Below are 258605 nucleotides of genomic sequence, written 5' to 3' on the forward strand. Positions count from 1 at the left end.
CTGCAGATACTTGGGAAAATACAGGTCAGGAAGGCTAGGAGAAAACTTATGGCAGATGAGATGGAGTGTTCTTACTCAACCTGATGGAAGTTCCTAAGAAAGAGAGGTTGACCATCTTTAAGCAATACTGTACATTTCTAATTCTCCAAATCTTCTAATTTTCTACTGTAGGTATAACAAACCAAGTATTATGCCCTTTTGCTCCAACAGGAAAACTACCATCAACCTAAATCAAGCACTCTTCAGAAACAAAGAACACTGAAAATTATTTGCTATATGAGAATGAAAATATGAAAAAATAACTGCCTCAGTTTAGCCAAAGTAAGTTTTCACCCCAAAGGTGAGAAATTAGAGACTTGGGCTCCCTACTTTATGACTAATTTCATTGCTACTGTTGATTTAATGTAGGGGGTGCTAGAATATAATAGTTTTGGGTGACAAAGTGGGACAAATGATGAAGGAAATGCTGTCAATCTATATGTAAAAAAAATTAGTAGCAAATTACTGGTTATATTCAATTTGCATGAAGTACACTTGATAAAAATCTTTCCCAAATTATAGACATCTCAAATAAAACCAAAAAGAAAGAAAGATTTTAGAAATGAGAAACCCATAATCACATTGATGGATTTAAATTTTAGAAGAAATTTTTTTTTTTTTGCCATATTCTCATCAGAAGAAAAATTCAAACTGCTATTCTGAAAGCATACATGGTAATTGAGAGCTTAACAAAGTCAATCTTGCAAGCAATAGCAGACATGTTAAAGACACTCTAAGAAGTGCAATATTTTTGAAAGGTTTGGATGCATAGCAAGCAATTATTGACTTCATTGAATGTACACTAAACAGAATACATTAGCAGTGAAAACTGGATGAATATATGCTAAGGCAAACACTGTAACTTCTAAAACCAAATGTTCAATACTCAAAAGGTCATTGTAATCTACAGTGCAGGTACATATTATACTAGAATTGAGGGAAACAGTCCTAACACCTGTCATTGAAATCAATACATTTTCACTGATCCCTGTAAGAGCTGCAGCTCAGAGGCTGGTGGAAAATGTGGGATTCTGTGCAGAGCAGTAACTAGTGCTGTGTGAATTAGCTAAGCTGTTAATTCCAGCCAACGACTAGTGGCTGGGATTTGTGTGCTGGACTGCTGAAGCCTGGGAACAAATCCTGTTCTAGAATAGGCGCCCTTTAGGTGTGAAAGTTTAAGTCCTGAATTCTCCCAGACTGCATTCCTATGGCTTTCCAGAGGCACACAGCAAGACAAGAATAAATTAAATGCTCCTACAGCCTTTTTTCTAAAAAGAAAATCTCTAAATTTTTACTGAAAAACAAAAGCAGTTGTTCATTTGAAATATCTGTCATTTTATCTCTACTGTTAGGAGGAGAATAGAGGTGTGAAAGAAAAGGATGGACAAAACCAGCAGACTAGTTGATCAGAAGATGCTGGAAGCTTCATTAAAAAGAGAATACATGAAGAATCAAATTCTCTATCTGGAGAAGCCAATGAGGTCTAGGCTGGCATAGAGGGAGACATCAGCTGTAACTAATGTTGTTAGGGCCAGCTTATGTGCTGTTATATTGTTATATTATAGCATATTATGATTTCTTAGTTGGAATGCTGAAAAAGTACTTGGTCTTTTATAGAACAATGAGCACATAATTAGAGAAACAAGGAACATTAGTAATTAGAAAAGCTTGTTTTAAAAAGATCTCAGCAGCACTTCTGTCAAACAGCTGACAACCTCTGGAAATCATTAAATAGTGCTTCTTTAATGCTGCTCTCTAAAATCCTGCTTTGTTTCCTTCAGCCTTTTGCCTGACTGACAGTGCGGACTCAATTGACCCTGATTAGACCATAGGATAACATTAGTTTTTATCTTGGAAGGGGCTTTGAGCAACCTGGTGGTCTAGTGTCCCTGCCCATGGCAGAGGGGTTGGAAGTAGATGAGCATTAATGTTCCTTCCAAACCAAACCAGTCTATGATTCTATGTAAAAAAACCCAACATTGTTACAGCTTTTTTTGTTTCCTAAAGTACCTCTTGAAATAACAATATATTTTCCAAGTACATTGTATGAATTTGTTTCAAAGGCCACCCGAACTGCTTAAAAAGGTACCAGTAGAAAGCAGTCATACCACAAAGCAAAAGGAGGACCAGTTTTCTTAAGCTAAAGCAAATTTTCTAGAGTAGAGCTTGGACCAAGCATTCCTCTTCTACTGTGAGCCCACACGCAACTTATGTTTGTTTAGTCATATTCTCTATCTGATCAGAGACAAAGGGCCAGTTTTTAGGAAGCACATTTGCATATGCTGTATGTTCAAGCAACTTTAAGCAGCCAGAGGATGTTAAACAGGAGTGGAATTAAAAAAAAATTGAACTGAACAGAAACATGTTCTGAATTCTCTCTTGACTTTCTCTGACTGCTATTGCACAGCCAAAAACTGAAATAATATATTTATTTTTACCCCCATTGAATTCCAAAAAAGCCCTTATCAGCATTCTTTTTTGGGTAATGAAAAGCAGCACAGGTTTGTCTCTTAGGAATTTACTCTCTTTGTTGCTCCATTTAACTTTTTAGAGAAGGAATATCCAGATTGTCAGTTTGTCTTTAATTCTGTCTACTTCATCTATCAGTTTACTGTATAATTGTCTTCAGCACAGACATAGTAAATTTGACATAAAATCAGCCTCTCTGAGACCAGTTACACACTGGAAAATCCAGTGTGGTGCTATTAAGTACTTCAGCAGATGTCTTTTGCATACATAGTTTGAAAAAATGAATCTCAACAAGAGGAAGTTAGAATGACGTCTCAGAAGTTGAAGAAGAAGTTGAAGTGACATAGTTGTAGCCATGTTATAAATTATTTCTGTCCCTGTTTTGCCACAGATTTCAGTTTTACTTATCAAACACAATGTACAAAACCAGCTTTAACGCTAGAATGATTCTCAGTATGTTCTAGAAAGAATTTTCACAATTCCACAGAACTGATGAGCCTTCTGGTTTATTCTTTTGTGTTTTACAGCAATCTAAATGCCATGCCCATCGCTCTGCGTATGCTGAAAATGTAACTAAGAGACAGTTTTAGCCCAAAATGTTTATAGAGTTTCAGATAAAGGATATTGAATACAACAGAAAGGGAACACAAGGTAGCAGGAAGGGAGCACTTGAGGTAACAGAGATACTTGTGTATGGTATCAAAGTCAAAGCTGTTGTGGCTCAAGGCACAACAGATGCCTAATCGTTATCTGTACCCTGTGACCTGAAGCAGAGGTTAAAGGATAGTGAATGAGGAGAAAGGCTACTGAGATGCAATTATCTTTACACTAGTTTTAATTTGCATACTTTAATCTGCATAGGCTTTCTATCTAAGCAGTCCTGCACCACTACTTTGCAAGGCACATCAACTGCAGGCAGGCTCAGACTTACCGATTAGGTAACAACTGAATTAGAGAAAAGGACAGAGAGATTGTGCAGGAGCACAGCCAGTACCTTACCTCCACTAATTGTCTTCGAGGTATGATTTTTTGTTTTCCCTCTACTCTGGAAGTACCATGACAGGGAGCCTTTGGAGCCCCTGGGCATCTGCAAATATGCACTTGTCTGCAAGGGCAGAGGAACATTAATAGAGGTCAGACACCAGTGAGTATTAGCCAGGGGGGTCATTGATGAGGTCAAAACCATTTCAAACAGGTCAGATGGCATGGCCACAACCAGGCACAGCCTTGTGGCAGTCTGGGTGTGAGCTAGGTCCTGCATGTGGGTTGCTCTGTAAGGCCAAGACACTTTGTCTGAGCTTGCTGGATGCACAATGAAAATGTGACATGGAAAAAGATTTCTACCTGTTGAAAACCAATGTGCAGATACAGTTAACACATGCCATAGTTGCCACAGGACTCATCACTTCCTCTGTGTTCCCTCTTTGAAAGATTCTGTTTTCTGACTCCATTCTTAATAGAAATAAGAGCTATGCAGCTGTACTAAACATATAAACTTAACTCCTGAGTGTCCCTTAAAAAATATGGAATCTATTAGACAGTTTCAACCAAATCTGACACTGGATTTTTTTCTGAATTTTGTAAACCTCAGTGGTTGGGTAGGGAGAAAAGGCCTTATTAATCATTTTTCTTGGGGGAGAAAGGCAGCAGCATAAGATCAATTATATTATTACACAATGGAGAATCCATATTAAAAGAAGTGGCTTTATGAATATCCAATTGCAAGAAGCTTTTTGATGAGAACTGGTACTTTAAGTCCTAGGAAATACAGCCACTTCACAGCAGTTCATCTGGAAGCAGGCTTCATTAAGCTGGCTACTCACAGAACTACTTCCTTTCTTCACTGACCTACTGGTGCTCATAAAATGAGAAGCGCTATGGTTTCAAATGTCCTAGGGCAGCAAAGAATGACTTCTGAGCTCTGGAAAGTCATGAGCTGGACATATTAGGCATTCTGCAAAATTAACATGAGCAGGACAGCTGTGGCATGCTGGATTGTGAACCTGTGACTTGATCAGAAAAATAGAAAGGGTCCTAAACTTTGTCAAGTCTCTTGTAATAATGCCATAAGGAAGGATAAAGGACATCTTGAAGGATAACTTTAAAAAAGCATAACACTTTTTTCAGACACAGAAGTGCAGGTTCAGCAAGGCCAGGTGCAGGGTCCCACACCTGGGTAAACCCCAGTACGAGTACAGGCTGGGGGATGGAAGGTATTGAGACTAGTTCTGTGGACAAGGATTTTGGGGGTATTGGTAGATGAAAAGCTGGACATGAACTGGCAGAGTGCGCTCGTGGTGTGGAAGGCCAACTGTATGTTGGGCTGCATCAAAAGAATCATGTCCAGCAGGTCGAGGGAGGTGATTCTGCCCCTCAGCTCTGCTCTCATGAGACCCCAACTGGAGCATTTTGTCTGGCTTGGGAGCCCTTAACACAGGCATGGCCCTGTTGGAATGAGTCCAGAGGAAGGTCACAGAATTAACTAGAGGAATGGAACACCTCTCCTATGGAGGAAGACTAAGAGAGCTGGGGTTGTTCAGCCTGGAGAAGAGAAGGCTCCAGGAGACTTTATAGCCTTCCAGTACCTAAATGGGGCTTGTAAGCAAACTGGGGAGAGACTTTGTGCCTAGGTCTGCAGTGACAGGATAAGGGGTAATAGCTTTAAATCGAAAGGTGGTAGATTTAGACTAGATATGAGGAAAAAGATTTTTACAATGAGAGTGGTGAAACACTGGAACATTGCTTGGAGAGGTGGAAACATTGAAGTTCAGGGTGGACAGGGCTCTCAGGAACCTGATCTATTTGAAGATGTCTCTGCTCATTGCAAAGGGGTTGGACTAGATGACCTTTAAAAGTCCCTTCCAGCCCAAATTATTCTATGATTCTATGACATCTGCCAGAAGATGTGAAGACCTAATAGACAGCAAAGGCATAAAAGGAATGAATGCTTAAGTAAGATAAGGACAGAGCAGAGAAGTGAAATTATCTTTCTGCATCTGTTTATCATGGAGAAGCTCAAGGCATTTCCCACGCTGTGTGTCTTTATAGTGGATGTACTAGAGGCTCTGTCTCAAATAAGTGCATTGGACAACATCAGAAATGAAATGGATGAAAAAGAGTAGACACAAATCTCTTGGACCAGGTAGAGTTTCTATGGAACTCACGATGAAACTGTGATATGAAACTGCTTGCATGAGACCATCTCCATATCGCAGAACTACAGGGTGGTTAGCATGACCTGGTGTGAGAGAGCATAGTGATCAGAAAGCCTGACATCTCCACCAGGCAGCTTGTTCAAGCTAGACTAAGGCAAATCAGTCAAAGCTCAGCAGCACTTTGGCAAAGAGAAGCCAGGCCTTACAAATCTTTTGGATGGAGGCCTCAGAAGGAGATGGGGAGCATGTGCTGCTGAGGCTGGCACAGATTTACATCAGGAATAAGATTCCTTGCCATCAGCTCTTCAAAAAGCCAAGCAGCGGATGGGAGGAGAAGTTTGCATGCCTGGAGATCTCCTGAAAAGTATAGGAAACAAAAGGTAGGATAAGTGGCTGGTTTTACTCTCTCAGAAGGTCATCAACGGAGCTCTTCCTAAATAAGATGGGGAAGAAACTAACAGGCAGATGGAAAAAAATCAATGCCAATGTTAGTAGCTAGCTTCATCCTAATGATACACATGTTCGTACCTCCTAGAAATCTGCTATGTCATATTCTCCCATAATTGCCAAGTTATAGTGGGCATCCTTAAATATCCCCAGAAACAGAAGTCAAAGCAAAGGCTTTTGAGTGCTTTGTCTTTTTTTACCAAGGCACAGCACAGTCTCACTCAGAGGAGGATTATACAACAGGAGCTTTGGAAACATAATAAGTAGAGACCTAATGCTCCAGGGTCTAGGGAAGAAGAAATACTGATTTTTAGTATGTGAAAATCCTCAAGGTTATAACATACTGTAAAGATGACTTTTAAATTACAGAATTCTAGGAAGCACAGGCTTGAAGAAACCTCCAGAAGCTACCTAATTCAGCTTCCTGCTCAACCCTGGATCAGGTCAGGTCGCTTTCTTTAACTGTATCTTGAAAGACGAATATTCTACAGCATCTCTGTTTCAGTACTGTGCCACTTCTGCCAGGGAGGAGGCATATATAAGTGTATAAAAGAAAAGAAAAATACCTGTATCAAGTTATTTCTACTCACTTTTTGGATTGTGGTCCTTGAAAGATCTTATATTAAAGCATTTTTTGCAATGTTGAAGGCTAGAATCAGAATTCTTCTTCAGAAAGAAAACCTTTCAGCTGTTCCTACAGAGAGGTGACTTCAAATGCTGAGCCTCTGAGAAAAACACTCATGACCATGAAACTCATGAAAAGTCGCAAGACTTTGCAACCCCACTCCTATCAAACATTATTTTATTCATAGTTAACTGAAGCTACACAAGCCTGGTAGAAGCCTCTGCTGTTCTGAGACAGCTTGAGCTAGAATTTCACCTCTTCAGCTTTACCAGCCAGCCAGATAACAAATGACTGACAGATATTTCATGTCACAAGTATCACAGTGTGGGCACTGTATTAAAATAGTCTTATGAATTTTAAAGAGCCTTTTCCAAGGATAAAACGAGTGGTTTATAGCTTAAAATGTATCAATACAAATTAAATATTTGCATGACAAAGGTGACTTTAATTGAAAACCTTTGGTATAATTTAAATCACATCCATGAAAATAGTGATTGAAGAATGAAATGTCTTACAGCAATTGACTCTTCTAGTTCAACATCACTGGAAGAGAATGTCTGGGGCATCACTCACTGTGGTGATTTTATACTACCTCTGTAGAAAAGCCCAATTGCAAGATTATTTTAGTAAACAGTAAAATAGCTGAGCCAAAACTGAAATATAATTCTGAAAAATGATAAACTTATATTGTCTTAAAATTATAATTATTTTGATATGGTACAGATGGATTTTCTGCATGTCACTTAAAAAGGCCTAAAAGTACAATAGAAGTTGCCATGTTCCCATGAGAGTTCAGGAACTCAGCTGGATGAAACTTTTGAATATGCACAAGTTCCATTCTCTTCAGTCACACTCCCCAAGGAAAAGGAATTTAAACATCCCACATTTCCTGTCTCTTCCAGTGTTCTATTTTCTCTGCATTTATAGTTGATACGGTAACGCCTAGGTGTGCGCACAGACTTTTTCTTCTTAGAACTAAGCAAGGTCTGTTGGACCTATTCAAGAATGTGGGCAGGGGCAATGATTCTCTATCACATTCAGAGGCTGACCTGCAATTGTTCGCCATAATTCTGCCTTATGACTACCAAACATCCTCCTGGGAGATAATATATATTCTCCTTTAAATCTGGGGCCAAAGGTCTGCATTTTTAAAGCTGTTTTTCATCAATATAATCCCACACTGCCATCTGCAAAACCTCTGCAGTGAGTGTGCATGGAATTTAGTAACAGCCATGGAGCTAGTGTTGTTAAAATCGTTATACGCACAATTGTAGAATGTATTAGAGGTCTGAAAAGTCCCTGCTCAAGCTCAGTGTTTTGAGAATAAATCTGATGACTATATATTCTTCAGCCAGTCATGAGGAGAATGTTACTTACCCTTTCCTCCTCTCTGACAAGGTACTGAATCCTCAGGGAGAAGTAGGCTGTGGAGACCTGGACCACGTACCACCACTACAAAGCAGTGTTTTTTCTTGATCTTCCTTTCTCCCCTTTTGCCACAGCATTATCTCCTCATCTCTGGCCTCCAAAAGCTTTAGATTTGATCTGTGCATAATAGTTCAGAAGAACATGCACCCTATCACTGGTGATGACAACATAGGAAATACCGCAATACATGGAGTTAGAAAAGAAAGCAAAGCACGTTGCTGTATCCCAGGGAATAACCCAGACTGGTCAGGATGCAGATGAGGGAAGAAAAGGATGATATGTTACTGTCAGAACTCTTTCTGCAGAATATAGGACTGCAAGAGACTATAACTATTTAACATTTTGATTTCAACTTTCCTCAAGCAGTAAAGCCCTTGCTGTCTAACCAGCTGCTGTAGCTCCACAGCAGATTCACTACAACAAATTTAAATTCAGCAAAAGCTGAGAAGTCACATGGTTATCATAAATTTCATTTATCTGTTTGCAAGTCTCTGCATGAATTCAGAAATATGAGTGTATGGTTTATGTGCAGACAGTTAAAATACAAGCACATACATATCCCCATCTTCCAGTTCAGGCAGAGCACAGAGAATCTACATGTGATATTAAAAAGTGAGGAGCAGTCCTCCTTGAAATGTTGATTTCAAACACAGTCATTCAAGCCCTGGAGCACAGGTCTGTCTTGCATGGGGAACAGCAATCACTCTTTAGGACAGCTGCTTTGGACATGGGGGAAAGATTCAGAGCCCCTGACCTGCTGTTGACTCCTGGGTGATGTTAGACAGCATCCTGATGTTAGGATATAGCTGCAAAAAGGTTCAAGTCTCTAACTTCAAGACTTGAAGAGCAAGGGCAAGAAGAGAGCCTTGGTTTTGATTTTAGAAGTAGGGATGTTAATACCACGAGGGTAAAAGCACTGACAAATATGAGGTGATCAAGTGCTGGTATCACAAGGATAGGATACTTGAAATTGTCTACATGCTGATATTTAAAATAGTATTCAGTTATTAAGCCTAGTCTGCAAACCTCCTTGAGCAGCTGAAGGACACTGTGTCTGATACTAGATACAAATGAACACAAGCAGTCTTTTCATTTAATGAATAAAGGAAATAGCATCAGCTACCTGAAGCAATGATGCAAACAAGACAGCTTAGAAATGTTGAGAAAATCAATGACTCAGTCCTACCAGAACAACTCACAACTATACAATCCCAATTAAACACTCATTTAGGAAGTTGTCTTAGAAAGCCTTACAGCAAAAGCTGGTTGATATGACCTGTAATCTCTGCATTGGTCTACAGTACAACCCCTGGCTTTGGCTGAGCTCTCTTCAGATGCAGTAGCTGACGGGAGGGACTCACAGGATCACTAAAATCCTGTTTTCCAGAGCTGCAGGTCAAATAGCCTGTCTGCCTCCTTCAGACAGGGAAAAGTTATGTTTCCCATTTCTAAGAGAGACATCTAATCACTCAGCTGGGGCAATCCTGGAGTAGATCTCTGTCTTTCTTGGCTTAGATTTTACATTTTTTATAAATAACTGCAATTTTAATTAGGTCTAGAAGTGGGCCTTAGGTCTTCTGTCACAAATAGTTCTAGAGCCATGGTTGCATCTCTGAGAGTACATGACCTGCCAAACAACACTTGTTGTAAGACAGTTTTTCTCAGTTGTTTTACCAGGCAAAATAATGTGACCGTGACTCTCTCTTGCCAGGGCTACTGTAACAGGCCTCGGCAGCTGAGGAGGACCCTGGCTGAACAGCATGTGCCATTACAGCTAACTCCCTTTAGCTTCTGCTAGGCAATGCAGTGGCCCTGCACTGGCAAAGAAGGTCTTCCTTCTGTTGTATCAGCAACTGCATCTAATAGTGTGTATCTGAGTCCTAAAAGGGAACCTCTGAGATCTTATAGGAGATGCCCCTAACCCTTGGACAGTCCAGTGCCAACCGACATACTGCCATTCTCTTTGATCTCCTTCTTAGTTGTGCTGCATCTTCCATACAATCCAAGGAAAATGGAAAAAAAAAACCAAACCAGTGCCCAAAATGTGGTAGGTAATAGAAAGCTTCTTCCTAACTTGATCTTTTTTATTTCTTATTTCCCCTCCATACCTATATTTCTTATTTTCTTTCCCCTACAATTTAGCTGGGTAGGCTAGAAACAGTTAAAAAGCAGAAAAATAGGTGTACCTTTTGCACCCACATTTAATAGCAGTATTAAAATGTCTGATGGACCAGTCTCCTGTTACTAAGCTAATCACCTGTCTCAGTACATGCATTCCTGTTGAATTATGAGCACAGTGTATTTCCAAACAATATTTCCAGTTAGCCAATTGCTGCAGCTGCCTTTGTGCACTACCCAAGGAACAGCATTAGGCGAAGGCTGCGTGCAACAGCTTCAAGTCAACACTATTTACCACAGTGAGACAGGCTAAGGCTATAAACACAGGCAATTGCTGCATATCAGCTGATGGCTAGCAAGCAGGAAACTGCCATAACACCCGTGGGAGGTATTGCTGTACCTTTGCAATACACAGTGGATTTGGGACTGAAACCCTCCTTATAACACAATACTGGAAGTACAGGATTCTTGATGCTGCTTCAGTTCAGTTCACTAACTTGTGGGTCACCAGTGGCCCTTCTCACTGGTGCCTATGGAAACCAAGTGTTGTGAACTGTATGGTAACTGCAACTGTGTAGCAGGAGAAATATTTAATCAACCGCTGCCATGCTTTTGGCCCGTGTACCCCTTCTATGTGCTCACACCAGAGAGCGATGTGCTTCTGAGCTGGATTTATACTGAAGGATGAGCTGTGATGCTGTTTGATGCGGTTACCTTTACGCAGGCAGAAGGAAGATTTTATTTTTTCTTCAAGAACTGAATTTGTTTTTCATGGTTGATAAATGGTATGTATGTGTGATTGGGTTTTTTATTTAAATTTCTACAAGTTTCTCACATCTATTTTTAATAAAAAGGGAGTAAAACATAAGAAAAGGTATCGTCACTTCTGCATAGCTGTCAGCTCCCTTCCAGACCCCCCTGTTACCCACCAACCTTCCCTTCCTGCTCTCTTGATGCTTCGACTGCCCTGATTCCTTCTGAGGAGGAATGGGTCAAAGCTGGTACACTTCACTTCAGGATGCGGCAAGGAGGAAACATAAAAGGAGCATGTACTAAAAGTATGCGCCAAAAGCACTGGCTTTGAAGATGCCAGGAAAACAAATGCTGCCAGATTTTCTTAAAAGTGAACAATGGGAATACATTTTTCAGTGAGCATTTCCTAACCCTTTTCATTAGAAGAATTTTCCTGTGATTGAAAGCAAAGGCTTATAGAATGGTTTTTACTGCTTTTTACCTTTACAGCACCAGCAGATGGGCAACCTGAGAACCATCTGGGGGCACTGGGTGTTATTGTAACAGAGTTGGTCATATCATCACCAAGGATTCTGTTGTCATGCACATAATGAAAGCATGACCAATTGAATGGTTTAAGTCCCAAAGGAAATTTTATATCCTGTAAACAGCACAAAAAGCTGAAAATCTGACTGGTACCACTTTACCATTTCTTTCCCTAAAATCAATAGTTTGTGGGTTTATAAGGTTATTGCTTTATTTCCCGTAAGTCTCCTTCCATCTCTAAATGGACACCCATAGGCACTCCTTTTCCTGGCTGCCCTTGTTGGCCTGAAGGAAGCTTCAGATGTGGCTACATTTCACGATTTGGTGATTTATTACTCATGTACCCCACACAAACCTCACAGGCTTGCTGAAGACCTGTTACTTTCAAAAGAAGGACATGTTTTTCATTTATGCTAGATATTGAGGATTGGACTTGACAAATATATCTTTTCAGAGGGAGTGGTTAGTCATTAGGAAAAATCGCATTTCCTCTCAATGCTTAAAGAAAGACCAATATAAATTCATATGCAGATTATGCAGCAGTTCTGGCCAATGTTAGCTTCTGGATTTCCTGACCTTGCTGCCCACTTATTTTAAGTGACATCTAACAATTTTGCAAATTTTCCCACTTTCTTGATATCTACTTAGATTTTTTGTGTTACATGTGATACAACAAAAAGCACAATGCAGGAAATAAAAATGGTTTTGTTGCTTGATTAATTCTACTTTCTTCTGGCATACGTATAGAAGTGCTACAGTTCTGCAATCTTGTTTATGTGAAAAGGTAAATGCTTGCTTATTAATGGGAAAATCTTGCTAACTTTAGACTGAAAACTCTTGGTATCTCCAGGATAATCAATACCAAACTAGTCCTGCTTGTTAGAAAGAAACCATGAATATCACCATGAAGAACTGGGTGCTGTCTCGATCCAAAGACATGATGTGTGATGAGTCTACGGTGTTGGCATTCCCTGTCATTCAAATCCAAACAAATACACGCACACAAGCTGACAAATTGCTTTGCCTCCCAGGCTGAGCTTGGTGACAAACCACCTGAAACTAGTGAACTGAAAGACCTGTAAGACCCAAGGGTTTCGCTGCCTGCTGGTGAGCTCGCCATTTCACCGGATTCGTGCAGCTCAACACTGACATCCGATGGCTGGTCTTAACAACCCCAGCTGCTGCTGCTCCACGGAGGCATAGGGATCTGCAGCTCCAAAATTACTAAACACCACACAGACAGCAAACATACGCATTAGTGACTTTTTCTGTATGGGTTACTATGGGGTGACTTTTCTCTTCTGGCTGCTATTTGAATAGGCCAGACTCGCTGCTGGGTCTGTAATTTCCCAAGGGTCTAAAGTTATGACATTAGAAATTCAGCCTGTTTAAACAAAGAGAACTTTTACCACTGAAGGACTGAGACCAAGAAGACATCCTCCTTTCCACATTTCCAGTGTAGTTCTGCCCAGAGGTCAACTGAGCTTGCAGCCATGCAGAAGCATGATAGCAAGTTTTGCTCAGCATGGCCTAGATCTCTTGGATGACAGGTCTCAAACAGAGGTTTGGGGGTCCACTTGCAGAACTGATACATTTGTGAATATTTTGACAGACATGCAGATTGTTCCATGAAGATATTTTCTTTAAGTGCCACCTGTAGGAATCTAAACAACAGATAGAAAATTTTAAAGACGAAGGATAGAAAATTTTAAAGACAAAGTAAGCTAAGTAAAGAGTGATCAACATAAATCAGCTTTCAGAAAAAGCAATATCCTATCATGTTTTTCACCTCTATCATAGCATATCAAAGGCTGAACTTACTTTAAATGGAGTTGGGCACTGCCCAGATTTTTGCTTCTTCTTTATGCAATCAGTTTCTCCCCTTGCTTGGCTAAGGAATGCTGTGCAGATATAGAAGAGTAAAATGATAATGAGGTGATTTTAGAAAGATCACAGCACAGATGCAGCTGTGGAGAAAAAAAAAAAAGAAAAGAATCATGGTCTAATTCAGAGTTTGGGGGAAAAAAAAAGGCTACTTTTTTTTTTATTAGTATGCCACATTTGCAAAAGAATTAGGACAGCAAAAGGATCTGACAACAGACTGTACATCCGTATCAGCTATCAAGCCAGATTAACTCAGTTTTTCCAGTGGCTAACTGAATATCTACAATGTCAAGTGCTAGGACACAAATTTGACTCAAGAAATAAGGATGCAAGCTAAAGTAAACTCAATAAAATGGAGGTACAAGTTGGAAAAAAATCCATTCGCATCCTAAAGAAGTTGGAGACATTCAGATGTGGTATCTTGGGCTGATTTCATGAAACAACTTTTCAGCATTTAACCTGATTTACTAAGGTCATATTTTAAATAGATTTATACTAGACATGTTGAGGGCTGCTGAGCACTGAAATGTATGAGTCTTCAATTTTTATGCGTATTGATAACAAGTTAAGGCAACCGTGGAGCTTCAAGCAACAAGGCAGTGCACACATTTTGGGGATTCTGGTGAGATGTAATGTAGGATATTACTTGATATACACTAACGGAATAACTACAGTGGACCTAGATCTCTCTCAGAATTACACTCTGGTAATTGTACTATCCAAGCCAGACTGTAGCTGTCATTTTCTGTTTAAAAGTCTGAGATGCAGTTGCAAATATAATGCCTGACAAATCAGTGCAAATTTGTTATTTCAGAAAAGCAGTCATATGATTATGACTGAGCAAGCAGCCTTTTTCACCACAATGGAGATTACTTATACACCATACCCTGAAAGCAAAAAGTATAGCTGGTCCCATTACTGGCAATCTTAGTGAACCTAGTGGGACAAACACAGAAATTTTACATTTCCTTCTTTTCTGTATCTTTTCAGATAAGGAAAGCCAGCTATTCTGGGGCACAGAGATCCCAGAGCTGTGCTTAATTCTTTGGATTTTTTAATCTCTCAAAGTCACCTTCTGTCAAAAGACTGGGAATGCAAACCTGAAGTACCTTGTTCAGAGGCCATGTTTGATGACATGGGTCCCAAGGGGCAACATATTTTGATTACAGTACCTTCCATACTGCATTTCTTTTATGGATTAATGGAAGACTTTTGTCTTCAGGAACTTCTAGCTGACCAGTTTCAACAAGATATGGGTGTCCACTTCTCCCTTCCTTCATGAATTTCCACATTTTTGTTTTTTTTTATGTACGTAACAGTATCTGCTATGTAACACTGGTATAGCAGATAGGATCGGGGAAAAATAAAGCATGCATCATGCAAAACAGAGCCCCAGAACTCTGATTTTTATTTTTTTTTCTTATAACAGCTGAAATAAAGTCTCTAAAAGCAACCAGAAAGGCAGTAGGTTTTTTTTGTTTGTTTTTTTGTTTTTTTTTTTTATTTTACCTAAATAAAAAATGTGGAAAAATCTGGAGGAGATTTGCTATGCTCAGCATAAGCGATGCTTGAAAAACCCTGAGCTGCCTAAATGACATTCAGGTCTGCCAAAAAGGAATCAATTGTTTTAACCATTTTGAACAAGTAAATTGATTCCTCTGCAGTTTTGCCTTGGACTGGTCAGGAACACAAAGGTTGCCTCCTGCAGCAAGCTCTTCCTATGGGACATGCTCAAGTAGAGGGAAGAGCAACAAATTTACCCATCTGAGCTATTTCCAGGGCTCATCCCTTGCTAACCTTGGCATTTGGACAGAGCCTCTGTGTGTACCAGACATCTCCTGGGTATAAACATTGGGAAACATGGTAAGCAGCAATGGCTCCCTTCTGGGAATGCTCAGGACTTTACAGGATCAGGCTGCTCTTGCCCTTGATACGTTGATAGCTTACATGAGACCCTTGAATCTTATTACTAAGTACAAGACCAGTGAAATTAATCTTCTGGAGTGCCTTTTGTTGTTTTTTATATTTTTTATTTTTTTTAGGTAATACAATCTTTTTAGGTCTATTTAGCACTGCATGCTTTATGTCAGGGAGAATTTTCTGTTCTACTTGAGTAAAAAGGAATTTAGATAGTTTAAAAGGAATGCTTAAATCAAAGTAAACACTGAATCATTAAAATGCTACAATGGTTTAAGAAATTATTTGCTTAAATATATTGAATTTTGTGGTTTACTAAATCAAAAGTTGTTGTAGTCTCCGTGGAAAAACAATTTCAATTTGTTGACCTTTATGTGCAAAAGTATTAGAAAAGGACCAGAACATTCTCTGCCTGTAATTCAGACTTCTCTCATTTTAAACTTTTACAAATGAAATACATTATTTTGACACCTTTTGTATTTATTGTCATAATGAGTCCTGCAAATTCCTTATGTGCTCATAAATTCAGGATACAATAGATAAAGGCAAATATATTTCAGACAACTAGTGCTTAGGCTCCTCAGACCTGAAACAAGCAAATATCTGTTCAAGACAGACATGGTCAAAGATACTGTCATCATCAATTTACTTTGGGAGCTTCTGTTGAAGGAAGGCACTTTTTTGGTGGATCTTCTTAACAGACCTACCTAATGAAAGCACTGGCATCCCACAGGAACTGTAAGCATACTTTCCCTCAGGAACCTGAGAGGTTTGCCAAGCTGCTCACACGTGTGGAGGGACAACCCTGCTTTGCACTGCATAATCTGTCATATCAAAGCTGGTCTGGAGGAATTCCTAATGCAGGGTCTGGGACTATTCCTTAAAAGTTTGAGTCTGAATTCTGAAATAATGTTGCTTGCATGTACATATCAGTCTGCTTACAGGTGTAGACTGTGTATTTAAGGGCTTTATCCATCATAGCCCTAAAACAAGCAGTCTTCTAGACAGAAAGGCACTTAGTTCTGCTTTTCTGCTAATGTACTACATAGGGAAATATCATTTAAAAACAAAGTAAAAATGTGATCCAGATACTACTGTTTCAGGTTGTGATGTTTCTTTCTTGTTCCACAGCACTTGTTTGTTGACGGGTTTTTTTTCTTCTTCTGTTTGCTAAGGAGGCATATAGGATTCAACAGCAAGCATCAGTGGAAGAGTAACTTAAAATTGTATAATGTGCTTGCTGAGAAATTGAATGGTTGCAAAGCCAAGCATTTCTTCAATGCCAAAGCACATTTTCTTCTTATTGCTTTGCTTATGGAGGCATTTTTCTTCCTCAAAGAGGGAGATTTCTCTAACCAGTATTAGTGATTTGTTTCATTTTAGGCTTCGTAGTCAAAATAGGAAAGAGGGACAGGTGCTTATTTCCTGCTTTAAAAGTATTGAAAGATCCTTTTGTGCAGGTGATGATGGCACTGTGAGGTGCAGATAAGGCTAGCCACAGGTCAGCAGTGGAAATACAGAACTGAGAATGATTACAGTGATTTCATCTCTAACATAACACCTGCCTTTGCCTGCACATAGGTATTTGGTAACTAGCACAGAAGAGCTCTCTTTTTATAAATTATAGTGTGTATTGTATTTCTCAAATAATGTGAATTAGAAGAGAGAAAATTCTGGGTTCAAAGTTCATTAGTTTGCTTAATATTGTCAACCTAAAATGTTTCATGCTTAAATTCTGATTTAATGCAGGAGCTTTGGGGAGGGATATAGATATTCTAATTTTAAAATCAGATGCTATAACTTCTGAAGCAGTAAAAGAAAGATGACAGTAGGAATGCTGCCTTAATTAAGTAAAGATTGTGTAGACTGCAGGTGAGCGGTGACCTAGAGATTTGAAAGGCTTATAAAGTCACCTCAGCCCTTGCGATTTTCTTGGTTGTAATTCTTTTGGGCTGTTTTCAGCATCTTGTATGTTTAATGTCTCCTCCTGAAACAACCAACCAAAAAATCCCCCAAAATCCCTAATGCAAACCTCCAGACCTCCAAATACAGAATCTCTGAGAAAGCATATTGGAAGAGTTAGTCTATGGCTTTCAGAAGGCCGAAAGAAATAAAATCAGCCAGTCAGTTTAGAACTAGCTATGAGTGAAAAAAGCCATGGCAAAGCCAGAAGACTTCTTTCATGTTAATAAATAACAGTCGTTCAGCAATAATCCAAGTTAATTCAAAGTGTTGAATGCTCTATTTTCACATTTGCCCACAACTTGCACTATAAAAATGACTAACAGCCATCATTAGGTTGTTTAGTTTGAGACTAAAATAGCACGTACTTGGGCTTGACAGAAGTTACAGGGTGGCACTCTGGGGAAAACATGTCGTTTGGCACTCTGTGACAGAAACATTAGCATTGTTTGTAGCATAATTGCAAACAAGGGCTGTACCTGGTAGAAATGGTCAGCTTACTAATAAGGAAGTGGAAAACTGTTTCAGTCTTTGCTCCCTGATAGCCTTAAGGAATTTGGACATCATGCAAGAGAATACTTGAGTCAACGCATTGTTATTAATTGCAGCTTTTATATGGGCACTTAGAGAATGCATTAAAATAATTAATTTCAGAGAAGCAGCATTTAACATACTTCTCACTTTTGTTTTTGTGCTGGAAGAAGTCATGCAGCTCACGGACAGCAGGTAATCAGAGCTCTTCATAGCAGCATTTCCCTTAAAGCATGCAAAATAGTGGATGAAATTATTTTAAAAAGGGTAGTTAAAGGAGGAAACTGGGCCCATCTTCTGTGATTTGAGGCCCACTTCAGCAAACATTTAACCACATGCTTAACTTTAAGTACATGCTCGCATGCATTACTGAGCAGGCACAGATTGCTTTTTGAGTGTGAAATGAGCAGTTGGGCTCTCAGGTGGTGTAAATCAGTGCATCGCCACTGTCTGCAGTCAAGCTGAGAGCCCACAGCAAGGTAGCTGACAGTGCAAAACTCCACCAGTAAAACTCTGCCTGTAGCCATTTAAGAATATTATTCTCACCAGCTTCAGCAGGACAAGAGTGTTGTCTGATGGGTCTAATGCTTGAAAGTACCTTTTAGTCTCAGGGAGACCTCCTACTCAAAACAATAGTGTTTCCTAAATCAAGACTCATGGTAGTGAGATTTTCATGCTAATGAATGTATCATTAAACTATACACATGAGACCCAGACCTAGCTGCACACATGCAAAAGGAATAATCACATTTGTCATGAGGCATTCAAAGAAGTCACCAAATGACAACTGAATGGAAAAAAGAAAACAAACCAAAAAATATGTGCTCACACAAGGCTGCCAAGAAATTTGTCATCAGCTTCACCAACTGGGAATTTCAAATCTTGATTTAAAACTCCAGACTATGAAGAAACAAGCTTTAGGGTTCATATTTAATGAAACCCTAAATAGATGGTAGTTTAGTTCATTAAAAAAAAGTCAGCAGGAACAAAGCTCTGTCTGTTGCCATATGGGATCTCACAAGTGGTTTGTTTTTTCTTCCCAGGGTTATTGTTTTCAGGTTGCCTTTTTTCCTTTCTTGCACTAGGAATTAATATTGGAGTTAATTTAAGCTTCATTACCAGTGAGCCATGCAGAGCCCTAGTGCCTTTGCTGCTTTATTGACAAGAAACAAATTGTGCTGGCAGCTGCACTGCAGACTTTTGGCTTGCAAATGGACACCCTGCCCATCAGAGACCACCATCTGGGCAAGGTGGGTGGAGTTAGAACACATGGCCTCTCCACAATGCCTCCCCAAAACAAGGTGCTGTCATATTTGCAGTCCTTCACTGCTCCTACTACGGTGGATTTATTAACTAACATGCTTTTCAGCAACAAATGATTTAAGTCAATGGCTTTCCCTTAGGCAAAGTGAGCTCTAAGGATGTGCTTGGAGGTGCAACTGCTCACTGAAGATGTGGCATGGGCACAAGTGTAGCAGAAGAGTACTTCTCCAAAGTATTGTGGTGTGTTGACTCTGGCTGGATGCCAGATGCCCACCAATGCCACTCTATCACTGCCCCTCATCAACAGGACAGCGGAAAGAAAATACAACAAATGTCTCATGGGTCAAAATAAGGACAGGGAGAGATCACTCACCAGTTACCATCATGGGGAAAACAGACTTGACATGGGGAAATAAGTTTAATTTATTACCAGTCAAATCAGAATAGGATAACGAGAAATAAATCCAAATCTTAAGATGTTCCCCCACCCATCTCTTCTTCCTAGGCTTCACTCCACTCCCAATTTCTCTACTTCCTCCCCTCCAGGGGTGCAGGAGATGGGGAATAAGGGCTGCAGTGAGTTCATCACACATTGCATCCCCCACTCCTTCCTTCTCAGCTTGAGGACTCCTCACACTCTTTGCCTGCTCCAGCGTGGGTCCCCTGTGGGGTCATCAGTCCTGCCAGCAAACCTGCTCCAGTGTGGGCTTCTCTCTCCATGGGGCATCAGGTCCTGCCAAGAGCCTGCTCCAGCATGGACTTCCCATGGGGTCACAGCTTCTTTTGGGCATCCCACTGCTCTAGCATGGGGTTCCTTCATAGGCTACAGGTGGGTTTCTGCTCCACCATGGACCTCCATGGACTGCAGGGCCACAGCTGCCTCACCATGGTCTGCACTACAGGCTGCAGAGGAATCTGCTCCAGTGCCTGGATCACCTCCTCTTCTCCTTCTGCACTGACCTTGGTGTCTGCAGAGCTGTTTCTCTCACATATCCTCACGCCTCTCTCTGGCTGCAATCACTCCTGTGCAGTAACTTCTTCTCTTCTTAACTATGTTATCTCAGAGGTGCTATGGCCATCACTGACAGGATTGGCCTTGGCCAGCAGTGGGTCTGTATGGAGCTGGCTGGTGCTGGCTCCAATGAACACAGGGGAAGCTTCTGGCAGCTTCTCACAGAAGCGACCCCTGTAACCCCCCTGCTACCAAAACCTTGCCACGCACACCCAATACAAATTTGCTTGTGACTAGGCCTATCTAATAGTAATAGATCCCAATAAGCACAATCTAGCATTTTATGACTAATTTAACAGGCCCTTCTAGTCTTATCCTGATGGTTCCTAATATCTCAGGTGAGGTTTCTGTCTCTCCAGCTGTGCACAGGCATTGTCTCTTCTGCTTGTGTAGCTCCTTCATTTTTAACTATTACTCATTTTGTATCCCAGTTTGACTTCAGTAGTACCTTCCCGGGCAAACTAACAGCCCTAGTTGGCAACTAGGGTAATGGAAAAGCAGCGCAATGAATTTTTACAGCCCAATTTTCTCATTTCCATACTGTGATACAGGTAACAGCTGAAAAACCAAAGCTGTATATATTTTTTTAAACACTGTAAGATTAAAGCTGATTTTCTTTCCTTTTCCATGCACAGAATGTTTAGATGGAATGTTTTATAAACTATAAAGAGCCTAGCAGAGTTGATGAATGACAGCCAGAAAAGCAGCATTAGTGCCAGCAATCTCACTGCAGCTGTGAATCTAAACAAGTTGCAAGAGCTTCTCAGCTCACAGGTGGCTAAAAATGTTTTACTAACCAGATTTAGTAGAAGGACTAAGGAGACTACAACTTTGTTTAGCACCTCAGGGTCTTGCATTAGAGAAGTGTTTGTGTGTCTGGATAAACTCACCTGAGTTTGTTAGTGAGGCACTTTTGAGTATCCATAGAAAACTGATGTTAGCAACATGGCTTAAGTCCCAGTTGTGTTGAATTCAAAGGGAATATTGACTCCTAAAAGGGGAAGGTCTGCTCAGTGTGTTCTTACTAGCTTGAGTACAGCTGTGATTTCTGAAAGAATTTGATTTCGGAAAAGAGCAAAATAAAGACATCTTTAACATTTCCCCTTTTCAAGGGTATCATGTTCACACCTCTTCAACTCACATTTCTCTAAAGATGGCTGTAAAGGTAGTCTTTGTTTAAGCTCTATTTTTTTTTTTTCTTAATTTGTATGAAGTATTTCCTTTGGGTGTGTCATGTTCATTGTATTTCATAGACATTTTAAAGTATATTTTTAACTAGGTGCAGATACATAAAAAAATATGTTTTGAATAGATGGCAAGATAGCTCTTCATCCCTGAAATATTCAGGGGTGCTTGTTTTCTAAATGCTCACAAATGACAGAATTCTAGAATTACCAATGTGCTCTGGGGCATGCACAAGAGGTGCTAAGGTGTGCTGTTCATACAAAGAAATAAGTAGCATCTAATATTAGCTGATGACATTTGCATTGCTGGGGAGACCTAGTAGCCTGCTCCAGCTCCAAATAGCTCCTCCACACTGATAACAACCAGAAGTCGCTCTCACATTGTGCTCAACGCAAAGATAAGCACTGAGAAACCTACACCTGGGGAAAACTAGTATACTTCCTTGAGGCTGATGGGGTTGTGCTGATTTACCAGCAAAGTATAGGTATTTTTTCTGATAGAAGCATTTATTTCTTCAACCAATGTCCAAAGACTTTGCCACCAGATATGACCACATAAAATGAAAACCTAGCAGCCACAGCTAATATGAGTAACTGTTAACAGAAGCACCCTCTGGTCAAAGCCTCCAAAATGAAGAGTTACTGTCATTGTCCTTTTGGACTCCCTACGCAGAGCAGAAAGGGAGATTGAAAGTGAAATGGTACCAACAAGTGAATGGGTACAGAGCCCAAAACACTCTTTTACTCCCAGGTGTAATTGTGAGGACAGTCACTAAAAGAAGATGTAGTGACATGCCTAAAGAGTCCTTCATATGCCCACCACCTCCTGCTCTATGCCTATTCCTAACTGTATTTTAACTGTTTACATCACATCTTTGCTTTCATTTCTTCACTAATAGTAACTTAATTTTGTAATAATAGAATCAAAGGACGGTGAGGGTTGGAAGGGACCTTAAAGATCTGAAAGCCTCTGCCTTTCTGTTCACAGCCTATGGTTTTGGTTTTAATTCCATTCTTCATGAAGCCACATGATGTTTCCATGCTGCCCCTCAATCTATGAACCCAAATCATTCTAGTGCATTTAAACCTTATTCTACTTCATCTTTGAGGATACCATGGATTACAGGATCACAGACTGGTTGAGGTTGGAAGGGGACTCTGGATGTCATCTTGTACAAACACACTGCTGATGCTGGGAACCTAAGGCTGGCTGCCCAGACCATGTCCAGTCAGCTTTTGAACATCTCCAATGATGAAAAATTCATAGCCTCTCTGCACAACCTGTGCCAGTGCTCAGTCAGGCCCACAGTAAAAAAGTGCTTCCTGATGTTTGGATAAAGCTTTCTGTGTTTCAGTTTGTGTCCATTGCCTCTTGTCCTGGGCACTAGTGAAAAGGGCTGTCCTCTTTGCACCGTCCTTTCAGGTATTTATGTACACTGAGAAGATCCTCCTGAGCCTTCTCCAGATGGAACAGTCCCAGCTCTCTCAGCCCTTCATCACAAAAGAGATGCTCCAGTCCCTTCATCATCTTTGTGGCTTTTCACTGGACTTTTGCCAGCATGTCCAGGTCTCTCTTGTGCTGGAGAGCCCAAGACTGGACACAACAATCCAGGTGTGGTGGCCTCACCAGAACTGAGCAGAGGGGAAGGATCACATCCCTCCGCCTGCTGGCAACGTGTTGTTTAATGAAACCCAGGATACTGGTAGCCTTCTTAGTCACAAAGGCATACAGCTGGCTCATGTTTGATTTTGTGGCCATCAGGGCCGCCTAGGTCCTTTTCTGAAAGGCTGAAATGCTCCTGAGCTATTGAACTTCAGAATCTCCTTTCTGTATTGTCAAACTACAATGCATCCTAATTCTTCCCTGTTAAACCTAGGAATCCCTTGCTCTACTTTCGAAATATATAAGATTCTGTAATATATTTTCAGTGTGCAAGATAACTGGTCCTTTGCATGTGGCTTCTCAGAATTCTCTCCACATTCACATGTACAATAGAAATATAGGCTGTTTGCGTGACTGCAACAAGAAATTAATCATGAATATATAAACTCAATTTCAGGTCAATGCTGAACCATTCCAGGAATACACTTTTGCTCTATTATTACAAAAAACTCCACAAAATACTGTACAGTCATTCATGCATCTTGTTATGACTTTTTTGTTATTTACAGTTAGAAGTGGGTAGAACACATCATGTTCCTCTTTGTCTCAATTGCAGGTCTGATGATAAATACATTTGGTAGTTGATTGCAAGTATGGTATAATCTTAAATCACTCAGTTCAATCATATAAAATTATGTCTGTGGCAGTGGCATTGACAAGGAAAATATTTACACAGGATACTTCTACATAGAGTATTAGGTCATTTCGAGATGGAAAATACTTTTTTTTCATAAAAGCTATAATCCATACAAAGAGTTAGAAGCTTGTTTACTACTTGTGTTTTCATAGAATAACACTGTAGTGTATAGAAAGCAGTAAAACAGTATAACCCTAGGGAGTGCATTTGGACAGCAGTGTAATGGAGAGATGCCAGGAGCTGAATCCTCATTTTCAACATTCACTATTCTTAATAGCTTTACAATATTTCTGACTAGAAATCTTACTGTAAGATCTTGCTTTAAAATATTTCTGACTAGAAATCCTACTGTAGGACCTTATAGAACTAACTGGTTCGCATCAGATCAAGAATCTCCCTGCTCCTCCTACTTCTTCTGATGTGACCAGAAGTACACACTTAAGGAAAGAATATCATAGCAAGTGTAAATAATACATCCTGCAGTTTGACCTTCCAATTTTCCATAATTTTCATTTCAGGGATATTTTTTTAGCCAGAGGTTGTAACTGAAGCCTCATGTTTGCTCCTCAGGGAGGATCTGCTGCCTCCTCTGTGCATTTGCCTAGTCACAACCTGTGAATGAGCTCCACAGTTCAGTGTTTTGTGGAAAGTGTTTCTTTTTGCTTGTCTTAATATGCCACTTAATGATTTCCTTTCCAAGTGCTAGTTTTTGTATTTACAGAAGTAGGAAATGATTATCCCTTATTTACCTTCTCCCTGCTGTTGGTGGTTTCTGATCTCTTTTGTATTGTCTCTTTTCCAAACTGTCTCCCTCCATTCAGCCTCTCCTTCCTCAGAAGTCCTTCCCAGCTCCACCTCATTTCTCTTCATCTGAAATTGTCTAGCCTTGTTACATACTCCTGAGGAGATGGGGTTGACAGGACTGGCACACGATATTGGAGGCATCAGGTGAGCTCCTTGTTTTCTCAATGACATAATGATGTCATGTATTTTCTTTCCTCCACTTCTCTCACTTTTTACAATAGTTCCTAAAGAACCTGAGCAGTAGATTGACTTTTTCAGTACATTTAATGCAGGGATTCCAAGAGGATTTCCTAGTGCCTTCAGAAGTGATAACTCTGCGTACTTTTTTTGTGCAGCCACATAGGCATAGGAAAACAGATGTAAAAGAAAGATGCCTGTTAAAGTTGCTTTTACCTTGCATTTTCCTTGTTACTCTCATATACCTTTTCAGCATTTGGTCAATAACATGAAGGGTTGCAATTATCTGATATATAAATATCTAGTCTTGTGATTGCCATAATGGCATTTAGGTGAAAAGAAGACTTGCTCTGGCCTATCAAGTGTAAAAGTGGCAGACCTCATGAAGCACATAAATAATCTCTACAAAAATGAGGAGGATGAACGTCAACAACGTTGTGATGCATGTTGTGGAGATGAATTCTGTGCGTAGGCAGAAGAGAGGCTCAGGCTTACCAGACCTCCACATGGCAGCAGATGGAGAGGCAGGAACTCTATTTCACTGCAAATACAGTTCAGGGAAGGGCAGTTGAGATTTATTACTGTCTGAGGAAGACAGGGTCTGTATTATACAAATTTGAACCTGGCAGCTGACGAATAAAATTAAAAAGTTATTGGAGACTTTTTAAGCTAAGACTGGAAGAAAGTCAAAACATGTGAATGAGCGCTTACTACTGGATAGTACATTCCATAGGGATAAAGAACAAACCCACTATATCCTCAAATAAAAGATAGGGTGTAAGCATAAAATATAACAAAGCAACAGCAAAGCACAACTAAACAAGTAAATCCTTATTTCAGCACATACATAAAAAGTTGCAGGCAGAGTAAGACCTATTTGTACTAGTGCTAGAAATCTGAACCATGCTAAGGACAGAGAAAATGGAATGTCTGGCTTAAAATTGAGATAAGGAGTAAGTTAATATCTCAGAAATGTGGTAGAAGGAACATAATAGATCAGTTAAATTTTCAGGAAATAAAATAATAATTTAAGGAGCAGCTGGAATCGAATAAAGTAAATATTCTGTGTGTACTGGTCTTGGTTGGGATACAGTTAATTTTCATCATAGTATCTGGTATGGGGCCATGCTTTGGATTTGTGCTGGAAACAGTGTTGATGACACAAGGATGTTTTAGTTACTGAGCAGTGCTTACATGGCGCCAAGGACTTTTCTGCCTTTTACAGCACCCACCAGTGAGAAGGCTGGGGCTGCGCTAGGAGTTGGGAGGGGACACAGACCAGACAGCTGACCCCAACTGACCCAAGGGATATTCCATACCATATGGCACCATGCTCAGCATGAAAGCTGGAGAAGAAGAAAGGAGTGGGGAGACATATTTGGGGTGTCGGTGTTTGTCTTACCAAGTATCTGTTACATGTGGTGGAGCCCTGCTTTTCTGGAGGTGACTGAGCACCTGCCTGCCACAGATAACAAAGGTAACCACAATAGTAATAGGAGACTTCATGTCTTGCAGATAGACTCAATACCTGCCATGACCAGGCATGTTGCAGACAGTACTATTTTAAACATTGTAAAGGGTTGTTTTTTCAATTAATTGGTCAGAAAATCCACAAAGTAAAAGCCATTCTTGATTTAGTGTCAAGCAGAGCACGTGACCTGTTTCAAGATGCAGCCATTGAAGTACTTCTTGGTAAAAGAGGCCATAAAGTATTCAAATTTTACCCTTTTGTAGGATGAAAAGCCAAAACAAAAATCCACAGTAAGAACATTAAATTTAAGAACTAGAACTATAATAAAGTCAAGAATTTAATTTAATTTAATTTAATTTAATTTAATTTTGTTAATAGAAACCACTACAAGGTGAAATATTTTCAGGTAACTGAAAGACTACTTCAGGATATTAACATATTCCAGGCTGAGAATAAAATTTTAAAATGGTTTTCAGAGGGAAAGAAAAAAAAAACAAAAGCCCAACAAACAAACCAACCGAATATCCCAAGCAAGAATAATTAACAGTTCAGTGAAAGACTAAAAAAAATGTTTTCAGAAGTGGCAGTTGTATCAAGATTTGGGAAATAGACCAATTCATTCTTGGCATCCAGCTTTACATATTCTAAAGAGGCTTTCAGAGTTTTGTAACTTTCCCATGAGGGCCACTGTGTGAGCATTCTGAGGCACTAAAAGGCTTCAGGTATGAGAAAAAAATGCTAAAGGGATTCAAATATGCGGCTGCTAATCTGCTAGCTGTGCTGGTAACCTGTTCCTTAAAGTAACCTTGAGGATAGTGGAAGAGGCAGTGACGCATGTAAAGAAAATTGTTTAAAAAAAATCATGGACAGGAGAAATTCAGGAATTACAAAATGGTAACTCCAATTTCTGCATGGGTAAATTAGTCACAACAACTGTAAAATCCAAGTTAGCACACGCATAACTAGATAATGGGTATGTATCCCCATGACTTTTGTGGAGAGAAGAAACAGCTTGTGAATCTGTTAGATTCTTTTCAAATGAGAAATGACACTAATACCCAATCATAAAAGATGATTTTTTGTCTTTTTTTTTTTTAATTAGCTTTCAGAGAAGCTGAATATCTGTCTATCTCTGATTTAATTTGGAACTCTCTCTAAAACAGCTCAGCATTTTAGAACTGCCCCAGAGTACATCAAGTTGGCAACAAAAACCTGACACATCACAAGCGAACATATGTCTTCTCTGAAAAACTGCATCTGAATGTCTAGATACAGCCTACATCTCCTAAAGTGCAGCACTGAAGTGATGTTAATGTCTATTGGGAAACACAAAGAACAAAAAATACACTTCAGTACTTTCAATTTTTGAAGATATTTTAGTAATAAACTTAGAATTCATCACCAATTTTAACTTCTTTGTTTCTTGGATTTTTTTTCATCAGCTACACTTGCACTGTTTTCTATTGTAGACTTTGATTTTATTTTCTTTTTATGCCTGAAGCTATCTTCTGGCCTTTGTTTAGACCAAGACTTGGAAAAATCCCCATCGTTGAACTTTCCTGATTCTTTTTTATTTCCCCAAGAAGACTACAGATTGTTACTCATTGTTTTAATTTGCAGTTCCTGTAGTTTCAAATCAAACCTAACTAGGCTATTTCATCAAGGAAAAACAAGAACATTACTCAAAAAGTAAAAAGAATAATGGCAAAACCATCAAATTGTTTCATAAGGGGCTTTAAATGTTTATTCCAATGTATGCTGATTGTGCCTAAGGGCAGCGAAATGTAAATTAAATTAGTACTCAATCTTATCATTAGGAAGCAAGCTTTTTTTAAAACAAAATAAGAAAGTCTCACAAATTAAGCCCAATGTGGGTTAGGCCCACCCGTTACATAAACCACTAATCCACACTGAAACCCTTTTAGTAACATATGGGCTATAATAATTTCCGGTGCTCTTTACTTCTTAAGTATAACAAGCTGATAACTGAGAGGGATTTACATTTGCATTGGTAGTTACTAAAGAGATCAAAACTGGAATTTTCCCATGAGGATCATTAGAGCCCATTAAAAAGTCTGAGATTCATGGTTAATGATATTATTTAGGAAAGACTAGTATTAGGCACCAGAAAAGCAATCAAAATCATCCTCCCTGATGGAAATGCAATGGCAGAGGTACAGTTTCTGCACAGGATGTTCTGGGAGCTCTTGAAAAGTACATACAGGTTGTCTGCATTAACATCTTCCTAAGAAGTGCAGTGGTGTACTTTCTTCTTTTTGTTTTTAAATGGAGACCACATTACTTAAGAGTATTTTTGTAGCATCTAGGAGCAAGTTTAGATTTATTTTCTTTAGAATACAACCTTAGAATACAATTACAAACAATGCCTGATGATAGAGTATCCAATTAATTGCTAGCTTTGTATGCATACAGCATATAATGAAGTTACATGAGTGTAGAAAAACAAAGTGATATTCATCCTCTGTAATCCCACTAATTATGGATGCATGCTTCAGTTTTCACCTGTTCCATTATTCAGAGCACCCATTTCCCTTCCATTCATTCTTTTGCATCTCTCAAACCTTCTTCCATGGCTATGCTAACCCCATACAAAAAGCCTGTCATTAAAACATAACTAACCTTGCAAGCCAGATGAATGAAGTAACCACTATTCTTCATGAATGCTTAGAATGTACTTTAAGTTGTGAGATATCTGCAAGTACAGTTTGAACAAGTCACTTTTTTTCTCAAGCTGTTCAGGAAACTACAGGGACGTCACTGAAACATATATCTCTGCAAGAAAGATGTACGTGTACAGTACGTCTTTGCTCTGCATTGTACAATACTGGTCTGGAAATACAGAATTGGAGCTTTAAACTTAAATGGTAAGCCCTGCAGAGAAGAAGATGGTCTTTTTATTTGGCTACAAAGGGCCATGCCTACCTATAAGGCTGCAGAAACCAGAATGATAGTCATGATTTAAAATCATCATAGAAGGCATTAACTAAACTCTAGTAGCTGCTGCATTGACTGCAATCCAGACAAAAGAGATGAAAACTTATTACCCTAGTGATAAAGGGGAGAGGACTTTCAAGTACAAAGCTGATTTTTTTTTGCCTTTTATTGGTATTTAGCTCATTTAAGGGTAAGCTGAAAATTCAAAAGTCATTTTTTAAAACTGAAAATTATTCCCCCCCCCCATGTTCTACTCTTGTTCACTATACTGAAGAACATGGTGACAAATCAGGAGGATCTATGTGGCAAATACTTTCCTGATTGGAAAGGAAATGTCAAACAGGATTGCTCTGTGCAAGTACGCCACAGAGAGGTGGTGGATCAGCCTCTCTGCCCTCCTCCATCAGAAGGAGCAAAAAACTCCCAGGTGATAGCCTTGGCCACATTTTCCCTGGGCCTGCTGGGTTCCTTTAGCATCACCTTGATCAGGGAGCTTGTCTTTTTCCTTTTCAGAGTATAAACAAGCCCCAGCTTCAGCTGATTTATAATTCTGGCTACAGGGTCTTCTTTATTTATCAGATAGAAATTGCACACAGAAAAAGGTCCTTTTTTGCTTTATATTTCACCTCTAATTTGGAGCACCCAGTATCTGTCCTAGCCTCCTTCGTCACCTCAGCACTCCCCTGTGAGAACCACAGCAGTGTCTAAATAAAAAACAACACAGTACAGTGTGGAAGTTCAGAAAGAAAAAGAGGTTATGTGCAGTCAGAAAGCACACCCATTTTAAAACTCTGAAACTTTAGTTCAGCCAGGAGTTGTCAGTAACATTTATTTCCTAGGAATTCCTTCATGGCTCCTGTCCTTTCTTCCAAGGCAGCACTCATTCTTAAGGAAAACAAATCAAGCATTAAAGACTCTTCTTGGTGTCATTTCTCAGAACAGGCAGCATCCTTCTCCAGTCAGAAAGTGTGAAGATTAATGCCTGGACTGAACTAGTTCCTGTGGTGCTGATGAGTAGGATCTCCACAGTCCTTTAACTGATTCTGTCACTGGCATGAGCCAATGCATATTTTATGCAAAAGATGAAGTGTGTGATGGATGGAGAAAAAAAAAGCTTGGTCTGCAGAAACTAAATCAATAGTGGTGAAACTCAATGTTTTAGTGTACAGGACATTGCCCAGTAACTAAACTACAGTTTCACAGAATGAGCTCTCTACATTAGGAATATGATCTTTCCTTTCCAGGAGTAAAATCACTTAAATGCAACAATACACTAAAACTGAGCAGAACGAACACTTTGCTGACAGAAAATGAGCCGGTGTCTGCTGATGAAAGGGCAGGGAATTGGTACAAGGTTACTGAAGCTGTTATTTTGAAAATTAGGAAGGGCATTCTCCAGTTTTTACACAAAACTAAGAGAAGCTTGCCTTATAGAGACAGATCTAACAGAGGTGCTGCCAATCTTACTGTGATTTTCTAGGCCTCAGGGGCCACTGAGCAGTTGCATACTCTGTCAAATGCCTATTTTGCTTTTCCCTCCACCTCTGCTGGTCTCTGAAAGAAACTGAGAAAACTAAACAGAAGGGAAAGTTTTGCTTCCACATGGCCAAGTGATGAGCAGATGCTACAGAAATACGATATCTGAATACAAGGATAAATAGTCATATACAGTCTTAGGCATGAAAAGTCTTTGATGGGGATAAAAGAAGTGTTATCTTTGCTCTCAAGTGTTTTGTGAGAGCTGCCTTTAGACCAGTAAGCTATGAAACAAATGCCTAGGAAATACTTAATTCTGAAGAAAACTAATAAAATTCAAGCTCTCTGACAAATGTATTCTCCCAGGAGAAGGCCATCCCAAGCAGCCAGTTGTTCTCCATTTTTGAAGCTACTTACTGAGCACATGCTAAGTCTTCCCCTCATGTATGTTCTCTTGACATATGAAGAAAAGAAGCCAGATAAAGCAAAGCAAATATTCTCTGTTCCCTGAATACACACGGTCAGGGAATCAAGATTCCTAGCCTTGTGTACTTTACTGGTCAGCTCAGGACTGTAGAAGTGCATAAGGCTTTTGGGCCTGAAAGATTCACAGGAAGATATGAATGAGTCAAGAACTGTGTTCTTATTTCAATTATAGAATATTTTACAGTCTTGGTCCAAACAGATGCTTTATCACCATTTGGGGAATACTGCTGCTTTCTGCCATGTGTCTTAACAAATTAACACTTGCCAAGTTCTTTGAAAAGAGCTCTCCCCCAAGGACTGCCTTGCTTCTTGCTGCTGACACACACCTTATGTCCAATCTCAGGAAAAAAAATGGGGAGAAGCATTGTCACATTGCCCTTGTGACTTTTGTTCTTAGCTCCGCGGCACCATTTTTGCCATCCAGGAGCGCTGCAGGACAAAAGGTTGGATGGCACAGGTCCAGCTCTTTCAGGAGCTCTCTGCCAGTGGCAGTGGTACTGTGATGGTCAGATGGTTAACCTTCTCTCTCTGCAATGTACATTTCCAAACCACTTGGCCTCAGCTACCAACATATTATCTTGGCCTATATACCCTCTTTTCAAATGCCTTTGGAGTGAATGAATGAAACAATAGTCTGTAAGTGCCCATGGTCTACTGGGAGCCAGACATACAGATAAGGGCTTTTTCTCTTTTATGTGCTTAAACTGCTGCATACATTGGCTTATGATCCTGCACTAAAAATATCTATAACTATTAAACCAAACTGACTTCATTTGCTATAGACTTCTACATAATTCAAAGAATGACTGGCCTATTAAGAAAAAGGTTCTAATTTCTTCCAGCTAGCTAAAGATTATCTATTGATGCTATCTAGGTATATTGATGATATCTTCTTCGTTTGGAAGGGTGACTGCATCAGCAAACAGTTAACACAACTTAATCACTCATCCTAAAATTATTCAGTCAGAGGGTACACAGTCATGTATCCCAGCAGATACATATAACGGAGCACCATCCAGCCCTACAAGAAGTCAACAAGACCGGTTTCATTACAAGCTCGTTTGGGTTTCAAAGTCAGAAGCCTAATATTGCACAGGGCACAGCTGCCATTTTAATAGATCAGAAGAACATAATTGAAATGAAAGCAAGTAATTATTACACACAGATAAAATGTATTTTAATGAATGCAAATCTACTGAAGTTCAATTTCAATGTATGTCATTGACTGAAACAAATTCCTAATACCTATCTCTAACACTATTCCCTTCTGCCCTTTCTCCTGTCTACCACTCCCTCCTTCCCTTGTACACTTCAAACAGAGATAACTGTAATGAGTAAAATGCACCAAATCAGTATGGTACCATGGGTCAGCAGGAATAGGATATTTCATTGATTTTTCTGCTTGTACTGTAAGAACCACTGTGTTCAAGAATTCAGAGGAGCAGAAAACCTAAGGACATATAAAGGAAAATTCCATGTGCTTCAGATACTTAGTTAATTTTCATCTTCATAATAAATTTAAAAGTCCCCTTTTACCCCACTTTCATTTCTCAGAACAGCATTTAACATTTTTCGTCATTTTAAAAATGTCTGGTTTCTTTCTTAACAGTAAAGATGTCAAAGTTGCAATAGTGATGCTGTTCATCACCTTATAGCTGGAAAGCTTTAAATGTTTTTGAAATTTGTTTTAAGGATGGACTTTGAAAAGACAATGTAAATCATATTTTGAGAATAGAGACATATGGTATGACAATAAAGAGTGCTGAGGCCAAGGATATTTGCCTCCCCACATTAAAAAAGACTATGCAGTGTTTAAAAAGTGTCATTGACCTGATGCCAGCTAGTCAGGTATAAGAGAAAGAGCTAAATCATCAATATGAACTCACAAAATTTTTGGTTTGGATTTTGGCTTTGCTGTTGGTCTTTCAATTTGATGCTGGGCATATATACTTAATCCGTGTATGCTTTATATCCTGCTATATAAAACTAAAATAATATCACTTTCTGCCATGATAGGTCTTTCTTATCCTGCTTTGTAAGTTTTTTTGGACAGGTAAAGTCTCTTACTATATATCTGTATGGTGCCTAAATGTGGGGGTCTGAATGGGACTGATACATCTTAATAATAATAAAATAACGCTTTCTATCAATGCTTCCATGTAGAGGGTGCTCCTGGAAATGAGATCTGAGGATTTAGTCCAGTCATCCTAATTTATGTAATTCTCTGAGGTATTAGCATAACAATATGCAGTGGATGGCTTTAAACAAACGTGTTCAGAGGTATTACAATGCATGTACACCTTCTCCAACACTGACTCCCGCAAGGACAGAAGAACGTCATGTACGCACGCTGAAGAGGAATAGGTAAGTTTAATTTGCAACTCTGACTTATTAATGTAAAACACAGCTTAAGGCTGACGAAGATCTGCTGGATCAAGAGTGTGTGGCTGTGCCTTGAGCAGCTGTTGTTTCCTCTGAACGTCATTTTGATGATGAACTGAAGTAAAATTAAAAGCTTAGCTTAAATTGGTGGGCATGCTTGTGACTGCTTGTGACTAACTTAAGGTGCCTAAATACTAAGCTCATTTCTAGGCTCCTTCTATAGTCAATGCAGAAATAATTTATTGTGAAAGCCTGCCTCAAAAGCATAGTGTTGCTTTTTGTTGTTGTTGTTCTGTTCTGTATCAGTCCAGAAATTCATTCTCAGACAAAAATCTTCATAATGGTAAATCAAATTCTCATTAATTTCAGTATGAAATACGGTGATATTTATTAAAAGATTTAAATACCAGGAAGCTTAATTAGGGTAACTTTTATTTTTTAATTAAATTAAATTTATGAAAATAAAATTTTATTTTAAAATTAAATTAAAGATGTCACACAATTAAGGTGTGTCATCAGCCTTTCTGGTGTGCTACAGCTATTCTGTGCCAAACACATGATGTTAAATTGCAGGTATTCCCTGCACAGCCAGCTGGTTGTATCAGGAAAGTGGCACAGAGCACAGCTGGCATCCTGAAGCGCATGTTGGTGACCTACAGCCATCCCTGTCCTCACTTTTGCCATGGCCCTTCAGCCGCAGTCAGTGTTGACAGGTATCACTTATGAAACTTGAGTTCTTAAGTTTTCATAAATATGTAGTTTCTGGTGTGACTGCTGCTCTCTCATTACTTTTGCTTTCTTGGTAGGACTGTTTTGATACCATCATTCCGTAGAGTACTACCTACAGCCAGGGTGGTTATTCTGGCTTTCAGCAAGGCTGTTTTTGTGAGTAACCTGTTCTATGGCACAGGCAAGACTGTTGACATGTGCACCTCTTTGTCTAATAGTCTTATTATATTTTATATTTTTCAAGATTATTATTAATTTCACTAAATGTCGATATAGATCCAGTTCCATTTTGGAAGCACTGTTAGAAGGGCCTAATGCTAGTTGAACATAATTCATTATTACAAATGGCCAAGGTCTTCCAATTAGAAAAGTGCAGAATAAATTGCAGAATACAACATTTTACTGAGGTTATATAGTCAATGGCAAAGTTTCTTCATTATCTTCATTTCTTGCAATGCCAGCTGTCACTGACCTCTACATAGCCTAAAATAAATACTTTAACATAGTACTTTGAACTTTTTCTCCCTACAATGGGAATTTCACTTGGCTGACAATGCATGAATTAATCCTTGTCTCTAGTACTTCTATGATGTATAGATAGTGAGCACTTTTGAGAAAGAAAAAAATTCTTTTGACATTTGTTTTAAGCCCAGCTGGTAACTCAGCACCACACAGCTGCTCACTTATCCCTTCCTTCCCCTCACCCTCCCCCTCCAGGCAGGATGGGGAGGAGAATCAAAAGGATGTAAACCCCATACGTTCAGATAAGAACAGTTCAATAACTAAAGTACAATATACTGCTAGTACTACTACTGATAAGGGAAATAACAATGGGAGAGAATATAAAACTAAAAAGGGAAAGGGAAAAAATAATAAACACAAGCAATGCACAATACAATTGCTTGGCACTCACTGACCAGTAATACCCAGCTTAACCAGAGCAGTGATTGATCCCTTTAGGGTGACTCCCCCCCCCATTTATATACTGGGCATGATGTGCTGTGGTGTGGAATACTCCTTTGGCTAGTTTGGGTCAGGTGTCCTGTCTCTGCTCTCTCCCGGTTTTTCGTGACACTCCTCACTGGCAGAGCATGGGACACTGATGGGTCCTTTGTCAGGGTAAGCACCACTTAGCAATAACTAAAACATCAGCGTGTTATCAGTGTTGACCTCAGACTCAAGCCAAAACACAGCACTGCATCAGCTACTAGGAAGGAGAAAAAATATAACTGTTACAGCAGAAACCAGGACAACATTTTAGATTAAAGTAATGCATTCTGTTTTGTTCTACAGGTATTTCGCATAAGCGCAAAATACCTTTATATTCACAAAGACAGAGTTCAATGGGTGTTCAAAAGTACCTTTTATATCTGAGAAGACAACTACTTTATTGCAATAGCATCCAGATTCAAAGAGAACAGTCTTACTGCCATAAGCAAGACTTAGTTTATTTTTCAGTCAGCAGAAAGCTTTACTTTCTTACATGGCTTGGGATTAAAATAGGCTTATTTATTTAGAAAGTCACAAGCTATTTTTGTTGTCAGGTTATTCAGGTAAAACCACCAAGTACCCTGTAGTATTTTCATTGGAAAAGGGAAAGGGCTAGTTTTTGAGACAAGACAACAGAGTTACCACTCTAAATTTCCCTTAAGATGGACCAAGAAAGTGATGAATGGGGTTTACAAATGTTTGAAGGAGGACCTTCTAACTCTGGTGCCAATAAAAGTAGCTCTCAGGGTGCTATGCATGAATATAATCGGCTTGACACAAGCTAAACTAAAACTCCAGGCATGCTTAGATTCCTTTCATTAAAAAGTCAGGCTGCAAATAATGTTTGACTAGTCATAATGCCATGTCAAAACCAGTATCTGCCTTGGGGACAAATATGGAGACATTGTGTTGGTGATGCTTCAGAAAATTGATGGCAAAAAAATATGAATTCTACTGTTCAGTTCTACAGAACTGTCACCAAACTGTGAAACTGAGCAGATTAGGATATCAGAACAGTCACAATTTAAGAAAGGAGATTAAACAGTAATGCTTTCTGTTAAGAAAACAACACACCCTTAGTAGGCAGATGTAAATATTCCTAGCAACCAGCTCTAGAAAAGACAGAATAATCACATATCCTGCAACAGCATAGCTAAAAATAGGAATCGGGGTGGTCCCACAGTATGACGGACAGGGAATGGCAGAGCCTATTAATACATTTACTTGAACTTTGCATTCAGCCAGGCTGCCATGTAAGTAGGCACTGATGCATAGCTAGATAACTCTACAACAGTAAATGTCTAAAAAGGTACTATTGAATAGCTGCTGTCTGTGAGCAACAAATCATAAACCAGGGGAAATTGTTAAACTTAGAAAACTGGCTTATTAGCTAAGTAAACAGAAGGTACTTAATGAACTGGTTTCCCACATACTTCTGTGTCAAACACCATGTGCAGAGCACGTGAGGCAGAAAAAGAGAGAACTTCATACTTTCTTCAAGGACTGTGGATGACAAGACTGACCTGGAAAACTAGGGATAGGATTTAAAATAGAGTAGCAGTAAATTAAATTATCTTTTGGATGTGGCGTTCTTTGTCATATAGCTGCATATGGCATAGAAAAAAGGTCCTGGACAACTGTGATAGGAACCCTGACCCTTAGATAGCTACAAGAGTCAGAGAAAACTACAACATCTTCAGCCAGTGGAGGGAGGTCTGATATGTGATGACTAAAATATAAAAGACTACAGCAATGACATCTCACTTAAAATTTTATCTTTTCTCTTATCAGAGGAAAAGCACAAATATTTAAATCAGCGGTCCATATATGTAAGACAAGCACATCACTTCTCATATGAAAAAGAGATTCCAACTGCCTAGCAGTTTTGGAGGTCCATTTCTCTTCTGCTGCTCACCTTAGAGTGGCCCAATGTATTTTTTAATTTTATTTGATTTCTCAAATTTTTTTTTTCCCCACCAAAAAATTCTTCCAGTTACCTGCAACTTGTTGGTGAAACAGTGACCATTCGTATTCTTAAAGTTTGACCACAGGTATTTCATCATGAGGTCATGGACAGGACATGTAAAATTAGTGCCTTCCCTCCTTCTCCAGAAAGGTAGTATACATAGACAGATGAGACTAAGTTTTATTCTCAGTGCTACAGGATTTGTGCTCTGAAACATGAATGAGCTCTTCAAAGAAATATTTGTGAGTTTTGTTTGTTGTTTTAAAACCTTGAGAAAATCCACATTTTTTTTTTCTCCTGGAAATGGCAAGACTGTTTCTTGCTAACTTTTTAAGAAAGGTGAAGAAAAAAAAGCAACTTTAGTCAGCAACTTTAGTCAAGTCTTAAGAATTTAATGTTAGAGTTTTGCCAGTATCACTGCTACACCATCATTAGTGACAAAATAAATCTTCAGTGTTCCTGTTAAATTTATGGAAATCTATTTGAAATTATGCATAAGTACTACATAATAAATTATATATTTGAAAAAGGATATGTAAAGACAGGAATCTAAGCAATAAATTTTTATCTTTTCCTTAATTTGATATAAAGAATCATCACATTACAATGACTTTTATGCCTCTTTTTATCTATAATTATTATAATTAGAAAAGATTGGAGGATACAAATATTTTTCCCTTATTTTGTGCATTCTGTGCTATTGTACACAGTGAAGTTCTTTGTTACGTGTGTTAACTGATTGGTTTTTTACCTCATTCTTTGTCAGCCAGTCTGCTTCTCCTTTTCATGTGTTTATAAGGAGGGGAAGCAAGCCTTATGCACCATGAAAAGTACTCTCCACTCTCTTGTTCCACTGAGATCAGCTACACCACCTACAGCAAATTAGGAGATTCTGAGACTTGTTATAAATACACTGCAGTTGTTTTTTATCACTGCTGTTTTTTTCTGGAACTGGAGTATTAAAATTACTTTCTAAAGCTGTGTACAACATTCTGACAGTCTACTCCCCCAAGGCAGAAAGATGTTTTTCACACCTATGATTTTTTCTAGAAAATGTCATAACCCTTCAAAGCCTCCTTGACCTGTTTCTGTAGCTGCAGAACATTCTGTGGAACGTGCAACATATCTGTGTGCAGCACATATATATTACTTACGTCAGAGAGCGAGCTTCACATTGGATTAAATCATCCCAACCCCACTGAACTTGGCACTGATGCTTTCAGAAGTCCCTGGGCCACACATAGGAAGAGCTGAGATGAGGGGTAGGAGAATGGACCAGACAACATCCTCCTCTTTTGCAGCTCATCTCACACTTGTCCCCTACAGTCCTGCTGTTGGTCTTGCTGGAGACAGGATACAGTGTTCATGAACCTTTAGTCCAACCTCCGGTAGATGTTCCCATAATTGTTTCCCTAGTGTGACTTCAAAAGTATGTCAAACTCTCTTGTGTGCACATGTAAAGTCTCTGTCTCAGAATACAACTGGGACAGAGAATTACTGTTCCTTGTAGTTCTTTGTAGTAACAGCTAGAGGAATAAAGATTCCTAAAAGTCAAATTTTACACAGGACACTTGTTCGGTAAAGATGGGAATAGACATCATTCCAGGGTTGGTCTTTTAATAGAAATGCTTTCCACAATGTTGTATGGTTTGTTTGTTTTTTTTCTCCATCCAACCAAGAGCAATAACAATTCAATATCAATTAATGTTGATAATAATGTTAAGAGAATCATAGAGAATTAACCATTTATGAGTCGCAAGCAAAGGTTTTGAGTTCAACAAAGAAGAATGTGTATGTAGGTCATCTCCTGTATGGCTCACACTTTTCCTGCTGAATGAAGTAAGAAGCAACATTTTTTTTACTTTATTTTGCTGTTACACAGAGAAAAACTGAAAAATGAATTTTTATATAAAATTTTTATTTTTATATATATTTTTAATTTATTTTATATAAAATATAAAATAATTTACATTTTATAAATATAAAATAGATTTTGTAGCAGAAATTATTTTCCCCATTATTAATCCAGCTTCAAAGGACTTGGGATGTGACTTCTAAACATAAGAAAATACTTTTTTACTGTAACAGTCATTAAATACTGGCATGGTTTGCCCAGAAGAGTGTCTATCAAAACCAGACTGGACATGACCCTGAGCAACCGAGTTTGGGTGGCCCTGCTTGAGCAGGAGCATTGAACCAGATGACTTCAAGAGATGCCTTCCAGCCTCAGCCATTCTGTGATTCAAGCAGAGATACTGGTTTTTAATATGGAGCTTACATCCTAGAATTTATTGCAAACTTTTATTAATTATACAGTTAGAAATAAATGCTTCTGAAAGTCAGATGGAAACACAAACATGGAAACACAGAAGTAAGATGATATGTTCTTTAAGTATTTTATTTTCAATTGATTATATTCACTATATTTGTGAATATAATCATTTCTCTGAAGAAAAGTGAAAACATTTTTCTGAAGAAAATTTTTTTATTAAAAGCTCTAAAAATTCCACATGTGGAAAAGAAAAGATTGATGATGGTATGTGGTAAAGGGTACCCAGGACGCAAACAGTCTTAATGATGACGATAATAGAGTCATAGAATAGTTAGAGTTGGAAAGGACTTTCAGATCATCTAGTTCCAACCCCCCTGCCATGAGCAGGGGCATCTCACACTAGACCACATTGCCCAAGGCTCTGTCCAACCTGGCCTTGAACACTGCCAGGGATGGAGCATTTATATTCTGGGGACACTGGAGAATTTGCAAGTGCTTTCTTGGGGAGGAAATGTCTTGGGGACTGAAGGGTCTCCAACAATTTCATGTCCTGCACTTTGGTTCCTAAGATGGCGATAAGCAGAGGGGTTAGCCTTGATCTATCGCCCTGACCCAGATTTCCCAAAACAGCTGCTTCTTCTCCAAGAAACTCCAGGTGATTTTCAGAAGTGGATGCTTGGAGGACATGACAGAATATCTTAAAAATGACATTCCTTTAATTTGTTTTTCTTGATGTTTTCAATCAGTAATTTTCCATAAAGTATTTACACATGAAGATGGTCAAGCAAGGTTACCAGAAAATTAGTAAAGCTAATAAAAGGCCTTGTGCTGGTGCTAATGCAACCATAAGCAATATCAGGGGGTTTGTGCACATTAATCAGCAACTCTCAGAATAAAACCAGCTTCACTGAAGTTGAAATCTGCTTTAGTGAACAGCAACTGGGGACCCTGATAATAAAAATATTAGAAGAATAAGTGAAGATTTTTTTTCCTTCTCATGCTTTCCGTAGTATACCTAATCTGAGATGAAAATGAGATTTTTGGAGTCCAGTGTCAGCAATTTAATCCCAAAGCCACAAGACAAATACCTCATTGATCTTGGTGTAGGATGTTTTTACTCAGGCTATTTTATTGTTCCATGGATATCCCAGCTAACCCTTAGTATTGCATTAAGGAGCTTGAAAATACCTTTCACTGCAACAAGGTGTAACACTAGCTCAGTATTTCTAATGACACTCTTCCAGTAAAAGAGGTTGGATTTTTGGGTCCCTGGACTATACTGCATTTCAGGATAAGAATCTGACTGATTTCACACCATTATGTCTGGATTTCAAGGTGTTTTTGTGAGTAGCACTGCAGTCTTAAATCACATAGGAAAACTCCATCAATTTGGAAGATTTAATATTGCCTTGCTGTTATTAAAACAGCTCTAGGTACACTCAATTTTAAAATGTAGTAGGGTTGTAGCCCAAAAGGATCTGTGCCTTAAGTAGTACAAAATGGCATAGATCCATGAAAGACAAATGGAGCTATGCCGAATTACCTTGCTTTAAGATCTATGTGCAATTTTAATACTGTCAGTATGAATAATCAGGAAGATTTGCATGTGTATCCACTTATGGGCATAGAATAATTAAGCTTTCTCTGGTGTGCTTTTGTTTTTTTTTTATATTTTGTTTATAGTGGTGAAATACCTTTCTATTCTTTCCTCCTGGGTTAAACACTTCAAGGCAGAAGTAAGTGAAAAAAAATGTATTTATCATGGTGAGAAAATCAGCATTGTATAGATTACATAAGTAGGAAAGAATCAGCAATTAGTGTTGTGCAGAAAGGCTAAAGTAATCCAAGGGAGTAAAAATATATATTCTGATTAACTTCTCAGCTTTTGAAAGCATTTTTATTCTTTCCTAAAAGACACTGCCCTAAGTATCATCGTCACAGCTATAGAAGCTGCCCTACATAAGCTGGATTGTTTCAATTAACCTGCACTTCAAGATAATTAAGAACTACAACAAGTCAAAAGGTATCTAGGAAGGCCGGCGGGGAGTTTCTCCATTACAACATCATTCTTTCAGATACAATCATCTCCTCCTGATCCTGTCTTTGATTTAAATAGCGAGTTATTTTGTCATGCTAGAGAGAAAAATAGACATGCTTAGGGCCAGTTTGAGTCTTGTCATATATAATGCTTTCTCCAAAGGGGCATTTTAGCAAATGGTGATGCCAACCCTAATTTTTTGACACAACACAGAAAAATGAGGGATTTTGACTGAGACATATTATACTCTTCTGTTGACTACAGTAAAGGCAGAAAAATGCTTCTATTGGGTCAAATAATGGGATAGTCATCAGCTAGTTGCAGAAAGCATTCATGCAGGAACACAATAGAGTGGACAGAATGTGAATTAGTCAGGACAAAGCAAAAACCCAGGCAGAAATGGAGAATATGGGGAATATGCTTTCAACTCACAATGTAATGCTAATATCAAGGTCTTCAGCATCATTACCTATATGAGAGGCAGGAGGAAAACATGCAATATGTTGGTTTACAGATGCAGTAGAGCAGCTGAAGTTTGAACACTGCAGAGGAGAGTCACTTCAAATATATATATACAAGTTGCTTACAGAAATGCATTTTTTGTAGGCTTTGGGTTATTAAAAAGACTGTAAAAGAACATCATATTAAGGCATACGCTTTAGGACAACACAGTTTGTTTGTACAAAGGAACTCTAGCCTGACTCTGAAAGAACATTTCTCCTTGACTGCATTTAATATATATATATTATATATATTCTCATATCATTCCTTTTGTAATTATAGGAAATATATTTGATGACAACTTGCTTCAGGCATCAGAATATTGAAGAACTTGATCCAAGCCCCGAAGTCAATGGAATGGGCAGCCCCCTCAAGGAGCTGAACACAGCTGGAAATGAAATGTTCAATCTCAATCCCAGCAAGACCAACATGATGTTAACTGCAAGGGGAGGACCATCTAAGAGCAAGCTTCAGACGCTGCCTATTCAACCTGTTGTTGAAGTTAGGGTAACTATCTGCACTGCACAATCTACCAACATCTGGATACATGGCATGAGCCAGAGCTCATGCACCTCATTATCAGGCATGTGAACAGAAGGTACTGGACATACTTTGCTGTACAAGCTGTTATGTACTACTAAGAAATACAGTAAATTATCCTGAGCAGAGAACTGTGTTAGTGATGCTAGACAGTAGAATGGCACAGAGGTGTCTTTACATGGGATGGCCCTGGCAACAAAGGAGCCACACCAGCATGTTACCTGCTTTATCCATTCATCTTGCCTGCAGATGTGTCCTCCTTATTTGGCTCTGCACCACCAGCACCCTCTCGGGCAGATCGTATAGTGTTGAGGGTTGCGAGGCAAGAGCTGCGTTCACCAGCCCTACCAAGGGCCAGCTTGTATGAATCCAAGGCAGTCCAAGGTAGCTGGATGATGGTGATCTTTGTACTTCTTTGTATATATAAAATTACATGTACACAAGTACATACTGATGACCCTTGTCTGAAAATGAAGGAGCTCAAAGAAAGAAAGCTTCTTCAAGTCCACCCAGTGATATTGCAGCCAGTGTTGAGATCTGGCCTTTTTGAAAACCCAGCAATGAGCACGGGTTATTTATCAGTACCAATAAAGCTGTCAAGAGCTGTAGCACAGGGGGGAGGTTCAGGTGGGTCCTTACATTTCACAAGTAGCATGGTGGAGGGTACAAATGGGACGAAAGATCCCTCTTCAACTCCCAAGGAATAAACTCTTTTTCCTTCCTCTCTGACACATGCCAGCCTCTCAGCACCTAATCAGGCACTATTTGATTCTTTTCATATTTTAGTATTTGTGGATATATAAAATAGATCATGCAAGTTCCAAGTAAAAGACAAGACATTGACAAAGCAAACACGGTTTCTGTGATCCTTCAAATGCAGAGTTTTAAAACCAAAAACTACAGTTCTCTGTGAATTTAATTTAGCCAGGTACTGCATAAATGGTAATGTGATCTATCAAGATGTAAATCATTAATGCTTAAAAAGAAGCATTCATTGTTATGATAAATTTATAGCCTTTACTAAGCAATGTAGAATTTTTTCCAAAATCCTGTTTTGCATCTGTGGATGAGTGGAGAAAGGTCCACAGATGCCAAAACCATTCTTGGCACTCCTTACTACAATTCTAGCTGCCTTGCGAGGAGGGTCATTTTAGTCTGGGGTGGACTGAGCTGCACAACACAGGATGAGCTGTAACAAGAAGCAGGGCAGTTCTGAGGGACCTCCAAAGTTTGCACTTACTCCTAGGATCTGCTGCAGCAGGGAGGTACCACCACAGAGCTGCTCCAGCTGGTACTAAGAGGTGAGGGCAAGCAGAAGGTCTCCCCACTCTTTGTGCACTGCTGACTGCATCAGAGTTGGAAAAGATGCATTTCTGGAGAATCAAGGGAATTAATTCCTTTGATCTCGTCAATCCAAGAAGAGCAGGGCAGAAAATAGCAGGTTCATAACATCCTTTCTCCCTCAGGTCCCACTCAATTTCATCAGTACTGGAGTACTACAATAATAAAGTGAAATACTCTCTTTTTGACATTTAAGTCACTTTTTTGAAATAAGTGTGGAAGGAGAAAAATGAGTTAGGACACATTTAAATAATACTGGTTAGAGATTTGGAACAGTCATTAATTCACCCCACCAGCTTACTCATAATTAGTAGTAACTCAATGGCAGAAAAGAGAAATATACACTGGGGAAACAGTGCAGTTTAATAAAAAGCTGGTATTAATGCTTCTCCCCTCTGCATTATCTGCTAAAAGGTTTTGGTTGATTTTTTTTCTTCCTTTTTTTTTTTTTTTTTTGTCTGTAAAAAGGAAATATGATGAGCTTCTCAGGGCAGAAGCATTGCTCTTGGTCAAATGTTTGGAAGCTCACACTGACTTCACTCATGTTAGTGGAAATTTCTAGACTTCTATTACTGTGACTAAGCAGAAATAGATACAAGTCATCTCTTTAATATAAGATGTGCAGGGTATTCTATGTATATACAGTAAGTTTTCTTTTTCAGAAAGTCTCTAGTGTATCATACTGGAGAAAAAATATAATGGCTCTTTGCCTGGGAGAGGTTTTCAGTGGGCTGCATTTGAGTTGCAGTTTATTTATGTCTTTTAGCCAAATAGTGTGGTGGATAAAAGTATCTACTGCTCAGGGAAAAGCAGTTTTGCAGATTAATGTTAGACCAGTTCAATGGAGTGGATCGATGTTAGATTGTTAAGAGATTCATTGTAGCATTTTTAGTGAAAAGAGTTTGGAAAGGGGAGAACTGCATTTATGGCTTTGGGAACATAAATAAAGAGAGCACTTGAACCAAAAAGAGCTTTTTCAAATGTGATGTTTAAACTTGCTGTAATCATGATGCTATTTTCATTGGCAAAAAAAAAATTATATTTACTTTCCTGTGTATTGCAATGCTTTAGTAAAAACACTTGTGTCTTAACATTTTAAACTTTAAAAAACAATTTAATCTCCTCCCATGAAATTCGGTGGTGGTTTGGAAACACGTTGCTAAAGAAAGAAGGAAAAAATTATAATTTTTGACTTCAACTGAAGCAAAATTGAAGGCATGTAAGGGAAATCTGGAATAATTCCACTGAAAGAGCTATCTCCTCTCCCCTGCCAATGCCAGCACGGTGCTCCATCACTCACATCCACCAGCTCTGCTCTACAAACCAGATTCCTTGTCTCATCATGTCGCCTTCCATAGACCTCGGTATCTGCTCTCCCAGGGTAGCTGTTCTTCATGGGCAACAGCACCCTCAGAGGCATAAAGGTTATTTGTATTCCTGTTGACTGCAGGGATGCTTGGGGCTTGCTCCTTGTGTGTTCCCAGTCAGTGAAGTGGATCAGAAGAGAGCCCGTCTCCAGCACTGGCAGAATTTTTCAGGCACATAGTACAGATTCCCGGTGATGACAGTGCTGGGCGAGACAAGGTCTGTTGGAGGGGCAGCACTATGGTCAGGCCCAGGAGAAGGGTTGAGGAGAAGACACAGTGGAAGGCCAAATGATGATAGAGCAGCCAAACCCAAGCCTGAAACCAAAGGAACCACTGCAGGTGCCAGGGCACAGGAGATGAAGAACTCGACCAATCATTTGGGCTTTCAGTTCCTATCTCCTTTGGAGTGATATTGATTTTGCAAATGATCTTGAAAGAAACTGTTTGAGCAAGTGGAAAGAGAAGAGGACAAAAAAGGGATGTTTTTGTCTCTTCTACTACTCTTCAGCTTTTTACAAAGGTACATTCGGAGTGAAAGATTTTTTTGAAGATTTGTTTCAAGAGCAGAATGCTGATTTGATGAGGTTATTTTTAGACAATGTGGAAAACACAGCCTTCCCAAACTAATGCTAACTGCAGCCTGTGGTCACAACTCAGTAAGAAAGTAGCTTAGACTGTGTACATATTTTAGCTGTGTTGTGTTGCCCTCAGGACTTTGAGATGTTACACAGCTAAAATTTCTCAGAACTTGATCAAGAAATTGAGAAAATGTTCAGATTTTTCTGGAAACTTTCAGATTTTCCTACACATTTGCATATACTTGTCTTTCTCATATTTTGACCACATCCAAACTCAAAACCAGAATCCTGAAATGGATGCAAAATAGGAAGGAGGTGGTTTACATCCCCAGACTCCATCATGAGGCCCTGATAGCAGACAAGGTTTTAGCTATTAGCTTAATGGTATTACTTAAACTGCAAATTGCATGGTAGCTATCCATTATATCTAACTGGAATCTGATTTTGTGAAACAAGAATAAAGACTTTAAACTCCTGTGTAAAGGACCCCGTGTTACAATTTGTAACATTAATATGCTGTGTGGCAAGAACAGACTTTGATTACACACACTACCTTTCATTCTCAAGGTATTCCAACACATCTTACTAATAAATTCATCCAAATATTGGCAATGCAATGAATGAGTAAGCAAACATGACAGCTAGTATGAGCTGAACAGCTCACATGTTAAGGCTCTGGGCATTCAAACCCACTTAACTGAGAGAAAAAAGATTGGGAAGAGACCTTGGCTTTTTTCCTGTTCTTTCTGAATGAAGTCCAAGAGGAGATTAAGATTTGACTGTATTGATAACTGGAGACTGGTAAGATGAGCTGTACTGAGACTTCTCATGTTAAAATATCAGCCAGAAATAAAACAAGACTTCCTGTAAAGCATGCCATGATTTTGTGGGATACAGCTTACTCAGTGATTTACTATGTTGCAGGCAACAAAAGACCTGTATGGATTAGAGCTTACTGTAAAATTAGAAACCTGAAGGATACTTCCAGGGAAATTTCAGTCAATTTAAATTTTCTTGTGTTCCTTTAAGTTTCAAAATTTGTAATTTTAAAATTTTTTTTTCAGAATTACTTTTAGAAGAGGATTTTTTTTAAATTTCAAGGTAGGTGGTTCCCCCCATCTGTCAGTTTTCCTGTGAAAAAAACATAAAAACACAACCTTCCACTTATGTGTCTGCTCTGACCAGTACAGGACAGAGGGGTCGTATGCACAAATAAAACCAGAACTGAGAAAAAGAGATCTTCCACAATAGTCAAAGGACTATTTGTCACTTTATAGTTTGGCTAGTCTTTGCAGCATTACAGACAGTTTGGGGTTTTCCATAACCGCTGGTAGTTTTTCAAAAGCCATTGCTCCTTATGAAGCCATGGAATGCAACTTAGGTAATTCTTAGCCGCACCCTGAAGCAGAGGCTAGAACCTCTTTCAAGCTTCCTAAGAGTCACTCCTGCCACAAGGGGTTAGCAGACTTCGAGCTGTTCAGGTTTCCACTATTGGTAGCAAATGGTCGCAAACCTCTATCACCCTCTCACAGTTATTACTAAGCTCTCATTTTTTCCCATTCTTTTCAGTCCCTGTTCTTTAGGGCTTCAAAGCAGCAGAAGGCTAAAACCAATGGTATTTTCAAAAGTATAAAGCTCTGGTCAACTTCTTATCTCACTGAAACGAATGTTGTGGTGTCTTTGACTTCTGCAGGAACCCATTTATGTTGAGGACAAGTGGTTCTGAAAACATCAGTAGGTGTATTTTCCTGATGAAATATTTTCCTTTTTTTCTTTCAAAATAGTACCATTTCTCAGTCAAGTGGAACAAATACGACTTCCCTTTGGAAAACAGTATTTGCTGTTGTATCACTGTTATTTGTCGTGCCAGCATGACTGTGAAAATGAAGCGTACCAGTCCAGTCAGAGCTACTGCTACTGCATGGTTTGTACAGTAGATAAATGTGTACCTGAATGGTGGCTGTTATTAGCCATTGCTCAGTGGCTGAGATTTTCTGGAATTAAGAGATGCACGCCTTCTCTCATTCGATTTGTGATTTGAAAGGTAATGACAGATTATAAAACTGTGCAAAAGTTACTGAGTCATTCAGTCCAGTCTAGGGGGGCCTGACAGATTCCTTTTCTGCTTCCTAAGTGAAAGTGTATATGTAGTTATTAACCACACCAGTGATTTAATATAATTGTAACTTTTTGCTGGCATGACATGCATGAGACAAGTGAAGGTGCACAGTAAGCCTGTCTCTTACCCTCTCTTAGGGCATGTCCTGCAGAGCAAGGGATGGGGGCTGTTCGTCACACAGAGATGTGAAAAGGGGGTGTGGGGCTGGAGCAGGGATGCCAACATAGCAGCTGACACATGAAGCTGTGGAGCGCTGGTGACCCCAGAGGAGGCACAGGCCAAGCTATGTGCTGACACCGTGGTAGGGAGCAGGAGACAAGGCATGAAAGCTAACGGGAAAAGTATTTGTGTTACCCTAGGGGCTGGCAGGGAGCTTGTGCCTGCCAGTGAATTGAGCTCTGATCCTTAGGGAAGGGTGCCTCTTAGGTATACAAACAAAAAAGTAAACATCATGGGCAAGAATCCTCCAAGGTGCAAGTCAAACGTGCTGTTAAGACATGTAAAGCAGGGCACTAACTACCACCCTGGCTGGGAATCTCAGTAATGAGAACTCCTGAATAGCCTAAATTGCTCTGTAAACAGCATAGGCAGGCTTTTTAGGAAACATTTGAGACTGACTGGGAGATATAATGTAGGTGCTTACATTTCCATTGCACTTCAGCATGTGCTGCGACTGCTCCGAGGAGTTAATTTCTGGAACAATAGTTAGACTGGAAGAGAATACAAAATAAACAGGTTTGGATTATTTCAAATTTGGATCTCAGATATGTAATTTTAGTTCTGTTGCTAGGTGGGAGTCATTTTCCTATTATGTTTTCTTCTTTTTCCACCTCAGCTCAGGATCCATATGTTTACTTTATAGCAAAAGCATTTTGAGTTTCACTGAACCTTTTAAACTGAGATTTTTAAAATAACTTGAGAATGTTAAGTCACCGAGGAAAAACGATAGCGGTCCGCTGGTCAAGCCAAGGACAGGGAGCAGTCTGATCCCTGTGCTCAGTAGTTCCAAATCGGTCTTGAGATCTCACCACGCAAACTTTGTGAACTACTGACCCCAGGTGAGCATCCCTGCTGTCCCCTTGCTGAGCCTCCTGACATATATGGGGAGATGCACTGTAGGGACATACCTCCTGTCCCCCCCGGCTGTAGCGGTCCGGACACACTGCAGAAACACTGCCTCTCCCCCAGCTTATCTACATGGGTGTCCCTCAGCCGCCAGGTATTGTTCACCACAGCCTGATCTCGTGCCTCGTCCCCAGAAGGGAGCTGCACACATACAGGGGCTCCCTGCATCAGCTTCGCCTCTTGTCTGTATTTCAAAGCCCTATACAACCAGGGGGTAAACAAACAGGAGCTGTGGGGCTGATGGCATAGGGGAGGAAAAGCTTCCCCCAGGCCAAGGGGCTCCAACCTTGCGGGCAGAGTCCAAAGCAGGGCGCTCGGCTGGCGGGACCGGGGGCATCGCTGCAGCTCTGCCACTGTCCCCGTCCCTGCCACTGTCCCCGTCCCTGTCTCTGCCCTGCACAGGGCGGATCTGGCCGTGCTGCGGAGCGGTAGGGCGGTATCGTGCGTGAGCGAGTCCGTGTGCGTGTCCCTCCGCGTGCGCGATGCCCCGCCACACCGCCCTTCTCGGTCAGCACCCGGAGCCGCCTCGCCCCGCCCGGGGCCGCCCCGCGGGAGGAGCCGCCCCCTCCCGTCCCTCCCTCCGCTCCTGGCGGCGGCGGGGTTCGAGGGCAGCGACGCAGCGCAGCGCGGTAGCGGCGGGCGCGGAGCCCCCGCGCCATGGGCGGACGGCGCGGAGCGGCGGCGCGCAGACGGCCCCTCCGGGGGTAGCCGCCCGCGCCCCGCACTCGCGGAGCCCGGCATGAACTGAGGCGGGCGCGGAGGATGGCGAGTGCCCACAGCCCGCGGTGGCCCCTGCGCCCGGCCCTGGGCGGCAGCGGCGGGGGGCTCTTCTTCGTGCTGCTCTGCGCCTCGGCCGGCCTGCCCCGGAGCGGCCAGCAAGTGCTGCGGATCGGTGAGTGCCGCCCGCGGGCCCTGCGCACTCCGCTCCGCTCCGCGGACACCACCGGCTCGCGCTGCCGGGACCAGGAACGCCGCAGGGGACTTGCCGCCTCTGGGCTCTTCCTCTCTCTCCTGCCCCGGGCGCTGCGCCGGTGCTGTCTAGTGGCAGCGGGACCCGCGTACCTCCCGCGGGACGCGCGGCTAAGCGCAGCCCGCGGGGACCCGCAGCGCCGGGTCTCGGGCTGCGGGCGACGCCGGCCAGGCTGTCCCCAGCCCGTGGCTTTCCTCGGCGGGGCGTTTGTTCGGGGAGACGGGCGCAGCCCCCCCCGCTTCGCTCCGCTGCCGGGCTCCTCGGGTGCGGCTCCCGAAAGTTTGCCTCGGTGCGCGGTGGCGGGACGCGGGAAGTTGGATGCGGGGATCCCAGCGGAGCGGGTTCGCGGAAGGGTCCAGGGCGAGCATCCCGGGAGCAGCTCCGAAGCTGGTGGGCGAGGAGGGTGTCACCGCACAGGCGCTCCGCGGCCGTGGGTGTAAAGTGCGGCCAAACCCGGTCAGACGTGGCTCCCCGCGTCGCGGGGCCGCAGGAATGGGTCAGTGACCTTAAAATGCGTGCCGAAAAGTGCTGAGGTTCCCGGCGCCGCAGGGGAGAGCGAACGGCTGCAGCCTGAGCAGGGCAGCCTTTTGGGATGGGAGACGTGTTGATCTTCTTTGCCCTCGGCCCCCAGTCCTGAGTGGGGGCAGCTTCGCCAGTGCTGTACGTACGTGTAGCCCCAGAAAACAGGAATTTATTTTTAAGTAGAAAACTCCGCACCATGGAAACGGGGCTCAGTGCACAGGAAGCCTCTCTCCCTACAGTGGGTTTCTTGTGTCAGTCAAGTGAGACGGTGAATACAAAGTATCGAAAGAGTTAGGGGTTAGGAAAAACTGGAAAAGATGTAGGCTGAATCTGTCACAGTTGTTTTCTCTGCCTATCCCTCTCTCGCTTGACGAGCACTGAACATGAAGCAGAAACAGAAGTTCCTGAGCAAAGTAAAAGATTGATCCCTTTTGATCTGGCAAGTGTTAACCCTGCTCAGCTTTCCTCACGAGTCTTCCTTTAAACATCATGTGGAAAGCTCCTCCCAGGGTTAGAGAGCAAGGGACCCGATGGATGAAACATTTAAATAAATGGGGTGCAGTCCCTCAAAGTGCTGAGCAAAGGCAAAGGGAGGGAGGGAGGGAGGGAGTGAGTGGGGAAGAAAAACTGAAGGCGCTGAGCACCTTATGGCCAAAAATCTGTAAGTTCATAACTGTTCAGAATCAGTGTATACTCTTTTCTCATGGGTGAAGTTTGCTGTTTCTTTGCTCACCCCTACAGTGTAACTGTGCCACATTTGAAGCTGAGAGGAATATCTGTGCACGAGCATGGAGCACATAGAACACAGAGCTCTTACAGATGGGTAAATTCAGGGCCAACAAAACTTGTGGAAGAAAGTAAACTGTTCAGATAACTTAGCCACATGGTACAGCAGGATGCTTTCGAAATACACGAGCATCTTCATGGCTGCTAGGCAGCCTTAACTTGCTTAGCTTCAATGGGAATAGTCTCTGAAGGAAAAATGAGCATACCAGGGTGTAAAGGGAAACAAATTTGCTTGAACATAGTCTAAATGCTTAGGTCTGTGCAGGATGAAACCTTGGCTTCACCGCTGGCATCAGCAATGCAGGGACTCAGGCAGAGCTTTAGGGTGTGCACTCCTGATTCTGTCACTTTCCCTGTTTAAGCAAAACGTAACTTGCTTTGCAGCTTCTGTTTGGTCTAGCAAGACTCCCAGGCAGTTGCCCACGTTGCTTTTCCCTAAAATTGTTCTGCGTGGTTTGTAGACTCTCTGCTTCAAGATCTGTGTGTATCTCTATTTTGGATTCACTCCATCAGTGCATGCAGCAATGGTACCTTAGTACTGATTCAGCTCTGTTACTTCCACCACAATATAAAAAATGGTAAGTATGACAAACTGCCCAGCTTTCAGTCACAGCAACCAATACACATCCAGAGCAATGCTGCAGGAGAATAAATGCTCCTTGTCTGTTACATGGCTGTGAATGCATAAAATATTAAGTGTATTCTTATTACCATAGTTATCCTGCCTAAAAGGTAATGATGTTATAAAATATTAATCCTTCACATCTGCTAAAGAGCAGCAAGTTTCTCTGTGGAATCTGTCACTCACAGAGGTGACAAACAGAAGTGATGACAGTAACTCTTCCAACACTTATTGATAACATAAAAAATCATGCCAAAGCATTTCTGACAGTGAGGAAAGTGCTATTAAGCCATCAGATTTTCTTCTTCACATTTTGGTTAATTAAAGAAAGAAAAGCACTGCTGTACAATGGTGCAGCAGTTTGCACCTGAGTAGCTTAATTGCATTTTCCACTGTTAGTGATCTGGATTTCTTTTTTTTTTTTTCTTAATTATTATTTTTCTGGCTTATAATGCAAATAAATGGATTATCTTGTTGATATTTAATTAGTTGAGAAAGGACACACAAGCAATAGGAATTCTAGCTATTTCTCAGCATCTAGCTAATGCTACTAGCCGTCTAAACAAGAAAATGAGGGATTTAAAGATGACGAGTAATTTAACTCATTAAAATAAAACCCATGGATTTTGAAATAAGATATAGTTTTCCATTTCAGGTAGTACAATACTTAAATATTATTGTCTTACTGAGTATTTGTTTCATGCTCATGTTAAAAAGCTGTTCCTTGATATATGAACTAATACCATCTTTATCTATGCATAAACCAGGTAGGCTATATTATATAAGGGCATATTTAAAGTTCATGAACCTAGTATTTTTGATTTAATACCAATGAATTCCTAGTTTTTACACCGTGTCAACCTAAACTTCTTGTCTATCCTGCTTGTACCACTTGTATAAAATAAATTAACTCAAAGAATAGAAGGAAAAATAGAAATAAAGACAAACAGGTGCTGAGTTGCAGAAACAGCTTCCAAAGCACTGAAATCTTAGCAGCAACAAAATCTATTTGTTAATACTGCAGAGCTTTCTCATATCTTACTGTATGTCCTTAAGGCCATTTAAACTTCTTAGTGGGTTATAAGATTATACTTCGTCAATATTACATGGAAATTTATAAATGTTAGTCATTCAAGCTACACTCTGGATTAGAACTAACCAATAGTTGAGAAACTACGCAAGTTATTAACATATCACTGGAGTTAATGAAAAAGAGAACGTGCCAGTTTTCAACAAATACCTGTAGGAAGTTATACTTGGATGAATCTTGGAATTAATCTCTAAAATTAACAGCTCCTGCAAATGAACAAATGAATAATTTTTAGGTTTCATAGAAATTGCTTTAGGTGATGAAATAGATACCCTTGAGTTCATACCAGAAGTAATTTTCAGTAATTTGTGTATTTCTGTAGTTAAATGGAATATTTAAGCACGGGCTCATGCTCTGCACTAATTTATTCCTTACTTAAGCAAAAGTCTCGATGGTGTAGTGAATTGCATTTTCAAAGATGCAGGATTAGCCCCATAGTATTTCTCTCCAACTGAGAAATACAGGGTTCAAACAGACACACGTAAGTCAACCTAACTTACAAATTATTATTTTGTAATGAGTTGAAATCTTCAATATATATTTCAAAATATATGTCTGTATTTCCCAAGCAGGGCTAGAGCTGTGAGGTTTCTTCCTGTGTGACATTGCCATTCCCATACTGTGAGAATGACAAAAAAGACAAAAACCTAATTAATTTCCCAGCAAATTTGCTACTTTTTGTCAACTCTGAGATTTTGTTTGTGAAGCGAATGATATTAATACATATTTGGGCTTCATCAGTGTGACATGGCAAAAACTGTGTTTGGAAAGTGTTTATGAAGGCATATGGCCCTGTCTTCACTTAACATCTTTCATTCAGGCCACAAGTACAACCTCAATACTGCTTTTTCATTACAGTCTTTTTGTATATCCTGGTCAGTAATAAAGATTAAATCCTGCTTCCTCCTAGTATTTTAAACAACTGTCTCTAATCTTCTTTTCTCAGAAGGGCTTGATTTGACCAACAAGACTATAGATTGTACTGCAGTAAAAAAAAATCCTATCCAAGAACTGATTAGTTTTACTCCACAGCTTTGGATCTGCAACCTGCAAGCCCAGTATGTCCTAGTTTTTGGTTGACTTCAGATTTTAGTTTGCAGTAATGACTTTATGATTTGGGGAAAGCTTTACAGTGGGAATGTTATTACCCTTCCCTCTCTTTTTCTTTCTTTTTCTGCTGAAGGTACTATAGTATTACCTAGAAAACAATTAGCTTTCAAATGGTGAATTTGCTTTCACTGAGCAAAATCAAAATTCAAAATTAAAACTGCTTCATTACTCCAAATAATCATCTTTTTCATTTCAGGTAGAGGAATGAGTATTTGATAGGGCTGCTGAAGTTTCTTTCTTTTTTTTTCATATTCCTCTAATAATGCAGAAGGTTCCTTATGTTATCTTTACAGCTTCACCTGTATCAAGACACAAACTAGCAGAAGGATGGCACAGACACTGGGGAATGTGAATCAGTTATATGATCCAGTTAGAAGTGGTCTCTAAGAATCAGTTTTGAGCTTATTTTCTTGAGTCCATCAGGCTCTTTACAGTTACATGTTCTAGTGTTTTTTCCCTTTGGGCTTTCAGACTGCGCCATCAGAAGTTTAAAAGAGGACAACTATAAATTCTGTTAGCATTGAAATTGTTCCCATGTTCTGCCATTGGATCTGCACGTGCAAACTTGGTCTATTTCAAGGAAAATTATGTTTACAGCACATTGATTCTGGCTGGGGTTCAAGACCAGCCATCCTTCCATATTGCTAAGTGGCATGGAGGTCCTGGTGCAATGCTGAGTAGGTGGAAGTGACAGTCAGAGTGCAGAAGTACCTACAAAAATACAGAGCAGGACTTGTTTTGCGTGAGCAAGTATGTGAAACTCCTTGTTCTACCCACATATAAAGGAGTGGCAAAACTTCTCACAGCCATTATGTCCAAGCAACACTTCTGCTAAAAGCATTATCACAGATCCTGAGGCATTGCTTTGGCTCTCAGGTGGAGAAGGGACAGAGTTTGCCCTGAATCCTGTGGTACCTCACTGAGACCTTAAAATCATTGGGATAAAAAAATCAAACAAACCAAAACCTACAAAAACACAATGCTTTTTTTTTTTTTCTTTTGTCTCCCTTTTAAAGATCAAGTATGCTAAAATATAGTAAGAGCCGTTCACTACACTGTAGGTAATACAGGATTTTCAGTTCTATATGTTTTGGACACAATAAGCAGGAAAAGACACTTGTGTATGCAGTGGATCGAAGGTTTGGGGAAAAAGAAATTGCTATTTTAAAGGAACAACTTTAGGTAGCTGTAAGAAAAGAAGAAAAAAGTTTGGAAATAAGAATTTATTGTCGCCCTTGGATGAGCAATGGAGAAGAGTCTTGCCGGAATGTTTATATGGTGCTTGCTGCCACTCACTTCTAGTAAAGATCACCTCCACTTCCCCTCCCAGGGAGATGTGTCATTAATGTCCTTAGCATGCAAGCCAGATCCCCAGGTGAGTAATTAGGCTTGCCTAATCTGCCACTGCTGTTTCTGCAGTTAATGGCAGTCTGTATGTCAGCCCAACGTATCTTAAGTATTACTTAGTTGCTTACTTCTTTAATGTTAAGTGTCTTCTCCTACCCTAGAGCTTTGGCCTTCTTGGTTCATGACAGTGCACATGAAAGCTGGTAGGTTTCTAACTCTGCTTTCCTTCAATGAATAGCAAGTGGCCCGTGCATCTGGGCTTACAGCTATGTCTCTAAACAGGTAAATCAAATGATGCTCCTTCTATTTGCAAGTCTTGCCTTGTTATAGCTTTACCTAGCTATAGTAACACTACTTCTGTATTTTGTAATGCAGCAGAACGATTTAGCAATTAACAGCTACTATGAATTGTGCTGTCTTTAGGGGAAGCTGGATTCTATAGATTGGTTTTATCATGATTCTGCAAGACAGACTGAGAAGAAAAGCTGTTATGTATTCATACATACAGCTGATATTCATACACATAGTTTATATTCTTGGATCATGTAATTAGAAGGCAAATCCATGGAAATTGGTGCTTTGGGGGTCTGCCATGTGATGGAAGGTTATACTGAACTAGTTTCCTTACTGCTTTGTTTCATGTAGTATGAACTTTCATATTTCAACAAGAATTGTAATTAATACTAACAACACTGATATTCTGAAGCAGTAGAGCTCAGAGTACTTCACAAAGCACATCCAGTTAGTTTTATTTTATGACTGGGGAAGCCAAGGCCAGATAACTGAAGTGTTTTGCTGGCAAACTTGTGGCAAAGCTGGGAGTGACTCCAGGTCTCTTGAGTGCCATCACCCCCGACCTCTGCCCACTGCATCACAACTTTGAAATTTCCTTATAGTTTGCAAATTAGGTGAAGATTTGTATTGATCTTTTGGAAATTAGTAGTTTGAAATGCTAAGTGTTGCTGCTACAGAGGCATAGGTGTGTGTAACTAAGCAACTTTTATGTAGGTGTTTTATGTCCTGAATGGCTTGCACATGCTTGGAGCTCAGCCCTGGATGTGCAGTGCAAAGCAGGTAACGCTGGAGATGTTCCCTTATATTAGAGGATTCTTTGAAGACGCAGAGCACGTACCTTCCTCTCCTGATCTGGGTAGTGGCCAGATTTTAGGTGCGATATCTGACCTTAGCCAGAAGCCCTTCAGAGCCAACCAATGTGCATGGCCCTTGAAAGTGCCTTTTCACTGCTCAGATTTCTCTGAGCATCTTTTCAGCATGGTTTGCCATGTCCTCTCCAATCTTTGCATCTGCTCAGCAGGGTGCTGTTCTGCTAAAGATCAAGCATGGTAGGCCTTAGCAAGGGTAATAGAGAAGAATTTCAATTTCCCCCCCCCCTTTTGGCACTCCTACAGACTACTCCGCTATGACACTTATGCCCCTGTAATTATACGTATTTTGAATACAGAAACATTTTGTTATTTGTACCAGTTCTAGAAGGATGTGCACTGTCAAGGTGGTTATATGTTTTCACTAGGCTGTAGCTTCTGGGCAAATGCAGCAACCCCTGTGAATTGGCCTGACTTGTTCTCTTGCATCATGTCTGTTCCAGCATGATGTTTCCCTCTTCCCCAAGGAAGAGTCTAAGCAGTTCAAAAGAGGCTTTCAGATGATATTAGCTATGAGCAGGGATGTAGACTGTACCATCAAAACAGTTGAAGTCTTTATCAAATATTCAGGTGTCCTTACAAAATTCTACAGCCATGCTAGCTAGGAATTAACTCTGGCTTCACAAACTACACGTCTCAGGGCTCAGAGTCCCTTGCTTTCACTGTGTCAGTCTCAAGCCTGATGAAGGTATGGAGAAATGAAAATTAGATGCACCGAGATGTAAATATCCAGAGGGGAAAAGAAACCCCAACACAATAAATACAACTTTTGCTTTCACAAAAATCACCTTTTCTCTGCTTTCAAGAAAAGATACAAGAGAATCCAAAATCATTTTGATGTTCCTTCCTGCTGTGCAAACGGCTTTCTCCTAAATGTCTTGAGGGCCCTGTGCCAACCCAGTCATTTTTATAAAGGCTGTGAATAGGAAGTTCAGGCCTGATGGAATGTGGAAAGTATTTTATGTGAAATAGTTACTTCATTTTTGAGGAATTGCAAATTAATCATGATTTCTCTGGAATGGTCCCAAGAGATTAATCTCAAGACATCAAGTCCATATCAAGCTTAAAGGCTCCCTATCAGTAATCAGAGAGGAGGCCAGGTAGCTGCAGCAACAGAATGACATATGTAAAACACTGTTTGATTATGTCAGTATCACAGAGAAAGCTGTTTAAAAGTTACGTCAGGTTTTTTAGCTGTATTACACTTTTTCAGAGACTGTTAGTCACTGTCAGATTGGCCAGTGAGTCAAAATGCATGATGAATAACTTCAGCAATCTTATGTGGTATAGTAAGAAGCTGTTGAGAACTATTGAAAGAACTAATAGTGAGCCACTTAAGAATTCTTCCCTACAGTTTGGAACAAAATAAAATTTAAATTTCTGATTAAAATATATTCATGCTTTGGTTTTGAATTATTTTATTCATCTTTGGATTCAGAAAGAGTATAGGAAGTTATTTAAAAATCAAACATCATCTTTGTTAGCCTGTTTGAATGAGAGATGAATGAGTAAATATCTTGCACAGGGTGCAGGAAGGACATGGAGTCACTGCTGTACTGTTTTCCCTTATGGCTGCTCAGATGCATTTTGTACGATAGACTGTGCTCATGCTAAACAAAATGGCTTTGTTAATACAATGCTGTATCCCAGATTTATTTGCCTATACTTTAAAATATTAAAAGCAAAAGACTATATCAAAAGAGTGCAGTAGATGAGGCAGAAATCCTGAAGAATAATGTATGCACTTGGGTAAGAAAAGATGGGATTTTTAAGTTGCTCAGTCAGCACCAGTTTCATATTTCCCATCTTCTGGGGTTTCACTTTTTAAATCTTATGTTTATATAAAAAGCTTTTGGTATAATTCTATATCATTGTGTAAAAACCAATCAGAAATGCAGGAATGTTCCTCTCCTGCCATACAGGCATGGCAAGGATCACTAGTGCAATGCAAGATGGAGACCTGTGCCACCCATCAGCAGTAGATGTGGCTGTTCTTCCGGTGCACCTGGCCCTAGAGAAGAATGAGACACTTCTGTTGGTCTTTTTCCAGAGGTATTTGGTGGTGGAAAGCTGTCTGGCAGCACAGCAAAGGGGCAGTGCATGCTCCTGGCTTGTACAGATGCAGGAACAAATCCAGGCAAGGGGCAAGCTTGTTTCTGCAGCTCTGGGCAGCACATGCATCGTGCAAAGGGGTATGGCAGGTACTTCTCTGGCTATTCATATGAAGCTGTCAGTGACTGCATTCATAGCACCAGACCATCAAATTTTAATACTCTTTGCCTACCCTAATGACACAAAGTAGAAATACACAGGTTCCTGCTTCTCCATTTGGAAATCGTTTGGCAAAGGTCCCCCTGAGGACACACAGCCCTCTTGTCTGTAACACAGGTTCCCTAAGCCCAGTGTCAGGGATCTGGGCAGAGAGGGAGCTCGCTGCAGAGAATGGCTTAGTATCCCTTGCATGGGTTTACTTTGAAAAGAGACCGCTTGGATTTTGACTGTGCTAACATTCAGTGGGGGTGACTTGCTGGTCTGTTACGTGCCGCTAAGCTGTTGCAGTGGTGGTGTCGGGATGACTTCAGCACTCACCTGCAGATTGCTGCTGCACACAAAGCCTCACGGAGCTGAGTGGATGCCATCAAATGTAAAGTTCTATGTGCACTTGGCTGTAGGTTTCATCTATGGTTATAAGCCAAATGTTAATGCAGCTCAATGCATTGAGTGGATTTCTTCTCTGCACAGGAACCTTTAAGGTTCCCAGTCTTGCCTCCTCTGTTTCTGCTTCCCTTTTCTCTGAGAATGGAGGTGCTCAGCTCATCCAGCCACATGCTGTGGCACGCAATTCAGTCCTCCCACCAAGGCCACTTTCAGAATTTTGAAGTAAAAATGATGTCTCTCTTCTTGCTATCTCTGATCCAACAAGTTATACACAAAAAGCTTTTTATTCTTCCGAAGCTGTTTCCTTTCAGCTATGCCAAACCACCCCAGAAATGTATCAGTGGGGCACTCCAGCCAAAGTCTAATGTGAGATGATGTTTTCCAGCTGTAACTATCTTGAAAATTTTCATTTCACGACCAAATTGTTTACTTATCTGCTAGAAACATATGTTAAGAGAAGTTAAGGCTCTGTTGCCCAAGGTGCATTTTAATACAGGGGAAGAACTGCTTCAGATATTTCACATTACATCTTCTAGCTCTATCTGGTGCTGTAAATTATAAAGCTGCTCCACTGAACTGAATGAAGATTAAATTTTTGAACACTGTTTTCTGAAGAATGCAGATTTTTCTCTTTGAAATGAAGAATCTGTCGTGCATCAGTGTGGCTCACTGCATACCTTGCTGCCCGAGCCTTTTTTTTTTCTGTTAGGGTACCAGGCTGTTCCCTGGGGACCATGTCCTGTCATTGATCCATGTACTGACATTAAAAAGCATCTGCAGCTGGACTGAGTGTGGGATGTGCCCTGAACAGCAAGTGGTGGGGGAAACCATAATTCTGCTGTCATCTTGAAATCAGAACTGTCCAATGAAGAAAAGCTATCAAGAAACATTTATCTTCTTATCTAAAGGGTAGATTTACATTAAATACACACTCACTGTGAGGGTGGTGAGACACTGTCACAGGTTGTCCAGAGAAGCTGGGGCTCCCCCATCCCTGGCAGTGTTCAAGGCCATATTGGACGGGGCTTGGAGCAACCTGCTGTAGTGGAAGGTGTCCCTGCCCATAACAGGGGGGCTGGAAGTAAATGATCTTTAAGGTCCTTTCCAACCCAAACCATTCTATGATTCTATGATCTGTGTAGACCTTCTCTTGTGGGTGCCCAGTGTATGTATGATACACAGATGTGTTTAAAAAAAAAACCCGATTGTTTGCAGCATCCAAGTGAAATACTTATGCACTGCTGTTTTACTCAGATCCATGCTGCTATCAGGCTGAATTCCTGGCTTCCAGCCTTCTTCTCTTCACTCTCTCAGTGTGTGGAGATCTCATCTGTGTTTGTTTCCTTCTGTGCCTAACACAGGCCCCTGGGAGGAAGCTGTGTGGGTGCTTCTTTAAAGCAACATAGTACCGAGAGGATTGAGTTTTGCAAACAGTTCTGTGCCTCTCTATAAAAGGATGAATTTAGTCCTGTTTCCTCTTATGAACTGTATTCATGTATGTACATAAAAGCCAGACACTACAGCTGCCCTGAATGCTGCTTGCTCAAAATTGCAACACAACTCTCTGGTGCAGACAATTCATGGGGCCAGAGGATGTTAACCAGTGTGGGAAGAGCACCAGTGTCAAGGTTCTCCATGGCATCCTCTCTGTGTCATCCTCATCAGCTTCACAGGGGAGAACAAACGGGGAGACTTGGTATCATGGCACCTCATTTCCTTCCCACGTGGCAGCAATGCTCCCTGTCTTCTGAGAGCAGCACATGGAGGAGCAGCAGCATGTCCTTTACATTGGAGTGGTGGCAAACATGCCTGAGACTCCTGCAGACAACATTTTTCTGGGTGAGTAGATCAAGTTCACGTCTGCTTTGTCAAATTCTCCATCAGCAGAGACAGTTGAGGTGCACGGCATACATGTCAACCTTTTCAGCAGTGCTGGCGTTAGCACAGAATCAGAGGAGAAAGAAAGTATTTTTTGCTAATTAGATGGCTATATGCTTTATGTCTTCTGATTCTTTGCTTTTAAATGGGAATGCTTCTGTGTGTAAGCAGATTACTTCTGTGTTAATCAGAGTGTTTCATAGCCTATTGTATATAGGCAGAAGTTAGTCCTGTTTTCCATGATGTATTGGAATACTTTGCACTGCAAGATAATGAGAAAGGCTGATGAGGGAAAAGAGAATGGCCCTTTATAAATTCAGAATAATTAATATGACAGCTACTGTTTTAAGATGGCTTATGTACTAAGTTATTTCTACAAGTCCATAAGTGAAAAAGTGAAGAGATCACACCTTTTCTTCCTTTTCACAAAGGTAGTTTCAGGAAGCCATTGTATGAAACTTTGTCCTGAGTATTTCTCTGGGTGCTAAGTTATTCTCATGCATTGTCAATAAAAAAAGTGAATCTTGTTTCCAAGCAGCTGTAATTATCCTTAGTAATTTCCCTCTGTCCTGTGAGAAGCTTCATCAGAGTCAGACTTGATCTGTTTTCTGTATATTTTTTTAGAAGTATCATGTGCAAGAAAACAAAAACTGTAGCAATAATGCTTATGACTTTCTGAAACTGCACCAAGAAACAAACACAAAACACTGCCCATCAGTGAAGGGAAAGGTGTCCGAAACAGTCTTGGGAGCACCGGAGGTGAGGAGGAGGTGCTCCAGGTGCCTAAGCAGGGATCCTCTGCAGCCTCTGGAGAGACCATGGTGGAGCAGACATCCACAGTGCACCTGTGAAGGACCACAGGCCAGGGCAAGTGGAAATGCCCTGAAGAAACTGTGGCCCAAGGGGAGCCTGTACTAGAGAAGGTTTATACTTGCAGTCCATGGGGAGGAGCCATGCTGGAGAAGGGCAAAAGTGTGAGGAGGAAGGAGTGGCAGAGAGGAGCTGCTATGGACTGACCACAACTCCCCTTGTAATGCTTAGGGTTGTAGGAGGTAAAGAAGTTGGAACGAAGGTGTGAAGTTGAGCCTAGGGTAAGGGGGAAAGGTGGTGTTTTAATTTGTTTCTCACTATCCCGATCTACTTTCATTGGCAATAAATTAAACTAATTTTCCCCAAGTTGAGCCTGTTTTTCCCATGACAGTAATTGTTATGTGATCTCACTGTCTTGTCTTTACCTCGACCCAGGAGCTTTTCAATCTTAGATTTTACCTCTGTCCTGTTAAGAGGGGGAGTGAGAGAGCATCTGGGTGGGTGTCTGGCAGCCAGTCAAGGTCAACTCACCAACTAGGAAGTTGAAAAATTAAAAAAGGATTATGTCCAGGGCTCATCTTTAACACCTTCTGGTAAGAATAGTGTGAAGCTGCTTCTTTCCAATGGCTTTTAACCGCTGTTGTAAAGGCTGGCATTTCTTAGGTGGGAGACTGAGCACTTCAGTGATACCAGCTGACTATGCATTTGCACAGTAAGAAACTGGATTTTAAAATACTTTAATTAACTAAGCTTAGAAGGTGCAGAACAAAATTTGATGGGGAGCTTTAATTAATGCTAGAATTCCTGGCTTTTGTATTTGCAACTCAGCTGTTTGCAATACCAAGAACATATTATATTACGAATCTTAGAATAGTGTAATGATTCATGTTATAAGAAGTAATATGTAACAGTGAATGTAAATTTATGTTAGTAAGCTCTCTTCATTGATTATTTGATCCATAATTCTAAACGCACAGGAGAAATCTGAATGAAATGTAGTTACTGCTCGTGCCAAATTGTCAGGTTTTATATCTTGTCATCACAGCTGAATTAAGTCATATTGGAGAATTAACAAGAATCAAAGAAGTTTTTAAAAGGAATATTCAACGTATTTAGTTTCACATTTTAGAATTTTAATACACACAATTTGTTCCTTCATTACTCCTCTAAGTTAAACCAGAGACAGGTGGGGTAGAAAGAGATGATGGTCAGCCAGACTTCTGATTTAACCTCTTGAAAGCAAGTCTTGTAATTAAAATGTTGATTCCTAGTAAGTAAAGTAGGTATTAATAAGCTCCTTGGGCATGTATTATATTTAAAATCACTTCCTACTTTTGGCAGGGATGAAGGAAGCAGGCACAGACTTTTTCAAAGATTAAACACTCAGTCCTTCTTCCATAGTAGTCAGTTTGTTATGAACCTATGGACAACCGTTTGATTGACATGAGCTTCAAACTGCTCATATTTAGCAGATTTAAGTGCAAAACTTCTTTGAAAACCAAGTCTTTACTCTTATCTGTAAGTTCTTATAGAAAATCTGTGATAAAATGGGTACAAAATAATATCTTCTGATTCTCTGACCTTTGTTTTAAGTGACAGACCATTTTTTCTCAGAAAAAAAGACCCAAAGGCTACTTTAGCTCTGCCTCTCCCAGAGTCAATGGAACTACGGCAGTTTATAGTAATGAGGTTCTGGCAAGTGTATTATTCTGACAGAAGAGAACAGTTGGGCAATTTACTGCAGCTCATCCAAACTGCAAATGAAGGTTCTGGATTCCATTACGTTGAGGAAATGAACAGTAATAAGCCTTGTCCTACTTCCTTTTTCTCCAGCTGCTGATTTTTCAAGGTCTCCCACTTTTGCAAAGGTTTTCTTCTCTGCCCTGCTTGTTCTCACCAAGCAGAGGCATGGAAAGGATGCCAGAATTCACTAGGTTTTAGTAAGAACAGATGCTATCAGGTGTAAGTTGTTCCAGCTACTGATGGTGCTGTAAACAGGCTTGAAACAGAGAGCTGGAACGTCTTCTAGCCAGTTTCTAGAAATAGTGTTATTATGCACATACAATCACATGGCTGGAACTAGCACAGCAAACATTAAAAGCACAAACCCCTGTTTATATAGAAGAATGCCTTGTTAGAAAAGAATCTTCTCTTCCCTTATGCAGCTTAGCACGGAGCTTCTGATTCAGTGCACGAATATATCAAATAAGGTCAAGTATGATACAATTTTGATGTCATGCTGAATTCATGGTACAGCTAATGTTGTTACAGTCCTGTTGTGACTGACATAAACCTATCACATTTTCAATAGGGTGATTTGTGAAATATGTAGAAGAATCAGTGGAGATAAAAATAGGTAATGCAATAACAGCATCCATCTGGTCATAATTTTGCTTGTATTATACTGAGTAACCTGATTAAAAGGGTCATATTTAAATGTAATCTGGCAAAAATGCTTATAAAAATATGAGTGAGAGAGAAGGAACCCAAACTGTTGAGCTTTGCAGGCAAGTGAGGAGGTAATACATCCATCCACATGGGGCACAGCCCCCGTCACCAGCAATGAGCTCCTGGTATGGAGGGGGACAGCAGGCAGCTCCCACCCTTTGTGAAACCTCTTCTCAGTGGGAGAACGGTAGGCAGCCTGTTGCATTTCTATTTGATGAGAGCCAAAGTAAAGTAAAAAGACCCTGAATTATATGCTACGAGGTAGAAAATCTCCTTTGTATTCACAGTTAGGATGGTACAGGGGTCTCAGGGTCCCCATGCTCTGTGATTCTGTCTGAATATTTTGAGGTCATTCGGTCACACCTGTAGCTAGTAGAAATGGTGCATTTTGGGTTGGATTAGCTTCTGCCATTCTTCATTATGTGCTCAGTGGACACGGGAGTATGTCACTCAAAGAAAGAAAGGCAGCTGCGAACATGTAAAACACAGTATCACAATTTGTTAATTTGAATTTTCCCCTCACGTTACCAGTCTCTAAATGCACAGGAATATTTTGGGTGAGGTCTGATCTAAATCTGAGGAGCTCCCTGACCTCCAAAGAGCTAGATGAACTTAAATCATCCAAGAACAGGATCTCTTCAGTTTTTTTGTACTGCATCCTAAAAAAAACACCCATTGCTGCTAGATCTCTTTTGCTGGATAATGATGCTGCATTTATTGTGAGACACAGGAATGCTTATATTGCAAGTGAATGAAGGAAAAAAGGAAGGAAATAAATAAATAAATAGATAGATAAAGGTCCAAGAAACAAACTATTTGCTGAAGACCTGGCCCACTGAAGCCCAGGCTTGTCTTCTGCCTCTTCTCATCCTACAGTTACGGCAACCTCAGCTGCCTTTCTAGCTCCCTGTTGACCTCCTCCCCACATAATCACCTGTGATTATTCCCTTTCTTCAAAGTCCTCCTGCGTATCCCCAAATAACAAGCAGCAAGAGGCAGAACTGTTGTTCCCAAGACACACACAGCCAGCAGACCAAACCTGCAGGTAATGAGCTTTTCCCTCAGTGAAGCCGTTTACTGCATTCCCCAAATAGGTTTTCACAAAATTTGTAGGAATTGCATGACTTTGAGATCTCTACCATTTGTCAAACTTGGCTAAAGGTGGCCAATGGTTAAGTTATTGGTGTTAACAGGACTGAGATGATCAGATAGCATGATTTTGCAAGCTTTGTTTCTTTAGAAAATCCAGATGGAAAAGGGACTTAAGTTTTTGGCTTAAGAAATCAGATGCATCTGTTATATACAAACTAGATGATATCTGGGGTAGCAAAATACAGTTTTCCCCCATTCTACACTCTCTGAAGATGTATATTCAAAACAAATTAGATATGGTGCGATTTGTGTTTCTTGTGAGGCAAGAGCAGCTTAAGATGTGATGCTACTTTCCTTCAAGCCATACAGGCTTGATACTAACAATATCTTTCCTTCCCCTCCACCCTGGGAGACAGTGCAATCAGGATATAGACAGACATAAAAGGAAAGATCTTTGATAACAATTTCTAGAATACCAGGCTCATCAGTGTAGCTCAGCTTTCTCTTCATTACAGGGAAACATGTTTCAAGAATTCAAGGAGCATAAGATGTTCAGAACTTCGCTAATGTTTGTTATTCAAGAAGTGTGATCTACATCCTTCACGCGTCTCAAAATTGACACTGCTCTGTTGTGGAAGATTAGTAAAGCACAAATTCAAAGAGAGAATTTTTCATCTTAATGTGAAAGCCCTTTGCAACACAGAATATTCATCATAAACATCTATGTATGAATTAGAAGGAAGAAAAAATCCTTGCAAAGAGAGCATACAGTGATCAAGGGATATGATGTCCTCTCCTATGTAAAGTGGTGGAAGAGGAGCTGGGATTTGGAGAGTCGTTTTCTCAATGACGCAGACTGCTGCAATATGAGGAAAGGACATAGGTCCATTAGGAAAGCAAATGATACATTTCTACAGTGATATCTGCATATGGTGGTATAGCTTACACATATGGACCGCATATGGTAACAGGAACAGCAGTCCTGAAGCAGTACGGTGCTGTTTGGCTGTAGTCATTTGCTAGCATACTAAGGTAGGTTATAGTCCTTCAAATTCCTGTCACCATTTTTCAATCTGTGCTCCTTTCTCCTGCCCTCTCAGCCCTAAAAATGTGAGCTGGAGGTTGCTTCTGAAGCCTGCAAGCTTGCCTTATAAAGGTGATAATTTTTATGAGATTCAGTGATTGGAGTTCTGCTACAATAGCTCTTTACTGCAGTCTTGCTATCTCCTGTCATCATAAGCTCAAGCACCAGTACACAAGGAAGGTAAAGAAAAGGAAATGGAATGAGAAAACCTTAGATAAGAGCAAATTGGCAGTTTGATGATTATCTTAAGTATGTGGAACTGTGTTTATGCACACTTTCTAGTAAAACTCAAGTGCTTTCCAGCATGCAACATGCTTAAGAGATAATGGACTGCAGGATTTATTGCAAAAACTCTTACAAAATTCTCAAATATGCTTCTCTTATCCAGGCATACTGTGTTGTCCCCAGACTTGGAAGGGCACTACAGTGTGCACTTGGGCATCTAGCAAGTTACATATATGTGCCTATAAAGCTACCAAGACAGTGTAAGAATGTATTTGCAGCTAATGGGGAATAAAGGATTTATTTATTTTCTTTTCAGTAGGGATATCTTTGTACTCGGTTAAGACCTAAAGATGTTCTGTATTTCTGCCAGGATAAGAAAAAAAATAGCAAGTTTCCTGGCTTTGTAAGTCTTCAAAATTCAAATAACTGGCAGTGACGAAACAATGACAACTCTGATTGCTACTGACGGTCTGTTGCTTTTACAGTCACCTTCCAGGGCTTTATTGCTTATCCTCAGATAGAACAGTTGGCCCTGATGGAAAAGACAGGTTGCTACAGATGACAGGATCTTTACAACAGGCAATCATGATGGCATTAGTGTTTATCCACTGCAGTAAGTATATAAATCACAGGAAATGGGCTTTCCCTTTGAGTTGGAATCTGTTGTGTTGCTTTTGCCCAGACACAAATATTTATCCACCAAAGGGTGAAATTGCCAGATGCAGTTCATGCTTAGTCCAGTGAGCAGTTAGAGAATATTGTCCACAGAGCACAAACATGTTTTTAGGATGCTACTTGGAGACACAGATATTAAATTACAGGTTGTTTGTGTATTTATTAGAGAGTTCTCCCTGCACTCTGTGTGCTAGAGGTATTTTTGTAATCTGTAAGTGTAAATGAATAGAAGGTTCAAATGGGTGCTCTTCCTCTTGTGAAGTCTTTGGTGGGAGAGTGAGGTAACATATTGTGGGCATACTGTCACCAGTTCATGTATAAAACTCAGCAGCTTAGAAAAGAAGGTTAATTTTGCCTAGGTAAATACTGATGTGCAATTTTAGCTCAATAGTTGGGCAGTTCATTTTTATAGAACAGGCACTTCCCAGAAAATGTTACATAAATCAGGGGAATTTACAGTATAAGCATCCTCTGGAGCTTTTTCATTCCAGTTTTCAATGTCAGACAGCATTCAGTGTTAGAGGTTTGAAAGAAAGAAATTAGAAACTGTAATGGAGTATTATGGAAAAATATCCCTCAAGGAAGCTCTTTCCCAGCTTCTTATCCTTTAGTGTTTTGCCTATTACTAACATGCATGAATTCTGCATTTAATCTTATCTGATATAATCATTGCTGTTCTCATTGTTCCTGTGTCTCATCTTTTCTTGGATCCCATTGAACCCTCAGTTCTCAGTATCACCTTGTAGCAATACATTACCTAAGTTAATTATTCTTTGTATCAAACAGCATTTTCTTTTATCCGTTTCAAATTTGGTGCTTTCCTATTTCACTATCTTCATGTAGCCATACAAATGAAAAGGATAAACTGGAAAGGATAATCTTCTGCCTGTATCCTTCTTGCTATTTTCTATATCTGCATCACATTTTCTTTGCTCGGCTCCATCTGTTGGCCCCTCCATCCCTAAAGTCAGAGCCTGAGCTGTGAGCTAGCCTTCACTCCCTTTAGTATTAACAGTCAAATACAAATAGTAGTTGTGATTAAACAAGGTGCTGTTTTCTTGAAATCAAAAGAAAGAAACAGCTAAGAGAACGAAAGGCGATTACTTCTCCCTCTGGAAGCTTCCTCATGGGAAATTTTGGTCCTGAGAGGAAAATTCCAAGGTTAAAGAACAGTAGCAGAAATTTCACAGCTTGGAGCGTGCACCTGTGCTTTCAATTCTGCTCTTTTTCACCTTTGTCAGAAAAGGATGCCCTGAAAGGAGCAACATCTTCTGATCTCCCAAAAAAACCATTCTATTTGCCTAACTGCCCTGCAGAAGTGAGTTCTGTCCCATAAGCCCCTGCTGTGGCTTTGTAGTTTTTTGACACGACACTCCAAGGTCACCCAAATGTGCTTTTAATAGCACTCCTCCCTCTCCCTCTTGAGGGAACTTTCTTGTACACAGCAAAGTTTCACCTCTTTCTTACACAAAGCTTATGATGTTAGCCTCTAGAGATACAGGTATAAATAGGTATTGACTCCTGTGTAGGCACTGATGTAAAGGAAGTGGTCATTTTCCGTATGTAAATTATAACATCAGGCCTTCCATCCAACATAAAGTTAACTTTTCTGAAAGTGGGTTGTGTCACCCTCTAGACAAGGTTTCCTTTGAAAACCACCTCCCACCTTGTATTCAACACCCTATATTTCTGGAGCTATCTCAATTGCCCTGTTCTGTAGGGCTTTGGTCACTATCTTGCTAACTGTATTTGTCCACAGGTAATGCACTAATTAATATGTGTTGTATGCAACAGTGAGATCAGCACCCACATAAGAAAGACACATTAACATGCTCTTTGATCTTGTCTGGAAAGGCTAGGGTGCTTCCCCAGGCCTGAGTTCAGCTCTGGAAGTAAAAGATGTGATGATGTAAGCGATCCTGTGGGGCTTTTGTAGAGACTTGGCTTACTGCGCAAAGAATAAAAGTGGAGGGTTTCCTTAAGTTCACAATTGTATGTGTGTACAAGTCAGAGGCAGGCATGATCAGCCAGCAAAGTCAGTTGTCTTATTGAAAGAGACAAAAGCTAGCTATAAAATCAAGAAAGCAAAGGGTGTACCCTTGACATCTTGCGCTTGTCATCTAATTTTAGTTCTACAAAAATCAGGGGTCTAGTTCCGTGTGTCAACATTGCTATCACCCTCTTCTGTTCCCATTTGTGCTATGTATCTCATTCCTATGAAATGGGCTTCTGCTTGCAGCAGCAGCTGTTTTCAGCTTTTTCTTTAAAACAGATGTTACTCTTTATTATAAACCAGGGAGGCATATTGTAACCAAATCCTTGTATTTTCAGGATGGTATTTACAAAAGTGCTGTAATTTGGCTTGCTTGCACTGAATGTTCTTGATGATAAAACCTCAGTCTTCATTGAAGCAGGGTTAGGCCAATATCAAGCACTTACAGACATTGCTGTCTGCTAAATTTCTGTCCTTGGTACATCAGTAGATGCCAGCCAAGACTGTAGTGGTAAAGTGAGTTTTTCCAGGTATGTGTTACTGTGGAGGAATCAGATATTTATAATGATTCAACTATAGTGACACATATCCAACTATAATGAAGCATATCCAACGAGGCGCTTGGAAATGTGCCAAAAGTTTTTCGTGGTTGCCAGCCTTAACAGTGTATACTGCAATATTAATATTTAGTAGTTTAGTAATCCTGTTGCTTACTTCTCATGCAGGAATTCTGGCAACTGTAGAATTTCTGAGAATCCAGTTTTGGTAAAAAAAGAAGAGCAATTCTTTTACTACCTAAATCTGCTGAAAGCCATGCCAGAAAGAGCTGCTTGGATTTGGTGGTTTGTTTTTTTGTTTTGTTTTTGATTTTTTTTGGTGTGAGGGGGGTAATAACAGGAACTTACACTGAAGGACTCCTAAGATCACGTCAATAGGTTATATGCCTACTACCAGAGGAGAACCACCCCTGCAGCAATGGAGTGTCTTTTAAAAATGTACTTTACAGCCACAACGAGCCTGCCAGTTCTCATTCTTTCTTAAGAGCAAAAGGAAAAAGAAGAGAACTAGTCATAGTCAGGTGCCAGGAGCTGAGTAAGTGGTATTTCCTTTTTCCCCATGGTAAGCATTGCACATTTCACCAAGAAGCAGCCCTGAGGAATAGAAACATACTGGAGAAATTCACTGTTGTATGTCATAGAATCGTAGAATCATTTAGGTTGGAAAGACCTTTAAGATCATCAAGTTCATCTGTAAACTGCCAAATCCACCACTAAACCTTGTGTGATTGCTTGAATAAAATCACCTTCGCTGTCCCTGCTTTTAACTTTACTGAAAATCTGAAGTGTACAATATTCACTTGTGCACATCCCAAGAGGTTTGTAGGGGCAACCTTGCTTGGATGTATACAAGCAGACACAGCCAGGTAAGTCCAAAAGAGGTATCAGTGAATCATTGCAGAATGCACCACAGGCTTGCATGCTGTGTCAAGGGAGCACTAGCATGGTTCCACAGTTTCGACTTTAGTCATTGCTTTTATTCACCCACCTTGGAATGCCGATAAAGATGCTTATTATCTGTGTAGACATGCCCTAACAAGATATCTGCTGCACAGGGTGCTATACAAGCATGCATTTTCCAAAGAAGCAAATGTGAAATGTAATTTGAAATAGGAGTGAAATTTTACATCAAGCTTATATCCACATAATTGCCTAAAAATTGTGAATCAATAGAAACAGAGAGGCTCCCTATCATTAAGTGGCCTTGACCCATGCTATCACAGAGTGATTTGTAATAGAGGGAACACTGAGGTTGCTTAATTTATACTTTTAGTAAATAGAAATAATGCTTTACCGCCTAGGTCAAAAAATCCATTTTGTATGGAAAAAGCCCCACATCCTCATACTGTTTCTGTGATGAGCATCTCATCCTCATAAGCAGATGAAAATAATACAGGCCTGAGAACATACACATTTTAGTGCTGGGAGTCTACTCCCACTTTAGTTACGGTGTCTTCAGACATGTCTGGACATGAGGCTCTCCTTGTACTAGCAGAAGGTTCTGTAGACCCATCCACCAAAACAGGTGACAGCCCCACTTGAGAAATTGCAGTCATTTGTGGTGGCTGAGCTCTGCTGTGCTCTCACCAGATACCCAATGGTGATAGGCTTGCATTAAGTTACATTTCCAGAGTGCATCTTCCCATTTAGCTTCATCCAGATGAGCAATAGCTTGTGTGCCCCAAGACTGCTCCAGAACACAAGCAGAAATGTGATAACAGGGAGTGATCAGCAGATGAACTTCAAAAACACACTTTGAGCTTTGGCTGAGCTAAAGTGCTGCGTGTACCTACTCCATAAGGAGTTTTTCACTCACCTAACAGCAACAGCCATGCCGTTGCTACTGAGCAAAGGATGTATACGCACTCTGTGCCCTATATCTTAAAAAGGATATGCTGTATGTTTGAGTGCTCCAAATTTTCACTCTGTACTGGATCTGTCACTCACAGATTTATATGCCAAATATTTTATTTGGCAGCTGTTCTTCTTTGGTAATCCAACAAACTCTGGTTGTGCTAGTAACAGAACAAACCCAAACCACTGTCAATTGTGACATTTCAAACTACAGCTTTTAATGAAAGCATGGACAAATCTTTATTGGAGTGCAAACGTTATCAGCATCATCCTAGCAGCCAGTCCTGCTGAGGAGGATGTGTGACTGTAAACTGGGGACACTGACAAAAGTGACAGTAAGAGCAGTCAAAGGAAGTGTGAGAAAGTGCACACTGGCTGTGATAAAGTTAGTAAAGGAAACCAGCAAGTGAAGAAGCAAATAAACTATCAGGAGCATCATGATTTTTCACACAGTGAAAAACGATAGTTGCCACAAAGCAAGCATGAGCTGGAACCCAAGAAGTGAATCCCCATGGGACTGCAGGCTGATTTAGTAGGTAGGATTTAAATCTAGTTCAGTACTGGGAACCCATAATAATAAACTGTAATTTCTTAGAAGTTTCTGTCTAGTTTGGGAGGAGGTACATGAAGGCTGAAAGAAAAAAAGCCACATTTCATATTTTTATTTTAGATTCCTTGAGTCAATTATGACACCATGTAGCAAAAGAATAGTGAGCCAGGGACCAGGCTCCGAATCCAACAGAGCTTTCCTTTCTTTAAAATAAAGAGGTTTATCATAAATAAGGTGAAAGATGCAAATGTTTAACTTAGCTTCAGAACCAAACTGGTTTACAATGATTGCTGTATCACCAGACTCTGAATATAATAAGCTCTATCAGTAACAACTATGTGTTTGGCTGTGGACAGGAAACAAAGAAAAAAGGAATTCCAGGGCAGAGGCATTCCTAAAGATGACACTGAAAACGCTGGATTTGCTCTCTAAGCTCACTTGTTAAAGCAAATGCAACATCAGATTGCCCCAGGGCGGGCAGAGTTGTCGTGCTCAGCCCTGTGAAATGGGAAATTTCTTGGAAATTTTCAGACAAACAGGAGGAACCTGGAACCCAGCATGCCCTAAGGTTCAGCTGCTGTTTGGTAGTTAGCCATATGTCAGGGCAATTGAAGCAGAGATTGTATTAGAGCATCCATGCTGCCATACAGCTTCACATTCATTTTTCCTCCAACCTGCTTCTACAGGGAGCACTCAGTGGAAGGGAGACTACAAACCAGTCTGTTTGCACTGATTCACACCACTGGCCTGAGGGGCTTTCCATGGGTTTTCAAGTTTAAGGAATTATAAAAAATCCTATTTTGGAGGGGTTTTTGGTGTTTTTTTTTGTTTTGGTTTGGTTTTTCTTACCACACAGTGTAAGAGGCTGGTTTGGAAACTTTGTGCTTCCTTACTCCATATATTTCCTAAAATAAGTTCAGAAACAGCTGGCAACTCTCACATATTGAGAATCAAGTGAAATGTTAATACCAGGGCAGTTTTCCCCTGGGTGATGTGATCTTAGTTGTCCCAGGAAGCTTACTTTAAGTGCCATCTGCTGACATGCCATTTGCTGCTCCCTGTCTGTTTGCTTTGGTTTAGCCATACACAAGCTAGGGAAATTATCTAGTTGGAAGTTTTGTTCATGCCTAGAAGATTAAACCACTATATATATTTCAATCCTGTGAGCTATAAGGCTCTTTTTAGTTTTTTTTTTTTTCTTTTCATCAGCTTTGTTTTTATTCTGTTTTGTGGTGGCAACTGCAAAGGTTTTTACAAGGTGTCAGTCATTCAGATTTGGGAAGATGTGCAGGAGTTACTTGGTATACAAACAAAACAATTGTGGGAAAAATATGAGATGAGAAACTTCACACAGAAGCACACTATCAGTGCTTTTGCAGTGTGCAAACACATTTACCCCCTAACCTGTCTATATATAGAAGAACAAGATAAAAAGTAAAGAAGTGAATGGAAAACCAGACAAAATATTTAGTGAGCCTATAGAGGATGTCCTTCTCATGAGCCCAGCACTGCATGGCTCAGCACCATCTGGCCTGACATATTTTTAAGTACTGGAATGTTCCTTTTTAAAAAGTTTAAAAATTTTTCAAAGAAAAGATCTGTGGAGCAAAAAGAAGAATGAGCTCACACGAGCGCTGTGTGCCAGTGAGGTAATTTGGTGACTATGGGGACTAATGGGACTGAGGTATGGAAGAAGTAGATCCCAAAACGAAATCAGCCTGTGTTGCCCTCTTAGCTGTCTATTTTTAAAAAGTTCCTTTGGAGCCATGGATGACTGTATGTGCCTGGTTTACAAGAGAGAGCAGTGGGACATCGTGATTTCCTGAAGGATGGCAACAAAGGTGGGTTGAAAACTGTGATGTTACTAACTGCCTCAGTGCTAAAAATCTGCATGGTTACAATAATTCACCCTAGCTGCTTTTTTTTCCTTTTCATGTCTGTGCTTAGAGATGAGCATAAGTCTACTGTTATCACAGTAAAACATTTTTTTTTCTCATAAATACAAATACCTGCCGTGGGGCATTCACCTGCTGAAAGCAGGGGTTTATTACATGGTTTATTAACATGGGAATAAATAGTATGTTTTATAGTTGGCTTCCATTTGATCTAATACCTCATATTTTTGATTCATGAATCAAAGGACATTGAAGGAAACTACTGTTTTACCTGATGCAGATAACTGTGAGTCGATGAGGCATTTTCCTAGAGTCTGAATCTGCCTCAAGCTAAACTGATCACAAAGGAAATTTATAGGAAAAAAAGCAAATTTGACAGGGTTCATTTATCAAGATCAATGATCTGCAACCCTGATGAAAAAATAGTACCTGTATATTGTCCATGTGGAATTGTAGTAATTTTTTTTACTGCTCTCCTAAGAAATATGAAGAGTGCCACCAGTACCTATCCAGGCTGAGTTATTTTAAGTGCCAAATAAAACTGAATTCTCTGAAGAGGTTTTTGTTCTAAGTATGTGTTTGGCTAAATATCTCAAACATTGGAAAATTACTTCAAATTGCATTTTATGCTAATATTCCAGTCTTTTTTTTTCTAGATGTAGCGTTCAAGCAAATATTAAGCTGTTTAGTCTTTGCTGTGTTTATTTTTTGTTGTTGCTTTTTAGATACGTACACTGTTAGACAGAACTGGCATTTAAAATGGATGCAACTTCTTTTCAGATACACAGCAATTTAGACACTTCACTCCAAGCAAATCTTGGTGTAGAATCTTAGGGTGAACAAAATCAGCCTCTGGCACAAGAATCTTTTTGCTTCCTTTTTGGGTGAGCAGAATGTCATAGGAAAGAGGGCTTGGTAACATTGCTGGTTTCCAGATTTTTTCACATTTGGAAGAGCCCAATCTCATCTGAAATAAACTCAGTTGGCCATAATGGGTCGTCCAACGTCCTGAGCCCTTTCAGGGATGTTGGTTATTCCCAGAGTCTCCTCCAGCAGCTGCACTTGCACTGTCTCTGGAGAGGACATATCTGACATATGGGACGAGTGAGTCCCTTGGAAGTGTTGTCTAAGCAAAAGCAGTGGAGTAATATTGTGGGTTACTGCAACAGCATTTTTGAGACCCTTCATATGTATAATAAATAGCTGTTGAGTGTTTGTGGCATGCTCACAAACAGGGCAATGTAGGAAGAAGGAATGGATTTATGTATGTATTTCTTAATCAGGAATAATACATTCTGTGGCTGCATTTGGAGCTGCCAAACATGCTGCCATGGGAAAGGAAATTTTCTATCTAGTTTGGGATTTAAATGGCCTTGACATCATGATGGGATTTCTGAGGGGTGCATTGTTTTTTCTTGGGGTTACAGAGTTACAGTCTGCTTCTGCTTGCAGTTCTGCTGATCCATAGAGAGATTCTTCCTCATAATTTTATTTCCTTTGTATGACTCTCATATTTCAGATTATGAAAGCTTCAGGCTTCCTTTCGTAGGCAGCAAACCCAAGTAGGATATTCTGCAAGATTGTGTCTATGTATAAATAGCACACAAGAGAAGTTATCAACACTGTATGAAAGTATTTGTTTTCTTCAGTAAGATTGCTGCTCTGCGGGACTGTTCAAGGAGCCCGGACTGTTAAGGAAATTCAGTAGCAGTGAGTTGGATCACTTCCTACCTACATCAAAGCCACCTCAGTAGCATGCTCCCCTTTTTCCTTGCCTCAGCACTCCTAGACACTACAGTATTTTATATCTGCAATGTTATTCAATATATTCTTATCCTCAATTTATATACCATTTTGGTTTTGTCTCAGAGAACTGTAGAATAAGTTTGGATATATTTTCCTAATCTCTTCTTTTCCTTGGGCAGTCTGTAAAACTGCCAGCTTGCTTAACTATCAGTTGGGGTAATGACATCATTGACATAACCTGTGATGTTTGTCCAATTTTTTCCAAAGGTGCAATCTATTTTATGGAATTAATTTTCCTTTGGAATAGTCAGTAGATTTTTAGTGTTCTTTAATTACATCCACTTGCTTTTTAGGCAATGTTCTGTGATCTCTGTTGCACTGTCCTTTGTATAAGAATTAGATGTGCTGCTTAGAGAGAGAATTTAATATCCTTTTCCTAACTTCACTTCTGTATCTTCCTCTTACTTGCTTTTGTTTCTTCTATGATGCCTATCATGATGCTTTCATGATACTGGCTCTTCTTTGCTGTTGTATCCATTTGATCGTTTTCCGATTTTTGCTGAATTTTACTTCCTCCAGCACAATTGTACAACAGATCCTTTTCTTCCTGTTCAGTTTGTTGGCTCGCAAGTGCCATTTAATAAAGTCCTGACCACTGTGCTAAGTGCTTGAGATAATAAATTTCCTTTACCTGCCACAACAGTCCCTGCAGAGCAGTAGAGATGAATAAGACTCACTAAGCCTTACAACTGCAGGCCTCCTGCCCTGCAACACCAGCTCTGCAGAACTCAGATCTGGACTGCCCTTCCTGTAAATGACTCCTCAGGTACAACATGGAGGAGGACGGAGCTGTGAGAGTGGTTGCACCACCCCCATCCTTTGCCGGTGCATAAAGGCAAGACTTAGCAGGCTGACATCCCTCACAAAGCATTTTTCCAAAGATATTTTCTATCATTTAATAGTTATCAGCATGGAGCTGGTGAACAACTTGAAGAACTTGGGAAAAAGCTTGAATCCAGAGTATAATTATATAGATGAATATCTAACATAAAAAAGGAGCTGCTCTGAGAAATCAGACTTTTCTTCAGTACCAGTGTGCATGCTTGCAGAAACGTGAAAATTACTGTATTAAAGTACCTGGACACACATAAAACAACTGTTATTTTTCTTCCCAGAGATGTAATATTATTAACTCGGGAAAAACTGGAGTAATAGCAAAGCTAAGAAATAATTATGTAGTGATAAGATCCCTGCTTATTCCGTCTACATTGCTCAAACTTCTTTCAAAATGGGCTCTTCTACCTGTTCCTGAATTTCTTCTGAGTCTAAATATGGGGAAGTGTGGTTAATCCTATAAAACAACCCTCCTCAAGGGTGACCCCATGCACTTCTGCACCAGGTTGCTTTGAGCCTTTTGCCCTGGCAGGAACAGAGGTACAGGAAATAAATAGCACTCAGGGCTTCCTCTCAATTGGGCCATAGTTTTGTCATTAGTGGCAAGGCAAGGTGCCTATATCTGCTCGCCTGCCAAATACATTTGCAGGGACATTCTGACAGTGTATCCATGGAAGACACCTTCCAAAATGTGGATGGACAGACTGTGAACTGCTGGCAGGCTCAGGCTTAGGCTCAGTAAAGCAAAAACACATGTAGGGTCTCTCTGGGATATCTGAGGGCTATGGTGTACACATCCAACATGCCTTTTTTGGACTCAACTCACCATCCTCCTGTTATAAGTTGGGATTTGATTACACTGTTATGTCTCACTGGAAAAATATTCTGTGGAACACTTTTGACTAGCTCTGCCTGCAACGTAGAATTGAAAATTGTAATCCTTTTGGGAGGTGTCATTCATTTATCCAGTAACACCACTGCCTCTGTTTTAAGCAATGACTGCTGCAGAAAACTTTGATAAAATTAAATATTATTATAACTGTTCCTTAAAATATTATCGTATAGTATTTTGCTATGATTGCTGCTTAGAGAGCTGGAATATTCACACTAGTTAACTTTGGGCACCTAACTTTGGTGACTAGATTAGGAACCAAAGGGACGCATTGGCAACGGAGACATTTCTCCATAAGGCACCTCCAATTAGGTACTTACTTCTTTTCCATTGACTTTATTACACTGCTAATTTGAACACCTTAAGTGGATATCTAGAATGCAGTAGTGTGAATTCTCCACTTGCTTGATGTGATTCTGTTTCTGCATCTACCAATTCAGCCAATGCTGCCATTCTGATCTGGTTTAGTAGAGTCTATAGGCAGAAATTTAACATCACAAGGAGCCTGCTTCGTACATTTTTGAAGGAAAATGAAAATAATGACTAAAAGATTATTTTTCTTGCACAGTCTTCTTATCTGATTTTATTCCTTTCTCTAAGGAACAGAAAAAATGAATAAGCCACAAATTCAATCTCTTCCTTATGTTCTTATCACAGACATCTTCATGTGGTGCTTTTCCTCACCTTGTGTTTACTATAAAACTGAAAAACTGAAAAGCGCAAATATCAGATTTGCCTGTCCTCAAAAATTCTTTTGGCCCCAAGAATACAAATTTAACCTAAAAAATTGATTATTTTCTGTTGTGGCAAGGTAAGGATTTTCCTGTGTATGCATTAATAAATCCATAAGTTTGCGTTATAGTTAATAACATGAAAAAATAAAAAAGTTCCCAAATTAGCAAAATTAATTAAAATGTAATTATGTGTGAACTACCCTAAACTGATGTTCCTGATGAGCTGAGCTAATCCTGTGCCACTTTCAACCTGAGTGGAATTGAAAAGTAGAAGTCAGAACTTTAAGATGCTGAACATTTGGAGAGTTTTGAGTAGAAGTAAACACTGAAATGCTGAAACATTTCCAGGAGTGATGTAGGCCTAACCAAAAGGCCACAGAAATCTTTGTGCCTCATAACTCCAATGTAGTTTTTGAACGTTTAAAAATGTACATAATTTTTGTTCTGAAACTAAGTGTGACTTTGTTAGGCAGCATACTTCAGAAGGACTTGGGTATGGTTCTAAGGTCTTGCTGTGGAATCGTCACTGAGCTCCCATGGACAATTCTCCAAGGGACAGGAACTGGCAATTGCTCTTTGCATCCTTTCCTGGTGCCTGTGAAAGTCTTAGTGGACATACACAGAATGTATATGTATGAGTATATACAGAGTATAAATTCTGTTTCCAGAATCAGTTTCCTTTTTCTTCACAATCCTGGAAGGAGTGGAAGAGCTAAAGGTCAAAGTTCTGGCCAAGCTAATTAATACTATCCTTAAGCAATGCTGGATTGATAGCCAAATGCAGCGGATGCTTTTTTTTCCCCCTTCTGTATAGGAAGTCCCCTTAAATCTTTGTGTTTCTTTATGCTGATTGTCAGACAGCTCCACTTTTAGGGGTATTGATAGAAGAAAATTGATCGTTAATCCTGGCTTAACATCTCATTCAGGTGGTTTTGCCAGCATGCCTGATACGTGTTTTGGATCCTTTCTTGAGTGTGGAGGGGAAGCCAAGCTGAGAGATGTAACATCCTGTGGCACAAAAAAAAAAAAAAAAAAAAGAGGCAAATTATTTTTTCAGTGCCTGCTCTTTTCTGAAAAACAATGCCCTGTGTTACAGGCACATAATGACACTGCCGGTATGCAACGTTTCTGTTCTGATTAATTTACTGCATGGATGAGATCATTCTGCACTGCAAGATGTCTTAAGTGATGGTTTTGAATGTTTGGCAGGGCTGTTATAGAACATTGTTCTGGAAAGCAGTATATTCAAAATTCACAACATGGGGTTTTTTTCACTCTTGCTAGACCATATGCAAGTAGACAGTTTGCATCAGGCCCCCGGTGCCTACTTCTGAATTACTGCCTAAATAGGGAATATTTTGATGAAAGAAAAAAAGCTTTCTGATGGCATTTCATGCCCCATTAGAAACTCGAGGACCAATCACTAATAAGGTTATACCAAATGTGTACTTATTCATGTTCTTTTTTTCTCACTCTGCAAATATTTCCAGCCTTCACCTATTATGAAGTGTATGATGTGTGAATCAATCCTATCTGTGCAGACACAGCAGAATGAAAGGTATAATGATGTGGGAGTGAAGTGTCAATGCATAATTCATATCTGACTCTGTGGAGTGCTATCCAGCAGCCTTCCATGGCAGACAGGTCCTCACGCGCCTGGGAAATTCATCTGCATCAGCTCATTGTGTTTCTGCATGGGTGGCAAGCTCATCATTTAGGATGAGTGAAGTGCCATTCAGAGGCACTGCTGTAGTGGAGAGTAAGGACAACATAGTTCTGCACTACCCTGTTGAGATCTTTTAGCCCCAAAAACTTGTCTGGTGGAGAGTTTCTCCTCTAGTTCAAAACCCCTCCACCTCCAGAAAAAATTTGAACCCCTCTAACACAGTAATTAAGTGTTACCAAGTTACAGACTAGAATAGAATATTTCAGTTGAAGAGACCTACAACGATCACCTAATCCAACTGCCTGATCACTGCATGACTGACCAATTAAGGACATTTTCCAAATGCCTCTTAATAGTGACAGGTTTTGAGCATTGACCACCTTTCTAGAAAGCCTGTTCCAGGGTTTGACCACCCTTCCAGAAAAGAAATGCTTCTTAATGTCAAGTCCAAAAACTCATTAGTAATACCCTTGCAGCTCCATCCTACAAGTGCTAGCACCCTGAGCTAACCGGAGTCCGGGGGCTATCACGGTGAGGATGAGCAGTTGGCACTGTAGGTGGTTCCTGCCTGCAGCCAGCAGCAAAGCAGCAAGCTCATGAGCTGAAGTTCTTTCCCCAGTTCACCTGAGCATGTTTATATATTATAAAACTTAGGGCCACCAGATTGCCAGTGCATTTAAATCAACACCATGCACCACAGCTAGTGAAGCTGTGCCAATTTACACCTCGGCAGTAATCTCCTGCACAGTCATTACGTGTTGGCATAAGATAAGGACCCAGAGCTTGGTCTCACACTAGGAGGCAGTGGGAACAGATCCTGATTTTGACCCCAAAGATTCAGTTGCAGCTGAATGCACTTTGTGAGTCTTTTTGAGTTTGGAGTTTCATTTTATCTATAGGCTTTTTTTTTAAAGTTCACTTTTCTGAATGAGTGCTTCTGTGTACCATGCTTAGTGATTCCTCAGTATTCCAGGATCATAATAACAAGGTTTATTATGCTCTAACCCAGTGTGCTGTGACAATATTGCAAAATTATTGTTTTCTTTCTCCTAAACTCAAGATTTTTTTGTCACAGTAATAATAATAAAAGACATACAGGCCTATGAATTATCTACCACATCAGATGGCAGCTCAATGTTATCTGAAATAGCTGTGAGACTAAAACTGAAAAATATCCCAATTTACAAGTGAAACACTAACACACACTAAACTTCTGCTGCAGTATTCTTCATCTGATTTTTAGTTTTGTCTGTGCAAGCAGACAAGACTCACACTTCTCAGGTGATAAATTTTAAGCGGATTACGGGGATATTCAACGCAGGCTTTCTCTGGAACACATAAATTGTGTTCTTTGTGCAGGTTCAGGCTCAGAGAAAAGCAGTACTTCTCAGTCTGGTAAGAAATGTATTTCAAATGAATAAATAATCACTATTGGTGCACATTTAGATAATAGCTAACTTCTTGTATAATATATCAGGTGGAATAATTTGAAATGGAATTTCTGCTTCTGACTATGTGCAGTCAATGTTTTTCAGCATATAATTCTTGCAACTTCAGCCACGGGAGTTGAGGGAGCTATAATTTGTTTCAGTTTACACCAGTGGGTAGCTGGATCATCTGAAGGCATAGCAAGAAATATATACTGGTGTCTGTTTTACACCAAAGTTAAAGCTTGACTCCTCCTGAGATTTTAGGAAGGAGGAACAGTGGTATGACAGAAAGAGAGGTGCAGTGTTTCAGACCTGGACCTGCTCTAGTTTGATGGATTTGAATGCTGCCACATTTATTCTACTGTGACCTCTGTTGAGTGAAATTACCCAACAGGGATCCCAGTATTTCTTGGGCAGGAACCCCAGCTGTTCTGGGATTTTTGTAAGTGGAAACTGTCAGCTGTGCAGTTTTGAGGGATGTCTAATCTCAAACCCTTGGTATCCTTCCTGCTAGTGAGAGGATTTAAATCTGAGTCTCCATCTCATCCCCTGTGGTATAGCATATTATCCGCCTTCCCCCTCTGAAATAAAATTCTCATGACATGAGGGGAGCATGGGTAAGTAATAGTTATTTGAAGAAATTCCTTGGTTAAGGTAGTGATATCCATTTTCTGTCACTGTAGCAAATATTTATATCTTACAAAAGGTTTTATCTATTCTGGGAGATAGGGCATGCTATTTAATATCTGTTAAGCTTGCTGAACCACTTTGTGCTAAACTTCAACATACCGTTTAAATTTCACCAGTTCTAGGTCATGTTAAAGGTACAATGCCTTATCTGCCCTAAATTTGGAGGCAGTTGGCATACTCATGCATCCTGTGCTATTTGAAATCATGTTCATAACAAAACATGAAGCCTCAAAATAGGACCCTCATGGGATTTTAGATTTGTGTGTGTCCTTCACTGGCCCTCTCTGTGGAGACGAACTGCAAGCAAAGCCCAGGTTGGGTGGCCACTTACCTCTCAGTTCCTCACAAACCAGTGTGTCAGCAAAGTGGGCTTTTAATACTAGGCTCTGATTTCCATTTTAGGAAGCAAATATACGGGAAATAGCATTTAGTACACTGTAAGTGAAAAAGAAATTGAGGGATTGTTCTGCTTTTTGCAGAGAAAGTGTTGCACTGCTGAAGGTTTGAGGTGTTCTGTAAAGGCTGGTCATTTAGCTTTGTTACTCACTTTTGTCTAGTCAGGCTGCAAGTCTGGGGGCAGAAATCATTTCCCTGCATGTGCTCGTACAACATAAAGGAAATGCTGATTTTTCCTGTACCTCTGACTGACCTTCAAAAGTGCCCAAACTACTTGATTGGTTGAAGTGAAAAAAATCTTTTCATGCGAGATGAGTAAAAAGAGAGACTGATCGAGGGTAAGTGTGCTTTGGATGTCAGACTATGGTGCAGGACCTTTGAGCTAGAGAGGTAGTTTTTGAGGAGCTGGAGCTAAATTATGATCAAAGCTCTTTGTAGCTCAAACTGTCTCCTAAAGAACAGTGCAGATCTCCAGATTGTGCCACCTATGTACACGGGAAAATGCAAAAGGACAGGGCTGGGGGAGCAGCGTGGCATAGCAGCGAGAGCAGGTTTCACAGGAGAAACCCCATAAAAGTGTGTCATGGTTTAACCCCAGCTGGCAACTAAGCCCCGTACAGCCACTCGCTCACTCCCCCCTGGTGGGATGGGGAGAGAATTGGAAGAGTAAAGGTGAGAAAGCTTGTAGGTTAAGTTAAAGATAGTTTAATAAGTAAAGCAAAAGCTGGCATGCAAACAGAGCAAAACAACAAATCCATTCAGCGCTTACTCATTGGCAGGCAGGTGCTCAGTCAGCTCCAGGAAAGCAGGGCTCCATCATGCATAATGGTTACTTGGGAAGACAAACATAGTAACTGATCATCCTCTCCTTCCTTCTTCTTCCCTCAGCTTTATATGGTGAGCATGGTGCCATACGGTGTGGAATATCCCTTTGCTCAGTTGGGGTCAGCTGTCCTGGCTGTGTCCCCTCTCAGTTCCTCATGTACTTCCAGCCTTCTTGCTGGTGGGGGTAGGTGATAGGCAGAAAAGGCCTTGGCTCTGCGTAAGCACTGCTCAGCTGTAAATAAAACATCCCTGTGTTATCAACACTGTTTCCAGCACAGATCCAAAGCATGGCCCCATACCAGATACTATGAAGAACATTACTCCAGAGAAATTTAGCCCAGTGATTTCTAGACACCTCAGTGGGAGTCAGTGCCTAGATGGCAAGCACTATTAATATGGTGCCCATAAAATGCTAAATACTCTTTTTGAAGGAGTTAAAATTTTCACTGTTGCACATAGCCCTCACCTAGTATGCTTTCTGAGGAGTGAGCATCTCAGCTCTACTAGCCTTTCTGGGGCCTTCATTTTCTGGGGAGGTGGCTGCCACTAGTTTGCATCAGGCAAAATAAATGCAGAAAGAGGAACATTAAACAGGAAAGGAAAATGACAGCAGAGTTGGTAAAGGGACATTTAAAGAAGCAGCCCCACACCCCAGCCCATAAATAAATAACTTATGCAAATCTGTTTTCCTTACTATTTATCTGCCATATGCTCTGTATCCTCATTGGATTCTTTTCATGCAGAATTAACATGAATCCTCACTTTGTTTTTCAAAATTGTGAGGATAATTTATCTTTGATTAATTCTAGTTGCAAGTGAATGCAAAACTTGCATGAGGGACAGTTACTCTTTAATCTCTGTTAAATCCCAAAGGTCCTAATATGGAAATATTAAACATTATCTTCCCAGTTGCATATGATAAAATGCAGCACTCACTGATTAGGGGGGAAATAATTTTATCAGTTGCAGTTGGGAAAATAATGCTTAATGTCTGAGGATGTCTACAATGAAAAGATACGTTTCTGTGCAACACCATTGAGGAATAGAAGACAAAAACGGCAGGAAAAACTGCAGGATTTTTCTTCCATTCATCCTCTCCTCTTTCCACCTTACTTGGTGTCACAGAAGGCGGTGTAGAGGTGGTATCTTTGATTACCTGATACTCGTTGGAAAAAAAGTTCAAGCTCTTAAACGCATAGTCACCTCCACATGATGTCATAGCGTGAACATCTCTGCTGCGCCTCCACACGCATCCTTCTGACTTTCAGAAATAAGGTACCCTGCCAGCTGGTTTCTTTCTTTAATAAAGATTATTTCCTTAATAAAGATTATGAATTAAAATATTATTAATTTCCTGATAATGTAAGTAAATTTGAAATGAAGTTTTGCCCAGGAAAGTGTGATGTAGAATCATCACAGGGATCCATACTTATTGTGACCCCCTGATTCTGTATCAGATTTACACAGAATAAAACAGCATTTTCCTGTCCTAACCTCCTAGTTCTCCATGGATTCTCAGGCTCAAGGGGGTTTCTTCCCTCTTGCTCATCATCATTATAAGCAGCCAAATTATGCCCTCAGGTCACTTTGTGCAACCCTGTTACCTTCAAGTGAATCCAGTGATGTATAGCCTCATAAGATTTGAGGGAGTTTGCATAGGTTTCTCCAAAGGCAAAGTCTGAAAGTAATGGAGTTATAGAATATTAGATTAGCTGCAGAATATCTTTCTGCTGGTGCTGGGAAGGACTCATATCTACTAGCAAAGATTTGGTTAAACTTTCAAGGAGGGAGAAGATATTTAGAAGCAAAATACAATACGAAGTAAGTGGGACACAGTAATTACATGTTTGTGGTCCATTTTCACAGCCCATTTAAAGCTGATTCACATTTAGTTATCAACATTTCTATTAAGCTAAGGTTTCAGTAAAATAAGGATTTGAGTTACTAAAGCTTCTGGTGATTTACATTTGCATGGTGCATCTTTTATATGTCTTTGCTAAAGAAGGCATTTTCGAAGTACAGAATCCCAAATTATTCAGGCGTCAAGTTAAAGAGCTATTCAGAAGCGCTGAGCAAAAGTAAACATCAGAAATCACATGTCACAGTCAGAGGAAAATGAAGGATATATTAGAGGCAGCTTACTTTTTAATGAGAGTTCTAATTACTTTTTCTTACGTTGTGTCAACATTACCATAGGAAATTGAACGCCTCATCACCTGCGCCCTTGTAAAAAATGCACCTTTTGGTTTGTCTTTTCGAACATTTTCTGGGAGGTAAATGCTCTGTAAAAGTTCTTCAGGCTGGCAGTGCTGCCATACTGGTTGTTCTCCATGATGCCATCACACTACATGACATCATTTTGAGCACTGGTTTTGAGGACCTCCAGTTATGACTTTGTGGCCATGAGGTCCAGTGGAACCAGGCACTAGTCACTGCCTCAGGAGAGCAGCATACTTACAAAGCTGACTGTAACACCATTTGATTTCAGTAATGTCTTTGATCTTCAGGTTTTCATTCTATGTCATACTTCTATTTTTCGTCAGATTAGATGTTAAATTCTTTGATTCCTCTCACATAGATTGTGCAGTACCTGGTGCAGGGAGCTTCCAGGCTTAACTAAAGCAGTAAGGTAAGAGTGCTCTTCATTTCAAAGACAAACACTGGCAGAGTTTAGACTTGACTGTGGTTTTACAGACTTAAAATTTTAGTAAACTTTTAAACAGCTTTAATTTTAGCAAACACTCGTGTTTGTTCTGCTTCATCTAATTTCTAAGTAGAATTTAAATATGCATATCAGTTTGGTTTTGTCCTGGTTTTAACTGGGAGATGCAAAATATGGCATGAACATAGTAACAGCCCGATAGCTGTGTCTCAGCTTCAGTTTAAAAAGAGCTACAAAGAATCATTTTTCTCTTCTGTGAGAATGGAGTAAATACAGATCAAGTTCAGTAAAAATTGCCTCTGATCAGACTGAAATAATTTCTCCAAATGGCTCTATAAATTAAAATATTTGCTCTGTGTTGAGGACCAGGGGGAGACAGACTGTAGCACATTCACCATAAAAGGTCAGCAGACTCAAATGAAAAGGCAGAAACATCAATTGTTTCCATTCACTAATCATATATAATTGGTCTGGCTCACCTGAACTAGAACACATTTGTTATTATAATGCATAATTAAAGTTCTTTTCATTTTGCTGCTTTCCAGTTGCAATTATCTTTCTTTTAACAAATGTATGAGAAGAAAACTTCTTGTAAGAATGAAGACACATTTGACAAATTAGTATAATTAAGAAAATGTCCCTGAAACAAAAAAAAAATTGGAAGTATGAAAGTTTTCAGTTCCAAATTACTTACTGACTGTCCTCTGTGAATTCCATGAGACAGAAGAAATTCTGATTTTGTCTCCTACGGATGCGTTCAGTTTTCTATTTAATTTTAGCATGCAGTCAGGCATATTGGGGGATCAACATCATGAATGAAATCATTAAAGACAGGGCTAATTCTGATTTTGACTGAGAAGTTTAGCATTACAATGACATAAAACCAGCAATAAACAGTATAAAGACATAATTCCCTTGAGTAACTTGAGGAGATACCATAAAGCAGCTGAGCAACAAAGGTTTTTGCGCTCAACTGCATTAAGGAGGTCTATTAAATAATGTGCCATGAATGGAACAAATTTTTGTTGTCCATTGCTGTGTGACATCTTTCTGAAGCTACGTGTCTTCTCACAGGAGGAAGAAGACAGGTTTTTGTTTGTTTGTTTGTTTTTTTTTCCCCAGCAGATGATTGTGAGAATTAAAACTTTTCTGTGGTTCCACTTGCGTAGCAGAGTGACAAAATTGCATATGAGCAATGAAATTGTACAAATCAGACTGGCTGAAACGTGTCATCTTTATTTTGCTTTTAAATCTTGTTATGTGTTGGTTTTTGATCTTTGAAAAATAGATTTCTCCCCTTCTTCTCTCCACTCGTCTTGAACCAAAATGCCCCTCAAACACACAGCATCCTCTTCCTCTCCTGAATTTTCCCAGTTCCACCTCCTCCTTTCCAGTCTCCTGACTGAGCCACATGTGCAGTGCCTGGGGCTATCTTCTCATACATCATACTTAGACAAAATGGATTAAAGTAAAACATCAGGTAATGCGCTTTGGGAAACCAGAAGAAAAAGGAATCCTTATATATTGAAGTGACATAGTAGCCAGTGAGTGATACTGAATTTTACCCTTGGAGACACAACTCTTAAGAACAGTCCAAACCCACCACAATATTGCATGCTCCCCAGCACGTCTCCCAGCTGCCTTGCACTTTAGGATTAATAAAATCAGGGCAGGCAGTCTTACAGCTTGGACTGCAGCTTTCAAAGGCAGGTGAGACTGGTTAGTGTCACCTGTTACTAACAGCTTTTAAGCCTGCTCAGGGTGGGTTGGGCTTCAACTACTGAACTGGAGGCTTTTGGTTTGAATCAAACACCTCAAGGTATTTAGCTCTTCTGCAGAAGTAGCCTTCTGGAGCCTTTTATACAACAGATTTAATAATCTATCATGTATAAATCTAAGGCTATGAGTGCAGATAAGCTAGAACAAGCCACTGATCCTTTATTGCTGCGGTGTTCCTGTAGTGAGATCTGAAGTGAAACTCTGAAAATGAGATCTTCTTCCAAAACGCAGTTGTTTCTTAAAGGTGGAAGGAAGCTCAGCTGTGTCCCTGTGAAAGTAAGCGGTAAGGGGAATGGCAATATGGACACCTTTTTCCAAAACCTGACTGTGGAGACCAAAGGTGATGATCTCTGATTTACTCAGGCCTTGCAAGTCTCGGTCTGTGAGAAACAACTAAGAACTGGTACTTCCATACACATTGTCCTGCACTCCTTGTGCCACTACAGCCCTACCCTTTCTGTGCATGAGCAAAGAAAGCCCACCCTCAAAATGTTGGCCATGTGCCAATTGCAAGCTCTGCCACTTGAGCAGAGTTTCTGCCTGAAGTCTTATTCCACCTGCTTTGTTTATTACCATGGCACACTTATTTCAAGGCGACGTTTTGTGTGAATATGAAATGATGACATGGCCCCTAACTGCTACCTGAGTCTGCCAAGCCCATCTCCAGAGGAGAATAAGGTAAATTTGAACAAAGCAGCCTCTCTTAAGCTAAATCAAAGAAAGAAACCACTGCAGCTGGTCCTAGTTAACCATGAATGCAAAATAGGCAGGCTATTACCACAAAAGTTTAAGCAAAAACTTGCATTCTGAATTATCTGTATTTAGTCTTTTTCTGGTGTATAGCTACTTCCTGTAACTTAAAGCTAAATTTAAAATTTTAGAAGTGAATATAATTTTAAATAATGATGTTAAAGTCAGTGATGGGATAGAGAATTATTAGTATCTTCAGGGATCTAAGATTAAAGATTATAATATTAAGAAAATGTGTGCAGTCATTAATGTAATTTTGAAATGGAAAGCCTGTCTAATCTAATTTACTATATAGCAGCATGATATATAATTTTAAGTAATTAAATGTCTCTAATCTTTTTACAATCTTAAGCTTCAAATAACCAATATTTACTTTATTAGAATAAGATCAAATACCTCAGTTTCCCCAGACAAATCTTTAAAAAGCCTAGCATCCCAATTTCAACTGAAGCAATGCAGTTCAGGGATACCAAGAGCCATTTTAGAGAAAGAAAATTCATTCAATAATTGAGTACAACATTTACATAAGAAGGACTATTAAACTGGTAAAATGAATTTAATAGAATGTTTTAAGTGCAATACGCTGGCAGCATTGTTATCCAGAATTTAGGATGTAGAAAAAGAATATTACTTTATTCTTGTCTGTTTGTGCAGCACACAATGTAAGGCAGGTCTGAGCTCATAAGCAAGATGCTTTAAGTTTCACCTTCTGTAGGTTCTCACTGCAAAACAGAATGTGTAATAACTATTTCTGTGTGCAAAAGAGGAGACACTGCAGAAAGAAAATGCAGCATGACTGGAGGGCAATCTATTAAAATGCTCAATACTGTTAACTGCAGAATGAAAGTTGCATTTACAGAGCGTAGAATGCATCAAGCAAGACAAGATATAATAATGATAAGCAAACTAGAAAGCAGAAAACTTCTTAGCAGAAACAAGCAGGGGCATCACAGCACTGTTTAAAAATGCATCTGCTATCAGATATTTCATACAGCACAGCAGCAATTCATATTTAAGACCTGTCAAATATACCTGTTCTCTGTATAATAAAATACCCCCAAACCAACACAAACAGTTTTTAAACAGTCACCAAAAGGAGAGGTAAGAGCCTGGAAATCATTGCCTGTCATTTACAGCTGAATGATGAGACCATATAAATGCAGCTTCTCTTCCCCTAAAGAGTGGCCAGGAATCCTGAGTACTCTCTCCTTTCTGTTCTCTTTCTCCCTTATCCCTGTCTTAACCAGCACCATTTTATTTTTTTTTTAGGAAAGGGAAGAGGCAGGGGGTAAGAAAGGGTTGGTTTTTTTCTGCTCATTCTGCTCTAAGAACTTATCTTTTAGTCTGTGAGCAAGAGAGAGCCTGTTGGGATGGGAGGCTGCTCCAGAACCTTGTTTTCATTACTGTCTTTGATTTATTTGTGACTACTTCATATCCACATCTCCGTGTGCCAGGTGCGATTTTCAGGCTTTCCCTCCTTATACATCAGAACCCTCTATGCCATCAAAAATTGCTTTCAGAAGGAGAAACCTGGTTCTCTTGCAGCCTTTACTTTGCTCTGTGACCAAGCCTTTCTCATCAATTCCCCACTCAGAAGATGGATTTTCCACCTGCTGAGCATCCTGGCAGGTCACCTCTGCAGACCTTTTTGGAATACACAGGTGATGAGGACTGTTTGCTGTCCTCTTGGTGAGCTTTCCCCAGTACCTAGTGCAGTCACACCAATATTTTATTCTCTCTAGGGGACAGAGCTTAATAGAGGCATCCAAATACTTAATTTTCCTTGGTCATGGAAGCACAGTCAAATGAGAAAATAAATTTCTGTGTTAACACCAGTGTACTGCAATTCTGCCACTTCACTGTGAGCCCCAGAAACTGCTCTTCTTTCAAAATGGAGCATTCCCTTTCAGAAGCAGCTGTGGAAGTTCAGTATCACTCCGAGGTAAATCAGGCTGCTTCTTGTCCAGTCACCATCTGGCTACTGACTGCATAAAACAGAATCGGAGATTCATTTTGTGATAGCTGCAGACAAAAAGACAAGCTTGTCAGGAGGAACAGAAGGGAGGATGACTCACTTGCTCATTGGAAAACAAGATTTCAGAAAAATCCAAATTTGTGAGTATTTCAGGTCAGTGGTTTTGAGGAGTGTTCATCTTACTATTTTCAAATTCGGGGTAGATTCATGAACTATGACACTGCTGACAGCAGAGGAAGGCAAGTGCTCTCCCCAGGCTCTCTGCCGCTTGCATGTAGGGTAGGGTGCCGGGCCAGGTCCCAGCTCTACCCTCACAGGAAGGGTCTAAGCTTCCCTGTCCTGTCCAGCCCCAGCATCTCCAACAGAACCGCTCAGGAGCAATCCCTGAACAGTTGCACTTGATTCTCATACACCTCCTGTTAAAAAGCAAATAAACACTTCTGGTGTATCAGTCAATTCCTGGGTTTCCAAAGATACTTTGCTTTTATTTAAAAAGTGCTTGAAAATGCTCCAGAGTATTTTTTTGTTTTGGTTTGTTTTGTCTTCAGAGATGTTTGGTTTCAAATCTGCCCCTGCCAGTATTTGTTTTCTTTTGGTGTTCTTTGCAGGCAGTCCTAGCCCCAAAAGACATATAGTGAGAAACATTTAAATACAACCTATACCACCTATATAACCCCTTTTGAAGCCTATTATGGAATAACACTTTACTCTTTTCTAAAGCTTACTAATATTATGTATTCCTTACAATTCTGAATTACAAACCAAAGGCAGGCCATGAAGCACAGAAAAAACAAAACATAAGGAGTATATTTTGCCTCAAAAATAGTGTGGTTTAAAAGCATTTTCTTAACACTTTGCGGAGTAAAATGTGCCATTTCGTGTATGTTTACAATAATTGCTTTTGTTTGGATGCCTGATTTAGTAAGGTGTAACGAATGGTAACATGCAGTAGTAGACTACCTGCTTTGATCACTGCAGCGGCACATAAATGATCAAATTAAATGGATATGATTCCACTAAATATTACTGTGATAGAAATAAAAGCTAGAGCAATTACTGTAAACTGAAATGAAACCAGGAATAGAATAATTTCTTTAGCCCAATTATAAAAAAGATTTCCATGAAGTAACCCAGATCTTACACAGTACTTGTGCATCACTTGCAATGGTTGTACCTTACTTTATGCTTTTTCACTCCAAAGCATTTTGTAAGAATAAAATTCTTTGTTTATTACTGGATTAAAAGCAACTTAATGTATAATGTATAACAGTGGCTTGGGCTGGGGAGAGAGAAAAGGTGCTGGATCGAATAGAAATGACACAGGAAGATGTAGGTGGAGACAAAACTTCTCCCATGAATTGGAGCTGGCCATGGCTTTGCATATAATACTCTTTGACAGAAAAAAGTGACAAAGAGCTTGTATTTTTCTTGATCAGACAAAAATAGTGTTATTTTCTGTTTTATCCAAGAACTAGCACAACAGAAAATTGATTCAGTGCTGAGCGAGAACAAAGTCAGGTCCTGAGTCATCACCACCTTCTGGGTCTATCTGGGAAATCTGCCAGTCAAGAGGTGGCCAGAACTGACCTCTCTCACCCTGTAGGAAAGTGAGAAAGGTATCAGTCCTTTAAAGTAATCTTTGGAGATTGCATAGACCAAAAGTTTCCTGTGGGAAGAAATCTTACAGGAAATATACTGTCACTGAGAAAGCATTTGGGGAAATTATCACCACTTGACACCAATGCATGAAGAAATAGGTTCGTGTTATCATAATGCTAGGTATATTTATAAATACATTGAAAAAGCAGGAGGGGAAATAGCAGGCAATTTTACTTCCAGAACATGTCAAGTGTGTATTATTACGCCTAAATAGACCTGCTTAATCAAATGTCATACTGGCACTTCTAATAATGATTTTACATCACAAATTCCATTACCTAGCCTTACCAGCCAGGAGAAAAGTTACAGAAGATCAATTAAACAAACAGGAAATTAACAAACCTTTTTTCTTTATTGTCCATAACTTCCAGCACTTACAGTGGTGCCAAGGTCCCTGAAAATTAAACAGCCATTTGCATAACATTAATAACTCACTTTCTTCCTACCTAAGTCACTAGCTTATTTAGGACCGCAGTTATCTAATGTCAACTAGAGAGGCTGGAGATGATAAGAGCAAATTAAAAATGGTTTAATATGTCAGAAAGGATCACAGCATTTTAGGATGGGGCTCTTACATTAATAAATGCACCTGCAGCATCCCAGAGATTAATGAGTAAGATCTCAGCAGAATTAATTTAAATAGGACACTGCCTGCATGTGTTCTCTAGTACATTTTTCTGCCCTGAAGCAGGTCCTGTGAATGTGTGGGAATGACCACTTTAGAAGCAGACACCACACCTGTAAATATGATCACTGGGTCACATCTAGTTTTAAGAGGAACCTGAGACTTGCTGCTTTTAGGACAACATACCCTGTACCACCAGCAGGGATCCTCTGTTCAAAGCCCAAACAGCTAAATTAACAAATTAACTGGTACATCTTAAAGTACGACTCATTTTCCTTACTATCTTATGAGTGAGTTTTAAAGGATGCTGCTGGAAGGATTTCATCTCCCTGCTAGAGGAAAGTGAGGGGTATTGTATGCCTTCCCCCCTCAAGGTGCTGAGGGCAGCCTGGAGTTTCTTGCCACCAGCCACTTGGCACAGGAAGTGGTACTGGGGGTGCAGCTGTGATGTACTGGGGGTACAGCTCAGATGTACATCTGAGCCTGCACAGCTCTGAGTTTGGACCAGGCTGGGTGGGGAGCAGTTTTTAGGAGCCCACATGTCTGCTTGCTTCACCACTGCATCTGTCCGATGACTGGCTCTATTCATCTGCACAGCTTACAGACACTTTGAGAATAAGCAGAAGTGGTGTCAAGTGGCACGAAACTGATGCTGTTGCAGGCATGAACACTAACTAATAATAATTGCTACAGGAGAAAGAAAAGGAAAAGAAAATTGATTGGTTTGACAATTGCAGAGGAGGGAAATAAACATTTCTTGTCCCTTATTTGACAGCCCCGGCTGCACGTCCACACCCCAGATGGGGCCAGGGGATCTTGCAGGATCCAGGTTCGCACAGACTGAATAAATGATGTGGTTGTTACTACTTGAGCTGCTTAGCAACGGTTTGGGGGAAGAGAGTACTTCCTCCTCCTTTCAGCGGCTGGCTCCTAACAGGATGTTTAGCCAGATGGTGTACATAAGATTACTGGAAAATGATTTTCAGATAAACCATGAGCCTGAACAAACTAATGTAGTTCCAGGTGCATTATCTGGTAATCCATAGCAGAAGATCATTTCAGAAGAAAGCGCTGCTGAATCTGTTCTTGAAAAACCTGTAAGTTTCTTTCTGTATATCTATCTGTATATAGAGCCCCAGCAGCATTCTTATTTCTTTAAAGAGGGGGCAAAAGTTTCCTTTAGTGGCAGTGCTTTGAAAAGAAGCACAGAATGTTGGAAGATAGGCTACATGGGGAAGAGGGGATGAGAGCAGCAATCCTCTTTATCCAATCTGAATGAGAATTAAGTTTCAGTTAGGGTGAAGAATTGTGGACAGCTTCATCAAAAAAAAAAAGAAAAAAACAAAACCCTATCATTCTTCGTTTCAGTACATGAAATGAATATACTTTAAAATAAAAAAAAAACAAACAACAAAAACCAAAACAGGATTTGGCAGTTAATTCCTCCATGATTAAAGGATGCAGAAACATATGAGGCAAAAAACAGCTTTTGAGGGTGATTAAATGCTGAAATGAATCCAAAGACACTTGATAACTGCAGAAGCAATTTACTGAGAATGTTCCTTCTATTTTTGACAGTAGCCATAGTCTTCATTGAAGGAAAATAGGTTCAAGAAAGCACAAAGCGCAGACTATGTATATGTGTATATACATTTATATGTATATAGTACTTATAAAAATAGGAGCTTAAAAGCTTGTATCACTATTGGGGTTTGTTTTAGGTTTGTTTATATTCTGTATGTTTGCCATACTGAGATCGGGCTCAGCTGACTGTTTATTTGACTGGAGCCCACCAATTGGGTAACCCTTGAGAGCAGGATTAAAAAGCCAAATAACATTCAAAAAGCAATGTTGGAAATGTGCAAGCAACTGTATTGGCAAGCTGCATTTACAAAGGTCATTTGATCCCAGCATGTGCAGAATGTATGCACATACTAATTGAGAGGCATATCTGAAAATCTGACAGCCTGTTATTTGTGAGAGCATTGCTGGTATTTTCAGGAATAGGGGAGGTTCAGACGTGGGCAATAAAAATAGCATGAAACATGACAGGAAAGTTTATAGAGCTGGCATGCAAAGATGGTAAGGCTGAGACAGTGGGCTGTGAAATCACCAAGGCAGTGGAGAGAATGAATCAGGAATGAGCTTTCCTCACCTTTCTGAATACAGGGAGTAAGGGACATTAAATGAATCTAGCAAAGGCCACATTTGCAACAGTGACGTAAAGTGGTTCCTCGCAAAACTTGTGGTTGAACTGTGAAACTTTGTGCCACAGGGCACTGAGGAAGCTAGTGACCTTCACAGGTTTGAGAAGATGTTAGAAAATTCCTGATAAAATTATCCAGTGAAGCCTCCTAAATGCTTAGAAGTCACCTCTGGCTCTGAAGCTGACATACCCATGCGAACAGAGACCGAGTATCCTGGGCTGCATCGAAAGCAGTGTGAGCAGCAGGTTGAAGTAGGTGATCCTGCCCCTCTACTCCACTCTTGTGAGATCCCACTTGGAGTATTGTGTGATGTTCTGGTGTCCTCAACATAAGGAGGACATGGAACTGTTGGAGCAAGTCCAGAGGAGGGCCATGTAGGATGATCAAGGGACTGAAGCTCCTCCTGTATGAAGACAGGCTGAGGAAGTTGGGGCTGTTCAGCCTGGAGAAGAGAAAGCTGCGTGGAGACCTCATAGCAGCGTTTCAATATCTGAAGGGGGCCTACAAGGGTGCCAGAGAGGCACTCTTCATCAGGGACTGTACTGATAGGACAAGGGGTAATGGGTTCAAACTTAAGGGAGATTTAGGTTAGATGTAAGGAAGAAATTCTTTACTGTGAGGGTGCTGAGGCACGGTGAAGCTGTGGCTGCCCCATCCCTGGCAGTGTTCAAGGCCAGGTTGGACAGGGCTTTGAGCAATCTGGTCTACTGTGAGGCATCCCTGCCCACAGCAGGGTGATTGGAACTGGATGTTCTCAAGGTCCTTTCCAACCCAAACCATTTACTCAGGGAAAAAAACTAATACACGCTTGCATAACACTCATACTGTTTCCTAAACATCCATGGTTTGCTGGAGACAGAATAGGAAAACCTGCCCTTTGGTCTGAGCTAGCCCAGCTGCCCTGTGTTTGTCCTTTCTAGATTGCTCTCATTAGCAATTGACTAACCACCATGAGAGTGTTGGGAGGTATAATGGATGGGAGCCTAGCTGAGAATTTATTCCCTCTCATGACTGAGATCCAGAACAAGGTATGGGTTTTTGTGTCAAAGCATATTTAATAGAGTATATGTGTTTATGTTCATTGTGACTATCTGTTGGAAGAAGGCAGGAAAGCATTGGTGCACAGCTGTTCATTGACCTTCATACATGGGCGCACCAGGGCTCCTGGCCAGCGCTCTCAGTGTGGACAACAGAGAGATCATGAGAAACTACACAGCCGCATAAGTAAACAGCTACAGATCTGACATAAAGCCAGTTGTTTTTCTAAGGGTATAAAAGCAGGACACTCTTGTGGCCAAGTCCAAAGCCTCACCTATGAGTGGAAGCACAGCATAGGAATATTCCCAATTGCTTGAGACTCCTGGCATTGGCTGCAATGAGGCTTCCCAGCTTGTAGTGTGGGCATGGATAATGATTCAGTGGTAATTGGTGATGTGTTTCTTCTTGATCTCTGTTCTCTCGCATTGCTAATTTTCCTCTGTGCTATACATATATATATATATCTTTGATTTGCTTTATTGTGCTTGTTTGCTATATAGAGAGCTATATACCCGATTTGCTTACATGTGTTTGTTTGCTTTAGTGTGCTTATTCGCTTTAGTGTGCTTGTTTAATAAATTGTGCATATTATACAGATAGTGTGTGGTCATTTTGTAGCATACCCTGCATGTCAGCAGAACAGGAGGGTATCTTCATAACTGACTGCAACAAAACCAGATCTCACCTCTGAGTTGGACAGGTCCCTTTCATGTGCCCTAGTCAAAGTTGAGAGCTGAGGGCCCTTGCATGGGCTGCTGTCAGCCTCCGTAAAGGCCAAGCAGCATGGACATGGGAAAAGGAGAGGCAGGCTAGGAAGGTGAAAAGTGAAATCAGAAGCATCTCTCCTTGGAAGGGAGCAATAGTGTCATCATTAGAAATAAGACTGTCCTCCTTTTGCTGAAGCTGGGGCTACACTTAGTAGAGGTAGGGATGCCTGTACCCTCTGGGAAAGAGTTACTCCCCATTGGATGATGAACTGAGCATCAGGTGAAGGAGACCTAAAGATACTTAAAGCAATTTAGTAGTGAAAAGAGATCAGGCAGGGAAAGTGTATAAAATAATTAATGGGAAGAAGGCCAGTCCAGAGTCCCTGTTCATTCTGTTGCATAAAATTTCTTTGAATTTCTCATGCTATTGATCAGAACTTAGTGTTAAGTCACAAAACAAAGATGCTGCAGGTCTGCCAGTCTGGTATCAACACATTGAGGGAGGAGGGTCAGAAACATGCTGTATTTCACTAGTAGCTTTCTTAGAGCTAGATTCTCTCCTTGCATTAGTTGTTCTATGATTTGCTGGCTATACTGTAGGATATGTCGGGTAATAGAACACTGTACCCTTGTACAGAAACCATATTTTTCCTAGTCAATTGCATTTTAAGTCTCCCCTACTTTCCTCTGAACCATTTGACATTAGTTAATGTTTGCAAAGGATTTCAGTGCAGGCTAACTGCTCATCGTTTTTGAAACAGGCCTTCTCTCTCCAAAATTAAACTTAATTTAGGCTTCTATTCTACACAGAGCATGCACACTTGAACAGAAACCATTTAGGTTACCACTGATTTCATAAAAGAAAATTTTAAATGCATGGTGTCCTGGTTTTGGCTGGGATAGATTTAATTCTTTTTCTTAGTAGCTGTCTTTTGGCTTTAGTCTGAGAATAATGCTGATAACACACTGTTGTTTTAGTTGTTGCTAAGCAGCACTTACTCTTAATCAAGGACTTTTCAGTTTCCCATGTTTCACATGCCAGTGAGGAGGGGCACAAGAAGCTGGGAGGGTGCACAGCCAGGACAGCTTATCCAAACTAGCCAAAGAGGTATTCCATACAGCATCATTCTCAGTATATAAACCATGGGGAGCTGGTTGGGAGCCACCAACCACTGCTCGGGGACAAGCTGGACATTGGTCAGCAAGTGGTAAGCGATTGTATTATGCATTGTGTGTTTCTTGGGTTTTATTCCCCTCTCTCTTTTTCTCCTTGTTATTAGTATCATAATATTTTATTTTGTTTCAGCTATTAAACTGTTCTCCTCTTAACATGTGTTTTACCTTTTTCTGGTTCTCCTCCCCATCACATTGGGTGGCAGAGTGAACAGCTGCATGGTACTTAGTTGCCCGCCAGGGTTAAACCATGACACATGGATGTGACTTTATAAAACCTGACTGCAGCAGCAGAACAGTTTAGTTCACCATTATTACTCAGGGAGCCCTTGATGCTTCTGCTCATGTTGGCAAAAGAAAGTTTCAACTGCAGTGGTTCTGTAGTACAGAGCCTATCTATGACCCACCAGCACACTTTATGTAAACCTGTGAAAAGCTGCTGATGGCAGAGCCTCTAATAAGTGATCTGAATTTCAGTAGTTTCTTGATCAAACATTGGAATGACTTTACTGGGCCTTTCCCAATGTATTTATTTTCCTCCTCGATGTCTGGGTGAATAAGAGGTATTTCACCATGCAGACTGTGAATGTATTTATATTTTTGGGTTGTTATTTTGCTTGGAAAAACTTAATGTTATTTTTGAGTGATACAAAAATCAACAAACAAAAAAAACCCAAAGACATTTATAAAAACATACACATTTGATTTAGTGTTTCATTAAAAAGCCTTGTTGAAATACAGTTACTTTGAATAATATCTGCTAATGAGACATCCAAGTACTGCTAGAACAGAACAGATTTTTCATATATATATATATATATATTAGGCACAGTGTGCAAATACTCTGCACACTCTCAAAGCAATTCAGGAGCATATTGACTACCCACTGGCAAATTAACTAATAAAATAGCAATATGCACAGAGGTACTCGAGGGCTTAAGGGAAAGTCTTGATTTGGTTTGATTGTTCATAGAAGAAGAATTCATTCTATAAAAAATTTTTTAGAAAATGAGGTTATTCTGGGATATTTTGTTGAAGGCTAAATCTACTTGGAAATGAAAGAAACCAGGTTCCAGTTACCTATGTGTGTATACAGCTATAAATCACTGCAGACTTTATAAAGTGGCACCTTCTGTTTAGATAGGAAGCAGATAGGAACCATAGCTCATAATAATTTCCTTCTTTGATAGATGGAAAAGGAAAGGAAAAAAACCCAAGAAACCCCATCCCCCAACATCAAAACCCTAAACCTGAACTCAGCAAGACTGAAAATTTTCCTTTGAGCTAGTTTTGATGAGTAACCTAAATGTTTGGTTTCTACATAAGCTTCTCTCCTTCAGCTCACTCTGCAGCAGTTACTGAGAGCATATAGATTACATTGTGAGCACTCACCAATGCAAACTGCACAGAGTTGTGATCTGATGTAGATCTCATGTATCAGTACTAGTAACATACAAAACCAAGTATTACGGAATATATAAGAGCCTTTCCTATAGATGTACCCTTAACATATATGCTGGTAACATGTAAGAACAGCTTTACAGGGGTTCAGACTGCCGTTGGTATTAAGCATTTGAAACCTACTGTATTCAGAATTGAAAATGCATTCCAAATGAATCTAAGTGTTCACATTTGGAAATATTCAAATAAGTCATTCTAATTAACATCTAGTCTCTCTTTAAATTAATGATATGTATGCACAACTTTTATGCCATTTTAATATACTTTTGTCCTAGCATCTTCTTGATTTTATTAAAATCTTAATAACTTTTTAAGCAAGGGAATTATGTCTGATATCGATGAAGTTATTGCTAAATTAGAAGCTAACAATCTACATCAATAGCTGGAATTATGCCCCCTTGAAATCTGACAGCTTGTTTAATTCACAGTTCCAGACTAGAATGTCATAGACTGTCTTTGCTCTCCTTAAAGGTTATAAATCTATTTATAGACTAGAATATATATCTGTAATTTATTTAAAAAATACTATCAAATTTAGAATGTCATCTGATTCCAATTGTGATTTTCAAGATCTAACACAGGCCCCTAGAAATGGGATCTAAAGCTACTGACATATTTGCAAGTGTAGGATGGAAATAGTGGTGCTGCATCAATTTTAAAGTTATTATTAATAATTTTTTTTAAATCCCCCACAGTGTATTGGTGATAGCAAAGAAACCTGTATTATCTTTGAAATCTCTCAGTGCTATCAGTTTTGACACAGTATTCCTTTCATATAATCTTTATATCTTCATGTGAAAACCTGAGTCAATTAAGCATGAAAAACAGTGGCTGAGGGTAGCTTTAGAGATGTAGTCATTCAGCTTCTGATCAGGTCATACGAAACTATGTTAATCCAGTATCTAATGGAATACTGTAATGGAAGCAGATAGTTAGCTGCAGTGCTCTCCATGCTGCAATTCCCAGGTGCCGTCTAGTTGACCTAAGAGATTTCTTTATCAGGCAGCAGTCACTTAGTTTTAATCTGAGACCAAATCAATGCATTTGCTTCGTTTTCATCAAGAAAAATCAAACAAGCTTCTCTGTAAGTGAGAGACAATTACTGATGGATGTAAGGAACAAAATGACTTGATTACTGCAGTTTTGTTTTCTGTGTTGGGCTGTGGTTTCACGCATGCTAGTAGGTATTGCTGAAACTAGTCTGAACTACAGACTACTCTTTACTCACTAGCACTACTCCTGCCCTTAGGCTAGCCCGTCATTGCTCCAGCACAGTTGTTTGTGTGGCTCCATGCCAAACCAGGTGAGGAACTGATTTTTCCAAAAGGATCTCAGTTTGAAGAAATAGTTTTTTCCAGCTGGATCTGTTTGCTTCCCTGAGTTTTCATATGGCTACACACCTGACTGTGCTGGGCACAAGACAGTTGTGCAAATGAGCAGAAAGGGACAGAGCTTGCTTTGGCACTGAAAATTGCATGGTGAGGCAGGTGGCCACAGTTACTGTCTTGGACAATAACTTTCCTGTTTTGAATCAGGGTTTCCCAGAAATTCCAGGATTTCCACAGATACTTGTTTACCTTAATTTGCAGCAGTAAATTCTCAGCTGTCTGTACAGAGGCCATTTAGGGAAGGAGTTGTAAAAGATAGAGGAGAAAAGACCTGAAAGATGAGATAAATGCTAATAAAGATCATGTTTCTTATCTCTGTACTATCTTCCAGTCTTGAGCATCTACTGATTTGGGTACTGTGAGAAGGCTTTCTTCACCCAAGTCACAATCAAGCTTACCAGGAAAGAAGGAGCCAGTACAGAAGAACAAATTAATGGGTTCTCATGAAAAAGAGGGGGAGGGAGGTGGAACTGTGACAGGGACTAAGTTAGAAAATACAGGAATGGTTGCATGGCTGAGTAATACAAACTTAAGGGAAAAGTAGTTTGTGGAGAAAAGCAAAGGGCAGGAGGTGAAAGTGAAAAAAAAAGCAGGAGGGGAAGGATGATATGAGTTAGAAACCAAGATGAGGAACAAAGTAGCTGAAAAAGGGTTTGAGAGGAAAGATTATGGCTGTTATTACCTCTTTTGGGGAAAATGGGCTTTTTAGTAGAGAAAACCCAGTTTTATGCAAGAATAAAAACCAAAATGTAAGACTCAAAGTGCTGATTAGTATTGGTTGTGATGGGCTGAAGAAGGGAATAAAGTCATTTAGGAATTAAGATATTGGCAAGGAAAACAAATACTGGCACAGTGTAAAAGAACAGAAGTGACAATATTCCTCATGGAGAATGAATAAAAGGAGGGATGAGAAACAAACTGTTGCATAGAAGAAATCAAAATGTTTTGTCCTGGAAACAAGGACCGTGACACTGGCAGAAAGGAATGACAGCACAAAAGGAAAGGAAACAAACCTAATGACAATAGATTCAGATAGTATTTTGTTAGATACTGAAAAAAGTGATGGTATGAAAGGAAAACCAAAGCAGAGCGAGCAGCAGACCAGAGAAGGAGAGCTCTGAGAGGAACCTACATTCAGCTTCCCCAGTCATGGTGGTGTTAAGGACAGGGGAGATGTGCCTGTGATGTTGCTTACAAAGAGCTATTCAATTCTTGCAAGCACTTGGCTTCCTCCTTTCTCCTGCCTCCTTACTGAGGAGGACTTCATTCTGAAGATGCTTAACTGGGAAGAGAAGGGCTATGCAAAGAGACCCAGAGAAAGAAAACAGATATCTCAAGGAATACACAGTGTGGGAAAAGAACCTTGTCACTGCTTAAACATACCCAAGAGACAGCCTGAGGTCCATAAAAACTCACTACCTAATGAAAAGTAATATGTCGTGATGTATCATGTAAAAGCTGCAGCCTGGACTGAACTGATTTTATGGTTGCCAAACTCCCAGTAGGTGGAAACCATTTGCAGCTCTTGCAAGGTGGGGCAGGATTACACTCACGATTTCTGAGAAAAGGTTCAATAGCTCATTATCTACATGAGTTCTTATATTGTACCTTTGGGAATACGGTTGCTTTTCCAGAATGATAAGGCTTTTAAATCAGCTTCTGACCTCCTTGAAGCTTACACAGACAAGATTATCTACTGCCTGGAAGCAGACACGCAGGGAAAATCCTGATCTGCCACATCTCGTAGAAGAGACAACTCCCATTGAATGCAAGTGGCCTTGTACTTAATGTAGCAAATTCTGGTCCATGCACAAGTTCACACAATTATTTTTCCAGGTTTAGCATCCGCAAACTCTTTCAAGATTCTATCGCTGAACTTTTGTCTTTCTATTCATAATGCTGTAAGTCATACATGAAACTCTAACTTGTGAATCTATCTCAGACTGGTGAAGCCAACTGTCTTCCACATGGGTAAACTGAAGGAAGTGTGCCCTCTTTTTACAAGAGTGTGTAGTGATGTGACAAGGGGGAATGGTTTTACACTGACAGAGGGTAGGTACAGATTAGACATTAGGAAGAAATTCTTTACTGTGAGGGTGCTGAGGCACTGGAACAAGTTTCCCAGAGGAGTTGTGGCTGCCCTATCCCTGAAAGTGTTCAAGGCCAGGTTGGACAGGGCTTTGAGCAATCTGGTCTAGTGGAAGGTGTCCCTGCCCGTGGCAGGGGTTTTGGAACAAGGTGACCTTTAAGATCTTTCACAACCCAAACCATTCTGTGATTCTATGATCCATTACAAGCACTACCCAGTAAAGACAGATGAAGCACATTTATCCCAACATTTGTCCATAGGCTACAGGACACAGCGTTCTTAGTTTCTCCTTCTGTCTATGAAAGCAGAACATGCAGTCAAATGTACTAACACTAATTTGATCCCTCCCTTTATAAAAACAATAGTCTCTGTCACCTATGTTCAGTGTGAGGAGATTATTAGTGTGACCAGCTATACTGTGTGGCAGAGTCTGTGGGGTGACAAGGAGTTTCATTCAGTTCAGGTAGCTTAAACAAACTTGTAAATGTTGATCTTAGATACTGTAAGAGCAGGTGAGACTTCACCCTCTTATATTTCAGTTGTCCTCCTAGATCTGCCTGAAAAGATCTTTCCACAATTTTAGGACATGTTCACATTCAGGTGTGGGAACCCCTCCATGCAAAGCCGTGCACCCTGTTGTACATTGTGCTTGTCACTGCAGATAGATTTCAGTAAATACTAGTCAAGGGTTAAACTGATTTAGGGGAGATTTTATTTATAATTTTGTCATTTCTACCAGTACTTTACTGGCAGTCCATTGACACCAGTGGTGTATGTGGTATTTACTGGATTGCTGCCTCCTTGGGACAGGGATGTCTGTGTGTTTGGAGAATATCTGGAAAATGGAAGAGGATATCAAACTAAAAAATCTAACTAGGACACTGTTAGTTTTCTTGGCTTTAGCATAGGAACTTCTCTGTGATAAAGGGGACTAAGAGACATATTTATGAGAAAATAGCCAGCATAGCCAGTTATAGAAAATGCTCAGCAGAATGTTATTATTATAGTGCGTTCAGACATCAATGTAAAACTGTATTATTCGATATCACTCTAATTATACAACACAGAGTCCATAACTAGAACAAAACAAAAAAACACTTCAATTTCCTTCAATTTTTCTTACTACAATTTTACTGGTTTTTAATATTCCACAGTTTTCTTGGTGTACTTTTCCCGTAACTACAGCAGCTGCTCTGTCAGGAGTGAAAAGCAGGCAATGATTATGTGACAACTTTAGGGTATTTTCAAAAATAAAATATTTTATAGATGCTTTTATGACCTTTGCGGGGAAAAGCTCAACTCACAAGAATAAAACCTGCTGTTAAAAGCCTTACCCCTTCCCTGCTTCACAGCAGAAAGCTAGCACCTCCACGCAGCATGCTAAAGCTGTGCAGAAAATAGACCAGTGGCCTCACTGCATGAAGATGTATGCCTGCCGCAATGATATTATGGCTATAGGCACAATCTGACGGAATAAAGATGCGTAAGCCTTCACCTAGAAACCCAAAGGATCTCATTCCCTCAGTACTGCCAACGAGCCGTTTTGCCTTGTATCAACTCCATCAGGGACATTGGGAGTAGAGTGGAATTCCTACTTATTTCACACATTTTTAATTGATTACAGAACTATTTCCCACAAATTTCTTCTGTCTTCAGTTCTCTAGAAGTACCAAATGGAGAACGTGGTGAAAAATGTTAACAGAGTCCTACTCCAAATAGTTAGAATCCATATGCTAACTCCTGCTCTGTGATAACCTGTCCTAGAAAATGCATAGTATATTTATGGTATGTGCCTTCTAGAAAATGCATAGTATATTTATGGCATGTGCCATTATGCAAGCTTGTATGTATGTATATTACAGTGTCTTTATCAATACCATGATATTTGCATTAAATTTCATGGTAGCTACAACCACCTCTGGAAAACTAAAAAGTCATCCCAATTTGAAAGCAAAGACAGGGCCAAGTTTCAGAATGGAAGGTCAATAAGAAATAAAATTCTTATTTATAAGTTAATTAGTCCATAAAGCTGGGGCCTGGTCATTATGAGTAGTTTGTAGGTGTAAGGAAAGGGGATCTGTCAGAAAATACAAGGTGATTTTGACCAGAGTACCTTTTCCTACACCTGAATGAATGCTGTGTCACTTAGTGTAGCGAATATCTTCACTCTCAAGTATTTCTTAGGTAACATCCTCTTGCTACCTTAGTAACTCACTGTTTGCATATTTACTCATCTGGATGATTAAAAATGTAATAATTTACATTTTTAAAAATCACCCTTTATTTTTCTCCAAGAGAATTAACAGCCCTGACAAGTTTTCCCACTTACATGGTAGCTCCATAGTGCCTAAAAAAAAAATCCCCATATTTCAGTTTCCTAACTCCTTTGCTTGTTAAATACTGCTGCTTTGAAGGTGTAGGCTGTCTCTCCTCCTGTACAGAAAAAAGACACGAGTGTTTCTATGTAAGCAATGCAGTCACAGCTGCAGGCACTAAACCTGGTTGCCCCATAAGATAGGGTGGGAGGTGTGGTTGCTATAACCACTTACCTGCCACCATCTAATGTTACAAATGTCTTTTACCTACTGCCAAAACCAACAAAACACAAAAGGCACAGCAACAAGTAGAAGAATTGGGAATAACTCTGGTCTAGTGAGTCATGAAATCTGAACGTTGTCATTTTTTGAATTGCCAGCTGGTCATAATCTTGGGGGGCACTGATAAGTGTTCTGTGTCAGACGTTCCTGACAAAACCTTTCCTTATGAAACTTTATGACAAAACTGGCATCAGCAGAAGCATTTACAAGGGGGTGGTGAAGATCCAGCCTGGAAGCCCTGCTCCGTTTGTCTAAGACACTGGAGCCTCAGCCCCCTGGTAAATTAGTCTCTGGGCTACTGGACCCCCTAAGTGTGTTTCTACCCCAGACTTTTCACAGTTCTATCATCCATTAAAATCTTTGCAAGCTGATGGATTTTTTCATTGGCAGAGAGGAATATTTTTCACTAAGACTGGCTTTAGGTTGCATGTCAGAAGAATATACCAGGTTCACATGCTTTGTGCTGCCTAGGCAGGTGCATGGGTAGAATTAGGCAGTCTCTTGCAGCAGATATTTAACTTCCAATTCTAGATGGAAAAAATTCCTCACCAAAATCATTAGAAACCGAACCAGAACTCACAATTGCAGCCATAGGCTTCTGGAACAAAGATCATGAAACCACATGCTTTTTCTAAGCAGCAGAAGGGAGAGATAGCACTAAAATAGTAATAGATAGTAAAAACTATATTCAGATCTTTATATATAAACTCTTAGATTTATTGGTTCATCAACTGTTCCACAACATACCAAAGTCTGACCGCAACATCTCAGTTCAGCAGCTCAACCCACATACCCACTGCTTCCGGACGGCACACTGTTTTAGCAGCGGCTCAGTCTAAGCAGAAATTTGGAATTAATCTAAATAACCTCCTCACCCTAATACAATATTTAGATGTAAGCTGTCTCAAGCTCATGGAGAAGAGTGGAAATTAAGCCTTATAAAGCCGCTGGTGCTTTACCTCCTCTAATGTAATTTCTTTTCTTACTGATAGACCTATTTACTTTTTGTAAGTCTACTACTTTGAAAAAAAAAATGTATCCTACATTTACACTATGCTTCATAAATTCAAATGCTGGAACATGAAAATAATTTTTATAACAACATTAAGGAAGATCTGTCTTTGTTATGTGTACTGAAGGCATCACACTGACATTTTTAGGTGATAGACCGTAAGTTTGCCAGTGCAGCAGACCCCAGGAAAATGATGATAGCAATAAAGCTATGTTTAATGAAAGATTTTTAAAGCTGTGTTGCACAAAGAAACACAGTAACTGTGTAATTATTTTTTAATTTTGGGGCTTTTGAGACGACTTCAAGTCAGGCTCCAATTTCGTGGAAGCAATTTGCCAGAGACAGATTACTCTGGGAACATTTTAGAGCACATTGCTGTCTTTTTGTGGGATGATCAGGTAGGCAGATGTCTAAATATTGAAAAAAACGCCCTTGTATCTATTTGCTATAAATTGTACTTGTAATTAGTAGCAGGCACAGAATTGGAGGCTAATTCTGAAAATTGGGGCCTTAATATCTTGAGTAATTTATAGCAAATGGGTTTGGGTAATTTGCAAGTTGTAAAGCATCATAAAATCTAAGGCATTTCCTATGATGTCCATCTGGCATATTGCTTAATATGGGCCAACTTATTCAGGATGTAAAAGCAATTTCAACCCTTAAGAGACAAAGGGCCTTTTTCCTATTTATGTCAAACTCACACCAAGTCCCCTAAGTTTGCTTTTCTCTGGAAAGGGATATCCATAGCATTTAAGTATTGTAATAATGGATGACATGCATAAACATTATTGAAGGTTAGTTCCTGCTCTGTGCCTAAAACAATTCTCTTGAGAGCCTGTATATAGCATCCTCTGTATGTGGCCATACCAGCCAGTGTGGTCCAATCCACCAAGTAGTCCATCCATCAGAGTTATGTCTGTTGAGTTTAGAAACAAGGATGTCATGCAGGACAGTGTTGAAAGCTTTGCACAGGTCCAGGTAGACAACATCAACTGCTTTGCCCCTGCCCATCAGTTCTGTAGCCCCATCATAGAAGGCCACCAAATTGGTCAGGCAAATTTCAGTCATCAATATTTCCATGCTACTGTAGGCCCTCCAGTGGACACAAACTGGTGTTTATTTGCAGTGGTTTAAATACATAATAGGGAATTACCCATGAATGAACTAGCTGTGAATAGTTTTATGTAGAAGAGGAGAATAAGGCCTTGAAAGGCTTCTGAAACACATACAATGAGTCTGACCTGGAGCAACTTGTCTGCAGTATACAGATGCATCATCAGAGCTGATCCAGGACAGTTTGTTGCTATAAAAGCTTAGTTTAGCAACAGCATAAGTTTGTTTTTTTAAATCTCACCATTGTATGGCACAGCAAGGCAAGCCTGCCTTATGCATGCAGTTGCATGCACAGTTGATCTGGCTCTCAGCAGCATGATCCTCATCGTTATAGAACCAAAACCCTGTGACTTTAATTCCACACATAGAGCTGCTTGCTTTTTCTCCTCCAAGCCGGAGCAGTGCCTGCAACTCACTTCAGATACTTGTAAGCTTTTCATTTGCTGTCTGATTTAGCAGGCTGCTTGCCCCACTCCAAGGAAGCTAATGTCTCTCTGCCATCCTCCACATAGCTGGGGAGGACAGCAGGGAGGCATCAGTATACTGATCCCTAAACCAGCATCAAAGCACATACCACTTCAGCACACCCAGGCAAGGCTTCTTATGACACCTGATCATCTGTCATGAGCTGAAAAGAAGCATTTGATCAAATAATGAGAACCTCCATGCCTAGACCATGAATTATTTGCAGTTAAGTACTCACAGTGCGGTGTTTAAAGGGCCTGGCACTACAAGGCAGCACTGTCCATCTTGGTTCACTACATTTTTGTTGTTGTCTGTCCTGAAACAGAAGCAACTGTTAAGTCTTGCATGTTATGCTATTTGACACAATTTTCTGCAACCTGTACGATTGTGCTGAGCAAATATGCCAGAGACAAATGTCAGATACTTTTCCAGGAGATGTTATAGTGAATTACCTGCCAGGTACTTCTCTCCTCTGTGGTTACCTGCCATAGGAAGGAGCTAGAAAATCCAAAGGGTTTTGTTTTTTGTTTTTTTTTATTCCTTATGACATGAAGTAGCAGCATCCACTTAGATGTAGAGTTCATAAGTTTTCTCTGAGAATGCAATGCAAGTGCCTGGAACAGACAAATATGGAGGTCAGTATTTGAATCTGTAAAGGCAAATGACTCACTGCACTGCTACCCACTTTCATACATCCTTCCTGATATTATAAATGGGAATATCAGCCTTTGTGAAAATCAAAAACTAGCCACAATGCAAAAGAAAAAGATGGAATAAATAAAATGTGTAAAATCCGTATTCCCTTTTCAGAACTGATCTGCAAAGAATACATTTGCAAGTGATATGCAGAAACTATTCTGCTTTTTCTTTTTAGTTCTTGCTACCACTTATGGGAAGGAGGTGCTGGATGCTGTAGCGAATTGCAGAGCCAGATTCACGGTACAGACCAGCAAAAGTTTGGTATAAATGTTCTCATATTAAAAGATCACTCAAACCAGCACTGTATTTGCTCTGAACCACCAAAGCAGCACAGAAGGATATTTATGAATGCAAAAAATGGGAGTAAAGCCGATATAATACACTAGAAGGGAACATCACCTTTATTATTTCACCTAACAGACACTTTTCTGAACTGTGCTGGCTAGCTTCTGTCCAGCTGTTCACAGATGTATTGTGTTTGTGTGGCAAGGTTCTGCTGGTAGTGGGGTCCTAAGGAGTGGCTTCTGTGAGAAACTGCCAGAAGCTTCCCCTGTATCTGGGCCCATCAGCAGTGGTGGTAGCGCCTCTGGGATAACAGATTTAAAAAGGGAGAGGTGGGGAAACTGCATAACAGCAGCTGCAGCAGAGAGAGGAGTGAAAATGTGTGAGAGAAGCAGCTCTGCAGACACCAACCAAGGTCAGTGCAGAAGGAGGGGAGGAGGTGATCCAGGCACCAGATCAGAGATTCCCCTGCAGCCCATGGTGAAGACCATAGTGAGGTCCTCCAGATACAAGCTGGGTCTTCATCCACCTGACCCACACCTCGTGGAACCTCATCCCTCCAACACATGGGCTGAGGAGCTGGTGCAGGGTCCCAGCAGTGCTGTGTCAGGACTCACCGTCTTTTTGCGTGAGTCTTATTCAGGTCAGATCCTACCATCCCAGGTAGAAAGAATGCAAAGCCTTAACTGACTGATTTCCTCTTTGTTTCAGGTCATTCTCTCAGACATGCTTCAAACATGCTGCTAGATGTTGAGTAAGCAACTAGCAAATGCTGGAACACTTAAGAATAGATTGATCTATATTTATAGCAGAGTCCAAAATGTAGGTCTTGAGACCGATTTTTCTATCTCTTTCTGCCAAGTTTGCTATGGAAGAATGCAAAAGCAAACTTCTGAGAATTTCTGAATACTGCTTTGCAATACATTTTAACTTCAATATAATCATTCCTACGGGTTTTCATGAAAATGGTTCTATTTTCGTGAAACTGTTCTATTATCTGCTGTAAACGTCCTCCCATAGAGCAGAACTTCTCTCTCTGTATGTCCCCATACTTACTGGAGCTCAAGAGTGACTTTTAATGTTTAAAAATAAGAAGAAAATGAAAGTATCAGACTTAGTGTTGACCTTAGCAAAGCCTGTTGAAAGCTTGCCATATTCCCACATGTTTTTAACTTCTCTTGCAATATTTAATACAGTATTATCTGGGGCATTTTTCTGTGAATTCTTGAAAAAGTCCCCCCACCTCACATCTATAACCTTTGAATTATTTTGGTCCTTTTGTCGAATAAATACCCTAAGGTAGTTACCATTGGACAGTGGTGGCAATCAGCCACTACTACCTATTAAAATCTGCTAAACACAAAAGGCTTCCTTCATGCCACCCATACATCCTTGCAGGAAGGAGCAAGGGAACCTTGGTGTGTGGTGCACAGTGTCTCTAAGTCATTTCAGTACAGGGGAAATCTTGCACAAGGTTCACTATTCTGGATGTTTTGCAATTAATTATCACCAGGTCTGAATAATGCAAAGCAATCACTTTCATAACAAAAATCCCCAGATTTCTTAAAAAAAAAGTATCTTTAATCAAGAAAACCCAGTTGCTTCTAGCAGATGACTTAGACACAAAAAACGCCTCCAACACATGCATGATTCAAATGCTCTTTTCAAAGAAAGTCTTTTGATGAAATAAGGGAATTAAACATCAAAACCAACATCTACCAGTTGCAAAAGACAGACCTTGGTGTGACAGCTGGTCAGCTGAAGAGCAGAGAGCTGGCCACTCTATTACCTAGTTCATTACCCAAATGTTTCAGAAAGTGGGGTAATTTTATTAAACAGTGATGACAAAGAGTTATTAAGAAAACCAGCAGAAAATGGTACTTAAAAGAGAATAAGAAAACACAAAAAACATGTTTACCAGTTTGGATGGAGCTTTGCCTCCAGCACACGGGAGCAAAAAGCATCACCCAGATGCAGTGGTAAACCACTAAGAACTTTCCATAGATGTCCTCTCAGGCACTGTAAGCAGAACCCATGCTATCTGAGGTTCCTGTGGGTTTCTGAAACTCAGTTAGCTAATGAAACCTGGTTATCTGCAGGCATGAAGGAGATTTCTCTCAAAGCCCTCCTTTCCCTCACTCTCCACTGCAATATCCTCTGCTCAGCAGGGCTTCCCCAGAGAGAGATGGGCAGCTGTCCTCAGCCAGGGCAGGCAGCAGCTCTGCTTTCCCACTTTCCTGGTGCTCAGGTCTGCCTGCCCTGCCTGCTTTGCCTATCCCTGCCTGCCATGGGGCTGCTACTCTTCCCTCCCTGCCGGCTGCTCCTGGCAAAATTCACAGGATTGAGAAAGCAGCTGTTTATTTGTGAGAATGGATGGAAATGACTGACAGCTGGACAGAGGGCTTGTTCAAGTCTTCTTGCACTCAGAGAGAAGTCAAGAAGTCTTGATTTCATGTGGCATGTGCAAAGTATATAACTGCAAATGGTATGTTGGTAGAAGTGGCATAGTGCATATTGTTCATGCCTATTTACTGTACCATGTTACAGCATGTATTACATTAGGTACTGGGCAGGTGATGTTAAAGAGGTAGCAGCAGAGCTCTCTCTATGTAAAAGCTGAGAAGATTGAACTTCTACATCCTTCAACCAGTGCGGTATTCTGTGTTCTGCGCATTTCTGAAGGCTTTCATGTGACAATAGCAGCAGCAAAACCAGATGAAGGGTATACAGTGTGATCTGTCAGCAAGATGGTTGAGGTTTGGTGGTTGGTCCCACAGACAGGTTTCTCCCTTTTTTATATATGTGAGCAACCTGTACCCCATCACCAAAAGATTAGGTTGTTTTGTTTTAAATTGTGGTAAATTGCATGGTGTTGTAACTCGATTTGTAAAAGTTTTTGCATATCCTTTTAAACCCCACTATGCTATGCACTCCCCTGCCCTCCAGTCACCTGGGAAGGAGGTTGAAAGGTTGAAGAGCCCCCAGAATGTGTAGTGGCCATTGGCCCTGTGGTGAGATGGCAGAGCCTTCCTATGTTTTGCTCGCTCCTGCCACGGAGTAGTTAGAGGGGAAGCTTACAGGGGATTTTCCAACTGAGGTGACCTGTGTAGCTCTTAAGACTGTTTGAGGAGTCAGAAATCACTCACAGAGGAAGGCTGCTGCCAGAAATGACATTAATTTACTTTTCCAGACCATTGACTGACCTTCTTTTGCTATTTGGGTTGGAAGCCTGAACATGAGCATGCTCTGCTTAAGAAGAGCACACTCTGTGGGATGCACCAGCTGCCCTCTCAGTCAAGCAGATGTGCGTGCACTGGGAGAGGAAGCACAAGGGGTGAGACATTCAGGGTGGGAAAGTCATGTGATTAAAAACTCAAAACAAGGCTCAGGGAAATCTGCCTGCATGACTTCGGGTCATCACATAAAGACATATTGGTGCCCCATGGTGCAGTTCAGTTCAGCAGTAGTAATACCACGAAGCCGGGCTCTGGGTCCGGGTGCAGCAGAGCTGTGTGTGTGTGAGAGCCAGAGCTGGTATGCTGCCTAGCTCCTGGCCACCTCTGCAGAGCGGCAAACAGAGCAAAAATCTAACAGAGCTATGGAGCAGGCCTTTACTGTGTTTCTGTGTCATACCTGATAAAATGGTCTTCATCCAGACCTATCTGCAATTTCTGTCTTTGTTTTGTTGTGGTTATGTTGTGAGTTTTATTTTTTTTTCCCTAGTGCTTATAATATCATTTCATGTGCTATGGAGGGAAAACAGTCTCAATAATAGGACATCAAAGCAAACCCAGGCTATGCTGTGTTGTAAATAAAAAGAAAAACCAGTGGTTTCTCCATGTAATTTTCCTCTTTGCTGGGAGTCTGCATCTGCAATATTCAAAAGGTGGGAAATCTGGAAAACTCTTTTTTTGGCAAATAATGCTGCTATTAATATTAAATGATGTATATGAAAAAATAGGAGAACCTCAAGAAGACTGAGCCCCTGCCTGCGTTCCTAGCAGTGTTACACTACGGTCACAGCAAGAAATGCAACGAATCCATGGAAAGGTGCCATACCCCTTAAAAGCTGTGTGTGGTGTGTTGATCCTGGCTGGAATCCAGGTGCCCACCTCTATCGCTCTATCCCCATGCTCTGTCGCTCGCCTCCTCAGCTGGACAAGAGAGAGAAAATACAACAAAAGGCTTGCGAGTCAAGATGAGGACAGGCAGAGATCACTCACCAATTACCATCACAGGCAAAATAAACTTAATTGGGGAAAACTGGTGTAATTTATTACCAAACAAAAGAGTAGGATAATGAGAAACAAAAGCAGATCTTAAATGCACTTTCCCCTCACCTCTCCCTTCTTCTTGAGCTTAACTTTATTCCTGATTTTCTGTACCTGCTTCCCTCCAGTGGTGTAGGGAGATGGGAAATAGAGGTTGTGGACAGTTCATCACATGTTGTCTCTGACACTTCTTACTTCTCATGGGGAAGGTTCCTCTCACTCTCCCCTGCTCCACTGTCAGCTTCTCTTTCACAGCTCTACATTTCCTTCCAGGAGCCTACTCCAGCGTGGGCTTCACATGGGGTCACAGCTTCCTTCAGGCAACCTCCTGCTCCAGTGTGGGGTACTGCATGCGCTGCCAGTAGATATCTGCTCCACTGTGGACCTCCATGGCACAACCTGCCCCATCATGGGCTGCAGGTGAATCTCTGCTCCAGAACCTGGGACACCTCCTCCCCTCCTTCTGCACTGACCTCCGTGTCTGAAGGGATGTTTCTCTTGCATTCTCACTCCTCTCTCTGACCACAGTGAGCAGTAACTTTTCCCCTTTCTTTAATCTGTTATCCCAGAGGTAATACCACCACTGCTGATGGCCTCAGCCTTGTCCAGCTGTGGGTCTGTCTTGGAGCTGTCTGGCATTGGCAGGGGAGGCTTCTGTCAGCTTCTCATAGAAACCACCCTGTAGCCCCACTGCTACCAAAATCTTGTCATGCAAAACCAATACAACCTCAGTGTAAACCTATTTCCTTACTGCTCTACTTGTCCTGGGTTCAGCAGTAGCAGTCATTTTTTTCTCCTTAGTAGCTGGTGCAGTGCTGTGGTTTTGACTTTCAGGCTGGGAACAGCGCTGATAACACTGATGTTTTTAGGTACTGCTCAAATGTTTAGTCTGACCAAGGACTTTGTGAGCCTCATGCTCTGCCAGGGAGGAGGGAAAGCTGGGAGGAAGCAGAGACAGGACACCTGACCCAAACTGACCAAAGAAGTATTCCATACCACAGAACGTCATGCCCGGGATGTAACTGGGAGTTACCCAGAAGGGCTGGTGGACTGCTGGGGGCTGGGTATTATCGGCCAGCGGGTGGTGAGGTGTTGTATTCTCTTCCCTTGTTATTTCCTTTATCATTATTATTATTGGTGGTAGCAGTAGTGATTTGTGTTATACCTTAGTTATTAAACTGTTCTTATCTCTACCTGTGGGAGTTACATGCTTTCAATTCTCCTTTCCATTCCTCTGGGAGTGGGGGGAAGAAAGGGGAAAGGGCTTGGGGAGGAGTAGGCTGCATGGTTCTGATTTATGGACTGGACTTAAACCACGACACTTGTGTGTTCTTCTTAAAGATCTTTATGGTGGCTGTAAATTTCTGTCAAAGCAGCTGCCTTCTTTAGTGAAATGAGTTCCTATTTTGTAGAAGGGCCCTTTGATCACTAATGCATCAAGAGAACATGCACAATCAAAAAAAATATTTTGCTTGTGATACTAAAAGCTTTGCTATAATTTAAACATGAAGAAAAAAAAAAAAGAAGGCAACCAGGCAAATGTGCAGCCTCTGTGCATTTTCTTACAGACAGCAGTGACCCAAAGCTGAGACTGGACAAAGTGCAGGGAATAAATTGAAATTCACATACAAGTCAAAGAGGACTGTCTCCAGTCAAACCTATCGCTGCGTTTTCATATGTATTTGCAACCTTTATAACTTACTTATCATCTTTATTTGAGAAGCCTATAGTATAGGAACTCCAAACTTCTTCTTGTCTCTTTTTGGTTCTCTTTTTGGTTCTCTTTTTCTATTTAAAATGAAGTGGTTTATTTATCAATCTTCTTCCTAGTCTACAGTAAGTGCTCTGCAAGGTGTCATCTCCTGCAGTGAGACTGTAGTTAGGTCTCGCTTTCTGAGAGCTCAGTTTGTAAGGTAGATTGTTATTTCCATTGAACTGGGGGCTTCATCAGGCTTGTCTAATAGCCCTTTATAAAAATTTTCCCAGGCACAGACCTGAAAAAGTGAGAAAACTGTCCTTCTATCTGGAAAAAAAGTGTCTGATTTTACGCACACATATAATTTCCGAGGCTTGGAGACCCATGCTGTGCATCCGTCTGCATAAAATCTGTTCTACCAAGATGAGAATATTTTAACTCTGTAACACCTACCATGCAAAGAAGTGTGCACTGGCCCCGTTTTACTTAAGTCCCATTGAGCCCAGTAGGAGCAGTCATGTGCGTAAGTTTAGATATATGAGTCTTAGCATAATGAGAGACAAAGAAAACATTTCTTCAGAAACCACATATGAAATTTTTATGCATTTGGATGTCAATAACAAAACCTCCATGAGCCAGGACTTCAACCATGACTGCTGTGTGATTCAGGCTTATTCTGCAAGGGATTTATAAATATGTCATCCATATTGTCTTATTAAGAGTTAAATTCAATAATATGAAAAGTATCCCAACATTTTTCAGATAGTTCTCACATCTCTCCATTATCAGTGAAAAAGAAAAAAAAAAAAAAAAGAAAAAAGAAAAAAAAAAGAATTAACTTGTATTTGTGTTGCTTTTGTGCAAAAGCCTGACTTCTAATTTTTAATTTGATGAATGTCATAGAGAAATTTCAGTGAAATTCATGTCACCATTTCCTAAATTCATTTGGCATTATGTAAAGCATATGGCAAGATTCCTTCCAAGACAAAAACACGATGGAATTAATTTTTGCATGTTTTTGTAAAAATTTGCAACCTCCACACTTACACATTTACAAACATTACGTGCAGCTTCAGAGAAAGAGATTACTTTCTGTTTTTCCTAAATTGCCAGAAAATGTCTTAACAAGGAACCTGTTCATTATAACATGGAAGAGTTACAAGAGATCGCTGCTGAAGTATAGCATTTGACATATTAGGCAAGGAGAAATAGGTTTTCTCACATCCTGATGAGATGGACATGATTAAACATGTGGACTCCACATAAAGCTTCCAAAAGGAGGGATTTGCAGTAATAAGAGCTCTCAGGCAGCACAAGTGTGATCCATTTACACCCCAAAATAGGAAAGAGGGATCATGCAGCTTTCCTCCTCGGGAATCTTCTCCTGAGGACAGCTGACATGCTGTCTCTTTGTTCATTTGCTCTAGAGTGAAACCCATCCAAGTGTCTCAGCTGGGAGCCCAGCTTGTCTATAGCTAATGCAGAGAGTTGCAGTGCTGCTCCTTTTCTCTTTTCCCTTTTTTTCTTTTAAAATTTTATTTTCCTTTTCTCTTTTTCCCTTTTCCTTTTCTATTCCCTTTTCTTTTTCCTTTTTATTTTCCTAGAACCATAGATTCATAGCATGGTTTGGGTTGAAAGGGATCTTTAATAGTCATCTAGTCCAACCCCCTGCCATGGGCAGGGACACCTTCAACTAGATCAGGTTGATCAAAGTCCCATCCAGCCTGGACTTGAATTTTTCCAGGAATAATTTTCAGGTCATCTGCCCCCTCTCTGGGGAACCTGTTCCAGTGTTTCACAACCCTCATCATAAGTCCTTTCACCAACCTTTTCCCCTTTTCTTTTCTCTCTTACTAATTTTCTTCCTTTGTTTTCTCTTATACCTTTTGCACTGCCTTTGGTGAATGGCATGGTGATAGGACGTGTGGCTGCAGCACCTCTGCAGCTGGCAGAAAACTTGCTCCTGGCTTTCACCAGATGGCAGGAATTACCACAGCCCCCTAAGGCTCGCATATGATACAGAGCTGGAGCTGGTGTCACACTGGTGCAGCCACATGTGCTTTCCTAGTTTCCCTCACCTACATCTTTCTCTAGCAGCAGGGATATGGAGCAGAATAAAAGAAACTGCTAATATAGTAAGACCCCTATTTTCAAAGACAAGCAAGGGTTTGTTATCTATTTCCAGGTCTGTCTGACAAACATGTCTCCTTATTTCTCCAAATAAGGAGAAACTTTCATTTGGGGGTGTTGGTGAATGAAAAGGTGGACATGACCTGGCAATGTGAGTTCACAGCCCAGAAGCCAACCACATCCTGGGCTGCATCAAAAAAAATGTGGCAAGGAGGTCAAGCGAGATGATTCTTCCCCTCTACTCTTGTCGTGGTTTAAACCCAGTCAGGTAACTCGTTCACTCACTCCCCCCCTTCTTTCCCTCCCCCTACTCCCGGAGAGGAGAATCGAAAAGAATGCAACTCCCACAGGTTGAGATAAGAACAGTTTAGTAACTAAGGTATAACACAGATCACTACTACTACCACCAATGATAATAATGATAAAGGAAATAACAAGGGAAGAGAATACATCATCTCACCACCAGCCGACCGATAACTCGCCCCCCCAGCCCGACCAAGCTCCAACCGATACCTCCTCCAACCCTGCAGTCTTCCAGCCCTTCCGGCTAACTCCCAGTTACATCCTGGGCATGACGTGCTGTGGTATGGAATAGCTCTTTGGTCAGTTTGGGTCAGGTGTCCTGTCTCTGCTTCCTCCCGGCTTCCCCTCCTCCCTGGCAGAGCATGAGGCTCACAAAGTCCTTGGCCAAACCTAAACATCTCTATCAGCTCTGTTCCCAGGCCGAAAGTCAAAACACAGCACTGCATCAGCTACCAAGAAGGGGAAAAATGACTGCTACTGCTGAACCCAGGACAACTCTGCTCTCTTGAGGCCTCACCTGCAGTACTATGTTCAGCTCTGGGGCCCCCAACATAAGACAGACATGGACCTGCTTGACTGGATCCAGAAGAGGGCCGCAAAGATGGTCAGAGGGCTGGAGCACCTTCAGTATGAGGACAGGCTGTGAGAGCTGGGGTTGTTCAACCTGTAGAGGAGAAGGATCTGGGAAGACCATGTAGCAGCATTACAGTACCTAAAGGGCTCCTATAAGAAATTTGGAGAGGGACTTCTTACAATGGTCTGTAGTAGTAGGACAAAGTGTACTGGTTTAAAACTGAGAGTGTAGGTTTAGATTAGATGTTAGGAAGAAATTCTTTGCTGTAAGGGTGTTGAGGCACTGGAAAAGGTTGCCCATAGAAGCTTGAACACTGCTCCATCCCTGATAGTGTTCAAGGCTAGGTTGGATGGGGCTTTGAGCAACCTTCTCTAATGGAAGGTGTCCCTGCCCATGGCAGGGGGGTTGGAACTAGATGATCCTTAAGGTCCCTTCCAATCCAAACCATTCTGTGAGTCCATGATTCCATAATTTCTTGCTGCTAAGAGGAGGGCTCAAGCCATGGCAGCTGAGCATACAGTACACCTCCAACCCTGGCAAGGTGCATGCACTGGCATGCACAGTGACACCAGGCACTTTGTGTGTCTTTTGCATATAGACAACAGGAAAGCAGTTAGGGTGGAGTTAGTGTCTTGAAACTTGGGACTGCAAAATGCCCTGCTAAGGCAAGTGAGTGTCCCTGCTAAAGAGCAGAAGTGCTGCTGCTCTCATTCTGGATCTGCCCCAGGCAGCTTGAGCAGGTGTCCTCTGTATAACCTCACAACATCCTTGTACTCCCCCTGACTTCCGTACCTCTTCTTCCAAAGGTCATAAACTCCCTTTTTTTACCATGAGTTCATAAAATTATTTAAATTATTTAAGAAATCGTTTCTTGGCACACTAAACCCACACACTGAAATCCTGTCAGGATCAACTGGTATTATTTTTGGCACGATTAACCATATGAAGGCAGAGATTAAAAAGTAGGATATTCCATGATTACAAACATTGCATATGCAACCTAATAAAACAAGTAATGCGGCTGAATTCCTGATATGGCAATTTTATGTGTTGTGTCCTTCATATAGCAAACAATCTGAAGAGGAGGAATAATTAAAAAAATACATTGTGGGGTGATTTTTTTTTTTGTTCATTTTTTTTTTATGAAAGAAGAATTATAACCATGGCTTTATATCTTCTTTTCAGTCCACATCTGTGCTCAGATCTTAATTTATATCTTCTAGGCAAGTCAAACTCAGAACTCCAGCATAAATGGGAACAGTAAGTTTCAGATTTTCATACTCATATCCCACCCCAAACCTCTTGTCTGTAGTTTGGTCTTGGTCAATTTTAAGGAGTTAGATTTTGGATCCGACATTTCGGCTTTGCATATATTTTAAATAATATTCTGGAGGCTATATGATTATGGTTTATGTAGTCAGCAAAATGATCTAAGAAATTTATCTTTTTATTTTAATGGGATAATTTGTTATACCCTAGCTGTTTACATGCAGTTGATACTTCAGTTATACCAATTCTCAATATTATTTCCTAGTACCTCATTTTCTTGGTGCATATTGAAAGTCAGTGGCTATCCCCAGAATTGCAAGTTATTTTTACAGGGCCAGGACTAATCAGAGCATCACCTAAAGAAGTGCCTCCAAACTCCCCAAAAGGAGCTCTTCTAACAGTGACTGTCCAGGAGATGCCACAGTCTTTTAATTGATGGTTAATACCATAAAACTACAGGCTGTAGTTTAACTGTCTGAAACATTTTAATATTTAAAAGATTTGCTACAGTGACTGTAAAGCCAAAGGTGTGTCTCAGAAAATACTCCATGTTTTGTGAAAGGGAGCAAAGAAAAATCAAAAGGAAGGTTTGCAAGATATGCACACACTGAAGTGTGAAATTTCACATGAAATGTGTGCAAACTTTTCCTGTTTCCTTAAAAATGCTTAGTATTTGCTCTCTTCTTGAATTCGTTTAGCTAATTTCTATTTAATAGTCTTAAATCACAGGTGGCTTTCTTTCAGGATTTCACTGAGCATTAAACCTGTGTTTTACATCTGCTTTAGCTGAACATACCTTCACTGCCTGCAAGAAATGTAATATACCCAGAAGACAATGTATAATTAGCTTTAAGTCAGCAGAGGAGACATCCTAGTTCTGACTCAGAGCATTTATTGGTACATGGGCTGAGACTGCAGTGATGGCTCTAGCAATGGGAATTGCAATTCTGTGCAATGAGCTGTTGCCAGTCCTGCATACTATCTGTAGATGGTTTCTGTGATGCACAGAGCTTAAGTAAGCTTGCTTCCCCTGAGGAAAGAGCATTTTCAGGATGTTTCTACGCTAGTAAGGGGTGCAAGTCGTCTTTATAGGGGCTGGGTTTTAAAAGAAAAAGGGCACAATCTGATTTAGATGCAAAGTTAGTTCTACAAGCTTCATGGTCTTTATTTGGTCAAGACTACGTAGCGCAGAAGTTGGAGTTTCTGTGTTGCATTCTCCCCCAGTGTCATCACCCTCCCACAACAGGTTCTTTGAATGCAAGCAGCCATCAATTGGATGGTTTTTCCCACATTCGTTAAGGGACTAATTAACATGCAGAGGTGCCCATACTCCCCTTTGGACATTTGGGGAGCCTGCACTTACAGAGTCCTGGAAGAACAACCTGCTCCTTCAGAGAGCTCCTAGAAACCAGAACAGAATAGCCAGCTACCTGGCAAATCTGAAGAGCACCATCAGCCATCCAGTGTTCAAACAATAGTGAAATAACCATTGCTTCAGCTGCCCTCAGTCTTTTCCAAGCCAGCTGGCATTGTGCTTCTGGGAAATTACACATTCATTCTGATTATTTACACTTATCTGCACTCTGTATTCCCCACCCTCCTCCTGGATTTAACAATCATTACTGTTAATAAGGGCCAGACTAGTGAGTGCTGAGGGGCCGATCCAAAGGCCAAAAAAGTTAATGGAATATCTTTACATATTGGATCCAAATCACACTTTTGCACTTAAACAACCTCACTGAAAGCTGTGTACTCAGTTCCCATGTCAGCCCAGCCAGAGGTGTGCACGTGTGCATCTGCAGATGTTTTATAGAGCATGTGTGGTTGCCAAAACACTACTTGGTGGGGTTTATCAACATAGCAAGAGAGTAACACAGGGAAGGTTATGGTAGTTGTATTCCTCAGATTGAGTTTAAGTTGCCACCAAATTTGACGGTGGCACTTCTGAATCCACAGTTTCTTACAATCAGCATTTTATTGATAATAAATGATGAAGATATGCAGAATAGTGGAGAGTTTAAAAGCTTCTTAAGGGGCTGGATGATCAGTTCTTGCTAATTTCAATGGGAGCTAGATATCCAGAACCTGTTGCCAAGGTAAATAGGTGAAAAGGCCTTAAAAATTGAAGACCTAACAAATAAATAAAAAATCAAATATGAGAATACAGCAATTTTGTTCTCTCTGATTGTGCTGGAAACTGATTAAACAGTATGTACGGAGAGAGAAAACTGTGGCAAAAGCCCACAGTTTAGATCCTGCAAGAGATAAATGAAATGTACTCAGAGGATGATCTTTAGCCGAACACAAGCTGCAGGGTAGAACATAAGCTTCAATCAACTCTTGCAAATAATTTGATCCCAATGCCGTGTCTTAAATCCCTCTCAACAGGAGCCAATCTAAATCATTAAACATATGTCACATAGAGAGCTATAATCACTAGAAGTGTCGTCTAAACAGCATTTAATTTGCATATAAAATGTATTGAGGTTGTTAGTTTGACCATTTTTCAATGTTCAGTGTCTCACAGAAAACATACATAGTTAGAAGCAATGCTTGTTTTGTCACCAATCGAAAACCACATATGCACATAATTCTGTTTCTCAGTTTGTTGTGACATCTATAACTGTGAAAGAAAGCTTTCCTGCCACATAGGAGCATCCCCCCTCTTGTTTGAGATCTCTGGTATGATTTATTACTGCCTTTAGAATTTCATCATATTTCAGACCAGACAGGATCATTAGACGATCCGCACTTATGTTCCATCATAAACAAGCAGCAGAATTTCATCCTCTTACCTCAAAAACTGAGACCAATAACTGCGGCATGGCTGTGGCATGTCTTTCAGAAAGGCACTCAGGGTTGATTTGAATAAATGACAACCTGTCAAGGAGTGGTGTACTGGCTTATGGTCTTGAAACCTGTCTCTGTTTTTTAAAATCATACAGCACTCTGTCAAGTGTCACATCCTTGGGGAAAAAAAATCCCTCCTTCTGTCTGTGTGACTCATGCCTTAAGAATCTTTCTCCAGTCAGTGTGCATCCAGGTCTTTGGAGGCTTGTCCATCCCCAGCTGACATGCCCATTGGCGATGTTCCAGGTCTGCGTGTTAGGGAAAATAATAACTAGAGACATCTCTGTGTTTGCTTCACTTCCTGTGCCAAGTGTGTCTTTTAATACACAAACGTGGTTCCCTTGGTATCTTTAGTGTATGTTACAAGTAAGTCGTCTGCAACAGTGAATAGCTGTAGCCTGAGAAACTTCAGTGATATTGAGATCAGAGTCATGATCCGCAGGCACCAGCATTTTGATTTTGTAGGCACAAAATAACTAGGCAAAACATGAAGGAAGGGAAGAATGTGCTAACACAGTAAATCTGAGGAGCCACTTTGCCATGTCTGTGCCACTCAGCAAGTGTTTAAATAGCAGGGTTTCACTGTAATGTTGTATTTCTTGACTTACTGAAACCAGTACGATAATACTATAGACTGTGTATACAGGGTTAAATACTAATTTTGTTGAATAAGAAGAGAAAAGTTGCATTCCCATCAGCGGGACAAGAATCATATACTTGGAGAGAAAGAATCTGTTTCTTTCTACATGTGCCTGCCTGAATCTGAACAGTTTATATGATAATCTGAACGACAAAGGTGCCCTACTCCAGAAGAACTTTTAGTCACCCACTCCTTTATGTCCTGCTTTCCTCAAGCTCTGCCGTATTGCCCTTAGAAAGCATTCTTAAGTGACCATGGACATCTGAAAACCTTAGTTGAATATCTCTCCCAGAGCTGCATTTCGTGCTTGACATGAACTGGTGAAGTCATTCAGGTAGTTGTAGTTCTAGTTCTGTTTCTCCACTTTTCCAAGGCCACAAAACCCAACAGCTTCAGAAACCTGAAACAAATACTATCATCTTGTTATGGCAATTCATCCTGAGGTTTTCAAATGTGTAGACATGAGGAGCTCAATTCAAGCTCTGTTTGATTTTCAGGGGAAGGATAGTCTTGGGGTCACTTTGAAACAGACTTAATACAGAGTTTCCAAAAAATGCGAGCCTCTTCAAATGTAGAAAGTGTTAAGAAAATTCAAAGTAACACAATGTATTATATGTAAAATGTGGATTTTACCCACAGAAAAGTGAGTCACTGAGCAAGGGAAAAACATCTAGTGTGCCCTGAACTGAATTTTAAATTTTATTTTGAAATTCAAGTTTTTTCTCTTCTGGTTGATGGTGACACATTGAAATTATAGTTGTTATGGCCATAATTTATTCCATAAACTGTGGAATTATTTAATTGAATATAAGCCATACTTTATGCACTGTACTGATTATAAGTAATTACAGTTTCGTCTTCATGGCAAGGTTATTTTATGGACTTTTGATTGAAATTTCTGACAATGAAGCTATAAGGCTAAAAAACCCACATAATAACTATACCTAGTAGCATCAACTTTTATACTTTAAAAATCCGAAGATTGATTTAGTAACTCAGATATTCACCTCCTGGAGCCAAGAGATGTATCCAGATTTTTAGAGAATTGTCTTTTTCTTTCATTATTATTTTCTTAATAATTTAATATTAAGACACATTTAAGACATATTAACCCATTTGTAAAATTTTCCACAATCAAAAGTTCCATTTTTTTTCAAAAGGAGTAGATATTGAACTTTCATCAATAACTATGATAATTACAACTAAGTATAACTATAATATGATAAAGTGGAAGAACTATAATAACTAACATCTCTAGGTAGCGGCAATAATTCCTGATAAAGCTGCTCCCACTTAAGCTGAGTGTTTAGCCATGAGGAGATGCAGTATCTAATGCCATACCACATCCTGTAAGAATTTTTCTTGCAAAATTTGAGCTTGATCCATGGCTTTGAGAAGTCTGGAGGGGGCTAACATAATGTGCATAACAGGCAAATCTTTTCAAGAATGTAAAATTTGCATGCATATGACAACTTTGTACCAGAAATGGATAATGGCCAGTGTACTTTGCCCATCTTCATATTGCTTCAGCCAAATCACTGCTACTGAATTTTTTTCAAATGCAAGAGCAGACTCCCTAGACTTCACAATAAAAACCCAAGGGTCACTGTGTACAGTCATGATACCATAATTTCAGTTGCAACCAAATATAAGATAGGATACATTTTGAATTTTCACTTCACACTTGCTGATTAGCAGGGATGTGTATACATTTGAGGGATTTTGTTGGTTTTTAGGAATGTGATGAGTCTTTCACAGACCCCATTAATAGAAATCATATCTGTTGCATGTAGCTCTTGGAGCACACTGAAAAGCGCTATCTGTAAAAAACACTCTGGAGAAGAAGGAAAGAAGGAAAGAAGATGTGGCTACTGTAGGTTTTTCTACTCAGTTTTATACTGATTTCATCTTTGCGAATTGGGTAGTAAGTCCCAGCACTGGAATAATTCAGTCTGAGTATGATTGCTAGTGAAAGGAATGTATATGTATGCACAGGGTACGAATGTTAAACATTTCATGTTTGGGTTTTATCTGGTTATAATATTGCTAGCTCAGTTATCCTGAGATTCACCTACATAGCATGAAGGTGGCTTACCTAAATTCTACCTCTTTTACAGATTTTGTGAGTCACTTGAGTAGGAGCCTCTCAAGTCCCCAGATTTGTGAATGAAAAGTTTGATTCCAAAGAACATCTAGGGATATTCAGCATCAAGAAATGTGATGATACCACCCAGAAAGTTCCTCCAAAGCAAGAGTTTCTGGAGTTAAAGCTCTTACATTCCTTTTTATTTAGACCTCATTATATATAGGAACCATATGGTTCTCCATCAGAGGGTTTAACACTGCTGAGAGGTCTTGTTTTCCCCTGCATGTTCTAAACATTTTCAAATCAGCCTTGCTAGACCATGGGTTTTTGAAGAATATACATGGGGGGGGGGGGGATGGGGGATGGGGGGACAGAAAAAAAAACAAAACCAAAAAAATCCCAAACAAAAAACCAGTGTTCCTATGGTTGTTTGGGTTCCTTTCCCAAATTTCTGTTCAAGTTGTATAATTTAACACTTCATGTAAAGTTGTGATTAGGTGCAGATGCATTCTGTTTACACTTGTTACTTTAACATTTGCAAATGTAGATGCGAATAAGATATTTTTCAGACACAAAAAGCCCTCAGAGCATTGAGGAATAGGAATGTTCCAGATTGATAATTACCAAGAAAGCTTTAAATTACGGGCACCTCAGCTTAATGTCTTTTCAAGAGCCAAGCATCATTATTATGAAGAAATATGGCAACTCAAAGTGCAGGTGCTGATTAAACATTACTTGTAAGAGTAATCTGCAATCCCCACCCTTAAAAGCATAATCTTAGATGAGTCTACTTAGGAATTATTCTTTCCAAGACTGGAAATGTATCCTATTTTTCTTGAAGGCACCTGCTATGCTGAGACTGCAATATAAATAATACCTTGTTTAGAAAAATGTCAGCTCATTTTCTGTGCATTCCTTTTTGATACTTGAAGATTTGAGGATGAAACTGTTATTACTAGTAAAAGAGGGAAAGAATAATCCAGCAGGATGGGAAAAAATATTTCTATAAAACTTAAAGTATAATAAGTTCATTATTGTTTAAAATCCTGAGCAAAACCTACCAATTTCCTTGCATCTTACAAAATGTGGAGGACTCTCAGTGAAGCACCTCACCCCAGTGGTGTGCTTGGAGTGATCCAGTGGGAAACCTGCTAACATTTGGGGGAATGTCCTTTCTCTATACCACTAAAAGAAAAGAGGGAGGAGGGGTATTTATTTGAAAGAAAATCAATTAAATCCCATCTTCTTTCAGTTTCTGTTTTTAAACTTCAGATTTATACTTCCTTAATTAAATACCTGACATGATCCAAGTGGCTTCTGACACTCTTACCTGTATTTTGTAACTTTCTAGAAGTCTGCAAGTGGTTGTCATGTTGCAACAGGCTCAGCTGTGCTCAAGAGCAGTAAAAGAGTCTTCAGAAAATCTTCCACTAGGTTAGCTGCAGCATGAACGTACTCAAAGGGGCTATACAGGACAGGAGTCTTTTTGGCTTGGTTTTTGTTTTTCTTTTGGTTTTGGGTTGTTTTGGGTGTTGTTTCTTTTTTTTTTGTCAGAGGAGCTTAAGGCTTCTTCCATAGAATAATCTTTTCCTAATAGACATGTTACACAGTTCCCCTGTAAACCAGACAAGCTTAGCAAGCAATATGTCAAACTGCCTATGTTTTATTAATGCATGTGTTCTGGCTTCTGAGCATCCATCTTTATCTAATAGCTATAAAACATAGCTAGTGTTACCCTTTGCTGGAATGTTACAAGAAATGCCATCATTTTAGTCTGATGAGAACGGAAGCGCACTTGGCTCAATGGTCTATTTCAGTAACAGCCATATTTAAATGGTTGTTGGGCCAAACACAGTTTACATCTAAATGAAACTGAGCAGACCTGCAGGAAGAAAGGCAGCAAGGATGGGGCTGCACATTGAGAAGATGCAAATGAAAGATGATGCTGAGGGAGGAGGAGTGAGGAACAGCAGCTTCCCTGTGCTGATTCCCTTCTTCTGTGCTCTGCTGGGGGTCTGCATCTGCCAGGATTGTAGATGTGGACAGCAGAGGAAGGCTCCAAGAAGTTCCCAAGTGTTGTCTTTGGTGTACTTTTGAAGCTGAATCCAGAAGACTTCTGATTCAGTGGCTCGGTGTTAAGAGTACAGGACATGGTGCCTCATGCAGGAAAGAAGCATTGGAAGGCTGCACATGTCTCGGGCTCAAATTTGTCACAAAAATTTTTATTATGCTTTTCACAGAAACAGACCCATGCAGCCACTGTGGGAGAAGGAAGAGTAGTGACAGTCATGAGTAAAGTCCTCTCCATTTTAGCTGAATGATTCTAAGTCTTTCCTCCAGAGTAAGAGGACCAACTTCAGGCTCGAACAAATCTACCATGAAAACATTGTTGCATATTAGGAGGAAAGCAAAGTTAAAATTCACTATTATTTTATGCACAGAGTGTCACAGCAAAAGCAAATGTAATCTTTGTATCCTTAATGTTTAAACTCCTGATTAGGATACTAGTTTTTACATGCTTAAAAATGCAAAGTGTCCATAGTAATTTATAAATGAAGATCTTTGCTGTAGCTTGCTAGCTGGGGGCTTCTTGGCATCCACCACGTCAATCATTCCTGCATTGATAGGCAACATTGCCTTTAGGGGAATTGTAGCAGCTGGATTTCAGAAGCAAAAGAGCAATTGACTTAGAGTTTAATGTGTCCCCCCTACTAACTTAAACTTCCCTTCACCACCACCTCCTTTCCACAAAGGATGTACTTTTGAATAGTCTGTGATCTGAGTTTATCCATGCTTTTTCAGGATAAGCTCAGATTTCTTCAGCTTTAATACAGACTTTATGTTCCTAAGCATCTTAGAGATAATAGTGCTTAATGCGTACTCATGGAAAGAAAGAGTATGTAATTTTTAAAAATATAACCCTGATGTTTATGCATTAAAATGCTGTTTACTGAGTAATGCACATTTCAAAGTATAGTCTAGGATTTTGAAATTTCTATTTCTAACAGCTTGAGAAAAATGGTTAATCATGAAGTAGTTTCATTGCATATGCAGGCTCACAATTGCTTTATAGTAAGGTTATATTCTCACACCTAGGGATAGCTCTCCTGTGTAACCTTTTCAGGACTTCAGTAGAACGAATCTATACATCTTTCTATGGGTCATCTGGTGCCAAAGTGCAGAAAAAAAAGGTAAAATGGCTGCCACATACTGTATTGATTGCTGCTTTCTGGAAAGTGTAATATATTGCAACCACTGCAGGGAAGGTGGTAAAGCACGTTTTTTGCACATACATACCTCCTGTTGTAATGAGGTACCTACCAGGTGGCAAAACCCCTCCAAATACAATATTCTTGCTATTCTGTTTGATAGGGTCTCTATTGCTCTGTTTGGCTCAAGGTTTCCTCAATTGTAAGGTACAAATGCTTTATATCTGCAACAAATCTTACTATATTTTTAAGCAATCTAATACTTTTGGAGATGAAAGCAGATAAAATCAGTAAATAAAACTTCCATGAAGTTCTGCAGCTTGATGCCATTAGTCTTCAATCAACAGCTTTCTTTTCATTCTCCTTGCCTGCTTTTTATTTCTGTGAAATTATTTTTCCCTTCCTTTATTCCTTAACATAAATGTTGGGGGTTTATTTCTGTGATTGATCCTTCCTCTCTACTTCTGTGTTGCCTTTCCATCCCTTTCTATTTTCAGAAGCACCTTGCAGTCCAGCAGATGATCAGCAATTAATATGTCAAGATGTCTGGATGTCTCAGAGATAAGCCTTCTGAGTCAGACAGGCATGCAGGAAAACCATACCTGTGAGGTATTGCTCTCAAAGATTTTAAAAACACCAGGAAGTAAGTTTCTCTTCCAGTGGGACTATTTAAATTGATACAGCAGGGTGGGAGAAATGCTTAGCCATGAGAGAATTTGATCAAAACCTATTTAAATGAATAGAAACTTTTAGCCTTATTTCTGCTGAACAAAATGATTAAAGTTTGAAAGCCTTAAAACAAGGGAATGTAACCAGTGTTCTGCAGAGTCCTGGAGAGTTTTTGACCCGTGAGGGACAGAGCAGGAAGATTACAGCAGGAAGATTACACCAAAAGGCACAGGGCTATCCAGCCCTGGGTGGATCGAGCCACATAGCTGCTGCCAATGTGCAGTTAACAAACACATTCACCAAGATAATTTCATTAAGTAAGAGAATGGCTTTATTACTTTATACTCTAACTATCCTTATGAGCATTTTAGCCATGCTCGCACTGAGCCAAAACATACACCTGACACACTTAGCAGAGGATCTGCATTGGGAGGGGGCTTCTTTGTGCTGCAGCGAGTGCATGCCCCAACAGCACTGCCTTGTTTCATGGGGTTACTGGGGAGCTCTGAAGAGAACAGCTCTGTTCATGCCACACATCCTGATTAAAACGTGGTTCTGTTGAAGGCTTGTTCTGCCATGTAATTTTGCAAAGAACAGCATACAAGCCATGCTCTGTCAAGTGGGCCTGATCTTATGTATGGGCAGAGGGGAGGTGGGGTGCTGAAATTCTCTCTGTGCTGCTTTAGCCAGTACCCTCCTTCTGGAGAAAACATCTCACATAAAATCGAGCCCTTGTCTCTGCAAGGCTCATCTCTTTATTTCTAGCTCCAAGAAGCAAATGGAAACAATTCTTATTCTCTTCTTGCTGCATGGATGGAAATAGCATCTGATGTGGCCAAACGTTGCATATGTAACTGGATAATTAGAACCAATTTTTTCCCTCTCAAAACCAGGTTTTTGTCTCATTTGAAATTGATGCTGCAATGCATTGATAGCTAGTTTGGCCAAGTGGAGTTATCTGTGGGAAAGAACAACAAACATATAGATATATAAATAATATATGTATTATCTTACATTTTCTGTACCTCCTGACTAGCCTCTGCATCAAGTAAAAGCAATACGATAAAGGCAGCAAGACAATAGTTTTTTAAAATTTCTATCAAATAGAGAGTTTGCACCTCTGAAATGAGTCTTTGTTTTCCAGAGAGTACTGCCCCTGTATTGCAGGAGATACCTAAATCAGGCCAACCATTTTTTTCCCTGTTAAAAAAAGAAAGTTCATTACTTAGAAATTCTATAATATGAATCATGCCAACTGAACCTTTGGGAAATATCTCCAAACTCAAAAGATGAACTGAAATAAATCCCATTGGAAAAGGCAGACCTTTGTATCTTAATAAGATTAAATTTTCGTATATGTATATACACACATACATATTTTTATCCCTGCTTTCCAAATGATAAAAGCATCGCTAGATGCACCTTGCTAGAGCACAAATAGTTATAAAAACCTGTCCTTGGCTCTCATAAAGAATGTTTTGGACAGAGAAATGCTTTACCATTTTCTATTGAAGACCTTTTCCCTCATTTGGGCTCTTCATCTTAATCCTTAACTAGGTCTTGTTTGCTATGAATTATATATTCAGACCACATATAAGGGGTTGTAGCTCTTTGGCAGTCACAGTCCTTACACCTGTCTGCATGAGATCTGAAACTGAAATGTGATTTCTACCAGTTTCATCGCTGTGTAATTAAGCACTAATCACGCTGCATGAAAGTAACAGAAAGGCTGAGTCCCTGTGATTAGAATTAGACTGCAAAGCATGATAAACAATACCTCACCTCTTGTTAAAGCTGAGCGCAAAATCTTCACAAAAGTGACTGGAATACAGACAAGTCCTAAATACGTGCCCAGTGTTGGATTTCTGATGTGCAGTTTTGAGTAATGAGATACTCAATTTGTCAAATAGTCAGTGACTTTTCTATAAACAAACCTAATCTTAAGAAAACAATCCTCACTTTTGCTGTGTTTCATGCCTGGGTTGCACCCCCTTTCGTCTTTCTTGGTCAAGTTTCAGGTCATGAACCTGTCCCAGGTTTCAGCTCCCAGTCCTACCTTGCAGACCTGGAAAGGAAATGTAACCATGACCCTCAAGGCCAGCCCTGCTCCAAATTATTCTGTTTGGTTGCAAATTTTTTGTAGCCTGGAGGAGCTTGTAATGTACAGAAACAGCAGAACAAATAAATGCAAAGAAGGGGACAAAGGAGGCAGAAAATCCAGGTGAGATATTTGCCTTTCTGTGCCCACCGTCTCTTTTTTTAGATTTAGATGGCTGAAAACAAGGAAGGTAGAGTTTTGAGTTTTGTGAAAGCCCACAGATGGATGATGGGTTACGGAGGAAGAATTATCCACATCCAGGATCTGGCACAGGCGATGAAAAGGCAGTGACATTTGGCAGGGTTTAGCAATAAGGAATAAAAGTGAAGGCACACTGGACAGGAACTAGACTGGGTGAATGCAAAGATGATGAATGCCAAGGTAAGGACGGGGGCTTGAAAAAGGGAGGGAATAGTCTGAAACAGAGCACAATGTATGGAAGGTTTCCAAAACAGCTTTTGAACAAATTGAAGACAGAGTGATTGTAGGAAAGTGGCACAAGCTCCCAGTTTCACTGTCTGTAAAATGAGAAAGATAATAACTGCCTAACTCAGAGGTCCCTGTTACAAGGGTAAACTCACCTGTGCAAAGACTGCTAATGATTTCAGTTTGCATTCTGTGAGTCAAATGCCAACGCCATGCATGTAATTCCATGAGAACCTAGGGGAGTAAACCCACTTCAGCCTGGATTTGCAGATGTAAAATGCAGTTACTGTTTGCTGTAGGATTGTGATTGGTAATGATTCTTCCTAAGAAACTTTTTTTCTTTTACTATACATACACACATGTAACAGACTGATTTATAGGTCATGTATAATTCAGAGGTAATGGCCAGTTTCTGGACTAATCTTACACATTGAGCTAACTTTGAAAAAAAGATGCTGTTAAACTGTCTGCTGAAGGTAAGCCTTTAAGTAATAAGTCATTTGATTATTCTTTTCTGGTAAGACGAATGCACAGACTTAACTCTGTAATGAATGCACTTGCACTGACTCTTAGTCAGACACCGTGTGGCATAGGACAGTATGTTCTCTGGTAAGAGGCAAGGATGATAAAAAATGCTTGGAGAGGGTTTCCAGTAGCAAGTGCTTTCATTCCAGGTAGCAAGATCTTTAACTCTGTAAGTGGACATTATCTGGAGAAAAAAACCTTCATAAGCACCATTTCATTGTGTCTTGGTCCTTTTTGAGCCAACAGGTATACCCTTGCTGCTCTACCAGCCCCACTGAGCTAAAGAAGCGCATGTGAGTCCATAGCCATCCTGGCATCAGAGTGATGTGAGTCCATATCTATATTGACAGAGAGCAAGGGCAAACTGCATGCTAATTTGGCTTTATAAATCTCCTACTTGGCATCAGCAACAGCCTCTCTTTTGGGAAGACAGTGACACGTCTTCACGGTCATTAGGATTTTAACTCTCATTTCTCTTTGGTGACTGACAGTGGGTTTTAATTAAGCCTCATGGACCTCCTGTTTTCAGATGGTGCTCTGGAAAGGAGGGGAGGCTTCTCAGAGCATAAATCCCTCCAGGAGACAGATGTTCAGATGTTTCTGGAAATCCTGCTAGCATATCACCTGCGTGTCATGACACTGGATTTCCTTTGGAAGCTGCTGGTGGCTCAAAGCTACAGGGATGGAGCAGTGACAACCAGCAGACCCTGTGGTTACACATCGCTTATTCAGTGTGTCATCCTGTGCACCAAACACCTCCCCAGGCAGATGAGAATGTGCACATCTTATGCTCAGACTATAAAACTAGGACATCCTCAGACAAGAAAAGGACACCTGGACATCAGTGATACAGAAATGAGGAGTTTATCCTTAACTGGAAAGAGTTATAAATCATAGAAAGTCCCTTTTTTCTCTATTCAATGGAAAAATACCTGTGTCTTTATGAGGAAAACCTTAATTGTTAATCTTAGCTCGATTTTTTTCCTCTACTATCCTTGTGTATGTTTTAATATTTCAAACAGCTTTTACTGCATGGTCAGCAAGTTTGTTTTCAGACAGCATTCTTTCGAAGTGTAGAACCTGAATATGAACATAAACAACATACGGCTTTCAGCTTTATTGACACCTCCTGTTTCTCACTTTCATTTCTGTCAGAATGTCAAAATACTTGGTGTTACTACTAATATGGCTACTCCTGGAGTCACATGCATATATAAGTAGCTGATTTATTGTGTTTAAGTTGCTTGACTGCTGGCTGAAGGAAAGAGATGGCATGCTAGGAGACAAAAATTCATCAGGAAATAAAAATCCCAGAAATGTATCTTTTAAATCTCATTATATCTGATGGATAGACTTACGGTCCTTGAATATGAAAAAATGAACATGGGCCGGCAGTGTACACTCGCAGCCCAGAAAGCCAACTGTATCCTGGGCTGCATCCAAAGGAGTGTGACCTGCAGGTCGAAGGAGGTGATCCTGACCCTGTACTCCGCTCTTGTGAGACCTCACCTGGAGTATTGTGTGCAGTTCTGGTGTCCTCAACAGAAAAAGGACATGGAACTGTTGGAACAAGTCCAGAGAAGGGCCATGAGGATGATCAGGGGACTGGAGCACCTCCCATATGAAGATAGGCTGAGGAAGTTGGGGCTTTTCAGCCTGGAGAAGAGAAGGCTGCGTGGAGACCTCATAGCAGCCTTCCAGTATCTGAAGGGGGCTGAGGAGGAACTCTTCTTTAGGGACTGTAGTGACAGGACAAGGGGTAATGGGTTAAAACTTAAACAGGGGAAGTTTAGATTGGATATAAAGAAAAATTCTTTCCTGTTAGGGTGGTGAGGCACTGGAATGGGTTGCCCAGGGAAGCTGTCAATGCTCCATCCCTGGTGGTGTTCAAGGCCAGGCTGTACAGAGCCTTGGGCTACATGGTTTAGTGTGAGGCATCCCTGCCCATGGCAGGGGGGTTGGAACTAGATGATCTTAAGGTCCTTTCCAACCCTAACTATTCTATGATTCTATGATTCTAATACTGTATCTAGTATTCAGCAACACTTTAACTCTACAAGCAACTGACTTCCCTAAACTGCCAGTATTTTCAACGGGTTAAAAAGTAGAGATTATTAATAATAATGAATATTATAAAAAATGTCTGGAGCTCAGTTCAGTAGCTGATACACAGTTGAATCCTGGCAGGAGAAGAAGGTTGACCGCTGTTCCAGTGTGTAAGCGTGGACGCAGACTTGCATGGAGCTGCCTCACAGCCATCCATGTACTGGAAAGACTTCTAACAATTTAACTAGGAAACACGGTATTTATCCATCAAGCTAATGAACATGAAAATGTCAAAGAGTAAGATCTACCTTTGAAAAACAACCTCTTTTTTGGCACGTATGTCTGTGGTGACCACTGGGTTTGGGCTGGCTTAAGAGCAGAACACATTTTTTCTCTTTCTGTCTCCTTTATGTGTCAGAAATAGAGACCACCCTAGAAAAGCATGGCATTTTCACAACTCTGTTTTGCAGGCTATCGGTACTGCCTTTCTCTGCAAGCCTGCCTCCATTTCATGTGTCTTTCTACAGTATCTCAATAGAGAGTAACAAATAACAAAAAAACCCAACTAAAGCAGTAAGATGCTGTTCTTATGTTTGCTGTGGAGTAGGTAAGGAAAATCTCCCTGCAAGAGGGATATAGATTTTTAAGTATTTTGAAAAGTTAGCACTTTACTTTGAAAGCATCAAAGTGATACCACTGACTGAAATCACAAAGTCCTTCAAGGCTACTCAGGTAGTTCTACATATACGCAGCTAAAAAACACAACACGCCTGCTGTATTGGGACTGAAATATTGGTGGTGAGATATTTTGCTTCGAGAAAACCTGACCAAAGAAGCTTAGGGAGATAGGCTGATAACTGCCATCAGAAAAGTCAACAATTTTTAGCTGTTGGTGTTTATGACTGCTTTTAAAACAGGGATAAATAATTTTCCCAGTAGCAAGGTTTTGCATTCTGCCTTGTCTTGAAGCGAAATGTTGAGACCCATTGAGAGGTATGGAAATTGATTCAGCCATAACCTTTTCTAAAACACTCTCTGTCCATGATGACCCCTTTAAGTGGAAATATTTGCTTGCTCAGGAGGAGTGAAACTGCTTTTTCAGGTGTGCCTACTGAGATGTGCCTTTATATTTTTGACATTTTACTTGCTGTAGATTTTTTTTTTTCCTTCAGAGGGTGAATGGGGCTGATGCTTTGTCATATTTGTCAAATTGACTCGCATCCCGTGATCCTCTCTGAAGAGCAGTCATTCATGTGGCTCAGCCCTCATTTCATGTCAAAGCAACATTAACCAAGTAGTCATTTTCCTCTTACTTTCCACAGCTAAATTCAAAGTAGGGGCATATACAGCTTTTTTCCTTCAACCTCTCAGACATCACTTTATAAAGTAAATGCTGACAGTGAAAGGCTTCCTCACACGTGTGCTGAAGCAGGATTACCGGTTAAGTTAATCTAATGCAAATGTTGGGTTCTGCTACTGATGTTCTCATATGTGGCTGGCATAGTTACTCCCTGCACTTGGCAGGATCAGGTAACCTACATCTGGAATTGCTTATCAGCTGTACCAGAGGGGAGGTGTTGACTTCCATGTGAAGCAGAGCACATATGTCTGTCACTTATCTGGTTTCTTGTAGGCAGCCTCCTGATGACTCAGGTGGCTGATACCACTCATCATGGGGGGCAGACATAGCACCTATGCAGAAGAAAGGCCAGGTCTGCCACTGACCAGGATTAAGCAGCGTTTGGTCGGCTGAAGCTCCTGCACCGGATTCACTACCTGATCGAATAACTGGGGAGGAGGTGAAAGGGAGGGCTCAAAAATTTCAGCTTTGTCCCATATGTGTGCTACTAGCAGCCTATTTTGAAAACCAGTGCTTGGTTTTGTGCTTAGCAATAATAGCCTCATATATCTTGAGTTAATATAAAGTTTTTTCTTTCCTTGTAGAATCCTGTGGTTAATTTGTTTTTAAAATGTTGTACAGTAATTACTTTTTTTTAAAGGAATCCTCTGACAAACTGGTTCATCAAACTTGTCATTTACTCTGCTGTTTCTCTTTTAACCTGGACTTTACAATAAATTCTAAGCTTGACTGTCAGTCATCAGCAGAACACGAGAAAAGTGAAACTTTACTAAATTATTAAATTTCATTAAGGATACATGCATGAAACACTTCTACATAGGACAGACATTTTATCTGCTGGCTTGTTTGTGATGCAGATTTATGGACTTTTCAACTCTTCTACACATATATGTGTCAACAGAAAAATCAAGCTCAAATAGGTAGCAATTCAAACTTTTCACAATGCATCTATTCCAGACTTCACTCACAGTAAGCAACTATTTCCTCCATAAACTATCTCACGGACTTTGTTCATGGGCAGCAAGGCAGTACTTGGTGCTTATTTTAGGGTTTAATCAGGAGAACGTTCAGTCAAGTAAATATTTGTTGACTTGGAAGAATGACTTTTGTAGTCTCAGGACTTCCCCGTCCAGTATCTGAAGGAGGCCTATAGGGATGCTGGAGAGGGACTCTTCATTAGAGACTGTAGTGACAGGACAAGGGGTAACGGTTTAAAACTTAAACAGGGGAAGTTTAGGTTGGATATAAGGAGGAAATTCTTTCCTGTTAGGGTGGTGAGGCACTGGAATAGGTTGCCCAGGGAGGTTGTGAATGCTCCATCCCTGGCAGTGTTCAAGACCAGTTGGACGAGGCCTTGGGTGATACGATTTAGCGTAAGGTGTCCCTGCCCACGGCAGGGGGGTTGGAACTAGGTGATCTGAAGGTCCTTTCCAACCCTAACGATTCTATGATTCTATGATTCTACTGGGGAGGGAATAGCACTAGCTTTCTGAGACTCTAAATGGCACCCTATTCAGCATCTCCATCAGCTGAACAAAATTTCCTGTGTAAAATTATGAACTTCTTGACTATCTGTCCCATTTGCTCAGACCTATCCTGGGCACCTTACCATCAAATTAAAGTGTGCAGCCAAAGTTCTAAGTGCTTTACTGATATGTTAACATGTACAAAAGGAACCTTGAAAATATGTTGAAGGGGTACCAACATATTGATTATCCCGCTGACTTCCAAAGAGACCTCTCTGAAGATCTGAAATGTATGTGATAGTGCATATATAGTTTTGATTAGTTTGCTTAGGAAACACATCCATGCAAAACTTTGACTCTTTCCATCATTCCTTTCCTTCCACTCATTCCTCTGCCCAGTAAGCTTCTACTCTTTTTTAAAGGGGATCAAGCAAAAATTTGCAAAATTCTGCCAATGAAGTACAAATAGTTCATAGATATACACTGATTAAAATTAATCTCTATTAAATAGGAAACTGATTAGAGGTCTGGAAAAAGTTCTGATCCTAGAATGAGAAAGTGCTTGTGTATGTATAGGTATGAAAGTTACCTCAAGGTGGTTAAATCATAGAATCATAGAATAGTTAGGGTTGGAAAGGACCTTAAGATCGTCTAGTTCCAACACCCCTGAAATGAAGTTGTTTTAATTTTAAAATAAAATAAAATACAGGCCTAGCATAATAATGATTTCCAAGATGATAGAGAATATTTTTTTGCCACAATCAAATGCTAAGAGACTCGTCTTATTGAAAGCTAGGAGAGATGGCGTTTGCCCTGTCTTATTAAACAATTGTCTCAGGCTGTCCATTATACTCAGTGACATCAACCTTGCCTTATGAATCAACGTTCTGCTAATTCTTGTAGGGGTCCAAGCAAAGCACAGCAGTTGTATCTTGATGGCCTAAGACGAAGCTGGCATTATAGCTCACTGAAAATACTTGTCTTTCTCAGGTGAAAGGGAGGAAAGCAAATTTTGTTTAACTAGAAAATTAAAAAAGTGGTTAATATCATTACTGAAATGAGGAATTATAGGATCTGAAAGAACAGGCTTTAGATTCTTTTTTTCCTTCTGGTGATCCTATAGTTTGCAAATCTCAAAAATCCTGCTGCATTTTTGCATTCCACATGAGGTTTTACATTTGCTTCCAAAAGCAACACTTCAATTTCTTCCATTTATTTCTATGTGTCACAGTCTCCTGTAATCACCTTGTATGTTTTACGAGAAAGGAAAAAATGAGAAAGTCTTTAAGGTTCTAATACATGTGTATTGTAAATGAGAAAGAGATATAGTGAGCAAGAAAATTGCTTAAGTTGGCAAATTGCTTAGGTCATGTTAAGGTGTTGTTATATATGGGCTTGAGAGATAATATAATATAATGCTGCATATTCAAAAGTACCTAGAGATTACATTGCCAACTTAGGTTTGATAGCCTCCAGTGTTTTCATTGCTAAGTTAAAATTCGAAACAGGTTTTAATTCCACTGTGTTCCATTTCCTGATTGTCAGCTAATGACTGCCCTATTCCTACGCTGGTGGCATCAAAATTGCAAGAGATTGCAGCACATTAGCTGAATACATTCTGATGCTCAGAAAATATAAAGCAATATCTAGGGCTCAGATTTCACATGGGGAAGTATAAAAATATGTAACTGAGAAATACAAAGTATTCTCTAGTGACTTGCACTAAATGAGTAAATTATACTTGCAAAATCAAGTACTGAAGCTGGAGATTGGTGTTTAAAAGAGCTATTTTTTTTTCAAATTAACTGTGTTTATTATGCATTCATCAAATCCCAATGTTCCCAGACAGTCTGAATATGTTGTTGGTATAATAAAGTCTCTAGAGGCTAGAGGGAATAGACATTCCAGTATAAGTGGGACAGCCTGTTGACTTGAAACACAGCCACCTTCCCCATCTCAGAATATATGCCAAAGACGTCCATTATGCTTCCAAAATTCAGATTGGATATTTACAGTCAAATTCAGATTGGTTCTTTACAGGTTCTGTTCTAGAGGAATTATAGGAAGTTGGGACAGTTGTGCTGCATCCAGCACTGTCCTTGTGAGGAGACATTTAAACCAGTGCCATGATGGTGCTGGTAGATACTATACCACTGGAGACATCATTCAGTACTTCAGCGCAGTGGTGAAATCTTCTATCTGAACAAGTTCAGTTCATTCAGCAATGAGCTTTGAAAAAGTAAAAATATTCACCTGTCCCTGAGCAAACTGAGAAATAACCAACAGTGTTGCCTGAGGTTTATAAAAAAACAAAGCCCTACTAAGACACAGATCTCAAGTGGAAACTTGAAGTCCATTTCTACTCAAGCTCCTAACACACTTCTGAATATGGATCTTGTACTGCCAGGATTTGCAGAAACACTTCAAAAAATATCTCCAACACATCCAAGTTTCATCTCCTAACATAGGTTAGATCGGAGCAGGAGGAACAAGACCTATGAATATCACTACTTTAGTTAGTTAAGAACTTGACAGAAGTTTTCACAAGCATTTACAAATTTTCCTTTGAAAGATCTGAATAATACACATGTGTCATCTTTCATAGATGTTAGTCTAAGCAACATTCATAATATTGTGTTAATCTACGATGATGTTCTAGATAATAACTAATGGTTGAATATGTTTTTGCTGTACTGCTTTGAACAGCAATTTTATGGACACTCAGATTATTATTGTTCATAATTTATTTTTCTCTTTTTATGTACAGCAATGAAGAGGTGAATAATACTTATTATTTATCTCTGTTTCAACAGGAGGGATATTTGAAACTGTGGAAAATGAACCTGTTAATACTGAAGAACTGGCTTTCAAGTTTGCAGTCACCAACATTAATAGAAACAGAACACTGATGCCTAATACCACATTAACCTATGACATCCAGAGAATTAACCTTTTTGATAGTTTTGAAGCCTCAAGAAGAGGTAGTTATCTCAATTACTGTTCTCTACTACCTTTCCCCAGCCTTGTCTCCTTTTTTTTTGTTCCAGTTGTAATATGTGTATATGAATGGTAACATCAAATTCATCTTTCAAAGTTATTTGAACTAAGAATCAAGCTTGACTTGGACCTGTCATCTAGTTTCTGATAAAACACCTACATCCTCTCTGCATGCTAAGAGCCCCAGATGGAAGGTGACAAGTCCAACCGATTTTTCTTTCCAAAAAATAGATTTGCCACCTGGAATTCTGCAGAAAATGATCACAGACTAACAGGGAGCACAGTGGGATGTCACAACCCATAATTAGAACACATACACAGATATCCATCATACTTAAAAAATTATTTCTATTGTACTTTAAAGAACAGAGGCCAGTTGTCTCCCTGTCCTGAAATAGTAACACTTCAGTGGTTTAGAGATAAAAGTAAATTTCTCTGTCATAAACAACTAGAAGAGCTGGAGTTGACAAATTTGGATTTTTTTTTTTCTATTCTTTTATTCTCAAAAGGAAGATTATGGCTTAATTTACTTTCATCTAAATTGCTTGCAGACTAAAATAGAAAGGTAAAAAAGTTACAACTTTCCTTGAGCACCATGTATTCCTTTGCCTCTAGGAGGCAAGCTTGAAGTTTGATAGAATTTTATAGAGAGCAATCTAGTTCCTGGAATTCAGTGGTGTGCACACAACCTCATGCAAACAAGTCTGACAAAAGACCCGTAAGTCACCAAGGCTTTACAGATGTGATTTGCAGTTGACTGTGATATCTGTCACTGTATGTGGTACAAGATATTCTTGCTATAAGGCAAAAGATACGTCTGCTATGAAGGCAAAGGAAGGCTGCAAAATAAACATGCTTCACATCATGGATCATTCAGGTCCAAGGAGGTGATCCTGCCCCTCTGCTCTGCTCTTGAGACCTCACCTGGAGTATTGTGTGCAGTTCTGGTGTCCTCAACAGAAAAAGGACATGGAACTGTTGGAACAAGTCCAGAGGAGGGCCTCAAGGATGATCAGGGGACTGGAGCACCTCCCATATGAAGATAGGTTGAGAAAGTTGAGGCTGTTCAGCCTGGAGAAGAGAAGGCTGCGTGGAGACCTCAGCAGCTTCCAATATCTGAAGGGGGCTGGGTAGGGACTCTTCATTAGGGACTGTAGTGACAGGACAAGGGGTAATGGGTTAAAACTTAAACAGGGGAAGTTTAGATTGGATATAAGGAAGAAGTTCTTTATACTGTAAGGGTGGTGAGGCACTGGAATGGGTTGCCCAGGGAAGTTGTGAATGCTGCATCCCTGGTGGTGTTCAAGGCCAGGCTGGACAGTGTGAGGTGTCCCTGCCCATGGCAGGGGGGTTGGAACTAGATGATCTTAAGGTCCTTTCCAACCCTAACTGTTCTATGATTCTATGATTCTAGAATGTTGATGATCCATCACCTTTCAAACATCTAAGTTACTTAATTCTTTTTATGGTACTTCAATTTCTTACTAAAGATTGGAAAAATGTAGAAGGCTTTCAAAAAAACATCAAAAATAGCTTTAAATTGTGTTTATTGCATTTTTTTTTTCAAGTATATACTGGAACAATACATGATCAACAATAAGTATGCTGGATTTACAATCCATATAATTGAGACTGAGACAGGACTCTAGATTCCCTGTAGAGCGAGAATCTCTTCTGTGACTATTGGGGAAGTATGTTCACCATTTAATCTGTAGGAAGAAGTTAATTTCAAATATTTTTGTAAATTTATGTGCAAGGAATCCATGCTGACAGTAGTAATTTCTTCACATCAGGAATTACTGATATTATTTAAATTAAAACCTGTGATCCTTTAGGAAGGCTTCTGAATTAAACCTTGAAATCACGTGATTTTATACTGTTTGTAAAACACTCAATTATAGAGGGAAAAGAGAAAATAATTGATTTTCTGTCATATTGTATTATTATCAGAGAGATAAATACTAATTTAAAAAATCTCATTGTTTTCTGGATGTTGTTATACTTAATATTTCACCCAATTAGACTAATTTCTAAATTTCCCACGAAGAACTACCTTACAAGGAGTACAGCACTGCAACTAAGCACAGGGCTTGTCCCCAACCCATAAACCTTATTAGAAACATTTGCAATGAATTTTTCTAATGGAGAAAAATAATATTACTTCGTCTTCTGTCTGTTAGCCTAAAAACACAGAGGAGGGAAAGAAAAGTGAAAAGACACCTACAAGAGGGATTCTTTTGTCTGAGATACAGGCACCAGGAGAAAGAATTTTTTGTTGATACTAGCATATCACTAATTTGGAAGAGTATTAAAATGTTAGTGTGTGTTGGCTCTTTATTTCCTTTGTCATTACTGAGGGCTTTAGGCTTCATTGACTATTTTGTAAACACAGATTATGGAGCACCATTAATCGTAGTGCTCTTTAATGTTTATGTTCCTCCAGTAGCCTGAAATTAAAGCAAGTCACATTGGTAGAAGCTTGCCAGTCATGGAGGGAATCCATATAGTGCTTTTCGTGGTTCCATAAAAGTATTTCCAGACACGCTGCCATGAAACTTAATTCATGTGACATCTTTTTGGCAAGCCCATAGAAAGAAAACTCCTGGTTTCTCCAGAATAATGCCATTCTGAGAAAAAACATTTAGGAATCACTGTGATCTGAAGGTAATGAGCAGGGAAGTTGGGGTCTTTTTATGGAGCAGGTTCTGGGATATAATGCTGATCAGTAAAGCTGTTTTCAGGAACCATTTACAAATCTCTTGATAATCTGGGGAGAAACATGGTTACCCATTCTCACTTTGAAATGATGGGGATGGATGGAAAATAATTATCTCAATAAACATCACACAGTTTCCTTTCTTTTGCCAACTAGCATCTTTTTCCTCTCCCTTACTCTCCCCTTCAGCATGTGACCAGCTTGCTCTTGGTGTAGCTGCTCTGTTCGGACCTTCTCACAGCTCCTCTGTCAGTGCAGTGCAGTCCATCTGCAATGCACTTGAAGTCCCACATATTCAAACCAGATGGAAGCACCCTACGGTGGACAACAAAGATGCATTTTACATCAACCTCTACCCAGACTATGCAGCCATCAGCAGGGCAGTTTTGGATCTTGTACTGTACTACAACTGGAAAATAGTAACAGTAGTATATGAAGACAGCACGGGTAAGTAGTACTGGTGCACTGCGGGTCACATACTTCTGTTAACACATGTATATGAATAAATTCTGTGAGAGAGAGAGCCTGTGATAGTTTGGTGTATTTACAGCAGTTTTCCTCAGAGTATAGAAGAAAAACATCTGGTAAGTTGCAGCTATTCTTCTGCTGCTGTGGCTTTGGAAAGCTGTTCACTTCATCAGACCTTAAAAAGCCATATTTTGCTTCCTATTTGTGGAACCAGTGAGGGGTTGATCTAAGAGGAACACATCTACAATGCAAAAGTTCAAGCTGCAACATTTTTAACGGAGTGACTACCTTGTTCCTTGAAACTAGAGTCAATCCAACTTGTCAGATGGATACTGAAGCCTGAATCTGAGTTACAGCGTGTAAATGTTCCCAGTCTGGAACTCTTAACTTAGAGAAAATCATTCATTGTTTTGTGGCAACAACCTCCCTCTGGGGTACACAGTAGTCAGAGCTGTCCAGTGGTGTATCATGGACAATCAATACCTACAACACATCCCTTTTTGTTCACAAAACAACAACAACAAAAATATAATAATAAACTTGTTCCTCGGAACAGTGATTTAAAGGCTTATCAGAGACTAGGACTTCTTTTTTTTTTTTTTTTTTTTTTAATACACAGAGGTTGTGGAAGAGTGTCAATGTATAAGGAACTCCAAGCTGCAGTTGCACGTCTTTACATACCTAGGCTTTTATGCACCTACCTCTGTAGCTTGATAGCGTATATTGTGCCAACAGCCACAATATTTCAGGCAGTGTCATTTCCCTCACTGGAGTGGGAAGATATTGTTTCTGTGAAATGTATTAGCTGCTCTAGTCATTGAGATTACTGCACACCTAAAGTGCCCTCAGGAGTCCTGTCCGGCAGGATTACACACCAGAATTTATTCCAAGCATGACTGCAGAGAGCATAATCTCTCCTACAGTTTAGACTTGATCATGGATTAAGGGTCCATAAATTTGGCTTCCCAAGAAAAGGTTTGTATGTAAACAAACCATTAAAAGCTCAGAGAGGTCTATAGATCTCCTGTCAAAACAAAAAACAACCCACTAAGTATAGCCTTCCTGGGCACAAAATTACAAATGAGAGAATATTCTAAATTGCAGAAAAGATTTTTTTGGAGACACTGTGTCTTTCTTTAAAGATGAAGAAAATAAAGCCAACAAAATAAGACTACACTGACAGTTATCTCACTGTGAACTCTCATCAGCATCCTTCAATGCTGTATATAGTAAACAAAAAAAAAAAAAAAAGTTGTGGCTGAACCATTTGGATTTCTGGAAAATCCTGTTGTGCATTAGCAGTTATTGGTGCAAATTAAGCATTTCACTGTCAAACCCACTCTGAGGTTTGCATTCCCTTTTCTTTTTCCATTGCCCACAGAAGTACTACACTTCCTAGAGCTCCTCAGATGTGCAAGTAACATTTAAATAGGTTCTTTGATGGTGTAAAACGAACCTGGATGAAACATAAGCTCAGGCATCTGCCTAAGCCTTTAAAGGGAGTATGAAAAAATATAAATCAAACCTTTTAAAATCATGTTGTAAAAACATGTCTGAAAGATCAAATTATGCTTAAAAAATATAAACAAAAAAAAAAGAGCCAAACCTCATTTATAAGGCCAAAAGTTCTTTGTACACTGTTGACAGCCCAAAAGAAGCATATTTCCTCCTGAGTCCAGGAGGTGGGTCTCAGTGACAATATTCTGCTCTCATTGGACTCAGAGAGTACACCAGAAGGCTGGAGGTAGAAGAGAAAGAGCAAGACAGGCTGGGCTTACTGCAACGGTCTTCTTGCATTTCCATTAGAATGATCTAGCTCAGCAGGATTTCTGCTGCGCTCTAAAAATATACTAAATATACTCATAGGTAAAAAAGTAGAGGTCCTTTCCAGCCTGCCCTATTATCATTATCAAATTAGCATTCTAGAACACTAGGCGCTGTGTACGTGTTCAGTTACAGAAATGACTAATATTAAAGAGATTTCATTTGCAGAGATATTTACAACTTTGAGTCAGGAAAGTAAACAGGTCAACTTTGATCGATATAAATACTTTTGGATTTTGGGTTAGAGTGATGCCATTTAGCTCAGCCTCTTTTTACTTATCTCTTATGTCTGGCACTGTTGCACCACAAGAAGAAAAAACATATTAACCTATTTTTATCTTAGAGGCAAATTGTACATGAAGAACAGCTTCATTCCTAAACAATGAACTCATAGCTCTAACAGTGAGCTTCCAATAATTCATACCCAGATTATTCAGGTTGAGATTAGCCCTGCTCAAGGTTAAGAGTCTATTTTGAGGTTTAAGTGTGGAAAATCCTGTTTTCATCCTTCACATTACAGCATTGCTCCAAGCCCACAGCCAGCTCCAGCACAGAGGCCACATACTGTGACAATTTGCCAAGCCATAGTTGCCCACCTCCTGTAGATAGTTTTCACTGATGATGGACACATCCATCAACAGAAATGCAGTTACAAGTCTGGACTGAGCAATGTTAAAAAAAACCCAGTTCATCTGAGTGAGCATATGTTTCCAAACGATCCAAATTGCTTGCGCCTACCCTTCTTATCTCAAACACTATTTACCATGATTCCAGTTTTTATCATTCAAATGTTTTTCAGCAATAACCTTTTTCCAGTCAATGATTTTCGGGTTTACAGGTACAAGAGCACTACAAATGTCTGAACAGCTTAGCTCCAGCCTTGACAGACCTCTGCTGTTTAACAAAGCTTTCTCAGTAACATGTTTTTTGAGATTTGGCAAATGATTATATAGTCCCACATTGTTCATGAGCAGGTTGTATGACATGAAGATAGCCATGTCCCAGGGAAAAGTGCTTTCCATCTAGGAAGCTAACTGTGTCAACAGCACTTGTTACACCAAAGAAAAGCAGAGCTGTCTTCATTTGACAGCTTTTAACTCTAGTCCCAAATTTTCATTCTTCAGCATTTTACCATCAGCTTTACTCTTTGCTTGCCCGCTGCTGACACTGGGGTTAAGCCATTCTATGCTATCTCACATGCCTTCTCTGATGTCAATGAAACACTTTTTCCAGTCTTCTAGAATTCATTCAGGGTTCCAATATTTATCACATCATTTGCTGAGTTTAGTAATCTACTGAGTGGACTGTATAGGATTGTCAATGATAAGTAAATTTTATGTAAGCAGGTCTAGAAAACTGGCAACCAATAGTGTTAAAAAATTACACTTGGAATGGGAAGTGCTCATCCTGTTTCTTATAAAATATCATTTTAGTGATACCAAATGCACCATGTTAAACAACTTTACTGTCTCCTCCAAAGGGACCTACAGCAGTTATAAAACGCTCATTTTGCTGCTAAAATACATTTACAAAAATTCCTGAGTTGATCTGATCAGATTTTTACCCTCTTGTCTCTTAGATTTCAATATAAATATGAATAACAAGCAGGCTACAGCTGATTTTTATTTCTAATTGCTGTCCTCATAGTAGTGCCATTGAAAGATGAACTTCCAGTCAAAGTCATCTTTCTTGATAGCAAATTAATGGCTTCTGGTTATAGAATAAATATTTATTTAAACATCTCATAGTTTGCCTGAAACTCCCATCCTGCTCCCTAATGCCTATAGCTTTCCTGTGCTAGGAAAAAATGAGACTCATAAGCAAGCATATTTATTTTTCAAGTTGACACGGTGCTCCTTTTTTCCATATTAAACGTAATCTATTATGTTCAGAGTCCCCAGACCATAATCAGCCTTTTTCTGATTATTAACTTGTCTTTATTTTTCATCAAGGTGTTAAAAAAGAGTATGTTTATATCAAGTGTGATGCCTTTGTGTAAGGCAAAAAATTGCCTCCTGAAGTTTAAAGATGATCTGACTAAGCCTTGCAAGAGACTGCATGATACATCGAGCATACATTTCCCAAACTTAGGTACCATAAATTATGGTTTATCTTTCCACATGCTAGAACTGAGTAGACATGCTGTTCCCTGATTGAATTTAGTCATTTGTAATAGAACCCTTGCAATATCCCATTTCTGCACTTTTTTTATTTGGTACACTGATCTGTAATAGACACATGAGAGTCTGTTATCAACAGCTCCATCACAAGGAATAACACTGCCTTCAGCACAGGTTTGACTCTGCTTTTGATTTATCTTCCCTGAATTCAATAATTTTAACATACTGGGAGCTGAGAAGGGCAACTACATCAAATTCCTCACCTTCTGTAAGAATCCTTGACTTTCCCCACTTGTTAGACTGCTCTCCCGGCATTTGTTTAAGGCTCAGAGGAATGAAATTTTTTCATTGTATCAGTTCTATCAGTTTGCACAAAGCAGAATTTGAGTTCTTACTGAATTTGCTTTCTTTGAACTTGCTGTTACAAGAGACATTTAACCTGCTAGCCCTAAAACGGTTTTCTAATAAAAGGGAGTACTTTCTCGCAAAGCGTTTTTTGCAATTTTAAGTCTGGATGAATTACATATACCTTTTTTTAATTAAAAAAAAAAGAAAATTAAAAAAAAAAAGGCAATACAGAAAATTCCCAACCCTGTTTCTGAAGGAAAAGGGGAGAGTGTTTAGATGTCCGGGTACAAGGCAGCAGAATACAGACAGAAGGTCAAGAGAGTCCATGAAACAAGTCTGGTTTCTGTCCTTATATGTTTTGTTTGAAAGCCATAAATTGAACATTTCTTCGCAACAATACTGGCTAACACTGTCTCCAGGCCCTCCACAGTTCATGCTCAGCCACCGCATCTTCTACTCAGCTGGACTCTATATGTTTCCTACCCACTTTCCTGCTCCATCACAGTCCTGAGTCACTGCTCACATCACCCACTTTGCAGAGAAGATGCTGATGCCCATGATATGTCATTTCTGTGCTGCTACTTCCTTCCCAACATCATTGGTAGTCTGTGCTGTGTCCTCTGTTGCAGGCTGAGCTCCAGATGGTCTCGCCAAGTGTGAGAAAAGGGGCTGCCCTAAGCACTGCACTCCCCCAAGGAGTCAAGCTAAACACTTCATGCTTAAGATTTGTCCCATATCAAGACTTGGTGGCACCATGTTCAGGAGTTTGGGTTTATTGAGCAAGAGGAAGGAGAGCACTGATGGTTATTAACCCTGTGCTGTTAATGAGTTAGTTGATTCAGGTGTTTGCCTGGTCCTCTATATTAATAACTGCAGTTCTTTTCACTGCTTCTCTGTTCTTTTCACTGCTGCTTTGTTTTCTTCAGTACAGTATATCTAAGCTTTACCTTCAGTTCATGTGGCAATAGAAAATGATAGGAAGAGTAAGGTCTAAGTCTCATGTAACTGAAGTTGACGTATTACGGGACACAGCATTTTCCTTCCCCCCAAAAGGAAATGGAGGCAGGCAGGCAAATTCTTTCTCTTTGCTTTTCACCGCACTTGCACTTAAGTACTTTCTGTTGCTGGAAAGAGTAAAACAGTACTCAGCCTGAGGCTCTATAAGATGCAGATTCCCTGCGTGCTGGACCCCTCCTCCAAATCTCAACATTCCTTTTCCGTAGGCTCACCATTCATTATAGTGACCAAAACATTGCAGTCAAGGGCTGAACACTTGAGTGCATGGTACAGCCAAGCTACAGCGTTACAGCCAGATTACATAAACTCCCCTTCTTATTAGTAAGTGTTGGAATATGTACCCTATTCTCATAATAATAAGCTCAAATTTTTCATATTTACACAGGCTGGCTTCCAGCCAGTCTCCGATCTAACAGCCTGTGCAACAATTTACATTTGAATACTCATAGTGCTTAATATTTTGTATTGATTGTTGATACTTGAAAAACTGCAAAGAGCAGACCAAGCGTTGCAGGCGGAGGGCAAAGATTAGTTTTTTTCAAAACACATTGCCAACACTTGAGTGAAAGCCAAAAGTCCTCAACATAGCAATCACTTGCTAATTTCAGAAGAAATAGGGATGCTTCATCTTGCCTTATATATACCATTGGACCAAGGTCATTTACACACAAGACAAATATATACCCACTCCCAGCAGGAGAGTGATGAGTTTTTTAATATTAATAATTTGTTTGATTTTGTTCAAGAAGTGCTTCTTGCCTGTATCCTCTCTCGGTTCATATATATAAGGCATCATTTTGCTTTAACTCAGTGGAAGATCACAGTTTTTTTGAAGGTAAATTGCATTCATGGATAATGAGAAAGAGACTGTAAACACACACCTCAAAAAATTCTTAACTATCTATCTTACTTATCTTTTGGAGGCAGTACAAATGACACAGGAGTGCTGAATTAGCTAGTAGAATTGCACTGTGTTTAAACACTTGGACAAATCTTCAAGTGTTGAGGTCCACTGACTTCAAATAAGCTGTATAAATCTGTAGAGCCGAAGACATGGTCTTAGAAATCTCATTCTTCTGCTTATAGATGAAAAGCTGGATCTCAAAGTATTTCAGTTCTTTATAAGATCTTATTCTGGCTGATTGACCTTATGCAAGTCACTATGCTTTCTTGCTTCTTGTCCCTAAACTGATGATAATAAAAATTTAAGGCTTCTCCTCTGGAGTATTGTAGTGTATGCTGAAATGAGGACATTGAGAGTCATATGGATGGCTATTAAGAATGAATCTTGGTAAGTGCCACTCAGGCTAACCACAGGCTTCTAAGTGAGCCACAATAGAGGTGCTGGATATTGAACATTTTTCTCTCTCTACCTCCCCTCACCTGCTCATGCTTGACATTAGGCAGGAAAGTTAGTAAGGAGGTTTCTTCACTTGTATGTTCTTGTTGTTTAATATCAAAATAATAATTAACTGCAAAGTGAGAAGCATCATATTCTTTTTGCAATAAACTATCAATATAGCATTCATTCAAACATATATTTTAGTCAACCATTTAAAAATATATTTCAGAATATTTAGGTGCTGAAGCCAAGTGTAACCATGAAAAGGAAAATCTGTAATGATATCATTTAGGAGGCTGGTAAATATGAAGCTAACAACTATCCTCTGGACATTTGAAATATGTTGGGACTGATAAGAGACCCTGTTTAAGTGACAGTAAATACCCGTTGCAGAGAATAGTTAGATATATAATTGCACATCATTTTTTCAGGTCTAATTCGCTTGCAAGAGCTCATCAAAGCCCCTTCTCGATACAACATTAAAATCAAAATCCGCCAACTGCCCTCTGGGAATAAAGACGCCAGGCCTCTACTCAAGGAGATGAAGAAGGGCAAGGAGTTCTACGTGATATTTGATTGCTCACATGAAACGGCAGCAGAAATCCTTAAGCAGGTAAGGAGGAAGGGGTAAAAAAGCATGACATTCATTTTATATCCTGAAAGTTGTCACTGTCTCTGGTTTTCATTTCTGGGAAACACTAAAACTGAAAACATTTACCAGTTAGGCCAAAGGCTTGTTAATGCCAGGTACAGAAGTTGTTACAGAATGCGCAGCATCATCTCAGCGCTCCACAAGACTACATGGTTTCAAAGAGCCATAAGGACCAGCAGCAGAAGAGAAACCCATAGATATCCTACAGAAGGAAATATGCATTTCCTTTTAATCCTTCAGCTTCTACTTGACTAGGAAAATTGTTGCATTTATTTTAGCTTGTTGTGGTTTAATCAATAAAGCTTTTATGTCTTCCCCATAAAAAAAAAGAAAGAACGCATTTTGGAGTGCTTAGGGAGCAGCTCACATTGAGTTATTGCCTCAGAGGCTGCACATCAAGCTGAGTGCTGGCTATAGTAACAGCAGGGCACTGATCCATCACATACAAGAGCATAAGTCTGCATTCACTTTCCTGTAACAAAGCAAGATTTGGTCTGCTGGCACTACCTCACTGAATTTTGAACTCTGGTACAGCAAAAGGGTGGAACGGAGACAGTATAGGAAGGAAAGTATATGTACTTTAAAACAGGAAGAAAGGCTATTGCACAAGGGTCGGCATAGCCCTGACCTAAGCATGAGAGTTGGACAGCCACACAAGGCAAGGACGAACACCACAAAACCTGATGTTAATGGGCTGGGACGTTACCAGGGGCACACACAGAATGGTGTAAATTAGAATTTACTCTTGTCACTTGTAATATATTTCTAGACAATCAAAGTCTAAAGCACTGGCTCCTGCAATTCATAGAAAGAAAGACCGTAATTCTGAGCAAGTAGTATAATGTGAATGTCATTTCCCTTTTTACTACAACTTTAAGTATGAGGAGTCGTTGTTTTTACTATAACATTTGCCTGATGGGTAACACTGATCCCTGAAGACCACCAGAGAGGTTCCACAGATTTAAATGCACTGATATGGGCTGTCCCATAAAAGTTAAAACCTATGCTGTCATCCCAGAATGTTTTGCTGAAATATTAAAGTTACACAGAGTAGTGGTCTGTGATAACTAAGTAACTAAGATAACTTCCTGGTCCCATTAGTCTGCAGAGTCTGAAACCATCCTCTCCAGAATGGAGAATCTTGATCCTGTGAATACAGACTTTGCGGGGTGGTGTCCTAAATCAGATGCACTACAGCTGAGAGCAGCACACAAGCTCCCATGGGCTAGTAGGGTTAGATTTACTGCTGTCAGGAAAGTTGGTCTGTACTAAATTGTAGTATTTTCTTGGTGCAAGTGGTGTATTTAAGCTACAGCAGAGCCAGATGCAAGCATGATGTTGGGAATATGAAGGAAGAGCAAGGGGAGAGTACACAAACACACCTTTGTGATGGGGAACGCCCTGTAGCAAGCAGCATTAGCTGGACATGGGGTGGACAGGAGAGCTGCTATCCTCTCACATTGCACCCCTATAGGGCTGTCCAAAGGCCCTAAAACATGACAGCAGGAATGAGCTGCTTCAAAATGAAATTTGTGGGGAAAGAGCTAAACTGACAACACAAATTTGGAAGGATGTGCAAGAAGGAAGTACAGATGTCTGGCACACTGCAGGAGGCACAAAGCTTCAGATATACAAGGCTGAGTATGAAAAAATAGATAAACAAAATAACCTTAGTGTCAAAGAAAGAAGAAGAAGTGCTAAAAGATGCCCTGCTAAGACAAGGCAAGGTAGCAGAACAGTTTGTGTGGAAAATGGATCAGGGAGACAGCTGACAGGCTGCAGATATATGCTCTCCAGTGCCTTAAGAACTCAGAGAAAACAGGAAAATTAAGAGAGGCATACAGAGCTGTGGAAAAGGAAGCAACATAAATATAGGCTAGAAAGAAAGGGAAAATGGCTTTCATAAGAGATAGTTCTGTGGCTAAATCTAGATGCTGGCAGCAGTAACTCAGGTGTTGAAGTTCCTCACTGACAAAGGCAGCTGTGAAATGTGGAGGCATAGAGGGCTCTGAATTCATGTGGGACTCATCTGATTGTAGGTTAGCTACATGAAGTACCATGGTTCACATTCTCATTACTGCACACACAAACCCCTATATAATTTTAAACTGAATGAAAACAAGGTATTAAAAAGAATACTATGGAAATTGTTGTAAGAAAACTGCTATATTTGTAGAGAATATTTTTGACATTGTAAATGATCCAATAGATATTTCAGGAAAAATACATATCATTGTTAAGTTATTTAAGATTTCTAATAGAGAGTGGGAATCAGAGCCAGCAGTCACCTGTTCCCAAAGCAACAATTCCTTGTCTGCCTACTGTATTTATAATAATCTAGTAGATGCTTAGTAACCTACACAGAAGAAGGTAAAGGAACTGGCAATTTATAGTGGGTTGGGTTCAGTGGGTATTTTACACATTAAAAATGCAGCACAGTCACACAGGGACATACCCACAGTTGCTTATGCTCATTTCTTGTGTCCTGTTCATCCTCCAAGCCTGCCCTTCTTCCAGCAGTTCCTGTGCCACTGGGGCTGGCAGCAGCACCAATGACTCTGCAAGCAGGATCCACTTGCGCCAGTGCTTAGGGGACACTGGCTGTGGCATGGCTTGTTTCCCAGGAAGGGAGGGCAAGGGATGCCCAAAGTCTCTTTCTTGGAGCAAAAAGATTAGCCCATGCAGAATTATGTCCTGAAAGAGTTGGCATATGGAACTGTAATTGGCAGTATGGAGCTACCTGACCCAGCCGCGTTACGAGGCTGTGGAACCAGAGGAGGTGACCTCTTCACTTGCCTCCTTCAGCCTTTTGTTTATAAATTCACACAAAAGATTTCTTCTCTTAAATGGGACTGTCTTGCTTATTTGTAGCTTCAACTAAAGCACCACTGAGCCACACTTCTTCATTGTGCACAAGAAAAAGCAAATCAATAACCTAATTTAAACAAAATACAAAGTCTTCAGCATCTTCACAAAGCTGAATAATCTATTCCCTAAATTCACACATTTCCCCTTCTCCGTGACATGCTGCACAGGCTTTCACAGTCCCCAGCCAATTTAACGAGGGCTGGCCCTTTCATCACCCAGATCTGGAAGAAACGAAAGGAAATTGTGCTTATTAATTGCTGTCTTTTCCGATAGTCACTTTGAATTTTCTCTCCATATTCCCTTATGAGGGTTGGTAACCTCATGTGACTGGTGCATGGCAGCTAAGGGAGTTTTTCAGCTTCTGTTGCCTGTACCAGGTAACCATATAAACCAGCAGCTCTTGTGCCCGAAGTGACCCACTTCAAAGGGTCAAGATATCCCAGAATTACTTGACCTGGAAGGTTATGCCAGCTGGGTTTTCAAACAAGATGTGCCCACCAGCAGAGCTGAGGGAAAAAGTTGCAGCTGCTCTGCATCTCCCATAACCTACTTGAAAATCTTAGCTGCTGGAGCTTTAAAGCTCATGAAGTCTAAACAAATCATCTGACAAGGAGCAAGATCTTGTAGAGCATTATCCAAACACAGGAGCTAAGTTCAGCTGTGGCTTCCTTAGGTAAAATTGTGATGTCCAAAGTTCTGCTGAGTTTAAACCCTGTAGGAACCTACCTGTTTGACTTCAGCATTGCCTGTCCTGCTCTGCTCTGAGGATGCCTAGCATCTCTTTCCTTTCCAAGACTAGAAATACACATCCCTTGTACACAAGCCCCAGCTTGCCTAAGACCAGCATTACTCAGTTCCTTACACAAGGAAGTGGGGAACACTTTCTTAAGGAAAAAGCTGATGGTTACAACATTTACCTGAAATATTTTGTGGACAGAGATATGGTGCTCTGTCGAGACCAGTGAAGTAATCCCACAAGTCACTTAAATCTAGCTGTTGCAAATTACCATCTGTTTTATACACGAATCTTCCAATATATCCTGCACATACTGTATTTAGTTTGATACTGCCTTTTTGTATGAGGAACTTAGTTCAAGAGGTTAGGTTGTTCCAGTTAACCTTCAATTTTTTCTTTTAACACTCCAAGAACTGATTTTACTGGGAGGCAAATTCTTTAAAAAACTTTATGAAATGCACTGTATGTTTAAGCAGGTTTAGGATATTCACGGAGCACTTTATAGACTTCTATGTTCGTTTTCCCTATGCGACAAATGAAGAGCAAAATAATTCCGTTCCTACGGAAGTATGAAAACTAAGTGTCACCATAATACACTTTTGAGCTACAGTAATGAATGTGAGACAATAAAACTTCCTGAGTATGTTTCTTCTAGTAACTTGACAGATAGGCTGAAGCCCACTCTCTGCTAAGAAAAGGCAGGATTAGCTCTGTTCTCACCGCCTCTGGAGAAATACCAGTGGCAGATGCCCCAAGCCCCAGGGTGAGAAACAGAGACATACTCACCTGTTTCTCCTCTCTTACTTATTTTAAAAAGGGGTTGTTGATAGGGGAACATCCTCTTCTGACTATCTGGTTACTGCTGAATGGCATCAGATGGTGAGAGCATTGGTCCCTAAGGCATGCGTGTGTCCACAGAACTAAATGTGACCATTGCCTTGAAAGCTTTATTCAGATATTAGTAGATACAGCAGCATGGGCTATAAATGGAAGTACAGTCTTTTGGTATCCTTGCTGTTTAACTTCATAGTTGCACTATGCCAAGACCTCTGCTTCTCTGTTCTTGTTAGCCGTGCTGTCTACAAGAAAATGAAACTAGTTACATAAACTCAGTGCAGTGACATCCATGCTACATCTTGCGCATGTAGTTGTTCTTTGCTTCCTTGGAAGATTCACTGTGTGGTGCAAATGCAAGTAAACTATCTAACTGAAAGAGTGCTTTCAGTATTGGTGCTGTGCTATGACATCCATGATGGAGTTTGAAAGGCAATGCTTCTGCCCTAACCCCCTGGGATCTCTTCAGGAAGCAGGAGGAGGCAGCCACAGCACTTGCCCAATACATTAGTCCTGCCCTATTGCCATGGCACTTTCTTCCAGCTGGACTCCAATACTAGCAAGTTATTTACAGAATGCATCTGGTTTCTTGACATGGCTCGTGTCCATGTTGGAGAAAATATATACTATTGCAGCTGCACTGCTGCTGTGACTGAGATGCAGATTTCCAGTGTGTTAAGCCATGTTCAAGTAAAGCTGTCTAAACAGAATCCAGGGAAGACCCATAAGCACAATATAAATCTTTTATAGAATCATAGAATCGTTAGGGTTGGAAAGGACCTTAAGATCATCTAGTTCCAGCCCCCCTGCCATGGGCAGGCTCTCCTCACACTAGACCATGTTGCCCAAGGCTCTGTCCAACCTGGCCTTGAACACCACCAGGGATGGAGCATTCACAACTTCCCTGGGCAATCCATTCCAGTGCCTCACCACCCTTACAGTATAAAGAATTTCTTCCTTATATCCAACCTAAACTTCCCCTGTTTAAGTTTTAACCCATTACCCCTTGTCCTGTCACTACAGTCCCTAATGAAGAGTCCCTCCCCAGTATCCTTATAGGCCCCCTTCAGATACTGGAAGCTGCTGAGGTCTCTACGCAGCCTTCTCTTCTCCAGGCTGAACAGCCCCAACTTTCTCAGCCTATCTTCATACAGGAGGTGCTTCAGTCCCCTGATCATACTTGTGGCCCTCCTCTGGGCTTGTTCCAACAGTCCTTTTTATGTTGAGGACACCAGAACTGCACACAATACTCCAAGTGAGGTCTCACAAGAGCAGAGTAGAGGGGCAGGGTCACCTCCTTTGACCTGCTGGTCACGCTCTTTTTTTATGCTGCAGCCCAGGATATGATTGGCTTTCTGGGCTGTGAGCGCACACTGAAGCTGACTCATGTTCATTTTCTCATCAAGCAACACCCCCAAGTCCTTCTCTGCAGGGCTGCTCTGAATCTCTTCTCTGCCCAACCTGTAGCTGTGCCTGGGATTGCTCCGACCCAGATGTAGGACCTTGCACTTGGCATGGTTAAACTTCATGAGGTTGGCATCAGCCCACCTCACAAGCGTGTCAAGGTCCCTCTGGATGGCATTCCTTCCCTCCAGCGTATCAACCGAACCACACAGCTTGGTGTCATCGGCAAACTTGCTGAGGGCGCACTCAATCCCACTGTCCATGTCAGCGACAAAGATGTTGAACAAGACCGGTCCCAACACCGATCCCTGAGGGACACCACTCGTTACTGGTCTCCAGCTGGACACTGAGCCATTGACGACAACTCTTTGTGTGTGGCCATGCAGCCAGTTCTTTATCCACCGAGTGGTCCATCCATCAAATCGATGTCTCTCCAATTCAGTGACAAGGATGTCGTGTGGGACAGTGTCGAACGCTTTACACAAATCCAGGTAGATGACATCAACTGCTCTACCCCTGTCCATCAGTTCTGTAGCCCCATCATAGAAGGCCACCTAATTGGTCATACAGGATTTCCCCTTAGTGAAGCCATGCTGGCTGTCACCAAGCACCTTGTTGATTTTCATGTGCCTTAGCATGCCTTCCAGGAGAATCTGCTCCAAGATTTTTTGCCAGGCACAGAGGTGAGACTGACTGGTCTGTAATTCCCCGGGTCATCCATTTTCCCCTTCTTGAAAATGGGGGTTATATTTCCCTTTTTCCAGTCATCGGGAACTTCCCCTGACTGCCATGATTTCTCAAATACGATGGCCAGTGGCTTTACAGCTTCATTCACCAGCTCCTTCAGGACCCAAGGATGGATTTCATCAGGACCCATGGACTTGTGCATGTTCAGATTTTTAAGATGGTCTCGAACCAGATCCTCTCCTACAGTGGCCCCAAGGTCTTCATTCTCACAGTCCCTGCGTCTGCCTTCCAAGACTTCATATTGAACACTTGAGAGGCAAAGAGGTAGAGGGGCATTTATACATTATGGTATATCTTGTTGATCTTAAAAAACAGTTGTAGTGCAAATTAATTGGGTAATGAAATACATTCATTTAATGGTCATGAAATTAAATGATAGCATGTGTGAGGAAAATGAAAAGTTAAAGCAAGTAGAGTATTTGATGCATTTCCTGCTAATATGCTTTGCCATCATTCAGGTTTCAGTCTGCCTTGAAGGAAGACTGACACTAGCTCTAAATGAGGCAGTGATTTTTTTACAAGATGAAAAGTGCAGGCTGAAGCTGGGTTATGATGCAATCCAGGACCAGGGCACCCAAAGAGATTTACATACATAAGAGAGAATATTTTTATCCAGTTTCTGTCATCTTAACATATATAATTTGACCACTGATACTTTTTCAGATTCACATTGCAGTTCATGACCCCCAGCTAAATGTGCACATCAGCAAAAGATAAGGCCCAGGCTTCTGATCTAAAATGCATAATTAGAGGTGGAAGTCTCTTTATCTTATTTGCCAAGATAATCTATAATCCAACCATATCTGAGTGTGGCTGAAGAACAGATTTTATACAGGATAGGATGGGTAGATCTGCAAGGAGGATGGAGAATATTTTAGCTTGGTTTCACTAGTTTACATTCATCTAAGTTCCATAGTAAGTAAAAGCTATTATTAAATAGGACGTTTATCTCAGATGTATAATTATTTGAATAATTACATGCAGAGTTGTTTAAATAGGAATGGATAATGAAATCTCATTCTAATTTCTTATAGGTAGCTATATATTCATAAACCAGTCTTCCTTTCCCTTCCCTTTCCCTTCCCTTCCCTTCTCCCTGTTCTGGGCTGCTGTGTTCATTTTCTCTTGTGGGGAGGACTTTTGCTCTGTTGGAAGAGTCTGTACAGCTGCTTTGCAAGGTACTTCACAGGCATCCCAGACTGAAAGGAATCTTTGCTCTTAACATGCTTTATCATTTTCTCACTCCTGGTAGTTGCTAGAAGCTGCTTTCCCTGTACCTGCTGTGTTGCAAACATACAGAAGAGAAATCCTTACAGCTCTCTTACTTACACTAATAGGATCATCCAAGTCATTAAGGGCTGGGAATCATTAATGCTTTGGGGTCTCCAGCATAATACTCAGCATTCCTCCTGCTTTTGCCTTAACTTGTCTTCATCTCCTGTTTTCCTAATACTATCCATTAGAGTGGGCATTTGGTACTATCAATCATGAAATCATCATTCATTGGTAAGTTTACTTAGTGACCGTATTGCCCTAAAACATAAGTTATTATTAAAAAGCCTTTGCAGTCCATGAATAAAAAGTAGCCATTTAGATCAGTCTGCAGATATAACTCACTGTGATGTCACAGTGATGTCTAAGTGCTGTATAACTGTATAACTGTTAACTAATTGTCAGGCGTAATGACTGTTAAAAGGGAGGACAGCCAGTTAAGGCTGTGCTTGTGACCAGTGCTAAGGGAGAAGGCAGAGCTCAGTGGCAGATCAGGGCCCAGCCTGGGACACATACGACATCAGTTTTTATTCCTTAACCAGACAAGGACATTATTAACATGTGTGTGCACTTACAAGCTCCCTTCCAGCTGTCTGTATCATATTTTAATTGAGTCATTGTTAATATAGAAAATACGAAAGTAATGTGTTAATTAAGTTCTCCTGGGCTGCTGCAATACTTCTTTGGAAAAATTTCAGCAAACATCTTTCATGGAGCCCATAAGTGCCAACTGCCGTCATGAACCTGTGTCTTGGTTATGGCAGATAACATTACTGACTGAACCTTGCTTTTTACATGCAATTGCCTTTGGTTTTCAAGGGTTTGGTTTGCTAAGGTTTTCCCGGGTTCTTGGGGGCAGATTGTTTTTGTTTGTGTCTTTTTTGTTATTGGTTTGTTAGGTTTTTTTCCCCAAAGACAATCCTGTAACATGACTTCTGAAATCACTATTATTCACAGGTTTGTGTGTGTTCTGTTTATAACACATTTGTTTATAACATACTTGGAATACAAGTATGTTTATAACATGCTTGAAAATTAATACTCACATAAAAAGTTTTAATCAAAAATGTGTCCAGGAAGCAAATACTCCTCTCAGGTTACTACCCTTGGATTTGTGAGGAAATCAATAACTGGATTACCTTGGATTAACTATCTGGGCTGGCTACCCAGTGTAGATGCAGCAGCACAAGCTGGGTAACACTTCTCAAACAGGCTACATGCTTTATAATTATTCTAGTTAGTGTGTCTGTCTGATTATTGCCTAATTAATGTAAAGTTGTATTTTAAGGCATTATATGGCTTAACATTTTCCTGGCTTTCTTTCGTCTTACTATTTCTATGCAGGGAGATTGCAGTTTATATCTTCTGATAACAGAAGCACAATGACTTGACGTTAGCTCTTCTATCTCAATCTAGAATCAAAACTGCAATGAATCAGTAATGTAAAGCTGGGTAGTTGTATCCTCCTATTTACACTTCTTAGCATGAATTTGCTTTTATAATAGAGTAACACCATGGACAAAGTGCAAACTTCCTGTAGAGGACCAAATAAATTTAGGTATACAGAGGGTTATCTGAGTTCAAACCACACTTACAGCTGGTCTGTGCCCCATATGAAGCAAATGGGTTTTTTCAATACAGTGTAAGCTCAAAAGAGACCTGCATAGTAAAAATCCTGGCTGGCACCTCCTTCCTACAACAGGTACCTTAGACACAGAAATCCAGCTCCAGGGAGCAGAATTGAGTCCAGCCAGGTCAGTTGGGAAACACAGCATGCAAAAGTTTCCATTGATGTTACCATACATCATTTTCTGTGTGTAAGTAGGGAAGGAGTATCAGTCTCCAGGACTTCTAGATTGCTTATTTCTACAGGTAATGAAACAACTCTTAAGAAATGGAATAGAAGAGGATTAATAAAATAAGAAATTAAAAAAGCAATTTTGACATGTATATTCACTGGAGCATTTCAATAAAATAGTTGCCTTCTGTCTTGTGTTTTAGTGGCTGGAAATGGATTGGTTGTTTGTGATTAACACTAAGCTATTTTTATTGTCTATTGCATCTTAGAAACTTCAAGTTGTTTCTTTTTTGTTGTTGTTGGTTTTTTTATGTGAGGAATTTCCATACACAATTACACAACTGATTTTCAGAGGCTTTTGCCATGAAAGAGAATTTTGGCAAGCAAATCACACTATATTCACCTTTCTTTCAAACAGCTATTCATGTACTGCTAAGTATCCTAAAATACTACTAATAGCAGCTGCTTACGTTACTGTAATCAAAACTGAATAACATTTAACCTTTGTCTGTTTTACTGTCATGGTGATGAATTCTTCTGTAGTTTCCTAGCTCATAATTCCTCCTCCTCTTCACAAGATCCCAGAGAGGGCAAGATAAAAATGCTTGCATCATGGTAATAAAGTGTGTGGACACAGCAACAAGCGTAGGTGATGCTGGGCTGAAACTGCAGAGCATCATGTTATACACCATCAGGGGTGTTTTATGTAAGCATTCCCAATGATTTTTGGAGAGGGGCTGAGGGAAAAAAAGCATCCCTCTAGAAGTTTCCTGCAATGTTAGGAATGGGAAGAAGAAATTCATCCTCTTCTGCCCAGAGTGGCCAGTCAATATGCATTTAAATGCCATCTGTACTTCGCAGACCTTCATATCGTCTGGAAAATTAATCCAGACCAGAAATCCTTTCATTGTTGTTTTGACAACCTCCTGCAGACCTGCATTTCCCAGGTAGAACAAGAGGTATTTATAGAAGCTTTCTTCTTTTTGCTTTTTTTATTTCTTGCTTACTTCAGTGAGCACTCACCGATCTTGCTCTCACATGGTAATGCAGCATGAAACAAGCTGCACCTAAGCACTTTTCCTTACAAATTCTGGTTCCTGCTAGTAAATTCCTTTTTAACGTTTCTAAACTGCAGACTAAAGGATTTCACTTTTCAAAAATCAGCTTTTTGTTATTGCTAGTAATTCTTCTTGTCCTAGAACTTTTTCACTTTTTAACCTCTTTCCAGAGGTGATAAAAACATAATCTAAATACAACAACATTTTTTTTGCGCCTGAAGAAAAATGTACATTTTACTGTGATCAAGTTTTCATGACCTGTAGCATATTGTTCCAGATTAACCCATGCTTTTCTAAAGACTGTGTGGTACGCTGGAAGCATCCAGACTAAAGTACATTCACCTTTCAATCTCTTTCAACAGGTTCTCTCCATGGGAATGATGACAGAATACTACCACTACTTTTTTACAACTCTGGTAAGGAACACGAAAGATTTGGAGTGATTTAGGTGTTGTTGTTGCAGAAAAGACAGCTTAAAATTTCCAATTTTTCTAGATCTTTCTTGCCATTATTCAAGGAAAACCCTGGACAATGGGTACTAACACTCATTAGTAATACCAGGACTCACAATTGTGTAAGGAAACTGTTTTGCAGTATCTGTGGGGCTGGCTAACACTTTAATGCAATGAAAATGAATTGGAGTACTGTGCTTAAGGAGGACCCATTGGTACAGGTGGATCAGAGTGAAATAAAATAATGAGTCAATGACTTTGCAATGGATCCAAGATCAAGCACCACAGGTGGTGTTGCTCATCTCTAAAATCACAGATTCATAGAATGGTTTCGGTTGGAAGGGCCCTTAAGGATCATCTGGTTCCAAACCCCCTGCCATGCGCTGGGACACTTTTCAGTAGACCAGGTTGCTCCAAGCCCTATCCAGCCTGGCCTTGAACACTGCCAGGGATGGGGCAGCCACAGCTTCTCTGGCAACCTCTTCCAGTGTTCACTCTTTGTTCTGATTAACACACTTCTATAAGAACACAAAATTACATAGGTATAAAATCACCTGAGAAGTTTTATACTAAAAAAAAAAAACCTACATTTCTTTTGTGGTACACATCTATATATGGTACAAATACTCTATAAATACTTGTTTCAGCACATTTTTCCTATATTTTAACTGATATGTTACATATAAATATAACTCAATCCATGCTTGAAGTCCATTTGCATTGTAGACTAGAAAGACAGCAAAGACCCAATATTGCTAGAACTGGATTATATCATGTGCATCTGCCTATTCTTTATTTTCTTTCATATAAAATTTTATGTGGGAGTGAAAAATCATTTTGAATCCAATAGTCAATTCATTAGTTAGAAAAGACTCTCCAGTTGTTTGGAACTTGAAGTAATAGCTTGAAATAGTTCTCTTTGAGGCCATTTTAACATCAAGAAAAATGTGAAAATTATTGTGGAACTTACAGTTTTATACAATAACCAATACAATAAACATTCTTACATAAAATGGTAACCACCACCACCACCAATATGCATGAGATAGAACAGAGCACATATTAGAGCAAGGAATAAGCAGTGCTGGTGTTACCTTTGCATTGTGGTATTGTAAATGTTGACATTTTGATGGTTACTGTGATAGTAAACCATGAGCAACACATTTGTCATTTTACTGGCCCACTGGAATCTGCAGAAAGTTGTTTTGAAAAACAGCCTTCAGGCTTTGAGAAGCAGTTATCGTATTTCCACTGCCTGATAAATACAGCTGTGGAATGTGCCACACAATTATATCACTTAGAATACCCATTATTTTCCTGCCCTGTAAATGCTGACACTGAAGTGCATGGGCTTACTGTGCACTAGCCTGACACATCCATTAGACATACTGGCAGCAAGTCACCTGAAGGAGGCAAGGCAGGAGAAAAATGGGATTCATAAGTAGCAAAAGTTTATTGTTCTCGATACCTATTGGAATTTTCTTTTGCCAAGCTGAGAAATAAGCTTGACACTGGCCAGCTAGTTCCTCGTGTTGGTTTGTCAGAGCTCTAGCACTGTTAAAGAACTGCTATAAATTAAAACTAGATACTGCTGTGAGGTCTTTTGCAAAATAGTGGTGTCCTGGAGAAATTATTCTTTATGTTCCATGGTTTATGACATGGTTTGTCATAAATTTCACATAGTTTTAGTTTATACAGATTTATAACCTAAGTGGTCATGACTAGATTTTGAAGGCAAATAGAGCGTTCACAGGAAAAAAAACACATCAGCACTTGAGCTTTGGGTTGAAAATCAAATGCAATTTTGGCCTAATTTTGCCTTCTGAACATTTTGCTTTAAAAATACTACATCTGTTTTTGTTTGTTTTCTTAATGGTGATTTAGGATCTATTTGCATTAGACCTCGAACCCTACAGATACAGTGGAGTAAATATGACAGGGTTTCGCCTGCTCAACATTGAAAACCCCCACGTTTCATCGGTCATTGAGAAATGGTCAATGGAGCGTCTGCAGGCACCACCGAAACCAGAGACTGGCCTCCTTGATGGCATGATGACAGTAAGTAAATAGCCACAATGATGCCGGGGGGGGGGGGGGGGGGGGGGGGGGCATCTACCACACATTTCATAATGCTGTTCTATCATATTTGAACTGATCCTATTACTGCTTCATTTTACAATGCAAATGCTGAAGTAGCATCCCCAAAATAGACTTCCTTTTACCTGCTTCTACACAGAAGTGCATTGGCCTCATGAACCAGTGTTATACTCATCTGTGTGACAAACCACTCCCAGAATGTTCTAGAGATGAGTGGCAATACTCCATCACAGTGTCTTCCAGCTAACATCATACATCTTATTGTTGTCAAATGTATATACTGCTGCCTCATTTTTCTAATAATGTCCAACATGGAGTGAAGAACATAAAAATGTTCATAGCAGGTGTACAATGTATAACCTGCAGGGAAAGGTATTGTACATGTGGACAGGTAATAGCATTTTTAAATTGGAAAAGTGCCCTTTCTCTTCATTTCCATCATCTACAGTAACTCTGTCTTTTAAGGTATAATTCACAGATAAATGAAAGCTATCACCAAGCCAGGAAATTAGGATTTCCTCCCTACAGCTACCCCAAGAAGTAAAGGAAAGAATAGGAGCAATTACTTGGGCAGTATGACTCCATTCGGTGTTGCAGGGTGAAGGGTTGCCATCTTTTTGCAATATAAGATAATGTATCTTATGTACTGAGTGCAGTTTGAAGTGTTATGAAATAGACTTTATTGCAGATGATTGATGGGAAAATTTTGAAACATTCTAGCATCCTGAAGAGAAGTGCATTATGTGTGTTATCTCTAGCATTTCAAAAAAGTGTTCCTTGTTTGGGCAGTGCCATTGTGCTCACTCATACACAAAGCAGGGAAGAAAGCTGTCCCTGGGAACATCTGATGTGAATGCACAAGACCTGCAAGGGTAGCTATTCACACATAGCTATTCACCTGCATTCACTCAACTGTCAAACTGAGAAAAACAAAGTTCTTACTAGACTCTTAAGCTCTCATTTGTATCTGACTCTTATCCTCTTCTATTCATCTCTATAGTATTTTATTGTCCTTGATGCCCTGAAACAGCATGAGTGCCAGGGAAAGCATCTTCCTAGTTGGCTGTGATCATTTAAATATTCATAGCAAGTTCTGTTTATTCAGTTTGATGGAGAACTGCAATACTGCTGTATTTCATTAGGCAATAAGGTTATGACAACCTGTGTAGTATAAGGAGATCAGGATTACATGCCCTGTTGTCAGCTCAGGATTTCTCTCTTCTGTTTCATGCTGTATTGTTTGTTCTGATGACAGCTTGTGGGAAGTCAGCAGGGCATGACCAAGACAGTATTGAGCTCACGTCCCACTTGCCCAAATTGCATACAAAGGCATAGTTGTTCTAATGAGATCTTTTGGTTTCTTTGCAATGATTTAAATAGAACACAGTAATCAGAAAAACAAGTTCCAGGACTAAATCTTAGACCCTTTCTTCTTATGCAAAGGTAAGGCATAAGGCATTTTGCTTCAGAAAATGAGGTGGGGTGACCTTTGCTTTCTCCATGTAACCCCAAGCCCTAAAACAGAACAGTGCGTGGAGAAATAAAGGCTGAGGGAGGTAATATAGCCTCCTGTCTTCTGGATGAAAGGATGGATGAGTAACAAGTTACACAAACATGAGACTCAAACAGCTGAATCTGAAAGAACATGTCCCCAGTCTAATGTAAAATCTGATGCCCATTGTCATTGATGGGAATCTTTCCATATTTTTTTGGATCAGGCCTTTAGTCTCTGGGTCCATTTGGAACAACTCTCTGTTTTCAGACACTTGACAATGAGAGCTGTTATTGTCTCCTCCTTCTTGACTCACCATTTATAATGTTTTCAATTTACTCTGATTGTGGGAGCACTGTTTTGGGCAAACCCTGATGAGTATGTCAAGAGCAATTCCTCATCTGCCATATATTAAGATGAGTTGATAAATTCAGATCACATTTGATTGCCAGCAAAAACCTCCAATGCTGATAAGACTGATGCTGTTGTAATTTACTTAGGTAAATGAAACAGACAAAAAATGAAATATATTGATTTCCCAAAGGAATCACATGGGAAACGAATAAAAAATGGATTAGCTTTGCAGTTCATATAAATGAGTCCAGTTTCTCATCTGCTGAGGGTTTTTTTTTTAAGGCCCCTGTTTAATTATTTAGTAGCTTTACAAGAAAGGTAAGCACTTCATCTTCAGAGCATCCCTGTGCATTAAGCAAAACATGATTATTTCCACCTCGCACAAGAGCACTGAAACACAGCGCAGGTGAAGGTGAGATTTTTCTAAAACTTCTCAGTGATAAAGGTTGACAGTGCATGCAATCTCAGGTTGAGGCATGCTTTTAAACCAAGAAACCCATCCTCAAAACCCAGAGATGCACAAACAGCATCCAGTAATTTCAGTATTGTTTAAGTATCTAAGAGCTGAATTCATCTGCCCTTAGACAGCTACAGGTTAGATGGATAAGTCCAACTTAATCACCAAAAAAGACACCTGAAAGACACAGTTCACCTCTCTTTAAGACAGCATGGGAGGTGTGGCAAAGGAACAGCCATAGCAAGATCTCTGTGGGGCCATTTCATATGTTTGTGCCAAAAGCCAGTATCCCTGAGGGTAGTAGACACTTAGAGTAGACAACTGCCTGGTGGGATGCCTACCAGGTGTTCAATGGGACTGATTTCCCTGGAAAGCAGGGCCTGCCTACCCTGTGGGTAAGAAAATCCCACAAATGCCATGAGAAGAGCAGCAATGGGGAGCTAGCATGGGCCCCACACAGGCAGCTGTCCTACATGCCCCCATGCCCTGCCAACCCACAAGCTGGGCAGACTGGCTTGAGAACCTGAATGGTTCTTTCACCATGGTGCTTTCAACATAATTCATGTAATTGCACACCTGGAGGTGCTGAGAGTCTTTGGCAAATCCCATGAGGAAACTATAGAAGACTGATTACTGCTAAGTGCTTGACCCCAAGATACGTCTGGAGTGTGGGACCTGCGCTCCTGTATCACCTGAGGCTTCTTCCTGCAGCTATCCAATGTAGCTTACTTCCCAACGCTCACCTGAAAATACTCTGAAACTAATATAAGCTTCCAAAAAAAAAAAAAAAAAAAAGTAGTTTTTGTTGCACCTTAGATTTTCATGGAGAGCCCGGTAGTGGCATTTCCCGTAACAGCAGCAGCAGCACAGGAAACTGTTCTCAGTAGAGAAAAGCAGGGTGTCAAGATGTACGTTAAAGAAAGCCTTTCTGTTTTTTTTCATGCAGACTGAAGCAGCTCTGATGTACGATGCTGTTTACATGGTAGCAGTGGCCTCCCAGCGTGCCTCCCAAATGACTGTCAGCTCCTTGCAGTGCCACAGACACAAGCCGTGGCGCTTTGGACCCAGATTTATGAATCTGATAAAAGAGGCAAGTGTAGACCATCTGCTTATGGTCAGCATAATCCTTCTTTTCTTCTTTACTGCATTGGCTTGTGTTGTTGCTCCATGCTCTTTGTCATGTGCTATGTTTCGGTTTCTGGCACTCAGATATCCATTTCTTCCTTATCTTTCTAGCTGAGAAACATCAATCTACAGACACTAGGCTGTGGCTTGCATTCTTGCATTCTGTTGGAGACTTTATCTGGTCTTTCAAAAAAAGAGACTGCTAAACCCTAGGTGTGATAAAATCTCAGACTAACACACCAAAGGCTTCCAGGATTTTTTCTCAGTTAATGTCTGTTCTGTATGTTTATAATTTCCAAAAATATGAAATAACTAAAACCAGCCATTTTAGAAAATGAAAGAAAAGTAAGTCTATAGTTTTGTCCCTGTTTTGCCATTTATTTCCAATTGTTTTGCTGATTGCTTGATCAGTAATCAATATCCAGGAAATATTGCAGCTAGTATTTCTAAAGAAGTAAATAGTTTCATGAAGTAACGCACTATGTTCTAAGAATACATCACTGAGCTAGCTTGATCCACAGATGTTCTAAGAAATACACATTTTAGCTGAAATACCTTCACTCTTCCAAAACTTCAGTTTTTATTATGAATTTCAAATGGAAACTTTTCCTTTAGGGAAGAGTATAGAAATTGGAAAATTCTGTGGAATATATATATGTTTTTTATCTTTTCCATCAGCTCTTGTCCATGACATGGTGACTCCTATCAAAGCCACATTCATTCACTTTTGTGTACGTGGAACAGGATCTGTAGGCTGAGGTAGAAGGTAGGAGGTGGCAGCATGTCAGGGCATACACCTGAATCCAGACATATGGTAGGAGCAAACTGAAAGACATGGTATGTGGTGGTTACAGAACAAGTAGAAGAGCTATCATCACCTTCTCCAAACCTTTCCAAGTAAAGTTTTTAGAATTGCCATAGGCAATGCATGGTGATTCACCTACACAGAAAGCATTAAAAGTTTCCAAAACATTGCTTTCCACACAGGGTGTTTATGAATTTTGTTTCCTTGTAAGCTTCTCTCATTGAAAGTATAAAGAAAATAGTACTCCAGTACTCAAGGTCCTCACTTTAAGAATTAAAGAAGCTTTGAGGTACTTTTCTTACAGCAACACAGTCATGGGAATACCCAAAGGAGTCAGAAAAGAAGGACTGGTAAAGATTATTTCTCTCACACTGACATCATCAGCCATGCTGCATCCAGCTTCCCTACTGGGCAGGAGGTGGGAAGATTGTAGCAGGAACAGTAAGACAGGAGAAAATTGTCTAAGAAGTGTCTGTAATAAAGATGAACTTGTCCCTCCCTCCTTCCCTCCCTTCTGAAGTGATCTAAGTGGGAATCTTTGCTGTTCTGTTTCTCAACATCAAACTAAATGAAGTGCCATTGCTACTCAGCCAACTTCTGGTGCATTTTAAGAATAATTATAATGAGGTTGAAAGTTAGTTAGTTAGTGTGTATCAGTCAACACACATGCAGTGGTGACCCATGTATTTTAGGTGATGCTAAGTATATAGCATAAGGGTCCTGAATCCTGAGCCAGGAGTACTTTTACCAAGATTACCAGATCTCAGCAGATCCAGTTCAAAGCTTAAAACAGTTAGTGCATTCACATTTATCATGTACAGTTAGTTTGTCTTGTATGGAGTGAGATATGCGGGCTAATTACTGATCATTTTGCAGATAGTGTCTTTCATGATCAGTAAAACACTGATTTAAATGCTCAGAGAGTCTTATCTTTTTGTTGAGGCCAAAAAAGATGTCTGTTAAAAGTAGAAGATAAGTTTTAATAAAACAACATTACATTTCCCATAAAGGCTATAACAGGTGTTGGAACCTAAATTGCAAATAAATTTGGACCTCCTTAGTTCATGTTAGTATCTGGTTTACTCATGAAGGACAGACGAACTTTATAAATTAGAAATCAAACGAGTAGGTACGGACAAAAAAAAGTCAAACAAGAAGAATGCTAATTTGGGCCCCCAAAAATACAATTTAATTTTACTATACTGTGGTAGGGTACTAACAGTCTGCAAAGGGCTATTACAGTCTGGTCTGAAGACAAATATTCTATACTGCAGTCTAAATAAACAACTTTTAGACAAAGAAGTTGCCTGCAATGAGTCCTGCAGATGCTAGAGCTTAGCAAGTACTTCAATGGCTCAGTGGTGGGCTTTTGCATTTAATTTCAGTGGTGATAAGAACTGCCGTCATCTCATTTGGTTTGTGGGCCAGTGCTATAAAATGCCAGGCTGATGGTAATAGAAAGGACCTCAGAACCTCCCTGCACATGAGCAGAGGTTAAGGTGGAAAGCTTTGTATAGCAAGTGATAGGCTGCTTCTCTCTTCATCAGCAGATGACAAATTTCAGCCTGTCACTGTCCTGCTGGAAAGTCAGTGTTCAGGTCATATCTAGTCCTCAGATAAACATGAGTTAGGTTCATCCTGAAAGCAACTGAATACCCTACATCCTCGGGCAAAATATTACCATCTGATTCAAGCTGATACGAATGTATGCACATTGGAGTTGATTTCTGAATTTTCAGAGTAAATGAAAATGAGAAATGCCTAGTTTAATGTGAGAATAATTCTCTCTCAACTTTAAGGCTTCAAGTAGGTGCAACAGGTAACAGCAGTAGCAGATTCACTGCCTATTTTTCTTAATGACTAAGACGAGGTGCTTCTAGCAAGACTGTAGGAGAAAAGTAAAAATGTCTGAGGCTGCAGAATAATCAATTACTGCAACAAAAATGCTCTAAAGATTTCAGGAGTTAATGCTGATTGTAGGAAACATTTGAAAATTTGCAGAGAAAAGCAAGCCTGACCAATGCCCCCCAGTCCTGAGGATAGCTTTGAGGTCAGAGAGGTCATCAGCTAGTCCTGAAAAGGAGAATATTATATAAAATAGACTGTTTGGGATCAAAAATCTTCTACATTAAGATCTTTTTTATGAAAAGTAATTCCTTGCCAGAAGCTTTTGTCTCTCAGTGACCTAATGTCATTCATATAAAAGTGATATTTTAATCTTTTAGCCCTTTTGGAAGCATTTTGCCCATGCCCAGAAAGAAAAAGGATGTCATTGCCTCTCTTCAGAGAGGGAATAGGCAGAGAAAGGATGATTCCACCTTTCCTAAATGGAAAATGTATGTAAGCATGAAACAGGTGTTTATAACTGAATGATCAAATTTCCTGGTTGTGTTCACTTTAAAGCATGAGATAAACCCCAAATTAATTATTGTCTGTCATTCTATTATCATCTAAACCCATGTGAGCTGTCCTCACTCAAATCCAATAACAATTAAAAGGACGACTTCGTAGAGAAGTATTTCAGAAAATAGAGATGCAGACTTCATCTTGAGTGATTTTATTAAATCTCCTCAAACAGGATCACAAGCACAAATCTCAAAGATTAAAAAAATCTAAAGCAGTTTCATCTGCATTTCAGTTTATGCTGTTTTTGACAAGATACATTTCAAGCATGTCTAGTCTGTAGAGACCAGGAGTGAGAGCAATCCATCAAGGATCTGCTTTGCGTGATTCAATACAGCCTTCCTCTCGTAGTGACATTAAAAGCTCTCATGAACCTTCTGAACTAAACCAATTCTTTGTGTAAGCTAATGCAATGACCACAGGAAGCAACAAGATAAATGGACTGATCATTCAAGCACTACCATGCCTGTAAAACTTTAAAGTCTCTGTCTCAACTTATCTGTAATAATTCTTCTGAGTGAAGATGTTCCAATTAGACTGGAAAGCCAACGTCATTCAAATGCCATCAAGCACAAGAAACTCTTTCCTTAGAATTTATAAAGAGTTTTCTAGCTCTCTGCTAACTGATTGTCATTTCCACAAGTAGTAAGTGGTTGCCTCATAGAATGTCTCCAGTCTGTAACAAAGACAAGGATTAGAAAAATCAAGTCACTGAAGAAGCCTATTTAAAATCTCACATCATTTTCCATTGTTAAAGATTTTAAATGAGACCTTAATCTAGCTTATTTATATACAAGGAAGAATGCTGTGAATGTTGAACCAATTCTACAGTTTTTAAAGCATCCAGCACTGTGTGACTCTGGTCTGTGGATGACACTGCTTCAAAAGTAAAATTAAAAGAAAAGACATATCCAGTCTGTCCCTGTACAAGAGGACAGTGATTGACTCAGCATCAGGAAATGAAATTATACAACAAAGACACCCCCATTATCTTAGGTTGTTATTTTGCCTGCTTTTTGAAACCATTATGATAATTCAGAGTGTGGTACTCTGTATTCTGGTTACATTGGTTATAAAAATTTTATATCATGTTTCTTCTTTATAAAAAGGAAAGATTAAAAAAAAGACACCAACACCTTGTCCTCTATACAAAACATAATTCCTGGAATCTTTTCTTCCAAACTCAAGGCATTTAAACAAATAATATCTTTGCTCTGTAGAGAAAGAGGCCTCTTCATCAGTGTAGTTAGGAAGACAGGAAAAACAGGGAGGTGTTGTAATTTCCAGTCACTACAAAATGAGCTGGGAAGATCTACACCACAGGAAAAGTCTTGACAATTCTCTGAGCTGAACCGCTTCTTCACGTAGACTAATAACCATAGAAAACAACAAGATGCGTGGACTTGGCCATACAGGGACTACTGTGCTGCATATCTTTCAAACATCTAGCTGAACTTATTTGTAATAATTCTTCTGTGTGAAGGTGATTCAGTGTGTTAGTCACTTGCTAGCCCATACTTGCCTCCAAAACCAGCAATACTTATATCTGACCTCTGCTGAGAGTGTACACGATTTAGAAACTCCTGTCTTTTCTCAGGTATCTGCTATATACAAACTTATTCAAGACCTGGTTGATCTACAGTAAGAAAGTAGCAGATTTCACTGTTTTCTCACATTTTTTGTGCTGTTTTGCAGCTCTCAGATATAAATAGGGTTTTTTTTCAGCACATAAGTCTTTGAAGATTTATATGCTTTAAATCTCTGAACTGTTTGAATATACGTAGCACTTTAGATGGGTGGCAAGTTCCTACACTCTAATTCTGATCTACCAGTACAGGCCAGCTTGTTTTGTTCTTGGCACAGAGGAAGCAAGCAACCATCCTTATGACTGCTAGATTTCCTGGGAAGCTCTGGTGCAGGGAACAGAAGACAGAGCTAATGAGTTGACAATAGCATGACCACATCCAGTTTGATTTTGTCCAAATTTAACTGACATTTTGCTAAAGGTACAGGAATGCATAAAGTCTTAATTAGCTGGTGTCAAATCACAGGATGTAATTTTCAGGGGATTCTTGATAATAATTAAATCTAAAACAAACATAGAACATCATTGGAAGAAGAAGGAGCTTAAGATTTTTCATTACAGGAAAAGTACAAGTTTGAATTAAGACAGAAGGGAAAGCAATCCATCTGGGGTGATATTCATCAAGGAGCTTTTTTTGTTAAAATTGGCAGCATCTCTAAACAAAGGAGAACAAAACATCATGTAAGAGAACAGAACATTTCTTTTGTTTCATGGGCTTTTATTACTGCCAAAGTCAACACGTAAAAGTATTCTCATTGGAACTAAAAGTATACAGAGTAGAATGAAAAAATAAAGAAGTGAGTGGTACAGGATTGTATGTCAGAAGACCCCAAGAACTCACCATCTCCTCTGCCACCTGAGGAAGGATCTGTGTGTCAGTCAACTGCTCTTTCTGCGAAAATCTCTATGGATGTGACTGGGGAAATATGACAATATTTCACCTCCAAAACATAAAATAGTATCGATTCTGCTCCATCTTTGTCAATGTGTTTTAGTGTTAATTACAGCATTTATAAATACTCAATCCAATTTTCGCTGGGCTGGCTCTGATGCTGCAATATTTACTTAAAAAGAAACACAGTTATTTACTTTGGTAGCAATTTTGTCACCAGATAATTTGATATTAGGATTTGATCCACTCTCATTAACCAAACATTTTTCTTTGTTTTACTTTTTAAAAACTTATTTCTTGGCCATGAAGTAATGGATTCGTTTCTGCTATTAGCTTATTACTCTCTATTACTTTGAACTGAAAACTCTTAATTCTAACAGCAAAAGAAACAAGTGCTGGACTTGCATCCCATTATGATTTATTAGGAATAAATGTCAGCTTTCCAAGAAGATAATGTATGGCTGAGTTTAATGTCAGTAGGGATTCCTATTCTGAAATCAAATTTCAAGTGGAAAAATCACTTAATTTATGGAATGCTCTATACACAGATTGCAAAATAATGATTGTAGGACTTGCATGCTAATAATAAATACACAATGAATTGATAAAAATTATTTACAAGGTTCTGATACTGTGATATCTAAAATCAAACCAAGAAATCTGGCAAGAAAATGATATAATTTTTTTCCATTCTGTTTTTACTTTCTTAAGTATTACCCAAAAAGTAGATCTATTTATAAAAAATGAGCAAGAATTACTATAAAGTGATTTTATCTGAATATATGGAGGCTATTTTGATATTTGCTACACAAAACTTTTTCAGAAAATATATTATATGTCCTGGCTTACTAAAAATGTTCATCATTTACTCCACACTAATATTTCGATTTAAGTGTTAGTGGATGGCCTAAACTGAATGATGCTTATTTGTACTGGAAAAGCTCCAGGAATCGGAGCCATATTACCATTGAGCCATTCACTGTGTGCAGTCTTTGCTGCTGAGGGTTTACAAGATAACTGTTATATGCAAATCATTTAGTTTTTGGAGCAGTGTACTCTCACTGAAACAATCTGTTCCTCAACCACGCAACCTCCTACTCACTTGTTCACAGGTTTGCCAGTGCTTAGGTCCCATTATCCCAGGTGGATATGACACAGTGCTTTGCACTACATGAAGCCCCCACAAGCTTCTTGTAATCCTTGTTGTGCAATGGGTTGGTGTCACTGTAGCAAGACAGCCTCCCCAACAGCTCAGTTGAGGAGGATGCTTCCCATCCAAGATGATGGCCCAGAATTTGCCAGGGCTTTGGCTCCTGGCTCTGCCACAGATTCTGTGCAACCATGAGAAATCATTTCAGGTCAGCTCCAAAACCTGTGTCATTGTCAACTGATAAGGCCAAACCTGTCATTGCTTGGTAGGCACTTCCACCATGCTCCCATGATCAGACTGTTCACTATCCATGCTTGTAGATACAATATCACTCTAAACCAAAAGCAATGGACCTCAAATCTAGATGAAGGATTCTTGTAGCTGGAATTGCTCCGGTGTAAAAGACGAATGGCAGCTTTTGCCTAGTTTGTGTATTTAATCTGTTAGCTGTGTGGAACAGGATTTCTTACTGTCTCACATATGCAACCAGTATCTGTTACAACTGGGATCCCTATTTCCATTAACACAGTAGTGTAATGTTATGTTTTCAAAGTTCATAGTCAACTCTAATCCCATCCACGCATTTCGGTGACAGTCATGTTTGTGCATGGTAAGATAGACTCTATTGTTACTGGGAAGAATAACTGACAAGGTTTGACCTTCCCTTCGAGTTCTTCATACCCACTTAGTCATCTGTGATATTGATATAAAGCAATCTGGTAGGTGTAAGCTTTAAAGTAATTTAAAGGCTTTTCAAACATATGCTATGCAATTAATCCATCTAGGCCGTCATCCTCAAATATTTGAAATTTATTTGTCAAATTTGTTGCATCAAAACCCTTTCATATGACTACTCCTGAATGTCATTAAACTCAACCAGTGCTGTGTAAATGAGTGCTCTTGACTGACTCTATAAACAGCCTGTGACTTTCCTAAGGAATCACGCTTCTCTATTTATCCATTTCCCTCTCCTGTTTCAAGGCAGAGGTGGGCTCAGTCTAATAACTGCACAAACCCCTTCCTAAGAACAAGCCTTCCCCATACCTCATCTTTTCCATTCCAGGACTGCTTTGTAAAAGCCCAGGACTTTTCCCATCCTGAACCTCTTCTGAATAAAGAGGCGATGAAGCATCATGATTTTAAGTGGGGAAGATTAAACCCTGTAATGGTGAATGCTAAAATTCTTTTTATTACATCTGTTATGCTAGATTTGGACCAGGATAATGGAAAAGTCATACACTAACTTACTATATTCCATAATCCTCAAGGAACTCTTTTAATAAGAGGATTAACTGTAAGAGCTGATAAGTTGATGTGTGGCTCATACTACATTATATTTTTCACTGTAACTAGAAGCTTAAATCTATCAAATGTCTCTGCAATTCTAGTAAAGCAGGAGCTTGCTCTTTCAAAATGAAAGAAAACCAAAGGAAAATTAAACTTCCTTGACCATTGACATTTTGGTTAGTATATACTGGGATTGTTATTTATGGTGTTGGAAGATTTTGGTGTGGAAAAGCGATCTGTTATATTCTGAGCATGTGGCCAGAGCAGCTTTACATATGCCTGTGCTTTATAATTTTTTCAGATATCTGATTTTCTAATCAAGAAGCTAAAGTTTGGAGGCGAGAAAAAAAAATAAAAATGAGAAAAAGAGCTCATTCACTATCTTGTCCCTTGCCATCAAGCAAAGCAATTGAGCTCCTCTCTGTATGTATGTTAATCATTGTCAGTAATTCTGTAACCATCGGAATTCTGTTCTGTTAATAAGTCTAAGATGCAATGGAGGAGACATCATCGCCCACCTTTGCATTTGGATGTCAGCTAGCACCACAGCCCTCGTTAGAAATTTTTTTGGATTACCAGTACAAAACTAAAGTAGATATTCACCTTTATTATAAGCAGGTAATGATGACTAGACAGAACAGGTCTGCACTCTGATACACTACTCTGATATGCCATTTGAGACCCCTATATATATATACATCTGCCACCTTTTCTTAGAAGCTAAGGAATGCTTTACTTGAAGTGGTATGGAGACAGTAGCACATGCAGAAGTCACTTTGCTGTATTTACTCTGGTTTGCTACTCTTTAGCTGAAGTAAAATGCTCTAGTGAGATGCTGGCTTAAAGAAATTATGATGTAAAGTATCTCTTCAGGACAAGACTGGTTTTCTTTCAAATTGCTCTTTTTGGTAGACCATCACAGAAGCAGAATCATTTTCCTAATCTCAGTCCAAACATATAATGCATTCTTTTTAGAGGATATATAGGTCCAAAAAGACTATGATATTAGCATGTCTCTGTCACCGTGCAATGGTGAGTGAGCAAACATAATTTGGGGACTTGAATACTAATGCTTTCTGAATTCCAGGTCAAACGATTAACAATCATTCTTTTCTATTGTTTCATTCATAATCATAAAAAAAAAAAGGAAAGAAAAAGAACAGCATGGTGGTGGTATAAATTAATACCTTTTGCTTCACAACGTTGGATAATTAGAAATGTATTTTAAATCAATAACTAATGTTCAATTTTGCCTAGTAACTTCTGATAAAACTAACAGATTATAATACCAAGAATTGAAAATACAAATACACTTTTCTTATATATCCATCATAAAAAAGAGAAAACAAAAAAAAATCTGTCCAGTTACTAGCCTTTGGAAGTTACCTTTAACATGCTTGGGAAAGCAACCTACCATAGGTCAACATAACCCTATTGACAAACCAAGAATATTCTTATCTTCAATTAGCTTTCACTCTAGCTTATGAAAGTACTCCTCTCATACTGAAGAATCCAGCTGTTTTCCGTTCCAGGCTCCCATTAAAGCTGTAGAAAAACTCTGCTGACTGCATGCCTTTAGGATAAAGTTTGAAAGTGTTCATGTCACACATAAACAGCAAGAGAAAGAAAAAAAAACAAACAAAAAGAGAGAGAAATAAAAAATATAGTGACTGCTTTACAAAATAATTATCTAAATATGGCCCATTGTCTAATTTGGGAATTTCTCAAGTCAATCACAGTAGGGTGTTTTTGTGTGCCCAGATGCATTTGTAAGGCTTTTTTAGCATTACACTTATATCCAAGAATACTCTTCACATAAGATGTTCTTTATCATCAATTTATGATACTTCCATATTAAACAAGCATTCAAGCTTCAGTAGCAGATGCAAAGTGTCTGAATATTCTGCACAAAGTCATTCTTGAATGTGGTTTTGTGCAGGGTTTTGGAACTGAACCACAGAACAGTTCATTTTCTGTCACAATACTGTGCTAAAATTACAGCTTGGCTTTTCAATGAGAAGTTTTATATCAGCTCTATACACTTTAAAAATTTGTTAAGAGTTAGGACAGTTTCTCATTACACCACTTAAAGCAGATTCAATATGTACACATATTTTGTAAGTGATATAGTCACAGTTTTACTTGCATTTGCTGGTACATATTTGTTTTCTTCTAATATTAAGTCTGGATATACATTTAAAGTGGGGGGGGGTGTCTTAATTTTTGAACAGTGAGAACAAGAAAAGGTTAAAACTTGAATTTGAAACTCTAAAGAGATCACTTGATATACATGATACAAGTAGAGGACTAAAGAACAGGTTCAGAAAAACTTATTTCACAGTTTATTGAAATAAGTGGAATATGAATAGAGGAGTGGAAACGTCTATACATTATGAAACATTATTAAACGTAATAGTTTAAGAAGTTAAAATAAGATTATGGTTTTGCATTCTTGTCTTGCCAGGGCACTTTGAACATTTTAAAAAAGACCTTGAAAAATTTAAAGCTTTCTAATCTCAAACACAACTATGCAGTATCTATCACTGCAACACGATGTAGAGGGAGAAAACATGCCATAGGCAAAGAAATGGTGAACTAGAATATATGGATATACTTATATTGAGTAAGAAAAAATAAATACATAATAAAACCCAAATCAATTTGTCTGGGAAAGATTGACACTTTTGTGTGCAATAGTGCAATACAGTATCTACAAAATTGGCTCTATCTCATTAAGGCTGTATCGTAAAGCTGAATACTTATTCAATGCATTAAATACACTGGCATTATGACTTCTTGATCTAGTTGTACGTTGCTAATACAAATCTGGAAATGTAAGTGAGGTCCAGTAGAAACAAAAGAAACAGAATATTAAATGTACCTGTAGTTTTACCTTGGTGAGTCTGGTAGCAGCTGAACTAATTAATTCTGTGATTGAACTGTTGATTGGCTTTGGCTGAAATTAAGGCTGCCATAGTAATTGATTCAAGATGGGGGAAGTGGAAATTGATATAAAGACCATATGATGGTGACATGAATTGATAGCAAGCTTCTGGAGTGTTTGCCTTTGGAAGCTGAGTTAGCTTTGTTTTCCAGTTGTTATAATTGTCCATTGAAATAGAAATCAATATTGTAATTTGAACACTTAACACCAGATTTCAGATTGCAGTTTATACAGAATATTCATTTTTTATTTTTTTAATTTATTTTTTAATTTAAAAATTTTAATTAAAAATTTTTAATTTAAATTTTAATTAAAAAAATAATTTAAAATGTCAAATTAATTTAGCTTTAAAAATGTCACAGTTTTAATTAGATTGATTTGGATTTTTTTTCCATTTTTTGCCATATCAGGTACCTGATAGCCTTCAGAGATGACTGAAGACTTATCTGGAATTTGTTCAATCTTAGTAAGAAAGAGCATGAATACCTACTGCTCCTGTATGGTTTGCTTCTCAACTACCAGTTGAAACCAGCATATCGGGTTAATTCTCCATCTTGTTTAATAAACAGGAGAAAGTCATCAAATGTTTACATCTGATACAATACTGTATTGAAAATGTGAGGCCTTATTTTGAAACTCAAACACTGCGTTGCCATATTGCTGCTAATCAGAATCCCAAAGAAGAGCATTTTGTCTCAGTTCTGTTGTCAGAGGCAGCCTGAAACCTTCCATAAATAAGATCTAAGGCATTACAAACAGAAGCCACTGAAATTCACATTTTTTAATTAAGCTGCAAGCTCTACTCAAAATTATACAAACAAAATTGAAAATACTTTATCTCCCTAAGACCTTCAAATTGTGCTTTTAGTTCCTCTAATCTTAAAGCAGGACAGAGTGCAAAAAAGCTATTTCTTTTGATGAATTACATTGTTAGGTTCTGATTCAACTTTTATTATATCCTGTAACATTTAACATGAGTGTCACTAGAAACATTAAAATTGCTATAAATTTTATGTACGAAAGCATGAAATCTCATTGCTGTGTTAAACAGTTGTGTGGTTTCTGACTATTCAGAAAGTTCTGCTTCATTTCTGTTTATTAATTGCATTTGAGAACTGTGCAACTGCTGCCTATTCTGTTTGCCTGAGCACGGTGCCTAATAGGCACTCACATCCTTTATTTACCTGACAAGCATCTAGAAGTGATGCTATGTGGCTATGATTTTGGAGCGATGATACATTTCACTGACTGCATGCAGCAGGTAGTTTTGCTTTAGAACTCGAATTAAAAGCTTGGAAGTTTACCATAGACTTCAGGAGGTCTGGGATGAATGGAAGGTTGCTAGCCCATTGCTCTGGTTTTTTTTAAGGAAAACTTTTGTTTCTGATCAGGAAAGAAATATCATCTGTCTGTTCGAATGTGTTGTACACGGAGGCACCACAATTGTCTTGAGGTCAGAAACAAAATAATGTTCCCTGGACTCAAGCCCAAATGTTTTATTTTTATTTAGAATGGATTTAAAAAAATAAAATCAGAAATTAAATTTAGAATCCAAATGGTGTTTGAAGCGTGTACCTCACAATTGGGGTCTGAAAAATCCCATCAACACTTACCTCTTCTGAGGTACACTGCCTGACTCCTGCTTATAATTTAAGTCACATTTGGATCACTATTTAATGGTCTAAATGAGACTTGAGTTAAACAAAGGCTATATGCACTTCTCTGCTACCTTGAAATTTAAGCGTACACCTATGGAGCTTGTAACATCTTTTCCTTCCCTTTTTTTTTAGTATGGGGGTAGAAGCACCAATACCTGTTTTCAAAAGTGAGCTAGCACTTCACCACGTGCATCTTGTACATGTACATGTACATTCACATATACATATGTACATGTACAAGCTGTATATGTACATGTACATGTGTACAAGAATGGAGATGAAGTCTCCTGATATAATATCAAAAATAACATATTGGTTCCTTTATTCAAGATTGTATCATGTTAGCAAAGAAACTGAGCATCTGATATGAAATCAATAAATGTGAGCATTTCACAGAAGCAAATTACTCTCTGAGGAGAAATTGATCTCTAAAGATCATATTTTAAAAAATGTTGCATCTTTATGAATAAGAGATGGGGGTCATGTAGAGACAGACTAGGAAATAGATATTCTATAATGAAATGCATTTTTATGTCTGTGTGTGTCCCGCTATCTTAATTATATCAGCATACAAACTCACAAGTGTTTCACTGTTTACAGCTGAGATTTCCATACGTCCCTGCATTGTTAAGATGGAAAGTCTCATACTAAGTTTGATGTATTTGTGCTTTTCCATTCCTATTTTATTTAAGCATGCTTCAAGGTCCTGCTGTATTTCCACAAAATTCTAGATGCAGCAGATTTTTCTGAGACACAAAGTGGTAACACCCCAGCATCTACGAGTTAATCCTGCAGATTCAGAGTTTAGAATTTAGATTTAACAGGAAACACCATTCTGTAAATCAGCTGATTTTTAATGCAGCTTTCCTTATGTCATCTATCTACAGCAAATTAAATGAAGCAAATAACAATGCACAGTAGAAAAGCTTGTAATTAGAGAATTATATGCTTATGCACATGAAAAAAAAATATGCCACTATTTATCATCAACTTTTCTTGTATTTTGTCTGCAGTTTGAAATCCATCAAATACTTTACATAGATAAGCTTCAGTTTGAGGGACAAAATGGGGTGTATATGAGAGAGATCTCGTTTAAAAGAAAGTGAGTATGCTGGGAGAAAGTTATGGACATTGATCCTGCTGCACCGAAGAAGCTTTCCCCAACACAGGGAATCATCATTGCTATACAGACTGATGTACAAAGTCCACCACTTTAACTTACTCCTTATGCTAATGAATAAATCCAGGAAAATGTGATTTCACTTAGTGATGATAGAACAATGAAATGCTGCCTGGACCAAAACTGATCATATGCAACTCATATGCTGTACTTACTTACATATATGTAAGATTTATGTGTACCTTACACTACAAAGTTGTTATTTAGGTCTCTGTGATTGCATGATTTTTTCCTGAAAGCCTGCTTTATAGCTGTCATCATCCTGCCATCAACTCCTGTGAGCACAGGCAGTTGTAGTGCTCTTGTTAGGAATGATACACCTTGTTTGCTTATGTGTGTCTTCTTCCTTGGGGATGAAAACTGAACAGGGTTTAATGAAACAGTTCAGCAAAGTTGAGGACATTAGGAGTCCAATGCTGGTGGGGGATGTTCAACCACAACCTGTCCAAGAAATTAAGCCAGAATGACAAAAGCCCTTCTTCATTTATCTCTTCCTGGAAAAATCTGGATTTCTGGACGCTGAGTAGCAGGGGCAGTATCTATCACATGAGACTAAGGAATGCACAACCAAAGCTTTGTGAAAGTTTTGGTAATTTGGAATGGTTAGATACCTTCCTTCATTAAGGATCTTCTGGGGACTCCCATTCATCACTGATTGCCATCTGTTACCCATTCATCATGAAGAACTTAAAAGGTCTTGGCCTGGGTAAAAAGGGTCACTCCAGCCAAGCTGGTGAATTTAGGCTGTTGTACTCCAAGGATCAGACCCAAAGCTTGGACAAAGCAGACTTATTTTTTAATTTCTTAGTGAATTTTTATGAAGTGCAAAACTGTCCTGTCTTTGGGCATGTATAGGACACACTTTATTCCGTCTTTCTCCCTTTTCAGTATATCTTTCTTATACAGTACTAGACATATGTAAGTCAATGTATATAAAATGTCACAAAGTTGTGTCTGATTGTAAAATGCAAAGCATACTGAGGAGAAACTAAAACAAAAGAAGTTGAGGAAAGTGTTTAAAAAAATATTTGGAAGTGATCCCATAATACAGTTAATTTAAAATGCAGTTTTGTCATGGCTTCATTGTTCCTACTAATTGTTACAGGGAAGAGTGGTTTTGTGTTCACACAGGCACGGTGGGATGGCCTGACAGGGCGCATAACCTTCAACAAAACGGATGGTTTACGGAAGGATTTTGATTTGGACATTATTAGCCTCAAGGAGGAAGGAACAGAAAAGGTAACTAGATCTTTTGTAAAACAATGACAAAAAGCTAATTTGACAGGGGCATAGGAAAATTCATTCTCCTCAGCTTAAGACTCCTGTGCTTGGGGTAAAAGCCACATTTTCCAAGGTTATTTAAGTCAAAGTGAAAACAGAGCCACTAAGATTGATTTATTATTTTACAATGTGTACCTTACATTTTGAGGTGTGGGACAGGAATTTGGGACTGGCAATAATTATATGAATGAAAATAATTATTTTAAGTGGACATTACCTTCAGTTCTCACCACTGCAACTTGGTGTGGTAAACTCGTATAGAGAGGTAAACCCTAGTCTTATCTATGATTCTATGATCGTACATGTACTGCTTTTATTAAATGTGACATGAGGGAGAGAGGAAAGAAGGTGCTTGAATAGATAACCTCAACAAGAATTGAGATGTTAAAAATCCGTCATATTTTTCAGATTAGATTAGTTCTATTTCCCTTGCCCCGGCTCTCACTCAGCCAGCAAACATGGGCTCTCAATGGGCAGCACCAAGCTCCTTCCACCGCCACCTAGGAGGTGGCTGCTCTGAGTGTCTAAAAAGTCCCTAACACAGGTATTGCCACCAGCTCGCGTCAGCTGGAGACAGCATTGTCCCTTGCTCTGTGTACACTGTCTTGACTCTGAACGATAATTGCTGATGGGTTAATTGAGGCTTTAAATGTAATTACTCCCACACAGCTCTCCAGACTGATTCTCTTTTCATTTTTAATGAAGCACTCTGTTTATTTTTCTCTGTACAAAGGCTGCTGGCGAGGTTTCTAATCATTTATATAAAGTGTGGAAGAAGGTTTGTACACAGACAGGTGATGCAAAAAACCTTTGGGCTGGGTCTTAAGACTCATCCTTTGGGTTTTGAAAGTGACTTATATTGCAGTTTAGAGACAACCGTCTACCAGAGAGTATGAATTTTTTCTGGTAGAATAAGTTTCACCCCAACTTGAGACACTGTAATTCCAAATAGTAAGACTTTGACAGCATTCAGCTTTTTTCACCAAAATATTTTTGTAATTATTATTTTATTTTTTGGGAGCTGTGATTTTCCTCTCTGACTGGAGCCACCTGGTTACAGCAAAAGCAGCTCTTTTCTCAGCTGTTACCCTTCCCAGTTCACCTAAAATTTACCATGAATGGTAAATTTACACAATTTTGAATGTGTATTGGCATCAGCAGCAAGGACTGTTCTAACATGCAGGATTGGGAGGTTTTTTGCCTCCCACAAAATATGCACTATGCAAGCAATGTTCAAGCATTGTTGACTCAAAATTTTGACAAGTGTGTTATTAGCTTCTTACAGAAAATAATACAGATGATTAAGTGGGTGCTGTCATTCACTAACATATGGAAATTGGAACTAAGCCTGTTTATAAAGGATCTAAATTACCCCAGGAATCTCATCCCTTTTTTAATGTGAGGTTCCTCTGCCTAGTGGAAAAGGCACCAAGTGGGAGTCAGAGACAAGCTCCATGTGCTGCTCCCCGATGGAGGTACAACCCACAATTGCCATTCTGTAAGAAGATAACAACCACATTAATCATGCTTAAAGTGTTCTGCAGTCACAAGATAAAAATTTCTTATAATCCTTAGAATTATATTTTGTACGTATTTCACACAGATCTCATGATTTCCCACCCCTCCTATATGCACAGTTAAAAAAGATTTTGGTTTGGTGTTGTTTTGGAAGGAATTTTAATGCTACAGAGTAGACCAGTGTAAAACAACCTATAGTACTCTTCGTGTGTTCTTATAAAGCACATACTTAATAATCTTGTTTTAATCTTCAGTGAATAAGGCTAAGGCTGCCATTTCCCTCATTACTGGTGAATAGATCATCCTACCTGACATGCAGAACGCTGTTGGACCAATCTCACTTTTGACTCTTGGCATTTTGTGTTACGCTGAATTGATTTAAACCAAATTACAATTGGTTCAAAGCACAGGCCTGCTGAGAAGGGCGTATGACACCTCTCAAACTTGTCACTAAACTGCAATAACTCCCCTGGATTCACCATAGCAATGTACTACCTTGACCTCATTCTTCCAGTGACCCTCCAACCTCCTCCATCACTCTAATCAAGGTTGACCTGTGGTGTTATTCTTTTACCCAGACCTAGAGTGGTATCCTGGTGTATTTTGTATGCACTGTGACTGTGTTGCTCCATGCTCTTTATGGTTGTTCTCCTCTTCCCTGCTGCCAGCCAATAAAAGCATATCAAGTCAGTAACAACAAGCAGAATGGCTTTTGATTAACTCAGCCAACCTGGTGCAAATTCAAGGACACTGGTTATTTACTACATTCTTGGCACTCGCTATCATAATGCCCAACATCCAGTGTACTTTCTAGATCAGTTTCCCAACATGATCTAGTTTTGGAAACAAAGAGAATGACTGATAAATGCTTGAAAAAATAATTTTTAGAAATGGCACGACAAAAAAAAATCTGCAAGAAGAAAGCAATGGCATCCAGGGACACAAACCTAAAATTTGTTTGAAATGATACTGTTATTACTCCACATCCACAGTCAGCATGCACAGACTAATCTGCTGGGTTTGGTACAAAGGCAGTGCCATCTCTGCCTCAGCTAACAACCAAAGAAAAAGAGTCCAGCCTGTGTCTGAAATGACTGAGCATCTGACAGCAGATAGAGACCTCCAGTATAGAGAATAAGTGGGTTTTGTCTCAGACTTACTTGGCAGCTTTGGTGGCGATCCCAGCAGGGAGGATCTGAAAGCAGATCACTCCTGGGTAGAGCTGAAACGTGCTGGCAGAGCTGCGTGGTGAAGTCCTCTGTGGATAGGCAATGTCAATCCCCCAAGCCATCCTTCTGGTGCCCTCCACAAATGTCCAATACCAGCCAAATTTCCTGAGGCAGCTCCTTGCCTGGAGTTCTCTCATGTCAGCCCTCAGCCATGCTGTATATGTAAATCCAAATGTACCAAATGCAAAAAAACCCTGAATATGCTTTCAGACTGTGCTTATGTTAAGTGAATATTTACCTGAACAAATGAACACGGTTATAATTTCTGCCCTTATGAAGTGTATATCCAAATCCACTGAAATCGTGAAGATCTTTCCCTTGAGGCTTCAGATTGAGCATTAAATAATGGAATTCTTCACTACCTCCAAGGCTAGAAAGGAATTTGCCTTTGGCCTTTTATATTTACTGAACAAATATTGGTCAGTGTGTGCAATGGTATCACCTTTGTAGCTCTGTCATGTATAGTAGAAAGAAATGACAGAATAATCTTTGCTAAACCTGCTGAAGGCACAATGAAAGCAAAAGGCCAGTGCATCCATCAGTCTGCTTTGACATACTTATTCAAGCTTTTAATCTGTTGTGTTGGAAGGGAGAGGTCTTGCCATATGTTTCAACTCTACCATTTGCAAAATTTAAACAAAAAAATACCATAGAAATAGACATTTGACATTTTTTAGGAGGAAACAAAGCCAATATGTTCCACTTTTGTAGCAAATTGGCTAATACACCACTGTACTGGCATGCCTTATATTCTTACAGCTCATTCATTCCCACCTGCTTTTGAAAGGGTGGTACGTTCCCTGTGTTTTCTAAATCAGTCATTTGATGTTGCTGCCTTACTTGGACCTACAGCCGTTTCCCTTCTCTAGCATTTCGTACTGCTGGTGTCTCTTTCTGTGGTGGCTAGAGCCAGTGCATTCTTCCTAGGTGGTGAGCATTTAGGGAAATATTTTGGCTCGCCATAACCAGGCAGCCACTTACGTTCTCTCTGGTGTGCAGATTGGGGTTTGGAACTCATACAGTGGCCTTAACATGACAGACAGCAACAAGGACCGATCGACCAACATCACGGATTCCTTGGCTAACCGGACACTTATTGTCACCACCATTTTGGTAAGTCTCACTGTGTAGCGGTGCCATTGTCACCTACAGCCATGCCATAGGATGCAGGTATTGCTGATGATTGCAGGGCTCTCCGTGGTTGCCTTTGCCACCTCCGCCCTGCACTCCATGGCTGTTTTCCTCTGCACTAAGCAATGTTTTGTTAAGCTATCTGTTTTCAAGCAATTGTTTTGATTTAGACTCACAATCGACATACACATTCATCTAACCACAAGATTGATTCAAAAATATCCCACTGCCAATGAAAGACTCTTGGGAATCTCTGCTTCCAAAATTGTATAGCTTACTTCAATATTTCAGAGATGAACCCTGCATACTTTTCTTCCCAGAAGCATTAACACACAGTTTTGTTTTCAGTGCTTATATACCCTTCCTTTTTACTGAAAATGAAATGATGAGGACTTACAGAAAGTAGCAAACAGCAGATAGACAGATTATGTCCTTACTATGACAGATGGAAAATATGCAATGGGGTATTCACGAGTTGTTCTGCCTTGTGCTTTCTGCCTGGCCAGTAATGCCATTTTTTAAATTATTCTGCCTAATTCCTCAGGAGGAGGGGAAGAGCTCAAAGGCTCCCATTCCACTCCTTTTCTATTGCCAGAGGCCTTTTGCTACATTAAACTGCAGAAACCTCCTTGCCCACGTCTTCTACCCAAAATGCTTTAAAAATAAAAGCAACAAGGTACTTTGCAATCTACCTATGCCATTCTCCATTCACTCGTGAATACATGCTCTACTCATTTTTTTCCAATAAAGATCTATTTCTCACAAAATATAAAATTTTAGGTTCCTCTTATGGTTATTTTTCTGTTATTTAGGCTTCTCTCTCCTTCAATATCCCTTCCTGTCCCTTAGGGTGAGACAATGTACAGATCTCAGGTCTGATTTTGGAGCTGCTAAGCACTACTTTAATTAAAGCTCCTGGGAGCTATGAATGATCTGTTCTGCTGAAAATTAGGGGCCTTATGCTTATCATTAACTGATTCAGTCAATTTGTTAACACACCTAAAACAGCTTTTAATGGACACAGTGAATTACTGGTTTGCATCTAATTTATTATAAAATATTAGGATAATTTAGAGAAACCGGTATAATCTGAAACAAACCTAATTTCTATTGCTACATGTCTGCTCTCTTTTTCTATAGGAAGATCCCTATGTTATGTATAAGAAGTCTGACAAGCCCTTGTATGGAAATGACAGATTTGAGGGTTATTGCCTGGACTTACTAAAAGAGCTGTCAAATATTTTAGGCTTCATCTATGAGGTCAAACTAGTTTCTGATGGTAAATATGGAGCTCAGAATGACAAAGGAGAGTGGAATGGGATGGTCAAAGAACTCATAGATCATGTAAGATTGAATCCTTCTCTCTTTATTCTTCTTTTAAAATACCTGTTGTGTTTTATATGAGCCCAGCCCAAACATGTTTGCTTTAGTTTTAGAGTCATTACTCTTTCTTTATGGACACCTGTCAGAGTAGGAAGTCACATTAGTACATCTGTACCAACAGTTTGCAGGTGTGTGGGAGAAAACTCCATCTCCAGTGGGGCAGTGGGCACTAGCATGGGTCTTGCCACCCTTCAGCTACAAATTCGAGCTGCAAAGACTGAGCTTCCAGCTCACCTTGCCCAGTGGCTGCCTCTGATCTGTGGATATAGTCCCTACCCAGATGCTCTGGCAGTCCTTGATCACAGTCTTCCCTGTTGCACAGGACCAAGCTTCATGTCCCTGGTCATACCTGTCTTAGTGACACGAAAGTCACAAATGTCCCTCTGCCTGCAAAAAGAGGAAACAGAATATCGTGTACCAAATAATACCCTAGCAATGTTAAATTTATAGTGAAATTTAGTTTAGTTTTTAATACTTGGGGGGGAAAAAGTAGGGTTATTATTGCATTTGCTGAATATGAAAAAGAATGAGTATTTTCCCATTTGTGATTTCAGAAAGCTGATCTGGCCGTTGCTCCTCTCACTATTACCTATGTAAGAGAGAAAGTAATTGATTTTTCCAAGCCCTTCATGACACTGGGAATCAGTATCTTGTACCGGAAGCCCAATGGGACAAACCCTGGAGTTTTCTCCTTTTTAAACCCTCTTTCTCCTGATATTTGGATGTATGTTCTCCTAGCCTGCCTTGGAGTCAGCTGTGTCCTCTTTGTCATTGCAAGGTAAGCCAAAGACTTAGTTTTAGGTGTATCCACATTAAGTACCTCTCCTCCCATAGGTGATGCATGGGCTCTGCAGAACAGATGTAGCATAATAGTATCCTAAGGGATTTATCCCATCCTAAACCATAATATTCTAGAAGTCCCTTGGTATTCTTTCTGCTATCACCTTTATATATTGCAATGTGATGAGATTTTACTTTCCTTAAGGGCTGAATGGAGAGAAATATCCGATGAAATGTGTCAGCTTCTCTTTGTCAGTACGCAACACCTCAGCAGACTTCATGTTGAAAAGCATTTTGTATTATGTACATATAAGCACTTCTCTTTTCCACTAACAGTGCACACAGTTAAAAGGTAAGAAAGAGGATGTGAATATATTTTTGCTGAAGGATGCCAATTAGCTCAGCTAATTTCCCCTTGAAAATATGAGATAATGTGACAGGGAACCTGAGGGGACAATTTGCAAGGTGAAGTATACCCGAAACTCTCTCCCAGCATTGTCCTGAGGTGCACCCTGTCTGTCAATGGCAGGCCTCCAGTGATGTCCCTATTCAAAACCAGAAGGAAATAAGCCCATACACGCCACTTTTCCAAATGAATATAAAGCTTATAAAGTCCTCAAAGGCAGGTATGCCACAAAGTTTCTGAACAAGTGGACAACACTCACAGCTCCAGAGGGCCAGCAGTGTACTCTATGTACTCAGGGTACTTTTAAGCCTTATCATTAGGCTTAAAAACTCTAGACAGCTGATATGGTTTCGAAAACTGGATATAAGCTACTTATGGCCTTAGAGACCATGGACCACAATCAGTCATTTGCTCTAGAGCTTTGAACAAGAGCAAACCAGGTGTGAAAGAAAATGAACTTAGAAACTTGTCAGAGGAAACTGGTCATTTGAGGCATACATTTTTCTATAGTCCTGAATAAACCGGGACTCCAAACTGGCATATTTATTGTCCTTTTCTTCAGCTAGTGGCCTTGGAATTTCATTTCCAACTCTATTTAATCTCATTCTATCCTTCATTTTTCCATTTTTATGATTTAAAACATAAATATTTTTATTAGTGCCTCATAGAGATTAATGTTTTGCTTTGTTTTACTGAGGATCCCTAATTAACCCTGTCCCCACTTCTATTACGTGTTGTTTTGTATGTACAAGAATATATTCTATATTAATAAACTATATGGAAAATAGCCTGAGAAAACATTTATATTATGAAATAGAAGAACCAAAGTGAGGTGTCATTGGAAGCCCACACATTCACATCACTGTAATAGCAACAGGAATGCTGCAGTTTTTATTGCAACTGATGGCATTCATCTTTAAGAAGTCTTCATTAATGTATATATTCCAATGTATATATACATATACCTAATTCAAAGGTCATAAAATAATTGTAATCTGAATCATTGATTCTGATAACATGTTGTTCCTGACTTTCACTTCTGTGTGAACCAGGTCAAATTAAGCTCTTACTGCTTTTCCTCCAGTTCACTTCTTTTATTTTAGTCAAAAGACACAGTCCTGCAAACACTTGAGTCAGACAGGCAGTTCTGCTGAGAGTGACCAGCCTCAGCCATGCATTTCTCTGTGGTCCATTGAACAACCCTTGTTCCAGGTGAACGATCTGTGTGAATCCTTTGGTTGTTCGATTGTTTCTATACTGGTACCAAAGCACAGAAATTTGTGTAATTTGCTTTTTGCTTTAAATTGATGGAAATGTGAAGAAGAAGGAGAGAATTAGAGGAGGAGAGGTCATGGGTTAAGTTATTAGTGTTGGCCCTAGGTGAAAGAAAGAGTTCATCCATCCCTGGCAGCTATGGAACGGTATACAATTAGTCATGACTTCCCACAAGCTCTTGCAGTGGCTCACTGTACCATAAATAATAACTCTTACTGTAAGCAAATCATGATCTCATTCATGACTAATATTAAATCTGCTCGACTGTAACAGACTGACTTTTCTGCAGTTGTGTGCCAAGACTAAAAACATCCCTTCGTCCCCTCCACCTCAGGACAGGCAGAAGGGAAAACAAAGCATGAGTTACCCTCAGTGCTTCCATTTTTTAAAATAACAGCAGCAACTTTGAAGGAATAATATGCATCAGGGTCCTCTGCCTGCTCCAGAGCTGCCTACGCATAGACACATGGCCAGGAGCAAACCAAAGGGAAATGCGCAGTGCTTACAAGTCATCAGCTGTGAAACCTGTTTGCTTTTCTTTCTTGGCTGTTAAAAATATTGCTATAAATCCCAGTGAAGCCTTTGGGTAAATCTATAGGTTTGCCCTGTGTAACTGTGTTTTGTTTTGTTTCTGAAATCTTTCTAAAAAGCAGTGATTCCAGGACCAGTGTAACTAATGAAGCCAGATTTCCCTACAGATTTGCGTCTCATGGCGGACTGTGATAGCCAACTGAAGTTTGTCTGTCTGTTTGCTTTCTGTGCAGCTGAAGGATTTATAGGTGATTTTTCCCATGTGGATTAACTGAAACATAACAAGTTCTGAGCTCATCCTGCAGCTTCTCTCCTAGTGGGGCTACTACTGCAATGTTTCACAACACTTGCAGGAGCATAATAACCTCTAATGCCTTTACCCATTTAACAAATGTGGCTAAAATTAGCTAAAAAACTTATATGTCATTAAAGGTTTAGAACCACACACATTCATAACATGCAGCACAAAATGTGACTTGTAACAACTTCAGTATATCAAGTTTGCGTATCATTCTCATAATCCACCTAATTTAGGAAAAGAGGAAAAGAATGTACTAGTTCAGCAAAACAGTTAACATAATTTTCTGAATGTTCTGTTATTTTCTGACACATGCTTTTTTTGAACTGATGCCTAAAAGCAGTATCTAATTAGATTGCAACTACATAAGCTGAAGTACACAAAATTGTGTCCACATGTCATCCTAATTTACTTTACACTTTATAAATTTTGATTTATTCTAAGAAGCTAAGCTATTCTTATAGTCCGCGTCTAGACCTGCTCTAGATATATCAAGATTACTGTAACATTTGCCAAGTATTTCAGCAAATATTGTTATAAAGGCATTGAGAACCTCAAGAAGTGTCCACTTTCTGACACTGCCACAGTAACTTAAAGAGTTAACAGCATTTTGACATCAGTTCATGGAAGACAAATACTCAGGAATAATTTTCATAGACTGGGATAATCTTCCTATTATTTCTTCAGACTTTTCAGCAGCAGAATAATTTCTTATTTGTCTTTGAGCCTTATGTAGCACTGTCATTGTTATAATAATTTTTAAACTCAAGCACTGAAGTTTTTATCACTGTGAAGGATTACAGACTGACAAAGCTCTGTTTACTAAATACACTGGGAGAGAATGAACAAAGTATTTTCTGCCAAAACTTCCCTTTACTGCTGTTGATGTCAATGATGCTAGAGCTAGGTTGCTGAGGTAACCACCAGTGGTGAATAATGTCACACAGAGCCTATATAAAAAGGTGCTTAGGTGACTGAGCATCTCAACTCTATAAGGAGCCTCAGCACAGCTGCTGCTGAAGGCTGAAAAGAGGAGAAATGGCCAGGAAAACAGAAGGCCTGAGCAGTGAAATAGAGATGAATTGTAAGCCAGGATCTTCTCTGAGCTCAGCAAATCAATGGAAACACAGGAAGAAAACTGGCTTTCGTTTCAAAGAGAAAAATAAATATATACCTTAGTAGCACATTAAAATACATACCCAGAGCTATAAAAATCTTTCCAGTCTGGCAGAAATAGTTTTTCTGCCAAAATTTCACTGCCAATTTCTAGCAATGGATGTTTTGCTTTTTTGGTGATGGAAACGTGTGCATCCAACCTGCTGAATGTGGTGGCTGTCTCAAACAATGCAAGATCCCAGCCTTAGACTTTCCAGTTATGTCAGGCAGAGTTATTTGTACATCTTCTTACTGTCCTGTGTTAACACTCTGGGATCCTGTGAGTGAATGCTCATCATGGGACCTCTTCACTTTTATGGCAGTTGGCAGCTCAGGCAGCCTACAGGTCTTAATTTTGGGTCTCTTGTTAAGGATATGTTTCCCTGTGTGTGCATAAACTGAGTTGGGAACAATTTTGTTACTACACAGCAGTTGCTTGCATTATTCGAGCACAAATTTAAACCATATAACTTGGTGATTGTACGCAGAACTGTTGTATCTTGCACCTGAAAACTGTCCTTTTTTATGATTTGAATACTGTTGTACTAGAAATGGTAATATTGTGCAGCTAATGACATCCTTAGCTACATACTGTTTCAATTAGTGGGTTCATTATTATCGGAGTTCATTACTTCGGCTAAGCAAGGCACTCTGCTTGCAACCGTGCGTAAATTCAATGCTTAATTATATTGTTGAAGCAGTAATTAAAATATATTGGCCTGGCATTGCCAATTAAAGCTATATTCATAAACTTCATGAGGAAGAATGCAAGCCACACAACAGTGGGAAGCAACAGCAGGCAAGGCACCTTGGGGAGAAATGGTCCTTAATGTAGCTCTGCCAAGTGTTGTGTGGAGCAGAAGGGGAACAGTTTGCAGTTGCAGGATGGTATGTGGGGAATAGAGCAGAACTCTTCCATTAAGGCAATCCTCCACATAATTTTCTCTCAGAAACACTGACAACATGGCCCTATGTCTTTCAGGCACTGCAGTTGCTCCCAAACACCTTTGAACGACTGGCAATATTTTCTTTCGCTGCCATAACAGCCTTGTGCAGGGAGAGCACATTCAGCATCAAGCATGTCAGTTACAGACAGCAAATGATGGTTGCTTTTAGAGGGCTTTTACTCCTCCATTATTTTCTAAATTCTATTCCAAAGAGCAGCTACATGACTTCGAGTTTTTCCCTGCTCCTGTGAATGTCTGTCTGTCAGCAGTGCAGGCAGGGAAGCTGTGGGGTGTTGCAGCAGCCTCACCCTTGAGGACTCTAAAGCCAAGAGTGGGAGGAGTAAGGGAGTAACCTTTTGCTAGATCTGGGACTGTAAAAACAGCTCTTGGCATTGCAATGCTGCTCCACGGCTTGCACAAGGCAGCTGCAGGACGTTGGGCAGGACAGCCTTTCAGCTGAGGTTTTTTTTTCCTTGCTTCCTTCATTAGCCTCCTCACTTTGTGTGTTGTTCAGCAGGTTTGCTGCCACTGTATGTACTCTATTTGATGTTTACAGATTGTTTCTGTTAACTGCCACAGGTTTACACCATATGAATGGTATAACCCCCACCCGTGCAACCCAGACTCAGATGTGGTGGAAAACAATTTTACTTTACTAAATAGTTTCTGGTTTGGAGTTGGAGCTCTCATGCAGCAAGGTACACCGGTTACACTTCGTTATCGCACACATCCCACAGTCTGCTCAAGGGCTTCTGTGCTGGTAAACTCCACCCTCTGTAAATGCAACTCATACTGTAAAACCTGATCTCAGAAACTAACAGAACAAAGGAAGAAAACGACGTGCCACTGCAACCGGGAGCAGGCAGAGGAAGGGAACCTATGAAACCCAGAATAGGGCTGAAGCAGAAGGAAGGAGGGGAAGCATCTGAGAGAAAGAGAAGCAGACAGGGTCACATGGGAGTTTCTGGGGCCAAAATGTAAAATAATCGCAAGAGAGCTATGAAGTGCTTCATGCTGAAGTTGAGTTTATTGGTATAAGAGGTTTGGAAATAGGAAGGTGTTGGGCTCCATCCCAATGGAAACGGTAACAGCCTTAGCTACCCTAGAAAAACAGTTATAATTGCTGAACAACAACAACAAAAAAACATGCTCTTTCTTCAGAAGGGTTGTTAAGTTTGTTGGCACTTGTCAAACACTTTGTTTAAAAACAAAACCAAACCTTTTTTTTTATGGCTTTTCTGCAGGTATGGGTCCCATCCTTCTGTAAATGCATCCAACCTTAGAAGCATTAACTTTACCCAGTCACAAGTTCCACCAGTTGATGATGATTTTGGAAACAGCTGACACTTAACTCAGTTGACAAGGAAGGGCAGTGAAGCTTACTCCATATGGGAAGTCAAACAGATATGTGTACTAAATGCATTTGGTTATGGCATATATGTTCTAAGATTTCCAATTAAATCACCATTCACAAAAACTGAGGCCCACTGAAAAGAATGCAGATATTTTCTGTCAAACATTTCAAGTTGAATCAAAGCTGACCAAAAACCTCCCACCCTGCAACAACAAGCAAAAAGGCAATTCAGAGGATAGCCCAGCAGTACCTTGGTATTAAATCCCTAAACGTTTAAGTAAGGAATATAAAACCATCTCTGCATTCATCCAGGTACAGTTTATTCTTCCCTCTTTAACAGATCTGAGTAGCAGTGAAAAAAACAAGAGGAGGATTTTTTCATAAGCATGGTAGAGAATAAAGTTTGTATTTTATCTAAGATGCACTTGCTTTTATTGGTGCACTAATGTATTGACAGGAGCTTTATCATAGAAATTACTTTGAAGAGGTTGGATGCTTTATTCTTTTATTTTCTTTCCAACTTATGAGTAAAACACAGGCTGAGGTTTTACAGTATCAGGCAGGTGTGTGTATATAACTGTGATTGCCCTGTGTGTGAAAGTGCCCCAGGATTTTGTGTTTTGGTGTACTGCCTTTTTTGGAGTTTACCATCATCCACAGCAAACTGTGGGATGCAGTGTCTGCTCGTTACCACTACCTTGGGTACATGACAGTCAGCCCCAACCAGACTCTGCTTGTCTTTCAAGAAGATTAAAAACAAAGCAAAAGAAAGAAAGAAAGAAAGAAAGAAAAACAAAGAAAGAAAGAAAAAAACATTTGTAAGGCAACACAAATGTTTCCATGTACAAACTTGTGGTGCGTGTGATTGTAAGTGCATCATCGTTAATGTGAAGAGTTTGAACATGATGTGAATGGTTGTGACTCTGCATCTAGCGTTATGTTCTTTCTTGTTGGCAGCAGCTGCTTGTTGTGCTTGATTGGAAGCCACTTGTTATTAAATTTTAAAATGTGATGATCAGACTTTCTCTTTTCTACAGAGCGTGAGCAAAGTCTGGATCAGGATTGGCTGTCATGTCTGCCATTAAAAGGCACTAGAGAGACTTCAGCAAGTATTGTCTCTGACCCCGAGTCTTGCTAGCAACGTTTTTATTTAAATGTTACTTCCCCTGTTTTTCCCCTGCAAGTCTCAGATGTGTTATGCATACTCTGAAAGCATCCAAACAGGGCACATTTCATCCAATTCATTCAGAGAAACTATCACTTTCAGAAAGGAAAGCTATCCGTCAGAGCCCCAGTTCAGCCAGACAATGGGTCAGACTAGGAGTATCTGGTTGAGGAGAGTGCATAGGGTGAAGCTGGTGAGCATGGAGCATATATTAACGCTTTTTTGTTGGAATCGATGCCCTCAGAAATGCAAACACCGAAATAAGTGTTGGAGTGATCAAAAGAGATGCTGGGCATGCTTGGTTCAGCTGGGAGCAAAGTGTGCTCAGCACCTCACTAAAGAAAAACGGTAGCTCACTGCATAATTAATAGGCCGTGGCATTTTGAGTTTAATTGTACTGAATGTATTCTGCTGATTTTTCACACACAACTTTTCGCTAGAGGAAATCACAGGAGATTTGGCATCTCACCCAAAAAAATTCAGCACATAGGGCTTCTTGCCTACTCTCTTCTGCTGCCAGAAGGCTGCACTGGCAGATTTCATGATTGCTTGTTGAGGTATCTGCAAGGTATCTGGCTATTATTCATTATTGGGATCTATATGTCAGAGCTAGGTATTGCATCAGGGTCCAAGTGTAGAAATTATATTTATATAGCTGTCTAAGCTTGACAGAAATAATACCTTCAGGATGGCTTGAATCAGCACTCATAGAAGCCAGCTTTTGCAGGTCAACCTCAGCTTAGAAATAAATGCACTTCTCCTGAGATCAACAATACAATAAAGATTTCATTGTACTTAAAAAAATATAACCTGAAAAGCAAGAAAGTACAAGAGACCACAAACATAAACCCATATAGAGCTACAGCTCTTGAAACAAATATATTTGGACTCAAAATTTCAAGTGAATTTTGCTTTTAGACTGCTGCTTAATTTGAAATCTGTCCAGCACCAGGGCTGCAGAGGGCTGCACAGGCAGAGCATCTGCTCTCATTTGGCAATTCTGTCAACCTACTCAAACCCTTGGGCTATGCTTAGCTTTGACCTTTAAGAGACATGCCTATAAGTGTACAAAGCTAAGTTAAATCTGTTTGTAATTGTTCAGAAAGTTTTTACTCTTTTGGTCTTTGCCCCAAAAGTCACATTCAGAATTTTTCAAAGTCCGAAAATATTCTCAGTAACATGTTTAAATTTCTTACAGAAATCATTAAATAGCTGGGAAGAGATAATATGTCAACATGTTTTTCCAGTAATAGAAATATGTTTGTCACATCAAAGGATTTACATGCTGAGATCTCTATTCACAGGCACTTAAGTTCTTTCTTAAATCCATCCTTCATTAACAAAATAATTATGCAAAGGCTTACTTTTTAAATCAAAAGTATTCAAGTGACTGTGTAAGTGCCTTACTGAACCAGATCCTTGAATCCCAATGAGCTAAGTTCAGCAGTGATGCCTGTAAAAAGAAAAACAACATAAAACTTGCATCAGAATGCTTAGAAATAAAAGTACCTGTGTGGCTTAAATACAGTTTACCTGAGCTGTTTAGAAGCCAATTCAGTGTCATTAACTTCCACAGGTACTTTTCTGTAGGGTTCTATGACAATAGCAGAGCACTTTCGCTTTTGTTGGTGACGTGCAAGATCTGCTAAAACCCTTTCAGCCATAATCAGTGTTAAATACACTGGATGAAACTTTGCATTGCCCTGTAAATCCAAAGGACACATCCATTCACCCTCTGAATTTTCAGATGTAAACCACACATTTATAATAAGATGTGTTATGGGATTTTCTCTCAGGTTCGTACAGGCCAGTAAGTTCAGTGGAACTGTATTGACTGCCCTGGTTCTGCTTAGGTATGCCAATAGGGTGCCCAGGGCAGGTTTCTCTTATAAGGTAGTTCTGCCAGGTAATTTGTAACTAGAACAAGCACTGAAAAGAACAGCATTCTACTAAAGATCTCTGGTCAAAAAACTGATTACAGTATACTGGCAATGACTCAGAAAATGGACAAAAATACTAGTATAGCTTGCTGGGGATGTAAGAGGTTAATATCACAATGAGCATTAGCTCAGAAATGTAATGGGGCTTAGACCCAAGGATAATTCCATTTGTCATATATCATGGCATACATCCTCTTCACAGTGTATTACCATTATAAATGTTAGCTGTGCATCTGTGAGATTACTGTTGAAATCATTTTATCATACTACAACTCATAACAGCATTCTGTGCCTAAAACCAGTCTGTGGTATCAGGAAAGGCATCTTTCAGCATCATTTTAATATGATTGTTTTGATGATATTGTAACAGGATCAGAGCTGATGCCCAAAGCTCTTTCTACCAGAATAGTTGGAGGAATATGGTGGTTTTTCACCTTAATCATAATCTCATCCTATACTGCCAACCTGGCTGCCTTCCTGACTGTGGAGAGGATGGAATCCCCCATTGATTCAGCAGATGATTTGGCAAAGCAAACCAAGATAGAGTACGGGGCCGTTAGAGATGGATCCACCATGACCTTCTTCAAGGTAAGATGGCATCAGCCAGCTCTGTACGGTTGGACTGACTCATGGCCCTCCAGCAATAAAATGGTGAGGTGGAATCACAACATTTGAAAGAATTAGCATCATAGGTAAATACATCATTTGCCCAAATCCATAGAGGATCCTTCGGCAATATTTATTTAAAAGATGGGAGATTTTCCCCCAAGACATATGGAGAAACAATCCAGTGCTGTACTGTTGTGAGGGGTGAACCCATGTCTTTGTTGGGAGGACCTGAAGGGAATGGAGGCAAAGACCTGGAGACATTCTGCTCCAGGTTGCTTCTCAGGGTGGGATCTCAGGTTCTTGCAGCCACTTGGCCAAGATCACTTCTGAAGGTCACATTTGCACCTCAGGCAGTATTATTGCATGGCAATAATACAACAAAATGCAGTAAAATGCAAGTTTGTCCCTTTTTAAAAATGGTCCATGGTCAATACCACACAGATTATTAATATACAGGCTACATGCACATGAACACATCTGTAAGTAGAATATCATTTTCTGTGGCTAATTGCTTTGTAGATAACTGCATTTTTTTTCCATATTAGTATTAATTACATACAAAATGGATTAATCTCCTAAAATGTCAGTGTGAAAGCAAACAAGCTATAAATACAGGATACACGTGCAAAAATCCTGTGACAAGTAGAATTAATTAGCAGCTTCATCAGTAGTCTCAGCAGGGAAGTTAAACACTGAATGAACTGGATATCAACCTTTTCACCATAGTATCTAAGAACAGTGTTTATAGATAGTCAAATATGAGGTGCCTTTGAAGAGGATGAAACACAGTGGGGAAGCAGCATGTGGGGCAAAACAATACCTGTGCCGTGCATGACCCCTCTCCTCTGCTGCTCCAGCCCAAGCCCCCTGCCGCACTTTAGCCATAAGCCCATACGCTTCTACATGAGGCAAAATGCTTACACATAGGAAGGATCTTGGCTAGGATATTTGGGTCACGTCTCAAAACCAATAATGCTCATCAAGGACGTCCCAGTAATGTTATAGATCTGATGGTAGGCTGTCCCTGCTGGAGCTGTCAGGGATGAACTGCCCTTATAGTGGCTCTCCTGTGGCTGAATAGAAACGTTTCCATGCTGAAAGAAACACACAAACTACAGTATCTTTCAGGGTCTCATTATAGTCAGTTCTTCAAATGATGAGCTGAAATTTCCATTAAGATATGCTGGGAAACCCATCTGAAGATATGCCTGGAAACTGCAGGGGAAAGCAGCCGTGCCACCTTCACCTCTGGGAAGCTCCCTTGGTCTAAGAGATCTTCACTGCCCAAAGACGGTCACTGCCGTTGCTATTCTGAAATCAAATTCAGCATCAGAAAGAAATCTTCAGAGCTTGTTGCTTCCATGTATGTTTAGAGGAAATAGCTCCTGAATTTCATGAGAAATTCAGAACAATTTCCTAGAGCTGCTTCCAGCTTTACACTGATTTTTTTTTTTTTGCACCATTAATCCCTGAGGTTAAAATTTGTAGGCTTAAAAGAATGCGAAACTTTATTTAAAAAAAAAAAAAAGGACAAGGTGATTAAATACTTGTATGCTATAGATGCTATAGATGCTAGCTTACTTGTACCTGAAATAGGTGTGTACACAAAAGCAAGTGAAATGACACTAGGTTTTTTACAGACTGGAGATGGATTCTCTGAAACAGTGAAGGTGAAATAGTGAAAGATATATGAAAACCACAATTTATCACACTTGTAAACCAGTGACACATACATAGTGTTATGGAAAAGGTGGTGTTATTTTTATTACAGAAGCCCTTCAAGAGTTTCCCAAGGTTAAGACTTCTTTATGCTGTCCAAAACTTAAAAAAATAAATAAAAATCACTGAGTAGGTCTCTGTACAATAAATACCATAGATACTTACGTATGCAAAAGGAATAATGTGTGCTCTGTGAGGGCATATACTTCTTGACATAAGAGCATCCCCTCACATACACACCAGTAAGAGACCTGGGAATGAGGAGAAGGCAAGGATAAGGGTTTCTGGGCAGCAGTTTCTCCTGTGCCCGTGTTGCATGTGCATTATGGTATAGTTTAAGAAAAAGCACCTTTGCCGTACCAGTTCTAGAGAAGATACTTGAAATAACTCTGCCTTTTTCTGGGGAGCTGTGGAGTCCTAATGTGACCTGGACAGTTTCTCCTGAGCTGTTCCATGCTGTGATGGCCTCTAGGAGCACCCTAGTGCCCAGAAGTAGCCCCTGACAGCCGTACCCCTGCGATTCGAGGGCTGGAAGAGCTGAGCTGGGGTGAAAGTTGCTTTTCACGTTGGGCAGCCTGTGCTGTAGAGATGGTCCTGCCACCTGAGAGTGCTGATGTGATGGGAACAGGGAAAGTAGGAATCAGCACAAGCAGGTGCAACAGCAGTAAAAATGTCCTGCAGGAGTGTGGTGCAGGGCTGGGTTGCAGTTAAGGAAGGGTCATTATTTCAGGTGCTTCCTGTGTTGCAAGATTTGATTTAGCTAAGGGCTAAGCCAAGAAATGCCAAGAGAAATAGAAGACTCTTTCAGATCAACATTTTTTTAAAGCAGAACTGTGACACTTCCAGGATTTTCTTGCTGTGAAGGAAAGAGGAGCAAGAAAGTCCCTTCCATGCAGGGCATAAAAGACCAGAAAGACCGGATGGGTCTGATTTTCAGGACTATAAGAGACACACTTGGCAAAAGTGTGTTTCTGAAGACATCAAGGGCAGAGAAAGATTTTGGCATGAAGCAAATTCTGAAGAGCTTTGGTTTAAGATGTTGTGCTTAAATAACAGCAGGAAGCCCCTGAAAGATATTACCCAATGCACCTGCTGGATGGGATATAGGTTGGGAAACATAAAAGAAAAGCAAGGTACTTCCATTGTTTTTCTGAAAGCTTGTTCTGCATTTGTTCAAACTTAAATCACTTTTTATTAGTCTTGTTTAGAATGCATATGCTGACAGTTGTGGTTTTCCACTAATTTTGAATGTCCTACATTAGTATCCCTATTGTAATAGTGTCTTCAGAAAAAATATTGTTAAAGAGGCAATATTTTCTAGAAAGCTTCTGCAGTGACTATACCTTCTACCCAGGTATTGCAGGCAATGAAAACAAAAGCAACTGAAATTATTTGGGAGTAAGAAATGTAGTTCTGACCTTGAAGAAACCTCAGTCTCCTCCCTGTACACAGATCCCAGATGAAAATACCCAGAAAACAGGGCCTGGACAATTAAGGAGTGATCCAGCAAGGGGATAGGATTTTAGGCAGGTGAGCCAACAGGATCTCAGGCAGCATTCACCATCTGCATGAATGTCCAAATTTAGGAAAAGTCCAACAGAAGGCAAGATGTTTCACATCCACAAATCATGACACACACAGACTGCTGTCCTGCTCTGTTTCCAACATGTCTATAAATCTTCCATTGCTTTCTTGCCCCTCTGTGATAATAGATCTTAATCTCATGTTGCAGCTCTTGCCAGCCCCTACCTTCTGATATGCAGACATGTTTCCACTGAAGTCAATGAGAATTCAATGGCCAGAAATATGATCTATCCTGAAAAAAAAAGGGAGTTGGCAAACTGAGAAGCTAAGATCTTTCTTGCAAACTCATCTAAATAAGGAATGCATCCTTCCAGTAAATTCAATATCAGATTCAATCTACTACATAAACTTATCATCAATTTCAAAACAATATTCCCAGCTGAGCAGTAAAAATGGTTTCTAATAGTAAAGAGCCGCTTAACCATCTTCAAAGTTTAGTGGTATCCCATGGCTTACCAAACTTAGGTGGAATTTAGGTGGCATTCACAGGTGTTGAATTTACAGGTAAAGCACATTAACATTTAAAGCTAAAAGAACCAGAAAATCAACTTGTCATGGGAATCCCCAATCCACTGGTGTGGACCACATATGGTCTCCACACAGTGAGTCTAAAATCAGCTATGGTGGCTACAAACCAAAGATAGGACCCATGAAGGAAATGAGGATCTACTGGCCCAGAACTGGGGAAATGTAAGTGTGTGGGGGACCTTCAACTCATACTTACATTAAAGAATTGGTTTGTGTGTGTGTGGCTTGTGCTAGGCTGCAGCACAGAGCAGTTCAGCAATGCTTGGTTTTGCTGTCTTGTGACAAAATAATTTCTGTTGACAGTTTCTAATGGTCCAAGTGACATTGTGTGCTCCATGGTGTTTGAGAGTGTACAAGGAGACAGGTTTGATTGTTAGCACTGTGAGAGCACTTAAAGGTTTTTGGTTTGCAGGTAGCGCATCTTGAGAGTTGCAGGCACAGGGCTCCCGCCTGTCCCTAAGCAGATTCAGTTTTTCTTTTCATATCCTCCAACAAAGGCAGAAGTCCACACAAGGGTGCACTGGCACTGCCATTGCCATACCCTGCAGGGTGCCTTGTGAGCTCCCATGCAGGGAAAGGAGCCGGAAGGAAGGGATATTCAACATTGTATGCAGGCAGCTGGGGCTTCTGGCATCCCACTTCCTCGTGCAGCTGGGCACTGACACGGGACATGTACACACTCTTGGCAAATTCCCCCTCAGCTTCAGTGGGAAGAGGATGAAGTCCTTAAGTCTGACTGCAATGGAAAGCAAAAAGCAGAAGTTTGCTTAGAAGTTGTTTTGTTTCTCAAGCTATATTCTTGATGCACATGACTTCTAGGCAAGTGGTATCAATACAACAACAGAACCAGTACTTCATCATCAGGCTTTTGGAGTAGTGAATTTGCCCTGGCAATTGCTGTTGCACTCAGAAGCAGTGGCTTCTGCTTGCTGCTTCTGAGTGCAACAGTATCCAGATGCACTAATTTAGCTGGGTTGGGTGCTGCAATCCATGTAACAGCATTAGCCCAAAAAACTTCAAAGCACTTCACAGCCGTGCTAGTAATGAAGTTCCTGGCACTGCAAAGGAAGTGAAAAATGAGATTCCTCAGCATAAAGCACAGCAAGAGAGAAAAGCTGTGGGAGGGAAAGCCCTGCTACCAATTCTCCAATGTGCTATAGGCATCGGTCACAACAAAAGGCTGACAAATATTTTACAAGTGTAATTTGGGTGCCGGTGTGATTCTGCCCTCATTTTCCCTCCTTAGAAATCCAAAATATCAACATATGAGAAGATGTGGGCATTCATGAGCAGCAGGCAGCAGACAGCGCTAGTGAAGAACAATGATGAAGGAATCCAGCGTGTGCTCACAACGGACTATGCACTGCTAATGGAGTCCACCAGCATAGAATATGTGACTCAGAGAAACTGCAATCTCACCCAGATCGGGGGGCTCATTGATTCAAAAGGCTACGGTGTGGGAACCCCTATTGGTAAGATGCTTTCCAGAACAGGTGTTGTGGAGCAAAACCAGCAATGTCCCCTTCGGAAGTTTAGATGGCCATTTGAATCATGCCCTAGTCCTTTAGAAACCTTTCACATCAAAAGAAACCCTAGGAGACTCCCTTCAGGCAAAACATCTACTCTTGCCCTGCTCATCTGCAGAATGAGGTCAAGTGACCTGCTTGCCTTCTGGAGCATCCCATTTATAGCAAACTGGGTATCCTCTGTGATGCTCAAGGTGTAAGTTGCTCTACTGAAATTCAGTTTAGTTTGAGAAATCAGGTAGTGTCTCTGGGAAAATGGAAGTGAGCTGGATAAAAGTTATGTACAGTGTATACACCCTCAAGAAAACTGCATGAAAAGAGATGAAATTCTGATTGATTTGATGACCTCTGAGTAACACATAAGAACAGCAAGAAGCAATTGTAAAGTTCTGCATCTGCATCAGTGATTTCAACATTTTAAGTGGAGTCTCAAGACTTCCAATCTCGGTGAAATCTTTCCAGTAGACCTTTTTTAGCATATCTGGTGTCCTTTTCAAGATCTTCTAAGTGTAGAGAATTAGGAAGTGTGTCAGGTTTTTTGTGGTCTGTTCTTGTGAATAATTGGCACCAGGCAGCCAGATCTTTTTCCTGCATAACATTCTTCTCCACACTGCTCACATTTGCGTTTACCATGCCACACTCAATTAATGGCTATGAAATTTTATTTTCTTCAGGGAAATTATTCAAAGCACTATCAGTTTACGTGAATATAGCAGGTGAAGTATTTTGTCCACTGGTTTCTTAGTAGACAAGATATGAACAGGGGAAAAACACCACTGCACTGTGAGCTGTGATTCTTTATGCTATTGAGTACCTCAGATTGTCATGCGGATAAAATTGTAAGTCTATTTTTCCACTGGATGTGTTAGAACAGCCTTCTCACCCTGAGGAAAATGATACCAAAGCTAAAATCCCAAATAAAGACAAATGTACGGCAAAAGTTTAATTGCAGTTATAAAGCTGCCACAATTTAAACCAAGAACAATGAAGGAATAATTGGAACAGATGGTAATCCTCAGAGAGAGCACATCCATTGGCAGTACAGCTGTGAAATGTATTTATAAGATGTTTCTTGTATGATAAATGTGCTTTAATTTTTTTCTTAAGGAAAACCAGCAAAATTCATGGGAATAGATATCTCCAAGCCTTGTGGAATAATTCAGTGCCATTAGGCACGTTAAATTCTTAAATGATTGATTTCATAAACAAGAGAAGCTGTGGAGATCCTTCAGATGGGCCCCAGAGGCTGTTGTTTTTCTCACAGCATTCAAGACTATTGATTTCAGAAGCTGTATTTAAAAAAAAAAAAAAACAAACAAAAAGCAAAACAAACAAACAAATCAGCAAAACAAAAAAAAAGCCAAACCTTGTCCATGACCTGTAACACCAAAGTTTCAGCATGTCTTAACTGGTGTCTGCATCTTTTCGTTCAGCAGAATGCACAAACACATGGCTAGGGTTTTCAGCAGCAAACATATGCCTCACACTCCCGGATTTCCAGTGAATGAGCTGAATATCAGCACTGTTCAGCTCCCAGAGAAACAAGAAGGATAATTTTTGAAAGTTCTACAAATCTAGGAAATGTACTGTTTTATCAGAGCATCTCCTGCAAGTAAAACACCTGCAAATACAGGCTGTCTTCCTACTTCTTTGTGCTGAGTTAGGAAAAGGGGAATTAGTTATATCAACAAGCATCTCCGTTTATGTTCATTACAGAGCCAATGGGTCAGAGAGAGGAGGGCTTTCATCAGATTCTTGGCAAATACTATTACTAATGAAAAATCTGCAGCAACACTTGGTGGTGAACTTAATGCACTCTGGAAGTACTGCTGTAGCAAAGGCACCTCTAAGCAAGCCCTATGCAAAATGTCACCCTGGGGGGGAATCCAGTTTAAGAAAGCGTCATTATTATAGACACCAGGACAGGTACTAATTCCAGTATCCCTGCCAGTGCTGATGCTAGTAATTCTAACACTGAAGCTATTATTAGTTACTTGGGAGACTGCTAAGAAAGTAGATGGATGTGTTTCTTGGCCTGAGAGGTAAGTTGTTAATAGCTCAAAGGCCATAAATGATAGGCTGAATATTCAAAGAGGTGTTGAGATGGATTTGTGTGCAGTTTTAGTGCTCACCAACAAAACATCACCAGTCCAGCACTCCAGGCACACTTGACAAACTTTAAAAGCACACACAGAAATATACCTGTTATCCTCAAGATGAATTGTGATAATCCTGCTGGCAACATAAACATCACAAAAAAGAATGAATATCTCCACAAATCCTGCACTGTGAGCGAGGCTGCTTCACTCTACCTAACAGCTATGTCCTTTCAGGCAAGGGAAAATAGATGAGTCCTACGATCTAACAGTCTTTAGCTATCAGGGCGACAAACATCTCCTAAGGTAGAAACTGTTCTGTTCTTTCTTCTGAGAGAAACTGATGTTTTCAGTGGAAATAATTCACTTCTCTGTTTTTGAAGGCGCTTCTGTTTTATTTTCTGTTGGGCTTATTTTTGGTTCTTTAATAGCATGCATAGAAATCATCTATACTTACAGCAGGCATATTTTCCTTTCAAAGCTGGCTACCTCAGGCAGTGGCTGCTGATTGCTGGCTTCCCAGATGGAATTTGTATAATCTGACACGTCTCCTGGCATCTGTGGTCACAGCATGTCCTAGTGCTGGCAGTAAGAGACACTGAAAAATAGCTGAGTGTTGGCAAAACAAAACAAAGAACTGCAATGTTTTTCAAGCTGATTCTCCTCAGACAATGTTGTGGGCTAAAGGAAATGGAAAGCAGAGAAAGGGATTTGTATTCATGGTACAATTATTTTTAATAATGTCCTGCATGGCAATCTGAGAAAGAAAACTGAAGCTGTGAGGCCAGGTTTCAAAGGCTATTTAGCATAAAGACACAAAAGTGGTGACTAGTGAGATTTTTCTTAAGTCTATATGTACCGTGCTATCACTCAAATTCTGCCATATGTTCTGCCTTAAAAGTTTATTTACCTTGATTAGATTGAGGGTTGCCACTGCTTTAATTTGCCGAAAAATACTACTTTTGGTAAAATTACTGTTTAAGAAAACAGTCTTATTAATGTGCTAAAGGAGAGAAAAGGGTGGATGGTAGTTAGCTACAGGACAAATGGCTGGTGACACTATTTCAGTCCAGAGTCTAAATGCTTCCAACTGTAGGAATCCCAGCATGTTAGGATCTGGAGGTACATACATGTCTTTAGAGTCAAACAGCCTTTCTTGTAACCCTCTCCTGCTTGCTATCATAAAATGCTTGCCACGTAAAGACAAGTCTCTCTCACAGTGCCAAAACCAACTTCCACCTGTCTATTCTAATTATTATCAGGATTGCTGCTGTTGTTCATAACTTCAGTTTCTGGCAATATAAGATAATCAGTAGCAATTTCCTTTAACTATGTGCTGCTCCTAAAGCCAGGTGAGAGGCAAACCTCTGCTTTGTCCCCTTTTAGGAGCGACAGACTTGTGCTCCTGAAGCAGCACAAGTTGGCTGAAGGGACTTACAGATGGCAGAGATTTTGGAAGATGGAGAGCCAGAGCAGAGTGTGTGAGAGGCAAACCTGAACAGATTGAACCACCCAATGTGACCCAGCTACTTTCCAGATACAGTACAGGCCCATCAACACTGTTGGCCTGGAAAAGAAAAGGATAAAATACTTTCTATTTTCAGCTGGCAATGCCAACATTGTTGCAAGTGATGGAAAAGGAGACTTGGCCACCCATTGTTCTTATAAGCTGTTAGGTAGCTGGAATTGTGGGCTAATGCAGATATAAATGAGAAAAGAATGTATCTGACTGTGGGTTTTTCTTAGACAGCTACTCATTTTACAAGCAGTAGGAAAAATAAGCAGATGTTGAAGTAAATAGAAGAGATGCAAAGTGGAAAGTCTCAAAGGGTGCTCAAAGCAATATTCAAACATGATATGGAGGAATTACTTCACAAGAAAACCTACAGCCAAGGCTTAAATAAACCTCAGAGGGGGAGCCTAGAAATTATAATAAATTCTCAAATAACCGCACCAAAGGAGCCTTCTGCTTTCCAGTCCCTAGGGCAGACACCAACAGATAATCTTCTTCCCCCTTCCAGCTGAAGAAAACCTGACTTTCAGCTGGAATAATCAACCTTGTGATAAGGAAGCCCTTTTGCTTCATATAGCAGCAGCTTGCTCCTTCCCTGACTTCACTTTGCTGCAGCAAGCACTGACAAATCTTGCTCTCACCTTGCAGGGTCTCCTTACAGAGACAAGATCACCATCGCCATCCTCCAGCTCCAGGAGGAGGGAAAGCTGCACATGATGAAGGAAAAGTGGTGGCGAGGCAACGGCTGCCCCGAAGAGGACAGCAAAGAAGCCAGTGCTCTCGGGGTGGAGAATATTGGAGGCATCTTCATAGTGCTCGCTGCAGGGCTTGTTCTTTCAGTGTTTGTAGCCATTGGTGAATTTATATATAAATCAAGGAAAAACAGCGATATTGAGCAGGTGAGTCATCCATTCCCAGCTTGCTTAAGTTTCTGGGAGACTGAGCTTTGTGGATGTGGAGGTTACTGCATTATAAATCTCTGCTGGAGCACAGATTTTGTATTGCTGAACTCTCACCATGGTTTCTCACACTAAGGATAAATAACTGATGAATAAGAACAGGGACATACCTCACCCACAGTCCAATTAGTGCTGCTTAGTATGGCAGTGCAGAACAAGAGCAATTAATTTCTCAAACATTTTCTGCTTGATCTTTAAGACTTAAAGTATAAATTACATTGGAAGGGAATAAAAAACAACTGGATTTTCTTCTTCATATGGCATTAGCATCAGCCCTTTGAGTAACAACAAGAGTGTACTTCTAAACCCCCAAGTGTAGTTTTTCTCTTGCTTTAGAAAGCATTTTTTTCATAGCCAGGAATTTACACACTATGCTGAACCATGCATTTCAATGCAGGGAAACCTACTAAAAGTTGATGGATACCACAGAAAAGTAAGATCTTGGAGCCAAAGGAATTCTGATTATAGATCCACTGAAGTATAAGGAGCAATTTAAAAGGGCAGAGGGAAAACAGAGGAAATGCTGTGTATAAATCATGCCTTGGGTGTTACAGCTGTTTGTGAGATATAATCAATCATTAAAATAGACTGTAAACATCCATTTACTGAACCACCAGCCACTGTAAAAGAAACAAGACATGAGTCTGTTCTTGAAGTTGTCTGCCAGCCCTCTTACTCTGGCTGCCTTCCCTGGTTCTGGTTTGTTTCTGGCCATGTCCTGGACCCTGATGTGGCCCTGTTTGGCTCAACTGCTATCACTGCCCTGATCCTCTTCACTTCAACAGGACTTACTGTAGGGACGAGGGTCATGTTGCACTGCAAGTGCAGTCACCAAGAGGTAGGTTCATAAAACCTAACTTCAGGCTTCAAGACATCTACTTCAAAGTGACATTTTTAAGCTCACCTGGCACTTTAAGATCGTAAAGGCAGGAAGTTTTCCTTGGGGAATTCATCCTCTTCATCCAAGGTATAATCCTGCAAGGCTGATGACTAAAATGCCAGAAATTACTGCTGAAGTAAATAACCTTAACAAAGGCAGCAGGGATGAGTGGAAGACAAAGGGGAACATTCTGAACTCGGTCTCAGGGGTGCAGCTTACACTGCACATAGCAATGGTCCTGGGATGTGAGAGGGATTGCCACTTGAGCAAAAGCAAGCAGCCAGGGCTGAGGGCCTTGAGAGGATAATATCTGATTTTGGGTAGGATAAATCACCTGTATCTCCTTGCTTCCAGTAACGGATCACTGTAAGCTAAGACTGCATGCCTGCTGTTCAGACAGCTGAAGGGAAGTGAGACAAATCCTACCATGCATCTTCATTTTCCAAACATCTCTTGCTGTTATTTTGGGTCTATGATGTCTAATGCCGATGTCAGTGGACTTGGTCCTCACAGTATCCTGGAGGAAAGGGCAGCTCCTGACCGTGAAAACATCTCCAAGTGTGCCTGAGCAAGCCCTTGTTACACAAAATGGCACTGTCTACAAACAACAGACGCAGCTCATGCGGAGCAATTTTGCAGGCCATATTAATCACAGTGTCCCTGCTTTGGAATAAGTCAAAGATAAAGGATGACTCTATTTTACACATTTTGCAGGTTTCTGATTAGTGTTTTAACCCTATAGGAGAGTTTTAGCACAAAATGCATAAAGAATATATCTGTATCTTTGTTTCATTCATGTCTCAGGAGATCTTTCTTTCAAGCATGTTTTGGAGAACAGTTGCAGCTAATTAAAATGTTTAGTATAAATGCTAAGAGGTGCAGAATATCCTGAAAACTCTTCACGAGTCTGGGAAAGTCCTGAAGTTGTAATTACTGTAGACCTAAACCTTTATATCATGAGGGAGTGTTAATTTACTTAGCAAAATGTTGGATGAGTAACATTGTACTCAGGGATACATACGTACATACGTACATACACCATATCTGAAACCAGTATGGTTTCACAGCAATGAATTGCTTATTGTATATAGGCAGCCTCTTAATAATTAAAATCTTTAAGTGAGCTAATGTAACAACATTGTACTTCTTTTCCAAAAGTAATTTTACAGAAAGTAGAAAACCAGAGATTCCAGTGTTACTTTCTGATTTCTCTCAGTTCATTTTGTTTTTATTTTGGTGAAATAAGAAGCTTAGATGGGAAATGCTATATAGTGTATGTTATCACTAAGCTGATCCAGAGCAGGAGCCAAGTGCAATCTATGACTTTTCTGTTTCCACAGATAGAATCCCTTTTGATTTAAATAGACTCTGAATCTCATTCTCATGTTTATTTTTAATTTTACTTCTTTCATTTATTTATTTCTCCATTTTTCTTTTCTTGCATGCAAGGCCTTTTGTTTCTTTTATGGACTACAGTGTAAGCAAACCCATCCGTCCAACTCCACCTCTGGCACCACCTTATCTACGGAGTTAGACTGTGGCAAGTTAATCCGAGAGGAGCGAGGGATTCGAACACAGCCCTCAATTCACACTGTATAGTCAGGAAAGCAAAAAGGTGTGTCTGATGGAAAACATTAAACAGTTCACATAATGGCAAAGGTTGTACTCACCAACACATAGTTAATGACTTCAAAGTGCCTCTTGCTTCAGCAGGAGATAAGCTTACCTAACACTAATTGTCAAAGTCCTGGAAATTTGGGCAGTTTAAATGCATATCACAGAAAATAATTACACCTACAGCAAAGAATGAGTGCAGTAGAGTGTAGTAGATTATAAGAATTATCACAGTCTCTATGTACAATTATCATCGTGTCATTTCATGGAGTAATTCACCTTTTCCAGGTAAGAAAAATTATTTACCTCCCTTTCATCTCCTACCAAACCGAAGTAAACCAATGGCAGTCACATTACTAAAAACATGGAGAAATATTTTGCTCACTTTCTGCCATGGCATTCAGCAAGCGAGCCAGGCAGTTCTTTATAAACCTCAGAAAACAACCTGCAGGGCTCCATTAACTTTCTGAACCCCTGTTATAAGCAGCCAGAGATTTTTAGCTGGTGTATTGTATTCCCAGTGTCAATATTTAATGAAGTTTAATTTATCCATTTAAAATTCATTAGCCAATGCTTCCAAGTAACTATCATAGCACAAAATCATATCCATCAGTTAAATTTTATACCATGTAACCATTAACATTTAAGAACATATTCAACAAAAGCACCCTCAGGCACCCCCAGTATATACCTTTCACAGGATTACTCCGTTGATTGGGCTTGAGCAATTCGTGATGTTCACTATTGTAAGGATTTGCAACTTAGAAATCTCCTTTATGGCAAAACTAGGATATTGATTTATATCAAATAGGAAAGCCTTGGCATTGCTCTGCATATTGAAACACACAAGGAAACGTTTGTGTAGGAAGTTGGTACTGGATGCTTTTTATACCCTTGAAAGATAACAGTTTGATTTCCTCTGATCCTCAGCTAGCCTAGAGAGACTGCCAAGGCAGGCAACAATATGTTTTTGCCACTAAAAACCACAAGACAATCTGAGATACACAAAATGTATATAAATGCCAACTCACAGGGTGTCATGAACCATGGCAAACAACCATGTTTTCAAAACCTTATTGCCTTTTATCTGTATCACTCATTATATCCCAGTTTACCACCAGTTTCACTAATTCACTTCCCACTCCTCACAGCTACTTTATGTTTTTTTTGCCCAGTGCAGTTCCTCCTCATCAAACAAGTTAATGATCTGTTTTATTGAGGGGCTATTTCTGCACTCTACTGCAATTAGAAAACTTGTTCAAGTGGATGCCTTCACACTCAATCGCTGTGGCGATTGAGTGTTGTGGTGAAGCTCTGCTCCCCTCTTGAATTGTTTCTTTCATACCTTGCTCCTAAAAAAAGCCAGAGCATACAGTGATATGTGTTTTTCTTCTATCCATGTCACGATTTCCGTCAGCATTATTTATGCTGGCAGCAGGCTTAAGTATTTTTTGTGTCAAAGATGTGTTGCTCAGAACTAGGCTATACCACTTCTTTTCTTCCAGTGCTCATTTGTGTACATGAGTGTTTATGCTCCACTCCAGACACTGCAGGAAATTGTCTTGCTCAAAATGGCATTTTAACTTGTTTGAATAGGGCCTTGAAAGCTTTGGCTCTTCATAAAATGAGCCTTCTTACCAGCAAATACCTGAATTACATCTTCTTGTATATCTGATTTAAGAAAGCACTTTTGTTTGCAGTTTCCCAGTAGAAGACTTAAAACTAATTAAATTCAGCTTCTCTCAAGTCCCAGAAGGGAAAGAAAATTCCTAATGTGTTTACCTCCATCAATGCTCTACGCAAGAAATCCTCCGGGTTGTAGCTTCAACAAGTTTTCTAACTGCTTTTTAGATGGATGCAGAATCCAGAATTTTTCTGTCACTTTTTGCGTAAACATTTTCTTATCTGTCAAGAAAACAGTCACACTGTTAGTAACAGTCTTTGCTTTCCCGTGTCTAGCTTTCCCTACCGACAACCTCACAGACTTGTCTTGCCTGTGGGAATTACAAAGCAGCTCTTCTTTTCCCTATCAGAGCTTCATATCTAGCTACAAAGAGTTATTAAAAAGCCTTACTTGCTCTATAGCAGCTATGCTAGCAGGTGAGCCAGGATGACACCAGAGCGCTAACAAGTCTGTCCTTGTAAAGCCATTTCTTGCAAGATTTGCTGTGGTTCCAGGAAAAGGAACCTTCAGGTTTACAGCAAGGCTTGAGGAAAGCATAGCCCATAGCATCTCCCATGAAGTGCATGGCACCTGAGAGGACTGCTGCGTAGACATAACAAGCTTCAGGAAGAAGTGTTAAAGCAGTCAAAGGTTTTCTGCTTGTTGACACTGTGAGCTTCTATGACCACTATACTTTGAAATTTGGCCACAAAAAAATACTCTGTTTACAAATACAGATGGTCACCATTGCATCTTCCTAACTTGCAGCCTTGCAATTGAATCCAGGACCCAGTAATAAATCCAGATCCTTTCTCAGGTGTGTGTCAACATGAGGACCTTGTTGCAACACAAGAGCCAGCAGCTCTGCCTGTGATGGATGAGCCACAACAGACTCCATCAGCCCTACTGCTGCAGTGCCAATAAAGCATAGCCAGAACTATCTGGGGGAGAAATGTGGCTATACTCATACCCTTATGTCACTTTTTATTATTTTTTGTTTTGCTGTTGCTGCATTTTAGTCAGAACTCCCAAAATAATCAAATTAGTAAGTGTATGCAAAAAATGGCATATGATGTGACACACAGAAGCCTTTGAAAGCAAAGGGGCTGTGAATAAGCTAGTCCCAAGCCATTGACAGGTTTGTTTGGCTGGGATCAATGTGCCTACCTTTATTTACGGCAGTTCTTGCCCTCATTAAACAGTCTGCAAACCAATTAGGCAAAGGTGCTAGGGGAATGAGGGAGAAAGGATGAAACAAGAGAAGAATGAGAGGAACAAAGACACTATGATCACCATTTCAGAGACCCAGGAGGGGTGTGTATTAACAACACACCTGCACCACAGAACTAGACCAAGCACAGCAATAATGCCTCCCGCAACTAGATTGATATTTTCACAAAGTACTGCCACAGTATCATGTGCTTGTGCCCTCTCTCTCAGATCAAAGCCTTGAAGCTTCATCTCTTTAGCTCTTTGGAAACAAAGGAGAAGGAAAAATGGGAGAAGGAAGAAATCCTCTGTTTCACTGAGGTTCTTGCAAAACAGAATTTCTTGTGAAGTCTGCAAATTCCCCCTGTTCGACGAACATCAGCTGGAGCCCCTGAGCCCTTTCACTTTCAGGCCATAATCCCACCTCCAAACATGACTGTGGCTATCTGTGCCTTCACTTAACATTCCCATTTGGTTTTAGATGGCTTGGGAGACGAGCAAGTAGCTTTACTGTTGGTTTGGTTTTTGGTTGGTTTTTTTTCTGGTAAAAAGGAAACTGACAAACAGTTTATATAACTAAGGAAGAGTTAAAATAATCCATGGATTATTGTCATACTGTTTTGACAATCACTGTTCAATAGGCTCTGACAGTTCAAAAGACTTAATTTAGTGATCTCCTCATGCGATTAACCACCAGTGATGGAATACTCAGATTCTTAATGTGCTGCAACAGCACTTTGCTCACCAGGAGAAACTATTTTGTATATTTTTCCTTCGGTGCACTAGACACATACAAATCACTTTTCTTTCAGCAGAAGACATATGTCAGTGTCCCTCACAGCTATGGGTCCTTCTAAGGCCAAAGAGAAATCCTGACTTCTGTACCTCCTCCTCTGTGCCTGGGCCGGTCACATGTTCCTTGACAATAAAATCTGGCCCATGTCCTTTGGTTTTCATAGTTCTCAGTTCCCCAGCACAGCACACTGGGTTTGGTTTTGTTTTGGTGATTTCTTTGTTTGTTTTGGTGTTGTGGTTTGGTTTTGGGGTGGATTTTTCCTTTTTGTCTGGGTTTTGTTGGGATTTTGTGTTTGTTTTTTGGTTTAGGTTTGTTTTGTTGTTTTTTTTTTTTTTTGTAATTTACTTGGTTTTGAGGGGTGTTAATAAAACACAATTGAAAATTCTTCATTGCAGTGGTAGCCCAACAGCAAAAGCAGCAGATTGATAAAGCCTAACTACAGATTCTTTTCTCCATCTTGTTTGTATATTATTTTTTAAATTTTGAGTTTATAATTATCATAATGTTTAACACAGTCTTCCGTATGGGAATGTAAGGATTTGGGAGCTTCATGACCAAGCTTTTGTAGCCTGCTGAAGAGACCATAAGGGCAAAGGTAAAGAGTCTAACATCACAAGGAGAGCTAAATCTGTTCTGTTTTTAAAGGATGACATTTCCTTTTAGCCTCACTTTCCATTTCCTGCAGCATTTTGACACACTGCTAGAATAAGAAAGTTAAGCTGACTAAAAGTAAAATGTTAAACTTATTACTCTGTTGTTAAATATATTGCTCTATGCTTGCTCTGTTCTCATTCTGCATGAGACCTCGAAAGTGGACTTAACCACTTAACCCCAGCTTTTTAAAGAAACTCAGTCTGGCTGAGTATGAGACTAAAAGGACAGTATATTACCCTTCTAAACAGCATTTTAATGTCACCATTCCCTTTTTAAAGGCTACTGTAATTATGCTGCAGACATGGAGCTGTTCAGACGGTGTCTGGGAGTCAGTACTGAATGTCTTCTTTGTGATTTTCCTGTAAATCCTACAGCATTCTGACTGAGTTATATTCACTCTCTACCACAGTTTTCTACTGCTTGAAAAGTTCAGGGCAATTCCAGTTTTTAAACATCTGTTCAACAGTTTCCTAATTGCACACACAAGCTTGGAGATAAATAGGATTTTGAGCTGTGCTTGTGGTGCTCGAAAGAAAGTTCACCTTTATCTGTCCTTCTGAACGATTAAACCTGAAAGCTTGAAGTATCATCTCAGATTGCTCTTTTTGACCTTTTAAAGCTCTGTGTGAAGGCAGAGGGGCAGAGAAATCCCTGTGCCTTCCAGATTTTTAAATGCTTTTTACCACCTCCAACTGCTTTTCTCAAAGGTGGTAGGATCTCAGATACAGGAATATGCGGAAAATTGATCGGAGTTGTAGTTATGGCTACAACCATTGGAAGATCTTTGAAGGATCAGTTCAGGGTCTTAAATCTACATTTAATTCATTGCTTCATGTTGACCAAACTCATGCCAAAGGTGTTTTAAGTACGTTGAAACTAGAAGATTTTGAAAGCTCAATAGAAACTAAGATAGTAGAGAGAAATTATCCATGCTAAGTCAGCCACTTAGAGCATATAGTTTTATTAGTTTGTAAATAAGTGGTGCTACTCTAAAAAAAACTGAAGTTATATGGAAATAGTGCCTGTTTTAGAATGATACCTGCTTCACCTGCTGCTTCCAGAGGGCATGGGCCTGCAGGAGACACCTTTGACTCTAACTCCAGTAGTGCTGGAATTCCTTTATTGCATTGTCAAAAGGGATATTTAAATGATAAATGACCAGAAAATTCCTGGCTATTACCAGAGAGTAATCTGAATTAAAAAAAAACAAAACCAACAAACAAAACCTAACAATAAAAAAAACAAAAAACAAAAAACAAACCAAACCCCCCCCAAAAAAACAACCAAACAAAAAAAAACCACCAAAACCAAAAACAACACACCTCCCAAAAAAACACCAAAGAAAAACCCCAGTACACTGCCCTGGCCTATGTCTATTACATTTTGGGGATGTCATGATGTATTAGTTGTTTAATTATGTATACTTAAGAATTTTAGATGAACAAAAAATTGAGCATTGCAGAGAAAGAGCATATTAAACTACAGGTTTAACATACTACGTGGTCTTAGTCTGTGTGCAGCCACTCCCACAAGCAGACATGATGACATATGCAAGATCATGCACATTTAAAATACACACACACACCGATGCTGCGATGCCCTGAGCTCATTTGCAGAACTAGGGTTACACATGTTATAGGGAACATTTATACTGGAGAGGAAGAAGTATGTGTGATTCACTTCTCTGGGGTTCCTTTGCTACCTTAAACAAATGGTTGATCCAGGTTACCCTTATATTCTTTTGCATTTGAAAATATTCCTCTAGAATACCTGGCTACTAGAAAAGCTTGTTTCTTTTTTTTCTTTTTGAATCATATATCTGGTTTTACTTTTTTTTAGCCCCTTGTAACTGAGGTCATTATTGGATTATTACTGGTTGAGAATGGAATATTACTTACCTTGCACTGGTATCACTCTAGAAGGAAATTCGCTTTTGATACATAAAACCATACCATTGTGCTGTTGCTGTCATTTTACAAGAACTGTAGTTTTAACCAGTTGTTTTAAAGCTGATCAGCTCTGCACTTCTAGAAAGGGTTTGGTAGGAAGGATTTATTCAACTTGATGAAAGAAAGCTTTGTTTCACACTGGTAGCATAACTTCATTTTATATATAAATAATCTATTTATATATATTTGCATGGAACACGTTTTGCATTGCTAGATACTTCCACTTAAAACCTCTTTGTGGGTTTTTTGTTGTTTTTTTTTTTGTGTTACATGTAAATTATTCCAGCTGTAGATTTTAAAGGATGTCTTTGTTAATCTGCTTTCTTTCTAAATTATTCAGCTACCTTGTGGTAATTTTCTCCTTTCTTCAACACACAATATTTTAAAAAGATTCTTTCTGAAGAAAGAAGAGGATTGAGGACTTTGCTATATCTTAGAATGTCTGATAATTTCATGAAGGGAAAATAACTAAACCACAAAGAAATCTTCAAATTTTTTGTTCTTTCTTCTCTCTAGTATACCCATTTTTGGGGGGCTAAGGTACATGTAATTTAAAAAAGCTAATTTTTCTTTTAAGGTCAGGAGAAAATTTACCTACTGAAAAAGGGTAAGTTTTATGATATGAAACCTCCAAAACATTGCAAATGCGTTTGTGTAGAATTTCAGAAACATTCGCAATCGGCTTTAGTCAAGCCAAAGTTAAATTAAATTCTGTGGAAGTCAAGTTAGGCAAAAAACATGACTTTGATACAAATTCACCTATTATACTTTATGGGCTTATTCAAAGCTGGCAGGACCCAGCTAAGAAGCTTTCTGAGCCTGCCAGTAAGAGCTCAGGCCCTTGCTTCTGAAAACCAGCATTTGTGCAAAGGTCATGGTCAAACTCTGCCTTCAACGAGAAGTGTTTAATGCTGTTTATGTCTTCCACCAGTGTCTTTCTTTCAATGCGATAATGGAGGAGCTTGGAATTTCACTCAAGCATCAAAAGAAGTTAAAGAAAAGGTCAAGAACTAAGGGGAAATCTTCATTCACGAGTATCCTTACCTGTCATCAGAGGCGGACACTGAGGAAAGAAACCGTAGCATGAGAGAGACCCCTTTGAGGAAATATCAGGAACAAAAATCAAAACAAAAACATTGCTGCCTACAGGTTGATTGTGGTGAGATTTCTGAAATATAGACATTTACCTTGTTCTTCAGAAATTCTCTGTGGTTTCTTTTTTTAATCTAGAGGTACAACAGTTTAAATGCTCACATAGACTGATGTACTACTAATCATCTGGGAAGTGTCTCACTATTTCTTTTGAGATGGATTTGTATGCTCACTTATTTTGCATCTCTCTTCCCCTCCCCATGCATTGCTGTATGTGCTTTCTAAATAAATAAATAAACACGAGACAGGGTTCTTTTTTCCAATAATCTGAGAGTGGAATTCTTTTTTTTTTCTTCCTTTTGAAGAAAAGATTGCCATTTTACTGGGCAAAGTTGTTTAGAAACCAGGACCAAGACAACCAAAGTAAAAATTCATACAGTTAAATCATAATGACTACAAAAATGTACTAAATGCAAAGGTACCCAACAATGAGTTACTCTTATTTTCTCTGGTACTGTCAGGAAAACTCTTCGGGTTTTTTTTCTGTGAGAAAATTGGTTTTCCTTATCTTTCCTCTTTGATTTCTTTTAAACATGATTATTAGATAATGCCATGGCTCCAGGTTCTAGATGTTCAAAAAAGAAAAACCACATAAGTGAACAGGGGAAGCCAACGCTGACATCATCACGTGCTGTATCCTCCAGATCCTGGTACTAGTAAAACAATTCTTGACTTCAAAATGAAAATCCCTTAGAATTTAGAGCCAAATATATTCAATTTATAACAAATCTTGACCAGAAAGATAAGAACAACTGACAGGAATACAGAAAATGCTTGGGAATTGAAACCTTTTCTTGCAGCTGCTGGGAGCACCAACAAAATATTTTAACAGTAAAGGAGAAATTAAGTCCTTTTTGTAAAGAAACCTTCATCTGAAGAACAGTGATGCATTACAGCAGCAGATTCCCCCTCCCCACCCCTCCTCCAAAAAACTGTACCTTTGTATGTCAGCAAGGTGAAGCACATTTGTATTTATTGCGATGTTGTCTCTGTGATTAATTCTGTTGTTCCTGGAGCTTTTATTGGTGCCAGCTGTTTAGCTCTGAGGATGCCTGTGAAAGAAATCAGGTGAAATGCAGGCACATCCATACCTCAAGGGACAAGGGTGAGTGTAGGAGATGGGTGCCCCTTTCACCCAGTGGTTGGGAGATGTATCCCTGCCTTCCTACATGCCAGGTTAAGCACACATATATATATATGTGTGTGTGTGTGTGTGTGTGTGTGTATATATATATATATATATATAGGCAGGCCTGGTCTGGCCAGAGCTATCCCACCACTATGGCCACCTCTAATCCTAAGGCAGGTCTGGAAAAAAGGAACCAGAGGACTGGAGCCACTGATACTTTTCTGCACAGCATGTGGAGCTGGGAGAGCCCGAGTCATATCAACAGTATTTGCTTCAGTTTGTGGCAATGTTCCTTACCCAGTGGCTTCAACGAGGTGTTAAGTTTTATTGTCCTTCTTATATTCCCCCAGGGAACTTAGTGTTTACCATTGATTACCTTTCCCTTGTATCCGTGGCCATTTCCTCTACAAAAAGAGAAAGTAATGTGAAAACCTTTGAGTGGAGAAATCTCTTTTCCACCTTCACCTTAGCCATAGCTCCCTGCAGCCCCCTCTGAGCTTTTACGCTACAGTGCGTAGCAAGGTCAATCTGCAATGAATGGTATTGCTTATAAAAGTCCTGCTTCCAAAGTGATACATTTCAGTATTACTGTAGTCTAGAAGACACCTCTGTTCATTTAACCTTTCCATGGAGGTCAAGTTTTCTAAACCTCTCGCCATTACCACCTCTTTCCCCAAGGCTCTCTCTAATTACTCCATAACCTTCTCAAAACACAATGCCCAAAACTAGTTCTCCTTTCCCACCCATGGTAAATTGAGCAGTAAATCATCTTCTTGTGTCTCAAAGGCCATACTGCTGCTCACACACCTTGTGAGGAGATCTGCTTGCCTGAATTGGGTAGAGTGGGTTACCTTCTTGTTACAGGCAATGACGATTCTAGTGTGAGTTGAGGGTCATCTCCATATGGAATTGCACATTTTTGTGGCTTTCTTTTTTTTCTTTTACCAAAGTTTTTCTTCAGTTTTGTCGAGATCAGGTTGTTGCCAGCCACGCTGGCTGCCTGAATGAGCTTGGTGGTACATGCAAATTTAACATGCTTACTCAGTAAAAACCATCTGTAAAGGAGACCCAGGTGGTGGACAGATCCCTGCAGATCCCCCAGGTTTTAAAGTGAAGATTTGAGAGTTGGTGGGAGATCTAGTAGAATTTTTGGCTACTGTACAGTATATTTCATGTGGCCTGTTGCCCTACTTGTTTATGAAAACGTCCTAAAGATGGAATCAAAGGCTTATTAAGGACCCCTTCCCTCACCCAGAGGCCCATTAAGATGTTAAAGAAGGTAATTAATCAGATTAACAAGACCTGGTTTTGACAGATTCACATTAACTCGTGCTCATTTCCCACCAATTACTTACAAAATAGTTATTTCCTGCAAGTGATTGCCAGGCAACTGCAGTTAAACTGGCAAGTCCAGAACCCACTGGATTTTTCTTTTCCTTCCTTTGAAGACAGGAATTATTATTGCTGTTTCCCAGCATTTCTTCTGGACTGTGTCTATCTCCAGGAGTTTCTCTTAAGAGGTTTGAAGCAGTCTCCTTCTGCGGAATGAAGGAAGAAGAAGGGTCTCTTTCAAAGTGACTGCAGTAGGAAGCTCTAACATCAATGCTTGCTTTTGGTCTGCTTATGTGCTGCAGTGATATGTTGGGCTGATAAACAGCAATTAAGAAAGCCAGCCCCTAGCCATGAAAGCTCATAGAGATGATTTCATACTTCCAGAGGTAGATTTATTTATCACCAGGTTACAAATAGGCTATTTAGACCCCTAGCACCATTCTAATACCATGATTGAAAAGCAGGTTATTATTTTTCAGTCTGTGTAACCCTATTGCTCTGCCATCCACAGCCTTCAGCTAAGATAGTTTTAAATTAGGAAGTTCAAAGTAACAAAAGATTTATGATCAAACTTTTTTTTTTTTGGAATACTCTTCTGTGGTTTAGACCTTGAGGTTAAAGAATTCCAAGTTCAATTTTCTAAAAATCTATTCATGTTTTCCTGAAACTAAGAGATATTACTTTGTCTAGTAACTTTACATTTCAACTTTCCCATCACTATTAGTGGTCTACCACTTATACAAAGGTGCTGAGAAACAAAGCTCTCTTTTTGCCGTCTGGGAAAGAATATGTGACATGAGAAAACAATAAGTAAAACATATTTGGTTCTTCTTTGTTTGCTTTTTTCTTTTTTACTAGCTTGAAAGAGTCACGACATGTCAGGAAGTTTCTGTGTTGAACTCCTCTTGCAGCTTGACGAACTCTACTTGCTGCAAAGGAGCTAACTAACCTGCTATGATTTCATGTAGCAGCGTATCAGCACATCGTGATGTGTGGCTTTGCCCTCCCTCCCAGCTCTAATAATTCAGCTTTGTAAATAACTGTAAAATCTGGGTGGATTTGAGGTGTGAAGTACCCCACGAAAAGTGGGTTCCCTAAAACCTAAAAGCAGCCACAGACCCCTAACCTAAGCCATTGCTCTGCTTTTTCCCTTTATGTTTTAGGGATTCAGAAATCCTAGCAGTCTGACCTTTCCCCACCAGGCAAGGTTTTCTTTGTCAGCGACAATGTGTGTGCGTATGGATAATATCAGCAGTACAGCACCACTTTGGAAGCCTGTGGCTCTCATGCTAATTGGCCTTCCTTTAAGAAACTATAGAAAGGATTAAGATGGGACTATGAAGGAGTTCAAAAGGCCCTTTTTCCCCATGCTTGCTCCTGCCTCATGACAGTGGTGACCCGCTGCCTGATGGGGACCATTTTCCAGGCTCCTTGGGTGTCCCCATGCCCCCCTGACCTTGGCCAAGCACAGCTTGGAGCACTTACAGACCTGCAGGGAGCTTAAGGCCACCGTGTCTCTTACCTTGATTCAACAGAATATTACATATTTCAGCTAGCTAAAATCGTAGCTAAGGAAAACACTTAGGCATGCATCTAAATCCCGCTGGTATTTAAGGATTCAGCCAAGTGCTGTCCTGATTCAGAGCAATGACTTTTTCTACCCTTCTCCAAATGTATTTAGCTCACCAGCTAGACTGCTCGTACGCCACTTGAATAGGTCCCAGCTCCACACATCTGTGCACATACAGTCCACTGTCTGCTGTATTCACAGCCATGCTTGTCATATTTCTGAGTGTAGATGTGTTTAAAGCAAAACCGAATCCTTCCCTCCTGCAAAGCAAGCTGTGTCACTAGAAACATCTTCCTCAGCTTCAGATGCTACGTGTAAATTTACTCCATAACTGAGAAAGCTACTTTGTCTTCAGGGAGGAAGGACAAGCATAGGGCAATCTTACATACTGATGGAGAAGCAGATATGATTACTGTGAACTTTTCACTGTATCCCAATAAATATTATTTTCCTGCCTTTTTTCCTGTGTGGCAGCATGCAGCAACAGAGAACCCTGATTAGAGATTACCCATCAGGAAAGCCAATGTCCTCATTATATCTCTATCTTGGTAACAGCAGGCATGCATCCTCATTGTTTATAAAAGAGAAATATAATATTGATGGATGTTGTTGAATAGCTTTAATGTGTTTCATCCCAGAAATGGCCTTCTTTTACTGTCAGGTGATCTTTCACATACAGTCCAGCCACCACCAGCCTGCAGGCTTAGTAAGGATTATTTAACATCCCTTAGCTTTCTTGAGAAAGTGGGAAGATGGGGTCAATGGAAAAGAGGGAATATATATATGTGACTGTTTAAGCTGTATGCTCAGGGTCCTGCCCAACAGCATGATTGAAAAGCTACTGCAGAACAAACAAGGATCATCTTGCTACCTTTCTGGGTCTTTCTCAGGGGACTATATTTCATGGGTCTTCTGTGAACCTGTAATACCATGGGGTATTTATTGACTGCTGATCTTGTCCTTTAACTAATCTCTGTCAAGCTTGCAGGAGTCAGGATTTCTCAGTGTCCTGGGCTCAGCAGTAGCAGTCATTTTTCTCCTTCTTAGTAGCTGGTACAGTGCTGTGGTTTTGACTTTCGGCCTGGGAACAGTGCTGATAACACCGATGCTGCTTAGTAATGTTTAGTCTGACCAAGGACTTTCTGAGTCTCATGTTCTGCCAGGGATAAAGGGAAGCTGAGAGGAAGCAGAGACAGGACACCTGACCCAAACTAGCTAAAGAGGTATTCTGTACCACAGCACGTCATGCCCAGGATGTAAAACTGGGGGAGTTACCTGGAAGGGCTAGTTCAGTGCTTGGTTGAGTGGTGTATTGGTCGGCAGGTGGTGAGCTCTTGTATTTCTCCCCTTGTTATTTCCCTTATCATTATTATTATTGGTGGTAGCAGCAGTGGTTTGTGTTATACCTTAGTTACTGGACTGTTCTTATCTCAGCCTGTGGGAGTTATATTCTTTTGATTCTCCTCCCCATCCCTCTGAGAGCGGGGGTGGAAGGGGGGAGTGAGAGAGAGACTGCATGGTTCTGATTTATGGCTGGCCTTAAACCACGACACTCAGTGATCAGAACAGCCTCTATTCAGATATACCACATACAGCTGTCAAATGACCACAATTTTATTTTAGCCCCATTGATTGATAAAGATGCATATGTTTTTGCCTGCTGATGAATTCCAACTCAAGCCACTCTCCTGTTTGCCTTTCATCACCTCCCCCCAAATCCAAATTCTGTTATCATTAGTGCAAATAGTGTTAAGACATGAAGCTCTCCCTTTTTAAAAGCAGTCACACCACTCTAGAGATGAGACCCACACTTGAGAAACCCACTTATGGTTTGTATGAGTAGCCCAGACCCACATGCAGGTTCAGAGCTGGTGGCACAGCGCAGCCTCCCACTAGCTGGCATCTTGATGGAGGCCAGGTTTCCAGCCTGACTGACTAAGATGGAAACCGCAGATCCTCAGTAAAGACTAAATATCCTTAGTCATCTCCTTGCCTCTTGGTGGAGGAGAAACATTTCCCTGCGTAAGAGAGGGTCTGTCAGCACAGCCTATGGCTGTGTGGGCCCACGTGTCAGCCATGCACTGCCAGGAGCACGTGGGCAATCCTGCTCAGCGGGCAATGGATAAAACTCATTATACTGACCATGCCCCTGGGTCATTTAAAGGCTGCTTGCAACAGCACCTTCAGTGCTGCAAATGCCAACAAATACATGATAAAGAGATTACAAAAGGAGGAAAAAATCTGGAACCAGCCAGTACAGCCATATGTTTCCTATCAGCACTGAGAGCACTGACACACCAGCTCAGCAGGAGCACACAGGTGCGAGCCACCCAGCGTGGTGGTTTTCCTAATGAATCACGATTACAGAAACACCTGAACCAGATAACTCTGTGCTCATCTGCTCTGAAGTGCATAAAAGTGTCCAGCAGCCAATAACACTTTTCAACTCCCCCCTGGCTTCTAATACAGTTCTGTTTGGAAGCTGCTAGGTTGTTTTTACTGGTTTTTTTTTCACTTCAGACAGACCTGTCTGTAAATGATGCGGTACACATCCTCAACCAAGGCTTTCAAAAGCAAAGGCAGCTTGGATACATTTTCCAGGAGCTGGACTCCCACAAAGCCTGGAGCTTTCCCGCCCTTAGTGCAGCTCAGGACAGAGGTCCTCAAAGAGGATGGCATCCAGAAACCTTACCCATGCTGGGGAAATGCAGTCAGCAAACCAGCTTTATACAAACTGCAGCTGGAAAGAAAGTGACTGCTGGTGTCTTTTCTGGTTCCCACGGCTTGAGCCCACTGAGGAGGGAGCACTTTCACTCCCGGGGAATCATGGCTGGCTGCCAAGCTGCTTCCTCCCCCCCCGCCCCGGATTGCTGTGCTACCGGGATTTGGGGAAAGCCATATGTCTGCAATCCACTTTTCCTTCCTCTGGCAATTCCCCAACTCCTTCCTTCTTAGGAATGAGAACAGTGCTGGTCTTGCCCACAAGCACTTCCCCAGTCTACAGCTATCCTGCTTCACACAGTGTCTTCAGCTTCCTGCTCCCCAAAAGTCAGATCTTGCAGGGCTCTGCATTGCTAGAGGTGCCTGTTGTACCCCCTTGGGTGTCCTGCTGGTCAGATCATCAAGAAGTAGGTGTTACCCTTGGGAAAGGTCCGTTCACGGTTCCAGGGGTGCTCTCGCGGACGCTGGGGAAGGGCTGAGCCAATGGGCATGGGGGAATCACTATTAAGAATTGTTGGGGAGATTTTATTCCTTGTTTAACAATCTGGACTGATGGACAGGGGTGGGGGGAATTCAGAGAGGGACAAGGGTAGGTCTTACTGTGGTAGTTTCCCCTATTTTAGAGCTGTAAACTGCAGGCACGCAAAACCTGGGCAGCCAAACGTGTTGGGGAAGACTGCTGTGACAGTCCTGCATCTGTAACACCTCCGCCCACAAGTGCACTTGAGCATCTGTTACAGAAATTGGGATTTTGTTAATAACACCCCAGAACACTTACAGCAGGGAGGACTCTTCACCTTGAAAACTGCAAGGAGAATCACAGGGATGGGTAAAGTGCTAATAGCTGCAATGCTACTGAGTTTTGCAGAGGGATAGAGTAAGAAATACTTACAAGGTTACTAGCTTTGCACTATCCCCAAATTCCAAATGAGCTCCAGCCCGATGAGTCATCATTCAGAGTAGTAATTGGTTCAAATAATCCAATTACTCATCAGCTGACCCATTTTATCTCCTTCGGGTTCTGCCCACAACTGACATCAGACTCCACTAGTTTTGAAATGTACAGTAAAGGAGACATTTTAAGAGACCTAGATTTATTTTTTTTCCCCTCCCCCACCTTTGGGTTTTCTACAAAGCAATAGCTTGCAAAGCTGCCACATCTGGGTTTTCTGGTGGTTTTGGGGCTTTGTTTTCTGCTGAAAAGGACTTTCATTCCTGCAGCAAAAGTATTCCACAGTTTCTGAAAATTGTGATGTAAAAACAAGCCTGCTGTTTCCCAGTTTCAGCTGGAATGGTTAATTTTCTTCCTAGTAGCTGACACAGTGATGTAGTTTTGGATTTAGTATGAGAAAAATGCTGATAATACACCAATATTTTAGCTGTTGCTGGGTAGTGCTTACCCTGATCAAGGACGTTTCTGTCTCTCATGCTCTGTCAGTGAAGAGGAGCACAAGAAGCTGGGAGGGAACAAAGGCAGGACCCAAACTAGGCAAAGGGGTATCCCATACCATAGTACATCATGCTCAGTATAGAAACTGGGGGGACTTGGCTAGGGAGTACCAGTTGCTGCTCAGGGAAGGGCTGAGCATCTGTCAGTGGATGGTGAGCAATTGTACTGTACATCACATGTGTTTCTTGAGATTCATTCCTCCCTCTTTTTGTTGTCTCCCTTTTCATTACTATTATATTATTATTTTATTTCCATTATTACACTTATTATTAATACATTTCTTAATTATTTAGATTACTTATTTGCAGTATTTCAACCTACTAATTAAATGTTTTTTTTCCTGATTCTCCTCCTCATCCCACCAGTGTGTGCTTGTTTTATGGGGATGAGTGAGCAGCTGCATGGTCCTGAGTTGCCGTTTGGGGCTAAACCATGACAACTGCAGCAGTGTTAAGATGTTTTCAAGTGATTTCTAATGATATCCTAAGAACAAATACAGACTTCCATCCTAGAATTGCCTACCATCGCTTCCTGGTAAAGACAACACTAAGGAAATATTCTGATCTCAAAGCACAGTGAGGCAGACCCAGATGAGAACACTGGGGATGATGCTGTAACCATGTGAAGGTGTGTAGCAAAACTAGCATGACTAGAGGGAGAAAATCCATGTACAGGGAGACTTGTTCCTGTTTGTTACAGGATAGCAGTACAGATGATAAAGACTCATAAAGGTTTGCTCTGGTGAGCTGGTTGTGAGCTCCTTAGTTCCCAGGCAGAGACAGTGGAACATTTTTAATGAATTATCCACAGATGGAATTGAAACTTCTCCCCACAGACTTTTACTCATGCACACAGCACCATGCTGCTGAAAATACTGACTGGAGAAACCACTCTGAGTCATGTCCAGAGCGCTTTAGTCACACCACATGAGCCCTTAACTCTTCCTGTCTGTGGAAGAGAGAAGATGTCTTGGTTTCAGTGGGAGCGAGCCACAGAAGCCTATCTAGTGAAAGTCTCTGTTAAATCAAGTATGAGCTGTGATGTTTAAAGAATTTAGAAACCCAAAGACACAGTTAGGTCCTATCAGAATATTCAAAAGCAGTTGCTTAAATCAAGCCTGTGGGTTTTACCTCCAAATGATACCTCTGAGTGTGACTTGACTTAATTCTATTTAATTACTTATCTTGTCTCTGAAAAGTGAAAAACATGAGAGATCATATTTAATATTGTCTGCTAAATGCATCTCTAATACATCCTCTATGAAGGTTTTTTTCCTGTTCTGCATTCCCTGTTTTTGTTTTTTTAATTATCTTTATTCTGTAGAAAAAGGAAACTTAATACAAACACGGGTATCCCCAAAAGTTTTCAGTTCAGGTTTCTACAAAATATTAATATTTTCATTTCATTCAGCAGGTACCACATTCTCAGGTTTTATGCACATGGCTTAGAGCAGTAACGTGCTGAACTCTCACCTGGCATTTAGAAAGAGATGCAGAAGTGTTTGCAAAAATAGTATGTTTATAGTGTCTTTTGTAAAGCTCCTGCTTGCCATCTTGAAGCAAAACCCAAATATCATGTCTTTACTGAATTTAACAGTGCCTATTAAAGCATGTATCATATTTTAACAATTATTTTTTAAATTACAGCTTTTGCAAGTGCCACTAGAGGAGACTACTCTAACCTTTAACATCCAGTGGCAGTTTTCCAGCAGGCAGCTCAGAAAGCAATGGGAACTCTGATCTTTACAGCCATATCCTTTAAAAGCTCTTGTCCCATACCTAACGAAATTATAAAGCCAAAGAGAGGGACTTTTGCTCCTTGTTGTAGCCAGCACCAAATCCCTTTTTCTTCAAAGAAAACAGCATCTTTTGAGAAGGTAAAGCCTTAAATTTCTAGAGAAAGAAAAATTAGTTGCCTAACAAGCAAAGAAGCAAAGATCTTTATAAGGTTTTCAGGGAGACCTTATAGCAGCCTTCCAATACCTAAACGGGGCCTACAAGAAAGCTGGAGAGGGACTTTTTACAAGGGACTGTAGTCACAGGGCAAGGGGGAATGGCTTTAAATTGTAAGAGGCGAGATTTAGATTAGATATTAGGAAAAAAATCTTCACTATGAGAGTGGTGAGGCCCTGGCACAGGTTGCCCCGAGAAGCTGTGGCTGCCCTACCCCTGGCAGTGTTCAAGGCCAGGCTGGATGGGGCTTGGAACAACCTCATCTAGTGGAAGGTGTCCCTGCCGATGGCAAGAGGGCTGGAATTAGATGATCCTTAAGGTCCCTTCAAACCCAAACCATTCTATGCTAAGAAATACTGCTAACAAAGTTATCTTAAGCTTCAATCACCTTTCTGCAGGTCAGCACATTTATGGTTTCCTAATTGCTAGTGCAGTAGTTTTTCACAGACTACCAGCTCTAAATGAAACTGGAGGCTTTACATCTGAAAGAGCGATGTCTTTAGCAGTTAAGCTCTCTAATCACAAGGTTTCCTACTGCTAATCTACCATTTTGTTATCCAACAGGGATTTACCCTTTTCCATTCAATCAGATTGCATGTCAGATTAATGGCCTGCTCAGAAGGCAGAGGCTGGGTTTCAGTCCCCCACAGATCAGGGCAGAGGGATGGGGAGAACATCCACATCCTGCAATCCTTCCAGAGGATTTCACACTCTGAGGTGTTGAATAGGCTGCCATATATTTTAACAGGCATTGTGAACATCCATGAATCTGCATCTCCTCCAGAACAACAAAATTATGTGGTTCTCCTCCTTTTGAGAGGAAAGAGAGCACAGGGATCAAGTTTCACATGCATTTGGCAGTTGCTTCTCCTGTCAAAACAGTCACCACATTAAGCCCTCAGAAACGACAGCTTTCTTTACAGGCACACTTGTTTTCTGAGCACCCAGCTTCCCTTTCAAAATACATAGAAAATTATTCATCTTAAGAAAAATTAAAGCCCCCAGTTTATGATAGATAAAGTAATCTTTCTGTGATGATTAAATCAGCCTGAGTATCTCCAGGGGATGCTCAGAGGCTTGAGGACATACTGTCACTGTCCCTACTTTTGCCAAATTATTATCTATGTATGTTTCTTCATACAGAAATATTACCCAGTCAGAGACTGAACCCTACAAGGTTGTCTTTGCTATCCACTAAATTTCTATGTTATCTACTCATTTCAGTGCCTATCTGGAGCTGCATATCATTTCAAAGGCCATCAAGGCAGTGATACATAGTCAGAGACAAAGCTTTATCTGATTGTTCAATTAAAGACAGCAAACTTGTCCAACTATTGATGGCTAAATTATCTTTCCCAGTTTCTGTTCTTAACATGCAAAGTGCCCACATCTCCACAAACCTGTACACTGTACAGCCCAGAGCTCGCACACTGGTATTTTAAGGGTTGAGACCTGATGACCTATAAAGAAAAGAGAACTGAAAGACAATCTCTGACAGCATCACTTAGTGACAGCTGGCATTACCACAATCGAATTGTGTTAAATTAATTCTTAACTAGAATGACCTATTTGACACTCAATTATCGAAGGGCTAAATTTAGTAAATGTAAAATGTCGGGGGGGGGGGGGGGGGGGGGGGGTCTGTATTACTTCTATTGATTTTAATGAGACCTAATGCCAAGTAAGAGACATTCAACAGGAGGAATATCTTAATCATTTATACTGCTTTAAGCTTTATCTCTGCAGGTAATTACCGGTGTATCACCAATATATCTACCTCACAGACACAACATCTGAAAAAAATTAAAAGCTGAAGAAACATGTCCACAGTGGTCTAACTCTGTAGCAAATGCTGTAGTGTAAGGAAATATTCATAACAGCAGTCTAGTGTACTTCTCTACCACCAAGTTGAAGGTAGTGAGGTTGGAGGGCTCTCGAGCTTTCCTGTGGAAGTAAGGATCCACTAAGGCAAGCTTACAGTATTCAGGAGGACTGGAAAGGATGTCCATGCCACTGGAGAACATACTAGCACCACAAGTGGAGGCAATTCCTGATCTAACAAATCTAAGATGAGCTGTATTATGCAAAGATACCAGCTTAATTTGTTTGTTTCTGAGTTTGACTCTATTTTGCAGGATAGACACATGCCCAGTACCAATTTCTATCGAGGCTTAAGCAGTTTTAGTCATTTGAAATTCATCCATAGGATTTTAAAGTAGTAGATCTTAAGCAGGGGGATGGTTAAGTATGAAAAGTGAAATAAAATTGTTTCTACACCGTGCAAACTGACTGGATGGGTCTTCTATGAAAAAGTTTGAAGATGAAATAGTTGATAGCAGATGCAAAATTTTGCATAATGACAAGCAGTGACAGTAAGGAAGATGGTAAACTTACATCAAGAAATTAATTTTTAGGTTCTTCAGCACTATCCTGGCTTCATGACAGGTGTTACTGAACCACTATTTAAGGACACAATGGCACAGTAGGCAACAAGCTTATAGACAAGTTATTTTTAGTTACTGAAGAACCAACTCAGTCGTACACCTAAGAGTTCATATGTCCAATACAAGACTGTTTGCGTCACCTTTACAAACCCAAGGAACTAGTTCATTGGGAATGGACCACACTGAACAAAACGGCAAAATAGATGTTCAGTACTATACTATCAATTTACCATTTCCATAATTACTTTGAATGGTGAGAGAAACCACACTCATTTACAGTGTATCCCAACATTAAAGTATCCTCAAACACTCTGGAGGGCAGTGATTTGGAGGGCAAAGTGATCTTGCCAGAACAATAAACTCCTCTGACACAGGTAGGATGCAGTTCAGGAAGGGCAAATGTAAAGTGCCACCATGATGCATGGATAATCAGCTGCCTATGTCCAAGACAGAGAACAAATGAGTGTGCAACAGTCCTTCCGAAGAGGATCAAGAGATTATAAATGACTATTCATACTGCTGTGTGAGAAAGCAAACGAGCCAGTGTGCAAGGAACACACTGACACCTCTCTAACTTGTGTTCTTTAACTGGCAAGAGTCCATCTGGTCTGGGTGCTATACTTTGATATTAAAGGGCGTAGAAGTTAGAGGAGAATAGCAACAACAGTCAGAGGTCCAAAAGTATCCCCTGTATAGGCAGGTGAAAGAACTGAGCTTGTTTAGTCCAGCAATGGCTGAGAGGAAACATGATGATTTTCAAATATATGAAGGTTCCTCCAGAGATGAAACACTATTCCCTGACTGCAGCACAGGAACAAGAAGGAGCAGATTCAGACTTTAGCGAGAAGGAGGTCATGAACGACAGAGAAGCACTGGAGCAGGTTGCCTGGAGAGGATATGAAAGTCCTGAAGCTGAACAGGGCAGACCACTTAGAATTGCCTTGGTCAATGTGAACTTGCCTTGGGGAAGGCTCTAAACACACTATTCTCATGACACAGGTTTTCTGAGTTGGCAGCACTGCCTAGTATAGAGCTAAGACAAACTTTCTGTCCATCTCATGGTGGCCTGGAATGGATGCTGGATGCTGGAGCATTGCCACACATAGCAACCTCTTGGGCTTCTATTTTTGCTAATGTTTGCCAATCCAAATTACCATTATAGAGGTGAAGTTATCCCCTCTGTACACCTCAGTCACAGTCACCTGAATATCTCTAGCTGGGCACTGTGCCTCCCAGCATCCAGAGTGCCTGAGGGTCCTCCAGCCCTGGCCCCACAGCATGTCGCTTCCTAGAGCTCTATAGAGGGGGCTTGATCCAAGGGCAGAGTGAACCAGGGAGAGGGAAGCGGCACATAACACAACCAGCCAGAGCTGAACCAGAATATACTTGATTTATTTAGATGTATGCAGTAGTGCAATGGTTGTAGTATGCTGTAAATTCCCATAATTGACAGGAAGAGATGATTTTAAGTGCTTGAAAGCATGTATAATATATGTCAGCAAATATTTTGATCCCACCTACTTATATCACAGAGTAATGGGCTAAAATAAAAGTCGTTTCTGCTGATGACTAACTGATGACCATAAGTTAGAAGTAAGAAGTAGCAAGTCTAAAGCACAGCAGAGTTTCAGAGTGCCTGCAGAAGGGTGGCAGGAAAAATGAACTGGAAAGACACTATGACTCCAACACCTTCTGGAGGGCAAGGGAGTTTTCCTCAACATGATCAGAAATAAGCTTGCCATTGAGAAGTGGAGATGCAAAGTGCTGAACAGAGCTGCAAAGGGAAGGAAGACATGAGGAGAGTGAGTATGGCTGAGCAGAAAATGCAAGACAAGAGAGGACAAGTGTGTCAGGGAGAGGACATGCTGCATTCCCATCACATCAGAAAGTGATGTGTGTTCCCAAGTGAACTATGAGCATAATCCAAAGTTAGTTTTTTCCCTCAGAAAAATCCAGTAATGGCAAAACAGATGGGATGAGGTACTTGGATAAAGATGGCTTAACACTGTTCTTCTCACCCAACTCTCCCCTGTGGTGGCCAGTGGCCATGTTTCCTTTTTCGTTTCTCCTCAGTCCCTGGGCTGAAACCACTGTCTCTTATTCCTGGGGTTGGTTGCTGCTTTGGCCCTCTGTGAGAGCATCTTGAAGCAGGAGCTCCAGAGCCCTCCATGAAGCCCTCACCAGCAGGGCTGTTTCTGGAGCCAGGCAACAGTGCCATGCCAGTGGAAGAGCCATGGAGCAGTGACCTAGGCTGCCTAAAAGATGCTGGGAAAGAGGGAAATTGCCTAAGAAGAAACTGCAGTCCTGAATAAGGATCTGTAGGAAAAGGCAAAGACACTTAACGGGAGGGTGAGTGAGATGCAACTTCAACAGGAGAAACAGTAGGGGAGAAAAAAAAGGAGGGAAGGGGCTAGGTGGGAAGGGAAAGTACTGTGCGTGCATGTGAGAGGAGTAGGCTGTGAAGAAAATTGACTGAAAAAAAGGAGGCAGACTAGACAAAGCTGATAAGGTGGGAAAATGAAGGAGAAGGGAGCTGACATGCCAGAATGAGAAACAGAAGGGAAAGGGAGCAGTTCACAAAACCTCTAATCTCAATGCAAATGAAAGGAGAGCTGGTATTGACAAGAGCTCATTTTGACAGAACCAGAGAACCCACACAGTTCCTCACATGCCATTCTCCATCCTAAAAAAAAAAACAAACAAAAAAACCCTAGGAAAATTCCAGGGTTATGGTGATTACACAAATATTTTATTTTTCAAGGTTTGACCCAAGATGTTCTCTAATGTAGTGATGTGGATCTGCAAAGAGGCTGATTTTATGCAGTAGAGAACTATGAAGCTAGAGCTATTAAGAGTACAGTTATGTGAATAAAATCAAATATGACTTTTCAGTGTAATCCACCTTTCTGAAACTATTTGTATAAGAGCTTTGCCCAATCTAAATCAGCCAAGGCAAGTGTATGAAGTGACTTTCCATGAAAACCATTACCTACATTTATCTGAGGTTAAGAATTTCCCCAAAGTTTACATGAGAATCTGCATGCCATTTATAATTGATTAACTATTATTTGGCAGACTATTTGTGCAATGAATTGCTAACATTTTGAAAAAAGCTATTTGATGATTTAACATAGACTTAAAATGTGACCTTCGATTTATACTAAATGCATATAAAGTGGGTAAAATGAGGTGCTGAACTTACTGAATATGTCTTGTCTGATAGCTACGTATCCTTTCTGCTTCTGCTTTCCTCACCTCTGAAGTTCTCTGCAGGAAGATTTTGGTGGAGTTTTCAGGTACTGATTTAAGCATCATGCATTCCTCACTGCTATTTCAAAACTTTAATAAATGATGATGCTGATCCAGAACCAAAGCAGCAGCAAGATGTGTCATTCTTAGTATTAATACGTGATCAATGCTTATTCAGTTTAGTCAGAGTTTGTGTGGTGGGGTTGTTGGTTTTATTTTGTTTTTTTTTTTTTAATAAATAACTGAACTTCTTAAGAAATCCATCACCTCTGTAGGTAACACCTTGCCATGACAGTTAATGTCAAATATTGTTTTTCATTTGAAACTAGAAAAAAAGACAGGAGGGTTTCTGAGGTTAGCTTTAGCCCCTGAGATGAAAAAGCAGATGGGGACAATTTATTCTGAAGCACTTGGTAGGCTGACTCCCAGCTATAATGTCTGAAGAAATATAGCACTGGTGGAAAGGAGAGAAACACTTGCTTTACTTGCATACAAGAATCTGTATACTTTTTTTCTCATGTTTGGTTTTGTGACTATTGACCCAAGCCTGTTATCTCTCATTCAGTAGTTCCATGTGTTCCAAGTGATCCCAAGCTGAAGCACACATTTCCTATGTAAGAAGCATTTCTGCACAGTAAGATTCTGTTTTCCTCTCTGCTGTGCAAGAATCCAAAATTATGCTCTTGGTGAAACATCTGTCTAAGTTTCCTCACGCAACTGCTATACACCTGCTTTTATTCTGCTGCTTCTTGCTTTGTTATAATCTTTTAAAAAATATAGAAGATTAATGTATCAGCATGGTAGCTGAAGGTTGCATGGGGATTTTTCCTTCAAATCTGACCTTCTAGTGTTTTTGAAAAGATCACAATAATAGGATATATATACATATGCATGCAGGGTTGTTTGTTTTTTTTTCTGCTCTTTCTAGAGATGTTGCAATGTTATATACAGGAAACCAGAAAACTGAACTAGAAGGTGTCTTGGGAGGTAACTTATTTCTCCTGCACCAAAACAGAACTGCAGCTGTGTATGCATTCCTGACAGATATTGGTCTTTAAATTCTCCAGTCAAAGACAATCCTAAGCGTCTCAGGGTGAACCTGTTCTGGGGGAGAAGTAAGAATAGTTGTGGTTTCCTGAGGGATTTCCTTAGGATATAAAACCAAGAAAGAAACTGTGAGTTTTTTGTTGCTGTTGATTAGATCAACAGCAGATGAAGGGGAAGAAATAAGGTGCTTGGGTCAGAAATCTAATCCCGTAAACTAAGGAAGATCCATGGAAACAGGAGAAGATAACAGCAACCTCAACCTGCTTATGAAAAACAATATATGGAGGCAACTATCTTCACTTTACTAAAGATGGCATTTCAGCCTTAATTTTGATAGCAAAATATATTTCAGCTTCAAGACCAAATGGCTTTTGAACTTTTACAAGCCAAGAATTTTTCACCTTTACTCAAACCCTGCCCATCCCATCCTTTGCTCCACATACCAAATTGATTTTTGAGATCTTTGCTATAGAGCAATGGAGGAAATAAAACTTTGCAATTCTACCATGCAGAAACAAAAGTGATGCTTTCAAAGTTGTTTTTTTTCACTCACAGAAACAGGTGAAACAAAATTTATTTTGAAACTCAAAAAATTACCCAAGAAGGACCCTAAAATAATAGCCAATGGACACAGTGGATTTCTAGTTACATAAAAGTCCCAGAGGTAATAATTACTGATAGGCAAGCAGTTTCCCATAAACTCAGAGTCTGAAAAACTGATCTAAAAATTCATAGAAGTGAGATTCCTTCTGAGATTTTCTATCTTATTGTGACTAGATCAGAAAAACTGTGATTGATAACAGCCTACTAAAAATTTGGCAATTTGACCCTGCAGACTGCTTCAGCTTAGGTAGAAGCATGAATTTACCACTTTTCATTAGATAGGTATGCATTTAAAAAAAAAACCTTTCTCAAAGAGAATTAAAATGCAGTTGTCACTCATATCAGGCTTTGAAGCACTCATCATTTACTAAATCATTACTACTGAACTGCCCAGTCCCCAGTCTTAATAATACTATAAGACTACCAAAGACTTCAGCTGAAGTCATATTATGAGGTCACATTATGCTAAGCATTGCTCATGAGTAGAATAAAGAACCAAAATAAGCAGATGACACTTCCCATCCAGTTAAAATAAAAACTGCAAGTGAAAGCAGAGAGTAATCTATTACCACTGATTCACACAGAGTAACCCATTTCCAAGGTGTTAAGCAATTTGATCAAGGTCACACAAGACATCTGCAGCAGAGCCAAGAACCAAAGTTCAGAATAGAAAAGTCTCATAGGATTTTCCGAACTCACTTATCTTTTCCTCATTTAAATTCTTAAATAATAAGCACAAAAGCATAACTAACATGCCCAAAGATAATAGATACTTGCCTGTCTGTATCATATAGGCTTTATATCATACAGACAGGCATGGTTACGCTGCATCCATCAATCTTCTAATTTAGATGGATGCTTCTATAAATAATTAGATGAGCAGCATGAGTCTGAAAAAAAGTATATTGTCACTCTTATTGACACTAAGCAGTACTCTCTTCTTCAAGAGTGATGGAGTACATGAATCCTTCCTAAAGAGCACCGTATCAGTTAGCAGACCTACTTGTTTAAAATTGTACAGTACTCATTCAACAAGACAGACTCTATACATAAAAACAGAGTGAAGATGCTTGCAGTGATGCATCTGATACACGAATCCACTTCCCCTGCCAAGAAGGTAGATGAGCGATGGCAGCATGCATGAGTACATACAGATTCTATGATTCAATGTATATGAGTGTGCACATGGAGTGAAGACATGTCCCCCCTGGCGCTGCCATCATGCCACCACGGGGCTTTGCTCTGTGGCATAGGCAGCCTGAGGCTCCTGCCTGCCAGAACCAGCTCTGCAGCAGTGAGGGACTAGGGGAGACTACTGACATTTGAACAGACTAGCTAGTTTGAGGGATAAATTCCATGTTCACTTTATGCAATATAATTGTTATTTCACCAACTAATAAAAGAACAACGCCCAGAGGAAGGTGAATTAAGATACTACCTGCAAATGTACATGATCTATGCTGGATTATGGCAATGAGTCAGCTGTGGCATGCATGGTCATTATACATATACATGGCTCTAAACATTCTCTTTCACTCCCTACTCCTATGCTGCTGCTATTGTAACAGCATTAACTTAGCTTTCAAAACCAGCTTTTTAAATTAAACATTTTTCCAGCTGTTAAAAAAAGAACAATTTTCAAAGAAATTTCATTTAAAATGTTCTTTCTTTCTTCCAAACTTATTCTTTGTGCCAAAACCTGGTTTGAGGATTGAGAATTTTTTGAGGTGCCAGTAAGAATGCCACAGGAGGGGAAGAGAACTTTCCTGAAAACTGGGGAGTGTGTAGGCATCATTCATGTGGCTGTAGTTGAAAGGTATGACACAGGAGAAGGGAAAGGTGAAGGAAGACAGAAAATAGAAGAAAAAGAAATCCAAGCCCATTTTAAAAAATAAACTAAATAATCATGAAACTCAGTAGTTTCTTGCAAGACAGAAGACTAGTTTCTTTAGAGGTAGTTCTTCCCTGTGACTTCAGAAAATATTACAGCTCAGCACAGTCAATCCATGCTCTAAAAGTGATAACTTCTACCTCTTCCTTGTTCTCTTTCCTTAGCCACCTTTCCTGGACTAAAATGCTCCCTTAGCCCTTACTTACCTTCTCTGTCAAGCAACCTGACCATCAACACTGAGTTAAACTCAGAGCAATAGTCCCCAGCTTGCATTATTTCACTTTGAAACTGGCTGTTTTCATTTCAGCAAAGGACAGAGTGGGTGCCAGAAAACATTTTTACTTTTCTCAGCTGTAATAGTTTGTCTTAGTAAAAGACATTATCTCTGTTCTCAAGCCCCACCTGGCTAATATTCTTAGCATATGATAGCCATAACAAAACCAACTCTCCTCTCCTCCACCCAGAATATTAATAGGGAGTCCTTTAAGTTAAAATTGAGCAGCACTTAAGAGAACACTTCAGCATTTGGGAGATATCTCCTGTTTATGGGTACAAAGATTCTGGGAAAAGACAGACTGGATCATGTTACTTACTTGAAGCTCTCCTTCAAATATTAGGAGCTGGTGTCTCTATTTAAGACCCATCTGCCAACATTATTATAGGATCATAGAATCATAGAATAGTTAGGGTTGGAAAGGACCTTAAGATCAGCAAGTTCCAACCCCCCTCCCATGGACAGGGACACCTCACACTAAATCATATCACCCAAGGCCTCGTCCAACCTGGTCTTGAACACTGCCAGGGGTGGAGCAGTCACAACCTCCCTGGGCAACCCATTCCAGTGCCTCACCACTCTTACAGGAAAGAATTTCCTCCTTATATCCAATCTAAACTTCCCCTGTTTAAGTTTTAACCCGTTACCCCTTGTCCTGTCACTACAGTCCCTAATGAAGAGTCCCTCCCCAGCATCCCTATAGGCCCCCTTCAGATACTGGAAGGCTGCTATGAGGTCTCCACGCAGCCTTCTCTTCTCCAGGCTGAACAGCCCCAACTTTCTCAGCCTGACTTCATATGGGAGGTGCTGCAGTCCCCTGATCATCCTCACGGCCCTTCTCTGGACTTGTTCATATGATAGTCCTCACCCTGCCATCTGAATCCCTTTAAGGGATCACTCCCTTCTTTCCTGGGTAGAGCCTAGTCATTGAAAGTGCATTTTGGGTTCAAATAAGTTTTTCTCTAACTTTGGTAAAGATAAGGAAGGGAACTGCAAAATAAAGACATTTAGACAATTTCCAAATCGCTTTTTGCTCTGTTTTTGAAGTGAATTAAAAATGTCGCATTGACCTTTGTAAAGGGGCACAAAAGATTTTTGCTTAGTACATATGAAAAAGCAAAGATCATGTAAAATTTTACATTTTACCTTCTCTTCCTCATCGTCCTTGCAGCTTTGTGTCTGTGAACAGTGACATGGATGGGAGTAGCATTTCATCTCATAAAATGTGGAGAGTTCTTTTTAAGAGAAAATTGTGCATACGGTATATGACACAGTCTAAAGTTTCATTGGCCCTGCTCTGCCAATAACTGCCGAAAGAATAATCTTCCTAAAAGTAACAAAACTTGTAGGGAGCTTAGGATTTGGCCTTGGGAAAAGACATTCTAAAATCCTGGGGAAAAATAAATTCTGAATGCTTGCTAAGTTTTGGTATCTGACCACAAATCTTAAGAAGCTGTGTCTTAAAGGAAGTAAAATGCATCAAAAACCACAGTGGAAACAAGTAGGAGAGCTTGTGAAAGTCACGTACAGAGCTGCCAAATTAAATGTCATACCAATATATGTCACTTGGGGAAATTACTATGCATTGTCCTACTATTCTGTCATTGATAAAAGCCCCCTGAGGTGATGCTGCTGACAAAGCTTCCAGCAATGCCTGCACCTCCTGGACCCCAGAGCAGCAGCAGCATCAGAACTCCTCTTGAAGCAGCACTGGGCAGGTGCTTACACACCTCTCATCTACCACCCTCACTCCTAAGTGGGTGCAGAGGTACCCCCAGGACACCCCCAGAGATGCACATCAGGATTTCCCGATCCTGAAACACGTGTGGATGTTCAGGGCGATGTGCATATCACCAAGTCAATGTGTCTGGGAAGGGCCAGCATTGCCATGCTGCTGCACAGCTGGCTTGTGCCCCATATTGTTCAGTGGGGCCTGCATATATGTTGATGAAAAAACACAGCCTGTCTCTAGAGCGGGAGTTCTTGAATGAAGATGCATCATGCACACATGTACACTGGTCATGCACATGTGTATGTGTATGCATACTCATGGTACAAAGATCTTGATGACTAGAGCTTATACTTTGTTTCTCTCAAAAGAGCTTTTGCATGTAGTAGTGGTGGTGCAGGAAAAAAACTCTACCTGAACTGAGATAGTTTGCTTCAATAGAAATAAGCAGTAGAAAATATAGCTTATCTCCTAATAGGAATCCTTGTGTATTGTATGCCAATGTATCTATATGCCTTGTCCTCCTGCCTTTCACACAGTTTAGGTCCATGACTTTTCTCAGCAACTATTGTAAACGGGAAGATAATGTAAAACAAATCAAACATTTCACAACCAATAGAAATACATGTGTGTACAGGCTCTGCACTGTTACAAGACAAATTGCAAATACACTCTTCCTTTCCAGCTTCAAAATGTGCAGATTGCCACAATGTTAGCAAACTAAATAAATAAACAAAAAAAGAGCACATTGTGAAAAGCACATGATAGGTTTGGCTTCAACAGCGAGCTCTACCACATGCTTTCCAAGTGACACTGGGCAAGTCATCACTTCTTCCTGTGACATCTGATTGCAACGATCTTCTGGTTTTGACATTCTCTATGCTTTCCCCCCATTTAAATTTCATGTTTTTAGCAAGAGGAATTTCTCCCCTGCGCTGAGTGTCTATGGCTTCTGGTGATAAGATTGGGACTGGGATCCTTCAAGCCAAAAAACACATACACATCCAGTCTCAGCATAGGGTCCCAACTAAGACAATGCAGGCAATACATCTTCCAGATTTGGTCTACAGCTAGCAGAAGAGTGGTATGTTTAAGTAAAATACAAAATATCCACAAAATTTATCAGTCATTTAGGAATACAGAAGCTGTGTTAGACTGTAATTTAGTACAGAACAGGGAGGTTCCTGTGCTAATTCCCAAGCAGCCTGGTCCCATAGCACTGTGACAGCTACAGGTTGCTGCACCGTGGCCATTCAGCAAGGTAGAAATGCCCTTTCATGACATAGGATGTCTGGATAAGCATTACAGCACAATTAGGAATGTCTTATTCAGACAAATTTATTTTGGTGCCCATATTCCTCAGTTCTTCAGCCCTGCCAACTCAAATAGAAAAAAAACCCAACACTGAAACAGACTGCAAGCTTATAAGCAGACACAGCTATAGCCTTCATTCCTAAGAGGAACAAACCCACCTTTGAAAATCCAGGGCTTTAAGAAGTTAGCAAAAAAGTAGCATGTCAAAGCCCTATACTTGGAGATGCTTCATCCTTGACTTGTCCTAACTACTAACCCCAGCAATATATCACAAGATCTGAGATGTTTCCAACTCCATCTCTGTCCCGGCAATGCTCTGGGAAGCACACCCAAGGTGGAGGGCAGCCCCCCTGCCAGGCTTGGGCAGAGACCTCCCAGCCAGCACCTCTGAAGAGCCATGTCCTTGTCAGAGCCAGCTCCCATCCGCTGGTGCTCACAGCAGCATCCCAACTGTCTGGCGGGGCAGAAATGCGCTGCCGTTATTGTGCGTAAGTTGATGTAGCTTTGGATTTACACTTTTAGACACACTGTGTCTGGAAGTGTTTTCAGGCTAGGACTGTACTCTCAGCCTGGCCATAAGCAGTTATTGGAGCCCACAGGAGGCAGGATTAAGCATGTGTGATCCGACAAGACTGCCAGCAGCAGTTTAGGCAGCCTGAAAGGGAAAGTCTATTGATTTACTGTTGGGGAAAACATAGTGCAGTGTCCTAGACTGTTATAATCCTATTCCATCTTTGCTGAGGTTTTCAAGTTTCCTCACTGACTCTCACTCTTTCTTTATTCTTTTTTTTTCCTTTTCCTTTCCTTATTTCTTTCTGTACATTTTTTCCCCCCTTTAAGCAGGAGTATCTTTATTCTAGGCGCTGGACTGAGCTGTACCCCTAGGATTTGTGTCCCAGCCTCTGTACAATTTAGGGAGGGGAGGAAATTGCAAACCTGTTCATTGTACTTCTCCTGACCAAGAAAGGGCAGATATTAGGCTATCTTGTACCCCAACTATATATTAACTATCCATTCCATACATGCAAATCAAAATAAGGTATTTCTTATGAGGAACTGTATTAAAATCAAGATGATCTTGGACAAATTACTGCAAAACATTTAGAGACCAGCTTTAAATGCACTCCAGTGGCACTTTTGTCCAGTTAAGTCTTTGTTATTCAGGATATTACACATACCTTGAAGGAACTGAGCACAGGCATTGGAAATCAAAGTGATAACTCTGCATCTGTGTTCCTTGTATTTTGCTGGTTATGAACTTACTTGCGTATGTTTTCTCAGAAGCTTAAGAAGAAAGGAAAAGACAGAAAACAAAAAGCTGAAAAATGCAGGTGTGATCTGAATTTTTAGGGAACTAAACCTCTTGATAAAATACCATGAGAAATTCACATAATCTTCTTTTTCCCATTATGTATGGTTTCAGTTTGGGACTAAAGTTTCACTTCCAATTTGAGCTGCATATTTCTCTTAAAATAATAATTAAAAATTTAAGAAATTAACAAATTTCACACTAACAAATAAGTTTTTAAGGCAGCTTTTCTTATTTACAAATGTAGCAGTAGTGAGAACCTGACTAATCCCAGCTAAAGGACTTGACACTGCAGCATGTTACTGACATTTATGTAGCTACAAACAAACACCCACTGAAGAGCAGCACATTATCGTTAATTAACAACAACAGTCGGGAGGGGGAGGGAAGAGGAGGAGGAAATAATAGTCATTTACTTTGACTATAAAAACATGAAGAGACTTGTAATGGGGCTACAAATTCAGTGAGCCAAAAGTACAAACCTCTGAAGTTAGTGTTCTAAGTACTGCGAGTAAATAGCAAACAAGGTCAGCACTCCAGGGTACAGCCTCAGCTAATTGATCAGTAATCAGTCATACCAGAGAGAGATTTGTAGCATCTGTAATTTTAAGAGAAGATAAAATGGATGTATCTATTGGCCTTTCCACTGAATTTCTCCCATTTCTGTCTCTTCCAAACACTGCAGGGTGGGCTTTCTTGTCCAACATGCCATTTCTACCTGAAAAGGGAGATGCAGTGCTCAGCATCGCCCAGGAATGTGAAATTTAAATTCACATTCAAACCCATTCCGATGTACTGATAGGGGGCTGCTGCCTGGGACTCCTGCTCAACTTCCAGCTCTCCGGGAGTGCAGACAGCAAGGTCTCTTTTCGGGGGGGCTCAGCATCTATCTGTGGATGAGTCACAGTCTGGAGCCCCTGCACTGATAGGGTATATTGGTAGCATAAACCTGTAGTCTAATGGATTCAGCCTTCGGCACTGACCTTCCTATAGGGGTCCCTTCCCAGCAGGATTTGAGATGGCACCATGAGAGATCCAAGCCCCAGGCGTGGGGAATGCTGAGCGAGGTAGCTCTCTTTTTTCAGCTTCATCCAGGTCTGATACAGGAGCATAAAAGCATCCAGAAACACAGATAATTCTGGGATGGAAAAAACATTCATAGTCTGCATTTATTCTGAGCTCATCTCTGCCCTTCTTTTTAAATAACACGTTAAAGATACATGATATAGCAATTTCATAATAACTCGTTCCTAAAGTAAGCAAGTATAATTTATCAGCCTTTTATAGACCAATAAATAGGAACAGATGGTAAATGTAGCCCAGTGTTGAAATACCAGTTCAGGTTGCCCTGCACTGGACTATGCCTATCCATTGTAGGACAACTGAGACAAGAAACCTTAGCAGGCACCTCATCTGTTTGTTTTTCTTTCTTTTTTGGCTTTGCTTCCAAATCAGGCAGAGAGGAGAGTAGCAGAAGGGAAAGCAGAGACTGACATCTTGTGCCCATGGCACCCAGGCAGCTCTGCACCCTTAGCTGGCAGGCAGAGTGATGGCCTTCGTTGCCAGCCTTGGAGCTCAGCAAAGCTCTTGGGGCATCACAGATAATTTGGAGAGCAAGAAAAATCTGGGAGGACCCTGGTCCTACTTCCCAACCAAAGCCAGTTCTGGATCACATGAGGCTGCTCAGGGCTTTTGCTCACTTGGGTCTTGGAATCTTCTGCAAGGATGAAGGTATCACTCTTGATTTGGGGTGGGATACTGCTGGGCACCAGACTCAGAGGTTTTCAGCCCAGATGCCCAGTGAATCAGTCCAAGCTTTAAGGATGAAAAATATTAGTTGGGAACCAGAGATGGTAACTCTGTGTGACAAGGGACCTAGATCATAATTCTATCTTTGCCAAATGCTCCCTGCATGGAAGCAAGGGTTGTGAGTTTTGGGTGCCTCACACACTCCCTCCAGAAAAGATGAATAGTCACTCTGAAGTGACCATTTAAACTTCGCTGCTTCAGCCATTAATATTTGTAAGAAGTTTTTAGATTTCAAAATGAAAGATGCCACAGATAAGATGCAAGATATTTCTCCTGTGCTAATTAAAGAAAAATATTGCATCTGAGCATTTTTACCTTCAGAATCCCCTGTTAGACTGTAGCCAGCATGAATTTCATTTGCGGGTTTATGGGAATGATATATTTCAGCACTTTTTCCAAAACTCATTAGCTCAATCATTTAATCCATTTTCTATCTTCCTCTAGGGTGAGCAGAGAAGGAAAACATAGATAAAGGGAAGATATGTAAGCAGTATCTGCACATGACATCTTCCAGCAATAGCACTTCTAGCATCTGATAACCTCCTACTGACAGTCTTTCTGCGGTAAAGGCTGTAACAAACTGTTGCTGGGCAGAACGAAAATGTCAAGCGCCTCATAAAATTCATAGTATATACCTCAAAATGCTCAAGGATTTATTGCAAGCGTGTATTTCTTGTTTGTACTGCCATATTTTGAACTCCCTAGATCTCTCATAAACAAAGACTAAATGGAGTCACATTTATAAGACAAAATATATAAAATATATGCTTTTATGTATAAATTCTTCAATTAATAGTTATGTACTCAATTACCTAAAAGTGTCTATCCAGGCTCAAATGCTCAGCACTCTGCTTACAGTTAAGGAAGACTCCTCTTCCCAAAGACACAATAAATATCAAAAAACTGCTTCATCCTGTATTTTTTTTTTTCTAAGAAAAATAAAAGGTTTTTATGCTTTGGTCCTCCTAGTGAAGCTGTGCCACTGCTTGTACAGGAAAGAAAAATATTCAATAACTAGGACTTTTAATTCATGCCTGTATCTTGTGGTCCATAGTACATGATGTACCTCTCAAAGTAGTGAGCAAGTGCAACATGGTGGGTGCTGTATTCAGAATACAGATTAACTGGTAGTCTTTTGAAAAGGAGTTAATAAGAGACCTCTAGTGCCCAACAAGATTGAGGGCTGTAATGCATTTGAAAGAACTAGCACAATGTTACAGATGAATTGTATGTATTGTGCAATTATTAGAATAATTTAATATAACAAAAAGCTTAATTCTAGTATGTTTTCCTAACATAAAAAATATAATAATAAGAGCTATGCCTGTAAGATGCTCTTAGAAAAAAAGAATTCAGAAGTCTTTTGTTTTGTCATTCAGCTGGCCCACTGTGACTGACCCCACAGTGGAGGAGAGCTCAGAGGATAAGGGAAAAGAAAACCAAAACAAACAAAAAAAACCACCTCAAAATATAACAATTAGCTGAGGGAATAATGCACCATGAAGAAGGCTACATTTACCTCAACACCAGGGGTACAGGAGGACAACACTGGTTTTAGATAAGACAACGGCACCAGTGAGTCATTAGACTCCCTGAGACAACGCAGGCACTCTTAACAAAGAGCAGTGACTTCCTCAACCAGCCAGTCCAGTGTGTGACAGAGTGCATACATGGCTCAGCCCAACATAAAGCATAAAACCTGAACAAGTAATAAAGCAAATTTTAAAGAGACCAATGGTTTGACTTCAACCCATATATTTCTTCCTGGTATCTGGGACACCCAGTGTGGTGACAGTGAGCATACAGAGACTGATAATGGGGATCAGGTTTGTATTGTGATTCAACTGTATATTACAATTATATTATTATTCTGTTGTGATTTCAGTAAATCCCTGTATCACTTTTTTAAACTAAAACCCCATACATTGGTGTTTCTTGGTCTTCACTTAATGAATGTCTTGGTCTTCCTTAATGTGTAGGTGCTAAAATGTCGCACAAGCTGAAAGACAGCATGGACAATATAATGAGCAATTTGATAGTAAATTTGTTAATAAATAAAATTTGATAATAAGTTTTTTGGTATAAAACTCTCTTTGTATGGAATAACTAAAAGAACCTGGGCAGACAGTATTTGACTCTGACATCCATTGGCCAATTTTATTCTGCAAAAATGTTAGATGTAATTTTTGCATCTTCATAGTCCATATTGTGAATGAAGTTTTGTGACAACCCAGTGTAGCACATAATGCTCACACATATGGATTTCAAAACAACATGCCAAGTACTATCAGAAGCATCAAGACGTATGAATGAGGAGAACTATACAAATGATAGTAAATCTCTGAATAGACATGTTAATTATGAACCTACTTTTAAAAATAATTAATTTAATGTATTCCTAAATTCAAACAGACAGAAGCCCATAGACCACAGTGCAGCACTTTTTGTCCTTAGGAATACTGAGGATGAAACTGAGTCTTCAGCTACTCCTCAGAGCTGAGCATCAAAACCACCTCAAGACTCCACTCAGGGTTATGTCTTTGCCTTAACCTTAACAACATTTGACACAAACAAACAAAACAGCATTGTTACCTATGAGAAAGTGATATCATGATAAAGTTCCTACACACATATCTACATCAGAAACAGTAAGAACATAAAAGCAGCTACACAAGGTCAGACCAAGAGTCCATATAATACACTGTCTCCAACAGCGACCATAACCAGATACCAGGGAAGAAGAGTGCACAAATATATGTGGCTCTTCTCCTGATACTCTTTTAATAAATTTCTTCCCACTACTTGGAGCTAGGCAACTTCGTAATCTAGATGGGGTTGTACACTGGAATTCCATAGAGTTACTTCTTGAAGTACTTATCCATGCTCTCTTTCAACCTGTATAACATTTTAGCACCTATACATATAATTTGAGCAAGACCAAGCCATCCGTTAAGTGAAGACCCACCTCTTGTTTGTTTGGATCTTGGCCCCTGCGAGCTTCATTTGATGGCCCGTAGAAAAGATGTTGAACAGTCTCTGACTTCCTCATGCAAGCCATGTTCCTGTCGGACCTCTGCAACATCACCACAGGACCTCTCTGCCCATTGCTCATGCCAGAGCCATTCCCACTTTTGATCCTCACAAAAGAGGCTCAGAGATAACCAATTGGTGCTATTCTTTCTCATTTAGCTTTTAATTGTAGCTTATTTTCTCTGGGCCCCCCAATGATTTATTTTAATTATCAAATGATAAATTGATTGCCCTTGTCACAGTGGTGCTGAAAGGACATTTGTGGTGTGGGCCACAGGCGGGGTCTTAGTCCTAGCCTGAGCCAGAAAGTAGGGTTAAGGTTAGGGCTGCAGTTAGGATTAGAATTAGGATTAGGGTGAGTCAAAGAGATCCAAGAAGTTGGGTTGGAGTGGAGCTGGAACCGGGCAGGCCAAGTCACAGCAGTGACATTGATTGTTCAAGGACAACCAGTACAGGTAAGCAGATACATCCAGTGACTCTGCTTTCTGAAGAAACTGCAGGGTTCTTCAGTCTCTATTCATCTATACTGTAAAGATTTTATGCCAGAAATACAGGATCATCTCAGAAGGTCTTGCTTGTTCTGAACTGTGATTCTTCATCTGAGAAAGGATGGAGAGCGAGGTACAGACAGATCACTTTCCATAGATTATTCCACTTCCTGTTATCATTACTAATCACTGAGTTTTACATGCATACAAAAGAAGAAAATGTGCAAAGAAATAGCCAGTGTCCCACACCCTTTTCAGAAACCACAGTGAATTCTGATATTATTACAGCCTCTCAGTAAAACTGTGGGAATGCTGGTTTCATTGATGCCATGGCATAAATCCTGTAACTTTCTCAGTGCCTTCCAGCAACCACCTGAAGCGTAGACAGAAAATGATGGCCAAAAAACTACCCCAGTCTGTGAATACCCTTTTTAGATAGCAATGTTCCTTTCAGCAGACCAATGTGCTAGGAGTCCAGCTGTTGTTCTGTGAGCAAGGCATACAAGTATTTTCTTCAGCACTCAGCATGGCAGCACGAACACATGTTGCTGGTGACAGGCAGAACTTAATCCAAATAGCGGTGTGGTCCAGATCTTGCCAGAAGTAGTTTAAGCAGCTAGGAAGTTAAAGCCAGAGCAAAATGCTAGACCAAGTCTTTACATCTATTTTCACCACAGGGAAGAGTGGAGTTGCCTGCTTCAGCTTCTAGCCATAGAAGTTTTGCTAAATAGAGGAGCCAGTAGAAGAGCTGTAGGATAAATAGGTAAAACAAAGAGTAAAAATTCACGATGAAAGACTGGGTTTGATCAGATCTGAAGGATCTCAACTATTAATTCTTGAAGTAATTAAGTGTGGTGAGTTTCCTACCACGTGAGCATCAGAGAAAAGGAAAGTGATGACAACCTCTGAAAAGAGCTATGGAAAGATGTAGGGAGCTGCAGTTTAGTAATTCTGCTGCCTGTAGAGATCAGATTGGTTGCGATTATAACAACGGAAGAACTAGAAGATGATGAGAAGGGGCAATATGACCAGAGAAGGGAAGTTTAAAAACCTGTCAGAGTTCCTCAAATGGGTAGTCAAGCATGGGGCTGTGAGTGAACCTTATCTGGTTTTCCAAAATGGGCTTGTGTGACGCTACCTGAACAAAGGTCTTTGTAAGAAAGAGGTCCTCTTATGGATTAATATCAGGTTAAGAGATAGGAATAAAAGGCAAGAATAAATTATTAGCCTTCATCATAAAGGAAGTACCACATGGGTCCCTTTAAAGACGAGAGAGGAGCCACTTCTGTGATCAACAGGTTCATAAATTATCTGGAAAAGAAAGTGAACCATATGATAAGGATTGCTGATGATAACAATTCAGCACAGTAAACAGATGAAATAGGCTATAAAGAGTTGCAGAAGGAAAGTGAGCAGCTGGATTATGAAATAGATTAAATTCAATGTTGTTAGAGCACCGTGACGCATATGGGGAAAAACAACCTTAATTAACCATACACAATAATGAGCTCTAAAAAAAATCCAGACTGATATTGAACAGGTTTTTGGAAACAGATCTGTGCTCAGTGGTGGTCAAACAATAAGCACAAGGTTAGAAAAGATCAGGAGCAGAGAATAAACCAGAAAGCATTCTTTATCAATGTATAAATACACATCTTAAACAAAGCATGCACTTCTGATCCCAATATCTGAAAATTGATAGACAGGAGAATTTAGGAGGTGAACAGAGACAAAAAATATGAACACAAATGGAAGGAGTCAGCTGCATCCCGGCTTTACCAACACGTAAATAAATTTACCCAAACTCTGCCCAATCGTTATATGCTTACTCCTGAGATGAATTTGCCAATATTGTTTTCAGGAGATGGAGTTGTAAATACCTTACCTGCCATGACTGCTGTGGGCTGGAAATCACATCCTCCCATTTCCATGTCTGTCTGCAACTTGAATACTAGTAAGTGAAACCACGAACAATGGAATTTTAGATATAAAACAACTTAAAGTCTTTTGCAGCAGGATGCCAATAAATGTGCAAACAGCAATTGTTTTTCCCCCTTCATGATTCCTCTCCTTGTGCTTCTGCATTCGTTTTCCCCCATCTTTACACAAAAGGCACATATTAAGTTCTTTCAGAAAACCTAGCTAATTTGAATTTTATTTACTTAATGAAAGCATTTGAAAGCTGTACGCAGTGTGCTCGAAACAAATGAGATCAGTAGGCAGTTTCCAAAAAGATGGTGGAAAATTATCACAAATAAAAAAAATGTAACTGTTTCCAAAGCCCAGAAATTTATCCCTTTTCTTCCACCATCCTGAAAACTATTTCTGAAACAGTATAGTATATTCACATAATGCATATATCAGCACTTTTCTATGTCCCTTAATAAAGGCAACAGCCTCAGAAAAGATCACAAAATACAGACCAGTCAGGAAAGAGTTTTATTAATATACAAATGAAGATATTATGTTTTAATAAAGAATGTAAATTTTATTTACTTTTTTTTTAAAGGATGTAATCTATCATGTTTTGGATAAGATATTTCTCACAGTATATATAGGAAAGTTAAAATATGAGTTCAAAAAGCTGCATTGTTGTTCTTAGTTCTTACAAAATATTGCAAGTCTTAAGATGAAAATTTTGAAATAGACCACTTGGCAAACTATCTGACAAGGGAGAATACTTCAAATTAAAGCTATAATTAGTACAGCATTTAGTGACGTTATTAAGTTAACTTTTGTGGTTACAATACTGGAAATCATAATCATAATGTAGCTGAGACATCCCAAATTCTATAAATAAAAAATGGAAAGACCCAATTTATTACACTAAAGACCAGGGGAAGATTTATTTTAATGCTTTACACATGAGCTTTAAATAATATTTAGTTAGTCAGTAAAATTTATTACCCAAGTAGTTATTTACATTAACAGATTCCTGGATATAATCACTCTCCAGATTTCCACCCTCCCTTTTCCAGGTTTTTACTATTTTCAGCTGAAATGATTCACGGTTCCAAAAAGATGTGAACATCAATTATTGACTTTTAAAACTCATTTTCAGATACATGATGGTGACAACCACATTAGCCTCATCTCATTCTAGTTACTCATTTTCCTTCTTCCTGAATCTTTGGACTCAATCGGCTAAAATGTACAAAAGAAGTGGGACATATTTATTTTTTTGGACTCATAGGAATAGTCTATAATTATCCAAGTGACTATGACCTTTTTTCTAAACCAGCCACGTTTACTAAGCTTTAATGCATTTCGTGACAGTGCATAATGTAGAGCAGTATGTTACTGCTGGAGTATAAACTGTGGGTCACATAAAGATGTAGAGCTTCTAGATTAACTGGGGCATGGGTATAAAAAAAAAGAAAAAGTCAAAGAAGGATCTAGGTGAGATGAGCTCTAAATACAAGACAATAGCTGGGTTTAGGCTGAGAGCACAAAACTGCCTGGGGAATAACATTGTTGACTGAAGGACATCAAATCAGGGTTCAGGGAAGCTTTGCACTAATCCTGTGTTGTAAAGACAGCTTAAAAATTTGGTACTTTGATGAGTTCTGAGATTTGACTTAAACCTCTTTAACTTGGCTTGTTGGTATTTAATCTTTTAACTGTGCATTCTTAATCAAAACTCAAAGCAGATCTTTAATCTTGTATGTATAAGATGGATGATTAGAGGACCCTGACCTGCCTCTGGTAGACAGCTGTTTGCTTCCCCTTCTCCTTCTCACAGTAATGGCTAGTGAGAATCATTTCAAACCTAGAGGAAGGTCTGAGGAGAAAGGGAAATTACATAAATATTCTCTGACAGAAAAGAATTGGAACCTTTCTTTCTCTTCAGTGAAGAACTAAAATCCATCAGAGCCTCTGTGTGTTATTATTTTAAAAAATGTGAACGTAATGGGAAAATAATTCTGTTTTGGCCAGATTTCTCATTGAGGAGGGAGAGCTATATTCACGTTTCCTTTGCACCTAGAACACCTGAGACTTCTACAGACTTCAGTGGCTGCTCAGGTTTAATAATACACAATATGCAAGAGAAGGGGGAGTCAACAAAATGGTTTGTACCAAGCTATGAACTGTCTTTACTGAAAAAAATAAAGCTTTCAGGATAATTTTACCAAACATGTCTGGGATTACTGCACATTCTTTGTGGTAGGGACAGCTTTTTTTAAATGAGAAAAGCATACAACAACCATTTAAGATGGTTAGATGTTCTTATGTACCAAGAAACTTCTTTTTAGTATTTGGTGGCATTAAGTCAGGGCACTTCAGATTGCCTTGTCTGCAGGGATCTCATGGTGGGGACTTATGGGAGCTAACAGAGGACTTTGAACCAGCACTTCAGCAGACATGAAGGGCATCACATGATCCAGTAACGTCTCCTTTCCTCTTCCCGGATGTTTCTAGCCATCTGGATCACCCATGCAACCTCCAATGTCAAAGTGTTTGAAGAGGGAGAGTAAAGACCTTAGACTCAGCTACTTGGAGCACTGGATTGTGGGCTTCCCAGGCTACTTAGGCTGCTCTTCTCTGTGACCAATCTAGTAATTAATCTCACTTTGACACAGGAAGATAGCCCTTCTCCAGGGTTTTGTGTCAGACTTGGCACAAGGAGAAGGATCATTATGGTACGGGTGCTTTAATTAGTCCAAAAGCAAATGTATACCAGGCATTGTTAATTGCAAGAGAGATCAGGAATAAAAGCAAAAGTCACCTCTCTTATTTTGTTAACTTCGTCTATTCCCCCTATGTTGAGTTCCCTGTCTTGTATAGAAATCTCCGTGTCTGAATTGTCTGACAAAACAGTTGTTGATTTTCAGTGCACGTAGCTGAGCTGATGTCAATTAATGTCACAAAAATCTTAATCAGCTGCATTAGGAGAAGAACAATCTTGATTTCACAATTCACTTTCAATTCCTTGCACAGTCCAGCGTAGTCCTGGAAACACTTAATTTTACATCATTGTTAGTGATGATTATCCTGGTTTATCTGTTCCAAAATTATTCAAATTACTTAAATAGAGTCAAAGTTTATGGAAAAGTAATTTCCTGAAGTTCAGTAAGAGTTCTGAACTATTTTCAACTTAGTTTGATGCCAGTGAGCTAGAATTACACTTTTCTTATTCTGGATTGTTTCCTTAAGGAGCACATATGGCTGGATAGAATAGCAAAAATTGTCTGGGGTTTTATTTCAAAGAGACAGGAAAGGTCAAAAGAAAAAGACATTTTCTATATAGACCAGCAAATTAATACAGGAAAAAATTAGTCAGCGAATAAAAAGTACATTTCCGGTATGGCTTCGACATCATGATTTTTATGCAGGGCATTTGTAAGCATAAATGTAATTCACAGAGAACAAGGTAGTAAGATGAGATCTTCTTCCCTCCCTTGAGGAAGGTAGCTCATGATTAAGAAACTTCTTAGAAACAGCCGTGACCAACACATGTAGGATCTTTCTCCACCACCTTCCCTAGCAAAAGCATATACAGCTCCACTTAATAATCTCCACATATAGCGAGAGGCTTATTAATGTCACCAAAATTGTAAGGTTTTTGTTTCTGGTTTTGGTTGTTGGGGTTTTTTGGTTTTGTTTTGTTTTGTTTTTGTTTTTTTTTTTCAGTGGCTTCTGTCATCTGTCACAGCTCTTGTTCTTTGAAAAGAACAAGAAAAACTGGTATGAATAACGAGGAAGATCTTTAAACCTCATGTTTAATGTTGGAATGGAAAATGAATTCAACAAAGCAGAAGCTGGTCGTTAAGCTTTTTGGAAGTTTCAATTGCTATTTGACTGTGTGAGAAATGAAGAAGTTGAAGTGTTCTGTAAATACTCAGAAGTGTTCCCACATACTTCTTATGATTTCTGGAAGCATTATCAGTGAACTCAGTAATTCATCATGTGACCAGGCAGTCCCAAATAGGACCAAACAACAGATGGTATTAAAAATTTTATATTTATTAGCTGTTTGGATGCCATTATTGTTCTTCTGCTTTTTTTTTCTTAATTCAGATAAAAATTACAGCTTGTCATGCCAAATTTTTAGTAACTTTTCTCAGCATCATTATTTTCACACAAAACTCAATATTTAAAAAAACACCAAAACAGCGGCTGCACATACACAAACAGATGCAAACACATGCAGTTTCTGCAGCATGCTCAAGCAAAACAGACCAGTCATCTGCAACTTGATAGAGACAAGAAGGTGCCAGTTTTCCAAGAAACCAGCCTAACACCAGTCATTCCCTTCTTGTCTCCTCAGTCAGAGGATTTGGCAGGGGTCTTTCACCTTCAGCTTCCAAAACAAGACATTTTCTTGAATTCAAGTTCTACTATTACAAACATGTTCAATAGTGCGTGGTTCTTCCTGGCTGTGGCTGTCATCTACATATTTGTATTACCACTGTCTTTGTTGGGAATCTTACTTTATTAAGTGGGTTTCTTCACAAAGAAGAAGAAGGAAAGAGTAAGAAAACAAATATATGTTCTATTCCCTTTTAACTTCAAACTAAATAATTCTTTGAATTAGGCTTTCAGCAATATTTACAGTTAGATTGAAGGATTGGACTCATATAATTCAAATGACTGTGTGAACTTTCCTTCTCTATATCTGTTTCTTCTCTGAAAGCCTACATTTAAATAGTTCAACCTATAGGACTATTTTCTTTACAGTTTTGTTTCTTCCTCTAGACATGATGCTGTGTACAGCCAAGAGAGAGGTGGAGGAGAAAATCAAGAACTGAGCAATGGGATTGCTTCCTGTGGTCTTGCTATGCTCAAATTCAGGCAAGTATCTTGCAGATAGGGGTAGTGAGGGTCAAGTTTCAACACAGCTTCTATGCCCAGCTGACAACCTTTAAGCTATACTGGATACACGAACAGTGTTGGCACACAAGGGCAGCCTCAAGTGCTGAATTAGCCAGTTTATAGGCTTAGTTTGCAACTACATACAATTGGGCTAATATTTACTGGTTCTGCAACACTTGTTAAAATCCAGTTGCTAACATTTGAAATGTATACAACTAGTAACATTATCCTGCTATCCAGAATCTCTAACTGGAACAAGACTATTTTTTAAGTGCTCAATTCAATGTAAATTTGTTTGAAGAATACCAAATATAAGAGATATCAATATCAAATATCAGAATATGAGAAATATGAAAACAGGAGACTTAATCTGCTGTTCACATCAGGTTTTATTCCACTGTCTAACACCCTCATAGTATTTGATGCCCACAGTCACTATAATGAATAAAGCTTTAACTAAACAAAATATCTGATTTTTCAAATTTTCTTTTGGTCTCTCTAACTGTGTCAAGAAGGCTCTTGAACAAACTCAAGGTGACTGAAAGCTCAGCAGGCTCCTGATCCACTTATCCAACTAACACAGATGTCTATGGGCTGACTGGATGTGCCCATCAATTCCACTCACCCTGATGCAAATAGGGTGTACTAACTTGTCTGACCTGTAGATGTACCTTTTGATTAAAGCACTGCCGAAGGCACCACCCAGTAGCTACTGAGACCTGCTTCCAAGCTCTCTATCTGAACAGGCAAGAAGTTTGGTTTCAAAGCTGGCCTAAAAATAGATTTAAAAATGCAACACTAAAACTGTCCATGTCAAATTATACAGCACAAGAAGAACCACTTCCTTTTAGCAGTTTGTAGGTTCCCCTAATTTCAACGTTATTTTCTGATTCATTTTTTCTGAATTAAGAATTCCAGTTTCCCCTCACAAACTTGTTTTGATTCTTATGATTTATTTACTGACAACAATATGGTTTCCTGTATATTTTTTGAAACAGTATGATAATTCCCAAAACTGCTTGGTTATCCTGTGGCTTTATTTTAATATATAAAGGGTGCTTTGTTGTCCAGAGCTTAAAAATGTCTTCTTTTAATCTGAAGTTCTCATTTCACAAATTATTCTGATTCCTGGAATGAAAAGTCTTCTGAGAAAAACCACCAGAGAGCCCTTAAACTGTACTACTTACCTCCACTTTCAAACTTCTCTGAGGGAAGCTGGAGAACTACCAAAGTTTTCCATACCATCATTTAAAGTTACCTTTCCCAATTTTGCCAGATTGACTGGTGGTTTTCCATTGCAATGTCTAAAGAGTGCTTCGGTGTCCAGTGCTATAACAACTCTTCTTTTAATCAAGTATATTATACTTCAAGTGTAATAGTAAGTGCCATCAAGTTTATAAGACATGACATGAGCCTAACAGATACGAAATACAGGAGAATCACATCCATGAAATGGTACTGAACACCTATCTTTAGGTAACCAAATGCTTCTGCCAAAATCACTGATGGCAGTAGCAAATTAATCACAATCATATGTATTTTACCTTGGAGTTTACTAGGCATCTAGTCAGATAGGCATATTTTCTATGCAGCAAACAAAGTACTTATTGCAATTACTGCTCCTGCAGTGAGCCCCATTCTTCTAAGTTTCTTCAGCCCTGGAAGAACACAGAATTTGAAAGCATACCCACTGAGTTTTTCAAGCTTGGTTTTGTTCATTCAGCATATGTCAACAACAGGATCCTAACCACTCAGCTTCAATTTGTCTTAATATTCATTTTGCAGTTTTGTTACAAAGCCTTCTTATAACCTAGATTTCTGTGCCCCCTACCAGATCCACTAACATTACAGCCATGTTACACTACTTTGCCATGAGACAGTGTAAGCCTCAGAGCAGAACTGAAGAAACTGACTTGATGATTCCCATGATTTCCTTCTCCAGAAGAGAACTGAAATCAACTCATCACATGCAGATGAGAGGTGACAAGAACTCCATGCAATTACAGAGCAGATGGGGCCTTAACATGCAGAGGGATTTCAAAGTAGTCCACGAATTTTGGCCACAGTGACGACTGCGGGCTTCCCTGCTTCATATTATCTGCGATGGAGACAATGGCTGGGGGTGCCGAAGCTGTAGCTCTTAAGCTGCACATGCAATTTTCCCTGCCACAGTAGTTTATCCATTTAGATCCCTCACTGCTCAGTGCTAAGACTGAAGGCAGCAGGAATAACAGAACATAAGACAAAAGAGCATTTACTTTGATGACCACCATTTAGTGAAAAATAAGGATGCACCGTACTTAGTTTAATATACAGTTTAGGGTTACAGTTATAAAAGCCTAAAATTATTAAACCACAATTTTAAAACCTGTGTGGGAGAAGTCATGTCTAATATTATATCACTTTTCATGTGTTTTACTTCCTATCTGAATAGCACAACATAGGTTTTAAAGGGGATAAGAATAGCAGAAATGTAATGGCAAAAGCACAAGACTTACGTCTTATGCAATATTTTTTTGATTTATAAAAAAATAAATCATAAATCACATTCCAGTGAACAGTGAGGAGAGTACAGTCCTGGATCCTACTAATTCATAGGCTTGACTGATGGTGCCACAGGCTGATAGTCTTTCAGCACACCATCTTCTTTATGACTAGTGGCAAATTGGGAAGCAGAGAAAGGCAAAAAGGACATTACAAAACCAGGAAGCTTGTGTTTCCTTATTTTTTTGTTTGTTTGTTCCTTCCCTCATTAGTTAGCTAACAATATTGAAGGAGGTCTGTGATCTCGCTGCCTTCTGTCAATATCACATCAGGATGTTGCAGTGCAGAGAAACATCAATCTTATTCATCAGCTTTGCTCAGTCTAACTTGAGATCTAAAGGGAAAATTAAAGCCACGATTACTTATGAATAATTTGACTTTTAAAGTAGTTTTGCAAGCATTCGTAAGTGCATCAGCTGGAGCCACTAGCTCTCCAGCTGCTGCAACTTCTCTCTAAATTAGAGAGACATCAATTTGACAGGTGAATCACTTGGTGGATAATGATCTGTCTGGATGGCCGCACCCAAAGTGTTGTGGTCAATGGCTCAGTGTCCAGCTGGAGACCAGTAACGAGTGGTGTCCCTCAGGGATCAGTGTTGGGACCGGTCTTGTTTAACATCTTTGTCGCTAACATGGACAGTGGGATTGAGTGCGCCCTCAGCAAGTTTGCCGATGACACCAAGCTGTGTGCTTCGGTTGATACACTGGAGGGAAGGAATGCCATCCAGAGGGACCTTGACACACTTGTGAGGTGGGCTGATGCCAACCTTATGAAGTCTAACCATGCCAAGTGCAAGGTCCTGCACCTGGGTCGGAGCAATCCCAGGCACAGCTACAGGTTGGGCAGGGAAGAGATTCAGAGCAGCCCTGCGGTGAAGGACTTGGGGGTGTTGGTTGATGAGAAAATGAACATGAGCCGGCTTCAGTGTGCTCTTGCAGCCCAGAAAGCCAACGGTATCCTGGGCTGCAGCATAAAAAAAGAGCGTGACCAGCAAGTTGAAGGAGGTGATCCTGTCCCTCTACTCTGCTCTCGTGAGACCTCACTGTCGTCGTTTAAACCACGACACTCACCTGGAGTATTGTGTGCAGTTCTGGTGTCCTCAACATAAAAAGGACATGGAACTGTTGGAACAAGTCCACAGGAGGGCCACGAGGATGATCAGGGGACTGGAGCACCTCCTGTATGAAGATAGGCTGAGAAAGTTGGGGCTGTTCAGCCTGGAGAAGAGAAGGCTGCGTGGAGACCTCATAGCAGCCTTCCAGTATCTGAAGGGGGCCTATAGGGATGCTGGGGAGGAACTCTCCATTATGGACTGTAGTGACAGGACAAGGGGTAACGGGTTAAAACTTAAACTGAGAAAGTTTAGATTAGATGTAAGGAGGAAGTTCTTTACTGTAAGGGTGGTGAGGCACTGGAATAAGTTGTCCAGGGAAGTTGTGAATGCTCCATCCCTGGCAGTGTTCAAGGCCAAGTTGGATGAAGCCTTGGGTGAGATGATTTAGTGTGAGGTGTCCCTGCCCATGGCAGGGGGGGTTGGAACTAGATGATCATGAGGTCCTTTCGAATCCTAACTATTCTATGATTCTATAAAGTGTGTCTCTGTTGTCTCAGGGGGTCACATAATGATTGCACAATGTCCCCCATGGAGCTGCAGCCTCTTCAGGGCTCGTCCCCATCCCCTGCTCGCAGCAGTTCTGGAATTCTGGGGTGATGTCACAGCCTGCGTTACAGCGGCAACTGCCCGTGCCCAGGCAACAGCACAGACCTTCACCCCTGAAACCACACTTTTCCCCTGCTCCCACCTGTGTGGGAGGCGCTGAAGTGAAGAAAGCAGAGGATCCTCCAGCTGCAGGCGCCAGCCTGTCAGAGCTGGTGGGTGCTGCTGGACAAGGAGCCCCCAGCCTCCTGCCAGCTCCTGCTGGGGACGTGCCCGGGGCCCCAGTGCCCCACGGCTCTGCCCGGGCAGCGAGAGGGGACCAGGGTGCCCAGAGCCCTGTCCCACAGCTGCGCTCCTCTGGTCTGGGCAGCACCAATGCACTCTTCTGCTTGGCTTTGGCCTTAGGCTTTTCCAACACGTGCGGGAGCTGGAGGAAGAGGCCACCAGCAGGACCCAATTGGGGCTGCAGGGGGAACCAATGGAGGTGGATGTG

The 258605-nt window shown here is 40.0% G+C and overlaps 1 protein-coding gene across 5 annotated transcripts; it reads left to right on the plus strand.

Annotated features, from left to right (window-relative positions):
- Positions 1-49498: 49498 nt before the first annotated feature.
- On the plus strand, positions 49499-218022 carry GRIK1 (glutamate ionotropic receptor kainate type subunit 1). Of its 5 annotated transcripts, XM_061453724.1 has the most exons (17): positions 49500-49821; positions 139644-139811; positions 142733-142990; positions 150094-150275; positions 161394-161447; positions 163368-163541; positions 166830-166973; positions 182044-182151; positions 185940-186053; positions 187212-187415; positions 188009-188232; positions 193426-193544; positions 197676-197893; positions 202992-203217; positions 207529-207779; positions 210169-210334; positions 217536-217666. In XM_061453724.1, the coding sequence occupies exons 1-16, from the start codon at positions 49692-49694 to the stop codon at positions 210316-210318; spliced, it is 2724 nt and encodes a 907-aa protein (XP_061309708.1). In that variant the 5' UTR covers positions 49500-49691; the 3' UTR covers positions 210319-210334; positions 217536-217666. The 5 variants fall into 5 exon arrangements, 4 of the variants coding, with proteins under 4 accessions (XP_061309710.1, XP_061309708.1, XP_061309709.1 ...); XM_061453723.1 differs by lacking the exon at positions 210169-210334 and having other exon boundaries at positions 49501-49821; positions 217536-218022; XM_061453725.1 differs by lacking the exons at positions 207529-207779; positions 210169-210334 and having other exon boundaries at positions 217536-218022.
- Positions 218023-258605: the final 40583 nt, after the last annotated feature.

Source organism: Pezoporus flaviventris, unplaced genomic scaffold (genome assembly GCF_033815535.1).
Source record: "Pezoporus flaviventris isolate CSIRO_AGI_PZ_B2104156 unplaced genomic scaffold, CSIRO_AGI_Pfla_v1 ptg000015l, whole genome shotgun sequence".
Taxonomy (NCBI): Eukaryota; Metazoa; Chordata; class Aves; order Psittaciformes; family Psittacidae; genus Pezoporus; species Pezoporus flaviventris.

Bases quoted from the DNA above. Each gene is read 5' to 3' on its own strand.
- GRIK1 (XM_061453723.1), top strand. From the start codon at position 49,692: ATGGCGAGTGCCCACAGCCCGCGGTGGCCCCTGCGCCCGGCCCTGGGC. The intron at 49,822-139,643 runs GTGAGTGCCGCC...CTGTTTCAACAG, and splicing joins CCAGCAAGTGCTGCGGATCG to GAGGGATATTTGAAACTGTG. The intron at 207,780-217,535 runs GTGAGTCATCCA...GTCTTCCACCAG, and splicing joins AAAACAGCGATATTGAGCAG to TGTCTTTCTTTCAATGCGAT.